The 259177-nt window shown below is 44.9% G+C and overlaps 3 protein-coding genes across 9 annotated transcripts; 2 read left to right on the forward strand and 1 right to left on the reverse strand.

Annotated features, from left to right (window-relative positions):
- The first annotated feature begins 54749 nt into the window (after positions 1–54749).
- Positions 54750–69344, forward strand: LOC115598605 (pectinesterase inhibitor 10-like). Its single transcript, XM_030454671.1, is given in 5 exon segments — positions 54750–54770; positions 56811–56848; positions 56850–56914; positions 66399–66448; positions 69336–69344. Coding segments are annotated over 5 exon segments (183 nt in total).
- A 24440-nt stretch (positions 69345–93784) lies between these two features.
- MYO1B (myosin IB) lies at positions 93785–212818 on the forward strand. 7 transcript variants are annotated; one of them, XM_030454307.1, is made up of 31 exons: positions 93810–93915; positions 111878–112018; positions 131750–131865; positions 153434–153528; positions 156497–156601; positions 160728–160774; positions 162437–162500; positions 171857–171955; positions 172321–172424; positions 173246–173393; positions 173864–173982; positions 174276–174362; positions 174707–174772; positions 181736–181741; positions 183327–183431; positions 184632–184694; positions 185249–185449; positions 187573–187799; positions 188452–188652; positions 189908–190001; positions 190434–190583; positions 192624–192692; positions 195055–195141; positions 198234–198320; positions 201407–201481; positions 201933–202067; positions 203002–203108; positions 205802–205934; positions 207466–207618; positions 208500–208627; positions 211164–212818. In XM_030454307.1, the coding sequence occupies exons 2-31, from the start codon at positions 111884–111886 to the stop codon at positions 211285–211287; spliced, it is 3330 nt and encodes a 1109-aa protein (XP_030310167.1). In that variant the 5' UTR covers positions 93810–93915; positions 111878–111883; the 3' UTR covers positions 211288–212818. The 7 variants fall into 7 exon arrangements, with proteins under 7 accessions (XP_030310169.1, XP_030310167.1, XP_030310170.1 ...); XM_030454314.1 differs by lacking the exon at positions 198234–198320 and adding an exon at positions 195433–195519 and having other exon boundaries at positions 93852–93930; XM_030454309.1 differs by lacking the exons at positions 181736–181741; positions 198234–198320 and adding an exon at positions 195433–195519 and having other exon boundaries at positions 93785–93915.
- A 15205-nt stretch (positions 212819–228023) lies between these two features.
- On the reverse strand, positions 228024–228856 carry LOC103538852 (testis-specific serine/threonine-protein kinase 6). The gene is given in 5 exon segments (XM_008505295.2): positions 228024–228151; positions 228154–228309; positions 228312–228443; positions 228446–228823; positions 228826–228856. Coding segments are annotated over 5 exon segments (825 nt in total).
- Positions 228857–259177: the final 30321 nt, after the last annotated feature.

A 259177-nucleotide genomic window follows, 5' to 3' on the forward strand; every position in this document is an offset into this window, starting at 1 on the left:
TAATGCTCTGATACTCTCTACAGTTCTTTTCTAAGCTTCACTCTGGAAGACCTTCCAACATCACGTTTCTTGAAAGAAAAGCTGCAAGAGAGCTAAAAAGCTGTGGCACCCTCAAATTTTAAAGCAGATGTGAATATTGTTTCGCCTTTCCCTTGACGTGGTGAGATGTGAAATGAGTCTCTATCCCAAACAGGCTAACTTTCATTTCTCAAGAGCCCAAAGGTCTTTTGCATTAAGCAGCAGACTGAACGGATTTCGGTGCATGGAAAAGATGGCACAGTACAAAACTGGGTCTAGGAATGAGAGCTATCCCCATCCATTTCGATGCCCGGGAAGTTTGGAAATGCTGTTCCGTTTCCAGATTTTGCCTCTCAGCTTCATTTGAATGCATGAAAAAAATCAGGTTTCTAGAAATGAAAGCTGAAAGAGAGTGTTATCAGGCTAAAAGACCAGGAAATATCTGAAAATTTAATGTGGAATTCGTTCTTGGGTTTCGCCTTTCCGTGGATAGATGTTACACGTGATAATTAGTGCCTCTGGGCTCCTGGTTCCACTGCCTTTGCAGCATTCCCAAGGCTTGTTTTTTCTCTTTTAAAGAAAGGGAACACACGGGAGAAAGACTTCCCATTTGACACAGTAACTGAGAGGAATGACATTCCTAACCCTAACTCTGACTCTTACACTAAACCTAAAGAATGCTATTCCTATCCTTACCTTAAAACCTATATCTATGCCTGACCCTAACCCGACCCCTAAACTGTAACTCTAATTAAATAGCCGAACTTTAACCTAAACCTAATTCGAACCCTATCCCTAAAGAGAAATTTAACCTTTAAGCCATGAATGATGTTCCTAAACAGATCCCGAACCCAGAGCATACTAAGCAAAGGAGTACATGTAATCTGCCGAGCTGCCGAAACTGCTTCTCTCTCTGTAAACAGGGAAAGGGAGCATTTCTAAAGCTCTGAAATTCTCCAGATTTAGTTTCTCAGCTTCACTCCGGAATACCTTTCAACATCACGGTTCTTGAAAGAAAAGCTGCAAGAGAGCTAAAAAGCTGCGGCACCCTCAAATTTTAAAGCAGATGTGAATATTGTTTCGCCTTTCCCTAGACGTGGGGAGATATGAAACGTCTCTCTATCTCAAACCGGCTTCCTTTCGTTTCTCAAGAGCCGAAAGGTCTTTTGCATAAAGCAGCAGAGCTGAACCGATTTCGGTGCATAGAAAAGATCTCCCAGTACAAAACTGGGTCTAGGAATGAGAGCTATCCCCATCCATTTCGATGTCCGGAAAGTTTGGAAATGCTGTTCTCTTTCCAGATTTAGTTTCTCAGACTCCTATCAATGCTTGTAAACATCAGGTTTCTTGAAATGAAAGTTGAAAGAGAGAGTTATCAGGCTAAGAGACCAGGAAACCACAAATAAATGGATGGGGAATTCGGTCTTGGGTTTCGCCTTTCCGTGGGTAGATGTTAGAATCGATAAATAGTGCCTCTTAGCTCCTGGTTCCACTGCCTTTACAACATTCCCTAGGCTTGTTTTCTCTGTTTTAAAGAAAGAGAACCTACGGGAGAAAGACTTTCTAGTTGACACAGTAACTGAGAGGAATGACATTCCTCACACTAAATCTAACTCTAACCCCAACCCTAAAGAATGCTATTCCTATCCTTACCTTAAAAACTATCCCTGTCCCTGACCCCCGAAACCTTACACTAACTCTAACCCTAAACTGTAACTCTAATCCAAAAGCCTAACTCTAACCTAAACCTAATTCGAACCCTATCCCTAAAGAGAAATTTAACCTTTAAGCCATGAATGATGTTCCTAAACAGATCCCGAACCCAGAGCATGTTTCGCAAAGGAGTACATCTAATCTGCCGAGCGGGCCGAAACTGCTTCTCTCTCTGTAAACAGGGACAGGGAGCATTTCTAATGCTCTGATACTCTCCAGATTCGTTTCTCAGCTTCACTCTGGAATACCTTCCAACATCACGTTTCTTGAAAGAAAAGCTGCAAGAGAGCTAAAAAGCTGTGGCACCCTCAAATTTTAAAGCAGATGTGAATATTGTTTCGCCTTTCCCTTGACGTGGGGAGATATGAAACGTCTCTCTATCTCAAACCGGCTTCCTTTCGTTTCTCAAGAGCCGAAAGGTCTTTTGCATAAAGCAGCAGAGCTGAACCGATTTCGGTGCATAGAAAAGATCTCCCAGTACAAAACTGGGTCTAGGAATGAGAGCTATCCCCATCCATTTCGATGTCCGGGATGTTTGGAAATGCTGTTCTGTTTCCAGATTTTGCCTCTCAGCTCCATTTGAATGCTTGTAAACAGCAGGTTTCTTGAAATGAAATTTGGAGGACAGAGTTATCAGGCTAAGAGACCAGGAAACCACCAAGAAATATATGTGGAACTCGGTCTTGGGTTTCGCCTTTCCGTGGGTAGATGTTAGAATCGATAAATAGTGCCTCTTAGCTCCTGGTTCCACTGCCTTTACAACATTCCCTAGGCTTGTTTTCTCTGTTTTAAAGAAAGAGAACCTACGGGAGAAAGACTTTCTAGTTGACACAGTAACTGAGAGGAATGACATTCCTCACACTAAATCTAACTCTAACCCTAAACCTAAAGAATGCTATTCCTATCCTTACCTTTAAAACTATCCCTATTCCTGACCCGAAACCTTACACTAACTCTAACCCTAAACTGTAACTCTAATCCAAAAGCCTAACTCTAACCTAAACCTAATTCGAACCCTATCCCGAAAGAGAAATTTAACCTTTAAGCCATGAATGATGTTCCTAAACAGATCCCGAACCCAGAGCATGTTTCGCAAAGGAGTACATCTAATCTGCTGAGCTGGCCGAAACTGCTTCTCTCTCCGTGAACAGGGACAGGGAGCATTTCTAATGCTCTGATACTCTCCACAGTTCTTTTCTAAGCTTCACTCTGGAAGACCTTCCAACATCACGTTTCTTGAAAGAAAAGCTGCAAGAGAGCTAAAAAGCTGCGGCACCCTCAAATTTTAAAGCAGATGTGAATATTGTTTCGCCTTTCCCTAGACGTGGGGAGATATGAAACGTCTCTCTATCTCAAACCGGCTTCCTTTCGTTTCTCAAGAGCCGAAAGGTCTTTTGCATAAAGCAGCAGAGCTGAACCGATTTCGGTGCATAGAAAAGATCTCCCAGTACAAAACTGGGTCTAGGAATGAGAGCTATCCCCATCCATTTCGATGTCCGGAAAGTTTGGAAATGCTGTTCTCTTTCCAGATTTAGTTTCTCAGACTCCTATCAATGCTTGTAAACATCAGGTTTCTAGAAATGAAAGCTGAAAGAGAGTGTTATCAGGCTAAAAGACCAGGAAATATCCGAAAAATTAATGTGGAATACGGTCTTGGGTTTCGCCTTTCCGTGGATAGATGTTACACGTGATAATTAGTGCCTCTGGGCTCCTGGTTCCACTGCCTTTGCAGCATTCCCAAGGCTTGTTTTTTCTCTTTTAAAGAAAGGGAACACACGGGAGAAAGACTTCCCATTTGACACAGTAACTGAGAGGAATGACATTCCTAACCCTAACTCTGACTCTTACACTAAACCTAAAGAATGCTATTCCTATCCCTACCTTAAAACCTATATCTATGCCTGACCCTAACCCGACCCCTAAACTGTAACTCTAATTAAATAGCCGAACTTTAACCTAAACCTAATTCGAACCCTATCCCTAAAGAGAAATTTAACCTTTAAGCCATGAATGATGTTCCTAAACAGATCCCGAACCCAGAGCATGTTTCGCAAAGGAGTACATCTAATCTGCCGAGCTGGCCGAAACTGCTTCTCTCTCCGTGAACAGGGACAGGGATCGTTTCTAATGCTCTGATACTCTCCACAGTTCTTTTCTAAGCTTCACTCTGGAAGACCTTCCAACATCACGTTTCTTGAAAGAAAAGCTGCAAGAGAGCTAAAAAGCTGTGGCACCCTCAAATTTTAAAGCAGATGTGAATATTGTTTCGCCTTTCCCTTGACGTGGTGAGATGTGAAATGAGTCTCTATCCCAAACAGGCTTACTTTCATTTCTCAAGAGCCCAAAGGTCTTTTGCATTAAGCGGCAGAGCTGAACCGATTTCGGTGCATGGAAAAGATGGCACAGTACAAAACTGGGTCTAGGAATGAGAGCTATCCCCATCCATTTCGATGCCCGGGATGTTTGGAAATGCTGTTCTGTTTCCAGATTTTGCCTCTCAGCTTCATTTGAATGCATGAAAAAAATCAAGCTTCTTGAAATGAAAGTTGAAAGAGAGAGTTATCAGGCTAAGAGACCAGGAAACATCCAAGAAATATATGTGGAACTCGGTCTTGGGTTTCGCCTTTCCGTGGATAGATGTTACACGTGATAATTAGTGCCTCTGGGCTCCTGGTTCCACTGCCTTTGCAGCATTCCCAAGGCTTGTTTTTTCTCTTTTAAAGAAAGGGAACACACGGGAGAAAGACTTCCCATTTGACACAGTAACTGAGAGGAATGACATTCCTAACCCTAACTCTGACTCTTACACTAAACCTAAAGAATGCTATTCCTATCCCTACCTTAAAACCTATATCTATGCCTGACCCTAATCCTAACCCTAAACTGTAACTCTAATCCAAAAGCCGAACTTTAACCTAAACCTAATTCGAACCCTATCCCTAAAGAGAAATTTAACCTTTAAGCCATGAATGATGTTCCTAAACAGATCCCGAACCCAGAGCATATTAAGCAAAGGAGTACATGTAATCTGCCGAGCTGCCGAAACTGCTTCTCTCTCTGTAAACAGGGAAAGGGAGCATTTCTAAAGCTCTGAAATTCTCCAGATTTAGTTTCTCAGCTTCACTCTGGAATACCTTCCAACATCACGGTTCTTGAAAGAAAAGCTGCAAGAGAGCTAAAAAGCTGCGGCACCCTCAAATTTTAAAGCAGATGTGAATATTGTTTCGCCTTTCCCTAGACGTGGGGAGATATGAAACGTCTCTCTATCTCAAACCGGCTTCCTTTCGTTTCTCAAGAGCCGAAAGGTCTTTTGCATAAAGCAGCAGAGCTGAACCGATTTCGGTGCATAGAAAAGATCTCCCAGTACAAAACTGGGTCTAGGAATGAGAGCTATCCCCATCCATTTCGATGTCCGGAAAGTTTGGAAATGCTGTTCTCTTTCCAGATTTAGTTTCTCAGACTCCTATCAATGCTTGTAAACATCAGGTTTCTAGAAATGAAAGCTGAAAGAGAGTGTTATCAGGCTAAAAGACCAGGAAATATCCGAAAAATTAATGTGGAATACGGTCTTGGGTTTCGCCTTTCCGTGGATAGATGTTACACGTGATAATTAGTGCCTCTGGGCTCCTGGTTCCACTGCCTTTGCAGCATTCCCAAGGCTTGTTTTTTCTCTTTTAAAGAAAGGGAACACACGGGAGAAAGACTTCCCATTTGACACAGTAACTGAGAGGAATGACATTCCTAACCCTAACTCTGACTCTTACACTAAACCTAAAGAATGCTATTCCTATCCTTACCTTAAAACCTATATCTATGCCTGACCCTAACCCGACCACTAAACTGTAACTCTAATTAAATAGCCGAACTTTAACCTAAACCTAATTCGAACCCTATCCCTAAAGAGAAATTTAACCTTTAAGCCATGAATGATGTTCCTAAACAGATCCCGAACCCAGAGCATATTAAGCAAAGGAGTACATGTAATCTGCCGAGCTGCCGAAACTGCTTCTCTCTCTGTAAACAGGGAAAGGGAGCATTTCTAAAGCTCTGAAATTCTCCAGATTTAGTTTCTCAGCTTCACTCTGGAATACCTTTCAACATCACGGTTCTTGAAAGAAAAGCTGCAAGAGAGCTAAAAAGCTGCGGCACCCTCAAATTTTAAAGCAGATGTGAATATTGTTTCGCCTTTCCCTAGACGTGGGGAGATATGAAACGTCTCTCTATCTCAAACCGGCTTCCTTTCGTTTCTCAAGAGCCGAAAGGTCTTTTGCATAAAGCAGCAGAGCTGAACCGATTTCGGTGCATAGAAAAGATCTCCCAGTACAAAACTGGGTCTAGGAATGAGAGCTATCCCCATCCATTTCGATGTCCGGAAAGTTTGGAAATGCTGTTCTCTTTCCAGATTTAGTTTCTCAGACTCCTATCAATGCTTGTAAACATCAGGTTTCTAGAAATGAAAGCTGAAAGAGAGTGTTATCAGGCTAAAAGACCAGGAAATATCTGAAAATTAATGTGGAATTCGGTTCTTGGGTTTCGCCTTTCCGTGGATAGATGTTACACGTGATAATTAGTGCCTCTGGGCTCCTGGTTCCACTGCCTTTGCAGCATTCCCAAGGCTTGTTTTTTCTCTTTTAAAGAAAGGGAACACACGGGAGAAAGACTTCCCATTTGACACAGTAACTGAGAGGAATGACATTCCTAACCCTAACTCTGACTCTTACACTAAACCTAAAGAATGCTATTCCTATCCCTACCTTAAAACCTATATCTATGCCTGACCCTAATCCTAACCCTAAACTGTAACTCTAATCCAAAAGCCGAACTTTAACCTAAACCTAATTCGAACCCTATCCCTAAAGAGAAATTTAACCTTTAAGCCATGAATGATGTTCCTAAACAGATCCCGAACGCAGAGCATACTAAGCAAAGGAGTACATGTAATCTGCCGAGCTGCCGAAACTGCTTCTCTCTCTGTAAACAGGGAAAGGGAGCATTTCTAAAGCTCTGAAATTCTCCAGATTTAGTTTCTCAGCTTCACTCTGGAATACCTTCCAACATCACGGTTCTTGAAAGAAAAGCTGCAAGAGAGCTAAAAAGCTGCGGCACCCTCAAATTTTAAAGCAGATGTGAATATTGTTTCGCCTTTCCCTAGACGTGGGGAGATATGAAACGTCTCTCTATCTCAAACCGGCTTCCTTTCGTTTCTCAAGAGCCGAAAGGTCTTTTGCATAAAGCAGCAGAGCTGAACCGATTTCGGTGCATAGAAAAGATCTCCCAGTACAAAACTGGGTCTAGGAATGAGAGCTATCCCCATCCATTTCGATGTCCGGAAAGTTTGGAAATGCTGTTCTCTTTCCAGATTTAGTTTCTCAGACTCCTATCAATGCTTGTAAACATCAGGTTTCTAGAAATGAAAGCTGAAAGAGAGTGTTATCAGGCTAAAAGACCAGGAAATATCTGAAAATTTAATGTGGAATTCGTTCTTGGGTTTCGCCTTTCCGTGGATAGATGTTACACGTGATAATTAGTGCCTCTGGGCTCCTGGTTCCACTGCCTTTGCAGCATTCCCAAGGCTTGTTTTTTCTCTTTTAAAGAAAGGGAACACACGGGAGAAAGACTTCCCATTTGACACAGTAACTGAGAGGAATGACATTCCTAACCCTAACTCTGACTCTTACACTAAACCTAAAGAATGCTATTCCTATCCCTACCTTAAAACCTATATCTATGCCTGACCCTAATCCTAACCCTAAACTGTAACTCTAATTAAATAGCCGAACTTTAACCTAAACCTAATTCGAACCCTATCCCTAAAGAGAAATTTAACCTTTAAGCCATGAATGATGTTCCTAAACAGATCCCGAACCCAGAGCATACTAAGCAAAGGAGTACATGTAATCTGCCGAGCTGCCGAAACTGCTTCTCTCTCTGTAAACAGGGAAAGGGAGCATTTCTAAAGCTCTGAAATTCTCCAGATTTAGTTTCTCAGCTTCACTCCGGAATACCTTTCAACATCACGGTTCTTGAAAGAAAAGCTGCAAGAGAGCTAAAAAGCTGCGGCACCCTCAAATTTTAAAGCAGATGTGAATATTGTTTCGCCTTTCCCTAGACGTGGGGAGATATGAAACGTCTCTCTATCTCAAACCGGCTTCCTTTCGTTTCTCAAGAGCCCAGAGGTCTTTTGCATAAAGCAGCAGAGCTGAACCGATTTCGGTGCATAGAAAAGATCTCCCAGTACAAAACTGGGTCTAGGAATGAGAGCTATCCCCATCCATTTCGATGTCCGGAAAGTTTGGAAATGCTGTTCTCTTTCCAGATTTAGTTTCTCAGACTCCTATCAATGCTTGTAAACATCAGGTTTCTAGAAATGAAAGCTGAAAGAGAGTGTTATCAGGCTAAAAGACCAGGAAATATCCAAAAAATTAATGTGGAATTCGTTCTTGGGTTTCGCCTTTCCGTGGATAGATGTTACACGTGATAATTAGTGCCTCTGGGCTCCTGGTTCCACTGCCTTTGCAGCATTCCCAAGGCTTGTTTTTTCTCTTTTAAAGAAAGGGAACACACGGGAGAAAGACTTCCCATTTGACACAGTAACTGAGAGGAATGACATTCCTAACCCTAACTCTGACTCTTACACTAAACCTAAAGAATGCTATTCCTATCCCTACCTTAAAACCTATATCTATGCCTGACCCTAACCCGACCCCTAAACTGTAACTCTAATTAAATAGCCGAACTTTAACCTAAACCTAATTCGAACCCTATCCCTAAAGAGAAATTTAACCTTTAAGCCATGAATGATGTTCCTAAACAGATCCCGAACGCAGAGCATACTAAGCAAAGGAGTACATGTAATCTGCCGAGCTGCCGAAACTGCTTCTCTCTCTGTAAACAGGGAAAGGGAGCATTTCTAAAGCTCTGAAATTCTCCAGATTTAGTTTCTCAGCTTCACTCCGGAATACCTTTCAACATCACGGTTCTTGAAAGAAAAGCTGCAAGAGAGCTAAAAAGCTGCGGCACCCTCAAATTTTAAAGCAGATGTGAATATTGTTTCGCCTTTCCCTAGACGTGGGGAGATATGAAACGTCTCTCTATCTCAAACCGGCTTCCTTTCGTTTCTCAAGAGCCGAAAGGTCTTTTGCATAAAGCAGCAGAGCTGAACCGATTTCGGTGCATAGAAAAGATCTCCCAGTACAAAACTGGGTCTAGGAATGAGAGCTATCCCCATCCATTTCGATGTCCGGAAAGTTTGGAAATGCTGTTCTCTTTCCAGATTTAGTTTCTCAGACTCCTATCAATGCTTGTAAACATCAGGTTTCTAGAAATGAAAGCTGAAAGAGAGTGTTATCAGGCTAAAAGACCAGGAAATATCCGAAAATTTAATGTGGAATTCGGTCTTGGGTTTCGCCTTTCCGTGGATAGATGTTACACGTGATAATTAGTGCCTCTGGGCTCCTGGTTCCACTGCCTTTGCAGCATTCCCAAGGCTTGTTTTTTCTCTTTTAAAGAAAGGGAACACACGGGAGAAAGACTTCCCATTTGACACAGTAACTGAGAGGAATGACATTCCTACCCTAAATCTAACTCTAACCCCAACCCTAAAGAATGCTATTCCTATCCTTACCTTAAAAACTATCCCTAACTATACACTAACTCTAGCTTAAAACTGTAACTCTAATCCAAAAGACTAACTCTAACCTAAATCTAATTCGAACCCTATCTCTAAAGAGAAATTTAACCTTTAAGCCATGAATGATGTTGCTAAACAGATCCCAAACGCAGAGCATGTTTCGCAAATTAGTACATCTAATCTGCCGAGCTGGCCAAAACTTCTTCTCTCTCTGTAAACAGGGACAGGGAGCATTTCTAATGCTCTCATACTCTCTAGATTTCGTGTCTCATCTTCACTCTGGAATACCATCCGACATCTCTTTTCTTGAAAAAAAAGCTGCAAGAGTCCCTACCATTCGGACTTTTGGGTCTCCATTCAGCTATCTGGGAAAACGGCCGCTCCGGCTGGTAGATTCAGGGGTTGTGGTAAAACGCAAACCGGTAGGACGACTGTTGGTGGTGCTGTGTGTAGGGTTCCATGTAAGGGTTAGAGCCAGCCAAAGTTTTCAGTGGCCACTCCTTGCGTCTGTTTACCAGGAAAGACCTTTCGGACTTTTGGGACCCCTTTCAGCGACAGGGGAAAAGGGACACTTCGGGATGGTAAAATGTAAACCTGTAGGATGACTGTTGGTGGTTCTGTGGGTAGGGTTCCATGAGAGGGTTAGGGCCAGCCAAAATTTTTATTGGTCACTCTTTGCATGTGTTTGCCAGTCTCGACCGTTCGGACTTTTAGGACCGCATTTAGAGATAATGGAAAATGGACGCTCCGATCTGGTAGATTCAAGGTTTGTGGTAAAACGTAAACCTGTAGGCCGACTGTTGGTGATGCTGTGGGTAGGGTTCCATGAGAGTATTAAGGCCAGCCCAAATTTTCAGTGGTCACTCCTTGCATGTGTTTGGCAGGCCCGACCATTCGGACTTTTGGGAGCCCATTAAGCAATAGGTGAAAATGGACGCTTCGGGCTGGTAGATTCAAGGTTTGTGCTAAAACGCAAAAAGGTAGGCCGACTATTGGTTTTTCTGTTGGTACGGTTCCATGAGAGGGTTAGGGCCCGTCAAAGTTTTCAGTGGTCACTCTTTGCACGTGTTTGCCAGTCCCGAACATTCGGACTTTTGGGACCCCATGAAGAGATAGGGGAAAATGGCCGCTTCAGAATGGCGGATTCAAGGCTTGTGGTAAAACGCAAACCTGTAGGCCCAGTGTTGGTGGTGCTGTGGGTAGGGTTCCATGAGAGGGTTAGGTCCAGCCAAAGTTTTCAGTGGTCACTCTTTGCATCTATTAGCCAGTCTCGACCGTTCGGACTTTTGGGACCCCATTCAGCCGTAGAGGAAAATGGCCTCTTCGGGATGGTAGAATCAAGGTTTGTGCTAAAACGCAAAACCGTTGACCGACGGTATGTGGTGCTGTGGGTAGGGTTCCATGAGAGGGTTAGGGCCAGCCAAAGTTTTTATTAGTCACTCTTTGCATGCGTTTGCCATCCCGACCATTTGGAGTTCTGGTACTCCATTCAGCAATAGGAGAAAAAGACAGATTCGGACTGCTAGAATCAAGGTTTGTGGTAAAACGCAAACACGTAGGCCGCTGTTCATGGTGCTGTGGGTAGGGTTCCATGTGAGGGTTAGGGCCAGCCAAAGTTTTCAGTGGTCACTCTTTGCATGTGTTTGCCAGTCCCGACCATTCTGACTTTTGGGACCCCATGAAGAGATAGGGGAAAATGGCCGCTTCGGGATGGTGGATTCAAGGTTTGTGGTAAAACACAAACCTTTAGGCCCACTGTTGGTGGTGCTGTGGGTCGGTTTCCATGAGAGGGTTAGGGCCAGCCAAAGTTTTCAGTGGTCACTGTTTGCATGTGTTTGCCAGTCCCGAGCATTCGGACTTTTGGGACCCCATTCAGCGATAGGAGAAAAATGCAGATTCGGGCTGGTACATTCAAGGTTTGAGTTAAAACGTAAACCTGTAGGCCGACTGTTGGTGGTGCTGTGGGTAGGGTTCCATAAGAGGGTTAGGGCCAGCCAAAGTTTTTATTGGTCACTCTTTGCATGTGTTTGCCAGTCCCGACCATTAGGAGTTCTGGTACTCCATTCAGCGATAGGAGAAAAAGACAGATTCGGGCTGGTAGATTCAAGGTTTGTGGTACAACGTAAAGACGTAGGCCGCTGTTGATGGTGTTGTGGTTAGGGTTCTATGTGAGGGTTAGGGCCAGCCAAAGTTTTCAGTGGTCACTGTTTGAATGTGTTTGCGAGTCCCGACCATTCCGACTTTTGGGACCCCATTAAGCTATAGGTGAAAATGGACGCTTCGGTCTGGTAGATTCAAGGTTTGTGCTAAAAAGCAAACCCGTAGGCCAACTGTTCGTGTTGCTGTGGGTAGGGTTCTGTGAGAGGGTTATGGCCAGCCAAAGTTTTCAGTGGTCACTCTTTGCACGTGTTTGCCAGTCCCGACCATTCGGACTTTTCGGACCCCATGAAGTGATAGGGGAAAATGGCTGCTTCGGCATGGTGGATTCAAGGTTTGTGCTAAAACGCAAACCCGTAGGCCGACTGTTGGTGATTCTCTGGGTAGGGTTCCATGAGAGGGTTAGGGCCAGCCAAAGTTTTCAGTGGTCACTCTTTGCACGTGTGTGCCAGTCCCGACCATTTGGACTTTTGGGACCCCATTCAGCCATAGGGGAAAATGGCCACTTTGGGATAGTAGAATCAAGGATTGTGGTTAAACATAAACCTGTAGGCCGACTGTTGGTGGTGCTGTGGGGAGGGTTCCATGAGAGGGTTAGGGCCAGCCAAAGTTTTTATTGGTCACTCTTTGCATGTGTTTGCCAGTCCCGACCATTCGGAGTTCTGGTACTCCATTCAGCGATAGTAGAAAAAGACAGATTCGGGCTGGTAGATTGAAGGTTTGTGGTAAAACGCAAACCTTGAGGCCGACTGTTGATTGTGCTGTGGGTAGAGTTCCATGAGAGGGTTAGGGCCAGCCAAAGTTTTTATTGGTCACTCTTTGAACGTGTGTGCCAGTCCCGACCATTCGGACTTTTGGGACCCCATTAAGCGATAGGGGAAAATGAACGCTTCAGGTGATAGATTCAAGGTTTGTGTTAAAATGCAAACTCGTAGGCCGACTGTTGGTGGTCCTGTGGGTAGGGTTCCATGAGAGGGTTAGGGCCAGCCAAATTTTTTATTGGTCACTCTTTGAATGTGTTTGCCAGTCTTGAGCATTTGGACTTTTCGGAGCCCATTCAGCGATAGGGGAAAATGGCCGCTAGAGACTGGTATATTCATGGTTTGTGGTAAAACGCAAAGCTGTAGGCGAACAGTTGGTGGTGCTGTGGGAAGGGTTCCATAAGAGGGTTAGGGCCATCCAAATTTTTTCTTCGTCACTCTTTGCATGTGTTTGCCATTCCCGACCGTTCGGACTTTTGGGACTCCATTCGGCGATTGGTGAAAATGGACGCTTCGGGCTGGGAGATTTATGGTTTGTGGTAATACGCAAACCCGTAGGCTGACTGTTGGTGGTGTTGTGGGTAAGGTTCCATGAGAGTGTTTGGGCCAGCCAAAGTTTCTATTGATGACTCTTTGCATATGTTTGCCAGTCCCGACCATCCGGAGTTCTGGTACCCCATTCAGCGATAGGAGAAAAAGGCAGATTCGGGCTGGTACATTTAGGGTTTGAGTTCAAACAGAAACCCGTAGGCCGACTGTTGGTTGTGCTGTGGGTAGGGTTCCATGTGAGGGTTTGGGCCAGCCAAAGTTTGCCGCAGCAAGGACGGGGACAGCAGTTTGATGCAAACTAAATCCGTTTATTCGTATCCTTACATGCAGTTATATACCTTTTCTTATCCCACTATTTTACAATGGTGATTTACCCAAGGAAAGAAATCCCACCTTATCTATATCACTAATCCCTTCCAGACAATCTCACAATCAGGGGGCTGCATATTCAGGAAATTCCATACTTATCTAGCATAGCTCGGGACTATGTTTATCCCACGGTTTGTATGACAGACAGCTTGTCTCCATCGGTTGTGTTGCACTGTCTGTGCATATCACCTTTGTATCTACATCTCCCCCCTTCTGTTGCACTAAAAAAACCTTAGAAACAGTTCTATTAAGCATTCCCTGGATACATTGAAAAAGACAAGGCAATAACAAAAGCAAAATCACAATAACAATCCCAGCATAACAAAGAGTTTTAACTAAAGATAAAAGCCATCCTTTAAGTCCCATATCATGAAGCCAGGTTGTGAAAGCATCGCCGAGAGGGTTTATTTGTTGCTGAATCTTCTGTGTGTGTTGCTTCAACTGTGTGATGCTGGCGTGGATGCTCTCACTATGATCAGAAAGATTCATACAGCACATGCCTTCAAATTCCTGACAGCCATGACCCTGGGCTAGCAATAAAAAATCTATAGCAGCGCGATTTTGTAATAAAGCGTGTCGCAAACTATTTTGGTCCATTAAAAGGTTATCTAAAATCTCAGTAGTAATATTTGCTTGCTTTTCAGCCCAACATGCTAATCTAGCTAGGCTAGTAAGCGCATTTCCTGCGGCAGCACCAGGAATAAAAAGAGCTAAAGCAGTTCTAGCAGCTACACTTAAAAGCCTAACATTATCATCACACTGCGGTGTGAGGCCAATACTTCTTGCGTTACGAGCACGGTATATAGTATTTACAAGCTGCCTTAATTCAGCAAAGCGAGGAGCAAAAAGGGTTAACGAGCCTAAATAGCAAGGTCCGCCTACAACATTACGGGGGATGCCTTGCCAGGCCCTATCACCGCAGATCAGAAATACCCCGGGGGGTAAAGCCTTAGCAGTGTCATTTACCCAAATAAGTTTAATGTTAGCTTTGGAGTTATGTGTTGTCCCTATTACCGGCATTCGCTCCGACCCATTGTACCCACAATATCCTGATCCCAGTCTATAATCTCCAGATGTAGGACTGATGTCCGGCCAGGTATCAGGGTATGCCCTAGCAGCATACTTAGGACCAAAAACTATGCAAGTAGGTGTCCAGTTTCCTGATATGTTGCCAACTGCCTGGGATCCCAATAGATTTAATTTCTGTGGACCCCAGGGGAGGGATTTTTTCAGCCCCAAAATCAGTTCTGCTGAACAATTTCCAAGTGAAGGGCTTGCTTTGCAGGATCCAATTGAAAAGTCAGCAAACAGAGAAACATTAAAACCTGGGATACCTATAAGGCAGGTACGGAAAGGGTCTGTAGCGGAAGCCATTGCAATGCAAAAATCAGTGGTGCCAGTTGCATTTGCCCATGTTACCCACATGTTTTGCCTTGGAGAGATTTCTAATACAGCATAACAACATACAAACAATTGCAACATACAAAGCCATTTGTATAGCATTTTGCGTGTGCTGAGAGATCTGTGCTACGTCTGTTCCTTCAGTTGTCCTTCTCGATATGGGCGGATGTTCCTTGCCGGATACCACTTAGGTCCTGCTTCTGTGGAAATACAAGCGTAGCCCCTGCCCCAGGTGATTAAAGGAAATGGGCCTTCAACTTTCCCAGACTCCAAATCCCGTACTAACACAGGGGGTCTTTCCTGAAATTTAAAAAGATGGTTACTTGCAAAATGCTTTGTAATTGGTGGGGCATTGTCTGAAAAGCAATTCAAGAAATTAAAAGTATATATAGCTTTTTGCAATCTTTCTTCTGGTGTATTTATCAGTCCACCAGTTCCCCCTTTTTGTTTTAGTAACAGTGCCTTAAGGGACTGATGGGAGCGTTCAATAATTGATTGACCTGTCGGAGAATGGGGGATACCTGTCACATGTTTAATTCCCCATTCTGCAAAAAAGGTCTTCAAAAGCTGAGAAGAATAGGCAGGACCATTATCTGTTTTAACTGTTTGAGGAACTCCTAGAGAGGCAAATGCTTTTAAAAAGTGTTTTTTGGCGTCTCTGGCCTTCTCTCCTGTATGGCATGATGCATAAATAGCTCCAGAGAAGGTATCAATGGAAGAGTGTATGTACTTAAGACGACCAAATTCGGAAAAATGAGTAATATCAGTTTGCCAGAGTTCAAGGCTTTGAAGTCCTCTAGGGTTAATTCCTCCTGCTAAAGGCTGAAAAGTAAATTGTTGACAATCAGGGCAAGCAGATAAGATATCAGCTGCCTGTTGTGAAGTCAGACCAAATTGTCTGCGGAGGCCTTTAGCATTTGTATGAAAAAATCTGTGACTTAGGCGAGCCTGTTCAAAGTTATTGGGAAGAGGGGACACTGACATTGTTAACAGGTCAGCCGCCCTGTTTCCTTCGGCTACAAAGCCTGGGAGGCAGGTGTGAGACCTGATATGCATAATAAAGAAGGCGTGTTGCCGTTTGTTGATAAGATCAATCAATGCTCTGAGCAGAGTATACAGTTGCAAGTTGGAAATGTCTCTTAGGACTGAAGACTCTGCTCGAAGCACGATACCTGCTACATAAGCTGAGTCTGTAATAATATTTAAAGGTTGGTTACTGAAAAGAAAAAAGGCTCTAGTCACGGCTGCTAATTCAACAAGCTGAGGAGAACCTGGGTGAAAGGTGATATCAGATTGCCAGTCCTTGGTTTCAGGGTCTCTCCATACAATTGCAGCTTTATGAGAGATACCTGAACCGTCTGTAAACACAGTAATTGCCTGTAAAGGAATTTCACTTCTCTTTGGAACTTCTGCAAGGGAAAAGGACAATCGAAAGAGTTTATGTGGAGGAAAATGATTTGAAAATTGTCCCGTGAAGTCCTGGACGGCAATCTGAAAAGGAAGTGAATTCTGTAGAAGAAAAGAAAGATACAATTCAGTAACAGGCATATAAATTGTAGAGAAAGATCTGCCAGAAAGAGTTAATAGTCGCTCTCTGGCTTTCATAATGATTTGAGAAAACATCTCTGGTCGCTGTAAAATAGTTTTAGAGGATTGATTCGGCAGGAAAATCCACTCTAAAATCAACAATGGATCTGTAAGCGTGGTGTCCCACTGAAAAATCAGGCCACAATATTTTACACCATCCTCTAAAATTATTAATTGAAAGAATAAATCAGGGTCCCACCGAGAGGCTTGCCTCTGTTCGATGGCCCTGCAAACTCTTTGTAATGCTAATTCCGCAGAGTGTGTGAGGTGTTTGGGAGCCATTAAGTCCTCGTCTCCTTTAAGAAGATCGAATAGGGGAGCCAATTCAGAATTTGAAATACCCAGAAGGGGTCGCAACCAATTAATAGATCCCAAAAGTTTTTGAGCATCATGCAGTGTGGCTATCTGAGTATTAATAGATAGCTTTTGCGGAATTATGGAATGACTGGTAATTTTCCACCCTAGATAATTCCAGGGGGTTTGTTTTTGAATTTTTTCTGGTGAGACTTTCAAGCCTGCCTGATCGATGGCAGTTAACACAGATTCTATTGCCTTTTGTAAATCACCCTCAGTAGCAGCAGCAATTAACAGGTCATCCATATAATGATACAATATTACAGTTGGAAATTCAAGACGTACTGGGGCCAATATTTTGGCAACATACCACTGGCAGATTGTGGGGCTATTTTTCATGCCCTGAGGTAAAACCGTCCAATGGTAGCGTTTAAGAGGTGCTCCCATATTAAGGCTAGGCACAGAAAAGGCAAACTTAGGTGCATCATCAGGATGTAAAGGAATATCAAAAAAGCAATCTTTTAAATCAATAACAATCAAATTCCATTCCCGCGGGATCATTGTTGGTGAAGGGAGACCTGGTTGTAAAGCTCCCATTGGCTCCATAACAGCATTAATTTTTCGTAAATCTTGCAATAATCTCCAACCACCTGATTTTTTCTTAATTACAAAAACAGGAGTATTCCACGGACTGAAAGTTGGAACTACATGTCCCTTTTTTAATTGAATTTGTACCAATTGTTCTAGGGCGGTGAGTTTTTCTTCTGATAAGGGCCACTGATTCACCCACACTGGCTCCTGTGTTTTCCAGGTTAATTGTGGAATTTCACGCCCTTCATCAGTGACCCTCGTTAAAAAACCGTTTCTAAATGCAATCCCCATTGTGATAGAACATCCCTTCCCCACAGATTCAATGGTACTGGCAATACAAAGGGTCGAGTACTAGCTACCCTGTTCTCAGGACCAATGATTTGAATAACATCTTCACTCTGGTAACTGTTACCAATTCCCCCTATTCCTGCTAATGGCTGTGCAGTGCGAGTTAGATTCCACTGGCGCGGCCACTTAGCTTGGGAGATTACGGTAACGTCGGCACCTGTGTCAATAAGACCTGTTAACATAACTTGTTGACACCCATTTTTAAGTTTACATTGTTTCAATGGTCTGTCCTTTGAGATTGCATGTGTTCAGTATATTTGCGGGCAGCCTGTAGATCCGAAGGCGCCCTGCCGCGTGACATCTGAGGGGAAAAAATCAATATTTAAAGGTAACAACACCAATTGTGCTATTTTGCTTTTAGCGGGTATTGTGCAGGGAGGGGTAGGCGTCCAAGCCATTATTTTTATTTCTAATGCATCGTTGTCGATGACTTCTGGTAAAACAAAAAGACCACTAAAAGTACTTGATGACCGACCCACAATAAGACCCATAGTCCCGGACGGAAGAGGCCCTTGAAACAAAGTGTCTATTATATGCACCGAGGTGTCGGCAAGAATCACTGTGAACCGGGTCGATAAATCCAGTCCGGCGCTCCGTGCTGTGGCTCTTGTAAGAGCGAGGTCATTTGCTGTGGCGCATTGAGAACTGGATATTGCTGCATCGGGTATGTTTGAAATGACTGCTGAGCCGATGGGGTTTGATACGACAGAGGAACTTGTGTCTGCGCGCGGTGTCGTGCCGCGCTGCGATAATAGTTTCCCTGCGGCTGGAGCGGTTGCCCTTGATTATTGAATTTGGAATGGCAGTGGCTTATCAAGTGCCGACCCTTTTTGCATTTGCTGCACACGGGGATATTTTGCGGATTTTTTGTTTTATGACAGTTCTTTTTCAAATGACCGACTTGGCCACACCCATAACATACGGGGGCATTTTTAAATTTTTGTCCTGGCCCCTGCATTGAGGCAAAGGCAGCTGCCATTGTCTCATATTTATAATCGGGGGTGCCGAAGCGGTTGCAAGCTTCCATCATTTCCACCAGGGTAGGGTCGGATTTTGGCAGAGACTTAAGGAGCCGTTTGCAATCGGCATTGGCATTTTCTACAGCCAATTTAAGTAGCAGAATATTTCTGGCGTCAACATTATCAATCTGCTTTTCCAGTGCTTGCTGCAATTTGGATATAAATTCCATATAGGGCTCTTTCGGTCCTTGTATTATGCTTGTAAAAGCTTTCTGAGGTTTGCTAGCATCTGGAATTTTCAAAAAAGCTCTTTTAGCTTCCTGGGTGGTATCTAGCAGGGAATTTCTTGGAATGTCTGGCTGCAGGATCGGTAAACTGCCCAGCCCCCATGAGGTGATCGACCGTTAAAGCCTGCAGTGCTGGGTTATCCCCTGCTGCATACCGCTGAGTCAGTTTTTCCACCCCATGTCTCCAGTTAGACTCCCAGAGTACATATTGTGAGGGATTTAGCAGCAAGCGGGCTAAGGTTTTTAAATCATATGGCGTAAGGACATGACCTTCACAGACCGATTCCAGCAACCCCGCGAAATAATGAGATCCGAGTCCGTTTTCCACAGCTACCCTGCGTAGCTCTTTAGTGATGGAAAAACTGAGAGCCGACCACTGGGGTTGTCCCCTCGCTGGATATATTACGGGAGCGACAAAGGGATTACCTCTTTTGTGCCGTCGCTGCGCAGGGCATGGGGGGACACTGATAGCTATAGCCATGTCAATTTCTCCCGCATCTAAAGCCTGCTCTTTAATAGCAGCCCATACCGCGTATGGATCGTAATAATCGGGAGTTAGGTCTGATCCTGGATCGAAAGGATCAGGCTCGAACGGATCGTCGCTCGGCGAATCCGGTCTGGTTACCTTGGCTACAGTTCTGGCAGGGGGAGCGTCTTCCCGCGCTCTTCCCTCTGGTAGCGGGGGGGCGCTGGGAACGGCAGAAGCGGCAGAAGTGTCTGCTCGTTCCGATTCCCGCGCTTTAATACCTTCAAATACAGTCCGCCAGGGAAATAGGAGTTTAAGTGCTTCATGATCCCCTCGCGTACTCAGGTCCCATAAACGAACTCCCGCTTTATCCCACAGTTCAGATTCAAAAATAGTAACAGCAGAAGTACCTGGGAATTTATCGCGGACCCATTTTAAAATGAGCTTAAGTGCATGATCCGAGATTTCTTTCTGTTGCTTTAGCAACAGTTCTCTCATAAGTCTATAAACGACCTGTTCTTCATGGGAACTTTGATTACCCATGACTTCGTTTCTCCGAGCTCACCTGCCAAACGCGAGGAGGTGCAGACGGGCGGCCGCCCTCGTCCAGGCTTCTTTCAGCCTCAAATTCAACGTTCTCGGAGACCTGCTGGCCGGCTGCCTCTTCAGCAGAGTTCTTCCCGAATCACGTCCGGGGTCACCAATTGCCGCAGCAAGGACGGGGACAGCAGTTTGATGCAAACTAAATCCGTTTATTCGTATCCTTACATGCAGTTATATACCTTTTCTTATCCCACTATTTTACAATGGTGATTTACCCAAGGAAAGAAATCCCACCTTATCTATATCACTAATCCCTTCCAGACAATCTCACAATCAGGGGGCTGCATATTCAGGAAATTCCATACTTATCTAGCATAGCTCGGGACTATGTTTATCCCACGGTTTGTATGACAGACAGCTTGTCTCCATCGGTTGTGTTGCACTGTCTGTGCATATCACCTTTGTATCTACAAAAGTTTTCAGAGGTCACTCTTTGAATCTATTTGCCAGTCTCGACCGTTCGGACTTTTGGGACCCCAATCAGCCATATGGGAAAATGGCCGCTTCGGACTGGTAGTTTCAAGGTTTGTGGTAAAATGTAAACCTGTAGGTTGACTGTTGTTGGTTCTGTGGGTAGGGTTCCATGAGAGCGTTAGGGCCAGCCATAGTTTTCAGTGGTCACTCTTTGCATGTGTTTGCCAGTCCCAACCGTTCGGACTTTTGGGACTCCATTTAGCCATAGGGGAAAATGGCCACTTCGGGATGGTAGATTCAAGTTTTGTAGTAAAACGTAAACCCGTAAGCCGACAGTTGGTGGTGCTGTGGGTAGGGTTCCATGAGAGGGTTAGGGGCAACCAAATTTTTTATTGGTAACTCTTTGCATGTGTTTGCCAGTCCCGACCATTCATGGTTCTGGTACACGGTAAAGCGATAAGGGAAAAAGGCAGATTCGGGCTGGTAGATTCAAGGTTTGTGGCAAAACGCAAATTTGTAGGCCGACTGTTGGTGGTGCTATGGGTAGGGTTTCATGTGAGGGTTTGCCTAGCCAAAGTTTTCAGAGGTCACTCTTTGCATCTATTAGCGAGTCTCGACCGTTCGGACTTTTGGGACCCCATTCAGCCACAGGGGAAAATGGCCACATTGGGTTGGTAGATTCAAGGTTCGTGGTAAAACGCAAATCCGTAGGCCGACTGTCGGTGGTGCTGTGGGTAGGTTTCCACGAGAGGGTTAGGGCCAGCCAAAGTTTTTATTGGTCACTCTTTGCATGTTTTTGCCAGTCCCGACCATTCGGAGTTGTGGTACCCCATTCAGCAATAGGAGAAAAAGACAGATTTGGGCTGGTAGATTCAAGGTTTGTGGTAAAACGCAAAACCATAGGCCCACTGTTGTTGGTGCTGTGGGTAGCGTTCCATGAGAGGGTTTGGGGCAGCCAAAGTTTTTATTGGTCATTTTTTGCATGTGTTTGCCAGTCCCGACCTTTCATGGTTTTGGGACCCCATTCAGCGAGAGGGGAAAATGGCTGCTTCAGACTGGTATATTCAAGGTTTGTGGTAAAACGCAAACCCTTAGGCCAACTGTTGGTGGTGCTGTGGGTAGGGTTCCATGAGAGGGTTAGGGCTAGCATAAGTTTTTATTGGTGACTCTTTGCATGTGTTTGCCATTCTCGACCTTTCAGACTTTTGGGACCCCATTCAGCAATAGGAGAAAAATGCAGATTCGGGCTGGTAAATTCAAGGTTTGAGTTAAAACGTAAACCTGTAGGCCGACTGTTTGTGGTGCTGTGTGTAGGGTTCCATGAGAGGGTTAGGGCCATCCAAAGTTTTTATTTGTCACTCTTTGCATGTGTTTGCCATTCCCGACCGTTCGGACTTTTGGGACCCCATTCGGCGATGGGGGAAAATGGCCGCTTCGGGGTTGGAGATTTAAGGTTTGTGGTAATACGCAAACCCGTAGGCTGACTGTTGGTGGTGTTGTGGGTAGGGTTCCATGAGAGGGTTTGGGCCTGCCAAAGTTTTCAGGGGTCAGTATTTGCATGTGTTTGTCAGTCTCGACCGTTCGGACTTTTGGGACCCCATTTAGCGATAGGGGAAAATGGCCGCTTCGGGATGATATATTCAAGGTTTGTGGTAAATCGTAAACCTGTAGGCCGACTGTTGGTGGTGCTGTGGGTATGGTTCCATGAGAGGGTTAGGGCCAGCCAAAGTTTTTATTGGTCACTCTTTGCATGTGTTTGCCAGTCCCGACCATTCAGAGTTCTGGTACCCCATTCAGTGATAGGAGAAAAGGGCAGATTCGGGTTGGTAGATTCAAGGTTTGAGTTAAAACGTAAACCTGTGGGCCGACTGTTGGTGGTGCTGTGGGTAGGGTTCCATGAAAGGGTTAGGGCCCATCAAAGTTTTCAGTGGTCACTCTTTGCATGTGTTTGCCAGTCCTGACCTTTCAGACTTTTGGGACCCCATTCAGCGATAGGGGAAAATGGCCGCTTCGGGCTGGTAGTTTCAAGGTTTGTGGTAAAATGTAAACCTGTAGGTTGACTGTTGGTGGTTCTGTGGGTAGGGTTCCATGAGAGGGTTAGGTCTAGCCATAGTTTTCAGTGGTCACTCTTTGCATGTGTTTGCCAGTCTCGACCGTTCGGACTTTTAGGACTGCATTTAGCGATAATGGAAAATGGACGCTTCGATCTGGTAGATTCAAGGTTTTTGGTAAGACGTAAACCGGTAGGCCGACTGTTGGTGGTGCTGTGGGTAGGATTCCATGAAAGGGTTAGGGCCAGCGAAAGTTTTTATTGGTCACTCTTTGCATGTGTTTGCCAGTCCCGACCATTCGGAGTTCTGGTACTCCATTCAGCGATAGGAAAAAAAGGAAGATCAGGGCTGGTAGATTCAAGGTTTGTGGTAAAACGCAAACCCGTAGGCCGACTGTTGGTGGTGCTGTGGGTAGGGTTCCATGAGAGGGTTTGGGGCAGCCAAAGTTTTCAGTGGTAACTCTTTGCATGTGTTTGCCAGTATCGAACATTCTGACTTTTAGTAACCCTTTCAGCGATAGGGGAAAATGGCCAATTTGAGATGGTAGATTCAAGGTTTGTGGTAAAACGTAAACCTGTATTCCGACTGTTTTTGGTGCTATGGGTAGGGTTCAATGAGAGGGTTAGGGCCAGCCAAAGTTTTCAGCGGTCACTCTTTGCATGTGTTTTCCAGTCCCGACCATTCGGACCTTTGGGACCCCATTATCATATAGGGGAAAATGGCTGCTTCGAGATGGTGGATTCAAGGTTTTTGGTAAAACGGAAAGCTGTAGGCCCACTGTTGGTGGTGCTGTGGGTAGGTGTCACGGTTTAACACTGGCCCGGCGATTAAACCGAATAACAGACGCTCTCTATTAATCTCTCTCTCCTTGATAGAGAAAGGAGAGATAATAAGCGAGAGAGACTTATGGGTTGGAAACTAAACTGCACAACTTTAATGAAACAGTAATGATAAATAGGTAAAATTACTAAATATATACAAATATACAGGAAAATGGATACCACATTCCTCCCTCCTCTCCCCCAATAACTCTCACGTCACCACCGAGGCTGTAGGGCAGCCCTGGGAAAGTCCAGGCTGGACTCCTGGAGTCGGCAGCAGTTGGGAACCGGACGCAGGAACACACAGATATGGGCTGGCACGGATCAGATCCACAGGCAGACGAACGGACAGGATCCTTCCAGGATGCCGGGTGAAGGAAGGGAAGCAGGAAATCAGGAAAAGATCTGGCTCGGCCCTCGTGATGCCTCAGATTTATACTGAGTGTGACGTATATGGGATGGAATACTCTGTTTGGTCAATTCTGGTATCTATCTTGTCTGTTCCTCCCCAAAGGAGGGTTCAGGTGGGACCTCTGTATCCTCCTGGACGGTAAAATGTTTTCCTCAGAGCTGAGCAGTGTCCTTGGCTCTGCATACCAGTCTCTAGCAGTAACTATAAACATCAAGTGTTATCAATCCTAGAAGCACACACTATCTGAGAAACTTAGCTAGAAGCAAAAGTACAAGAAAGAAAATCACCTTTATCCTGGCCCAAACCAGGACAGTAGGGTTCTATGTGAGGGTTAGGGCCAGCCAAAGTTTTCAGTGGTAACTCTTTGGATGTGTTTGCCAGTCCCGACATTTCGGACTTTTGGGACCCGATTCAGCCTTAGGGGAAAATGGCCACTTCGGGATGGTAGAATCAAGGTTTGTGGTTAAATGTAAACCTGTAGGCCGACTGTTGGTGGTGCTGTGGGGAGGGTTCCATGAGAGGGTTAGGGCCAGCCAAAATTTTTATTGGTCACTCTTTGCATGTGTTTGCCAGTCCCGACCGTTCGGAGTTCTAGTACCCCATTCAGCGATAGGGGAAAAAGGCAGATTCGGGCTGGTAGATTCAAGGTTTGTGGTAAAACGCTAACCCGTAGGCCGACTGTTGGTGGTGCTGTGGGTAGGGTTCCATGAGAGGGTTAGGGCCAGCCAAAATTTTCAGTGGTCACTCTTTGCATGTGTTTGCCAGTCCCGACCATTCGGAGTTCTGGTACTCCATTCAGCGATAGGAGAAAAAGACAGATTCGAGCTGCTAGATTCAAGGTTTGTGTTAAAACGCAAACCTGTAGGCCGACTGTTGATGGTGCTGTGTGTAGGGTTCCATGAGAGGGTTAGGGCCAGCCAAAGTTTTCAGTGGTCACTCTTTGCATCTATTAGCCAGTCTCGACCGTTCGGATTTTGGGACCCCACTCAGCCTTAGGGAAAAAATGGTCACTTCGGGATGGTAGAATCAAGGTTTGTGGTTAAACGTAAACCAGTAGGCCGACTGTTGGTGGTGCTGTGAGTAGGGTTCCATGAGAGGGTTAGGGCCAGCCAAAGTTTTCAGTGGTTACTCTTTGCATGTGTTTGCCAGTCCCAACCATTCGGAGTTCTGGTACTCCATTCAGCGATAAGGGAAAAGGACAGATTCGGGCTGGTAGATTCAAGGTTTGTGGTAAAACGCAAACCCGTAGGCCGACTGTTGGTGGTGCTGTGGGTAGGGTTCCATCTGAGGGTTAGGGCTAGCCAAAGTTTTCAGTGGTCACTCTTTGCATGTGTTTGCCAGTCCAGACCATTCGGACTTTTTGGGACCCAATAAAGGGATAGGGGAAAATGGCCACTTCGGGATGGTGGATTCAAGGTTTGTGGTAAAACGCAAACCCTTAGGCCCACTGTTGGTGGTTCTGTGGGTAGGGTTCCATGAGAGGGTTAGGGCCAGCCAAAGTTTTCAGTGGTTACTCTTTGCATGTGTTTGCCAGTCCCGACCATTCGGACTTTTGGGACACCATTCAGCCATAGGGGAAAATGGCCGCTTAGGGATGGTAGAATCAAGGTTTGTGGTTAAACGTAAACCTGTAGGCCGACTGTTGGTGTTGCTGTGGGTAGGGTTCCATGAGAGGGTTAGGGCCAGCCAAAGTTTTCAGTGGTCACTGTTTGCATGTGTTTGCCAGTCCCGACCATTCGGAGTTCTGGTACTCCATTCAACGATAGGAGAAAAAGGCAGATTTGGGCTGGTAAATTTAAGTTTTGTGGTAAAACGCAAACCCGTTAGCCGACTGTTGGTGGTTCTGTGGGTAGGGTTTCATGAGAGGGTTAGGGCCAGTCAAAGTTTTCAGTGGTCACTCTTTGCATGTGTTTCCCAGTCCCGACCATTCGGAGTTCTGGTACCCCATTCAGCGATAGGAGAAAAAGACAGATTCGGGCTGGTAGATTCAAGGTTTGTGCTAAAACGCAAACCCGTAGGCCGACTGTTGGTGGTGCTGTGGGTAGGGTTCCATCTGAGGGTTAGGGCCAGCCAAAGTTTTCAGTGGTCACTCTTTGCATGTGTTTGCCAGTCCTGACCATTCGGACTTTTGGGACCCCATTAAGTGATAGGGGAAAATGGACGCTTCGGGTTGGTAGATTCAAGGTTTCTGCTAAAACGCAAACCCGTAGGCCGACTGTTGGTGATTCTCTGGGTAGGGTTCCATGAGAGGGTAAGGGCCAGCCAAACTTTTTATTGGTCACTCTTTGCACGTGTGTGCCAGTCCCGACCATTCGGACTTTTGGGACACCATTAAGCGATAGGGGAAAATGGACGCTTCGGGCTCATAGATTCAAGGTTTTTGGTAAAACGTAAACCTGTAGGCCCACTGTTGGTGGTGCTGTGAGTAGGGTTCCATGAGAGGGTTAGGGCCAGCCAAAGTTTATATTGGTCACTCTTTGATTGTGTTTGCAAGTCCCGACCATTCGGAGTTCTGGTACTCCATTCAGCGATAGGAGAGAAAGACAGATTCGGGCTGGTAGATTCAAGGTTTGTGGTTCAACGTAAACACGTAGGCCGCTGTTGATGGTATTGTGGTTAGGGTTCCATCTGACGGTTAGGTCCAGCCAAAGTTTTCAGTGGTCACTCTTTGCACGTGTTTGCCAGTCCCGACCATTCGGACTTTTGGGACCCCATTAAGAGATAGGGAAAATGGCCGCTTCGGGGTAATGGATTCAAGGTTTGTGGTAAAACGCAAACCCTTAGGCCCACTGTTGGTGGTGCTGTGGGTAGGGTTCCATAAGAGGGTTAGGGCCAGCCCAAATTTTCAGTGGTCACTCCTTTCATGTGTTTGCCAGGCCCGACCATTTGAACTTTTGGGAGCCCATTAATCTATAGGGGAAAATAGACGCTTCGGGCTGGTAGATTCAAGGTTTGTGGTAAAACGCAAAAACGTAGGCCGACTGTTGGTTTTTCTGTGGGTAGGGTTCCATGAGAGGGTTAGGGCCAGCCAAAGTTTTCAGTGGTCACTCTTTGCACGTGTTTGCCAGTCCCGACCATTCGGACTTTTGGTACTCTATTAAGAGATAGGGGAAAATGGCCGCTTCAGGATGGCGGATTCAAGGTTTGTGGTAAAACGCAAACCTGTAGGCCAACTGCTGGTGGTGCTGTTGGTAGGGTTCCATGAGAGGGTTAGGGCCAGCCAAAGTTTTCAGTGGTCACTCTTTGCATCTATTTGCCAGTCTCGACCGTTCGGACATTTGGGACCCCATTCAGCCTTAGGGAAAAAATGGTCACTTCGGGATGGTAGAATCAAGGTTTGTGGTTAAACGTAAACCAGTAGGCCGACTGTTGGTGGTGCTGTGAATAGGGTTCCATGAGAGGGTTAGGGCCAGCCAAAGTTTTCAGTGGTGACTCTTTGCATGTGTTTGCCAGTCCCGACCATTCGGACTTTTTGAGCCCATAAAGTGATAGGGGAAAATGGACGCTTCGGGTTGGTAGATTTAAGGTTTGTGCTAAAACGCAAACCCGTAGGCCGACTGTTGGTGATTCTCTGGGTAGGGTTCCATGAGAGGGTTAGGGCCAGCCAAAGTTTTTATTGGTCACTCTTTGAACGTGTGTGCCAGTCCCGACCATTCGGACTTTTGGGACACCATTAAGCGATAGGGGAAAATGGACGCTTCGGGCTCATAGATTCAAGGTTTGTGGTAAAACGTAAACCTGTAGGCCGACTGTTGGTGGTGTTGTGGGTAGGGTTCCATGAGAGGGTTAGGGCCAGCCAAAGTTTTCATTGGTCACTCTTTGATTGTGTTTGCAAGTCTCGACCGTTCGGAGTTTTGGGACCGCATTCAGCGATAGGGGAAAAAGGCAGATTTGGGCTGGTAGATTCAAGGTTTGTGGTAAAACGCAAACCCGTAGGCCTACTGTTGGTGTTGCTGTGGGTAGGTTTCCATGAGAGGGTTAGGGCCAGCCAAAGTTTTTATTGGTCACTCTTTGCATGTGTTTGCCAGTCCCGACCATTCGGAATTTTAGTAGCCAATTAAGCTATAGGGGAAAATGGCCGCTTCGGGCTGGTAGTTTCAAGGTTTGTGGTAAAATGTAAACCTGTAGGTTGACTGTTGGTGGTTCTGTGGGTAGGGTTCCATGAGAGGGTTAGGACCCAGCCAAAGTTTTCAGTGATTACTCTTTGCATGTGTTTGCCAGTCCCGACATTTCGTACTTTTGGGAGCCCATTCAGCCATAGGGGAAAATAGCCACTTCGGGATGGTAGAATCAAGGTTTGTGGTTAAAGGTAAACCTGTAGGCCGACTGTTGATTGTGCTGTGGGTAGGGTTCCATGTGAGGGTTAGGGCCAGCCAAAGTTTTCAGTGGTCACTATTTGCATGTGTTTGCCAGTCCCGACCATTCGGACTTTTGGGAGCCCATTAAGTTATAGGGGAAAATGGCCGCTTAGGGATGGTAGATTCAAGGTTTTTGGTAAAACGCAAACCCGTAGGCCAACTGCTGGTGTTGCTGTGGGTAGGGTTCCATGAGAGGGTTAGGGGAAGCCAAAGTTTTTATTGGTCACTCTTTGCATGTGTTTGCCAGTCCCGACCATCCGGAGTTCTGGAACTCCATTCAGCGGTAGGAGAAAAAGACAGATTCGGGCTGGTAGATTCAAGTTTTTTGGTAAAACGCAAACACGTAGGCCGACTGTTGGTGGTGCTGTGGGTAGGGTTCCGTGAGAGGGTTTGGGCCAGCCAAAGTATTCAGTGGTCACACTTTGCATGTGTTTGCCAGTCTCGACCGTTCAAACTTTTGGGACCCCATTCAGCGATAGGGGAACATGGCCGCTTAGGACTGGTAGATTCAAGGTTTGTGGTAAAACGCAAACCCGTAGGCCTACTGTTGGTGGTGCTGTGGGTAGGGTTCCATGAGAGGGTTAGGGCCAACCAAAGTTTGCAGTGGTCACTCTCTGCATGTGTTTTCCAGTCCCGACCATTCGGAGTTCAGGTACCCCATTCAGCGATAGGAGAAAAAGACAGATTCGGGCTGTTAGATTCAAGGTTTGTGGTAAAACTCAAACCCGTAGGCCGACTGTTGGTGTTCTGAGGGTAGAGTTCCATGTGAGGGTTAGGGCCAGCCAAAGTTTTCAGTGGTCACTCTTTGCATCTATTTGCCAGTCTCGACCGTTCGGACTTTTGGGACCCCATTCTGCCATAGGGGAAAATGGCCACTTCGGGATTGTAGATCTAAGGTTTGTTGTAAAACGTAAACCTGGAGGCCGACTGTCGGCGGTGCTGTGGGTAGGGTTCCATGAGAGGGTTAGGGCTAGCTAAAGTTTTCAGTGGTCACGCTTTGCATGTGTTTTCCAGTCCCGATCATTCAGAGTTCTGGTACTCCATTCAGCGATAGGGAAAAAGGCAGATTTGGGCTGGTAGATTCAAGGTTTGTTTTAAAAAGCAAAACCCGTAGGCCGACTGTTGGTGGTGCTGTGGGTAGGGTTCCATGTGAGGGTTAGTGCCAGACAAAGTTTTTATTGATCATTCTTTGTATGTGTTTCCAGACCCGACAATTCGGACTTTTGGGATCCCATTCAACGATAGGAGAAAAAGGCAGATTCGGGCTGGTAGATTCAAGGTTTGTGGTAAAACGATAACCCGTAGACCGACTGTTGGTGGTGCTGTGGGTAGTTTTCCATGAGAGGGTTAGGGCCAGACAAAGTTTTTTTTGGTCACTCTTTGCATGTGTTTGCCAGTCCCGACCATGCGGAGTTCTTGTACCCCATTCAGCAATAGGAGAAAAAGACAGATTAGGGCTGGTATTTTTAAGGTTTGTGGAAAAACGCAAACCCGTAGGCCGACTGTTGGTGGTGCTGTGGGTAGGGTTCCATGAGAGGGTTAGGGCCAACCAAAGTTTTCAGTGGTCACTCTTTGCATGAGTTTTCCAGTCCCGACCATTCGGAGTTCTGTTACCCCATTCAGCAATAGGAGAAAAAGACAGATTCTGGCTGGTAGATTCAAGGTTTGTGGTAAAATGCAAACCCGTAGGCCGACTGTTGGTGGTGCTGTGGGTAGGGTTCCATGAGAGGGTTAGGGCCAGCGAAAGTTTTAAGAGGTCACTCTTTGCATGTGTTTGCCAGTCCCGATCATTCGGAGTTCTGGTACTCCATTCAGTGATAGGAGAAAAAGGGAGATTTTGGCTGGTAGATTCAAGGTTTGTGGTAAAACGCAAACCCGTAGGCCGACTGTTGGTGGTGCTGTGGGTAGGGTTCCATGAGAGGGTTAGGGCCAGCCAAAGTTTTTATTGGTCATTCTTTGCATGTGTTTCCTGTCCCGGGAATTCGGACTTTTGGGACTCCATTCAATGATAGGAGAAAAAGTCAGATTCGGGCTGGTAGATTCAAGGTTTGTGCTAAAACGTAAACCTGTAGGCCGGGAGTCGGTGGTGGTGTGGGTAGGGTTCCATGAGAGGGTTAGGGCCTGCCAAAGTTTTTTTTGGTCACTCTTTGCATGTGTTTGCCAGTCCCAACCATTCGGAGTTCTGGTACTCCATTCAGCGATAGGAGATAAATACAGATTCGAGCTGGTAGATTCAAGGTTTGTGGTAAAACGCAAACCCGTAGGCCGACTGTTGGTGGTGCTGTGGGTAGGGTTCCATGAGAGGGTTAGGGCCAGCCAAAGTTTTCAGTGGTCACTCTTTGCATGTGTTTGCCAGTCCCGACATTTCGGACTTTTGGGAGCCCATTCAGCCATAGGGGAAAATCGCCACTTCGGGATGGTAGAATCAAGGTTTGTGGTTAAACGTAAACCTGTAGGCCGACTGTTGTTGGTGCTGTGGGTAGGTTTCCATCGGTGGGTTAGGGCCAGCCAAAGTTTTTATTGGTCACTCTTTGCATGTTTTTGCCAGCCCGACCATTCGGACTTCTGGTACTCCATTCAGCAATAGGAGAAAAAGACAGATTCTGGTTGGTAGATTCAAGGTTTGTGGTAAAACTCAAACCCGTAGGCCGACTGCTGGTGGTGCTGTGGGTAGGGTTCCATGAGAGGGTTAGGGCCAGACAAAGTTTTTTTTGGTCACTCTTTGCATGTGTTTGCCAGTCATGACCATTCGGAGTTTTTGTACCCCATCCAGCGATAGGGGAAAAAGGGCCGCTTCGGACTGGTAGATTCAAGGCTTGTGGTAAAACGCAAACCCGTAGGCCGACTTTTGGTGATGCTGTGGGTAGGGTTCCATGAGAGCGTTAGGGCCAGCCAAAGTTTTCAGTGGTCACTCTCTGCATGTGTTTTCCAGTCCCGACCATTCGGAGTTCTGGTACCCCATTCAGCGATAGAAGAAAAAGGCAGATTCAGGCTGGTAGATTCAAGGTTTTTTGTAAAACGCAAACACGTAGGCCGACTGTTGGTGGTGCTGTGGGTAGGGTTCCATGAGAGGGTTTGGGCCAGCCAAAGTTTTCAGTGGTGACTCTTTGCATGTGTTTGCCAGTCCCGACCGTTCAAACTTTTGGGACCCCATTCAGCGATAGGGGAACATGGCCGCTTAGGACTGGTAGATTCAAGGTTTGTGGAAAAACGAAAACCCGTAGGCCGACTGTTGGTGGTGCTGTGGGTAGGGTTCCATGAGAGGGTTAGGGCCAACCAAAGTTTGCAGTGGTCACTGTTTGCATGTGTTTGCCAGTCCCGACCATTCGGAGTTCTGGTACTCCATTCAGCGATAGGAGAAAAAGACAGATTCGGTCTGTTAGATTCAAGGTTTGTGGTAAAACTCAAACCCGTAGGCCGACTGTTGGTGTTCTGAGGGTAGAGTTCCATGTGAGGGTTAGGGCCAGCCAAAGTTTTCAGTGGTCACTCTTTGCATCTATTTGCCAGTCTCGACCGTTCGGACTTTTGGGACCCCATTCTGCCATAGGGGAAAATGGGCACTTCGGGATTGTAGACTTAAGGTTTGTGGTAAAACGTAAACCTGTAGGCCGATTGTTGGTGGTGCTGTGGATAGGGTTCCATGACAGGGATAGGGCTAGCCAAAGTTTTTATTGGTCACTCTTTGCATCTGTTTGCCAGTCCCGACCTTTCGGACATTTGGGAACCAATTCAGCGGTAGGGGAAAATGGCCGTTTTTGACTGGTAGATTCAAGGTTTGTCGTAAAACGCAAACCCGTTAGCCGACTGTTGGTCGTTCTGTGGGTAGGGTTTCATGAGAGGGTTAGGGCCAGTCAAAGTTTTCAGTGGTCACTCTTTGCATGTGTTTCCCAGTCCCGACTGTTCGGAGTTCTGGTACCCCATTCAGCGTTAGGAGAAAATGGACGCTTCCGGTTGGTATATTCAAGGTTTGTGGTAAAACAAAAACCTGGAGGCCGACTGTTGGTGGTGCTGTGGGTAGGGTTCCATGAGAGGGTTAGGGCTAGCCAAAGTTTTCAGTGTTCACGCTTTGCATGTGTTTTCCAGTCCCGATCATTCAGAGTTCTGGTACTCCATTCAGCGATAGGAGAAAAAGGCAGATTTGGGCTGGTAGATTCAAGGTTTGTGGTAAAACGCAAACCCGTAGGCCGACGGTTGGTGGTGCTGTGGGTAGGGTTCCATGTGAGGGTTAGTGCCAGCCAAAGTTTTTATTGATCATTCTTTGTATGTGTTTCCAGACCCGACAATTCGGACTTTTGGGACCCATTTCAACGATAGGAGAAAAAGGCAGATTCGGGCTGGTAGATTCAAGGTTTGTGGTAAAACGATAACCTGTAGATCGACTGTTGGTGGTGCTGTGGGTAGTTTTCCATGAGAGGGTTAGGGCCAGACAAAGTTTTTTTTGGTCACTCTTTGCATGTGTTTGCCAGTCCCGACTGTTCGGAGTATGGTACCCCATTCAGCGATAGGAGAAGAAGACAGATTCGAGCTGGTAGATTCAAGGTTTGTGGAAAAAAGCAAACCCGTAGGCCGACTGTTGGTGGTGCTGTGGGTAGGGTTCCATGAGAGGGTTAGGGCCAACCAAAGTTTGCAGTGGTCACTTTTTGCATGAGTTTGCCAGTCCCGATCATTCGGAGTTCAGGTACCCCATTCAGCGATAGGAGAAAAAGACAGATTCGGGCTGTTAGATTCAAGGTTTGTGGTAAAACTCAAACACGTAGGCCAACGGTTGGTGGTGCTGTGGGTAGGGTTCAATGTGAGGGTTAGGGCCAGCCAAAGTTTTTATTGGTCATTCTTTGCATGTGTTTCCTGTCCCGACAATTCGGACTTTTGGGAGCCCATTCAATGATAGGAGAAAAAGGCAGATTCCGGCTGGTAGATTCAAGGTTTGTGGTAAAACGCAAACCCGTAGGCCGACTGTTGGTGGTGCTGTGGGTAGGGTTCCATGTGAGGGTTTGGGCCAGCCAAAGTTTTCAGTGGTCACTCTTTGAATCTATTTGCCAGTCTAAACCGTTCAGACTTTTGGGACCCCATTTAGCGATAGGGGAAAATGGCGGCTTTGGACTGGTATATTGAAGGTTTGTGATAAAACGCAAACCCGTAGGCAAACTGTTGGTGGTGCTGTTGGTAGGGTTCCATGTGAGGGTTAGGGTCAGCCAAAGTTTTCAGTTGTCACTCTTTGCATGTGTTTGCCAGTCTCAACCGTTCGGACTTTTGAAATCAAAATCAGAGATAGGGGGAAATGGCCAGTTCGGGATGGTAGATTCAAGGTTTGTCGTAAAACGTAAACCTGTAGGCCGGATATCGGTGGTGCTGTGGGTAGGGTTCCATGAGAGGGTTTGGGCCAGCCAAAGTTTTCAGGGGTCACTCTTTGCATGTGTTTGCCAGTCCCAACCATTCGGAGTTCTGGTACTCCATTCAGCGATAGGAGATAAAGACAGATTCGAGCTGGTAGATTCAAGGTTTGTGATAAAACGCAAACCCGTAGGCCGACTGTTGGTGGTGCTGTGGGTAGGGTTCCATGAGAGGGTTAGGGCCAGCCAAAGTTTTTATTGGTCATTCTTTGCATGTGTTTCCAGTCCCGACAATTCGGACTTTTGGGACCCCTTTCAATGATAGGTGAAAAAGGCCGTTTCGGGCTGGTAGATTCAAGGTTTGTGGTAAAACGATAACCCGTAGGCCGACTGTTGGTGGTGCTATGGGTAGGGTTTCAAGAGAGGGTTAGGGCCAACCAAAGTTTGCAGTGGTCACTCTTTGCATGAGTTTGCCAGTCCCGACCATTCGGAGTTCAGGTACCCCTTTCAGCGATAGTAGAAAAAGACAGATTCGGGCTTTTAGATTCAAGGTTTGTTGTAAAACCAAAACCCATAGGCCGTCTGTTGGTGGTGCTGTGGGTAGGGTTCCATGAGAGGGTTAGGGCCAGCCAAAGTTTTCAATGGTAACTCTTTGCATGTGTTTGCCAGTCCCGATCATTCGGATTTTTGAAGCCCATTCAGTGATAGGGGAAAATGGACGCTTCGGGTTGATATATTCAAGGTTTGTTCTAAAACGCAAACCCGTAGGCCGACTGTTGGTGGTTCTGTGGGTAGTGTTCCATGAGAGGGTTAGGGCCAGACAAAGTTTTCAGTGTTCACTCTTTGCATGTGTTTGCCAGTCCCGACCATTCGGACTTTTGGGACCCCATTCAATGATAGGAGAAAAAGGCAGATTCGGGCTTGTAGATTCAAGGTTTGTGGTAAAACGCAAACCCGTAGGCGGACGTTTGGTGATGCTGTGGGTAGGGTTCCATGAGAGGGTTAGGGCCAGCCAAAGTTTTTATTGGTCACTCTTTGAATGTGTTTGCCAGTCTCAACCGTTCGGACTTTTGGGATCTCATTCAGCGATAGGGGTAAATGGCCACTTCGGGATGGTAGATTCGAGGTTTGTAGTAAAACGTAAACCGGTAGGCTGACGGTGGGTGGTGCTGTGCGTAGGGTTCCATGTGAGGGTTAGGGCCAGCAAAAGTTTTCATTGGTCACTCTTTGCATGTGTTTGCCAGTCCCGACCTTTCGGACTTTTGGGAACCAATTCAGCGGTAGGGGAAAATGGCCGTTTTTGACTGGTAGATTCAAGGTTTGTCGTAAAACGCAAACCCGTTAGCCGACTGTTGGTGGTTCTGTGGGTAGGGTTTCATGAGAGGGTTAGGGCCAGTCAAAGTTTTCAGTGGTCACTCTTTGCATGTGTTTCCCAGTCCCGACTGTTCGGAGTTCTGGTACCCCATTCAGCGTTAGGAGAAAATGGACGCTTCCGGTTGGTATATTCAAGGTTTGTGGTAAAACGCAAACCTGGAGGCCGACTGTTGGTGGTGCTGTGGGTAGGGTTCCATGAGAGGGTTAGGTCCAGCCAAAGTTTTCAGTAGTCACTCTTTGCATGTGTTTGCCAGTCCAGACCATTCGGACTTTCTGGGACCCCATAAAGAGATAGGGGAAAATGGCCACTTCGGGATGGTGGCTTTAAGGTTTGTGGTAAAACGCAAACCCTTAGGCCCACTGTTGGTGGTTCTGTGGGTAGGGTTCCATGAGAGGGTTAGGGCCAGCCAAAGTTTTCAGTGGTTATTTTTTGCATGTGTTTGCCAGTCCCTACATTTCGGACTTTTGGGAGCCCATTCAGCCATAGGGGAAAATCGCCACTTCGGGATGGTAGATTCAAGGTTTGTGCTAAAACGTAAACCTGTAGGCCAGGTGTCGGTGGTGCTGTGGGTAGGGTTCCATGAGAGGGTTAGGGCCTGCTAAAGTGTTTTTTGGTCACTCTTTGCATGTGTTTGCCAGTCCCGACCATTCGGAGTTCTGGTACTCCATTCAGCGATAGGAGATAAAGACAGATTCGAGCTGGTAGATTCAAGGTTTCTGGTAAAACGCAAACCCGTAGACCGACTGTTGCTGGTTCTGTGGCTTGTGTTCCATGAGAGGGTTAGTGCCAGCCAAAGTTTTTATTGGTCACTCTTTGTATCTATTAGCCAGTCTCGACCGTTCGGACTTTTGGGACCCCATTCAGCCTTAGGGAAGAATGGGTCACTTCGGGATGGTAGAATCAAGGTTTTTGGTTAAGCGTAAACACGTAGGCGGACTTTTGGTGATGCTGTGGGTAGGGTTCCATGAGAGGGTTAGGGCCAGCCAAAGATTTCAGTGGTTACTCTTTGCATGTGTTTGCCAATCCGGACCATTTGGATTTTTCGGAGCCCATTATGTGATAGGGGAAAATGGACGCTTCAGGTTGGTAGAATAAAGGTTTGTGGTAAACCGCAAACCCGTAGGCCGACTGTTGGTGGTGCTGTGTGTAGGGTCCCATGAGAGGGTTAGGGCCAGCCAAAATTTTTATTGGTCACTCTTTGCATGTGTTTGCCAGGTCCGACCATTCAGACTTTTAGGACACCTTTAAGCGATAGGGACGCGAAATGGACGCTTCAGGATGATAGATTCAAGGTTTGTGGTAAAAGGTAAACCTGTAGGCCGACTGTTGGTGGTGTTGTGGGTGGGGTTCCATGAGAGGGTTTTGCTAGCCAAAGTTTTTATTGGTCACTCTTTGCATGTGTTTGCCAGTCTCGACCGTTCGGATTTTTGGGACCCCATTTAGACATAGGGGAAAATGGCCGCTTCGGTTTGGTAGATTCAAGGTTTGTGGTAAACGTAAACCTGTAGGCCGACTGATCGTGGTGCTGTGGGTAGGGTTCCATGAGAGGGTTAGGGCCAACCAAAGTTCTCAGTGGTCACTCTTTGCATATGTTTGCCAGTTACGACCTTTCGGAGTTCTGGTATCCATTCAGAAAAAGGCAGATATGGGCTGGCAGATTAGAGGTTTGTGGTAAAACCCTAACCCGTAGGCCGACTGATGGTGGTGCTGTTGGTATTGTTCCATGAGAGGGTTAGGGCCAGCCAAAGTTTTCAGTGGTCACTCTTTTCATGTGTTTCCAGTCCCGACCATTCCCACTTTTTGGACACCATACAGCCATAGGGGAAAATGGCCACTTCGGGATGGTAGATTCAAGGTTTGTTGTAAAACGTAAACCTGTAGGCCGTCTGTTGGTGGTGCTGTGGGTAAGGTTCCATGAGAGGGTTAGGGCCAGGCAAAGTTTTTATTGGTAACTCTTTGCATGTGTTTTCCAGTCCCGACCATTCGGAGTTCTCTTAACGAGTTCAGCGAAAAGGGAAAAATGCAGATTTGTGCTGGTATGTTCAAAGTTTGTGGTAAAACGGACAACCGTAGGCCAACTGTTGGTGATGCTGTGCGTAGGGTTCCATGAGAGGGATAGGGCCAGCCCAAATTTTCAGTGGTCACTCTTTGCATGTGTTTTCCAGTCCCAACCATTCGGACTTTTGGGAGCCCATTAAGCTTTAAGGGAAAATGGACGCTTCGGGCTGGTAGATTCAAGATTTGTGCTAAAACGCAAACCAGAAGGCTGATATTTGGTGGTGCTGTGGGTAGGGTTCCATGAGAGGGTTAGGTCCAGCCAAGGTTTTCAGTGGTCACTCTTTGCATGTGTTTTCCAGTCCCGACCATTCGGAGGTCTGGTAGCCCATTAAGCGATAGGAGAAAAAGGCAGATTCAGGCTGGTAGATTCAAGGTTTGCGGTAAAACGCAAACCCGTAGGCAGACTGTTGGTGGTGCTATGGGTAGGGTTCCATGAGAGGGTTAGGGCCAGCCAAAGTTTTTGTTGGTCACTCTTTGCATGTGTTTGCCAGTCCCGACCATTCGGAGTTCTTTTACTCAATTCAGCGATAGGAGAAAAATACAGATTCGGGCTTGTAGATTCAAGGTTTGTTGTAAAACGCAAACCCGTAGGCTACTATTGATGGTGCTCTGGGTAGTGTTCCATCTGAGCGTTAAAGCCAGCTAAAGTTTTCACTGGTCACTCTTTGCATGCGTTTGCCAGTCCCGACCGTTCAGATTTCTGGTACCCCATTCAGCGATAGGAGAAAATGGCAGATTCGGGCTGGTAGATTCAAGGTTTGTGGTAAAACGTAAACCTGTAGGCCAACTGTTGGTGGTGATGTGGGTAGGGTTCCATGTGAGGGTTTGGGCCAACCACAGTTTTCAGTGGTCACTCTTTGCATCTATTTGCCAGTCTCGACCGTTCAGACTTTTGGGACCCCATTAAGTCATACGGGAAAATGGCCGCTTTGGTTTGGTAGATTCAAGGTTTGCGGCAAAACGTAAACCTGTAGGCCGACTGTTGGTGGTGCTGTGTGTAGGGTTCCATGAGAGGATTAGGGCCAGCCAAAGTTTTCAGTGGTCACTCTTTGCATGTGTTTGCCAGTCCCGACCTTTCGGAGTTCTGGTACCCCATTCAGCAATAGGAGAAAAAGACAGATTCGTTTGGTAGATTCAAGGTTTGTGGTAAAACCCAAACCCGTAGGCCGACTGATGGTTGTGCTGTGGGTAGGGTTCCATGAGAGGGTTAGGGCCAGCCAAAGGTTTTATTGGTCACTCTTTGCATGTGTTTGCCACTCCCGACCATTCGGAGTTCTGGTCTTCCATTCATCGATAGGAGAAAAACACAGATTCGGGCTGGTAGATTCAAGGTTTTTGGTAAAACGCAAACCCGTAGGCCGACTGTTGTTGGTGCTGTGGGTAGGGTTCCATGAGAGGGTTAGGGCCAACCAAAGTTTTCAGTGGTCACTCTTTGCATGTGTTTGCCAGTCCCGACCGTTCGTACTTTTGGGACCCCATTAAGAGATAGGGGAAAATGGCCTCTTCGGGATGGTGGAATCAACGTTTGTGGTTAAACGTAAACCTCTAGGCCGACTGTTAGGTGGTGCTGTGAGTAAGTTTTCATGAGAGGGTTAGGGCCAACCGAAGTTTTTATTGGTAACTCTTTGCATGTGTTTGCCAGTCCCGACCATTTCGAATTCTTGTACTACATTAAGCGATAGGGGAAAAAGGAAGATTCGGGCTGGTAGATTGTAGGTTTGTGGTAAAACGGAAACCCGTAGTCCGACTGTTGGTGATGCTGTGGGTAGGGTTCAATTAGAGAGTTAGGGCAAGCCAAAGATTTTATTAATCACTCTTTGCATGTGTTTGCCAGTCCCGACCATTCGGAGTTCTGGTACTCCATTCAGCGATAGGAGAAAAAGGCAGATTCGGGCTGGTAGATTCAAGGTTTGTGGTAAATGTAAAACCCATAGGCTGCTGTTGATGGTGCTGTGGGTAAGGTTACATCTGAGGGTAGGGCCAGCCCAAATCTTCAGTGGTAACTCTTTGTATGTGTTTGCCAGTCTCGACCGTTCGGACTTTTGGGAGTTTGTTAAGCTGTAGGGGAAAATCGCCACTTCAGGTTTGTAGATTCAAGGTTTGTGCTAAAACGCAAACCTGTAAGCCGACTGTTGCTGGTGCTGTGGGTAGGGTTCAATTAGAGAGTTAGGGCAAGCCAAAGTTTTTATTAGTCACTCTTTGCATGTGTTTGCCAGTCCCGACCATTCGGAGTTCTGGTACTCCATTCAGCGATAGGAGAAAAAGAAAGATTCGGGCTGGTAGATTCAAGGTTTGTGGTAAAACTCAAACCCATAGGCTGCTGTTGTTGGTGCTGTGGGTAAGGTTACATCTGAGGATAGGGCCAGTCCAAATTTTCAGTGGTAAGTCTTTGTATGCGTTTACCAGTCTCGACCGTTCGGACTTTTGAGAATTTGTTAAGCTGTAGGGGAAAATGGACGCTCCGGGCTGGTAGATTCAAGGTTTGTGCTAAAATGCAAACCCGTAGGCTGATTGTTGGTAGTGCTGTGGGTAGGGTTCCATGAGAGGGTAAGGGCCAGCCAAAGTTTTTATTGGTCCCTCTTTGCATGTGTTTTCCAAACCCGACCATTCGGAATTCTGGTAGCCCATTTAGCGATAGGAGAAAATGGCAGATTCGGGCTGGTAGATTCAAGGTTTGTGGTAAAACACAAACCCGTAGGCTGCTGTTGATGGTTCTGTGGGTAGAGTTCCATCTGAGGGTTAGGGCCAGCTAAAGTTTTCAGTGGTCACTCTTTGCATGTGTTTGCCAGTCCCGACCGTTCGGACTTTTGGGACCCCATTCAGCGACAGAGGAAAATGGCCGCTTTGGGATGGTTCATTCAAGGTTTGTGGTAAAACGCAAACTGTAGGCCCAGTGTTGGTGGTGCTGTGTGTAGGGTTCCATGAGAGGGTTAGGGCCAGCCAAAGTTTTCAGTGGTCACTCTTTGCATCTATTTGCGAGTCTCGACTGTTCGGACTTTTTGGACCCCATTCAGCGATAGGGGAAAATGGCCACTTCGGGATGGTAGAATCAAGTTTTGTGGTTAAACAAAAAACTGTAGGGCGATTGTTGGTGGTGCGGTGTTTAGGGTTCCATGAGAGGGTTAGGGCCAGCCCAAATTTTCAGTGGTAACTCTTTGTATGTGTTTTCCAGTGTCGATCGTTCGGACTTTTGGGAGTTTGTTAAGCTATAGGGGAAAATGGACGCTTCGGGCTGGTAGTTTCAAGGTTTGTTGTAAAACGCAAACCCGTAGGCCGACTGTTGGTGATGCTGTACGTAGGGTTCCATGAGAGGTTTAGGGCAAGCCGAAGTTTTTATTGGTCACTCTTTGAATGTGTTTGCCAGTCCCAACCATTCGGAGTTTTGGGACCCCATTCAGCGATAGGGGAAAAAGGCAGATTAGGGCTGGTAGATTCAATGTTTGTGGTAAAGCTGAAACCCGTAGGCCGACTGTTGGTGGTGCTGTGGGTAGGGATCCATGAGAGGGTTAAGACCAGCCAAAGTTTTTATTGGTCACTCTTTGCATGTGTTTGCCAGTCCCGACCATTCGGAGTTCTGGTACCCCATTCAGCGAAAGGAGAAAAAGGCAGATAAGGGCTGGTAGATTCAAGATTTGTGGTAAAACGCAAACCTTTAGGCCGATTGTTGGTGGTGTTGTCGATAGTGTTCAATGAGAGGGTTAGGGCCAGCCAAAGTTTTCAGTGGTCACTCTTTGCATGTTTTTGCCAGTCGCGACCATTTGGAGCTTTGGGACCCCATTCAGTGATAGGGGAAATGGCTGCCTTGGGCTTTTAGATTCAAGGTTTCTGGTAAAACGCAAACCCGTTGGCCGACTGTTGGTGGTGCTGTGTGTAGGGTTCCATGAGAGGGTTAGGGTCAGCTAAAATTTTCAGTGGCCACTCTTTTAGTTAGTTCTCCAGTCCCGACCATTCGGACTTTTGGGAGCGCATTAAGTGGTAGGGGAAAATGGCCGCTACGCACTTGTAGACTCAAGGTTTGTGGTAAAGGGCAAACCCGTAGGCCGACTGTTGGAGGTGCTGTGGGTAGGGTTCCCTGAGAGGGTTAGGGCCAGCCAAAATTTTCATTGGTAACTCTTTGCATCTGTTTGCCAGTCTTGACCGTTCGGACTTTTGGGACCCCATTCAGCCATAGGGGAAAATGTATGCTTCGGACTGGAAGATTCAAGAATTGTGGTAAAATGCAAACCCGTAGGCCGACTGTTAGTGATGATGTGGGAAGGGTTCCATGAGAGGGTTAGGGCCAGCCAAAGTTTTCAGTAGTCACTCTATGCCTGTGTTTGCCAGTCTCGACCTTTCGGACTTTTGGGACCCCGTTGAGCCATAGTGGAAAATGGCCACTTCGGGATGGTATATTCAAGGCTTGTGGTAAAGATGAAACCCGCAGGCCGAATGTTGGTGGTAGTGTGGGTAGGGTTCCATGAGAGGATTAGGGCCAGCCAAAGTTTTCACTGCTCACTCTTTGGATGTGTTTTCAAGTCCCGACCATTCGGAGTTCTGGTACCCCATTCAACGATTGGGGAAAAAGGCAGATTCGGGCTTGTATATTCAAGGTTTTTGGTAAAACGCAAACCCGTAGGCCGACTGTTGGTCGTGCTGTGGGTAGGGTTCCATGAGTGGGTTAGGGCCAGCCAAAGTTTTTAGAGGTCACTCTTTGCATGTGTTTTCCAGTCCCGACCATTCGGACTTTTAGGACCCCATTCAGCTATAGGAGAAAAAGGCAGATTCGGACTGATAGGTTCAATGTTTGCTGTAAAACGCAAACGTGTAGGCCGACTGTTGGTGGTGCTGTGGGTAGGGTTCCATGGGAGGGTTATGGCCAGCCAAAGTTTTCAGTGGTCACTCTTTGCATCTGTTTGCCAGTTTTGACCATTCAGACTTTTGGGAGCCCATTCAGCCATAGGGGAAAATGGACGCTTCGGCTTGGTACATTCAAGGTTTGTGGTAAAACGTAAACCTGTAGGCTGACTGTTGGTGGTGCTGTGGGTAGGGTTCCATGAGAGGGTTAGGGCCAGCCAAAGTTTTCAGTGGTCACTCTTTGCATGTGTTTGCAAGTCCCGACCTTTCAGACTTTTGGGACGCCATTCAGCGAAAGGGGAAAATGGACGCTTCGGACTGGTAGATTCAAGAATTGTGGTAAAGCTGAAACCCGTAGGCTGACTGTTGCTCATGCTGTGGGTAGGGTTCCATGACAGTGTTAGGGCCAGCCAAAGTTTTTATTAGTCACTCTTTGCATGTGTTTTCCAGTCCCGACCATTAGGACTGTAGGGAACCCATACAGCGATAGGGGAAAATGGCCACTTCGGGATTGTAGATTCAAGGGTTGTGGTAAAACGCAAACCTGTAGGTACACTGCTGGTGGTGCTGTGGGTAGGGTTCCATGAGAGGGTTAGGGCCAGACAAAGTTTTCAGTGGTCACTCTTGCATCCGTTTTCAAGTCTCGAGTGTTCTGACTTTTGGGACCCCATTCAGCTATAGGCAAAAATGGCCACTTCGGGATGGTAGATTCAAGGTTTGTGGTAAAGCTGGAACCCGTAGGCCGACTGTTGGTGGTGCTGTGGGTAGGATTCCATGAGAGGGTTATGGCCAGCGAAAGTTTTTTTTGGTCACTCTTTGCATGTGTTTGCCCGTCCCAACCATTCGGAGTTCTGGTACCCCATTCAGCGATAGGAGAAAAAGACAGATTCGGGCTGGTAGATTCAAGGTTTGTGTTAAAAGGCAAACCCGTAGGCCGACTGTTGATGGTGCTGTGGGTAGGGTTCCATTACAGGGTTATGGCCAGCTAAAATTTTCAGTGGCCACTCTTTGTGTTTGTTCCCCAGTCCCAACCGTACGGACTGTTGGGACCCCATTCAGATATAGGGGAAAAAGGCCACTTCAGGCTGGAGATTCAAGGTTTGTGGTAAAACGTAAACCTGTAGGCTGACTGTTGTTGGTGCTGTGGGTACGGTTCCATGAGAGGGTTAGGGCCAGCCAAAGTTTTATTGGTCACTCTTTGAATGTGTTTGCCAGTCCCGACCATTCAGAGTTCTGGTACCCCGTTAAGCGATAGGAGAAGAAGACAGATTAGGGCTGATAGATTCAAGGTTTGTGATAAAATCCAGACCCATAGGCCGAATGTTGGTGGTGCTGTGGGTAGGGTTCCATGAGAGGGTTAGGGCCAGCCAAAGTTTTCAGTGGTCACTCTTTGCATGTGTTTGCCAGTCCCGACCATTCAGAGTTCTGGTACCCCTTTCAGCGATAGGAGAAGAAGACAGATTAGGGCTGATAGATTCAAGGTTTGTGGTAAAACCCAAACCCGTAGGCGAACTGTTGGTGGTGCTGTGGGTAGGGTTCCATGTGAGGGGTAGTGTCAAGAAAAGCTTTCAGAGGTCACTCTTTGCATGTGTTTCCCAGTCCCGACCATTCAGACTTTTAGGACCCTATTCAGCGATAGGGAAAAATGGCCGATTCGGGATGATGGATTCAATGTTTGTGGTAAAACGCAAACCTGTATGCCCACTGTTGGTGGTGCTGTGGGTAGGGTTCCATGAGTGGGTTAGGGCCAGCTAAAGCTTTTATTGGTCATTCTTTGCATGTGTTTGCCTGTCTCCACCATTCGGACTTTTGGAACCCCATTCAGCGATAGGGGAAAATGGCCACTTCGGGATGGTAGATTCAAGGTTTGTCGTAAAACGCAAACCCGTAGGCCGATTGTTGGTGGTGCTTTGGAGAGCGTTCCATGAGAGGGTTAGGGACAGCCAAAGTTTTTATTGGTCACTCTTTGCATGTGTTTGCCACTCCCGACCTTTCGGACTTTTGGGACCTCATTCAGCGATACTGGAAAATGGCTGCTTCGGACTGGTAGATTCAAGGTTTGTGGTAAAATGCAAACCCGTAGGCGGACTGTTGGTGGTGCTGTGTGTAGGGTTCCATGAGAGGGTTAGGGCCAGCCAAAGTTTTTATTGGTCACTCTTTGCATGTGTTTGCCAGTCCCGACCATTCGGAGTTCTGGTACCCCATTCAGCGATAGGAGAAAAAGACAGATTCGGGCTGGTAGATTCAAGGTTTGTGGTAAAACGCAAACCCGTAGGCCGACTGTTGGTGGTGCTGTGGGTAGGGTTCCATGAGAGAATTAGGGCCAGCCAAAGTTTTCAGTGGCCAATCTTTGTGTTTGTTCCCCAGTCCCGACCATTCGGACTGTTGGGACCCCATTCAGAGATAGGGGAAAATGGCCACTTCAGGTTGGTAAATTCAAGGTTTGTGGTAAAACAGAAACCCGTAGGCGGACTGTTGGTGGTGCTGTGGGTAGGGTTCCATGAGAGGGTTAGGGCCAGCCAAAATTTTCAGTGGTCACTCTTTGAATGTGTTTGCCAGTCCCGACCATTCGGAGTTCTGGTACCCCATTCAGCTATAGGAGAAAAAGGCAGATTAGGGCTGGTAGATTCAAGGTTTGTGGTAAAGCTGAAACCCGTAGGCCGACTGTTGGTGGTGCTGTGGGAAAGGTTCCATGAGAGGGTTAGGGTCAGCCAAAGTTTTTATTGGTCACTCTTTGCATGTGTTTACCAGTCCCGATATTCAGACTTTTGAGACCCCATTAAGCCATAGGGGAAAATGGACGCTTCGGGTTGGTAGATTCAAGGTTTGTTCTAAAATGCAAACCCGTAGGCCGACTGTTGGTGGTTTTGAGGATAGGATTCCATGAGAGGGTAAGGGCCAGCCAAAGCTTTTATTGGTCACTCTTTGAACGTGTTTGCCAGTCCCGACCTTTCGGACTTTTGGGACCCCCTTTAGCGATAGGAGAAAAAGGCAAATTCGGGCTGGTAGATTCAAGGTTCGTGGTAAAACGTAAACCTGTAGGCCGACTGTTCATTGTTGTGTGGGTAGGGTTCCATGAGAGGGTTAGGGCCAGCCAAAGTTTTCAGTGGTCACTCTTTGCACGTGTTTGCCAGTCTCGACCGTTCGGACTTTTGAGACCACATTCAGCGATTGGGGAAAATGGCCACTTCGGGATGGTAGATTAAAGGTTTGTGGTAAAGCTGAAACCCGTAAGCCGACTCTAGGTGGTGTTGTGGGTAGGGTTCCATGAGAGGGGTAGGGCCAGCCAAAGTTTTTATTGGTCACTCTTTGCATGTAATTGCCAGTCCAGACCATTTGGACTTTTTGGACCCCATTCAGGCTGACTGTTGGTGGTGCTGTGGGTAGGGTTCCATGAGAGGGTTAGGGCCAGCGAAAGTTTTATTGGTCACTCTTTGCATGTTTTTGCCAGTCCCGACCATTCGGAGTTCAGGTACCCTATTCAGCGATAGGAGAAAAATGCAGAATAGGCCTGGATGATTCAAGGTTTGTGCTAAAGCTGAAACCCGTAGGCCCACTCTTGGTGGCCCTCTGAGTAGGGTTCCATGAGAGGGTTAGGGCCAGCCAAAGTTTTATTTGTCACTCTTTGCATGTGTTTGCCAGTCCTGACCGTTCGGACTTTTGGAACCCTATTGTTCGATAGTGGAAAACGGCCACTTCGGGATGGTAGTTTCAAGGTTTGTTGTAAAACGCCAAAACCTAGGCCGACTGTTTCTGGAGCTGTGGGTAAGGTTCTTTGGGAGGGCTAGGGACAGCCAAGGTTCTCAGTGGTCATTCTTTTCAAGTGTTTGCCAGTCCTGACCGTATAGAATTCTGGGACCCCATTCAGCGATAGGGGAAGATGCTGCTTCAGGCTGGTAGATTCAAGGTTTGTGGTAAACTGCAACCCTTTAGGCCGACTGTTGGTGGTGCTGTGTGTAAGGTTCCATGTAAGGGTTAGGGCGAGCCAAAGTTTTTATTGGTCACTCTTTCTATGTGTTTGCTAGTTCTGATCGTTCGGACTTTTGGGACCCCATTCAGCGATATGGGAAAATGGCCACTTCGGACTGGTAGATTCAAAGTTTGTGGTAAAACGCAAACCCATAGACCGAGTGTTTGTGGAGCTGTGGGAAAGGTTCCATGGGAGGGTTTGTGCCAGCCGCATTTTTTAGTGGTCACTCTTTGCATCTCCTTGCCAGTCCTGACCGTTTGGACTTTTTGGACCCCATTCAGCGATAGGGGAAAATGGCCGCTTCGCGTTAGTAGATTCAAGGTTTCTGGTAAAACGCAAACCCCTAGGCCGACTGTTGGTGGTGTTGTGGGTAAGGTTCCATGTGAGGGTTAGGGCCAGCTAATGTTTTCAGTGGTCACTCTTTGCGCCTGTCCGGACCGTGCGGATATTTGTTACCCGCTTCAGCGACAGTGGAAAATGGCCGCTTCGGGATGGTAGATTCAAGGTTCGTGGTAAAACACAAACCCGTAGGCTGACTGATGGTGGTGCAGTGGAAAGTGTTACATGGGAAGGTTAGGACCAGCTAAACTTTTCAGTGGTTACTCTTTGCATCTGTTTGCCAGTCCTGACCCTTCAGAGTTTTGGGACCCCATTCAGTGATAGGGGAAAATGGTCACTTCGGGAGAATAGATTCAACGTTTGTAATAAAACCCAAACCCCTAGGCCGACTTTTTGTGTTGCTGTGGGTAGGGTTCCATGTGAGGCTCAGGGTCAGCCAAAGTTTTCAGAGGTCACTCTTTCCATGTGTTTGCCAGTCTCGACTGTTCGGAATTTTGGGACCCCATTCAGCGATAGAGGAAAACAGCCGCTTCGGGCTGGTAGATTCAAGGTTTGTTGTAAAACGCAAAGTCCTAGGCCAACTGCTGGTGGTGCTGTTGGTAGGGTTCCATGGGAGGGTTAGGGCCAGCCAAAGTTTTCAGTGGTCACTCTTTGCATGTGTTTCCCTGTCCTGACTGTTCGGACTTTTGGGACCGCATTCAGCGATAGGGGAAAATGGCCACTTCAGGCAGTAGATTCAAGGACTGTGGAAAACGCAAAAACTGTTGGTGGAGCTGTGGGTAATGTTCTTTGGGAGGGTTAGGGTCAGCCAAGGTTTTAAGTGGTCACTCATTTAATGTGTTTGCCAGTCCCGACCGTTCGGACTTTTGGGACGCCATTCAGCGATAGGGGAAAAAGGCAGATTCGAGCTGGTAGATTCAAGGTTTGTGGTAAAACGCAAACCCCTTATCCGACTGTGTGTGGTGGTGTTGGTAGGGTTCCATGGGAGGGTTAGGGCCAGCCAAAGTTTTCAGTGGTCACACTTTGCATCTGTTTGCCAGTCCCGACCATTCGGACTTTTGGGACCCCTTCAGAGATAAGGGAAAATGGTTGCTTTGGGCTGGTAGATTCAATGTTTCTGGTAAAACGCAAACCCATAGGCCTACTGTTGGTGGTGCTGTGGGTAGGGTTCCATGGGAGGCTTAGGGCCAGCCAAATTTTTCAGTGGTCACTCTTTGCATGTGTTTTCCAGTAAGGACCGTTCGGACTTTTAAGACCCCATTCAGCAATAGGGGAATATGGCTACTTCAGGCTGGTAGATTCAAGGTTTGTGGTAAAACGCAAAAACCTAGTCCGACTGTTTGTGGAGCTGTGGGTAAGGTTCTTTGAGAGGGTTAGGGACATCCAAGAATTTCAGTGGTCACTCTTTGCATGTGTTTGCCAGTCCTGACCGTTCGGACTTTTGGGTCTCCATTCAGTAATAGGGCAATATGGCTTCTTCGGGCTGGTAGATTCCAGGTTTGTGGTAAAACGCAAACCCGTATGCTGACTGTTCGTGGTACTGTGGGTAGGGTTCATTGGGAGTGTTAGGCCCAACCAAAGTTTTCAGTTGTCACTCTTTGTATGTGTTTCCCAGTCCCGACTGTGTGGACTTTTGGGACGCCATTCAGCAATAGCGGAAAATGGCAGCTTTGAAATGGTAAATTCAAGGTTTTGTGGTAAAACGCAAATGCGTAGGCCGACTGTTGGTGGTGCTGTGGGTAGGGTTCCATGGGAGGGTTAGGGCCAGCCAAAGTTTTCAGTGGTCACTTTTTTTAGATGTGTTTGCGAGTCACCACCATTCGGACTTTTGGGACCCCACTCAGCGATACGGGAAAATGGCCACTTCGGGCTGGTAGATTCAAGGTTTGTGGTAAAACGCAAACCCGTACTTCGAATGTTGGATGTTCTGGGGGGTGGGTTCCATGGGAGGGTTTGGGACAGCCAAAGTTTTCAGTGGTCACTCTTTGCACTGGTTTGCCAGTCCTAACCGTTCGGACTTTTGGGATCCCATTCAGCAATAGGGGAAAATGGCTGCTTCTGGCTGGTATATTCAAGGTTTGTGGTTAAACGCAAACCCGTAGGCACACTCTTTGTGGTGCTGTGGGAAGGGTTCTATGGGAGCGTTAGGGCCAGACAAAGTTTTCAATGGTCAAACTTTGCATGTGTTTGCCAGTCCCGACCGTTCGGACTTTTGGGACCACATTCAGCAAAAGGGGAAAATGGCCGCTTTGGGCTGGTACATTCAAGGTTTGTGGTAAAACGCAAACCCGAAGGCTGACCGTTGGTGGTGCTGTGGGTAGGTTTGCATGGGAGGGTAAGGGCCTGCCAAAGTTTTCAGTGGTCACACTTTGCATCTGTTTCTCTGTCCCGACCGCTCGGACTCTGGGACTCTTTTAAGCGATAGGGGAAAATAGCCGCCTCGGGCTGGTACATTCAAGGTTTGTAGTAAAACCCAAACCTGTAGGCCGACTGCTGGTGGTGCTGAGGGTAGGGTTCGTTGTCAGGGTCAGGGCTAGCCAAAGTTTTTATTGGTCACTCTTTGCATGTGTTTGCCAGTCCCAACCGTTCGGACTTTTGGGACCCCATTCAGTGATAAGGGAAAATGGCCGCTTCGGGCTGGTAGATTCAGGGTTTGTGGTAAAACGCAAACCTCTAAGCCGACGGTAGGTTGTGCTGTGTGTAGGGTTCCATGGGAGGGTTAGGGTCAGCCAAAGTTTTCAGTGGTGACTCTTTGTATGTGTTTGCCAGTCCCGACCGTTCGAACTTTAGGACCCCATACAGTGTAACAGGAAAATGGCCGCTTCGGGCTGGTAGATTCAAGGTTTGTGGTAAAACGCAAATCCATAGGCCGACTGTTGGTTGTGCTTTGGGTAGGGTTCCATGTCAGGGTTAGGGCCAGCCAAAGTTTTAAGTGATCACTCTTTGCATTTCTTTGCCAGTCCCGACCGTTCAGACATTTGGGACCCCTTTGAGCAATAGGGGAATATGTCCGCTTTGAGCTGGTAGATTCAAGGTTTGTAGTAAAACACAAATCCATAGGCCGACTGTTGGTGGTGCTGTGGGGAGGGTTCCATGTGAGGGTTAGGGCCAGCCAAAGTTTTTAGTGGTCACTCTTTCCATGTGTTTACCAGTCTCGACCATTCGTACATTTGGGACCCCATTCAGTTAAACGGGATAATGGCCGCTTTGGGTTTTTAGATTCAAGGTTTGTGGTAAAACGCAAACCCGTAGGCCGACTGTTGGTGGTGCTGTGGGTAGGGATCCATGGGAGGGTTAGGGCCAGCCAAAGTTTTCAGTGGTCACTTTTTTACATGTGTTTGCCAGTCCCCACCATTCGGACTTTTGGGACCCCATTCAGCGATAAGGGAAAATGGCCGCTTCGGGATGGTAGATTCAAGGTTTGTGGTAAAACGCAAATCCGTAGGCCGACTGTTGGTGGTTCTGTGGGGAGGGTTCCATGTGAGGGTTAGGGCCAGCCAAAGATTTCAGTGATCACTCTTTGCATTTGTTTGCCAGTCCCAACTGTTTGGACTTTTGGGACCCCATTCAGCGATATGGAAAAATGGCCGCTTTGGGCTGGTAGATTCAAGGTTTGTGGTAAAATGCAAACCCGTAGGTCGAATGTTGGTGGTGCTGTTGGGAGGGTTGCATGTGAGGGATAGGGCCAGCCAAAGTTTTTATTGGTCACTCTTTGCACTTGTTTGCCAGTCCTGACTGTTCGGACTTTTGGGACCCTTTTAAACGATAGGGGAAAATAGCCGCCTCAGGCTGGTACATTCAAGGTTTGTGGTAAAACCCAAACCCGTAGGCCGACCGCTGGTGGTCCTGAGGGTAGGGTTCCCTGTGAGGGTCAGGGCCAGCTAAAATTTTTATTGGTCACTCTTTGCATGTGTTTGCCAGTCCCAACTGTTTGGACTTTTGGGACACCATTCAGCGATAGGGAAAAATAGCCACTTCCCGCTGGTAGATTCAAGAATTGTGGTAAAGCTGAAACCCGTAGGCTGACTGTTGCTCATGCTGTGGGTAGGGTTCCATAAGAGGGTTAGGGCCAGCCAAAGTTTTCAGTGATCACTCTTTGCATTTGTTTGCCAGTCCCAACTGTTTGGACTTTTGGGAGCCCATTCAGTGATATGGCAAAATGGCCGCTTTGGCCTGGTAGATTCAAGGTTTGTGGTAAAACGCAAACCCGTAGGCCGAATGTTGGTGGTGCTGTGAGTAGAGCTCCATGGGAGGGTTAGGGCCAGCCAAAGTTTTAAGTGGTCACTCTTTGCATGTGTTTGCCTGTCCCAGCCGTTCGGACTTTTGCGAACCCATTCAGCGATATGGGAAAATGGTCGCTTTGGGCTTGTAGATTCAAGGTTTGTGGTAAAACACAAACCCGTGGGTAGAATGTTGGTAGTGCTGTGGGGAGAGTTCCATGTAAGGGCTAGGGCCAGCAAAAGTTTTCAGTGGTCACTCTTTGCACTTGTTCGCCAGTCCCGACCATTCGGACATTTGGGACTACATTCAGCGATAGGGGAAAATGGATGCTTTGGGCTGGTAGATTCAAGGTTTGTGGTAAAACGCAAACCCGTAGGCACACTCTTGGTGGTGCTGTGGGAAGGGTTCCAAGGGAGGGTTATGGCCAGCCAAAATTTTCAATGGTCAAACTTTGTATGTGTTTGCCAGTCCCGACCGTTCGGACTTTTGGGACCGCATTCAGCGATAGGGGAAAATGGCCGCTTTGTGCTGGTAGATTCAAGGTTTGTGGTAAAACGCAAACCCGTAGGCAACTCTTGGTGGTGCTGTGGGAAGGCTTCCATGGGTGGGTTAGGGCCAGCCAAAGTCTTCAATGGTCAAATTTTGTATGTGTTTGCCAGTCCCAACCGTTAGGACTTTTCGTTCCCCATTTAGGAATAAGGGAATATGGCTTCTTTCGGCTAGTAGGTTCAAGGTTTGTGGTAAAACGCAACCCCTAGGCCGACTGTTGGTGGAGCTGTGGGTAAGGTTCTTTGGGAGGGTTAGGTCCAGCCAAAGTTTTCAGTGGTCACTCTTTGCATGTGTTTGCCAGTCCCGACCGTACGGACTTTTTGGACCACATTAAGTGAAAGGGGAAAATTGCCGCTTCGGGCTGGTAGATTCAAGGTTTGTGGTAAAACGCAAACCCGTTGGTCGAATGTTGTGCAGCTGTGGGGAGGGTTCCCTGTGATGGTTAGTGCCAGCAAAGTTTTTATTGGTCACACTTTGCATCTGTTTTCCAGTCCTGACCGCTCGGACTTTTGGGACCCGTTTAAGCGATAGGGGAAAATAGGCGCTTAGGGCTGGTAGATTCAAGTTTGTGGTAAAACGCAAACCTGTAGGCCGAATGTTGGTGGTGCTGTGGGTAGGGTTCCATGGGAGGGTTAGAGCCAGCCAAAGTTTTTATTGGTCAGTCTTTGCATGTGTTTGCCAGTCCCGACCGATAACACTTTTTTGGATCCCATTCAGCGATAGGGAAAAATGGCCACTTCGGGCTGGTAGATTCAAGGTTTGTGGTAAAACACAAACCCATAGGCACACTCTTGGTAGTGCTGTGGGTAGGGTTCCATGTGAGGGTCAGGGCCAGCCAAAGTTTTAATTGGTCACTCTTTGCATGTGTTTGCCAGTCAGAACCGTGCGGACTTTTGGGACACCATTCAGCGATAGGGGAAAATGGACGCTTCGGGCTGGTAGATTCAATGTTTGGGGTAAAACGCGAACCCGTAGGACAACTGTTTGTGGTGCTCTGACTGGGGTTCCATGGGAGGCTTATGGCCAGCATAAGTATTCAATGATCACTCTTTGCAATTCTTTGCCATTTCTGACAGTTCAGACTTTTGGGACCCCATGCAGCAATAGGGGAAAATGGCCGTTTTGGGCTGGGATTCAGACTTTTAGGACCCCATTCAGCGACAGGGGAAAATGGGTGTTTCAGGCTGGTAGATTCAAGGTTTGTGGTGAAATGCAAATCCGTAGTCCGACAGTTGGTGGTGGTGTGGGTAGGGTTCCATGGGAGGGTTACGGCCAGCAAAAGATTTTATTGGTCACTCTTTGCATATGTTTGCCAGTCCCGACCGTTCGGACTTTTGTGACCCCATTCAGCGATCCAGGAAAACGCCCGATTCAGTCTGGTAGATTCATATTTGTGGAATAACACAAACCCGTAGGCCGACTGTTGGTGGTTCTGTGGGTACGGTTTCATGGGAGCGATAGGGCAAGCAAAAGATTTTATTGGTCACTCTTTGCATGTGTTTGCCAGTCCCGACCATTCGGACTTTTGGGACCCCACTGAGCGATCCGGGAAAACAGCTGCTTCCGGCACGTACATTCAAGGTTTTTAGTAAAATGCAAACCCGTAGGCCGACTGTTGGTGGTTCTGTGGGTAGGGTTCCATGGGAGGGTTAGGTCCAGACAAAGTTCTTAGGGGTCAATTTTGCATGCTCTTTCCAGTCCCAACCGTTCAGACTTTTTGGACCCCATTCAGCGGTAGGTAAAAATACCTGCATCAGACTGGAAGATTCAAGGTTTATGGTAGAACACAAACCCATAGGCCGACTGTTGGTGGTTCTGTCGGTAATGTCCCATGGGAGTTTTAGGGCCAGCAAAAGTTTTCAGTGGTCACTCTTTTCCTGTGTTTTCCAGTCCCGATAGTTCAGACTTTTGAGACTCCAATCCGCGATATTGATAAATGGCCGCTTCGGACTGGTAGATTCAAGCTTTGTGGTAAAACACAAACCCGTAGACCGACTGTTTGTGGTGCTGTGGGTAGCGTTCTATGTAAGGGTAAGAGCCAACCAAAGTTTTTCGGGGTCAATCTTTGCATGCTCTTTCCACTCCCAACCGTTCAGACTTTTTGGACCTCTTTCAGCGGAAGGTAAAAATGCCCGCTTCAGTCTGGAATATTCAAGGTTTGTGGTAGAACACAAACCCATAGGCCGACTGTTGGTGGTGCTGTGGGTAGGGTTCCATGGGAGGGTTAGATCCAGCCGAAGTTTTCAGTGGTCACTCTTTGCATGTCTTTGCCAGTCCCGACCGTTTGGACTTTTGGGACCCCATTCAGCGATAGGAGAAAACGGCTGCTTCGGGCTGGTACATTAAAGTTTGCTGGTAAAACGCAAACCCATAGGCCGACTGTTGGTGGTGCTGTGGGTAGGGTTCCATGTGAGAGTTATGGCCAGCCAAAGTTTTTAGGGGTCACTCTTTTCATGCGTTTGCCAGTTCCGACCGTTCGGACTTTTGGGACCCCATTCAGCGATAGGGGAAAATGGCTGCTTCAGGCTGATAGATTCAAGGTTTGTGGTAAAACACAAACCCGTAGGCCAACTGTTGGTGGTGCTGTGGGTAGGGTTCCATGGGAGGGTTAGGGCCAGCCAAAGTTTTCAGTGTTCACTCTTTTCCTGTGTTTTCCAATCCCGATCGTTCAGACTATTGAGACTCCAATCCGCGATATGGGAAAATGGCCGCTTCAGGCTGGTAGATTCAGGCTTTGTGGTAAAACGCAAACCCGTAGGCCGACTGTTGGTGGTGCTGTGGGTAGGGTTCCATGGGAGAGTTAGGGCCAGTCAAAGTTTTTAGGCGTCACTTTTTGCATGCGTTTGCCAGTCCCGACCGTTCGGACTTTTGGGACTCCATTCAGCGATAGGGGAAAATTGCCGCTTCAGGCTGGTAGATTAAAGGTTTGTGGTAAAACGCAAACCCGTAGGCCAACTTTTGGTGGTGCTGTGGTAGGGTTCCATGGGAGAGTTAGGGCAGCCGAAGTTTTCAGTGCTCACTCTTTGCACTTGTTTGCCATTTCCGACCATTCAGACTTTTGGGACCCTATTCAAGATAGGGGAAAACAGCTTCTTCGGGCTGGTAGATTCAAGGTTTATGGTAAAATGCAAACCGGTACACCGACTGCAGGTGGTGCTGTGGGTAGTGTTCCATGGGAGGATTTGGGCCAGCACAAGTTTTCACTGCTCACTCTTTGCATGCTATTTACCAGTCCCGACCCTTCGGACTTTTTGGACCCCATCCAGAGATAGGGGAAATGGCCGCTTCAGGCAGGAATATTCAAGGTTTTTAGTAAAACGCTAACCCGTAGGCTTACTGCTGGTGGTTCTGTCGTAGTGTTCCATGGGAGGGTTATGGCCAGCACAAGTTTTCACTGGTCACCCTTTGCCTGTGTTTTCCAGTCCTGATCGTTCAGACTTTTGGGAATCCATTCAGCCATAGGGGAAAATGGCCGCTTCGGGCTGGTGGATTAAAGATTTGTATTAAAACGCAAACCTGTAGGCCGACTGTTGGGGTGCTCTGGGTAGTGTTCCATGGGAGGGTTAGGGCCAGCCAAAGTTTTCAGTGGTCACTCTTTGTATGTGTTTGCCAGTCCCGACCATTCGGACTTTTGGACCCTATTCATTGATATGAGAAAATGTCCGCTTCAGTTTGTAGATTCAAGGTTTGTGCTAAAAGGCAAACCCGTAGGCAGACTGTTGGTGGTGCTGTGAGTAGGGTTCCATGGGAGGGTTAGGGCCAGCCAAAGTTTTCAGTGGTCACTCTTTGCACTTGTTTGCCAGTCCCGACCGTTCTTACTTTTGGGACCCCATTCAGCGATCTGGGACAATGGCTGCTTGGGGCTGGTAGATTCAAGGTTTTTGGTAAAACGCAAACCCGTAGGACGACTGTTGGTGGTGCTATGGATAGTCTTCCATGGGAAGGTTAGGGCAGGCCAAAGTTTTCAGTGGTCACTCTTTGCATGTGTTTGGCAGTCCCGACCGTTCAGACTTTTGCTACCCCATTTAAGATAGGGGAAAATGGCCGCTTCGGGCTGGTAGATTCAAGGTTTGTGGTAAAACGCAAACCCGTAGGCCAACTGTTGGTGGTGCTGTGGGTAGTGTTCCGTGGGAGGATTTGAGCCAGCACAGGTTTTCACTGCTCACTCTTTGCATGCTGTTTGCCAGTCCCGACCGTTCTGACTTTTGGGACTCCATTCAGCAATAGGGGAAAATGGCCGCTTTAGGGTGGAAGATTCAAGGTGTATGGTGAAACACAAACCCGTATGCCGACTTTTGGTGGTGCTGTGGGTAGGGTTCCAAGGGAGGGTTAGGGCCTGCCAAAGTTTTCATTGTTCACTCTTTGCCTCTGTTTTCCAGTCCCGACCGTTCGGACTTTTGGGACCCCATTCAGCAATAGGGGAAAATGGCTGCTTCGGGCTGGTAGATTCCAGGTGCATGGTGAAACGCAAACCCGTAGGCCGACTGTTGGTGGTGCTTTGGGTAGTGTTCCATGGGAGGGTTAGGGCAAGCACAAGTTTTCAGTCGTCACTCTTTGCACTTGTTTGCCAGTCCTGACCATTCAGGCTTTTGGGAACCCATTCAGCCATAGGAGAAAATGGCCTCTTCAGGCTTGAAGATTCAAGGGTTCTGGTAAAACGCAAACCCGTAGGCCGACTGTTGGTGGTGCTGTGGTTAGGGTTCCATGGGAGGGTTAGGGCCAGGTAAAGTTTTCAGTGGTCACTCTTTGCATGTGTTCGCCAGTCCCGACCGTTCAGACTTTTGGGACCCCATTCAGCGATAGGAGAAAATGCCCACTTTAGGCTGGAAGATTGAAGGTTTCTTGTAAAACGCAAACCCGTAGGCTGCCTATTGTTTGTGCTGTATGTAGTGTTCCATAGGAGGGTTAGGGCGTGGCAAAGTTTTCAGTGGTCACTCTTTGCATGTGTTTTCCAGTCCTGACCGTTCAGACTTTTGGGACCCCATTCAGCGATAGGAGAAAATGCCCACTTTAGGCTGGAAGATTGAAGGTTTCCTGTAAAACGCAAACCCGTAGGCTGCCTATTGTTTGTGCTGTATGTAGTGTTCCATAGGAGGGTTAGGGCGTGGCAAAGTTTTCAGTGGTCACTCTTTGCATGTGTTTTCCAGTCCTGACCGTTCAGACTTTTGGGAGCCCATTGAGCGATAGGGGAAAATGGCTGCTTTGGGCTGGTAGATTACAGTTTTCTGGTAAAACACAAACCCGTAGGCCGACTGTTGATGGTGCTGTGGGTAGGGTTCCATGGGAGGGTTAGGTCAAGGCAAAGTTTTCAGTGGTCACTCTTTGCATGCTGTTTGCCAGTCCCGACCTTTCGAACTTTTGGGAACCCATTCAGCAATAGGGGAAAATGGCCCCTTGAGGCTGGTAGATTTAAGGTTTTTGGTATAAAACAAACCTGTAGGCCGACTGTTGGTGGTGCTGTGGGTAGGTTTCCATGGGAGGGTTAGGCCAGCCAAAGTTTTCAGTGGTCACTCTTTTTTCCTGTGTTTGCCAGTCCCGACCGTTCGGACTTTTGGGATCCCATTCAGCGACAGGGGAAAAATGGCTGCTTCAGACTGGTAGATTCAAGGTTTGTGGTAAAACGCAAACCCGTAGGCCAACTGTTGGTGGTGCTGTGGGACGGGTTCCAAGGGAGGGTAAGGGCCAGCTAAAGTTTTCAGTGGTCACTCTTTGCATTTGTTTGCCAGTTCTGACCGTTCAGACTTTTGGGACCCCTTCAGGACAGGGAAAAATGGCCACTTGAGTCTGAAGATTTAAGGTTTTTGGTATAAAACAAACCCGTAGGCCGACTGTTGGTGGTGCTGTGGGTAGTCTTCCATGGGAGGGTTAGATCCAGTCTAAGTTTTAAGTCGTCACTCTTTGCATGTCTTTGCCAGTCCCGACCGTTCGGACTTTTGGGACCCCATTCAGCGTTAGGCGAAAACGGCTGCTTCGGGCTGGCACATTCAAGTTTGCTGGTAAAACGCAAACCCGTAGGCTGCCTATTTGTGGTGCTGTGGGTAGGGTTCCATGGGAGGGTTAGGGCCACCTCAAGTTTTCAGTGGTCACTCTTTGCACTGGTTTGCCAGTCCCGACCGTTCGGACTTTTGGGACCCCATTCAGCGATAGGGGAAAATGGCCGCTTCGGGCTGTTAGATTGAAGGTTTGTGGTAAAACGTTCCCCTCCCAGTCTCTCCCAGTCCCCCTTAGTCCCCTCCCAGTTCCTCATACTACCCCCCCCGGTTCCTCCCAGTTCCACCAAGTGCCCTCCCAGTCCCCTCCTAGACCCTACCAATCGCCTCCCTATCCCCTCCCTGTTCCCTCCCAGTCAGACCCAGTCCCCTCGCAGTCACCTTCCAATCCCTCTAGGTCCTTCCAGTCCCCTCCCAATCCACCCCAAGTCCCGTCCCAGTTCCTCCCACTCTACTCCTAGTACCTCCCAGTGACCTCCCATTTCCTCCCAGTCCCCTGCCAGTCCCTCCCACTCCCCTCCTTATCCCTCCCAGTCCCCTCCCAATCCCTCTCAGTCCCCTCCCAGTTCCCCTACCAGTTCCTCCAAAACCCCTCCCAGTCCCTCCCAGTCCCCTCCCTGTGGCCTTCCGGTTCCCTCCCAGTTCCTCCCACTCTACTCCCAGTCTCTCCCAGTCCCCTCCCAGTCCCTTCCAAGTTAATCCCAGTACCCTCCGAGTCCACTCCCAGTCCCTCCCAATCCCCTGCCAGTCCTCTCCCTATCCCCTCCATGTTCCTCCCACTCCCCTCCTATTTCCTCCCAGTTCCTCCCAGTCCCACCCAGTCCCCCCCGAGTTTCTCCCAGTTCCTCCCAGTCCCCTCCCAGTCCCTATCAATCCCCTCACAGTTCCTCCCAGTTCCCTCCCTGTCTCCTCACAATTCCTTCTAGTCCCTCCAAATCCCCTCCCAGTCCCCTCCCAGTCCCTCTGATTTCCCTCCCAGTCCCTCCCAATCCCCTCCCAGTCACCTCACAGTCCCTCCCAGTCCTTCCCAGTCCCCTCCCAGTCCACTACCAGTCCCATCCCAGTTCCTCCCAGTCCCCTCCTAGTCCCTCCCAGTGACCTCCCAGTCCCTCCCAGTCCCCTCCCAGTCCGTCCCAGTCCCCTCCCAGTCCCTCTCAGTCCCCTCCCTGTTCCCCTCCCAATTCCTCCAAAACCCCTCCCAGTCCCTCCCAATCCCCACCCAGTCACGTCCCAGTTCCTTCCACTCACCTCCCAGTCTCTCCCAGTCCCCTGCAAGTCCCCTCACAGATTCTCCCAGTCCCCCCCCCGGTTCCTCCCATTTCCTCCCAGTGCCCTCCCAGTCCCCTCCTAGTTCCTAATAATGGCCTCCCAGTCCCCTCCCAGTTTCTCCCAGTCCCCTACCAGTCTCTCCCAGTCCCCTCCAAGTCCACTCCCAGTTCCTCCCACTCCCCCCCCCGGTTTCTCCCAGTTCCTCCCACTGCTGTCCCAGTCCCCTCCCAGATCCTTACAATCCCCTCCCAGCCCGTACCAGTCCTGTACCAGTCCCCTCCAAGTCCCCTCACAGTTAATCTAACTCCCCTCCCAGTCCACTCCCAGTTCATCCCAGTCCCCTTCCAGTCCCCTCCTAGTCCCTACCAATCCCCTCCCAGTTCCTCCCCGTCCCCTCCCAGTCTCCTCCCAGTCCCCTCCCAGTCCCTTCCCAGTTCCTCCCAGTTCCTCCCAGTCGCCTCCCAGTCGCCTCCCAGGTCCTCCCAGTCCCCTCCCAGATCCTCCCAGTCCCATCCCAGTCCCCTCCCAGTCCTCTACCAGTTCCTCCCAGTCCCTCCCATTTCCTCCAAGTCTCCTCCCAGTTCCTCCCACTCCCCCCCCCGGTTCCTACCAGTTCTTTCCAGTTCCCTCCCAGTCCCCTCCCAGTCCATACTTATCCCCTCCCAGTCCGACCCAGTCCCCTCCCAATCCCCACCCAGTCCTCTTCCAGTTATTCCCAGTCCCCTCCTAGTCGCCTCCCAGACCCTCCCAGTCCCCTCCCAGTTCCTCCCAGTCCCCTCCCAGTCCCTCCCAATAAACTTCCAGTTCCTCCCAGCCCACCCCCAGTCCCCTCCCAGTTCCACCCACTCCCCTCCCACTTTTTCCCACTCCCCTCCCAGTCCCCTCCCAGTTCCTCCCAGTCCCCTCCCGGTCCCTCCCAATAAACTTCCAGTGCCTCCCAGCCCACCCCCAGTCCCCTCCCTGTTCCACCCACTCCCCTCCCACTTTTTCCCACTCCCCTCCCAGTCCCCTACCAGTTCCTCTCACTCCCCTCCCTGTCCCTCCCAATAAACTCCCAGTTCCTCCCACTCCCCTCCCAGTTCCACCTATGTCCCTCCCAGTCCCCTCCCAGTCCCCTCCCAGTCCCTACCAATCCCCTCCCAGTTCCTCCAAGTCCCCTCTCAGTCTCCTTCCAGTTCCTCCCAGTCCCCTCCCAGTCCTTCCCAGTCCCCTCCCTGTTCCTCCTAGTCCCCTCCCAGTCCACTCCCAGTCAACTCCCAGTTCCTCCCAGTCTCCTCCCAGTCCTCTCCAATTCCCCTCCCAGTTCCTCCCAGGCCCCTTCCAGTCCCTCCCAGTCCCCTGCCAGTCCCCACCCAGTTCCTCCATGTCCCCTCCCAGTCCCTCCCAGTCCACACCAAGTTCCTCCCATTCTCCTCCCAGTTCCTCCCAGTCCCCTCCCAGTCCCCTCCCAGTCCCTCCCAGTCCCTCCCAATCCCCTCTGAGTTCCTCCCAGTTTCCACATAGTCCCCTCCCAGTCCCCTAACAGTTCCTCCCAGTCCCTCCCATTTCCTCCCAGTCCCCTCCCAGTCCCCTCCCAGTCTCCTCCGAGTTCCTCCCAGTACCTCCCAGTCCCCTCCCAGTCCCCTCCCAGAGAGTCCCAGTCCCATCCAAGTCACCTGCCAGTGCCTCAAAGTCCTTCCCATTCTCCTTCCTTTTCCACTCCCAGTCCTGTCCCAGTTCCTCCCAGTCTCCCTCCAGTCCCTCCAAATGACCTCTAAGTTCCTCCCAGTCCCATCCTAGTCCCTCCCACTCCCCTCCATGTCCCTCCCAGTCCCCTCCCAGTCTCTCTCAGTCCCCTCCCAGTTCCCCTCCAAGTTCCTCCAAAACCCCTCCCAGTCCCTCCTAGTCCCCTCACAGTCGCCTCCCAGTTCCTCCTCGTTCCTCCCAGTCCGCTCCCAGACCCCTCCCAGTCAATACCAATCCCCTCCCAATCCGTCCCAATCCTCTCCTAGTCCCCTCCCAGTCCATTCCAAGCAAATTCCAGTCCCCTCCCAGTCCACTCCCAGTCCCCTCCCAGTCCCCTCCCAGTCCCTCCCAGTCCCCTCCTAGTCCTCTCCCTGTCCCCTCCCAGTTCCTCCCAGTCCCCTCCCAGTTCTTCCCAGTCCCCTTCCCGTTCCTCCCATTCCCCTCCCAGTCCCCTCCCAATCCCTCCATGTCCCTCCCGGTTCCCTCCCACTTCCTCCCAGTCCCATCCCAGTCCACTTCCAGTCCTTCCCAGACCCCTCAAATTCCCCTCCCAGTCCCCACCCAGTCCCCTTCCCGTTCCTCCCATTCCCCTCCCAGTCCCCTCCCAATCCCTCCAAGTCCCTCCCGGTTCCCTCCCACTTCCTCCCAGTCCCATCCCAGTCCACTTCCAGTCCTTCCCAGACCCCTCAAATTCCCCTCCCAGTCCCCACCCAGTACCCTCCCAGTTCCTCCCAGTCCCTCCCAGTCCCCTTCTTGTCCTCTCCCTGTCCCATCCCAGTTCTTCCCTCTCCCCTCCCAGTTCCTCCCAGTCCCCTCCCAATCCCTCCCAGTACACTCCACTTCCAGTCCCCTCCAAGTTACTCCCAATCCCCTCCCAGTTCCTCCCGGTTCCTCCCAGTCCCCCCCAGCTTCTCCCAGTTCCTCCCAGTCCCCTCCCAGTCCCTACCAATCCCCTCCCAGTTCCTTCCAGTCCCCTCCCAGTCTCCTCACAGTTCCTCCCAGTCCCTCCCAGTCCCCTCCCAGTCTCCTCCCAGTCCCTCCAAGTCCCCTTCCAGTCTCTCCCAGTCCCCTCCCAGTCCTTCCCTGTCCCCTCCCAGTCCACTCCCAGTCCCGTCCCAGTCCCCTCCAAGTCCCTCTCAGTCCCCTCCCAGTTCCCCTCCCAGTTCCTCCAAAACCCCTCCCAGTCCCTCCCAGTCCCCTCCCAGTCCCCTCCCAGATCCTCCCAATCCCCTCCCAGTTAATCCCAGTCTCCTCCCAGTCCACTCCCAGTCCATCACAGTCCCATACCCAGTCCCCTCGTAGTCCCTACCAATCCCCTCCAAGTTCCTCCCACTCCCCTCCCAGTCCCCTCCCAGTTCCTCCCAGTTCCTCCCAGTCCCCTCCCCATCCTGTCCCAGTCTCCTCCCAGTCCCATTCCAGTCCCCTCCCAGTCCCCTCAGAGTTCCTCCCAGTCCCCTCCCATTCCCTCCCAGTCCCCTCCTAGTCCTCTCCCAGTCCACTCCCAGCCCATCCCAGTCCCTACCAATGCCCTCCCAGTCCCTCCCAGTCCCCTCCCAGTTCCTCCAAATCTGATCCCAGTCCCTCCCAGTGAAGCCGAAAAAGGCCAAACAAAACTGTTTAGAGACAGAGTTTGAGTCTTTAAACAGCAAAGGTATTTATTTTCGGATCCGGGGAACCCCCCAGCTTGCGCCGGACAAAGAGTTCCAAAGGGTTAAGGGAAAAGGGGTTAGGGTATTTATACAGTAAAAGGGGAAGGTTACAACAATACTACATTCTTAGTTCTTGCTGACTTCATTAGGTTGTTACAAAGCAATATTGTTACAAGACCCCAGCCATAATTTCTTCTTATCCGTTGGTGATGATATCTTTATAGTCTTCTTGTGAGGATGTTCACATCCTTTAGTGTCCAGCTGGCCTTGGCAGTACCTTGCTTTTAGAACAAGACTTGTTTTAAGAAAAGAGTTACAGAAGAAAAGACTTACACTTTAATTATTTGCTAGCTAGAAATTAATCCCGTTAGGACCTTGTATTGGTTACATTGTTCTAGTAGAAAAATGACATGTCTCAGCTGCTTTGTATTGGAAAGTGAAATGTCTCGGCTGCTTTGTTAGCTTCTTTCTCAGTTTAACCCTGAATTATTAGTAGTTATGAACACAAATTCATTAGCATATATTACAAGTCTTAATTTTTCATTAAGTAACTCACATAAACAGTTTGGCCTGATCCACTCTCTTCTTCACCAGTCTCCTCCCAGTCCCCTCACAGTTCCTCCCACTCCCCTCCCAGTCTCTCCCAGACCCCTCCCAGTCCCTGCCAATCTTCTCCCAGTTCTTCCCAGTCCCCTCCCAGTCTCTTATAAGTTCCTCACAGTCCCCTCCTCCCAGTCCTTCCCAGTTCCTCCCAATCCCTCTCCGTCCCTTCCCAGCCCCTCCCAGTTCCTCCCAGTCCCCTCCCAGTCCCCTCCTAGTCCTTCCAAGTCCCCTACCAGTCCCCTTCCAGTCCCCTCATAGTCCCCTCACAGTCCCCTCCCAGTTCCTCCCAGTGCCCTCAAAGTCCACTCCCAGTCCCTCCCATTCACCTCCCAGTCACCTCCCAGTCCCTCCCAGTCTCCTCCCAGTGCCTCCCAGACCCCTCCCAGTCCCCCTCCAAGTTCCTCCCAGTCCCTCCCAGTCCCGTCCCAGTTCCTCCCAGTCTCCTCCCAGTTCCATCCAGTCCCCTTCCAGTCCACTCCCAGTCCCCCCCAGTCCCCTCCCAGTTCCTCCCAGTCCCCTCCCAGTTCCTCCCAGTCCCCTCCCACGTTTTCCCAATCCCCTCTCAGTTCCTCCCAGTCCCGTCCCAGTTCCACCCAGTCCCTCCCAGTTCCCTCCCAGTCCCCTCCCAGTCCCTCCCAGTCTTCTCCCAGTCATCTCACAGTTTCTCCCAGTCCTTCCCAGTCCCCTCCCAGTCCACTCCCACTCCCGTCCCAGTTCCTCCCAGTCCCCTCCCAGTCCCCCCCAGTGACCTCAAGTTCCCCCCAGTCCCCTCCCAGTCTGGCCCAGTCCCCTCCCAGTCTGTTTCAGTCCCCTCCCAGTCCCTCTCAGTCCCCTCCAAGTTCCCCTCCAAGTTCCCCTCCCAGTCCTCTCCCAGTCCCTCCGAGTCCCTCCCAGTCCCCTCCCAGTCCCCTCCCTGTCTCCTCCCAGTCCCCTCCAATCCCTCCCAGTCCCATCCAAGTTCCTCCCAGTCCCCGTCCAGTCCGTCCCAGTCCCGTCCCAATCTCCTCCCAGTCCCCTCCCAATCCCTCCCAGTCCCCTCCAAGTTCTTACCAGTCCCCATGCAGTCCGTCCCAGTCCCCTTCCAGTTCCCTCCCAGTCCCCTCCCCGTCCCCTCCCAGTTCCTCCCACTCTCCTCCCAGTTCCTCACAGTTCCTCCCAGTACCATCCCAGTTCCTCGCTGTCCCTCCCAGTCCCCTCCTAGTTCATCTCCCAGTCACCTTCCAGTTCCCTCCTAGTCCCCTTCCAGTCCCCTCCCAATCTCCTCCTAGTCCCTCCCAGTCCCCTCCCAGTCCCTCCCAGTCTCCTCCCTGTCCTTCAAAGTCCCCTCCCAGTCCACTTCCAGTCCCCTCCCAGTCCCCTCCCAGTCCCTACCAATCCCCTCCCAGTTCCTCCCAGTCCCCTCCCAGTCTCTTCCCAGTTCCCTCCCAGTCCCCTCCCAGTTCCTCTAAGTTCCTCCCAGTCCCCATCAAGTCTCCTCCCAGTCCCTCCCAGTTCCTCCCAGTCCCCTCCCAGTCCCTCCCAGTCTCCTCCCAGTCTCTTTCCAGTTCCTCTCAGTCCCCTCCCAGTCCTTCCCAGTTCCTCCCAGTCCTTCTCAGTCCCCTCCCAGTTCCTCCAAGTTCCTCCCAGTCCCCATCCAGTCTCCTCCCAGTCCCTCCCAGTTCCTCCCACTCCCCTCCCAGTCCCTCCCAGTCTCCTCCCAGTCCTTCCAAGTCCCCTCCCAGTTCCTGCCAGTGCCCTCTAAATCCACTCCCACTCCCTCCCATTCACCTCCCAGTCCCCTCCCAGTCTCATCCCACTCCCCTCCCAGTCCCCCTCCCAGTTTCTCCCACTCCCCTCCCAGTTCCTCCCAGTCCCCTCCCAGTCCCAACCCAGTTCCCCCCAGTCCCATCCCACTTCCTCCCAGTCCCTCCCAGGTCCTCCCAGTCCCCTCCGAGTCCCTCCCAGTTCCTTCCAATCATTCCCAGTCCACTCCCAGTTCCTCCCAGTCCCCTCCTAGTCCCCTCCCAGTTCCTCAAACTCCCCTCCCACTTCCTCCCAGTCCCCTCTCAGTCCCCCCCAGTTCCGTTCACTCCCCTCCCATTTCCTCCTAGTACCTCCCAGTCACTCCCAGTCCCCTCCCAGTTCCTCCCAATTACTCCATGTCTGTTCCCAGTCACCTCCCAGTCCCTCCCAATCCCCTCCCAGTCCCTCCCAATCCCCTCCCAGTTCCTCCCACTCCCCTCCCAGTACCTCCCAGTGACATCCCAATTCCTCCCACTCCCCTCCCAGTTCCTCCCAGTTCCTCCCATTCCCCTCCCAGTCGCCTTCCAGTACCCTCCCAATTCCTCCCAGTCCCCTCCCATTCACCTCTGAGTCCCTCCCAGTCCCCTCCAAGCCCCTCCCTTTCCCCTTCCAGTCCCTACCAATCCCCTCCAGTTCCTCTCATTCCCCTCCCAGTCCACTCGCAATCCTTCCCAGTCCCCTCCCAGTCCCCTCCCAGTCCCCTCCCAGCCCCTCCCATGCCCGTCCCAGTTCCGTCCAGTCCCCTTCCAGTCCCCTCCCAGCCCCTACCAATCCCCTCCCAGTTCCTCCCATTCCCTTCCCAGTCCACTCGCAATCCCCCCGAGTCCCCTCCCAGTCCCCTCCCAGTTCCTCTCACTCCCCTCCATGTCCCTCCTAGTCCCTCCCAGTCCCTCCCACTCCCCTCCCAGTCTCTCCCATTCCCCTCCCTGTTCCTCCCAGTTCCCTCCCAGTCCCTCCCAGTCCCCTCCCACTCCCTCCCAGTACCCTCTCACTCCCTCCCGGTCCCCTCCCAGTTCCTCCCAGTCCCCTCCCAAGTTCCTCCCAGTTCCCCCTGTCCCTCCCAGTCCCCTCCCAGTCTACTCCCAGTCCCTCCCAGTCCCCTCCAAGTTTCTCTCAGTCCCCTCCCAGTCCCTCCCAGTCCCCTTCAGGTTTCTCTCAGTCCCCTCCCAGTCCCTCCAAGTCCCCTCCCAGTACCCTCCCAGTCCCCGCCCATTCCCCTATCAGTTCCTCCCAGTCCCTCCCAGTGCCCTCCCTGTCCATCGCTCTCCCCTCCCAGTCCCCTCCTAGTCCCTCTTAGTCACCTCCCAGTTCCTCCCAGTCCCCTCCCAGTCTACTCCTAGTTCCTCCCACTCCCTTCCCAGTTCCTCCCTGTCCCCTCCCAGTCCCCTCTCAGTTCCTCCTTGTCTCCTCCCAGATCCTCCCATTCCCCTCCCAGTGCCTTCTCAGTACACTCCTAGTCCCCGCCCAGATCCTCCCATTCCTCTCCCAGTCACTTCCCAGTACTCTCCCCGTCCCCTCGCAGTCCCCTTCCACTCCCTCCCACTACCCTCCCAGTCCCTCCCAGTCTCATCCCAGTTCCTCGCAGTCCTCTCCCAGTCCCTCCCACTCTCCTCCCATTCCCCTCCCAGTCTCCTCTCAGTCCCTCCCAGTCCCCCCTCAGTTCCTCCCGGTCCCTTCCCAATCCCACACAGTCCCCTCCCAGTTCCTCCCAGTCCCATTACAGTCCCTCCCAGTCCCCTCCCAGTCCCTCCCAGTCCCCTCCCAGACCCCTCACACTTCCTCCCAGTCCCCTCCCAGTCTGTCCCAGTCCTCTCCCTGTTCCTCCCAGTTCCCTCCCAGTCCCTCCCAGTACTCTCCCAGTCCCCTCCCAGTCCCTCTGAGTCCCCTCCCAGTTCCTCCCAGTTCCTCCCAGTCCCTTCCAGTCCCTCCCAGTCCCCTCCCAGTCCCCTCCCAGTTCCTCTCACTCCCCTCCCTTTCCCTCCCAGTCCCCTCCAAGTCCCCTCCAAGCCCCTCCCAGTCCCCTCCCTGTTCCTCCCAGTTCCCTCCCAGTCCCTCCCAGTACTCTCCCTGTCCCCTCCCAGTCCCCTCCCGGTCTACTCCCAGTCCCTTCCAGTCCCTCCCAGTCCCCTTCCAGTTCCTCTCAATCCCCTCAAAGTCCCTCCCAGTCCCCTTCAGGTCCCTCCCAGTCCCCTCCAAGTCCCCTCCTAGTTCGTCCCAGTCCCCTCCCAGTTCGTCCCTGTCCCCTCCCAGTCCCTACCAATCCCCTCCTAGTTCCTCCCAGTCCCCTCCCAGTTCGTCCCTGTCCCCTCCCAGTCCCTACCAATCCCCTCCTAGTTCCTCCCAGTCCCTCCCATTCCCCTCCCAGTCCCTCCCATTCCCTCCCAGTGCCCTCCCAGTCCCCTCCCCGTCCCCTCCCAGTCCCTCCCAGTCCCGTTCCAGTCCCCTTCCAGTCCCTTCCCACTTCCTACCACTCTCCTCCCAGTCTCCTCCCAGTCCCCTCCCAGTCCCCTCCTAGTTCCTCCATGTCCCCTCCCAAGCCCTCCCAGTCCCCTAGCAGTCCCCCCAGTCCCTCCCACTCCCCTCCCACTTCCTCCCAGTCCCCTCCCAGTCCCCTCCCACTTCCTCCCAGTCCCCTCCCAGTCCCCTCCCAGTCCCTCCCAGTCACCTCCTAGTCCCTCCCAGTCTACTCCCAGTCCCCTACCAGTCCCCTCCCAGTTTCTCCCAGTCCCCTTGCTGTCCCTCCCAGTCCCCTCCTACTTCCTCCCCGTCCTCTCCCACTCCCTCCCAGTCCCCTCCCAGATCCTTCCATTCCCCTCCCAGTCCCTTCCCAGTACTCTCCCAGTCCCCTCCCAGTCCATCCCAGTCCTCTACCAGTTCTTCCCAGTCCCCTCCCGGTCTCTCCCTTTCCCCTCCCAGTTCCTCCCAGTCCCTCGTAGTCCTCTCCCAGTTCCTCCCAGTCTATTCCAGTCCCTCCCAGTCCCCTCCCAGTCCCTACCAATCCCCTCCCAGTTCCACCCAGTCTCCTCCCAGTCCCCTTTCAGTTCCTCCCAGTCCTCTTCAAGTCCCTCCCAGTCCCATCCCAGAACCTCCCAGTCCCTCCAAGTCCCCTCCCAGTCTCCTCCCATTCCCCTCCCACTCCCCTCCCAGTCCCCCCCAGTCCCCTCCCATTCCCCTCCCAGTTCCTCCCTGTCACCTCCCAATCTGTCCCAGTCCCTCCCAGTCCCCTCCCTGCCCCCTCCCATTTCCTCTCAGTCCACTCCCAGTCCCCTCCCAGTCCCTCCCGGTTCCTCCCTGTTCCCTCCCAGTGTCCTCCCAGTCCCTACCAATCCCCTCCCAGTTCCTATCACTCCCCTCCCAGTCTCTCCCAGTTTCCCCCGTCCCTCCCAGTCCCCTCCCAGTCTACTCCCAGTGCCTCCCAGTCCTTCCCAGTCCCCTTCCAGTTCCTCTCCAATACGGCTCCAAAATTCCCCACCAAGGGGTCTGGCAAAAAACCCCACAAAGAGTCACCACTGAAACCCTTTGCTGGCCCTGACCCTCACAGGGATATTCAAGCACAGTGTATGTCACTTTAAATATCACCTCAGTCATTAGCTGTCAGGTTTTGTTCTTTGCTTCTTCATTTTGCTGTTTGTTTCCTTGTTACCCTCTTTTTTGCTGGGGGGTTATAGGTCAGAGCCTGTGCCCCCTGACACATGGGTTTCAAACATCCACTGTTTGTTTTTTTTTAAATTCACATGTGGGGATGTGATGCAACACAAATCAAGGAAATCCTGGTGGGATGACACCAAAAAGAGAATATCAAGTGTAATTTGGCAGATGTAGTAACAGAAATCTTTACAGGTGTCTTGTTAACATATGTAGGGGAAAAATTTCCAGATTTCCAGAATATTTATTGTCTTTTTGGCATTTTCTACTCTGTGATTCTCTCTCATGAATGCCATCATTTTAAGACTTAGAAGGATTTACACCTAGATTTTGTTTTAGATTGTGGGCTTTTTTCAGCTCAGTGTTGAAACAAATATTTATTCTTGTACCTAATTTTCTATGTTAGGTACAATTTTCATATGTACAAATTTCATACCTCGTGTGAAATTTTAGCAATTCAGTTTTCCCTTCTTTTTCCCATTGAGCTTGGCCATATGGAGAGCATCTTTGGAATACACACTTAAAGCAGGGGTTTTAAACATGAGCAGACAGCCACGTCTGCTCATCTCCTGGAATTATGAACAATTTTCATGCTGAAACAGGGTATAGAATGGGTCTGTTTGGATATACCATTTGAATTGAGCAAGAGTTGCTTGTAGAAACAGTGGTCAAGATGTGTTGTTTTTCTTTACTAAGGGAAAAGATGATGCAAGTGTAAATTGTTGCAGTGATGAAATACTGGAGGTGTAGTTTCAGTGGAAGAATAATACAACCAGAACTAATTTCTGCTGTGTCTCATCCTGCTGGTTATTTGAAGGTAGTAAAATACCATGTCAGGGCACATGCTAAAACTTGCCACTGTATTTTTTAAGTGCAACTATTATCATATGAATATTTAAGTTGAAGGAACTGTTTAAAATCCCCAAAGAATCATTTTTCAGAGCTTCATAATCTGGGTTCACCTGCAAACAGTGCCTGTGTTCCCTTGCAGGTCCTGTTGAAGTTAAATAAGAGGCTGTCAGGAATCAAAGGCTTTTTATGTATTCAGACCCTTCAGCTCCTGACTCTGTCTTGGTAGCATCCTGAAGTCCATTACCTGTCTTTTTTCATCAGCAAGAATTGATCTAGCCTGACACTCTGACAAAGCAAATCTTGAGTTGAATGTGCTTCTCTTTTTCTGAGAAGGAGCTCTGATTTCCAGGAAAATTCCTTCTTCTTACAAAGCTGTGCAGGGAAATCATGATAATGCCCCAAATCTGCAGGTGTGTCTAAAGGAGAGGAGTAGGAGAGCATTCCCTCTGCTATGGGAATGTTTCCCATGTGATGCTGACCTTATCAGCAGGGACTTCCAAGTTGGGAAAAACAAAGCACACAGGACAGCATTTAGAAATCTCCCTGGTCTCAAACTTTCTTGGCAAAAGGGAAGTGCTGGATTTTATTAAACCATGTTATTTCATGAAGCCTGCCAATCTCTTTCTGGTTTCTTCCAGCACAACACTGAATGCCTCGAGCTATCTATATAGTGATTTCAGGCAGCAATCTATGGTGTTAGTTGATTCCCACTGGTGATATTGGGTGTATTTTTTAAAATTGGATTTAAAAGTTGCATGGATCCCATTTGAAGCAGCTTCTACTCAGTTTTGCCTTATGAGTGGCTCTAGGAGACTGAATTACCAAAGGCACAGAGCTGCTTGGAAACCAGGTGTGGAATGGTAGGCACAGCTCAACAGGAAAGGTGGTGTCAACACATCATGGCTCTGGAATTTGGTGCTCTGGGTGAAGACCTTGACAGCCAGGGAAAGAAAATCACACATAAGTAATATCTGCACTTAGTCACCAAGTCCTATAGGCAAAATACCTCCACCTACTGCATTTGCAAGTGGTTGAGCAAAGCAATGAGCACTGAGAGCTTTGGGCACACTCTTGGAACTCTGAAGAGCTAAACTCACAGAAATCTTAGTCGAGGTTTTTTTTTTAATGATTTTTCTTGCCATTAAATAAAACCACCTGGATATTAACAAGCTAGGAAAAAGCATATTTACTCATTTTTAATTTTTGTTTTGTTTTCTAGACCAGAACCGATTAAAATCTTCAGCACAAATCTGCAAGGATCAAGGCTGCCCAAGATGCTGGGTTCTGCAAAGGGCAATTAAATAGTGGCAGTGGTGAGCACTTTCCCTGACCCAGCTGTCCCTTTCTGCCTTGCAGTCAGCATGACTTTTATCCACAAAAACAATCTTGTAGGTTGCATCTGAACTGTTATCCTCTGTCCAGAGATGTCCTGCCAGAAATCCTTTGGAGTTGTGGCATCTTTAGGGGGAAGAGTCCTGTGTCTCTCAGGATCCAGAGAGAGGTCCCCTGTGAAGCTGGCCCCACCTGACCCATCCTCAAACTTTTCTCAGAGCATGAACTGCTTACCCAAAGCCCCCCTGACCCCCAAGTGCTGTTATTTGCTTTTCCAGTTCAGATTGCTCTTCCCCAGAGCTCATGTCACCCGTTGCCAGGGAACATGTGCTGGTTTCTCCTCCTGAAAAAGCTGTCAGCCCCCAGCTTGGACAGGAGCACTCTGTGCTGGGTTAGGAACTGGCTGGAGGGCCAGGCCCAGAGAGTGGTGCTGAACGGGGCTGCATCAAAATGGCGGCTGTGGTGTCCCCCAGGGATCAGTGTTGGGCCCGGTGCTCTTCAATATCTTTATTGATGATTTAGATGAGGGGATTGAGTCCATCATCAGCAAATTCACAGATGACACTGAGCTGGGGGGGAGTGTGGATCAGCTGGAAGGCAGGAGGGCTCTGCAGAGGGAGCTGGACAGACTGGAGAGTTGGGATGATCCCAACGGGATGAGGTTCAACACAACAACCCCATGGGGAGCTCCAGGCTGGGCACAGAGTGGCAGAAAGGGACCTAGGAGTCTGGATTGCCAGGAAGCTGAACAGGAGCCAGCAGTGTGCCCAGGTGGCCAAGAAGGCCAATGGCATCCTGGCCTGGATCAGGAAGAGCGTGGCCAGCAGGTCCAGGGAAGGGATTCTGCCCCTGTGCTCAGCCCTGGGGAGGCCACAGCTTGAGTCCTGTGTCCAGTTCTGGGCCCCTCAGCCCCTCAGTAAGGAGATTGAGGTGCTGGAGCAGGTCCAGAGAAGAGCAAGGAGGCTGTGAAGGGATCCAGCAGAATTCCTGTGAGGAAGGGCTGAGGGAGCTGGGGGTGTTGAGGCTGGAGAAGAGGAGGCTCAGGGGAGACCTCATCACTCTCTACAACTCCCTGAAAGGAGGTTGGAGCCAGGGGGGGTTGGGCTCTTTTCCCAGGCAACTCTCAGCAAGACAAGAGGGCACAGTCTCAAGTTGTGCCAGGGGAGGTTTAGGTTGGAGATTAGAAAGAACTTCTTTCTGGAGAGGGTGATCAGCCATTGGAATGGGCTGCCCACTGAAGTGGTGGATTCCCCGTCCCTGGAGATATTTAAAAAGAGACTGGATGTGGCACTGAGTGCCATGGGCTGGGAACCACGGGGGGAGTGGATCAAGGGTTGGACTTGATGATCTCTGAGGTCCCTTCCAACCCAGCCAATTCTATGATTCTATGATTCTCTCTTGCCTCTCAGTTCCACAGGTGCCACCACAGTGGTGTCATTCAGTTGCTTTCTTCTGTCCTAAATGCCATTGTAGTTCAGGGATGAGCTGCATTTTCATAGCTGGATTTCTAAATGGTTTTACCTATCTGTTTTGCTACGGTCTCAATATTTAGTTGGGGTCTTAACTTCACCCTAAAATCAGAAGAATTTTTTGTCTGGCTTAATTGGGATATCCTTTCGCAGGGAAAAGTAATTGAATATCAGGCTTTCCACTTGTTAACAGCTCTTCTTGTGATAGCTGTGGAAATGCTGTTATGACAGAGCAGGAAAAAAATGAGATAAATGGCTTTGCAGTCCAGAGATGAGTGCTCATTTTGCTCATTTTTTGAAGACATGCTCTTATTTTAATTAAGCTGCTTGTTCAATGATAGAAGGAAATACTTCACTGTGTTTTGTGATATAATTGTTAAAAAAAGAAACTGCTGCAGCAAGCCAGAGGAAGAATTCAGGTGCTCAGCCCATCATGTGTGTTGCAAAATGCATAATGCAAGAACCTCTCCTTTCTACTGGGTTTGGTTCTTACAGAGCCCTGAAGTACAAACCAGCTCACCAGTGCTCAAAATCAAGGGGAAAGCTGAAAAAGCACTTTCCTTGGCTAACGAAGGAGATAGAAGTTAGGGGACCATACTTTAAAAAAAAAAAGAAAAGAAAGGTGATGATCAGTTCATCTAGTAAAAGAACATAAAGCAGCTTCCTTCTGACTAAGTGTGAAGAACCCCAAAGAAATGCTGGATTTATTCATGTGTATGGGAGGGCTTTCTGCTAAAATTGACCTCTGAATTTCTGCTAAGTTTTTGCAGAGTTCTGAAAAAAGTTGCATGTGAACAGGGTCAAAGCTGACGGACTTTACAATTATTTAGAGAACCCCTTGATTAAGATGCATGACCTCTTAGTTAATGTCATACAGCTTGCTGATTGACAGTTGCATAAACACCAACTTCATAAGAATTATTGCTTGTTTTTTGCAGTATGGAGCATGTTTGACACGTATGGAATCTGTGGACCTCAGGATGCCTCTGAAAGTTAAGTTTTTAGTGGCCTGGGTTAATTTTAAGCTTGGCAGAAATAAGGTTTCTTTGTGTTCAGGTGGAGTAAAAATGTCACTGTTTTGCCTGCTTGCAGGCTTGTGTGTTTATTGAAAAATATAAATTCAGATTTATGAGAAAATTTATTTGGAAGCCATTTTGAAAAAGGGAGAAAGATGTTGTGGGAACTTCAGTTTAATTGCAGTGGCCGTTTCAAGGATGGAGTGATTTGTGAGTGAGAAAATTTTTGGCTGTGTTTGATGAAATGTAAGTCAGATAGACTTATAATCCAGCTGGGACACAGGTGATGTGATTTCTCCTAGTAAATGAGACATCTAAATGGAGGATCCATAGCATCAGAGGACATGGCAGGTGTGAAGCACACACTCTTGCAGCTCATGACAAGAAATGCTTCTTAAAAGACACACTGGGGGACTATTTTCTGTAACTTGCCATCATGATGACATAAATTCTCTAACAACTCAGCTATACTGCAGCAAGCATTCTTGGACTAGGTGGTGGTACTGGAGCCAAGCAGTTAATCAGGTGTAACGTGAGGCTTTGACATGATTTACTGCCTGCTGGTAGCTTGTACTGGGACCGTATTGTCCTTCTGTATATACTGTGTAATAGTTTTAAGCTGGCCTTGGACAGGGCCCTATTGTAAACAAGCTGTCTGGCTTAACTGGGATAACCTGTAAAAATATGTTCATAAAAACTGAAGTCATTGTAAAGGCTCCTACTCCTATTTCTGGTTCCCAAGGCATCCCCAGCAGTGCAGTCCAGCCCATGCTCTTAACTCCTGCTGCACTGATGCTTATTGATGCCTGCTGGTGTTGGAAGACTTGTCCTAAAAAAAAACTGCTTGACCATGGAGTGCCAGCTCAGTTGGCTGCTGGGATGCAGGAAACCCTCGAGAATTTGACCCCTCAGCAGCTCTCCCACCAGTGCTCAATATGGCTTCAAAATTCATAGAATCATAGAATCATAGAATGGGCTGGGTTGGAAGGGACCTCAGAGATCATCAAGTCCAACCCTTGATCCACTCCCCCCGTGGTTCCCAGCCCATGGCACTCAGTGCCACATCCAGTCTCTTTTGAAATATCTCCAGACACGGAGAATCCACTACTTCCCTGGGCAGCCCATTCCAATGGCTGATCACCCTCTCCAGAAAGCAGTTCTTTCTAATCTCCAACCTAAACCTCCCCTGGCACAACTTGAGACCGTGCCCTCTTGTCTTGCTGAGAGTTGCCTGGGAAAAGAGCCCAACACCCCCCCTGGCTCCAACCTCCTTTCAGGGAGTTGTAGAGAGTGATGAGGTCTCCCCTGAGCCTCCTCTTCTCCAGCCTCAACACCCCCAGCTCCCTCAGCCCTTCCTCACAGGAATTCTGCTGGATCCCTTCACAGCCTCCTTGCTCTTCTCTGGACCTGCTCCAGCACCTCAATCTCCTTCCTGAGGGGCTGAGGGGCCCAGAACTGGACACAGGACTCAAGCTGTGGCCTCACCAGAGCTGAGTACAGGGGCAATTCCACACCAACGGGCCTGGAAAAAAAAACACACAAAGAGTGACCACTGAAAACTTTTTTTGGCCCCAACCTTTACCTCAGCCTACCCACCAGTAACAACCGGGCTGTGTTTTTGCTTTAGTACCAAAAACCTTGACCATTCGATCTCTCAGCAGCTCTCCCACTGTTTCTCAATATTGCTCCAAAATTCCCCACCTGGCAAAAAAACCCACTAAGAGTCAGCACTGAAAACCTTTGCTGGCCCTAACCCTCACAGGGATATTCAAGCACAGTGTATGTCACTTTAAATATCACCTCAGTCATTAGCTGTCAGGTTTTGTTCTTTGCTTCTTCATTTTGCTGTTTGTTTCCTTGTTACCCTCTTTTTTGCTGGGGGGTTATAGGTCAGAGCCTGTGTTTGAAACATGGGTTTCAAACATCCACTGTTTGTTTTTTTTTAAATTCACTTGATGCAACACAAACCAAGGAAATCCTGGTGGGATAACACCAATAAGTGAATATCAGGTGTAATTTGGCAAATGTAGTAATAGAAATCACCCAAATGAAGCTTAATGCTCAAAGGGTCACATAATTTTATTGGAACTTATTTTATTTCATCTGCCTTTATGTCTCAGCTCAGTCAGGTCTGTGGAGTGAGTCCTGAGGTGGTGCTTTCTTTAAGGTTAAGGATTTCTTTTTTTAAAATTAAGTCATTTGGCTTAGAATATTGCACCAGGTCCTTGTAGCCTGGAGCTCCAGGCTCCAGGTCAAGAGTAAGTCAAGATACCTATATTTACTCTTTAACCAATTTCCTAATTTAACTAATTAACCTGCATTATTGGGGTGTCATTTTTGGAGAGGGATTCTGAAAGGCATCATCAGATGTCATTTAGGGGGGGCAAACTCTGCCAGACTTTGGGGCTTGCAAAATGAGGTAAAATCAGTGAGCTGTGCTCCAGACATCCAGAATTTCTTCAGGAAACAGATGCTGCGAGTCCCCTGACTGAAATCTCTGAATTTCACAGGCAGGGGGAGATGTGTAGGAGCCCCTCAGGGGGATGGTGACCTGCATGTTTGTTTCCCTGTGGTCCTGGGGGAATGCTGACTCTGTCAGAGGGACCAAGAGCAGCCCCAGAGAGTGATGCTTTGAGAGGTTTCTATTTCCTCCTGTCCTGCTGAGCTCCTGGTCTCTGTATTCCAGGGGATTTCTACTCTGCAAAGGGCAGCTCTAGAGGAATATTGAACCTGCCCACTCCCACCCTACTCGTTTTTCTTGTTAAACACAGATTTGTGATATGCAACGTTTGTGTAAAATAATGTGTGATTTAAAAATGTGTCATTTAAATCCCTGTGGTCCCTGGGGGAATGCTGACTCTGTCAGAGGGACAAAGAGCAGCCCCAGAGAGTGGTGCTTTGAGGAGGTTTTCGTTTCCTCCTGTTCTGCTGAGCCCTCTGAGATGCTCCTGAGCTCCTGGTCTCTGTATTCCAGGGGATTTGTGCTCTGCAAAGGGCAGGTCTAGGGAAATATTGAACCTGCCCGCTCCCACCCTACTCATTTTTTATTGTTAAACACAGATTTGTGATATGCTTCCTTTGTGTAAATTAATGTGTGATTTAAAAATGTGTGATTTAAATCCCTGCGTTCCTTGGGGGAATGCTGACTCTGTCAGAGGGACAAAGAGCAGCCCCAGAGAGTGATGTTCTGGGGAGGTTTTTATTTCCTCCTGTTCTGCTGAGCCCTCTGAGATCCTGCTGAGCTCCTGGTCTCTGTATTCCAGGGGATTTGTGCTCTGCAAAGGGACCCACTGGAAGCCCTAGAGAAATACTGACCTAGCCCACTCCCACCCTACTTGTTTTTTCTTGTTAAACACAGATTTTTATTGTTAAACACAGGATATGCTTCCTTTTGTAAACCACTGTGTGATTTAAAACATAAAGCAGGCATCAAACCTTTTCACTGAGGCTTTGGATCATCACCACAGATGGCAACAACACTTGTGGGTTGAGGAGGGAAGGTTTGTGTCTGTGCAGCTGTTAAAGACCATTACAAAGTGACCTGAGACCCCCTGAGAGCAAGCCTGGGATTTTACTGTAAATTGATATCACAGATCTGCACGGGTTTTGTAGCAAACACTGATTTCAGCTTTCTACATAGCAGACTTTCCCCCCCTTTCCCCCCCCTCCCTTTCTTCCCCCCCTTTTTCCCCCCTATTTTCTCCCCCTCTTTTCCCTCCCTCCTTCCCCCCCTTTTCCTCTCTTTCTTTCCCCCTCCCCCCCTTTTCCCCCCCTTTTTTCCCCTTTCTTTCCCCCCTTTTCTTTTCACCCTTTATTTCTCCCCTTTTCTTTCCCCTTTGTTTCCCCCTTTTCTTTCCCCCCTTTTCTTTCCCCTCTTTGTTTCCCCCCTTTTCTTTCCCCCCTTTTCTTTCCCCCCTTTTCTTTTCCCCCCTTTCTTTCCCTCCCTTCCTTTCCCCCCCCCCCTTCTTTTCCCCCCCTTTCTTTTTCCCCCCTTTCTTTTCCCCCCCCATCCTTTTCCTCCACTTTTTTTCCCCCCTTTTCCCCTTCCTCCCCCTTTTCCCCTTCCCCTTTTTGTCCTCTCCTCCATCCTCCTTTGGGAACACCCATGGAATGCTTCATCAGGTAAGAGTGACTAATTTTGGGGTGTAAAAGCTGGAAACAAGGACACATTTTCCAACAGCCTGGAAACGGGGGCAGTTGCCTTGTGACTGGGACAGCTCTATGGCACCTGCAGGCACCAGAAGGATACAGGAGGTGGAAAACCTTAAGTTCAGAGAAGAGTTTAATTTTTAAGAGTCTGTTTTAATTATTTCTCTTGATTCCTGTCCATAGAACCAGTTCCAACAGCTCTGGAAGCAGTAGGAAGCACTGGATTTCCAGTGGGAAGATGGAGCTGATGAACCAGTGGGTTCCTCTGTTGTCTGCTTCTGAGGTTTCTCTTAATTTTTTTTTTTTCTATTTGTGTTAACTCCTAGCTGAATAAAAGCACAAAGAATGGCTTTACATGGTTGCCTTCAGAGCACCAACAAGAAGAGCAACCTGTAGCATTGCATGTAAATGAACATCAGTTGTGGGGAATACAGACGAATTGTTCAATTTTAATAAAAGTGTCACTTTCCCCTAACAGACTTCTTTTTACTTTTGTTCCACAGCTCCTGTCTGTGCCAGTTTGTGGGAGAAGGCTGCACAACTTGATTTCAGCAAGGTAAAGCTGAGTATTTTCCTGTTCATATAAAAAGGTGTTGAAGCCTGGCCTTCAGAATGCCCTTTATTGTTCTAGTCATGAGAGTCATTCCTTGAAAAACATTTTGCTTCAACTTGCCTCCAAATTTGTCCTTGTCATAGTTCAGTTTCATAACTCATTTCCCTCCCAAAGCCAATGGGACTCAGGAGGGAGTCATGGTTGAAGGTTGAAGCCTTTTGTTTTATTCAGTATTTAAGCTATATTTCACATTCAGGAAAAGCACCAGGGATTAATGAAAGCATTTTAATGGGTTTCTTTATTCATGAATCATAGCAGGGACAGGAGATCACTAAAGATCTGAGTCTGACTACCAGATTTTCAGATGGGGTGGTGCTGCTCTTTATATCAAGTGTACAACCCCATGGGGAGCTCCAGGCTGGGCACAGAGTGGCAGAAAGGGACCTGGGAGTCTGGATTGCCAGGAAGCTGAACAGGAGCCAGCAGTGTGCCCAGGTGGCCAAGAAGGCCAATGGCATCCTGGCCTGGATCAGGAAGAGCATGGCCAGCAGGTCCAGGGAAGGGATTCTGCCCCTGTGCTCAGCCCTGGGGAGGCCACAGCTTGAGTCCTGTGTCCAGTTCTGGGCCCCTCAGCTCAGGAAGGAGATTGAGGTGCTGGAGCAGGTCCAGAGAAGAGCAAGGAGGCTGTGAAGGGATCCAGCAGAATTCCTGTGAGGAAGGGCTGAGGGAGCTGGGGGTGTTGAGGCTGGAGAAGAGGAGGCTCAGGGGAGACCTCATCACTCTCTACAACTCCCTGAAAGGAGGTTGGAGCCAGGGGGGTGTTGGGCTCTTTTCCCAGGCAACTCTCAGCAAGACAAGAGAGCAGGGTCTCAAGTTGTGCCAGGGGAGGTTTAGGTTGGAGATTAGAAAGAACTGCTTTCTGGAGAGGGTGATCAGCCATTGGAATGGGCTGCCCAGGGAAGTAGTGGATTCTCCGTGTCTGGAGATATTTCAAAAGAGACTGGATGTGGCACTGAGTGCCATGGGCTGGGAACCACGGGGGGAGTGGATCAAGGGTTGGACTTGATGATCTCTGAGGTCCCTTCCAACCCAGCCCATTCTATGATTCTATGATTCTATCCAGGTGAAAAATTACCTGGTGAATGAATGGTGGGTTCATTTTCTGCATTGTGTTGTTATATTGTACAGGATGCACGATACTTCTTCTCAAAATGAGTTTGACAAATAGAGAACTGAAATCATAAAACCAATCCTTTGCCTTCTGTACTAATGCGTCTTCTGTTGCTGAAAAGCTAAAACCACTCCAGAATGTCATTTTGCAATGCACGTGATTCACTCAATAGTTTCACACTGATTCCAAAATAGTGATAAGAAAGTGATACTCTCCTACAAATACATTATTTTAGTGTGATGCTTTTTTTTTTTTTTTTTAATCATCTGTGTATTCAAAGTTAAGGGAAGAAGTAGGAAGTCCCTTAGCAAGTGGAACAATCACTTTGTGTCATGTCCAGAAAACAGACTGGGATCACAGTTCAGTGAAACTGGGATTTGGAAGATGGATGAAAGTGTGCAGTAGTCGTTGGTCTTCCCTCTGAGTTTTTGGTGCTCTGGGTTCTGTGACCATCAGAGCAGAAGCTCATCCTGCAGCCAAGGGAATTAATTCAGTAAAACAAGTTAGAATATCCTGGATTTGAAGGAAGTTAATATTTATGTTCATTCTCTTAATAACTTTAACATATTGGAATAGTTTATGATAGCCCTCAAATTTCTCTAAAGATAATTTAGATAAATTTCTCTGAAGATAATTTAAAGCTGCTTCTGCTGGTGATCTTGAGGGCTGCAGGACCCTGGCTGCATAAAAAGTTAGGGGTTGTTTTATCCTGTATCTTGTAGGCAGTAACTTTATCTTATCCACATGGCAAAAAGATGACAAAACCACTGGGATCTGGATTATGCTCATTCTGTCACTAAATTACCAATGCCTAAACCTTAGAAGGGATTTTTAACTTCCCTCCCACAAGTTTTGAGCCCCACAGAATGTATCAATTTGAAATGTCTGACTAGATAGTTGCTACTAAATACTGCAAAAAAAATAGAGAATTCATGGATGAAGTGCACCAATTTGAAATACCTGACTAGATAGTTACTACTTAATACTGAAAAAATTACAGAATTTGTGGATGAAGGGTTACCATATGGGTCAGTGCCACCTGTGAAGAACCTAGGATGAGTTTGCATGGCTTGGAACACCCTTTTTTATTTTCTTTAAGTGCTAGGGAGCCCAACTTCTCCTTTTCTAATGTGACCCCTTTACTTCATCCTGGCATTGCCAATGCAGCTTGGTCAGGCTGAGTTTCACAGGTCCTCTGTACTGCTGGGCCTTTATTTAATATAATAATATTAATAATACAAGGAATATGTAATACAGATAGAAAAGATAGATAGAGAAGATGGGAATACATCCATTTAAGCAGACCCTGGCTTGTAATTCTTTGTAAAACCTTTGCATGTTCCAAAAGATGCAAAAATGAAGAATACAAGAATTTAATACACAGGACTCTAGTGCAAAATTACTGGTTTAGTGCATAGGGGAAAATTTACATCTAATTACTACTATGCTTTTTTTTTTTTTCAGTTTGATTTAGTTTCAAAGCCCAGAAATACCATTTCCTCCCTCTTGTGATTGCTCAAGATGTTTTCCTTATTAAAATATATTTGGTGTGATTTCTTTGCTGAGCCTTATAGTGCCCCCTCTGAGCATCTGCTTTAATTATACTGAAGCAAGTTATGATTTTGCTGGCTTAAAATTTCCAAGATTGGTTGTCAACAGCAATAAATAATAAAATTATTATTACAAGCAATAAAAAGTAAAAAATCTGGCTTTCACTTCTGATTTTTAAATTTTATTTTTTATTTCATTTTTGGGGGGGTGTCAGACTTTAAAACAAGAGATGTGCTGGTTTTGATTGGCTTGCAGATTCATTTATCAACATCTCTGAAAAAAAAAAAAGTACATACGAGTGCCATAATAATGGGAAAAAAATCTGTTTGCTGTAGCAATGAGATCAGAACAGGCCCAGCATGAAAATGCTAGAGTTATGAATATTAAGCCTTGCAGCTCATGTTTGTATCTCTAGAGGATGTTTTCCTGTAATCTTATTCTTGTTTTAGAGTTATTATACTGAGTAACTTATTCTGTTTGCTCAGGAGATGTCTGTCTGGCATCCTGTGGGGATAGAATATGTAAAATTTTCTTCTTTTTCAGACTACGCTGAAGAAAGAGAATAAAATTCAGCACACCCCTTGTGAAAATAGGATGAGTTGCCACAGGTGACTTGTTTGAAATTAGCTAACTGGTTAATAAGGAAAGGGGAAAAAAATCCAAGGAGGTGCTGCTCAGGATTTCTTAGCACAGATAAAGGAAGGACACAAGTGGGTGAGCAGCATTTCTCTCTTTTTTTTGTTTGTTTGTTTGTTTTTTACTCTTTAACTGAAAAAAACTCATGAAGGTGGAAGGTGAGTGATGATCTCTTTTTGTAGGGCAAGGCATGCATAGTCTCTAGTTGGAATGACAAACTGCTTAATATTAAATTAATGAGTGATTATGCCTCAAAACACCAATGCTAAGGGAAAACCTGGGGTGAAGGCTTCAGCTCCTGCGAGCAGCCCCTCTTACACTCCTTTTTTTCCATCTCTTAGCCACATCAAAGAGGGTCCAGAAGTATTCCAGTGGTTCCCAGCTGCTGTAGATTATCTAAGTTGAAAAAGTCTGGGAGCAGACCTTGACTCTTTTCCTTTCTTTTTTTTTCTGTTGACATTTTTTGTGGGTCTTTTAGGGAAAATCTAAGCTGAGGGGAGAAGTTTCCTCAGTTTTCTTCTGCCCCAGAGGACAGGAAGCTGTCTCTGCTGATGGAAAAGAAAGGGACATTTTAGTGATAATTGGGTGTGCTCATCTATGGGGGTTTATTTAACCCTGTGGAAAGCAGAGGCACCACCCTGCTCTCTGCTTGGGCTTCAGGGAGATGGGCTTGCCCTCTGCTTTGTCTAAACCAGAGAGATAAAACTATTCTAAACAAAATTCCCTGAGATGGTTGTCTGTTTTTGAATGCCCATATAGTGTGGACAAGGAGAGATCCTGTGGGCAATGGCATTTCCATCACATCTTTCTGGAAAGAGCTCTGTCCTGAGCTTCATGATAGAATCATAGAATTGGCTGGGTTGGAAGGGACCTCAGTGATCATCGAGTCCAACCCTTGAACCACTGTTGCGGTTGCTAGACCATGGCACTCAGTGCCACATCCAGTCTCTTTTTAAATATCTCCAGGGACGGGGAATCCACCACTTCAGTGGGCAGCCCATTCCAATGTCTGATCACCCTCTCCAGAAAGAAAATCTTTCTAATATCTAACCTAAACTTCCCCTGGCACAACTTAAGACCATGCCCTCTTGTCTTGTTGAAAGTCGTTTGGCAAAAGAGCCCAACCCCCCCTGGCTCCAACCTCCTTTCAGGGAGTTGTAGACAGTGATGAGGTCTCCCCTGAGCCGCCTCTTCTTTAGGCTGAACAGCCCCAGCTCTCTCAGCCTCTCCTCATAGGGTCTGTGCTTGAGTCCCTTCACCACCCTGGTTGCCCTCCTTTGGACCTGCTCCAGGACCTTGATATCCTTCCTGAACTGCAGGGCCCAGAACTGGACACAGGACTCGAGGTGTGGCCTCACCAGGGCTGAGTACAGGGGCAGAATCACTTCCTTGGACCTGCTGGCGACGCTGTTCCGGATACAGGCCAGGATGCCATTGGCTTTCTTGGCCACCTGGGCACACTGCTGGCTCCTGTTAAGCTTCCTGGCAATCCAGACTCCCAGGTCCCTTTCTGCCTGGCTGCTCTCCAGCCACTCTGTGCCCAGCCTGGAGCTCCCCATGGGGTTGTTGTGGCCAAAGTGCAGGACCCGGCACTTGGCCGTGTTAAACCTCATCCCGTTGGAATCAGCCCAACTCTCCAGTCTGTCCAGGTCCCTCTGCAGAGCCCTCCTGCCTTCCATTTGATCCACACTCCCCCCCAGCTTAGTGTCGTCTGCGAATTTGCTGATGATGGACTCAATCCCCTCATCTAAATCATCAATAAAGATAGTGAAGAGCACCGGGCCCAACATTGATCCCTGGGGGACACCACAGCCGCCATTTTGATGCAGCCCTGTTCAGCACCACTCTCTGGGCCCTGCCCTCCAGCCAGTTTCTAACCCAGCACAGGGTGCTCCTGTCCAAGCTGCGGGCTGATAGTTTTTTCAGGAGGATGCTGTGGGAGACGGTGTCAAATGCTTTGCTGAAGTCCAGGTAGACCACATCTACAGCCTTCCCCTCATCCACCAGTCGGGTCGGTTGGTCAGGCATGACCTGTCCTTCATAACCCCGTGCTGGCTGGGTCTGATCCCTTGCCCATCCTGCAGGTGCTATGTGATTGCACTGAGGATGATCTGTTCCATGACCCTGCCAGGCACTGAGGTCAGGCTGATGGGCCTGTAGTTTCCTGGGTCCTCTTTCCGGCCCTTTTTGTGGATTGGCATAACATTCGCCAACTTCCAATCATCTGGGATGTCCCCAGTGAGCCAGGTTGCCAGGGTTGGGTTTGGAGTGGTGGCAGATAAGGGCTTTGGAAATAAACCAGGCTTTCCTGGGGAAGAGTTGGATTAAGCTAAAAAGGTGAAGTCCTTCACCATCCAATACCTGCAGGAGTCCAGTCTTAGGAAATCCAGTGAAATTCATGTTTGGCAAATAAACTTCTCTGAAAATCATGCTCTATTTTTTTCCCTCATTCCTAATTTTTTCTAATTATCCCATCGGAAAGGATGTAGAGGACTCCATGAGTAGGACTGGCAATTAAGAGTGCATTTGCCCCTTAATTAGTTGAACCTTGCTTGTAGAGGATAGAGCTTTGTTTCTGCAGGTGGTTGAACATATTAATTGGTATTTTTTACCCCTTCCCATGTCTTTTCTGTTGCAACTTTTCCCTGCAAAAACTTCAAAGAAAAAACTAAAGTATGACAGAAAAAGTCAATAACACAGAGCAATAGGAAAGGATTTTACCCTCAGGGAAGGAGTGGGAAGGCCCAGTGTAACATGTTGAATATTTCAACAGTGATGTGCCCATGATTAATAAATTAATGAGAAGCTCTTGTCCAAGAGAGCAGATCAGTGAGGATGCACTTGAAAAGCCCAGTTTTAGCAGAGCAGGGATTGTGCAGGGCTATTCTAATATCACAAGAGAGATTTTCCTTTGTGATCTGGAAAGTCTGAGTTCAAAAGGCTTCATAAAAAACTTGGTATTAGCAGGAAGAGTTTCATGATTGAAAAAATTGCACAAAAGACTCATTTTTTAAACATCTCTGGCTTTTTTGCAGCAATATTATATCTATACACCACTGGTATAAAAAAAATAACAATGAAAGAGTAATCGAAGGATGAAATGAGGTTAAAATAATTAAATGAGGTGAAAAAACCTGGTTTTCTGAAAGGCTTGTTTTTCAAACTCACGTGATATTTAATTTCTGGCTTTCAGAGGGCTTTTCATTTGGCATCCTCTGCTCCTGACATGCCCAAGGGATAGCTACACCCCATCTAACATTAACACCTCCAGTTATGTTTATATTTTACCTTTGGCACAAAGCTTTAGCATCTCATTTCAGCTTTCAGATACGGGAGCAGAACCCAAAAACCTTTTAGGGTGGGCTTTTCTGTTTTCCAGTAAAGCTCCAGGACAGTTTCCTTTAGTCCCTGGCTTTACAAGGACAGCCCACACCTCAGCATAGGTGGCTGAGGTCAAAATTGCACCAAACCCTCATTTTTTTTTTGCTATCTGAAACCCAGACTGCAAGTTCAGCCACAGCCACTGGGGATAAGCTCACTTCTTTGAACCTGATCAATGCTTAGCAAATTAAATCTGGCTGCTCAAAAGATTGAGGACCTGATAAACTCAGATACTTGCCCACGTCATGGTCTGGGTGTTTAAACAAGACCAAGTTGTTCATTAACACTGATAGCCTTTAAAAAAAATCCTGCCTTATGTCTAAGTTTGTTTATGGCCTCTTGCCTCTCAAACGGCCACAACAACCCCATGGGGAGCTCCAGGCTGGGCACAGAGTGGCAGAAAGGGACCTGGGAGTCTGGATTGCCAGGAAGCTGAACAGGAGCCAGCAGTGTGCCCAGGTGGCCAAGAAGGCCAATGGCATCCTGGCCTGGATCAGGAAGAGCATGGCCAGCAGGTCCAGGGAAGGGATTCTGCCCCTGTGCTCAGCCCTGGGGAGGCCACAGCTTGAGTCCTGTGTCCAGTTCTGGGCCCCTCAGCCCCTCAGTAAGGAGATTGAGGTGCTGGAGCAGGTCCAGAGAAGAGCAAGGAGGCTGTGAAGGGATCCAGCAGAATTCCTGTGAGGAAGGGCTGAGGGAGCTGGGGGTGTTGAGGCTGGAGAAGAGGAGGCTCAGGGGAGACCTCATCACTCTCTACAACTCCCTGAAAGGAGGTTGGAGCCAGGGGGGGTTGGGCTCTTTTCCCAGGCAACTCTCAGCAAGACAAGAGAGCAGGGTCTCAAGTTGTGCCAGGGAGGTTTAGGTTGGAGATTAGAAAGAATTTCTTTCAGGAGAGGGTGATCAGCCATTGGAATGGGCTGCCCAGGGAAGTAATGGATTCTCCGTGTCTGGAGATATTTCAAAAGAGACTGGATGTGGCACTGAGTGCCATGGGCTGGGAACCACGGGGGGAGTGGATCAAGGGTTGGACTTGATGATCTCTGAGGTCCTTTCCAACCCAGCCAGTTCTATGATTCTATGAAACTGCACTGGCAGGAGGTGAGCAGCTCCAGACTTATAGCCTGGTTTCTGCTCTGGAAAAAAAAAAACAAAAAAAACCAAACCATCAAAACAACCCGACTTGCAATGTTTTTTCCTCGTGAGGGCTGAGCTTTCTACATAGCAAGAGTTGGTGAGTGCTTGTGTGAAAAGTGCAATGGGCCCTTCAGGGATTGCTCTTTCCTCTGAGCCCCATTCCTGCTGGAATTTCTCACATGGAGAAAGTGATCTGTTCTTCAAACAAGAAAATGTTAATGTCTTTTGTAGGAAACATGCTGAATAAGGGTCTCCTACAGACCCAGTTCTGTATGTAGGCAGAGCTAGTTTCTGGCCTCAAGCCATTCATTTTTCTCCCTACAGTCAGAAACATTCATTATAGCCTAAGTAGTTTTGCTTGAAGTCCACCAGCTTTGTTTGCAATAAAGAACCCAGATTTTTTGGAGACTATTCTATCTTTTCTGGTCTGCTATGTTAAGCAGGTGACCCACCCTCATTCTTGCACCAGGACGAGTGAGTTTTACCCATCCTTTCTCTGGATCACAGAAATTTCCTTGCCACGTGGGTTCTTTTCAAGTGTTTGAACAGCAGCGGCATCCTCAGTGGCTGCTTCTCTCTTGCCTTTTCACATGGGTTGTCCTGTGCTTCTTCAGTCTGTGCACAGCAAGTACCATTTCCCAGTCTGGGCTCTTCTCCTTCCTGAAGCAAACGAGATGGTGAGGAAGGGGAGGAAGGATTTTCCCTCATCTGCTTCCCAGAATGTATAAGATGTATGGCAGGAGCAGTCCTTGTGGTCTGCTAGGTACAATGGGTCTAACTCCCTCCTGGGATGGATGATGTGCTGGAGAGAAGGCTTCTTTTTTTCTCCCTTTCCTCAGGACCACTCTCTCATCAATTTTTTAAGGCAAAAAGAGCAAATCATCCCCCAGGCAGGTTCTTCAGATCTCAAAGGTAAATTATAGAGATGAAAAAGCAGGTTTCTAGATTTTTTTCTCTCTCTCTCAGTTGTGTTTTCCTAAAGAGAATTATCGCAGAAACCATAGGGTCATGTGTGAGCCCTAGTTGTGTGTTACATAAAAGCAATAAATCTGTTTCTCTTACAAATGTGCTTTTACTGTGTGGAAGTTGTTGGGTAATTTAGTCCAAAGTCAGCTGAACTTCTTTAATTACTTCAGAGATAACATGTCCCACAAATGGTTTCAATTATTATTTGTTCAGGGCTGGCTAAAGCAAGTAGCCAGACTGCTTGCTTAGTGAGAGTCAGGTGGAAATATATTTATTTATCTGTGTGAAATGAGACTTTCAGCCCTGGTAACACCCCCATAATGGCTTGGCACAGGTAAAGAGAGAAGGACAGAAATTAAAACCCTTTTTCTAGTTTGCCCCATGTTGGTAGTGGGCACAAGAGCCAGGACGCCTGGGAAGCTCAGCCCTGAGCATCTGTTTGAGGAACAACAACAACAAAAAAGTATATTTTCAAGCAGTCATTCTAGATTTTACAGACTGTATTTTCAGAGCTCAAAGCCTGGCTCAGCCCAGCTCTTCCACTTCAAATAAGCACAAATTCAGGAACAGTGCTTAAACATGAATGTGGTTTTTGCACTTCACTTGGCTGCAGTCCTTCAAAAAGTAGCTGGATCTTTTTGGTTGTCTTGGTATTGGAGAGAAGGATGGTAAAGTAACACACAGGAAGAGTGTTCCTTAGTGAACACAAAATAACAGAGCAGCTTTGAGATCTGTCAAAGCAAATGGTTTCTAATGCATGTTGTCCTGTAACATGCATGGGACAGAACACTGTAAATATAGAGAATTTGATTATAATAGGTCCACTTTTTTTTTTTTTTTTAATAAAAATGAGAATCTATATATTACACAGTAATAATCACAAATAACAAACAGCTCAATCATACACACTAAGTGAATGCTGAAAGTGTTTAAGCTACATTTTTGACAGACTAATGATTAATCTGGTGACATTTAATAAAGTATATTCTTGGATTCAGACAGGTAGAGGAGTAGCTTGAGTGAGCATTGGTGAGGAGTTATTGGGGCAATGTAGAGGGAACTTGCACTGATGTTTGCTCTGTTTCTATGTAGAAATTCAGTTAATGGTTTGGCTGAGCCATCACTTACATCACTGGTGCCTTATTTCTTCCAGCAGGATTGCATGGTTGGAGCTGGGTTCAAGATCCTTGCTTCAGGAAGGCTGCAGATGGCATCTCTTACAAGCACTGCATTCCCCTGTGACGGATGCAGAAACACATCATGTACATACACCACCAATTTGCTTCTTGTTGGCAACAATTTGCACCCCCTAAAGAGCTCAGAGTGTTGTAATAAAGCTGGGGAGCAAAGAAATTGTTATTTCCCTGCATATAAGACATGCATAATCCCCACTGAGTAGTTCACATTTGGGGAACAGAGAAATCTGGTGTCAGCAGCATCTGTCTCGCACCTGCAGCCACATCCTTCACAACTGGGTTGCCTTCCACTGGCTTTTCTTGCAATGAAGCTGGAAGAAAAAATTGTCCATATGTGCTGTAGATAAACTGATCTCTTTTCTTTAGCTAGCAGGGGAAGTGGGAGGCCTTCAGGCTTGCAAAGTTACTAAGATGGGACTTCCAGAAACATCTTGTTTCTGAGCTCTTGAGCCATTGATTTTTTTCCATGCTGCACTTTAATATTTATACTGCTCTCCTTGTTGCTGCCATTCAGAGGCTGGGAGGAAAGCCAGCAAAGAGTTGGGCTCAGTCATCCATCTGTCTGCACTTTTGCTTGGAGTCAAAAAAAGGTTTTGAATCCGTACCTAAAACTTGTAGAGTCAGTTCCTCTTGAATCTCTACAAGAAAATCCCAAAGGTGAAAGAATTCTACAAAGCTATAGGAAGTAGAGACCTCCAGAACTTCCCAGGTACAGAGGTGGGGGCTGAGCCACCTCCATACTGAGGATTTTTGGCTTTCAAAAGAACATGACCATGAGATGTTCCAGTGAGGGTTGGGGTCTTTGGTATCAAAACTGATTTCCAGCCTGAATTAGCCAGAAATAAAAGTGTTGCCTCTCCCTGTGCTTACTGCCAACATACTGGGCAACATCTCCCCTGGGATGACCTCCTGAATTTTAAGTCTAGACCCTTGGGATGTCTTCCACAGGGCTTGGCTGGAAAGGAGAAAACTTCCCTGCTACCTGAAGGCACAGAGGAAAGTCCCTGTTTGGCAAAATGTGGGGACATTATGCCAAAAACTCGACAGTTTATTATAATATAATAATCTGTTATAATATTAAAATATGGTTTGACAGATGGGAATAAAAATCCTGTATAAAATCCACAGTTTGGGAAGGCAAGAGGGTCTATCCCAGCAGGGACTTAACCAATGCTTCCCAAAACACCTGAGGAACATTCCAGAATGTGGCTGTACAGAGCCTCTCCTCCTTCATTCTGACCTGCAGGGAATTTCCTTTGCCAGGGGCTGGGGTGAAGGATGAACTCTGTCCATGTCCAGTCTTTGCTCTCTGGTTTTCTGCTCACAAAACTAGGAATCTCTGGACCACTGGCAGATTTTCTGTTGAATCATCCATTTCTGTCCATTTTCCACAAAAAAGAAGCCAGAGACTATTCCTGTCCAACCCCTGTGTTCAAACTTAGAGCAAGATTTCCTGTCATTATCTTATAAACACCGCTTTTTTTTTTTTTTTTTTTTTTTTTTTTTTTTTTTTTTGCTTTATTTTTCTCAAAGTGGATAAGTATTTAACTGCTGTAGAGTGTATTTCCAAAACCTACTGATATTATACTCAGTCCCACAGATTTAGAACAGAACTATAGCTGCAGCATCTTATGAGGGTGCAGAATTTCCTCTCTCAAGTGCAGGAAAAATGGCTAAACTTGGTCTTGTGGGTAAGCATGAGGTTTAGATGGACATCTAAATCGTACTTTCAGCTCTGTCAAGGAATTGGGTTGGGTTGGGTTGGGTTTTTTGGTTGTGTTATTCTTGCTGGCTCCATTGATGAATAGGAATAATTTGATCTCACATAATTTAACCTCTCCATTATGGAAACTGCCAAACAAATATGAAATAAGAAATCAGGTCAATCAAGAGCTACTCTTGATGTCTGAAAGAATAAGAAAAAATGACTGCTTTTGTGTTCTCCTTTTATTTATTATATTAATTACGACATTTAAATGCATGGTTCAACCAATGAAATTTATTTAAGAGCACTTTTACCTCCCATCCAATTTTATTTAATAATGTCTTCTGTATTTCTGGTGGACTAACCTCATCCTGGAGCAGTGGACATAAGTGAGACTAAATTACTGTCCTGTTTTGCTTCAAATCCTGCCAGGCAGGACAAATTTCTGCTTCACTGCAGTTCTGGTTTTGTTGCCCAAAGTGGCTGATTCAGCTATTCTTTGACTTCTTTTCTCAGCAAGGATGGCTGGGAGGTACTTGCAGTCATTAACCAGTGCTCTTCTAATTGCCAGGGATTGTCCTAGGCAGATCTAAGGACTTGTTGTGTGTTTGATTTGTGGTTTGTCAGTCAAAATGGGTCCCTGAATCTCCCCAGTTTTGCCCTGGCAATCTTAGCAGCTTTTACAGAGAGTTTTATGTGCTTGGCTTGTGAAGCTGAAGGCCTTAGGGCTGTAATCAAGAGGCTCTAATCCACCTTATGGAAAAGTCCACAAAAAGAAAAGAGGGGAAAAAAAAAGAAAAGGGGGTCATATGTAAATAAGCAGCTCCTAAAGTGCTCTGATGGATTTCTGCCACAGCTTCTGGTGAGTCCCTGATTCCAGAGCTGCAAAGCAGGGATGCAACCACATTCCCCTTTTCTCTCTGAAATTGCTGCAGGCTGCTGCCAAACAAAGCCTCTGCCATCCCAGAATGACATCTGTGTGCTAAGGAAAGCACATGGAATCATTCACTGCTTGGAAATGCCCTTTAAATATCCTCTAGGTTCTATCTAACTTTCAAAAGAGATTTGAATGTAGGTAGAATACTAATACCTGCCATTTCATCTGGTGTAGGATGCATCTCTTGGCTTTAAGAAAGGAGCAATTTCTTAAAAAAAAAGGATTCTAGGTATCTATCTGTGGCCATGCATGTCTTTTAGCTTATTTTAGATTTTTATTGTTATTTATTGCAGATGGTGCCAGTGGTAATTATGGTAGTCCAGTAGATGTAATAAAAAGGGGAAAAAAAATTCTAAATAGAGTTGTGATACCTTTTGTATTGAACTAGCTTGCTTTAGGGAAAGAACACAGGTTTCTGGATCAATTGTTTCTTATTAAGATACAGATTCTTATTAAAAATATTCTTATTACGGATTCTTATTAAGAGTGTAAGATACAGGGATGGGCTGCTAATTCCCATTTTATAAAGCATGAGGATAGAAAATTGCCCTGGAATAAGGATGGATAATAAGACACCTTCTTTCACACAGATCTGAAAGAGGGGGGGAATGGAGTGCTGAAAGGGTAGGGGGAAAATCTGGGTATTTTTGATTTGTTCCCTGAAAAACAAATCTCACAACAATGCATCATATTATCTGTGTTATAAATGCTACCAAACCACCAGCTGTTACAGATAGACATTCTTGTTTGCAGGAATCCAAGCATCAAATGGGCATGAAGAGAAGAGCTGAGGAGTAGCCCCCATTAACCCTTTGGAAGCCCAGTGACAGGAAAGCTGCAAAGCCACATTGCTTTTCTCCTGGGGTCTCTTTGGAGAATTTCAACCTCTGAGGTAGGAAATTTTGTATTTTCATGGCTCTGCAATGACTTAGGATAATTTTAATGTGTAAAGTTGAAATAAATACTTTCCCAGTGAAATGTTTGCAGTTCTTCTGCTGTGATGCTACTTGTTGGATGTGTTGTTGATAAATAGTGGTGGCTGGACAGTAACTGCTTGCCTTCCAAAAACTTGAACTTTGTTTTCATTTAGATTTGGAGGAAAAGGCAATTACTTAGCCCCCACCCTGCCCCCCAGTTAATTAATTGAGAAAGAATGCAGGAGCTATGTCCCAGAACAGCAAGCTGAGACCTGGGCAAAGGAATGGGTCATGGTGCTGCTTTGGGGATGGTTTTTGTCTGTGTCTATTTCAGAGCACCCCAAACTTACATTACCTTCCTGAGAACATCTGCCTCAGACTGTCACTGCTACCACAGAACTGAATTTTGACCAAGCCCTCAGTTTTTCAGCTGGAAAAATATTTTGTTGAGCCAGTTCTGACCACTTATGATGAAAAAAATCATTATTTTTACAGGTAGCAAAAACTTAAGGATGGGGCAGATTTTTAGGAGCTAAGCATCTGCTCTGAAAATCTACAGATAATAATAGGATTGTTAATACAGCTTGGACAGGGGCACTCTGTGCTGGGTTAGGAACTGGCTGGAGGGCCAGGCCCAGAGAGTGGTGCTGAACGAGGCTGCATCAAAATGGCAGCTGTGGTGTCCCCCAGGGATCAGTGTTGGGCCCGGTGCTCTTCAATATCTTTAGTGATGATAGGGCTCTGCAGAGGGACTTGGACAGACTGGAGAGTTGGGCTGATCCCAACGGGATGAGGTTCAACACAACAACCCCATGGGGAGCTCCAGGCTGGGCACAGAGTGGCAGAAAGGGACCTGGGAGTCTGGATTGCCAGGAAGCTGAACAGGAGCCAGCAGTGTGCCCAGGTGGCCAAGAAGGCCAATGGCATCCTGGCCTGGATCAGGAAGAGCGTGGCCAGCAGGTCCAGGGAAGGGATTCTGCCCCTGTGCTCAGCCCTGGGGAGGCCACAGCTTGAGTCCTGTGTCCAGTTCTGGGCCCCTCAGCTCAGGAAGGAGATTGAGGTGCTGGAGCAGGTCCAGAGAAGAGCAAGGAGGCTGTGAAGGGATCCAGCAGAATTCCTGTGAGGAAGGGCTGAGGGAGCTGGGGGTGTTGAGGCTGGAGAAGAGGAGGCTCAGGGGAGACCTCATCACTCTCTACAACTCCCTGAAAGGAGGTTGGAGCCAGGGGGTGGTTGGGCTCTTTTCCCAGGCAACTCTCAGCAAGACAAGAGGGCACGGTCTCAAGTTGTGCCAGGGGAGGTTTAGGTTGGATATTAGAAAGAATTTCTTTCTGGAGAGGGTGATCAGCCATTGGAATGGGCTGCCCAGGGAAGTAGTGGATTCTCCGTGTCTGGAGATATTTCAAAAGAGACTGGATGTGGCACTCAGTGCCATGGACTGGGAACTGCAGCAGGAGTGGATCAAGGGTTGGACTTGATGATCTCTGAGGTCCCTTCCAACCCAGCTGATTCTATGATTCTATGATTAAGTCTCCAAAACCTAAACAAAATGGAGAAGCTGACCTGGTTTGGGCATGAAATTGAGCATCCCCGGTGAGATTTCTGCAATAATGTTTTCAGCACCTCCTCAAAACATATTTTAAATGTAAGCATTTGAAAATATTAAGATCAAGCTGCGGCAGAACCCGTTTTATCTTCCCAGTTTTACCCTGAGAAGCACATAAGCCACCAGCAATGTAGGGTGACTCCTCCACTGTGTGCAAAGAGGGGATCAGGGAAAGGAAAGAACCCCCCCAAAGGGCTTTATTCTTACTTTGTCTCAGCCATTCCCTGGCCTGAATCTGGGTCTGAGGACAAGTAAGAAGCCATTTGTCCCCATGCCCATAAAACCTGCCCAGATGAGGGAGGGGAGTGCTTGGATCTACTTCTTACACTCACACATTTCCTGACAAAGCACCCAAGGTGCAAAGTTACACTCCACGTGCTTTTTTCTAAGAAACCACCCACCAAATTAGACTTCTGTTACTTTTTTTTTTTTTTTTTTTTTTTTTTGCAAGTAGGCTTTTTCCAAGCTGGAGTGTCCTTAAATAGCAACAAGCTCCAGTTCATCTGCAGGCAAACCCAATGTTTGATAATTAAGAATGAAGAGGACCTGAACTACAGTCACGGAGCCAAAACTCTTCAGTATGTGCCAGAAATCCAGTTTCCATCACCAGATTCCATAGGATCAGAACCATACAGCAAAGATGCAATGTGCATTTTTTAAAATCTTTCCTATTAAAACACTCCTGTTATTTCAAATAATATATTTTCAGCTAAGCATCATATTCCTTGGTAGCTCTTCTGCATATATAAAGAGATTGTATTCTCAATTTTTCCAGCCTCTTACAATTCAGATGTTGCAGACAGCTTTTGGACAAATCCCAGGACCTGGAGCCCTCCAGCCCTGCTGATGCATAGATTCATCACTCTTTTATCATAGAATAGAATAGAATAGAATAGAATAGAATAGAACAGAATTGACTGGGTTGGAAGGGACCTCAGAGATCATCAAGTCCAACCCTTGATCCACTCCCGCTGCAGTTCCCAGCCCATGGCACTCAGTGCCACATCCAGTCTCTTTTGAAATATCTCCAGACACGGAGAATCCACTACTTCCCTGGGCAGCCCATTCCAATGGCTGATCACCCTCTCCTGAAAGAAATTCTTTCTAATCTCCAACCTAAACCTCCCCTGGCACAACTTGAGACCGTGCCCTCTTGTCTTGCTGAGAGTTGCCTGGGAAAAGAGCCCAACCCCCCCCCCTGGCTCCAACCTCCTTTCAGGGAGTTGCAGAGAGTGATGAGGTCTCCCCTGAGCCTCCTCTTCTCCAGCCTCAACACCCCCAGCTCCCTCAGCCCTTCCTCACAGGAATTCTGCTGGATCCCTTCACAGCCTCCTTGCTCTTCTCTGGACCTGCTCCAGCACCTCAATCTCCTTCCTGAGCTGAGGGGCCCAGAACTGGACACAGGACTCAAGCTGTGGCCTCACCAGGGCTGAGCACAGGGGCAAGTATACAGGTGAAGTATACAGAAAACAAAAGAATACCAGGGTGCAGCTGGAGATCTGGAGGGGCTGGGGGGAACTGGGGTTGTTCACCCTGGAGAGGAGGAGGCTGAGGAGGGACCTTCTTGCCTCCTGGAAGGGGGTTGTAGCGAGGTGGGCTCAGCCTCTTCTCCAATGGACTGGGTGACAGAACAAAAGGAAACGACCCCAAGTTATGCCAGGGGAGGTTTAGGTTGGATATTAGGGAATATTTCTTGGCTTAGGTAAGTGGTGGAGTCCCCATCCCCAGAGGGCTTTAACAGCTGCGCAGATCCGGTGCTAGGGACGTGGTTTAGCGGTGGCCTTGGCAGTGCTGGGTTAACTGTTGGCCTCGATGGTTTTTTAGGAGTCTTTTCCAACCAGAACCATTCCATGATCTGGGGATGCTCACAGGTTTCAGGTCACCACGCCACAACCCACAGGACAGCTGGAACACCCCCGGTCCCCCTTTTGCAGGGCGGTGAGGTGGGGGGTGGAGGCAGGTGACGAAAGCCCCGGTTCGGAGTCACAGCCGGGCCGGGTCCCGGGCCGGGTCGGTGCCCGCCGGAGGGCGCTGCGAGGCCGGGCGGGCGCTGCCGGGGGCCGGCGGGCGGCGGCGCCTCCGCCCCTCGGAGGAGCGGGGGGGGAGGACCGCGCCGCGCCCCGCTCCATTCGGTTCGGTTCTGTTCCGTTCCGCTGAGCTCCGGCGGGGCGGCTCGGGGCGAGAGGCGTCGGGCTGCCGCGGGACGGCGGGCATCGCCCTTCGGTAAGGCAGAGAGAGGTAAGGGCTTCCCTGCCGGCATCCGCACGGCCGGACCCCTTTGTTGTGAGGAGGGGGCTCCCGCATGGGCAGCCCGCTGGGATGGGATGAGATGGGATGGGATAGGATGGGATGGGACGGGACGGAACCCGCCGTTCCCCGCACCTGAATGGGGCTGCGGGGTTTGGGATCTCGGCGCTGGGTGCTGCGGGAGAGGGAAGCGGCGGTGCCGGGGTCCGAACTGGGGGATCCCCTCCGGGGGCTCCCGGGCGTCCCTTTCCCGGCGCTGAACTGCGGCTTCGGGACGATTTACGGGGGGTAGAGGCTTTCGTTAGCATCTGGTGGGTGGTTTGGGGGCTGGAATTTAGGCGTGAATGCTGGTGTGGGTATACGAGGAGATGGTCCGGATCTTATTCTTTAAAATAAGAATATGTGTGTCTGTGTTTTTGTGGAAAGAGACCGTAGCATCTGTGGGGCTTTTGTGTGTGATTGCGTTTTCGGGTTTTCTTTTTTTTGTTTTGTTTTTTGGTTTTTTTGTTTTTTTTTTTTTTTTGGGGGGGGGGTGTTGGGGTTTTTGTTTGTTTTTTGTTGTGTTGTTTTTTTAAAAAAATCTAAAATAATTCCCGTGTTTGCGCGGCTTCGCTTTACTGACTTAAAAAAAGTCCGGGGAGAGGGAAGGAAGGACCGTGGGAAGGAAGGGTGTCGGTGACTTGGAGCAGGACGATGAATTCTGCCGTCGGGCAACTTTCGGAGCAAGAGACTAGAGAAAGGGCTTCGAAGGGCAGGGTCGTTGTCCCAGAGAGCTTCTTCCCTGCGGGGATAGTTCGGTGAAACCTCCCAGCTAGGGCAGCCTGGAGAGGCTGCGGGGAGTAGGACATCTGGTGCCGCCGTGTTTTGGGAACGGCATCTCTTTGTTCCTTGAAATGGCCAGGACAATGGCAATCCCGGCAGGGATAAGGCCACCAAGGGTCTTGGTGCAGCCCCCGTTTGTCTTGCCTGAAATACCTGTGCAAAGTAGGGATGGATATAGGTAGTGCCCTGCCTGCTATTTGCTTTTTTTCCAAGTCTTTTGGAAACCTTTGGAATTTCCAAGCACTGATTTAGAACCACTATCCCAAAGGAAAAACCAAGCAGGGATGAAAAAACAAACAAACAAACAAACAAAAAGCCAATTACTCTTAAAACGTACTTTGAAGAAACGAATGAAAATTTCTCCAGGTTAGAAATCACCACCACCACCAAAAAAAAAAAAAAAAAAAAAAAAAAAAAAGTCAGGTAAAAGGACTGAGACTGCAATTTTTTGTGTTGAATCATGAGTTTCCCATATCCGTCTGTCCTATTGTTATTTGTGAATTAAGGCTGGCAACAAGCTGCCCATCCTTTCCCTGCATGAATCAGCACTTTGTCAAGCCCAGGGTCAAAAACCAAGGCTTTCCCCCCAAAGCAGGCAGTGGTAGGGACCAGAAATAGCCTGACCCATCTGTTAAAGTACAATTCAGGTTTGGACATCTCCAAAGCTTCTGGCTCCCTAAGGGTACCACAAACAGACTGAGTGCTCCACAAAGCAAAGGGGAAAGGACTCATGGAAGCATCCTACATCACAGAAACTTGCCTTTTTTTCTTTTCCTTTTTTTTTTTTTTTTTTTAAGAGACCATGTTAAATCACATCTGTGAGGAGGAACTCCATGAGGAACCAATGCCAGGGTGCAGTAATTTAATTTAACTGTGTGTGTTAGCCCTTTCAAACGTTGTGCAAGGCTTGATGTAGCTCCCTTTGGAAGGGCAAATGTACATTGCAAGCCTACTAGTGGCACTGGGGGAAGGGAAAATAAAAGCCTGGTAAATGAGAGGAGGAAGTGGGAGAGAGAAATTGGAAACATAAGCAAAGCCATTAGTTTTTCCCACTGTGCACTCTGAAGAAACTGCTGGCAAGATGCTGGAGAGACTCTGCCTCATGGAAGTGTCATGGACTTTCTTCACATGATCCTCTGAGATCATCCGGTTTCTCTGAGCTCTGTGGGAACAGAAATTCCTCATGCTGGAGTCTGATCTCATCTTTGTTCTGTGGCTGTAGTAGCAGTGGCTTGGGAATCAGAGAGGAAGGTGAAGAAAGCCCAAGTGGGAGAGCTTGGAGAACAGCCTGGGGCTTGTGTGGGCCAAGTTGGATGCTCAGTCCCCTCCTTTTGCTTCCCAGTGTCTTCAGAGCTGGGACAAATGTTACCCATCCCCAGCAAGGTTCATCTTACGTGTCAGACCATCCCATAAATCTTCACTTACATTTAATTCATCCCTTTTTTATTGTGCAGAAGAACAAACCTACATGGAAAATGGTGACTTGAGTGATTGTGTGCGTCAAGCTTGGGGAATTTCCTGAGTTTGATGAGAGACAAAAAATAAAGGTTTTCCCCCCCCCTCTCAGTAGGCTATGGACTTAAGTCTTTTGAATTTTCTGAGCCATTTAAATAGCTTCTCCTGTTTGTTGGGGGACCTACTGGTGAAAAAAAAATTGGGAAGGCTGCAGCCCTGCTGGCCAGCCCTTGAGTTTGTAACTTGATCCACAGCTTTTTCTCTTCAACGGGGAAAGGAAGTAACAGCTCCAATTACACCCTTCTGTAACCCCTGCGCTCATGTCCTCCAAAAAGAAGGAAACCAGAGCTGAATTTCTGATGTAGAAGCTAACATCAAGGCATGCTTTGTCATAAAGAAACGTTAAATAGTAAACAGGGATGTTCTTCAGCTTTGCAGTTCCTAGAAGGAAGAGAAAAAAACCAAGGATTTGGATTTTTTGCACTGATGGGGTAGTGGAAAGGCTGCAGCTCTGTGCTATAGCAGCTACAGAGGATGCTGGAACTGCAACAAGGGTCTTTTTTTTCCAGTCTTCCTGGTGGGTTTGAGCATTAGCTTCCAAATGTGTGCTCTTTCCAGCTGTGTCCTAGATTGCTTGTGTGTTGTGAAAGCTTGAAAGCTTTGCTTGCTTGGTTTGTAGGACTCCAGATTTTGGTGTCTGAACAAAATGTGGAGAGCAGGATCTCCTCTCTGTTTTTCTCTCCTTTTCTCTCTCTTTTTTTTTTTTTTTTTTTTTTTTTTTTTTTTTTTTTTTTTTTGGTGTTGTGGTGTTGGACTTTCAGCAGTGCCTTGGGGGAGAATGGTGAGGGAAAAACTTCCCATGTCCTTTTCACATATCTAAAAATACATAAAAGCATAATAGGTGTTTCTCCCTTTGAATCAGAGCAGCACCTCTGCTCACCAAGCAGATAAAGGAAGTTTTCCTGTGACCCTGCCTGGGGTTCCCATCTTCCACCCCTCAGTAGGCACATCAGTTCTTTCCCTCATAATTCTTTGCACTTAGTGCCCTGTCAAGCTGTTTTTTCTCTAACTGGGTGGCCTCTACTTCTTTCCTTACCTCTGGTACCTGTCCCCATCCTCCAGAAGCCATTGGCATGATGTGTTATTGCAGTCACAGCCTCTATCTGTGGGCTGGGGAACTCTCAAATGTTTGGCCTGCCACAGGCTCTCCTTTGAGTAGAGCTGGAGTAGAGCTTTTGTAAGAGTATGCATGGCCATTTTCAGTGACTTCTGACATTTTTAGTCCATTTCCCTGTGTTTGCAAAAATGTCTAAGACTAAAGCAGTTTCTCATACCTTTTGCTTACCTTTCTTTTAACTTACTGTCGAGTCTTTGCAGTTCCTTGCAAAGATTTTTAGTCTGATCTATCATCAACCCTCAGGGCTAGAACCATCCAATTTGTCTTTTTCAATGCAAAGAGGTAGTGGTTTTGCTTTTGGAGAAAACTATTCAAAACTTGATCTTTTTTGTCCCTCCCACCTACTGAGACATTTCCCATTTGGGAAGTAAACTTGTGTCCATTTCTTGATACATTTGAAATCTGATACCAAAGTCACTGTGGGAAAATTTCAAAATTTCAGAGGCAAAGAAAACTTACCAAGTGTCCCTTTCAGATGCAAACATCCTTTTGTGCAGACAATATAGGAGAAATTTACCCCAGAGGCAAAAGCTGCATCTTCCCAGTGGAAAAGTCCTGTCCCCAGCCATACCAATGTTTCCACCTTTGAGATGACAGCAAGTGGAGAGAGAGGTGGCCTCCAGTCTAAGCAGCCAGATTTAACATTTCACCAAAGGAGTTGAAGGCCCAAGCTAAGGAATCCAAATATCCCCAGGAGTGAGGGTGGGAAAGAGTTACTGTCACAAACATCTTCTCCTCTGCAGAGGTGGGAGTAGAAAATGTGGAGATAATGATGAGGAATAGGTGCTGAGTACCAGAAGGGTTGGTGGTGGTTGTGCTATCACAAGTGTTTGCTGTAGATTTATTTATTTGCTAAATAAAGGCAGCAAGGGCAGACTCAATTTTCCCTACTGTCAGCAGAAAGCAGTTTTAAAAAGTCTGTGACCACATTCTGGTCAGCATTGGTACAAGTTTCCTAGGCCCACAAATATGCTTTGTGCAAGCTTTCTTCCTTTTCAGTCTCTGCTTCTTTTTCTGTAGTTTTCCATAATTTCATAGTTTGTATGCTTTGAAGTGCTACTGGGGGTTACTTTGAATTAGGAATAAGAGTAATTAAACTGCAGGATTTACTACAATGGAAGGAAAACCAGGTACAGAGCAGTTACATCCTGAAATGTATCCTTCTACTCTTTTGTGTGTGTGTTCTGGATGGATCTGTTCTTCCTCACGTCTAAAAGGGCATGTTGGTATTTGAATATCTTTGTAAAGATTTGCTCTGAAGGTAACCAGGTTTTTATGCACAATGGAACATATGTAATATCCTGATACTGCACTTTAATATTTTCCACTGACCTTTGAAAACCTGCACCTCAGAAATGAGGAAACCACTGGGTGATAGTGTGTTGAATTCTCTCTCTTGAGAAAGCCCAAGCAAAGGAAGTTGCACTTGCTCTTTGTATTTTAATGTCTTTGTGTTACAACAATTTGCTGGGAAGTTAAGGGTGTCCTTTGAGCTCAGAGAAGGATCCTTAATGCAACAAGGGCTTTTTGGATGGCACTGCAATGAGAAGCTCTGCTTCTGGAGAGCTGTGGAAAAGGGAGTGGGGTTGGTTTTCATCCTCTTCATTTTTCCACTGCCCAAATAAATGAGCAGCTTAACAGAGAGGCACTGGTGATGCTTGCTGAGAGATGAAGAGATGCCATTTCTTCTGGTACCCTAGGGACCAGTTAACCATCCACCAAGCAGCTTTCCTAGAGCTTCATGTTTGAGGGTGGAGAAAAAAATAGCTTTTTCTGGTGCTTATCCACTGGGAAGGAAAAAACCCACCTTTTTCTAGTGCTTATCCACTGGGAAGGAAGGAATACCTGGGAGGTCTTATTTGCTGTAGGAGTAGCAGCTGCTTTACCTTCTCATCAAGAGAGGCTGGGAGAGAGGGCAGAAGGGAGACGGTGGGGGGATGAAAGGCAGATTATTTTGGGGAGTAGCTGAGCCAGGTGGTTACTGAGTGTGGGGAGAACTATTCTTGTTTTTACCTGGGAGAGAAAGTCTGTGACTGATGGGGGGGTTGAGCTAAGTCCAGGGAAAGCTCAGGAAGTGCTGATTCCAGGTGAAGCTTTTGGGGAAGGGAAGGGATAGTGGAGGGGGTGAAAAATAAACAATGAATCCCCGACTCTCTGAAGGAATATTCCTAGTTGTGGTGAGGAAATATTTCTGCCACCAGGTACCAGGAATCCTCTGTCCAGCCTTGGTTAACTCTGCTCAGCAACCATGGGCTCAAATGGGAGTGGGAGCAGAAAGGGGCTGTCAGGATGCTCTTGGGGACAGGGAAGCCACCAAGAGGAAAATAAGGAGTTCTGGCTGTGCTTTATTCAGAATGAGGGCTATAGGGAGATCCCCTCTAAATATTTTCCTGTGAAGGAGAAAACACATTGAAAGTTAATAACAAAACCAGAGCCCAGTAGAATTTGAACGACAAGAAGAGGAGGTGGTGATTTGCTGATCAGGAATTAATTCAGCCTGGAAATCAGGCACTCTGTAGGAAAGATTTCTCATGACACATGAGAAGGCTGGAAAAAACTCAAAAGTCTCTGGAGTAGTGCAGTGTGTAGTAGTCCTGATTCTGGGATACAGAGGTTTTGGCACCAGGCTCAGAACTTGCAGACCTGATAGAGGAACTGCTGCCACTGTTCAGATCACAGCCTGTCAGGCTGCTGGAGTTAAAAGGGCTCTGGAGATTACCTCCTGGAGATTACCTCCAGTGATCAAAGAGAGCAAGGCTGTGGTAAAAGGCAAAGTTCACTCCAGGAGAAGCCCTGTGAAATCTTTTGGCAAGCAGGGGTAGAGCTGGAGCTCCTTGTACCCCGTAATGATTTCTGACTCCTGTCTCATGTGAATGGAACTTTTTGCTTCCTGAAACTACCAGGTGGAAAAAAAAAAACCAAAAACCTGGGGTTTTGTAGTTGTGAGTATACCTGAAGGATGTCTGCCATGAGGCCAGCTGTTTTTCTTCTGTGGGAGGTGCTTTCTATTGATGTTTTAGGAGGTGTCCCTCTCTTAAATCTGTTAAGTGTTACATTGGGTTTGGAAATGCCTTTTTTGTCATGCTAGATGTTAATAAAACCAGTCTGCTGCCTTCTTACTTCACAGACATCTGGACAAGAGGGATTACTGTGTATTCAATCACCCTCATTGTCTGAGATATCTCTTGATAAGAGACACACAGGAATAGCTGGAGATATCTTAATTTAAAAATGCGTGACTTTTATTCTGTGATTTGAGGTGTCCTGCTGAAAACAACTGCTGAGAATGAAAATGACAAAACTGTGGATTTAGTTCAACACCTGAGACAACCAAACATGTCTCAACAGCATATGTAATTTATCCAAGCCTCCCTTGCCCTTAAATAGATGCTTTTTTTTTAGCCTGGGTGAGGGCAGACATTGCTTCCTCTTCCTGCAACACCTGCATCCAGATTTGTTTTATTTTATTTTCTTCCTCCCCTCCGTGTGCTTTTCATTGAAAAATAACTGTTCTGCTGAAGAGAAGCTGATGCACAGAATAGACAGGGATGGCAGATTGGAAGGTGAAATGTTGCACTCTTCTGTTACCTTGGCAGCTAGTCCTGGGAGAAATGGGACTAATCAAGTCTGACTTCCTGTGGGTTTTTCTCCTGAGGAGGGAGATGGGCTGAGTTACAAAGAAGCCATCATTTCCATTTGAAGTTTTTCTCCTGCTGTGGCCCTGGGGTACTTCATCAGGTGTTTGTTCTCCTTGCAGTGTTTGATGAAGCCTTTATGCTTCCATCTCCTCTCCTGCCTGCTCCTACAGATGGGTGAAAAATCAGCTATTCTGTTGTCCTTTACTCCTCTGCCTTTTGAATGGAATTCAACGTGAAGGAGTGGACACATAAATAAAAAAAAAAAACCTTTCTAGCTCTACATGTCTTGATCTGTGTAAAATCTCAGCCTAAAAACAATCCAAATATTGTTTACAAGGAGCCCATCAGGTGAGGTTTCCAAGATGCAAAAATTGCAATGGGCAGGAATAAGATCTCTGAGGTGGTGCTTAGGTGACTTCTTTTCCTTCTGCTTGAAATGGAAAAGGAAAATCATTGGTATGGAAATATCAGCCATGCAAATTTTAGCTTTTCCCAGACTTATACTGCTTGGAAGAGAATGTGGTGCCTGGAAACTTGGAGCTTACTCTGTGGGCAGGACAGTGCCTGCCAGCAGCTTGGGGACATGTGGGTGGTACCAGAGCTGCTTCTCAGACACAGATTTCTTGACCCTCCTGGTTAGCTTTGTGTTTGGCTATTCCCAGTTTTAAATCTGGCTCAGTGACTGCCCTGACAGCTTTCTGTAGCTGCTTTTCCTCCTGCTGTTGGCAGCTGAGTGAAGCTGTGATCTTACCTGTTCTGTTATTTCACATTCTGCATATCTCCCAGCTCATCACTGACTGCTTAGCAGGCAATGCACACAAGTGTTTGAGGAGAAGATTAGGGTGTACTCTGCTATTTAACCCTTAATATTAAGACATCTCTTAATACCCACCTTACTGACATGATATTACTTGGTATTTACCCCAGCTGCCCCACCAGGAGTAGATTTCTGTTGCCTGTACCAGGGATGTGCTGACTGAGCAGAGCAAGGTTGGCTCTGTGCCTGGATGCTTTCCTTTTATGATCGGGTGACCCGCCTGGTGGATGAGGGGAAGGCTGTGGATGTGGCCTACCTGGACTTCAGCAAGGCCTTTGACACCGTCTCCCACAGCATTCTCCTGGAAAAGCTGTCAGCCCGCAGCTTGGACAGGAGCACCCTGTGCTGGGTTAGGAACTGGCTGGAGGGCCGGGCCCAGAGAGTGGTGCTGAACGGGGCTGCATCAAAATGGCAGCTGTGGTGTCCCCCAGGGATCAGTGTTGGGCCCAGTTCTGTTCAATATCTTTATTGATGACTTAGATGAGGGGATTGAGTCCTTTATCAGCAAATTCACAGACGACACTGAGCTGGGGGGGAGTGTGGATCAGCTGGAAGGCAGGAGGGCTCTGCAGAGGGAGCTGGACAGACTGGAGAGTTGGGCTGATCCCAACAGGATGAGGTTCAACACAACAACCCCATGGGGAGCTCCAGGCTGGGCACAGAGTGGCAGAAAGGGACCTGGGAGTCTGGATTGCCAGGAAGCTGAACAGGAGCCAGCAGTGTGCCCAGGTGGCCAAGAAGGCCAATGGCATCCTGGCCTGGCTCAGGAACAGTGTGGCCAGCAGGTCCAGGGAAGGGATTCTGCCCCTGTGCTCAGCCCTGGGGAGGCCACAGCTTGAGTCCTGTGTCCAGTTCTGGGCCCCTCAGCTCAGGAAGGAGATTGAGGTGCTGGAGCAGGTCCAGAGAAGAGCAAGGAGGCTGTGAAGGGATCCAGCAGAATTCCTGTGAGGAAGGGCTGAGGGAGCTGGGGGTGTTGAGGCTGGAGAAGAGGAGGCTCAGGGGAGACCTCATCACTCTCTACAACTCCCTGAAAGGAGGTTGGAGCCAGGGGGTGGTTGGGCTCTTTTCCCAGGCAACTCTCAGCAAGACAAGAGGGCACGGTCTCAAGTTGTGCCAGGGGAGGTTTAGGTTGGAGATTAGAAAGAATTTCTTTCTGGAGAGGGTGATCAGCCATTGGAATGGGCTGCCCAGGGAAGTAGTGGATTCTCCGTGTCTGGAGATATTTCAAAAGAGACTGGATGTGGCACTCAGTGCCATGGACTGGGAACCACGGGGGGAGTGGATCAAGGGTTGGACTTGGTGATCTCTGAGGTCCTTTCCAACCCAGCCCATTCTATGATTCTATGATTCTATGATTCTATGCTTGTGACCAAGGGGAAATAAAAACCCCATTATGATAAAAGTAAAAATAAAAGATCTCGATGAAACTCGCTTTCTTGATCCTTCCAAAAGGAGGGAAACCTTGGTCGGAAGAAATGTTTTCACTTTGTTTTGTAGGGGTATTTTGTGAGGGATCTTTTTAACGCGAGCTCTGGTGTGTCAGCCAAACCGCTGGCGTGTGACACACAACAAACAAAGAAGATCCCCCAAAATAAATAAGTGCTACCTTGGGTTTATGTTCCCCCTGTTCTGCAGCAGCTATGCAAACATAACCTTTGGATTGGGCTGGATCCCAAAAAAAAAAAAAAAAAGGGCAGAAAACTTCAAACGGCAGCTTTAAAGATGGAGATAATCAGCTTAAAAGGCCACCCCCTGCTCAGTGGAGTTGGAATATTCAGTAGTAAAGGCTAATTTTTGTGGGCATTATTCTTATTTTTATTTTATTTTAAAGAATTAAGACATTTTCTTTGTGTTCATGTTCTGTACTGACAACTTTTTAAAAATTCAACTTGTCCAAAGGGCTTTGTCAGTTTGAAATCCAGTTGTTGGAGGTAGGCAGGACCCTTGACAACTTCTGATTTTTGCAGCCACATTTTGGAAAAGATTCAAGAGAATCTTAGCAAGGTATGTGCTAAAAAGAGGTCCCCTTTGTTCCTGAATATCTCATCCCTTTTTGTGGATGTGGACCTGGAATGATCATAAAACTTTGTGGTTAGACAATGACTAAGGAAAGCCTAAATGTAAGAAACCACCCTGAATATTGTTTCTGCTGAAGTCAGTGGGAATTTAACCAGAATTTTGGACTGCAAACAGCCTTGCTTGTGAAGACCTATTTCCAGATGCATTGAAAATGGCCAAGGTTGTTCTCCCCATTGTACAGAAGTAATTACTGAATAAATAACTAAATAAAATTCAGGCTCCAGAGCAACCATTTACAGAAAAGGCTACTCCATACCTGGAATTTTGAGACCTGTCAGTGTAACCAAAAATGTAAAGGAACTTTTGCAGGGTAAAAATGGATATTTTTACATGTTTTGTTGATTTATTTTTATTTTTTTCAAGCTGTATCTTAGGAGGAGCTAAAGAAGGGTACCCTAGCAATGCTAAAGGGTCCCAATGTTTTTCCAAAACCTAACATGTCTGTATGACCAACCCAGGTGAGTTAAAGTCTGGAAGTTACCTTGGGAAATAGATTAACCTCTGACTGCAATTCCTGGTGGCTGTTATGGTGGTGTGGTTGCAAAATAATTATCAGAAAAACCTGTACTTCTGGGAGCATGAGGACAAGGAACAGAATAGATGTACCCCAGGGTCTCAGGCTTGTGATGTTGTGAAAGGGGCATCTTGGTTTTGGGGGACTGATAATAACTAATTACTGCTTAATGTCACTGGTAACCAACCAAAAATAATGTAAAATAAAATAATGTAGAAAAAAAAAAGATCCAAACAAAACACAAAACCCAACAGTACCCCCACAGGAGCTGCCAGAGAACTCAAGCAACAGCAACCAAACCTCTGTGTTCAGGAAGGGCTTGAGCCCTGCTAATGAAGAAAACTTCAACCACTGTTGACATCATTTGGAGACAATGTCCCAAGGAACATTTTTGACACTTCCCAATGAACTCCAGTTATTAGACTGATTTTTTTTCTAAACTCCAGCTTAGCCTCTTGTTGCTCCAGTGCTCAAAGATGCCACCGTTTCACCTGGTTGCAGCAGCTTGTTCGGCAGTGCTTCAAGTGGCCTTTTTCCTTCCTGAAGGAAAGTTGCCCAACCTTTAGGTGAATGCCTGGCATCCAGGTGGTAGGAGCCAGCAGAGCATTGGTCTCTCCTCTGGAATTCTGCTGGACAAATCTCTCATCTAAATTGCAGGCAGTGGGGCGCAACTCTCTCCTAATCTGATGTTGCCAAAGAGCCCTTCCCATGGAGCTGCTGCTGAATGCAAACATTCCTGCAGTCCTAACACAAATATGCCCCTGTAATGCCACATTTTCTTCCTTTTGCAGCTTACCAGAGCTGTTTGTTGGGAGCTGCTCAAGGAATCTGGTATGCATGTGCAATGCTCAGTGCCCACGGGAAATAAAGAGGAGTTGCACAAGGCTTTCAAATCACAGCTCTGGCTTGGTAGGTGAGATGGGACTCTTGAATTAGCTGACATTTCCCACAGATAAGCTCTTTTTTTTTAATAAATTTTTTCAGTTTTGGAAACCCTGATTTGTTCAGGAGGACTGGGAGGGAAGAGAATTCAGAAGATACTCAGACATTGGCCAAACCAAAAGGAACTATGGAGAGTCAAGAGGAAGCATTTTAGTGTTCCAGGAGTTCTTTTATTGCTTTTGCAATATCTGTTCACATCCCAGCTTGCAATCTGGCTGCCAGGATTCTCAAGTCCATTTTCCTTGCTGGAAGAAATCCTGGGCTGCACTCTCATGCTGGTTTCTGCATCACCTTGATGGTGGCAGAGCATCTGTGAGCATTCCCAGCTGGGCAGGAAGGTGCTGGGGTTCCAGGTAATGGATAGGGAATGTTGGGTGCACTGGAGCATCCAGAGAATGAAAAAACTTAGGGGAGGCAAAGTAAATATTTTTCTCTGGATGATACCAATGTTTTTCTATACATTCTGCTATCAGGAAATGTAGCTGTGAGTGGGAAGGGCACTTGGATAGTTCAGCTGCAGGGTGAACCAGCACAAGGTGTTTCCACTGGACTTGAGCCTTCTGGGGATCAGTCAGAAGGCAGGGATCTGTAGGGTTTTGTTAGGCAGCAAAACAGGACAAATTTAAATCCCCCCTCTTGCTAAATTGCTTGTCAGGAGTAGTGCAAGAGGGCTGGAGTCCCTTTTGGGTTTGTTTTGTTGAAGTAATGACCCCGTGTCTCTCACTGCTTTTTGCAGCAGTGGCCTCTCATTGTCCCTGTGCTGTGTGGGCTGATTGCTCCCTGAGAGAGGAAAAAAAAAGGGAATGAGTGGGTGAATGTAATTACAGCTCAGGATCAGACCTGGAACATAAAATCAGTCTGAGCTCTCATGCTGAATTACTGATGCTGCAGGTTGTCCCTGGTAGCTTTTATAGAAGGAAAAGATGCTTCTTCCTACAGTGAGTTGGTGGTAGTGAAACCGAAGGGGGTTTTGAGTGGGGTTTGTTTTTTTTTTAATAACCAGAGCTTGAAGCATATGTGGGTACTTCTGTTGTCACAACTTTGGCGGTGGGGAAATTGGTCTTTTGCTACAATGCCACAAAAAAAAAAAAAACAAAAAAACAAGGAAAAAAAAAACAAAAACAAAAACAAGCCACCTACCTGTGCAGCCAGTGATAATTCCAGTGCAGCAAATCATAGAATTTTCAGGGTTGGAAGGGACCTTAAAGCTCATCCAGTTCCAACCCCCTGCCATGGATCAGGACCTCCCACCAGCAAAGGTTGCTCAGAGCCCTGTCCAGGCCTTAAAAATCTCCAGGGATGGATGAGGCTTCCACCTTCTGAGCAACCTGTGCCAGGGTCTCACCACCCTCATGGTGAGGAACTTGTTCCTAACTTCCAGCCTAAATCTCCTCTCCTCTAGTTTGAATCCATTCCCCCTGCTCCTATCACTTCCTGACATCCTAAAAAGTCCCTCCCCAGCTTTCCCGTAGCCCCTGCAGATACTGGAAGGCCACAACAAGGTCTCCTCAGAGCCTTCTCCTCTCCAGACTGAACAACCCCAACTCTCTCAGTCTGTCCTCACAGCAGAGCTGCTCCAGCCCTCTCAGCATCTTCCTGGCCCTTCTCTGGACACACTCCAGCACTTCCATGTCTTTCTTGTGGTAGGGAAATGCAGATGTGTGCACATCTGTAGGCAGCTGCTGAGAGTTGTTGCTGGTTTACAGGGTGAGGGTGATGTTGGAAAACCTTGGATAATTCTGTAACATGCTGTATGCTGATAACAAGGGGGTTATCAGAGGTTCCCCTTTAGAGAATGTGTGCACTTAGTGGTACAAAGCTTTTGGGGTTTTGCCTTCTCTCTGTATCACCTTCTACCTACAGTTTAGCTCTTCTTTCAGAGGGGCTGATATTAGGGTGCTTTTGAATTTGCCATCCATCCAAGGACCAGGAAGGTTTTAGATCCTAGCTGGATGGCAATCCCAGGCATTGCAAGCTGCAACACTCTGGGTTTTAAAAGGAACTTGGGAGCATGTGGATAAAAGCATCTCACAAGATGTAGTGTGCCCAGCCCTTCTCCTCCTCCTGAGCATCTTGTCCAACATAAAACAGCTCAAGCTGTGCAGGATCACTGAAGAGTCCTTTTTATTCTTCTGAGAATGGAAACTTGTTGAAAGGGTTCTCACTCCATTGAATTAGGGCCTGGCTGTGGGACCAAAGTGAGAAGGAGCAGATTTGGCAGCTGACTGGAGAGCAGGGAGATGTTCAGAGCAGCTACAAATGTTTACTTTAGGGATAAGAAAGGTAAATTTGGGAGAGCTCAAGTGGTAAGTGAGTGTGGGAGAGAACAGAAAATGTCTGAGAAAGAATCGAATTTGCAGGCTGCAAGGAGATATTTTTTTTCTCAGTTAATTTGTTGCTATATGAGACTTTTAATAATTTGCAGCTGTGATCTTTTTACTTTTTCTTCCTGTCAACAGAAGGAAATGTTACAGTCCCCCAAAAACAACGTTTTAGGTAAACTGAGGGAGTGCTACTTCCATTTTTAGGTTATTTCTTATTGCATTTCCAATATTTCCAGCAATTTCCAGCAATCTTCATTTGCAAGTAGCTGGATGTGCCCTTGGTTTAAAGGACTCAGCCCACCTGGTTCATTAGGTTCCCACCTAATTCCTGGGGCTGTGGTTTAGGTCATGGCTGAGCTCTCAGACACTGGAAATACACTTTGGTCCCAGCCTTCTGATGGTTCTGGTTCATCAAAATGGTTCTTGAGCAACTTTAATCTTTTTAGAGATCTTTTTTAGAGAAGCTGCTTGCTTTTATGTAGTGTTCTCCACTTCGAATATATGACAAAAATAAATCCCTGGATGTGGATCCAGATTGAGTTTCTGAGCTTTTTAGGCATTATTGCTACAAACCTTGACTGAAGTTTAATCTTGCAATGTAGCAAAGATTTGATTGCTTTTATTTTTTATTTCTGTGTAGTGTGCTGATTTTTCAGGTTGGTTTGCTTTTGGTTTTTTGGTTTGCAAGCTCTGTCTATAGCTCTCCTATTACATTCTTCTAGTGGATTAAATGAATTTGTTTAATGTACATTGTTGACTTTTCCTAACAGTAGTTTTTATCCCCACCTGTTGCTTCAGGTGGGCAACCAAATTACCCCCCAAGCTTGCCAGATATTCCTGTGTTGTTAGCTAAAGTTAATGACTAAATCCCATCAAAGTGGAGAATAACAACATTGCTCCTGAAACATATATCAGTGCATAAAGTCATCTTTAGTGGGTGTTTTGCAAAAAACTAAATTTTTGCAGAAGATTTTGAGACTTCAGTGTCAGTCTAGACATAATGTCCTTTTTTTTTCATCACCTACGCTTCAACTATTTTCTAGCTCTCACATTAATGGAAATATTTTAACCATAGCATGAATGTCAAATAAAAAAAAAAACAAAAGGTGAAAATTAACCATTGACCATAAAATGGAGCTTTTCAAATATATATTGATCAACTGGCATTTGGGTACCACTTTCTGATCCCGCTTTTAGTAGTAGATGTGGTGTCTTTGTGCAGAATGTGCCTCTGAGCTGGAGTGCCCTTGAGGTGGTTTGGCTGCCCTTGGGCTTGAAATTCCCCAGCAGTGATGCAAGGAGTGTGCTAGGTGGGATGTAATCCCACAATACTACTTAGAACTTAAATTATAAATTGAAATTACCCATATTAGGATTTTGATGTTGACTTTTTTTTTTTTAACTACAAACTCAATATTTAATAAGTTCCATACTTGAGAATTTTCTTTTCAGTCTTCACAAATTGTTTGGGTTTTACCTGGTGGATGGGAAGTGATTAGGTCATGGAAATGAGCCTGGCAGTTCAAAGAATTTGCCTTAATGGGAGCCAGAAGTTGAAGTGATACCTCTGAAAAAGATTCTCTGAATGTTTAACATTTTCTTGGTGATTCTGAGAGATGAACTTTTTTGGAATAAATGTGTTCCCCTCTCCAAAAAATATTTGTGCAGTGTTTTTGTTTAAAATAAGCGCTCTTTTGTTTGTTTAGCAGAGTTGACTCAGCTTTGGTTGGTTATCATAGTTCAGCAGTGTTTTTGCATTTCTGTGTGAATTTCAAGTAATTCCCAGGCTGGGTTCAGGTTTTGGGCATCTTGCTGCATCACTTCCCTTCGCTGCCTGGGGAGCTTTGCTTCTCTCCTTTGAATCTGGAAAAACATCAAACACGACTTAAGTCTTGATCTAATATCCCTCAAATGCCACTCAGTGCTCCAAAAAATAATAATAATAGTAATTAAAAAAAAATCAACATGTAGTAATGCAGTGGAGAGAAGCAAGAGATAAAAGGTTGTGCTTTTTAAAAATGAGTTATCTGATGGATAGCTGTGATGGCAAGTCCAGGCTGCTTGTGTAAGAGGTGTTTGGAAAATATATTGGGAAATGAGTGTTTGTAGACAAGTTTCTTGTCCAGCTTTTAGTGGCAGGCATGGTGTATTGAAGGGGTTAAAAAAAAAAGACAAAATCATAGAATCATAGAATCATAGAATGGGCTGGGTTGGAAGGGACCTCAGAGATCATCAAGTCCAACCCTTGATCCACTCCCCCCGTGGTTCCCAGCCCATGGCACTCAGTGCCACATCCAGTCTCTTTTGAAATATCTCCAGACACGGAGAATCCACTACTTCCCTGGGCAGCCCATTCCAATGTCTGATCACCCTCTCCAGAAAGCAGTTCTTTCTAATCTCCAACCTAAACCTCCCCTGGCACAACTTGAGACCGTGCCCTCTTGTCTTGCTGAGAGTTGCCTGGGAAAAGAGCCCAACCCCCTCTGGCTCCAACTTTCAGGGAGTTGTAGAGAGTGATGAGGTCTCCCCTGAGCCTCCTCTTCTCCAGCCTCAACACCCCCAGCTCCCTCAGCCCTTCCTCATAGGACTTGTGCTGGATCCCTTCACAGCCTCCTTGCTCTTCTCTGGACCTGCTCCAGCACCTCAATCTCCTTCCTGAGCTGAGAACTGGACACAGGACTCAAGCTGTGGCCTCACCAGGGCTGAGCACAGGGGCAGAATTCCTTCCCTGGACCTGCTGGCCACGCTGTTCCTGATCCAGGCCAGGATGCCATTGGCCTTCTTGGCCACCTGGGCACACTGCTGGCTCCTGTTCAGCTTCCTGGCAATCCAGACTCCCAGGTCCCTTTCTGCCACTCTGTGCCCAGCCTGGAGCTCCCCATGGGGTTGTTGTGTTGAACCTCATCCCGTTGGGATCATCCCAACTCTCCAGTCTGTCCAGGTCCCTCTGCAGAGCCCTATCATCACTAAAGATATTGAAGAGCACCGGGCCCAACACTGATCCCTGGGGGACACCACAGCCGCCATTTTGATGCAGCCCCGTTCAGCACCACTCTCTGGGCCCGGCCCTCCAGCCAGTTCCTAACCCAGCATAGAGTACCCCTGTCCAAGCTGGGGGCTGACAGCTTTTTCAGGATAATCCTGTGGGAGACGGTGTCAAACGCTTTGCTGTGTTGTTGAGAATTAAACACCCTGCAGTGGCAGAGGGGACAAGCCTGGTAATGTCTCATAGCTGAGAGTTTGCTGCCAACTTGGTGTGTCTTGGTTTCTGATGTGTGTTAGAAAAACTTGATTTTTTAGCCTCATCCTGAAAGCAGTGACTGTGCCTGGAGTCCTCGAGGAGCTCACTTCATCCTCTGGAATTTTTAGGTTGGAAGGGTAAAATTGGGACACCCAAATAGGTGCTGAGTTTTGGGCTGATCTTGGCTTCTTTGCCTGAATTTTTTTTAATCAGAGTTGGCTACTTTGGTTCCCTGTTGAAACCTTGTCAGCTAGGTTGCTGCTGCCCCCAAAAATGCTCTCTCAAGCAATAAAATGACAGATAAATCCAAAGAAAACTGGTTGGGAGGTGAAGTAATTTGGTAGGTTCCTGTAACCAAGAGCAGTACTGCACTGGAATATAGGCACTCAAGATAACAGGGTTTATGGATTAAGCCAGAATTTTGTGGGCTTTGTCTCTGTAGGAGTTTATTTCCATTGAAATATTGATGGGAAATATTAAATAATGATGAGAAATGCAAGGTGAGAAAGAAGTCCAGGCTAGGGTACTGCCAAATTTAAAGCCTAACATGATGCACTGGCAATGCAGGTGAAGCTTTTGGTAAAACTTTGGGTCTGTGGACATTTGGACACCGTGGTGAAGTCAGCCAAAATATCTGGATGTGGTGCCCACTGGAGTTTTCATTCCTGTTTCTTGCAGTTTCCTGTGTAATGAAGGCATTTTTGACTGTTAGAAATTAAGTGTTTGGAATTGTGGGGGCTACCTGGGTGGATAGAAATTGTTTGAGAATGTTATTTGGAAATTATAATTAAAAAGATCATAGGATGATTTGGCTTTATACTTCTATTCCTTAAATAGTGTTACTGAATAGCAACCTGTGAATAATCAGAATAATTTTAAGCTAATTTTTCGGTTTTTTCCCCCCCCCCCTCTCATTTCTTTCTTGGCAGGAGAAAATGGCAAAAATGGAGGTCAAGACATCACTCTTAGATGACATGATAGGGGTGGGAGATATGGTTCTTTTAGAGCCACTTAATGAAGATTCCTTCATCAACAACCTGAAAAAACGCTTTGATCACAACGAAGTTTATGTGAGTATGCATTAACAAATGGCATCCCTGGGCAGCTCTGCTGTCACTCTTTAAATATGTGTTTATTTATAAGGATACACATAGCCTGAATGCCTAAACACAACCTATTGTATTAAGGATATTTTGAACCTTTCCTGGAGTGCATTGTTTGCATTGGATCTTTTCATCTGGGGTATTTTTCCTTTTTTTCCTGTTGCACGATGTGGTGGAAGCTCTGATTTTCTTTAAAAAACCAGCTCCAGAACTGATGAGGAGTACAAAAAACTTTAATTTTGATACTCAGTATAATAAATGAGTTGTATAAACTATGATATATGGCAGTGATAAATAATTCACTTCCAGGATGTTAAAGCAGGTTGAGGGAGAAACCTGAAATATGCTTGGGCTTGCTGAAATGTTGCCTGCTGTCTTTGATTTGCTAAAAAAAGCTTTTCTGGTCAGAATGGTTGAATTTCAACTAAAACAATGATATATATATTGAATATAAGTGGAAGTAATAAAACTCTTCAGGGGTATTAATCTTTGAGTGATGATCAGTAGGAGAGATGCTGTGAGCTGAAACACAGGCTGGGAATGAGCAGACAAATTATGGTTCCAGTTAAGCCTTCCATTTCCTGCTTCATCCCCCCTTTTTTTTTTTTTTTCCCATTTTTGTTAAAACGTGCACAGGATTTTCTCTCTTGTCCTTCTGAGGCTGTGTGAACTTCATGATTTGGAGAGACTTCCCAAGGCTGCTGGTGAAAGATAAAGTCTTTTCAGAGTAAAGCTGAAATATTTAGGTCAAAGTATGGCTGTGATCTGCAAGCAATCGTGTCTGCAGCTTATTTCAACCAAACTGCTGTGTTCTGTACTTAATTATAACTTAGCTCCCTCCCTTTTACTTTTAAGTGTGACTATTTTTTTCCTTCTTTCTAAGAATTAGAACCTCCATGGTTTCATTATAGTTTTTCCTCTGCATCTTCCAGTATGGGAGGATCTATTATTTTTTTTTTCCCCCATTTTTATCCCTCAGTTGGGGATATATTTCCCTGTGCTTTTGTACCTCTGCCTTGTCTGTCATCCAGACTAATTTTTCCACTCACCTGTGCCTGCTCCCTTTTATCTTGGCAATACCCAGTTGCACCTTCCTGCTATTGTGTCACCTCTTTAAGTTTGGACCAACACTTAAGATAAAGCAAAAAATAAAAGTAAAATGAGGGTTGTCAGTCTCCTTTAAAGCCTCCTTGGAGAAGAAGCCAAAATGATCTACATTTGTAGAGAGATTTTAATGGTTAAAACCATCTTCCTGAGACCTTTGGGAGTTACATAAAAAAAAAAAAACCCAAAAAAAAACCTTTTAAATTTTTTTTGCTCTTTGAAGGTGTAGTCTGTTCCCTCTTGATAATAATCCTTAGATGTTAATGCAGGCAGGTAGATAAATTCAGAGGGCTTTCCAGTCTGGGATTCTATAATTAACGAGCTTCACATCAGTTTTGGTGTTAACTCTATAGTCTTAATCCCTCCGGTAAAAATGGGTGATGCTGAATCATCTCATTCCACTTCCCCTCAAGAAAATCTGAAGGAGAAGAGAAGGAAAAGGAGTTATTTGTACTGGAGATTCAGGAGGACAGTATTGCCTTCCCTAATCCTTGTGTCATATTTCCAAGTTTTATTTGGAGCACTGAGGACAGAAGTCTCTTCACAAGGATTGCTGTAAGTCATGTAGGAGTGGATTTATCAAGATTTTATTTCATTTTAATGTCAGCTACTATGGATTGCAAAGTATTTAATTGCATGTTCCTGATTAATTTAGAGCAGAGAGCTTTTTCCTTGAAAGAAATCAGTGTGAATGACAAATGGGCAATCTGTTTGATTTTTATCTCCTATTCACATCAGTTTTGGGGTTAACTCTGTAGTCTTAATCCCTCCGGTAAAAATGGGTGATGCTGAATCATCTCATTCCACTTCCCCTCAAGAAAATCTGAAGGAGAAGAGAAGGAAAAGGAGTTATTTGTACTGGAGATTCAGGAGGATAGTATTGCCTTCCCTAATCCTTGAGTCATATTTGGAGCACTGAGGACAGAAGTCTCTTCACAAGGATTGCTTTAAGTCATGTAGGAGTGGATTTGTCAAGGTTTTATTTATTTTTCATGTCAACTACTATGGATTGCAAAGTATTTAATTGCATGTTCCTGATTAATTTAGAGCAGAGAGCTTTTTCCTTGAAAGAAATCAGTGTGAATGACAAATGGGCAATCTGTTTGATTTTTATCTGCTATTCCATGCCAGCTCACAAGCATGTTGAACCACTCAGTTCCTTGTGACAGTGACAGAAAATACTCTGTTTCCCCAGTTCCTGGGGCTGGCACTGCCATGCAGGGTTATGTCACCAAGGTGTCACTTCGAGCAGTGTAGGAACCTTTGCCTTACAGCTGGGAAAGCCCAATACTGAAACCTGCTCTGCTGAGAAGGGGGAACTGCTGCCAAAACAAAAGGATTTTTTTGTTGTTGTTAGCATCTCAGGTTTTGTTTTGTTTTTTGTATTTTTGGGTTGGGTTTTTTTTGGGGGGGTGGGTTTGGGTTTTTTTTTTTTGTTTAATGTGGGATATTTGGGGGGGGGCTTTTTCCTTTTTTCCTTTTTTTTTTCCTTCTCCCCTTTTTTCCCTTTTTTTCCTTTTTTCCTTTTTTTCTTTTTTTCCTTTTTTTTTCCTTTTTTCTTCCTATTTTCCTTTTTTTTTCCTATTCCCCTTCCCCCTTTTTCCCTCTTCCCCTTTCCCGCTTTCCCCCTCTCCCCCTCTCTTCTTCTTCCCCTTCCCCCCTTTCCCCCTTTCCCCCTCTCCCCCTCTCCCCCTTCCCCCTTCTCCCTTCTCCCTTCTCCCTTCCCCTTTTCCCCTTTTCCCCTTTCCCCCCTTTCACCTTCTCCCCCTTCTCCCCTTTCTCTACCTTCTCCCCCTTTTTTTCTCCCTTCTCCCCTCTTCCTTTTCCTTCTTCCCTCCCTCCCTTTCCTGCTGACTTATTCCCCTTGCAGCTCACACCCATTCCTCCTTTCAACCTCCTGCTTTATTTGATCAAGTGATTGAGTTGCTTAAGCTGCCACAAGTCCCCTTTGTGACCCCACAGGAGGAAGGCAAAACCATATCAGACCTGTGCAGGTATCAAACCATTCCCCAACCCCACCAGAGCTGCAAAGGATCCAGGCTGCTCTCTGTGCCAGGCACTGCTCCTGGCTACTCCAGTTCCTCAGTCTGTGATGCTGCAAACCACCTGAGGAACATTATCTCCTTCCCCTTTTCTCCCCCTTTTTCCCCCCTTTACCCCCTTTCCCTCTCCTTTTCCCCCCTTTTCTCCTCCTTTTCCCCTTCTTTTCCCCCCTTCTTTTCTCCCCTTCTTTTCCCCCCTTCTTTTCCCCCTTCTTTTCCCCACTTCTTTTCCCCCCTTCTTTCCCCCTCCCTTTCCCCCCCTTTTTTCCCCCTTTCCTCCCTTTTCCCCACCTTTTCCCCCTTCTCCCTCCTCTTCCCCCTCTTCCCCTTTTTCCCTCCTCTTTCCCCCCCTTTCTCCCCTTTCCCCCCTCTTCTCCCCTCTTCCCCTTTCCCCCCTTTTTCTCCCCTTTTTCTCCCCTTCTTCTCCCCTTTTTCCCCCCTTTTTCCCCCCCTCACCCCCTTTCCCCCCCTTCTCGCACCTTTCTTCCCCCTTTCCCCACTTTCCCCCCTTTTCCCCCCCTTTTCCCCACTTCCCCCCCTGTCCCCCCCTTTTTCCCCCTCCTTCCCCCTCCTTTCCCCCTCCTCTCCCCCTCCTTTTCCCCCCCCTTCCCCTCCCCTTTCCCCCTCCTCTCCCCCTCCTTTCCCCCCCCTTCCCCTCCCCTTTCCTCCTCCTTTCCCCCTCCTTTCCTCCCCTTTTACCTCCTTTCCCCCCCTTCTCCTCCCTTTTCCCCCCTTGAGTCCTGCTGCCCTGCAGATTTCATGCCCCTGTGGATGTATTTTAGGGAACTTTTAAAGCCAAGAGCAGCCAGAGCAGTGCTCACAGCAGCACCTGCACATTCATTTTCAAGTGCCAGCTCTTCTCCTTTCTCCTTATTCCCTACCTGCTCTCCTCTCCCCAAAGCCCACTCCCAAAAACTCCACTTGGCATTTCTGTTTTTAGCCTCAGCTGAGCACAGGGAAGCCTCTCTTACACCTGGAAGTGATGTGGATTTTACCATGTAAAACCTGTAAAACCATGTAAAATCGGGGGGTACCAAATGGGGCTGTGACAGAGCTGCTCTTGGTGCTTTACAAAGGCCCCAGAGCTCCTCAGCTCTGTAAAACACCACAAAAAACCCCTCAGGATCCTTTCTGATCATGATAAATTCAATGGATTTATCCTTTGATGACTTTCTTGTGGAGTTAAGCTTGTTCTCATCTCAGCACCCTGTTGTAGCATCACTAAAAATTGCATCCAAGTGTAAAAAAAAAAAAATCTTAAGTCAAACTGAAGCTGTATGGGTGAGCTGAAATATTTTACAGCAGTAAAGCAGGACTTAACACCAGTTTCTGAGCACTTTTCTGTAGCCTGATGACTACAGATGTGAGTTTTAAAACAGAATGGCAGCTAATAACCTTCAGAGGGGTTTGTTGTGAGGCCTGAGACCTGTAACCTGAATTTTGGTTAAATTCTGAAATCCTGAAATCCTGAAAAATCTGAAATCCTGAAAATTCTGGGTCATTTTACAGCCTTTCCAACGATATCTGTTAGCTAGTCTTGGGAGGTCAAGGTGGGAGTCAGCTTGAGCCATTAGTGAGCAGTGCCAAATCTCTCCCTGGAGCCAAAAATGACAAGACAAATAGGCTCATTCCTCTGGAAGAAAATGCAATTTTGGGCCTTTCTGGTCTCTTTCACAGTAGGTATGTCCCATGCTGTATGTTTGATGTTGGAGATCCTATTCCAGCTCAGTTTACCCCTTGGAAATTCCAGATTTCATCCATAAGAGCTCCCCTGGCAGGAGCATTCAGATCTGGACTCTGAGAGTTCTCCTGGGCATGGTCACTGTTAGCCCTTAGAAAAAAGTAAAGAATTAAAATGAGAAGAAAATTTAATTTAAAATTAATTTAATTTAATTTTAAAAAATGAATAAACTCTTAATTTTCTAATTTTAATTTTTCTCATTAAAGTTGGATGCCATCAGAGCTATAAGAACACCCCTCACAGTTAAAGACCAGAGTGCAACTTTATTACCTGTTGTTCAATTTTATGTGTTTTTGAGGGAAAGTTTAATGGCCTTGGGTGTTAGGTTGCATAGCAGGGCACAAAGCTGGAGGCTGTGCCTATAAAAATAAGCACGAAGGCTGGTGGGGCTGGACTTGGCCAAAAATTCTGCTAAAACCCATCAGATTCTGCAGTAATCCCTTGGGGGGAAAGGGCTCATTGGGTAACACAAGTGGTGATTGGAAATGGAAATCTTGGAGTTCAGGCACGTCTGAAAGTGCCTGGTGTGTGTCTGACCAAGAAAAGTCTCATTAAAAACCTGTAATTATTTATTACAGTGGTTTTGGAACTCTTCAGGCTTTTCATTGGTAAAATTTGCCTCGCTTTTTTTTTTGCAGAAGTCCCTTTTCTGTAAATATGGGTAACAAAAACCTGGTTGAGTTTTGCTTTAGCTTTACAGAGCTGGTGGACAGTGGAGTTAGCAAGGAGGAAAAAAAAAACACAATGTTGATTATTTGAAGGTTCCAGGGAGCAGTTTCTGTGGTTAAAATGTGTGACCTGGAGACCGCGTGAGAAACTTCAGGAATCAAGTTCAGTTTGTGTGTCACCCCTGAATTTTGACTTCTTTTGGTTGAACTCCCTCCCTCAACTTTTTTTTTTTTTTTTTTTTTTTTTCCAAGTTGACCAAAAAATACTCTCAGCCAGTCCAGCTCAGCAATTATTTTTCCTGTGTGTTCTGGGGTGCTGACAAATGGGAGGGGGGCATCTGTCAATAGGTGTATTTATACTCAGGAGTGGTAGAGGTTCAGGATATTATTTTTTTCTGGATTTTTGTTAGGTGTGTGCAAGGGAGGAGGAAGGGGTCTGGATGGGAGTGGTGCTGTGTAGGTCTTTAGAGACCAGAGAGTGTTTTATTCTGCTGCCCGGCACATTTTTCCCCACAGTTTTGTTGTTTCTTGAAGCCTTCCCAAATTTGCAGAGGTCAACATTTTGTTCCTTACAACAAATTGTTTGTTGGCTTTTTGCTCTTTCCAACAAAACAAGAAGCTTTCTCTGATGTCAGTGTTTAATTTGTGTTTTCTGTGCGTGGAGTCTGTGGGCTGCTTTGGGCAGGAACACTCTTAGGGTACTGAACACATGGGTTTTTTTTATCACTGCAATATTAAATATTTGGCATTCCAGTATAATAACTCAGTGCTGGCTGTCTCAGGGAGCATCTTTGTGGCTGCCTTCTGGTGGTGTGGCTCTTGGAGTGGGCTTCTTTGAGCTCCTTCCTGTTCATCTCTATTGCTGTGATATTTTTGGGGCAGCCTTTTTGTTTCTCATTTTACTTTACTCCACTGTGTCTGTCTGTGTTATTGCTTCATTCCTTTTTCAGCTACCTTACAGTATTTAGGAGTTTACTGAGCTGCTGTCAAGCATATCATAGAATCATAGAATCATAGAATCATAGAATGGGCTGGGTTGGAAGGGACCTCAGAGATCATCAAGTCCAACCCTTGATCCACTCCCGCTGCAGTTCCCAGTCCATGGCACTGAGTGCCACATCCAGTCTCTTTTGAAATATCTCCAGACACAGAGAATCCACTACTTCCCTGGGCAGCCCATTCCAATGTCTGATCACCCTCTCCTGAAAGAAATTCTTTCTAATCTCCAACCTAAACCTCCCCTGGCACAACTTGAGACCGTGCCCTCTTGTCTTGCTGAGAGTTGCCTGGGAAAAGAGCCCAACCCCCCCTTTCAGGGAGTTGTAGAGAGTGATGAGGTCTCCCCTGAGCCTCCTCTTCTCCAGCCTCAACACCCCCAGCTCCCAGCTCCCTCAGCCTCTCCTCACAGGACTTGTGCTGGATCCCTTCACAGCCTCCTTGCTCTTCTCTGGACCTGCTCCAGCACCTCAATCTCCTTCCTGAGCTGAGGGGCCCAGAACTGGACACAGGACTCAAGCTGTGGCCTCCCCAGGGCTGAGCACAGGGGCAGAATCCCTTCCCTGGACCTGCTGGCCACACTGTTCCTGATCCAGGCCAGGATGCCATTGGCCTTCTTGGCCACCTGGGCACACTGCTGGCTCCTGTTCAGCTTCCTGGCAATCCAGACTCCCAGGTCCCTTTCTGCCACTCTGTGCCCAGCCTGGAGCTCCCCATGGGGTTGTTGTGTTGAACCTCATCCTGTTGGGATCAACCCAACTCTCCAGTCTGTCCAGCTCCCTCTGCAGAGCCCTCCTGCCTTCCAGCTGATCCACACTCCCCCCCAGCTCAGTGTCGTCTGTGAATTTGCTGATAAAGGACTCAATCCCCTCATCTAAATCATCAATAAAGATATTGAACAGAACTGGGCCCAACACTGGTGGCTTTGTTGCTGCTGCACTGGTACCTGGTATTCTGGATGCTGTACTTGGAGGAAGAGAGTGGAGAACAGAATTATGTGAATGTGACACAATTGTCTTGGTCTGTACTGGCCTTGTGACACCATGAGGAACAAAGTTTTGTGGTCCTGGGAAACATAAATGCAACTTGCTGGGAAAATCTTCATCCTGATGTGTTAACAGTGACTGCTGAACTTCAGCTCTATTCTGCATTTCGTTACATTCTCATGTCAGCATTACCCTGATGGGCTTTCCTAGGTTGTTTTTGTGGCCAGATGGGGTCCCTGGTTGGTTTTTCTTAGGTTTGGGAGGGTTCTTCCCTGGGGTGTTGGGTACCTCCTGTCTGTGTGCATGCCTGTTGGTAGCAGCTCAGTGTCTGTAACATGCAGAGGAGTCTGTCCCACTGCCAGACTTGGCCCTGCTCTCTTCTCCCTCAATGTTTTTATTTGTGTTTATCCCATGAGTCCAGGCTGAACTCCTCTGGGAGTTTGAGGTGTGGTGACTGAGTGGTTTCTTGAAGGCAGGGTGGTTTCAGAGCTGGAGAAGAGCATCCTTCTATCCATCCATCCATCCATCCATCCATCCTGTGAAGGGAACCCAGGGGACCTGAGTTTCCTCAGATCTCCTTCTCTTCCTCCCTTGGGAGATGCCTGCATCATTTTGAGTGCTTTTTCCCAGCAGTGCCTCAACAATTTCCTCCTTTTAGGGAAGCTACTGAGCAGCAGTAATAATATTGTTGCAGCTGCCACAGGCTAGGACCTTGAAGCCTGCTGCTTCTCTTTCAGATGTGAAGAAGAGTTTGGATGCCCAAGGCACACATCATTTCCTGTGATAGCTTTGGATCTAAGAAGAACTATCCTGCCTCCCTCTAAATCTTGCTCTGCTTGTTATCCAGGCACAAATCCTGTTGCTCCTTTGCATCCGCCTGCTCTGGCAAAACAAACTTTATAACTTGCTTGGAGTCAGGAGGGAAGATTTGCACAGCCAGTAGGTTGGTTGCTTTTTGCCTTCAAGTGCTTCGTGGGAGGAGGATCTCAAGACAGTGCTTTGTTTCCTTTCCTTTTGTACAGCTCCCCCGATGCTAGGTGTTGGGTTTGAAGCCCTTGTTTGTGTGCAGTGTCTGCAGAAAAGAATCAGAAAACATTATTGAGGATCACAGAAAACTAGGGGTGTACTGTGAGCTGTGCCTTCTCCTCCCCTGCACGCTCTTTCTTTTTTTTTTACTTCTGATGTGATGCTTATTAAAAAGAGAGGAGGTGGTGTGGGAAATGCCTCCCCTAGGGCCTCAGGAACTGTTATTCTGGTGGCTCTGCCCCAAAATATTGTGTAGTTCTTCATGAAGGTGATGGTGACATATGAGCATTTACAGGTGATTTCCGTGCACTTCACAAGCAATAAAAACACAACAGAAAGATTAACAAAAGATTGGCAAATAACAGAAATGGGTGCAGAAGCATCCAAGTACTGTAAAAACATGATTTTTACGTAGATTAGGATTGGCTGCAGCACGGCAGGAGATTTTTCCCAACCTGCCCCACCCCAGTTTATCCACACAGAAATAATAAATTATTTTGGAATGAGTGCTGTTTCTTAGCTTTTCACCAGTGCTTTATTGGCACGGACACTCTCCCATCTCCAGCTTGCTCTTTGCTTAGGAAAAACAAGTGTTCATCTTTTCCAAAGGGAGTAAGCACTGATGGTTCTTGAAAAGCTTTCCTTACATTTTCTTATCCCTGCTTTGGGCCGACCTCCTCACTGCTTGCTCTGTGGGTTTCATCTGCGACTGCATCCTGTGGGATATATAATTTTTGTATATATATATATTTATTTTTACTTATTTATTTATGTGGAACCTCCTATGCTCAAGCTTGCACCCATTGCAAGCTTGCAAGCTCGTCCTATCACTGGACATCACTGAGGGGAGCCTGGCTCCATCCTGCCACTCACCCTTTACATATTTATAAAAATTAACAAGGTCACCCCTCATACTCCTCCAAGCTGAAGAGACCCAGCTCCCAGAGCCTTTCCTCGTAGAGACCTAGCTCTAGGATTTTAGGTGGCTTATTTGCACTGACACCCTAGCACCTCACTTGTTTGAGCTCCTTCCTGTTCAGCTCTACTGCTGTGATATTTGGGGGGCAGCCTTTTTGTTTCTCACTTGACTTTACTCCACTGTGTCTGTCAGTGTTATTGCTTCAGTCCTGAGGAAGTACTGATGGTTCTTGAAAAGCTTTCCTTACATTTTCTGATCCCTGCTTTGGGCCGACCTCCTCACTGCTTGCTTTGTGGGTTTCATCTGCGACTGCATCCTGTGGGACATATAATTTTTGTATATATATATATATTTTTTTTTTCTTATTTATTTATGTGGAACCTCCTATGCTCAAGCTTACACCCATTGCCCCTTGTCCTATCACTGGACATCACTGAGAGGAGCCTGGCTCCATTCTCCTGGCACTCACCCTTTACATATTTATAAAAATTAACAATTTTTATAAACCCTCATACTCCTCCAAGCTGAAGAGGCCCAGCTCCCAGAGCCTTTCCTCATAGAGACCTAGGTCTAGGATTTTAGATGGCTTATTTGCACTGATACCTTAGCACCTCACTTGTTTGAGCTCCTTCCTGTTCAGCTCTATTGCTGTGATATTTTGGGGGCAGCCAACTCTCCAGGTCCCTCTGCAGAGCCCTCCTGCCTTCCAACTGATCCACACTCCCCCCCATCTTAGTATCATCTGTGAATTTGCTGATGATGGACTCAATCCCCTCATCTAAATCATCAGTGAAGATATTGAACAGAACTGGGCCCAACACTGATCCCTGGGGGACACCACAGCCGCCATTTTGATGCAGCCCCGTTCAGCACCACTCTCTGGGCCCAACCCTCCAGCCAGTTCCTAACCCAGCACAGGGTGCTCCTGTCCAAGCTGCGGGCTGACAGCTTTTCCAGGAGAATGCTGTGGGAGACAGTGTTCTCACTTGACTTTACTCCACTGTGTCTGTCTGTGTTATTGCTTCAGTCCTGAGGAAGTACTGATGGTTCTTGAAAAGCTTTCCTTACGTTTTTCTCCTCCCTGCTTTTGGCTGGTTGCTTGCTTTGCGGGTTTCACCCGCGACTGCGTCCTGTGGGAGGAATTCTGTTTGCACAAAAACATCCCTCTGCAGCCAGAGAGGCGGGTGGCTGAGCTGATTAATCTGCTTCATTAATTAACAACATTAGAGGCAGTCATAATGACGGTGAGGTTGGCAGCACCACTCACTCAGCACTGGGGAGATTTCTGTGCCCTCGAGAAACTCGGCAGAGAAACCTGACAGCTTGTGCTCATCCTTCCCCTCCAAGTGCCTGCCCCAACTTGCTCTCTGGGTCTCTGTCTCTGCCAAAACGCTCTGCCCTGACTCCAGGGTTGGGATCTCCACCAGCTTCCAGCTCCATGGAAGGGTTTCGTCTTGGTTGGTGCAGGTCACCCACAGGCTGCTGCTCTTTGCATCCTGACTCGCAGGATCCAGCCCTTCTCAAGGGGTATTTTAGCAGGGCTTTTGTTGTTGTTACTCTTGTTCTGACACAGGTAGTCTCAGGGGGGGATGGTTTGGGAGGGTGTAGATGTTCTTCAGCCTTGGTGTGACCCCACTGAGCTTTTTCTTCTTGAGTCTTTGGATCAGCCATCAGCATATTTGGTACGTGCCCCTGGTTGCACACTCCTGATGAATTTTCTCTCTAGCAAGGTGGTTTTGCTTGAGTTGTGGATACTGTTGCCTCACTTTCTTTTGCTTGATTTTTTTTCTCCCCTTCTTCCAAATTTCAGGAACTTACCATGGGGTTTTCTATGTAATTGTCTCCTATTCAGCCTTTATTGCCCTGTCCAGGTTTTACAGGGCTGCCTATGATGATTAATAACTTCATTTAATACATGAATATTTTACCAAGATTGGTGAGGATTTTTTGTTTCTTTTTTTTTTTAAGGGGACTTTGCCACACTTCAGAGGTAAAAATGCAATGTCCACTAAGGAGGGATGGTAGTCATTATGGGCAATAGGCTGTGTTTGTTCAGAAACCCAGTATTACATTTCTTCCTTTGTACAAACATAATTAGAGAGGATTCCAGCCAAATTACAGTAAAAAATATTCAGTAATATCCAGGAGAATGGAAGGTTTCTTCAGGGTAAAGCTGAATCTGGATTGTATTTCTAGTTTGCTGCAGACTAGAGTTTGGAAAAGGAGATTTTTAGCATTGGCTTCCCTTCCAGTGTGGGAGGTGGAAATTGGCTTTCTTACCTAAAAGATATCATGGATTACTTGGATTTTCTCAAGAGCTGATCAGGACCTATGGGAAGATGCTGTATTTGCTGGGAGATGCTGATGAGAGGTTTCAAAGCTCAGAAGTTTCTTCAGCTAACTAAGAATCAGTGCTGTGTGATGCTGCAGGGCTGGATATGGGCAAAATCCCCACAGACAGAAGCTCCTGTCTGAGGAAATAAAAAATTGTCAGTTCCTGTTGTTCCCATTTGATCATTGCTCTTTGGGGTTGCTTTGCTGGAGGTACCTGGAGGCTCCACTCCTGCTCCCAGCTCCCTGAAGCCCAAGGCCTTGGCTCAAGGCGAAGTGCAGCTGCATCCTTTGGATCAGTTCTGTTCAATATCTTTATTGATGATTTAGATGAGGGACACTAAGCTGGGGGGAAGTGTGGATCAGCTGGAAGGCAGGAGGGCTCTGCAGAGGGAGCTGGACAGACTGGAGAGTTGGGCTGATCCCAACAGGATGAGGTTCAACACAACAACCCCATGGGGAGCTCCAGGCTGGGCACAGAGTGGCAGAAAGGGACCTGGGAGTCTGGATTGCCAGGAAGCTGAACAGGAGCCAGCAGTGTGCCCAGGTGGCCAAGAAGGCCAATGGCATCCTGGCCTGGATCAGGAAGAGCGTGGCCAGCAGGTCCAGGGAAGGGATTCTGCCCCTGTGCTCAGCCCTGGGGAGGCCACAGCTTGAGTCCTGTGTCCAGTTCTGGGCCCCTCAGCTCAGGAAGGAGACTGAGGTGCTGGAGCAGGTCCAGAGAAGAGCAAGGAGGCTGTGAAGGGATCCAGCAGAATTCCTGTGAGGAAGGGCTGAGGGAGCTGGGGATGTTGAGGCTGGAGAAGAGGAGGCTCAGGGGAGACCTCATCACTCTCTACAACTCCCTGAAAGGAGGTTGGAGCCAGGGGGTGGTTGGGCTCTTTTCCCAGGCAACTCTCAGCAAGACAAGAGGGCACGGTCTCAAGTTGTGCCAGGGGAGGTTTAGGTTGGAGATTAGAAAGAACTGCTTTCTGGAGAGGGTGATCAGACATTGGAATGGGCTGCCCAGGGAAGTAGTGGATTCTCTGTGTCTGGAGATATTTCAAAAGAGACTGGATGTGGCACTGAGTGCCATGGGCTGGGAACCACAGGGGGAGTGGATCAAGGGTTGGACTTGATGATCTCTGAGGTCCCTTCCAATCCAGCCAATTCTGTGATTCTATGATCACAGGTAGAGTGAATTTTTTTCTGTGCTGTCATGAAACAGCACAGGCCAACCCCTGGAGTATTGCCGGGTGAGATCCCAGTTTATTTGTTTGTGTGTTTTTCAAGAACCCAGCCCATCCCTCTCCACCAAACACCTACATTGCAATACACAAGGGAATCAAAGCCACAGAAACAGTTGATAAAAAATGGTTTAGGGTGGGTTTGCTTTTAGTCTTGTACTTACTCGTTTCTGACAGTCTTGTAGCTTTGCTGATGTTGTTTCTGACCTGAAAAAAAAACCCCCAGTGCAGAAGCAGGGTGCATTTAGGCATTTTCCTGTGGCCAACCATAGTGAAAAACAAATTGGAGCCCACAGCGGGATTGTTGAAACAAGAGATGATATTTTAATAGTGCATTAATCCAGCTGCTAATGTGTATTAAAATGTTTTTCTGGGGTAACATTACTGTCTTAAATTTTGAATGTTGTCTTAAAGTTTGAGACAGTTCAGCAAACTGGGGACGTGTAAGTACAGGCTCCCTCTGTGGCTGCCATCCCCTTGGCCTCAGCTCTTCTGGGCATGCAGCGGCACGTGTGCTTGTGAGCTGGCAAGGTCCAGAACCACAGTAATTCAGGCAAAAGCAGATGAAAATGAGATTATATGAGAAAGATAATCTTGTATGCGTCACGTTAAAAAAAAAAAAAAAAAGCCAACACAAAACCAAAACACAGCCCCCATATCCCCTCCCGCCCACCCTGAAACAGTGCTGCCCAATCCTTGGTTCTGGGTTTGTTCCCCAAAAATCTCCTTTACACTTTGATCCTGCTTCAGTGTGTCTCGTTTTGACTGATTGTTTGAGTGTGGTGTGATCACAAACTGTTCAAAATGATCGGAACCCAAGAAATGTGAATTACACAAGTCTGGAGTCTTAAAATTTGGTCTGCATAAAAGAAAGATTTGGTATCCACACAAGCAATTTTTTTTTTTTCTAGAATTTATTTTCTATCTTTATGCTCCAGTGTTTAAAAGTTAAGTAAACAGGGCAACCTTCCTGAGCCCTGGGAGTTCAGCATATTTGCAGGGCACATTAGCAATTGGACATTTTACAGCAGGAGGCACTTCTGTGTAGCAGCAATTTTTTCTGGACTGTTGTAGGCTACCATGGGTAAAAAGTGGTGTTTTTTGGTATTTTTTTTTTTTTTTAACAGAGCTTCCAGAATGATGTAGAGCACATTTCCAGGAGGTCTGCAGCAAATCTGTGTAGAGCTGCTTCATGATTTTAAATTCTGCACAAGGGTTTTTGCAGAGGAACCCACAGATCCAGGAAGCTTTTAATGGTACTTTTAATGATATTGATACCATGTTGATAACATTCCTGCTCCAGCCATGATCTGGGCCCTTGGGGTATTGCAAGAATAACTTTGCCAAGAGGAAAAATAACCTCGTGAATATGAGGGTGAAATATTCTCCTGTATGTTCCATGAGTGTCCTACTGAAGGCTCCCTCCTTGAGCTGGACTGTGCTGCCTCTTCCCTGTGTATCCCATTTCATGGCACTGCTTGTGTATCCTGGCTGCAGAGGTGTTTAGGGACCTTAGCTGGGCTCTCTGGAAGGTTTTTCCAACCTCTCTCTCAGCTGAAAAGGTCCAGACTGGCATTTTGCCACTTTCTAGCAAGAGCTTCCCCAGCCCTTGGCTGGGAAGAGGCTGCTGCTGCCTGAAGGTTTCTCCTGAACAATGGGAGCCTTGTGCTGTCTTTCTATTCCAAGCCTTTTCCTAAACCATCCTTAAAGCTTCTGGGATTAGAAAGGCCCAGAAGGCCTTAGAAGGCAGGTACAAGCTTGAAGTAGAAGTAACATCTTGCCCCAAGTGGTTGTGTTTACTTTCAGTACTAAGTGGAGAAAATGAGGTGTCCAAGTGTCTCGGATGTCGATGTCACATCTCCAGCAGGACTTAGACATGATGTAACAAATACTACCAGCTTTTCCAGAGTTTCCTCCATACTCTGGGTCTTAAACCCTTCACTCAACACAGGAGTGAGTTGCCTGCCTTGTTTTTGGGTGGAGAGTGCAGGATGTGTTGATGTTTGAATGCTCTTTTCCAGGGATGAAACGTGAGTTGTTGTGCCACATGCCAGATGCACTGATAATCAGTGGGGGAGAGTCCTTTTGGTTTGGGTTCTGGACAAACACACCAAGGAGGCAGAACCTACAATAAAGTCAAAATTTGGAGGAAGGAGAATTCTCAGGAGTCTCTAGTTAGCAAAACTTGAGGAGGCAGATCTTGTCCAAACGTGCAGAACAAGAGTGTATCAAAGCCAAGAAGGAAATCATATCTCCTGACTGCATTCTGTGCCTTCATCACCACGAGGCCATTCCTCTGGGGTTTCATTTTTTTCCTTAAAGAGGGAAAATGAAGGCTTTCTGTGGTCCCTGGGGTTCCATGGTATGGTCTCCCACTACTCTTAGGATTTCTGCTTTCAGCACAGGAATGTTTCTGTGCTTGTCTTTCTCTGCTTGTCACTTGCTCAAGGATTTAAGCCATTTATTTTGTTTGTTTATAATAGAGTTCTGGTGGGAAGGCAGAAGTTATGTGGGAAAGCTATTTTCCGGATCTGTTTATCCCTGTTTTGTGGAATCTCACAGACCACCAGTAGCAAGCAGCTCTTAGGCATCAGCTTTGAGATACTGGCATTTTCAGAAGAGGAAAATTATTTGATTTTGCTGCAAAGCTGCTCACAAGAACTCTGATTTATTGGCATGCTTTGGCATTGGTGTTTAAAATGAACACGATTATGTCTGTTTCTATGTAGTCTTTTGAAATATTGGTATTTTAGGAAATGTTCTGTAGTTGTTCATGTCTGACAGTAAGCAGCTGACTTGAAATCCCAAAATACATTGTCTAAGCAATACTTAGCTATGAAGAGATGGTTCTAAATAAATCTCATTCAAATGCTTTTATTCAAAATTAAAAATCAAGGTTTTCCCTTTCACTCATTTTCCTTGGCACTTCAGAGTACTTCGAGGAACTCAGCAATTAAGTTGTCTGCTATTATGGTAGCAGAATAGCTGAAAAGGGCAAGTCTTTGAGTTCCAAAGAAAATTCCTGCTTCAAAATACCATCTTCTAGATCTGACCTTCATCTGTCTTCTCCTGATACTTTCCAGCACTGATTTCACAATAGGCGGAATTCACAAAATCTTAAGATTAAGGAGGAAACAAGTTGATTTATTAATGTTTTATCATGAAATAGTCCTAACTGGGGTGTCCATGCACAAAGCTACTGACTCCTGAGGTTCTGTTGTTCTTGCCAAGAATCTGTAAGCTCACCACTCGCCAAAGCAGCATGTGTTGAGAGAGCAAAGTAAACACTCTAGAAAGGCAATTTTTACATTTTCTTCTTGTTCAGCCAAAGAGATTAGACACAGATAAAAACCACTTTCCTCCTTAGGGGGAGGATGACCACAAAACCAGAAGAATTCTTTACAATTTGAGTAAAATATATACGAGCGTGCACTGTGGCGTGGTTTGGAAAGAAGCATAAATCTTACTTTTGGGGGGATTTTCTCAGCAGGCTGGATCTGAGTGCCTTTGGGGGTATTTCCCTCCTGGGTGGAAGGTTGGAGTTGTCCCTTTTTTGGGGACATCCTGCCCCAAATGGATGTGAGGCACCTCCAGGCTTCCTCCCCTCTGAGCGCTCTGCGTGGGCTCTGAGGGTGAAACCATCCTGGTCCGAGGGCATCTGAGCTGTTCTGGGCTCAGGTGCATGGTGGGGAGAAATGTTCTGTGGAAGTTTTAGGTTAGTTCCAAAGGAGATGAGTAAATATGGGTTGTTTGGAAATGGTGAGCCTTCAGCCTCATGAATTTAAGTCTTGTGTTTTGTTGTAGCAGCAGTTTTATCATGAACTGTCAGCCCTGCCTGCTTCTGTTTCATCCAGTGGGTAGGAAACACTACAGAGATGAACTTAGGGGAGAGTCTTTCGAAGCCTCATGTTTGTTTCTTTAACTCTGTTTTATGTGGAAGACAAAAATATGTGAGTTCCCAGCTTGCCTGTGCATAGATGTGCTATGTAAAATGGGAAATCTTACTCTTCTGGCTTTCTGCTCAGGACCACATTTGGTTACCATTTAGCAGAAAATTGCTCTGCTGACATGAAATTTAGATAGGCAAGGATTACAGCAATGAATATTTTGGTGACTGCAGCTCTGGAGGTAATTCAGGGCTCTGATAAACCTGCTGGTGAGTAACTCAGGCTCTTTGCCTCTCTGTTCCCATTTAAAATGCACATTATAGCACTTCCCTGTAAGAAAAACTGTGGGGAGAGATCCCAGGGGTGACTGTGAGGTGCTAAGGTGTCAGAGCAAATAAGCCATTTAAAATCCTAGACCTAGATATCTATGAGGAAAGGCTCTGGGAGCTGGGTCTCTTCAGCTTGGAGGAGTATGAGGGTTTATAAAAATTGTTGATTTTTATAAATATGTAAAGGCTGAGTGGCAGGAGGATGGAGCCAGGATCCCCGCACTGATGCCCAATGACAGGACAAGGGGCAATGGGTGCAAGCTTGAGCATAGGAGGTTCCACATAAATAAATATATATACAAAAATATATATTTACATAAAGGTAAAGCTTTTTCACTGTGAGGGTGAGGGAGCCCTGGCCCAGGCTGCCCAGGGAGGTTGTGGAGTCTCCTTCTCTGGGGACATCCAAACCCCACCTGGATGTGTTCCTGTGTGACCTCCTGTAGGTGACCCTGCTTTGGCAGGGGGGGGTTGGACTCAATGATCTTTTGAGGTCCCTTCCAACCCCTAACTTTGTGTGATCTGTGATAAAACACTATTTTTCTCCTCACTGTCACTAGCAAATGCAATCCAAGTACCAGGAGCCTGTGACTTCTCTGTACATCCTTTATACCTCCCAGGGAATCCAAGTTTATTGGCAAACTGCATTTCACCAGGTGTTATTTATTCATGGTTGTGGAAAGAGGTATTACTATCTCTAACAATTGGGGTTTAAATTAATCTTGGATAAGCAGGCAGGGTGGAATGGGGTTTTTGATGCCTTTTTTGCTGCTTGGGTGTATTTGGATGCAGGTGACGGAGAGCTGCAGGGCACATGGCAGGAGGCTTGATGAAGGCAGCTTGATTATGTCAGGGGCTGACATGGTGATTGTGGTGTGATACATCAGCCTGTAGCCAGCTCAGGAGTGAACAGGACCTACTGAACACATCACTCCTTCTGCTTTCCAAGGGTCGTGGCAAGCATATTGAGGTCCTAGAGCAGGTCCAAAAGAAGGCAACTGGGCTGGTGAAGGGATCCAACACAGATCCTATGAGGAGAGGCTGAGGGAGCTGGGGATGTTGAGGCTGGAGAAGAGGAGGCTCAGGGGAGACCTCATCACTCTCTACAACTCCCTGAAAGGAGGTTGGAGCCAGGGGGGGTTGGGCTCTTTTCCCAGGCAACTCTCAGCAAGACAAGAGGGCACGGTCTCAAGTTGTGCCAGGGGAGGTTTAGGTTGGAGATTAGAAAGAATTTCTTTCTGGAGAGGGTGATCAGACATTGGAATGGGCTGCCCAGGGAAGTAGTGGATTCTCTGTGTCTGGAGATATTTCAAAAGAGACTGGATGTGGCACTGAGTGCCATGGGCTGGGAACTGCAGCGGGAGTGGATCAAGGGTTGGACTTGATGATCTCTAAGGTCCCTTCCAACCCAGCCAGTTCTATGATTCTATGAATTTGGAAATAAAAATGACACCTCGTGTCTGCCAAAGAACCACGGCAGAGCTTTGCTGTGAATCCTGGCAGTGCATCTCTCCTTTGACAGAAACCTCTCAGGGGTTATCAGCCCTCAGGTTCCTCCCCTGGGAAGCAGTTCTGTGCCCAGGGCTTTGAAGAGATGTCATGAAGCCCCTCCTTGGGTGAGGCAGTGTGTTACAACTCTTGCTTTTCCCCTTCTCTGGTTTTGTAGGAGTACCCAAGGGCTGCAGCAAAGCTTGTGTGACACTTGCCATGGATCACAGCATAGTAGAATGGCTGAGGTTGGAAGGGACCTTAGAGATCATCTACTGCAACCTCCCTGCCATGGGCAGGGACACCTCTCATCCAGCCCAGGATGCTCAAAGCCACATCCAGCCCTACCTTGAACACCTCCAGGCAGAGGGCATCCACATCTTCTCAGACCAACCTGTTCCAGAGTCTCACCACACTCATACTGAAGGACTTCATCCTAATATAATTCAGTCTAAACCCATTGTCCTTCAGTTTAAGTCCATTTCTTCTTGTGCCTCTGGACACTCTTATGAAAAGTGTCTCTCCAGCCATCCTCTAGGTTCCCTTCAGGTGTTGGGAGGCAGCTGAAAGGTCCCTCTGTAGTCTTTTTTTCAAACTGAACAATCCCAGCTCCTTCAGCCTCCATCCATGTAGTTGGTTCTTCATGAGCATGTGTCCTTTTCCCTTTCCCTCCCCCATGTCAATTAGTCACAGAAATATTGTACCTTTGGGCTTTCTTATAAAAAAAGTGTTCCTAAGAGGCTTTCAGTCATGCAGAAATTGCCACTTGATATCCCACAGTGATCAAATGAGACCTAAAAGGTGTATCAGAGTGCATGTAGCTACTTATTGCTACCAGTAGGCTTTTTTTTTGTTTGTTTTTGCATAAGTATTAACTGGAAGAATAATGTATAAGCAGCAAAAGTACGTTAAAAAGAAAAAAAAAACACAATAATTTCTTTGTTCTCCTTCACAGACATACATTGGCAGCGTGGTGATATCAATAAACCCCTACAGTTCTCTCCCCATTTATACTCCAGAGAAAGTGGAAGAATACAGAAACCGAAACTTCTATGAGCTCAGTCCTCACATGTAAGTACAGTCAAGAAGGGTTTTGGTTTCAGATGGTACCAGCTGTCTCTCTGATCAAAAAATCTGTGTTGATCAGAGCAAACAAAACAAAACTCATACCACCACTCACCTGACATGAATTTTTATCAATTCGTCCTCATTTTAAAGAGAAGTCAAGATCAGTTCTTCTTTCTCTTTCATGTATTTAGGTGCATTTCAGAATGGTTTCTTGTACTTGTTAGAGTAACTGTATTGTGAATAAGTAGTCTGGTTTTGAGGAAATCTGTTTCTTTCAAACCCCAGATGGTTCTGTGGAAAGCTTCTAGGTGTTAAAAAAGGTTGAGTCACATCATGTTACTTTTTGGTACTCGAAACTCTTCCTTTCTCTTTGCACAATGCAAAAATTGGAAAAAAAACCAAAAAACAAACCTCCTGATGAATGTAAAAATGCATTGGATATGTCTGAATGATAACTGCAGGGAAAAAAAAATTTTGGTCATCCCTGGGCTGGGTGGAAATTAACCCATACTGAAAATGAGGCATACTTGTCTTCAAGGTCTTTGTGTTGCAGTAATGGTTTTATCTTGTCAGACATCCCAGTGGAGAGATTGGAGGCAGCTGTTCCTCTCCTGGGCAGGATGCTGGGATAGAAAAATGTTTGCAGGGTGTTGGGAGGTTGCCACCTGACTTTGCAGCCACATATTCAGGAGTCTGACTCGGGTGATCAGCAACTGGGGTGTCTAAACATGACCATAACTTTATGCAGCTTCCTTCAGTGTTCACTTTTAGGCTAAAAGCAAATGATGTGTGGAAAGAGTTCTGGAAGTGATTTTGTTCTGATTAGTTTCTTGCCTTCACACTTCATCTGAAACTTTTCCAGATACATTGACTGAAATGCAGACAGCCAATCCATCACATCAAATAAGCTCCTTGGAGTTCTTGGCCGTCTTGGATCTGAGCTGTGGCTGTGCTCAGATTTTCTTCCTTCATGGTTTAGTTTAGCAAGCACAATTGCTTGCTAAATTAGCACAAAAGAACTTTCTGCTCTGCTAACTGGGTTCAGCTGAATCAAATTTACTGTCAAATGATGGAGGATTTTAAAAATAAAATCTGGGAGTTCCAGTTCTGACATTCTGAAAGTCATGGCTAGGTTACACATTGAATCAAGCACACAGGAATATATTGATCTCAAAATTTTTCCATCTCTCTTAAGAGATGGTTTTCCAGAACAAAAATGCTCAGCAGCCATTCTTGCATGTGTTATGAGAGTTTGAACTTGGTAGAAAAGTGTTTCATGAACATCATTCATCCCTAATGACAATAATTGTATGGTCAGGCTGCCAGCTCAGAGCAAGAACTTCTGGAGTCCAGACACTAGAAATCCTGTTTAAGAACAGTAATTTGAAGTGAGAAAATACTGAATTTAAACTAATGTAGGGAGATCTCAACTGCTTGACAGTAAGAAATTTTCCTTGCAAGTCTGGATAGAATGCCAAGTCATGAAAAGTGTAAAACCAATTTGTTTTGGGCAGTTATGATCTCTCCACAAATTTGATTTATTTGGTATTGCTTCTGTATGAAAATCTTGTCTTCTGACACCTGCAAAGTAGACAGCATATCTTCAAGGATACAGAATTATCTTATAATCTTTATGGTTTCTTTTACAGATATAGTGTTTATTTTCAAACTCTGGAAATACAAAATGATCTTACCTTATGGTGACCTCACTTTCCTTCCCACCTCCATGTAGATGCTTGTGAGAACGGCAGAATCAAGAGAGTTATTTTTTTTGCTCTGCTGAAATGGGTAAAGCATCTTGGAAAGATATTTTAAAATATTGTAGGTGTCTAAAACAAGGGCTGCATAGGCTGCTTTATGCCATCTCTAACAAGCCTGAATGACTTCTCATCCCCTTTAATATCTGGTCCCTTGTGCTGTAGCCTAAGGATTCATTCCAGTCCAGTTGCTCACCCTGTGTACACAAACCTGGTACCTGAGTGATGTTTAATAGTGTGACCACAGTTTTACTGCAGCCAAACCCAGCCTGATCACCAACTGTGTGCTTGCTTTCCATACTGGGCCAGGAACTGGGTTTGGGACAGAGCTGGCATCATCTCAGCCTGGAGCTGGCAGCTAATTCTAGGTTTGAATGATCTGGGGAGTAGCAGACCACTGTTAAAAGCTGGGTTCAGGCATGTCTGGGGAGGTTGCTACACTTCTATAGAGGCTGTGAAGTCATCAAGGTACATTTATATTTTTTTTTAGCTGTTCAGGAGCTCTAATGAGGCTATGAGACAAATTGCAGTTTGTGGTATTTCTTCTGATGTGGGGGCAGAAAAAAATCCACATTGATTTGTGGGGATGTAGGCACTCTCTTTATTTGATGTGTAAATTTCCACTGAGCCATGACCTCTTCAGAGGAATTGATTGTGGGTAAACCCACTGCACCATTAAAGTGTCTTTTGGGAATAGATTTCTGATTCCTATTGTGTGCAGAGAAAAACTCAGCCATTTGTGAGGAAACTAAATGCATATGACCTAGAAAGTGTGTCTGGAAGTTGTGTGTCCCTGATTTCAGCATCTCCTTTGTACAGATAAAATCTAATTTTGCAAGCAACTGCACAAAACCCTCTGGCAGTGGTTTGGTTGGAGATTCCTATAGAAACCAGGTCTGAATGGCACTGGAATTCTGTCACCTTCTTGGCATGATGGCTCCAAGCTCTGTCATTTTGGAGAGAACCTTTGGGAATCCCAGGTTTTAAGTGTCAGGATCTCTGGAGCAGACATTCCCAGAGCTCTGTGTAGGATCCTGGTAACTGAGGAATCAGGATTTAGTTATTTTCCAGCCATTTGTATGATTTTCTGCCTCTGCTCAAGGTACATGGAAGTGTTTCAGTGTGCTGCATGGGCACAGGGAGGATGTGTCTGGGAATCCCAACCGTCCCAGTAAAATATCAGGCTTGGTGAGCCAAGGAAAACAAGGAAAAAGAGAGAGAGATGTCCAAGGACCTAAAGGAAATCCATACCTTGAGACTTTTTTTCCTCAGGGAAATTGAAGGGAATTTTCCTCAGGGTCATTGAAGGGAATGTATTCCCATGTGAGTGAAAAAATCTATTCAGGTGTTTTCTTTGAGCTGAAAATGAGGGAGTGAACCCCTCAGCATCTGCTCTGTGTTTCCTCAGGAGTGTCTGAGAGTGGCTGAGGCTCTGGTGACACCAGCTCCTACTTCATTGCAGCCTTTGGGCAGGTTTTCATTTTTAATATTCTGTGGAAACCAGAGAGTGAGGCCACGAGCAGGGTTTGGATGGGCAGCCAACGCCAATTTCTGTGAGAAAGTTCCTGGCCAGGTAATTTTGGGGCAGTGTTATGCCTGCTATAATTTTATCCAAGACATTTTATTTTAATAGTTTTATTTTAGTTCAGTTTAATAGTCTCTTAACTACACTGCTGCTGTGGTGGCACCATGTAATAAAGTGTTCCTTTGCTAGGTCTCCTCCTATGCTTGTTCTCATAGTCAGTGGCTATTTGCATAGCTTTAGTAGGAAGTTTTCCAAGCTTTTAATTTATTTATTCTTTTTTAAAAAAAAGTTTTGTTAATCTTGCTGCTTTTGTCTTTATCTGCAAGGCAGGATCAAGCTTGCCTCTGACTTGACAGGGCAGAGGATGAGATATCAGTGCTGAGCAGTTTGCTGCTTGATTTGTGCAGTCATGACACTCCTGTTCTGCTCTTGCAGTTGCTGTAATTGATCTTTCAGTTGCTGTAATTGCTGCTTTGCTTACCTTGTGGCTAAACCAGACAGGAGGGAGAACCAAGCTGTCCATCTTGCTAGTTTACATCAGCTCCCAGGGGTGACAAGGGCAGCTGCTGGCATCTCTGGGACAAAGGCAATAGGAACTAAATCAGTTATTGTACCATTTATTTGTAGCTGGCATGCCATAGAACTTCTCTCCCAGTAACAGATTTGTTTGAAGGGATTGCAGAGCAGGTGCTTCCTTGCATTCCCTATCTTGGGACCTTGAAGCTCTTTGGCTCTGGGAGGTCTCAGTGTGGCACAGAGGATTTTTACTCCTCTTCAAGTTCTGGACCATCTCACCTGCTTGCTTTCAAGCAGCCCAGATTGGTTTGAGTTGATGAGGGATAAAACAAAAACTGGCAGCCCTATTGCTAATGGCAAGCTACAAGCCAAGAAGAATTCAGAGTCAGCATGGCTTTTTTTTTTTTTTTTTTTTTTTTTTGAGCTCTTCACTGAATTACATATGGTAAATACCTGGGACAGAATAAGATAGATGAAGGAGGCTTTCACCATTGATCTATTGCATCCTACCCAGACAATTTTGCTCTTTATTTTATTCGTTCATTTTTATTTCTTTAAAGTCCACTATTTCTGAAGAAGCAATGGTTTTTCACTAAAAGCTGGCAAATTTAACTTTAGCAGGCAACCATGCAAACTGAGCTTGCCCTCATAGAGAAGTCAAACCTGATACCTGTTAGAATGCAAGAAGAAGGAGCTTATGTTCCCCATCTCAGTGACCATCATGTTGATAAGGATTTGGACAAATCAAGATCAAATCTGCAATTACTCTGACAACAGATGCAATTTGCTCTTTCCTTTTCAAGTTTGGAGCCAATATAAGCAATAAGCTGTGACTACAGAAGTAACATTTTTGTTTCTGGCACATTTTTTTTAATTTTTTGCTGCTATTCCAGGCTTACATGTCTATGGAAACACCAAGGTTATTGCAACTCTTTTTCCTTGTTGATTTAAAACAAGTATTTTTTTCTGAAGGGCATGATAAAGCCCCAGCTGTGAGGGACTGTGGTTGTCTATATGTAAGGCTAAGCTTTTCCCCATAGTTTTAAGATTCACAGTCATTATCTTCATTTGTTAGAGAAGAGGATAGAGGTGGGATCTAGTGCTGCAGTTTAGTGTCCTTCATTGCCCCAGTATGTTTATTTTAACATTTCCTTTTCTTTTTGTCCCTTTCCTCATCTTTACTTGCTTTCCTTTGGAGGAGGGGAAGGGCTGGGTGTTTGGGTTGTTTGTTTTTTTAAATAAAAAAAAATCCCCCATATTTTTGGTCACTTTGAAGCATCCCCTTTTGTTCTTATTCCTAATAATCCCTGGCTTCTCCAGACACTCAGTCTTTGGAGGTGTTCATGGGGCTCAACAGAGTGCCTCTTGCAGAAGAGATTTATTATAGCCAAGGGAAGAGGATCACTCCAGGGGTTAGTTGGCAAAATTAACCACTGGGCAGGGAGGGAACATCCAGGTCTGACAGAAATAATAAATAGCAATCAGGGATGACTGCTAGTACCTAATTGTTAAGCCCATGCTGGGAATGAGTTGAAAGAAGAAGGGAGAAATAAAAAAAAACCAAATGAATGTTGAATTTTGGAAGGAGTCAGGCTTCTTAATCTCTATATAACCTCTATACTAAGTACTAGGTATGGTGTATCCATGAGCATAGATCCCTCAAGTGTAGGATAAGAAGGGCCTCCCACTTGCTCCAAGAGTCAGAAGGATTTCATGCCTGGGAAAAGCTCCTGTTGCAGGATGCTGGCACTCCAGCCATGGGATGCAAAGGTCCCTGAGCCTCACACTTGGTAGGAGACCTCAGAAATCCTGAGAAAACACAACTTAGAGGAAAGCTGTTGTGGTGTGGCCACGTTGAAATGGCTGGCTGGTTCTCTGAGGAACGTTTTGGAAGTGATTTGTGAAGCTGAAGGCTTTGGAGCAAAAGGTCTCTTGTGCAACAATAAACAGAGCCTTTTTCCTGAAGTTTGAGGGTTTTTTTAGTTGGTTTGGGTAGCACAGAATGCAAGCATCTTGTCCCAGAACTCTGGAGGTGAATATAGTCTTAGTGACAAGAACAAGTGGTTGCTTGTTTGCCACCAGTATTACAGTGCATGAAGTCTTGTAATAATGCTTAATAATACAGGGACTGACTTCTAGCAGGGCTGGAACAAGGCTCAGAAAATGCACCCAACATCCAAAAGATATAAACAGCCCAGAAAAGCAGCGTATAGATGAATATTGTGCTTTGTTTTAATTTTTAAAATAGTCTGAAGTGACATTTAAACTGGATTCCAAAGTTCACTGGAATGAGCCTGTCTGTCGGACAACCAAGTAGTGCTGCCTAAATTAAGAAATGAAAAGGCCCTTTAAATCCCTTGGGTGCTGTCATTCTTCTCTAAGTGTCCAGGACATGAGATTTCCATCATGAGAAGGAGTGAGATGCTGTGTGTAGCTGCAGAGCTGTAGCACAGGTGAGGTGGAGCTGCCAGAGCTGCTCCCCCACACATCAGCCAGTCTGGAGTCCAGGTGGATTTTTGTGCTCTTGTGGCATTTAAACCCTTCCTAGGCTAGGAAGGAATATATATATAGATTCCAGGGGACATAAAAAGCACCAAGACAAAACTGTCTCTCAAAATACCCCATCATAGAATCATAGAATCATAGAACTGGCTGGGTTGGAAGGGACCTTAGAGATCATCAAGTCCAACCCTTGATCCACTCCCGCTGCAGTTCCCAGCCCATGGCACTGAGTGCCACATCCAGTCTCTTTTTAAATATCTCCAGACACAGAGAATCCACTACTTCCCTGGGCAGCCCATTCCAATGTCTGATCACCCTCTCCAGAAAGAAATTCTTTCTAATCTCCAACCTAAACCTCCCCTGGCACAACTTGAGACCGTGCCCTCTTGTCTTGCTGAGAGTTGCCTGGGAAAAGAGCCCAACCCCCCCTGGCTCCAACCTCCTTTCAGGGAGTTGCAGAGAGTGATGAGGTCTCCCCTGAGCCTCCTCTTCTCCAGCCTCAACACCCCCAGCTCCCTCAGCCCTTCCTCACAGGACTTGTGCTGGATCCCTTCACAGCCTCCTTGCTCTTCTCTGGACCTGCTCCAGCACCTCAATCTCCTTCCTGAGCTGAGGGGCCCAGAACTGGACACAGGGCTCAAGCTGTGGCCTCACCAGAGCTGAGTATAGGGGCAGAATCCTTTCCCTGGACCTGCTGGCCACGCTGTTCCTGATCCAGGCCAGGATGCCATTGGCCTTGTTGGCCACCTGGGCACACTGCTGGCTTCTGTTCAGCTTCCTGGCAATCCAGACTCCCAGGTCCCTTTCTGCCACTCTGTGCCTAGCCTGGAGCTCCCCATGGGGTTGTTGTGTTGAACCTCATCCCATTGGGATCATCCCAACTCTCCAGTCTGTCCAGGTCCCTCTGCAGAGCCCTCCTGCCTTCCAGCTGATCCACACTCCCCCCAGCTTAGTGTCATCTGTGAATTTGCTGATGATGGACTCAAATGCCTCAATGACTCAAATGCCTCTGGACTCACCCTCCAGCATCCCTCCATCCTTCAGAAGCTACAGCAGGATGCAGGGCCCTGACAAAGTCATCAGAAAGCAGCAGATCCAGTGGCTCACAAAAAATTTCAAGTCTCCCCAGTCACCCCAGTTGGCAATACTGTCACTCCCAGTCCCAGTGCCAGGAGCAGAAGCCACCTGGCTCCAGCAGAGCCTTCTCATCCATCAGGTTCTCATCTGGAGAGGTGTGGGTGATCCCAGCCCATATTCAGGTGTCTGGTGGACTTTTTGAAGAAGCTGTCAAAAAATGCAAGGATTGGGTACCTTTAAAACTGAGTGAGCCTGGAAAAGGAACATTTAACTCCAGATCTCTTCCAGATGCTTCTGTAACTCAATAATTATCCTCATGGTGGCTGAAGGAAAATAATCTCAGGGCAGGCTCGGTGAATTAAGTGCTGGCTTGGAGCCTCAGCAAAATAACTCTGTTTTCAAAACTGTTTTCAAATATTTACTCATACCTCTGTACACAGCATACTTTCACGTTTGGCTTCAGTCATGTTGGGGATTGAGAGTCAAATGTTTTTAGTTATCTGTGACAATCTCTTTTTTTTTTCTTTTTTTTTTTCTTTTTTTTTTTGGCATGTGAGTGTATTGGTTATAGTCTGTGTTTAATTGCAAGCATAAATAGGTTTGGGGTTTGGCTAGATTCTCAGAATTAAGATAATTTTTTTAAAAGCATTCCTATATGTTGGGTAGTTAGAGATGTATGTTAATACTTCAGCAGTCTAAACTAGTGGGAACTTTTTTGCCAGATCCCATTTCTCTCATTTTCCTGGAACTGGAACACTCTGGCTAACATTCATATTATGCCATAGATATTTTTAGGCCATAAAATGGTTAGATTTAAAAAAAAAAACCACATCAATTCTCATTGTTGCATAAAGTAGAATCCCTCTAACTCACCCAAAAGGCTTTGGGAAATCAGTGTGACTATAATTTTTTGTCAGTGAAGTGGGTACTTCATTAAATAAAGGAAAGGAGAGGACTTGCTGTAATTTTTCAGTTTAATACACTTCTTTGCATTTGCCAATATGTAACTGCTGATTGTCTCTTCTCAACAACTGGAGTAGCTCTCCTTCCAGCTCCTCATTTGTACATCTAGGTTACTTCTTCCTGTTAAAGACTGACTGATGGTATGGCCAGACTTGGCAATAAAGCCATTTTTTAATGCTTCACCCAGTATTAACCATAACTTGATGTGTCTCAGAGGGAACCAATTGCAGAATTTTTCTTTGGATTAGAATGTTGGGACTTTTTCCACACTGAAAAGAATGAGTAGTACTTAAAAGGAGAGACTGTTATGTTTCATTTCTTAAATGCAGACCAAAAAGTGAGGGCAGGTAGAGGCCCTGTCAGCAATGAGAGAAATCCCAAGAAATCCCATTTTATGCATTGTCTACAGTGCATTTATGCACTGAGGAACATGGACCAAAATTTTCATTCTGCCTTTTCTGACCTGCCAGCATGGTGCTCTCTTAAGATCAGGGATTTCAAATTGCATTTAAGAGCAGCTGTCATCCTTTCATTGCAAGTGTCTCATTGTGTTTAATGGTTGCCTTTTATTTCTTTTTTTCTCTTTTTTATTTTATTTTATTATCCATTTATTTATAACCCTCCAGGAGATGCCCATCTGCCATGCTAGGATTCTTTGTCATGGTTTTAGGTACAGCATAAACAAGGTTAATGTTTAAAGCTTTAAAGAAACTTCATAAAACTCCAGCTCTTGCACTGCTGTTAAAGGCAGAACGTTTTCCATTCAGTCTCTTTTTACTGGCAACTTTATGCAAAAGGCTCCAATTTCTTCAGCTCAGGGTACATGATGGTTAATGTAGTTTGGATTATTAAAGATAAACTTTTTCATGTTATGAATCAGGAAATACATAGTCCTAATATTTACTGTCTAGCACACTGAATAATCTTTGACTTATGTTTTGAATAGATAAGAGAGCTGGGGCTGGGGTTTACAAACAAAGGTCTGAACTACAAAGACAGTTTAATTGTGGCCATTTCAGTAAATTAGTTCAAATTTGCATTTTTTTTTTCTTGTATACCCAGTCTCCTTGAAAATACTGCAGAAATTATTTTTAATTGCTGAACTCTGGAGTTCAAACTGCAACTGGACATAATGACTCTAAGGCAATTCTTAGGATTCTCACAAAAAAATGTGAGCAGCTGACATCATCCTTGAGCATCAGTAGCCCCACCAAGGATGTAGTGGGTGAAATACTTCAGGTTTAATCCCCTTGGGCTGGCCTGAAGCCTGGTGTTTGAGCAATCTGAAAGCAGCTCTTCATTTTTCTTGCTTGGGCCACTCACAGAAAAAAAAATTTGGGTAAGCATCCACAAGACACACACACACCCCCTTCAGATTTGAGGAAATGCCATTTTCTAGGCTTGAATTGGGTTGTTAGCTTGATGTTGTACCTGAGCTAACAACCTCTCAGAAGCTCAGATAAGCTTCAGTGTGCCTACTTTGTCCAGGGATTCAGGAGTGGTACTTTAGAAAGCAGGGAAGGAAAAAACAAGTTGTGTAAGACTTCTAAACTTCCTAACAAACTCCTTTGTTTTTCTTAAGAGTGCTTAAGAGTTACACTCAAAAGTAAAAAATTCAGTTACTCCTCTGAGTAAAGCAGCCACATGCCTATGGAATTACCTGGTGTTGGTGTTGCCCATCAGGTGTTTTCCAGATAATTGAATTTTATTTGTGATTTTGCCACTGTTCTCTCTGATAAACTTGTAGCCAGCTGCATGGTAGTTTTTGTGTCACAGAGCCTACGTTTCAGATCTGATGGAGAGCAGCTTATTTCAGCTTACAAATACCTGTGACCACGTGGTAGTGTACTCCCAGTTTCTCCAGTATTGTTATATGACCTTAATGGTGTGCTTGGCCTTTTTTCTGATGGCAAATTGTGTTGCTTTCCAGTGCAGCCTCTTGCACTAACACGTGGCTGATGTTTCTTTCCCCACTGCAAGATTCATCTTTTTATGATAAAATATGATATAAAAAGATTTATGATCTTTTTATGCCTTTAGGTAGATGCAGGGCACTGCTGTCCTGCTAGCGGAGACCTTTGAAAGCATCTCCCTTTCTATGGGGTGAGTAAGTGAAGCTGGACACTTTACTGCCCCTCTTCCCTTCAGTACTGTAAGAAAATTACTTTAGAATTAAGGAATGAGTTTATTTTCCACCCTCCAGCTGCCAGAGTAGAGAGCAAGCTACAGTACTGCTACTTTTGCAATGGAATTATGCTGAGTGAAAGAGATCTCTGCATGCATCACTCTTCAGGGTGATGCTACTTAGGGCTTCACCTAAAATTGGGGGTTCCTTTTTGCTAAGCAGGAATATGTTGTTTTTAAGCAGCAACATGGAACACTGCTTGTTAGCTGAACATTTTTCCCATGTGCAAACACAAAAGCATCACTCTCCTTTGCCTCAGGAGAGCCCCCAACCAGTCCAGCTCTGTTGTGGTTTTGTTTGGGAGATGAAGAAGCTGCTGGCATTTTTACATGGAGGAGCATCTGTGCTCTGCCACTCATTTGGATGGACAAGATCAAACTGTAAGACCCCAAAATATGTCCTGTTTAAAAAGAAAAAGAATTGTCTAGCAGTAAATGTCCATCTGCACAGGAAAAGCCAAGCTGTAATAATCATTGTTCTTTTAACAGGGTTATAGAGTTTAAGTATTAGAGTTGTAAGTATTATAGAGATATATAGATGTATAGCTATATAGAGTATTATAGATATATATATGTTATATATATAGTATTATAGTATTAACTTGTTCTAAGTATTTCACTTAACCTGTATAGAATCATAGAATCATAGAACTGGCTGGGTTGGAAGGGACCTTAGAGATCATCAAGTCCAACCCTTGATCCACTCCCGCTGCAGTTCCCAGCCCATGGCACTCAGTGCCACATCCAGTCTCTTTTGAAATATCTCCAGACACAGAGAATCCACTACTTCCCTGGGCAGCCCATTCCAATGTCTGATCACCCTCTCCAGAAAGAAATTCTTTCTAATCTCCAACCTAAACCTCCCCTGGCACAACTTGAGACCGTGCCCTCTTGTCTTGCTGAGAGTTGCCTGGGAAAAGAGCCCAACCCCCCCTGGCTCCAACCTCCTTTCAGGGAGTTGTAGAGAGTGATGAGGTCTCCCCTGAGCCTCCTCTTCTCCAGCCTCAACACCCCCAGCTCCCTCAGCCTCTCCTCATAGGATCTGTGCTGGATCCCTTCACAGCCTCCTTGCTCTTCTCTGGACCTGCTCCAGCACCTCAATCTCCTTCCTGAGCTGAGGGGCCCAGAACTGGACACAGGGCTCAAGCTGTGGCCTCACCAGAGCTGAGTATAGGGGCAGAATCCTTTCCCTGGACCTGCTGGCCACGCTGTTCCTGATCCAGGCCAGGATGCCATTGGCCTTCTTGGCCACCTGGGCACACTGCTGGCTTCTGTTCAGCTTCCTGGCAATCCAGACTCCCAGGTCCCTTTCTGCCACTCTGTGCCCAGCCTGGAGCTCCCCATGGGGTTGTTGTGGCCAAAGTGCAGGACCCGGCACTTGGCCGTGTTGAACCTCATCCTCTTGGAATCAGCCCAACTCTCCAGTCTGTCCAGGTCCCTCTGCAGAGCCCTCCTGCCTTCCAGCTGATCCACACTCCCCCCAGCTTAGTGTCATCTGCAAATTTGCTGATGGTGGACTCAATCCCCTCATCTAAATCATCAATAAAGATATTGAACAGCACTGGGCCCAACACTGATCCCTGGCGGACACCACAGCCGCCATTTTGATGCAGCCCCGTTCAGCACCACTCTCTGGGCCCGGCCCTCCAGCCACTGGGTACTCTGGGTCTGTTTTTTTCTGAAATAGCTATGGTTAATTGTAAGGATCTGTGTTTAGCCTTTTAAAAAGGCGGAATACTTGTTTCTCAGTGTTTCATTTTTATGTAATATGTGTTCTGCTTTGCCACTTAAGATGAGTTACAATTTTATTGGAGGAGCTGGCTTTCAGTGTGCTGTTCACAGGGTGCAGCAGCTTACTCAAAGCATAGCTTGTCCTGCAGAAAAAGATTTCCTTTATGTAAAATTTTTTAGTCGAAGCTGACATGAGCTGAACACATGTGTCTGACTTCCATAATTTTCAGGCATATGCAGTAACCAGCTACAGAAACTAATTCAATTTTCTGTAAAGTATTTGAGAGTCTGGATATTTTGGAGCAGAAAGGGAATGACTGTTTTCCCTTTCCTCCCCCTTTTGCTCCCTGTCCCCCCAGCCCTTCACTTCCAAATCCAGGCAGGAGCTCAGAGGTGCAATTCAGATCTGTTGGTGCCTCGATGAAATAGTAACCTAGGACTTAAAAAAAAAAAAACTGGCAGAAACCAAGCAAGGAGAATGAGTTTATTCCTCTTTCCCCTCACTGCCCCATTCAGCTGTCTGACCCCTGCCTACTCTGTTTGAACTGGGGAATGTGTTTCTTAATGGAATAAATGCTAATTTTAATGGAATAAATGCTAATCCCCAGGGATAGCAAAGCTTCAGAAGGTCCCCAGAGAAACACAATCCTCTTGCCACCAGCATTTCTGGTGTGCCATGAAGCTCCATCCCTTGCAGGTGGCCCCAGTCCAAGGAAAAGTATGGAGCTTCTGACGCAAAATATGGCTACAAAAAAAAGGTTCAATGTCTGCTTTTGCAGTAAAATCACTGAGTGTAAAGGGCTGGCTGCTTTGGGCAGTTGTTAAGCCAAGCACACAAGTGCAGATTTCTCTTAGGAAATGAACTCCATCTACTTAAATATGGTTTTTAATAAAACAATAGAGAACACTTCTTGTATGTCCCTTCAAGGATGTCGTAGCCCAGTAAAATTATTATTTTTAGAAACAGAAATGCCTTTTCCCCTCAAGAAACTAAAAATCCTTGCAGTGCAGGTTACAGCAGTGATTTGCTGCAGGTCTCTAAATGTCCCAGTTGTGTCCTCCTGTGTGACCCCACAGGAGCTGGTTGGGTCCTTGGGTGATGCAGCCCAGGATGTGGGGTGAGGGGCTGTTTGGGTTCCAAACTCAGGGGCTTTGAGCTGTGCCTTGGAAATGGGAATTACCCATGGGGCTGAGGTTTAGTATGGGTGAGGAGGTGATGGTTATGTGGCATCCAGCTGGCTGGTGTCAAGTCAAGGAGGAATCCAAGCCAAAGTGCTCTTCTGGAAACTTATTAACATGGAAATATTTGCACTTTTTTTTGTTTGCTTTTCCCATGCTTTAAACCATATACATGGTTTATGTATAAATTTATCTCAGCTGCTCCAATGCCTTTTCCCCTCAAGAAACTAAAAATCCTTGCAGTGCAGGTTACAGCAGTGATTTGCTGCAGGTCTCTAAATGTCCCAGTTGTGTCCTCCTGTGTGACCCCACAGGAGCTGGTTGGGTCCTTGGGTGATGCAGCCCAGGATGTGGGGTGAGGGGCTGTTTGGGTTCCAAACTCAGGGGCTTTGAGCTGTGCCTTGGAAATGGGAATTACCCATGGGGCTGAGGTTTAGTATGGGTGAGGAGGTGATGGTTATGTGGCATCCAGCTGGCTGGTGTCAAGTCAAGGAGGAATCCAAGCCAAAGTGCTCTTCTGAAAAGCTCACAACATGGAAATATTTGCACTTTTTTTTTTTGTTTGCTTTCCCCTCTTGGTTTTTGTATACATTTATTTTGGCTGCTCCAAATAGAGTTCACAGTTATCATTCCTCTCTTTAGGCAAAGCAGGTCAGGAGTTACACCTGTGTGCCTGCAGCTCCAGGGCTTTATGGTGTCTACAGCTGGTGCTGGTCCTCATTACTGCCCTTTGGTGCTCCCAGTTTAGTTTGGTACATCCAGGTGGGCTTTCCATGTTCATACCTGGTGCCAGGACCTCTTGGCTTGATTCTCTGCACCAATAAAGCTCTGCTCACTGCTCTTCTCTGCACAATCCTACATCTCTTTAAAGGAACCAACTTTGGACCCATGGTGCAGGTAAACCTCCTCTTATTCTAGGTAGAAGCTTGCAGGATGGAGCTGTTGAACATGATGTGGAGCCTCCCCTTACTGGTTTGATAATTTGCTAAAAATTAGAGGGAGAATTTATTTTGCAGTCTGGGTGAGAACATGGCAGGGTTCATCCTCAGCTTCAGAGATCCTGTTTACCACCACTTGAAGGAAAATAATGCAACAGCTGGGGCACAGGCTCCTGGTAAAAGGCATTGCTTGTTTTTCATCCTACTCATGTGCAGCTCAAGAGAGATGCTTTAGATGTTGTTGAAATAGGCAGAAAATCCCAGGCTGCATTTTTGGCTTTTGTATACAGTGCTGGAGAAAAACCACGTGTGATTTTCTAAAGATTAAGTTGCTTTGGGCTGTCAGTCAGTAAAAAAAAAGAAGTTATTCCAGAGTGATAACACCTCCTGTTTGCTTGGAGTGGAGATGTGTGACATCCTGAGAGAGGGAAAAGGATTTGGGCTGGACTTCCCTGGTAGGGATGTTCTGGGGCAAAGTCCACTGGATGCATCTGAAATCTGCTTCATCCTGAGAAAGAGAAGATTTCCAGCCAGAACATTTTCTACTTTTTTTGTCCAGACCTCAGAATACTGGTCTGAGTCAACTCTTCTGCTAAACCTGAAGTGTGGTTACGAATATTGGAGGGTATATTATATTCCCAGTCTACTGGAAGAGAAAATAAATCACCCTGGCTTAACATTAGCCTGGGCTTTAAAGTGGTTTTCCTCTTGAAAATCAAGAGTGGCTTTGTCTGTCCTCTTCCTGCCTCCCTTCCCATCTCTCCCTTTCCTTCCAGAAATTACAGCTGCTTCTTACAAATGGAATGGGCTGATTCCCAGAGCTTTAGGCTTGACTGAGCACCTAATGTCAGAGTTGCTAAGGTGAAGAGCAAAGAGGGGAAGTGTCCACGGGAGGTACCCGTCTGCTGTATTAGCCACAGAGTATTGTGGATAAAACAGGTTTCTCTGCCCACCAGGAAAATAAAATGGAATAGAAAGAGGAGAAAAGGCTTTCCATCTGTCTTAGCACACCACTTTCTCCTGGTCTTTAAACGTGTTGTATTTTTTTTCCTTATTTTTCAAAGAGCTTCTGCTTGCCTGTGAGGGTCGATCCTGGCTGATGCTCCATCAATGGAGCTGTGGCTTTATTCACTCCAACAGAGGGATAATCAGCCTTTTTTTGTTTTTTTTTTTTCAAGTCTGTCAAAGTACTGCTAAACAGGAGACAGTTTGTAATTATGGAAAATGGGAGTACCCTTTTTATCCTTAGGGCAATTAGATGAAATGATTCTGCACTAGGAGCTAATGCTATAACTAATCTCTTACTGTTGTTTTTCCTGAATGGTGAATTTTCCACTAAGCTTCATGGGCAGAGGGGGGGAACATCTACAGCAAACACTGCTGATTTACAAAGCACTTTGTCAAATGTGCTTCTGCTGTTGCTAGCTCAGGTTGGTAGGAATTTTTATCTCCAAACAAACTGATTCTGATGTTTTCCCACTGCACGCTGGGAGAAGAAGAAATAATTTGTTTGCTCTTCCCTGTCACAGCGCACTTCTGTGTATTCAGAAGGAAAATGATCCCACTTTAGGTAGAGTTTACATTAAAAAGTATGTACCATTTACATTTTGCTGCTGCTCTTTTTAGTCTAGCATGGTCTATAGTCTGTGATAAGCACTGACTTCTAGCATCCTGCCCAGTGCATTTAGACAAGAGTTAAGCAGAACCAAAGTGGTACCAGGGCTCTGCTTCCTGAGGAAATGGCACAGAGAAGAAGTGAGGGTTTGGTTTTTTTTAAATTTCCTTTCAAAGTAGCAACTGAGCTGGCAGTTGCAAGCCAAAATGAAGCCACAGAAGCTTTAAAATGTGGCTGGAGACTCTTGGCATCAAAGCAACAGCCCTTGAAGGTGGGATGAAGGGAATTGGCTCTGTTGGAGCAGGACAAAAGAATTTGGAGGGAGTTTTGAGGTAATATTAATTACTGATGTATTATTATATATATTAATTGAGAATGTGTGTATATATATATATATATATATTAATTGAGAATGCTGAGGGAAACAAGAGGAGGAAAGAAGCCCTGACAGCTGGCAAATACTGATCCTTGTGATTGTCCCTTAGAGGAAGGAGATGGTAGAAGAGAAGAGCTGCTCCCTTCAGCTGAATTTTTGACAACAAGAGGAAAGTTTTTACAAACCTTGGTGTCATTGTGGGTGCAGTCTCAGGCATTCAAATAAAACCCCAGCAGATGATGCTCCTTTTGGGGTGAGTGGGTGGGAGCCTTGTGTCTTGGCTCTTCCTGCCCCTGTTTTTTTGTTAAGAGCACAGAGATGCTGTTGTGCTGCTAGAACATTGCTGGAGCCCTTTGGAAATCCCCCTTGGAGGCCTCTTTGCTGTTTGCCTTTGTTAAAATTTTTGGGGTTAGGATCTTGTGACGGATGGGTCTGACCATCTGGAGATGTGTGGCTGAAAAAGCTGTGCTATAAAAAAAGCAGAGCCTCCTTACTGAGCTAGGTGTGGGTAGTGTTTCAGTTTCAAATTGCTTCTATACTTAAGTCCTAGCTAAAAGAGAACTCCAGTAAATATTTCTGTGTTTGTTGTGGTAGGAAGATGTCGTCTTCTTTCATTAAAACCTAAAAATCAAAGGAGAGTTTATTATAAGGTATGGTAAATGACACTGCTGACACACTCACCAGCTAATTCAAAACACATGGTTTCTAACTGCTTTTTAAGCTACAAACCATTCTAAAATTTTACTTAAGCTCTGTAATTGTGAGGTGGCTCAAAAAGGGGTATGTGGTTTAAACCTATAGTTGCAAATGTTGGCTTTGCAGAGCTGTGTTCCTTCATGTTTCCAAAAGAAAAAGAACAGAAGGTTTCTTTGGGGTCCACAGATCATTAAACTGTGTTAAACTAGAAGGATCCTCAATGAAGTTATTTTCTAAGTTTGTTACAAAAGTGGAGTAGCAGGAAATTATATTTGCAGGGGGGAAAAAAGTAGAGTATGAACCATAGGACTGAGAGTTTGGGAGGGGTTTATTGCAAAAATAAACCACAGTAACAGATAGGAAAGACTGAGAGGTTTACTGGTGTGCCATGAAAATTGACATGACAGATGAATAGATCTGTCTTGTCTTTGAGATGAGGATCTTTGTTCAGTCTTTGAGCTAAAAGTGTCTAATGCTGTTTATGCAGTGCCAGAAAGACAAAGAAATCTCAGTTATTTAAATGCAGTCTTGATTGTGCCTCATCCCATTAACTTGAAATGCCAGAGGTAAAGCTGAGAACACTTCTACAGGGAAATTTTAAAAGTACATACAGAAAACTCCTTTTGAGATGAGTCTATTTTGTCTTCTGTCTGTAGCAGATAATAACTTGACTTTGCTGGATTATGGAGAAGACTGAAAGAAAAGATAGAGTATGCCAAGTGTCTCTGGCTGGAATGGATAAAACCAGAAATCTCATTCTCTTGTCCAGCTTCAGAGGTCTCATTGCAGAGTTAGATTCTCAAGTTCTCTGCTGAAGGAGGAGAAAAAGCGTGATCTGGTGTTTGTAACTCTTGATAGCAAGCACTGAAATACAGTTTGGCAGAGGCTGTTGGGAAACAAACTCAAGTTTAGTGTCTGAGGAAAGCTGAATGGTTACTAAGCTGATTAACTCCTAACTCAGTCTGTCACCAGAGAGAATACTTTCTCTGTGCTGGATGCTGACTTCATTTCCCGGGGTGAAAACCCTGCCAAGAAAGTTGTTTCAGCAGTGAAGTACTAGCTGAAGATTGAGATTGTTGGGAGGGCAGCAAAGACAGATTGAGCCATCCAGTCTGGGAGGTTCAAAGCATCTGAGTTGGACCTTCCTGCTGAAAGCCACTTTCCTGAAGGAAACCCATATAAACCACAGCGTTAGAACCAGAGAGTTATGTTTAGGATTTTCTCATATGGCTTATGAGTGCAGTTTTATTTCTTCCCTCTTCATCCTGCTTCTTTCTTTTTTCCTTTTAATATTATTTATCCTTTGTTTTGTTTTGTTTTCTTCTTTGCAAAAAGGAATGTAACGTGCTGAAATAAGCTTCTCTGAGTGCCACACATTGCACTCTTCAATTTACAAGTCTATCTGCAGCAGTGTTCAACAAATATTATTCATTTCCTAAATATGTCCTGTAAGAGAGTCTGGTAAAGTGTTATTGCTACTGTAGTTTGGATCTCAGACAGGAAAGTGGATGCCAGAAATTGTGTCATGGTCTCTCAGCAGCAGCAGCAGCAGCTTTTTTTTTTTTTTTTTTTCCCTTAGTTCTCCAGCATGTTGGCCACATCACAAGTTGATTTTGTTGTAATGCTTAAAACATTAGAGCCTGCTGCTGTCTCGTAAACACATTTTCACCTCCAGTTGAACTACTGAGTTCCAACACTTCCATCCCTGTGGCACTATGAACTTTTGGGACATCACTCTTAATTTGGGTTCAATGGGATATCATAGAATCATAGAATGGGCTGGGTTGGAAGGGACCTCAGAGATCATCAAGTCCAACCCTTGATCCACTCCCGCTGCAGTTCCCAGCCCATGGCACTCAGTGCCACATCCAGTCTCTTTTGAAATATCTCCAGACACGGAGAATCCACTACTTCCCTGGGCAGCCCATTCCAATGTCTGATCACCCTCTCCAGAAAGAAATTCTTTCTAATCTCCAACCTAAACCTCCCCTGGCACAACTTGAGACTGTGCCCTCTTGTCTTGCTGAGAGTTGCCTGGGAAAAGAGCCCAACCCCCCCTGGCTCCAACCTCCTTTCAGGGAGTTGTAGCGAGTGATGAGGTCTCCCCTGAGCCTCCTCTTCTCCAGCCTCAACACCCCCAGCTCCCTCAGCCCTTCCTCACAGGAATTCTGCTGGATCCCTTCACAGCCTCCTTGCTCTTCTCTGGACCTGCTCCAGCACCTCAATCTCCTTCCTGAGCTGAGGGGCCCAGAACTGGACACAGGACTCAAGCTGTGGCCTCCCCAGGGCTGAGCACAGGGGCAGAATCCCTTCCCTGGACCTGCTGGCCACACTGTTCCTGAGCCGGCCCAGGATGCCATTGGCCTTGTTGGCCACCTGGGCACACTGCTGGCTCCTGTTCAGCTTCCTGTCAATCCAGACTCCCAGGTCCCTTTCTGCCACTCTGTGCCCAGCCTGGAGCTCCCCATGGGGTTGCCAAAAGGAGGCAGTAACCTTTCTTTGGGGATGGCCCAGCCATCTGTGCTGAGACAAGAGCTGTAATTTAGTGCCTTGGACTAAAAAAGCAGCAAGGGAAGCAAAGCTCTGGGTTGGTCACATTAACCAGGCAGCTGGGGGACAGGAGGGGACAGGAGGGACACAGAGACACCAGTGTCATCACCAGTGACAGGGAAGACATCAATGGCACAAGCATCCTTGGCAGCAACCTGTGAAAGAGAGGAAGGTCTGATTATTTAGCAGCCAACGTGCTGTAAGGTATTTAATTTACCTGGTTTTTGGTGTGCTGAGCTCTTGCATTCTGACAGTACAACCAGACATGCAAACAGCACCAAAACCCAACTAGGAGATGAGCCAAATGTTGATGAGGAACTATCAGTGGTGTTTCCCATGATGATTAAATTAGGGGAAATACTACATGCTCTCCATAAACGTTTTGGGGGAGAATAGACTGAGCTGTGGGATGGTGGTAGCAGTAAGTATGAACTAATTTGAGTGTATATAGGTTTAATAGTTTAATCTTTCATCTTGCAGAAATAGGAGCCTCTGGAAAGAGCTCTGTGTGGCTCTAAGTATTTTTTGTGTGTTGTCCATGGTGCCCTTAAATAGTTCCATGACAAAGAACTTGCTAATCTGTACATGAGCTGTGGCTCACAGCAGTATAACCCTTACCTTATTAAAAACTAATTTCTACTTACAAGTTGAATGCAAAGTTCCTGAACTGTCATAGAATAAAAAAATCCCATTTCTGGAAGGTGCATTGTACCTGCAACAATTATGCATTTTATGTTGAGTTTGTTTCTATTTTTATACATGGTTTGTTTGCTCTAAGTAAAAAAAAAATATCTACTTCTAAGTACATGCAAACACTAAGTATTTTACTTTATTTACTAAATATTTTAGGTTCAGTAACCTTGGTCTGACAGCTCTTGGTCTGTTGAATAGGATGTTTATTTCATGTAAAAATATGCCAAGTTTGGCTGTCAGATTTTTTTTTTCTTTACGTTTTGTGATGCAACTCTACTTTTTAATTTGGATTTTGCTCTTATTTCCTTTTTCAGATACTACTTAAGTTTTTCCAAGGAGTTCTAATGCTGTTTCCAGGGTCCTTTATTCCACAAACTAAAAAAAGTAGTTGAAACAAAAATCAATATTACTCTTCCTCTGTTTCAAAATTACCACTAAAGAAAACTAAATGGAAGTGGCACTTCTGCATTTCTCCAAAATATATATGTGGCTGCATGGCAACCAAGCACAACTGCCTTCAAACTTCAGAAGTTTGACAGTCTTGGTGGTCTGAGCTCCATGGAAAGACATTTTTGATGCAGAAAGCTGTTGATTCTTCCTATATTCTTTAATTTTGTTACATCACATCAGCCTTACTGGGAAATATTTATACAAAAGTCTAGCAATATCCTAGATACTTAAGAAGCTTAATATTTTATAAGGTTCTGAGATTTCCTCGTACTTTTCAGACTGGAAATTGCAGCTTATGATATTGTTAGTGCTCAGGATTCTCCTGTTTCCTTTTTCATAAATCTTTTCACACAGATCAAGCTCTGTTCGTGCACTTGACTTTTTGTTTAATGAAAAAGGAGACTTTTTTTTCAATGAAAAACACTACCTAAATTTCCATGAAATTTTGTGATTTTTTTTTGAGCTTGTTATCCGTAGAAAAACTTAAAAATTATGCTTGCCTGTTCCTGGAGCAAGTCTAAATAAACCACTGAAAAAAAAAACCAAAACCATCCATTTTGCTTTTGTGGGTCTCTTGTGTTCTGAAAAAGTGACTGCTTCACCATTTGCAGAACATAAGCACATGAATTTCTTTTTGTTTGCTTTTTTCTGCTTTGTTTGGTGTTGGGTTTTTTGAGGGTTTTTTTTGTGTTTTGGGGGTTTGTGTTTTGTTTTTTGTTTTAATAATTACTAATGAGTTTGTTCTTCCTGCCTGGATTGAAGGACAGATTATAGTTGGTGTTTTCTCTGGTTCTCATTAAACTCTTTCTCACTTTGCAGCTTTGCTCTGTCAGATGAAGCATACAGATCTTTAAGGGACCAGGACAAAGACCAGTGCATCCTCATTACAGGAGAGAGTGGAGCTGGAAAAACAGGTAATCACCAGTTTTTTATCTCATTGAAAAAAAACACCAGTGTTATCCAGAGTCTTGCAAAATGATGCTCAAGTCTGTAAGGGCAGGGAGTTATTGGTTTATTTTTCTGCGTGGTGATTGCAAGAAGTGAATGTTTATTGTTGTATGTGGAAGCTTATATAAACCAGGTTGGTTTTTTTTTTTTTTTTTACTGTTATCACCATGAGGCAGTCCTGTGTTAAGACAGGAACCTCATTAGTATGCAAAATCATACTAAAATAGTGTTGATTTGTGATGAGGTATTGCAAAACTCTAGGGCTCTCCCTGGGGGAAACATGAAGCTTGGCCTCCCAAACTGGAAAAAAATCTTATGATGCTTTTGCTTGTGATTAGAAGATACACTCAAACTGGATTATGCCTTTTGTCCAAGGAAAATAAATAATAGTAAGGAGCTGATGGCTTTGGAAATTTCATCAGCCCCTTGCCTGCTGTGCTCAGCTGCAGTTCTAAGATTGGCTCCTGCGTCAGAACTTGGTGTTTCTCAGGCAAAGCTGAAATTGCCTAGAAAATGACTGCTAATTTTTGAACTGAAATGGTCAAAAATGAGGGCTGTAAAACTGCAGGAGATTTTTGGTAGGCCTTAAAAAAGAAAAGCCAGTTATTTTCTGAAATAACAACTTGAAACGGAGGTAGCTTGCAAAAGAGACAGTGGGGAGGAATCCATACATTCCATCCTGTTCCCATGTCATTTAAGAGATTCTTCCTCAAATCAGAGAAAACGTGGAGCTTTTTGTGCTTATCCTGAGCAAATCCTAACAAGAAGTTATTGTTCAAGCCTTTTGTGAAAATTTACATTGTAGCCTTCAGCTTTGTCTTCTTTGATTAGTAGCATCCAATTGAGAAGTCCTGAAATCTTATAATAAAATCCTTTTTTTTTCAGTTGAATAGCACAAAAACATGGGTGTGTTGAGTAAAAGTCTACATTAAAATAATGAAGATCTTATTAATATAACTGTTAGAGATTCTGTGGAGGAGTAGAAGCTTTCAAAGAAATTCTGTGCTTGTATTTGATGTCTTGATTTCCTTAGGAACAACGAATTATCAAGCACATCATAAATCACCTTTTATTCATTTATTTAATCAGTCGAGAAGTGTAGCAGTGGTTGAGTTTCTGAACTCCTCTATTTGTAGAGAATATTCTGGTAGATTCAGATTTGTATAGAGATTTTGGCTGTTCTTATAGCCATATGGTACACAGTGGCAATTACTCCTTTATAAAGGTAAAAGCATAGAGTTATAAAGGGTTTGAAATTCAAGTCAAAAATCAGCTCTGAATTTGGGATGATCTCTAACATATGATGAGACAACTGCTGCTGAAATGGGGCTGCTAGCTGAAAATTCAGGTTTCCACTAAATAAATAAAAAAGGAGGGGTAGGGGGGAAAGAAAATTTCTGGTGTTGGAGGAACAAACTTATTATTACAGAAGCTGTGTGACTCGGGTCGAGATTTTTGGAGCCAGAACATTTGATGTGTTTGGTCTAGAAGAATTGCATCAGAACTGTCACCAGTTGGGTTTTTTATTCACTTCCAATTTTGTTCTTGTTTCACTGCAAGTTTATATTGCTAATTGATAGTAACAATGTAGAAGAAGACATGGTGAGTTATTAAGGTGATGATTTCTCCATTTCTGGTGTCTTTATTGGACCAAACAGAGTCCCTAATAAAAAAACCAAAAATATTTCTTTCATTTATGGCTATCTTGAAGCCATTGTGTTTTGATGCATATTATTTTATACCTTGGATGCTGCTTCAGTTCTTTCTTCTATCAGTGACTTGAGTAACTCTACTTAAAGATGCTGACAGTTTTAGGAACTATTTAAATCAAATAATTTGATAATTCCAGGCTCTGAAGGGAATAAATTCTTAAGAATCAGAGTTGTGATTACAGAAGATGGGAGGCCTTATGGACACTCCTGTGGCTCTCGCTCCTTGCTTGCTGCCTGTATTTGCAGGTTTGCTCAGCTTTCTTTACAATATGAGATGGTAAATTAGTATTAGCAAGCACATTTGATTAAATAGGAAAGAATAAAAATCCAAGGGATAACTTCTTGTTTTTCAGAGATCTCTTACAAATTAAAGGGTTTCATTTCAGGAAGGAACTGATAAACAAGTGGCTGGTTTCTTACTGACCACTGTGTTGGGTTGATAGGGTTTCCAGCTGTAGTAATGATGTTGTATATCAGCTGAAATTGCCTCACATTTCACTATTTTGATAAGGAGATTACTCTTTCAGCAGCTCTTTTTCCTTACCAGAAAAACATAAGGGTTGGATGGATTATTTATTTTTTTTCTGTCTGAATATGGGTGATTGACATCCATACCAGCCTGTCTCTGAGAGTCCAAAAATTGTTGCAGACTTTGTATACTTTCAAATGAGTTTCCCTGTTTAGATGAATGCTTCACTCTCTTCATTCTGCTTTGAAACAGACTGTCCAATATTTTGTGGTGTTGCAGTTATTCATTTACCTGTAGTGTGCTATAGAGCTGTAATTACAGGTGTGTAGTGTTGTAAGTTTACACCTGTGTTATTCTGTAGCTGCTGATATCAAACTCATGGAATTTTACACCTTGAAACTGATGGGGCCAATTTTTTTCAGGCTTGATTAAAACATTTCCAACCTGCCAGCTAGGGAAAATGTTCTTTCTCTCCTGAATAATTCTAGGTGAGGCTAAATGAAGAAGTAGCAGGTGATGTGCCATATCCTCTTGGTGGCTTCTGTATCTTGGGAGGGCTCTGGGTGTTGGGTCTCAGCTCCATGTGTTCCTTCTTCATTTCCAGGTGGTACAACAATGCAGGAGAATACTGACACCAAATGTGCCTGCAGATCCTGTCTGCATGATGAAAATGGGTTGGGCATCAAACCTGCAAATAATTTTTATAATTTTTGCCTATACTCAGCATTGTTTCCTTTTGCTCTCCCCCCACAGAGGCAAGCAAGCTGGTCATGTCTTATGTGGCTGCTGTGTGTGGAAAAGGGGCAGAAGTTAACCAAGTAAAAGAACAGCTTTTGCAGTCAAATCCAGTTCTAGAAGGTAAGAAGTTCATGGAGGATGTGTTGAGTGTGTTACCTGTGTGTCAGCTGGTTTGCAAAACTGCGTCTTGTGTTTTCATACTTGGTGTCCAGAACCACAGGAGATGGTTTCTGTGAAGGTGCCTACATGACTTTATTCAGTTATGGAAAGGTTTTCTTGAGAACCCAGGGAACTCCAGCTTGACCTTGGTACCAGGGAAGGTTGTGGAGCAGATGACTTGAGTGCCACAGTGCAACACTTAGGGGACAACCTGCTGATCAGGCCCAGTCAGAATGGGTTTGTGATGGGCAGGTCCTGCTGGAGGAACCCGATCCCCTCCTGTGACAAGCTGACTGTTTAGGGGATGAGGGAAGAGCTGTGGACGTTGCCTACCTGGACTTCAGGAAAGCCTTTGGCACAGTTTCTCACAGCATTCTCCTGGAGAAACTGGCTGCTTGTGGCTTGGGTAGGGTCTATTTTGGGGCAAAAAAATGGATGGTTGGGTCCAAAGAGTTGTGGTGCATGGGGTTAAATCCAGTTGGTAGGGTGTCACAAGGGGTGTTCCCCAGGAGTCAAGACTGCTTAATATTTTCTGCTTAATATTTTTATCAATGTTCTGGACCAGGGGATAGAATGCACCCTTGCTAAGTTTGCAGATGACACCAATTTGGGTGGCACTTGCTGGCCAGAGGGTAAAAACATTCTCCAGAGGGACCTGGGCAGCCTGGATCAATGGGCCAAGGCCAGTTGATCAACAAAGCCAAACCTTGGGTCCTGCACTTGAGTCCCAACATTCCCAGGCACCTCTACAGCCTGGAAAGCTGCCCAGAGGAAAAGGACCTGGAAATGCTGATCATCAGCCAGCTGAACATGAGCCAGCAGTGTGCCCAGGTGTTCAAGAAGGCCAACACCACCCTGGCCTCGATCAGCCATATTGTGGCCAGGAGGCCCAAGGCAGTGGTTGTTCCCCTGGCACTAGTGAGGCTGCACTTGGAATATTATGTTCAATTTTGGGCTCTTGACTACAAGAAGGACATTGAGGGGTTGGAGTGTGTCCAGAGAAGCTGGTGAAGGATCTGGAACATAAGTGTGGTGAGGAGCAGCTGAGGGAGCCTGGGGGTGAAAGAAAAGGGGGCTTAGAGGACACCCTACAACTACCTGAGGAGAGGTTGGAGCCAGGCAGGGGTCAGATTCTTCTCTCAAGAGAGAAGTGATGGAACAAGAGGAAACAGCCTCAAGTTGTGCCAGGGAGGTGTAAGTTGGATCCAGGGAGGTTTAAGTTGGATATTGGGAACATTTTTTTTTTTTTTTAACTTGAGATTGTTGTCAGGCCCTGGCCCAGGCTTCCCAGGGAAGTGGTGGAGTCCTCATCTGTGGAGGGATTTAAAAGCTGTGTAGATGTGGTGCTGAGGGACATGGGTTTAGACTTGGCAGCTGGACTTGATGATCATCAAGGTCTTTTTTTCAACTGAAAGGATTCTATGAGAAGAAAACTGTTTCCCTTGTGCAGCAAGAGCTTGAGAAGTTAGGTCAGATTTCCCAGCCTCCTCCTGCTGCTCTCTGAGGGTGTACCCTTTCCTAACCCTGCCTTGATGCTGCTTGGCTGGATCAAAACACTTCAGTCCCTCTGATTCATTTCCTTCCAAATTATATTATTATAGTCCCTAGTAAACAAACAAGCTCTGTAAAGCATTATTTTTCTTTTAGAAAAAAAAAAAAAACAAGTGAAGAAATGAATCTTGGAATAAACTAAGCCAATCCATATGCATGCCTGTTCTTCCCTGAGACTTTATTGTTCCCTGGGTCTGGTGACTTTGTTGCCCTGTCTTCCTGACAACTGCCTTTCCTGCTCTGCCATCAAAGCTGTTTGACTTTTAAATTAGTCATTTTAATTTAAAGTTGTTGGCTGCCAGACACAGGATCTTCATTTTTCCTGGAGATAGGATATGGTATCCCCAGAGCTTGAAGCTTGGTCCCATTGTCTACTAATTGCTTTCAGAAGTGCTTTGGTTAACTCTGACTTGGTTTTAGGTCTATTGTGCTGATTCCTGGCTCTGTCTTTCCTGCATTTCTCCAAGCTGGTGTGATGTGCGGACAGGCTCTGATGACTGCTGTACAATCAGCTTGCATTATGGCCAGATCATATGCAGTGCTTGTAGGGCTGTTGAGCATCAACACTTTATTTATTGCAGGGCTACCTGCAAGGATTTGGAGTCTGCAGTGCTTACCCATTATAGTTGTGAGAATAGGGGAGGGAAAAATCAAAAAAAAAAAAAAGGGAATGTAAAGTCAGCTGAGAGCAGTGGTGAACTGAACAGGTAAAATGTGGTCCTCCCCTGTACACCAGTCAGAAATTGTTAGCAAAGACCAGTGAAGAAAGGATGAAGTGTTAAAATGTAAGTAAAATAAAATTTTTGGATGAGTCTTTGATGATCAGATATGTTCCACTTCAAGCTGAATGCAATCATCCACAGTGTTGATTTCTAGAAAAGAGCTGTGTGGCTTTCTCACTCTCCTGGAAGGCAGATTTTCAGATTTAGAAGTAGAATGGGAAGGACTATAGAGGTTTTTCTTGTCAAAGGTGGGTTTCTCCTAAGGGAGAGGAATAGAGTAGTCTTACAGAACACTGTCTTCTCATTTCAAGGTATTATTTGCTCTTCTTGGTGTACTGGTAAGTGCCTATTTAGCTTTTTTGGAAGGTAAAGGCACCTTCCCACTCAGCCACAAGACTGCTCAGCAAGCGTGGCTGCTTATGTATATTTTTCACAGGAATTAAGTATTTGTGGTTAGATTTGTTTTCCTTTGGTTATGTAGTTCTGCTGCAGTCGAGTTGCAGTGCAAGAAAATGACATAAATGTTACATGTGCATAATTGATCCTAGGGGAACTTTTTAACTACAGTTGCTACTGTAGATTTAACTTTTAGAAACAATGAACTTAAGGGAAAACTGGGAAATATGTCTCCTGCTTTATAATGGGACTCTTGTGCTTGGTTCTGTGCAGTTATAAATGACTCCACTGTTTAGCACTCCATTTAAGAAAATGCAGCTCAAAGATGTGGTTGTTGAAAAGATGATTTATTGCAGGGCATAAAGATTTTTAAAACAATTCTTTCACTTATCCTTGGCCTTCAGGAGCAACAAACTTTTCCTTTTGGCTTCAGTTCTTTGGTCAAGAATAAGTCTACTCATGCGAGTTTGTTGAAGCCTAAAAGCATGGCTTTATTTCTGTCCAAAAAAATATTGACTTGATCTTTGAAAATATAGATGTGTATATAAATAAATGCTGGCATAAATAAAGTCTCCTGTTGGAGCAGGACTGCTGTATTTAGTCATGTGGGGGACAGTCCTGTTAGAATCAGTCTGCTTTGGCAATGTGTGATGTGTAGAGCTTGGTTTGTCCTCCCACCTGAACCCTTATCTTGCCAATGTTCTAAGCTGCCCACCTGACTCTAGCCCTGGGAAGTCCTTTCTTGGGGAGTTTTCATTGCTATAAAACCTGAGTTAAAGAAATTAAAACCAAACTATTAAAAAAAGGTGGTTTGAGCCGAGCTGAAGAGTGTGTGAAACTTGCATTTTCCATCAGCCTTACTGCAGCTGATTCATGTTCAGCTTGAGGTAGGGTGAATGTACTGGAATAGTGTAAAAAAAAAAAAATCAGTTTTAATCAAAAACAATATTTAAATGTCATTCTGTAGTTTCTTCAGTTCTGGCTGCCATCTTTTACCACTTTCAGTTCTGGGATCTAAGATTAAATTCTTTCTCTGAAGTAAAGAGAAATAAGTATTTCCTATATTGAAAGTTATTTGGATAATAACATTTTAAGTTAGATAATTCAGACCCCAAGGATATGTACTTAATATATGTCTTGAGACCATTTACTGTATGTCTGTCACTTTATTTTAAGCAAGGGATGTGTTGAGGCAAAACTTCTTTGGGTTTCCTTAGGTGTGTTCTCATTTGTGACCATGGATGCCACACTCTGTCTGTCCCCAATGTTTGGGGATAAACTCACCAGGATATTGTTCCTTAGAAGTCTATAATTCCTTTAATATTTAAACAGTCAGAGATGTTTTAACATTTCAATTTTTTTTTAAATTTTTTTTTCTGATAGAATTGTTTGTCATATTTGTTTTTCTCTTTCTCCAGCTTTTGGAAATGCCAAAACTGTGAGGAATGACAACTCCTCTAGATTTGTAAGTATTTTCTTCAAGGCTGGATTGGAATTCCTTTTAGGGGAGTGTGTTCTCCTTCCCCAGTGCTTTACAAGTGCATTAGTAGCAGTCACCCTCCTTTTTAAAAGATGTTTCACCTCCTTGTCAGTAATCTGGTTGGGTTCTGATATAGACATGGAGTGCTATTGAGAATGTAGAGGTTTAAAAAAAAAAAAATTAGTCTGTGACTGAATGAAAACCTAATTACAGTGCAGCTGAGTTCTTTAATTTTTTTGGCACTTGCCAAATGTTGCTTTAATGTCAGTGACCATGTGCCTGGCAACTGATCTGCTTAGCATTCAATCTTTCTGCATCATCTCATTATTTTCCATCCATATTTATACCTTTTTTTTTTTTTAAATTACAGTTGCTACTTCAGATTCTCATTTACTTTCTGTGGTGTTGCAAACTGTGTCTACAACTTCAGTTATAATAAAACGTTTGCAATATTACTTTTTTTGCTCCTATTCTTTAGAATCAACTAGTTGAATTCAGGCTTTTTTAGCACATAACTGAAGGTGAAATTGTTGTCAGGTGGAGCTGACAACTGGCTGAAAAAAACCATTGATGACAGAGTTGGGAGATGCAAAAGTGAGAGTACTCATCATAGTTTCTCCTGCTCAAATAAATGCAGCTTTGTAATTTGCTCACTTTGCCATCTGCAAACTGAATTTTTTCCAGGACAAAGTGCAACCAACTTCAATTTTGCCTTTTAAGTCCTTGCTTATAAACACAAAGCTAAAAATAGTTTTGGAAGCATCCAGCTGGCCCAGTCCTTGGGAAATTAAAATTTCATTATCTGATTTAATTCTTTATCTCAGAAAATTTGAATCAGCTCAGAATTCACTTCAAACAAGAAAGTACAAGTATTGTCCTGTCCAGCCTGACTCAGCTGCCAGCAAGGAGAAGAACAGAGTTTAAACAGAGTCAAGCCAATCTTGACAAAATACCCAGTAAAACTGGAAAAAAGCTTTTGAGGGAGCCAGCGTAAAGTGCTTGGGGTTTATATTCTGTAATTAAAACTAAAAGAGAAGGGAGAAAAAGAATTCATCCTGGAAAGGAAGTATAAACACAGGGCTTTTCTTTTCAGTGGGATGGTTTGGTGCTCTGTAAGCAAGCACTAGAGGATGGTGAGATCATTCCTCTGCATGGTTTGTGGAATTTGTTTGAAATATTACCAGCAGTTTCTATCATTCTAAAGTTTCTATCAGTCCTTGCCAATGTGTGCAGCATTTTATTTTTTTATTTTTGCCTTTTTAACACAGCCATGGGGCTGTTTGGAGCACAGCTGCTACTGCATTAAACACTTGTCATACAAATTAAAATGCTGTAAAAACCAGAGAGATCTCTTCCATCAAAATCTGTACAATGTGCTTTTTCTCCATATAACCTTAGAAACTCAGCAAATGACTGGGTTGCATTACAACCCTGATTAAAGCTATTTGCATGGAAATCTCTGGCTGATGATAACACAATTTTCCTGGAACCTTTGAATCATTTCTGGTTTTCAAAATCTGAGTGCAGGAGAAGTTACCAGATTGCTCTTTCAGCCTGTAAAAACGACCAGCTAACTTCTTTAAAAATGTCTTGGCCAGTTTCTTCTTAAATAGAACTTACAGTCTTAAAATATGTTGATTTTTGCAGGGAAAATACATGGATATTGAGTTTGATTTCAAGGGTGACCCACTTGGTGGTGTTATAAGCAACTGTGAGTATTACTCTTGGTATCAGCATCTTAACAGCTTAAAATGTTTTGCTCAAAAAGGAAGGTGGTTTAATTATTGCAAAGATCAACTGCATTTGTCTAAATTAATCTCTCCATTAGGTTATAAATTCTGTTTTTTTAGTTTTGTTGGTTCAGTACTGAGAAGAATGCCTTAGAGTAAGTAAAAGCAGACTTGAAGAAGCAAGCATGAGGTATGAATGTACTTTCAAAAAGTAATGAATAAGGTGCGCAGGTCCATAGATAAAGTATATTTGAGGCTGTTTTACTGCTGGCATCCCTGGGGTCAGTTGTGGCACTTGGTTTGATAGGTTGTGTATTTATGACAGGTAATTCCTGAGGTAGATGCTTGTCTGTAATTCTTAAGAATGACACCAAATATGTTGGATATCACCACGAGGTGGGTTTGCTTCTTTGAAATCAAAGCTTTCTGTGCCAATTTTAACACACCTCACAGTTTAGGGAAAGGCTCATCATGAAGGAGGACCAACAGCTGTTGAGTTTAGGGAGAGAAAGGTGGCTTCAGGTTTTGCTGCTTGATGTGAGGATGCTGATGTGAAACAATTCAGAAGTTTTAATCAGCTTTCTGCCAGGAAGGAGACTGGGGACTGAATACCAGCCCAGGATACTCTGACCTGCTTTTCTTTTCAGAGTTTAAAGGCAGTTTTTAAAAGAAATTGCTCTTCTGGGCTATATAAAGCTGTGTTTGTTTGGTTTGCTTATTTTTAAAAAGGGAATGGAGGAGGGTAGTGAGTGACTGGCCGAGGTGTCACTGCCCTTGCCTTGACCTCCCTTCCCACTCAGCCAAATCCAGTCCTGTTTCTAGGCACTGACTTTTGAATCCATTGCCATTGTACTGGTTGTGAAATCATGAGAATCTGTCCAGGGTCAGCTGAACTCTCAATATATAACACAAGCCTTTTGAAACACTGAAGAATTTTACTCTTAAGTACAGGTTTTGTTTTTATTTTTTACAGGTCAAACATTTTTTTCTGGCCCAGGACAGCTTTTGGACCTGTGCCTGAGAAAGAGCATCATTTTGGTGACAGAGTACATCTTGAGGCTTCAAGCATTCACTATTTAAGTGTTTGCTGCTATCTGTTAACTTTGACATTTGGCAGTCAACTAAACCAGAGGCCAAAGATACTCAGTGTATTCATCAATAATTAAATGTGGGCAAAAAGGTCCTAGCAGGCTAGCTGTGTTTGTTTCCTTTTATTTCACATTCAGAACAGACACATAAAAATGAACTCTTCACTGCAGAGTGGAGTTCAGCAGTTTGTCTTTGATAGTTCTCTGCTGAATCATTTAATTAAAATATTGTGTCATATGAGAAGGCACTTGAAATAGTTCCTCTTTAGTTTATCTGCCCTATAAATCTTTGCCTGTTGTAATCATAGCATTAAATGTAATTAAGTGATGTGATGATGTGTAATCAAGGGCAGACATATTTTTAGATCTTCCTAAAAGATGCCTATCTTTAGACATTCTCCCTGTCTCCTCACATTTAGCAGAGATCTAATAGCAAGACAATGAATATAAATTTAAAAAATAAAGGCTTTATGTGCAAGCCCTGTTGTGGAAAAGGTGTTACTTGTTGAACTATGAAACACCCCATACTGACAGGGTATTTCACAGACAAATACTGAGGTCCTGTAGCTGCCTGTTAACATCTCATCTCTGATTTAATGCTCACAAAAATGTGGTAGTCCATCCATCTCTCTTTGAAAAACAGGTTTGAGTTTGGTGCAGTTTCTGCCTTACATTTTCCCATATGCTTGCAGAATTGCATTTGTTTGGATGAGAAATGATAACTCACAGCAGAACCAATCTATCGTGGGGATATCAAGGGCTGAAATCCTTCCAGACCACTTAGAATTTACTGTGGTTTTAGTCAAATTTAGGTTCTGTTGTCTGTCTTCATCAAGTAGTGCTCAAATTCCCTGTCCTTAAAAGGGAAAGGTTTATTTGTTCCTAAATATTCCTGGCTTTCTGACCACCTCTCTTGGTCACCTCCCAGCATAATGTGAAGATGATATAAATTAAGTGTTAATAATTGTATCTGATGAGCTTGCTTTCCAAACACTAATAGAGTTCAGTGGCTTTTTTGGATCAGTCTGTGTCACCAAGCTGTGTTTCCTAATGTCGGTGGCTGGAAGCAGACACGGGGAGCATCTCATTTCTTTTGATGACAAGAAGGGTAATGAAAAATAAGCTCCTAATGTTATCAGAGTGGTAAAGATAAACAGAGAGCCATCAGACTCTTTGAAATAGTCTGGTTTGTCCTGCTCTGAGATGCTGGGGAGATCTGTAAAAGGCTGGTTAGTCTGACCCAGCCTTCCTGGAGTTGCTGATGTTGTCACCTTCCCTTGGGCCATTCTCCTGGTACCCTTCAATGAGCTCTTAATGACAAGGGTTCCCTAGAAGTGAACCTTGCAGGGAGAGGAGCCCAGAGGGTGAAATCATCATGACAATGAATTCTGCATCTCTGTCCTGTCTGGGAGAGGTGAATGGAAATATTCAAGGGCTGACAGATCCGTGACGTTAACAAAATAAAATGGAAGGGTAAATCTTTTGGGTAAAAACGTGAATAACCAAATGGAAGGGATTGTAATGGGAGAGGTTTGTAACATCTCTGACTTATGTGTTGCCCAACAGAAGATAATTTCATGTTTCAACAGTGCAAAATACCTGGAGACTCATTCCATATCCACGGCGTGGCTGCTCAGAGCTGCTGAGTGCCTGGGTGTGAAGCATCTGGCCCATTGCTGTGTCATGCTGCATGGTCATAAAAAGAAACTGAGAGTGGCAAAAAATGATGAGATGGGTGTGATTTATGCAGTCTTTGAATGTGTTACTTCAGTCAGGGATTTTTTTCCCCTTAGACTACAAAAGAAAAATTACTTCAGGCAGCATGGGTTGAAGCTGAGTAAAGTAAGTAAGCCTGAGTTGGTTTAAGTCCTCCCTTTCTGTTAGTTTTCTGTGAAGGTCCCAGCTTGTTTTCCTGCTGGGTGGGAGATGCTGGAAACAGTGTGGGGTGAGGCACCCAGCCCTAGAGCTGGCTAACAACCACCCCAGCCATTCACCTCCTGACCTGCATGGCCTTGGGAAGTCCAAATGCCTCAGGTGAGCTACCCCTAAATAAACCCATCTGCAATGGTCACCTCTGAGTGTGGGCATCCCAGTGCTGTTTTGTCATCATTGCTCACCTCTGACTGTAGATAACTCACTGTTGTTTTGTCATCAACACCAGTCCCTGCTTCAAGCTGTCCTTCAAAAGGCAAAAGTGGGATTAGGCCAAGGTGTATTTGGTCTTCCTGGCCTCTCACAGAGAGGTTTGGGTTGCTGCTGTTTCACTGAACACTTCTCAGCACTTAGGTGCTCAGAGGTCTTTTTTGGTTTTGTTTTTCCAGAGCACTGGTGAGGGAGGGCAGGTGGGTTGTTAGGTAATCAACTTGTTTGCTTCACCTGGGTGTGATATTGTGGAAATCAATTACACCAACCAATACTATTCTTACTTTTCCATTTATCATAACTAACTCCCAGTGTAGGAACAGGAGAAACGTAAAAATCCTACTACTCTTCTTCTGTAAATACAAATTAACACCTATTTTATGGAAAAATGGGGATGTGTGTTTTCAGAGTGATGGATGCTAATTGCAGTAGCTTGTACAGCTCCCAAATCAGACTTTCTGTCCCCAGATGCTGTGCCTGTTTTGCACTCCAGGTGATGTTCATGTATGCACTTGGTTTGTTAGTTTTCTGCCTGGTTTTGTGTACACTAAATTTGATGGCTGAAGTAGTTTAGCACAATGCAGCCCAAAGTGTTTCACACCTGGAGCTGTTTAGACCTTTTTAAAGGATCTTTTTAGGGACTTTTTTTAGGGATCTTACCATTTCTTTCCCAGAGTCTTACATTTTTGTGTTCCACCTGGGATTTCCTTCTGAAAAGATGTCAAGTTTCCTGGGTTGAGGTGATCTTTCTAATTTTCAGTGCTTTAATGATTAACCAGAACACAACAGTGGTGCAGGTGAAGTGCAGTGTATCTACTGCCTGCTTCTCAAAAGCCACTTTTAATCAGCACTGTATTTAAAGCCCAAACAACATGTGATGATGAAGAAAGGGCCCTGTTTGACTGTTTTTTTTTTTAGCAATGACAACAAGAAAGAAACCTATGATGCAACAGATTTTAAAGTTATCACTGCCACTTTGTTAACTTAACAGCTTGGTCTTTTTTACAGCCTGTTTGTCCATTTTCAAAGGCCAAAGTAGTTATGCACATCTAGAGAAATTAACAAATCAGTGCTGATTTTAGTTTATGTGATTGCTCTTAGCCATCTCCTTTGCTCAGGGAAATATTACCCAAGTTTTACAGTTGGACAATATGTCAAAAAATACTCATTCTTGTCGATTTTTATTTTGGCTTTAATCTTATTTCAACAGCTCCCTTGGTGCTTCAGTCAGGCTGCCTCTGTTTAGGCAATTGTCTTGCCTAAATGAGAAAGTGTTTTTTTTTTAAAAAAACAACAAACATTTTTCTTAGCTTCCTTTTAAACATCATTTACCACCTAAGGACTCAGGATTTAACACCCTAAATATTGTGCAATCATCATATTTTTCACTGCACGTGCTGCCCAGATAGTAATATTTTTTTTATATACAATTATGGATCATTTAGTTCAAGAGAACGTTTTTATACATTTGGTGGGGAAATGGGAGAAAGTTCCTGAGAAACCACTTCTGTATTTTCTTTTTTATTGGTGACTGATGAAAAGTCAAGGTAGGAAAACAGCAAACCTAATTTAACATGGTGTGGGTAGAGATGAACTTCTGGGACTAGAAAATGTGCTGTATCTTGGGTTGAATAGCTAAAAAGCTCTTTGGGCACAGACAGCTGAACAGACTGACTGAAATAAACCTTTCCTGGATTATTGAGAATCCTCCCAAGGTAGTGTCCATTTTTTATTTGTATAGTTTACTTCTTCCTTTCTTGGATGTTGATTCAGTTTCCAGTATATTTAGAGAAATACAAATATCCCACATTTTTCTCTATCAGCCCAGTTCATGGGTCAAGTAACCAAAAAGAAATAATGTAAATTTGTACATTAGAGCTTGCAGAAGTATTCAGCATCAATTTTTAATTTTATTTTTTTCCTCTTGAGTTCACTTGAATGGTCTGGCAGGATACTTACTCAGCCCTCTTCCATTTAAACAAGTGTTACCTAAGAATCACAAGTAACCTTCAGAACCTGAGGGATGTAGTTGGATTCTGAGTCATCTGAATCAATAGATTTCAAAAAAATATGATTTAAGAAATGTTTCAGGGTGGACTTTTCCAAAGCAATTGAATTTTGACATTTACTGTGATACACACAATGTGTTAGAAGTTTCACTTCAAGCAGTATTGTTAAATAATGCAGAAAGGGTACCATAAACACACCATGTGTGTTCTCTCTAGATAATTCTATATGGTCCTTAGTCATAATTTATATAGAATATATAACAAAGTGCAATATGTGTAGAAATTGGGGTTTTTTGCTAGCATGTGTTCTCATATAAATAAACTCCATCTGTACAGAGAAAAATACCACGTGAGTCCATCCAGAAAGCTGATGAGCATCTTTTTGTCTTCTCTTCTGACTGTTCCATCTCCAGAATTTGTAATCTATGTGAGAGCTGCCACAAAAGTTACTGGGAGTGCAGTAGCTGCTTTAAGGAAAATATATGGATTGTTGATGGATTGAAATGCTAATCAGGGCAAACAAAGGGAAGAAGTTTCCTAAGAGTAGGGCAGATGGTCTGGGTCTTTTCTACCAAAGAAAAGGGGGAAAAAAATAATAAAAGAAGCAAAAAAACCCCACAGACAACTAATACACATTTAAAAGCATTAGTAACATGTGCTTTGTTAAGGTAAATGCCTGAATTTTTTGTCAGAAACTGCTTTCTGGTGTCTTTCCCTTCAATTACAAAGGCTGATAATACAGAATATTGAGACTTGAGATAGATGACTGTTAATTATTTAACCTCCTTGCTTCTAAGAATATATAAATAGCATAAACTCCCCTGGAAAAATCCAAGTCAATCATCCTTCTAACATAAATCATTCCACCTGTGTTCAAGAAACTGTTAAATCTGCATGTAAATAGAAGGCAGCTTCCATATCATATTTTGCCAGGATATGTATATAAATAACAATATAATATATATAATAATATATAAAATATATAAGAATAATAATATAAATATATAATAACATATATAATATATATATGTATATATATAAAGCTTTTCTGGCAGCTTTACATTTCTAGAGAGAGCATCTGAAACCCAAATAAGCCCAACTGGTTTGCTTTGCACACACCCTGCATTGCTTCTACATCCTTTGGAAACCCAGCCGCTTCCTGAAGTGTGTGTAGTCACCAGGGAAGCTGAAATTGTTTATTTTGGGGGGATGAAATTTGGCTGTGCTTCATTCCAACACTTCACTTGAAATTCTGTAAGAGGCAGTGGGACTTGGGGCTGCCTGGTGGTGCTCACCTTGGCTTTCTTAGCCCAGGTACTGACACTTGGATGGTGGGACCAGCCTCTTCCTCTCAGTTAGGAATTAAAAAGTAAAGAGGATCAGGGATGTGGGAGTTAGGCTCAGTAATTAGCATGGCTTTGGGTTTAAACAACAGTTTAAGGGGGGGGAGCCACAAATTTATGTGAAGTCAGAAAGGGAGAGAGTTTGGGCATGAGGCTGCTGGTGAGGGCTTCATCCTTCTGACCTGGGCCTGTCCACCTTGGTGTCACCCATCAGCTGTGAGGTCATCTGGGATTTAAAAAAAAAAAAAAAAAAAAAGAGGAAAGAAAACAGAAGGGAGGAAAGGAAAGGAAAGGAAAGGAAAGGAAAGGAAAGGAAAGGAAAGGAAAGGAAAGGAAAGGAAAGGAAAGGAAAGGAAAGGAAAGGAAAGGAAAGGAAAGGAAAGGAAAGGAAAGGAAAGGAAAGGAAAGGAAAGGAAAGGAAAGGAAAGGAAAGGAAAGGAAAGGAAAGGAAAGGGGAGGGGAGGGGAGGGGAGGGGGGGAGGGGGGAGGGGAGGGGAGGGGAGGGGAGGGGAGGGGAGGGGAGGGAGGGGAGGGGAGGGGAGGAGAGGGAGAGGAGAGGAGAGGGAGAGGAGAGGAGGAGGAGAGGAGAGGAGAGGAGAGGAGAGGAGAGGAGAGGGAGAGGAGAGGAGAGGAGAGGAGAGGAGAGGAGAGGAGAGGAGAGGAGAGGAGAGGAGAGGAGAGGAGAGGAGAGGAGAGGAGAGGAGAGGAGAGGAGAGGAGAGGAGAGGAGAGGAGAGGAGAGGAGAGGAGAGGAGAGGAGAGGAGAGGAGAGGGAGGAGGAGGAGAGGGAAAAAAAATGGGAAAACCTAGAGTGCACTTGGGTGTACTTTGTCATCAGGATGTGCAAAAACTTGGAGGTGGTGAAACTGGGCCACCTGGGGAAGGAAGGAGACTGTGGGGTCACTGAGGTTTAAAACCACAAATGTCTGTTCAAACAAAGCTGAAGTTCTGAGTTGGTCACAGAGCACAAGGCATTCAGCCATGAAAAGTTATTTGTCTTGGTGCAGTCAGGTGCTTCAGGCATTGGGAGCCCTCTTCACCCTCAGCTGCTGCTCTGGGTGCAGCTCTCAGGTAACTGCTTATTTGTGGAATAACACTGTTCACCTGGGCTGGGAAATCCTTCATAATCCAGCCAGGAGATGAAAAATACTGGCTGGATTTTCTCACTGTTGCCAGTGGCTAATTATTAGAGAAGAAATTAATTTTTGACTCTGTCTCACTGTTGTGCATTCGGAGGGCCTCCTAAAATTTGTATAATTTTGTAGGTTGAAGCTGAGGGTATAGCTTAGGTACAGTGGGCAATACAGGCACAGCATGCTGCCTGTAGTGGAAAAATAAGAATAAACTCCATTGCCCTCTTCCTTGCTCCTCATTGATGGGGCAAATCACTGGGTAGAGGTGCCACCTTAGAATATCCAAGCCCTGCTGTGCCAGAAAGCTGGTGGAGCCCAGGGTTGCAGCCTGGCACATGGGCACCAATTCTGGGGGGGGCTGCACTGAGCAGAAATGAAAATTGAAGGTGTAGTAAGAATACTACAAGTATCAGTAAGATAGTAAGAATTAGATATTATAGGAACCTGGCAGGGAAAATCTTCATCAAGCCCACATGATCATAAATGGGTTGGTGTTCCCTTTTACCTTCCTAAAAGCTTGGTCTCAGCTCTGCAGCATCTCCTCTGAAACAGGACTGTGGTGATTTCCCTTTGGGGCTTTCTTCTTGCTTGGGAGCAGCTTAGAGAGAACTGAGCCCCAGGCAGAGTGAGCTTTGGTGGAAGTGACACAAGGAGCTCCATTGCTGAGCACCTGAAGTGTGCAGCACTGAATGTCTCTGTCCTCATGAAACCCAACATGAGCATGCTGAAACTGTGAGTTTACTATCTGGGAAGCCACTGAGAAAAGAAGGAAAACTTTTTTTTTTATTATTACCAAAGCAGTGAGTGACACTGATTCCTGTCCAGTGGTTCTTTTACTGCATCCTCTTCCCCTCTCCTGGCATGCTGGGCACCACAGCCTCTGTGTGTGTGTGTGTGTGTGTGTGTGTATCTCTGTGCTGTCACCTCCAGAGTCTCCTACGTAGGCTGTAGGGGCTGAAGTGCTGCAGCAGGGTACAAATCAGGCCCAGATTCCTGCCCTTTTGGGTAAGGAAAAGGAAACGTGCCTGCTGCCAATCTTCTTGTCCAGCTACCCCATCAGTGATGCTTTTCAAAGTCCTGCTTTGCCATTCCACTTCCCATCTCTTGGGATGGAGTTCATGCTCATCCCACTGGGAATTATTTTGTAGTCTGATGCACGTGAGGATCACAAAGTGCTATATCATTACTCAGTTTAAATTCTTTCTTTATTTGGCTTCTCCCTTTTATTTATTCATCTTTCCTGTGCTCAGCCATTTAACAGTTCTTTTCAATCCTTTGCCCATACAGTCACTCTCACATCTTCATTTTTTGGTGGTACTCTGAACTGGTTGATGTCTTTTGAGCCCACTGACTCCCTAACCTGAGTTTCCTCTGCAGCCTATAGACTGTTTGCTAAATACAAGTGTGCTGGGCTCACAGCTTGTTCAAATAACATATTTTGTAAATATGTAGTAATTTGATACGTTGTGCTAAGGTTTGGGTCTGCCATTTGTCATCCTCTAATTTGCTGCTGCTGATACAAAGCAGTGAAACAGAAAAGGATGGGGGATTACCTTCATGTTCAAATGTTTTGCTCCAGCAATTTTTCCCTGACCTGTGAGATTTTGTCTGTTTTTTTTTTAGATCTGCTTGAGAAGTCTCGTGTTGTTAAGCAGCCAAGAGGTGAAAGAAACTTTCACATTTTCTATCAGATACTGTCTGGTGCCTCAGAAGATTTCCTCTGTAAGTTTTGTGCCATTTTCAGCTATGAGCAGTCTTTATATTTAATGTGCTGTTCCACGCACACCTTGTGGTGATAAGTGATTAATTTTTCCAATTATTGGTGGTAGTAATACTTGAATATTGAATAATAATACTTGAATTAAATGCATGGTTTGATAATGTCCTGGTATCCAAGTCATAATTGGCTTTGGGGCGTATGATAAACAAAGCAAGCCTGTTCTTATTCAGAAGTCTTGTAATTAAAAGGCCCTTAAAGAAAAGTTAATCCTCCTAATAACAACAATTCTTGAGACTACTGGTTCTGGGATAAAAGAGCTGCTAGCAGGATATATGTCAAGTGCTGACATTTTTATTTGATTTATCAGGCAAGCTCAAGCTGGAGCGGGACTTCAGTAGATACAACTACCTGGGCCTGGATTCTGCCAAAGTGAATGGAGTGGATGATGCTGCAAACTTCAGAACAGTCAGGGTGAGAAGTAACAGAGGTTAAGTGTGAACTGCAAAAGTTCTGGTGCAAAGTTCTTGTGCCCTCTGTCTGACTCTTCATCTTCGTCTCAGTCGCTACGCACCCATCCTGTAAGGGTGTAGTGTGTTTGCACAGGGAAACTTAGCTACAACTAGAAAATACAAAGAATCAAGCTCATGGATTTTTTTTCTGGTGGGAATACAAAAAAGATTAAAAGGAAAAAAAGGAAAAAAAAAAAAGCACAGACCCATTAATCAGATCATGGAAAAGGTTATTTTGTGTTGTTGCTTATGATGACAGTGACTGAGCATCACCAGCCGGCTGATGCTGACCCAGTCAAAAGGAAAACAGGGCTGGGATGGTTCTCAAGTTTATTCACAAGGATGTTTTTTGCTTGGTTGAACTCAAGAATATAGGGCCCTTGTACCTAGTGTGTGCAAATTTAGATTCTGAAAGTTACTGGCTTCAGAGCAACAGCATGGTCTGAGAAAACAGCAATACCTGTTCACTTGGCTGTAGAAAATTGGGTCAGGCTGGGTATTAAATTAAGTGGATAAAAAAAAGCCACAGTAGAAAACCATAAAGTGAATTAATTCTACAATTGGGCTGGACTGAAAGCCAGCATGATCACCAGATTTCTTTAACCTGTCTTTTATATTAAAAAACCTTATTTTTCCAAGTGTATTAATTATATCATGTTCTTTTTGTAGTGAAAGTGTTCATCAAACATTTGTAACTGATGCTAATACAGATAAATGGTAAATTTTGCAATTATGATCTGTTTAAAGGTAGATAGTTTTGTCTCATAATTTTATCTTTTACAGAATGCAATGCAGATTGTTGGGTTTATGGATCATGAAACACAGTCTGTTTTTGAAGTGGTGGCAGCCGTCCTGAAACTGGGAAATATTGAATTTAAGCCTGAATCTCGTGTGAATGGCTTAGATGAAAGTAAAATCAAAGATAAAAATGGTAAGATGAGATCCGTGAGGGGAGGAAAACCACTGATTTGTCTGAGGTCATTATTAATTTTGTAATTTCTGTAGACATGCAATATCCTTGCAGTTGAATTAAATGAGATTATTTCCAAAAGTCACCCGCAGACTAATATGGATTGAATTCTATGCAATTCCAGTCAATCTGTTTGAAATCCCAAAAGTGGGGTAACTTTCTTTTTTCACCACTTCTATTCTCATTTTCTTCTGAAATGTTAAATGGTGCTATGCATTTCTGTAACTGCTTGGTTATTCTGCAGTGGAGGCTTTTTAGGTTTTTTGTAGTAGGGGAATTCTGTCTATAACGTGTTCTTTTGGTTGTGATTTTGCCATTATACAAGTCCATTTATTTTCATACTCAACACCTTAAAAGCTAATAGTTTTGGAGGAGAAAAAATAAAGATATGATAGGTTTAATTAGATTTACTCTCTTCTTTTTCATGCTAGAAGTCAAGGAAATCTGTGAGTTGACAGGGATAGACCAGTCCGTGTTGGAAAGAGCTTTCAGCTTCCGGACAGTTGAAGCCAAGCAAGAAAAAGTTTCAACAACACTGAATGTGGCTCAGGTAAAAAAAAAGCTGGGATTTTCAAAGGGAAATAATCTTTTAAAGTGGCAATTTATGTGACTAAACTGTAACTCCCCAGATCAATACACTAAGCTGTACTGAGTTAAAGATATCTCTGGCCTAAGTGTGTTTTCAGTAGTGTTCAAATATACTGGATGTTTGGGTTTTAGGTGTGAATTGCCTCAAAAAGATTGAGAGATAGGAAAATGTTGCAGAGACTGAAAAACTGAAAGAGTTGTACACAAAATATATGTGAAAGCATCGTGCAAACTATTCTTCTTTCTTCTTTTTAGGCTTATTACGCCCGTGATGCTCTGGCAAAGAACTTGTACAGTCGATTGTTTTCTTGGCTTGTCACCAGAATCAATGAGAGCATCAAGGTATTGTTGTTTCCTGCCTGTAAAAAAAGTTTAAAAAAATAAAAAAAAATCAATAGGAATCCTTTGAATTAAATGAACAATAAAGCTGCATTTGCCAATTGCATTTTTCATGGCTGTTCAGTGTGACAGTGGTACAGCAGTGTGACAGTGGTACAGGTAAATAACTGTATCCCAGCTCAACAAATTGCTGCTGTCTCTTTTTATGCTTATGAAAATAATCATGTTAAGTGTATGTTTGGGAAGCCTTAATATTTTAGTTTACAAATTTTACAGCATGTTTTCTTCTTTCTCAAATATAAAATGTAGATATTGCTGACTCAGTGTTTGATTTTTTTTTTTCAAAGGCACAAACAAAAGTGAGAAAGAAGGTGATGGGGGTGCTGGACATCTATGGCTTTGAGATTTTTGAGGTAAGACCTCTACAAAGGTAAACATTTAATGTAAGAGCTGTTATTAAAGCTTCATAGAATAGTTCATGAATGTGTCATCAGAATGCATGTAATGTGAATCAAGGGTGTTTAGAAAAGGAGCCAGTAAGTAAGAGAAAAATCTGAGCATCCTGGGCAAAGGAAACAAAAGTTTATGAAAGCCCAACTTGTATTTTTACATCATAGATAAATAAATATTTATGATGGGCTATGTGAATCTATTTTGCTGTGACATTGGTTCTGGAGGTAGGAGAAACTCTGACAGTGTCAGTTCTGCCCTGAGACATTTTGTGGATGAACAAACTTTATATCCTGCATAAAACACAAGAAAAATGATACATTTTTTTCCTGTCAAATTTAACAAGGAATCCTGTTCTACTTCAAATGAGTTCACTTAGATAAATATTCTATACTGATCCCTTGCTAATGATTTGTGGCTCACTGCTGGTTGTTTATGATATTTTTAGATTAGTATTTTTAGACTAGTGGTATCTGAAATGAAAACAATCAATGAGGAAGTTTTAATTGGGGTAGAGAACACCACAGAGAGTGAGTTTTCATTAATCTGGTAGTTTATTTCAAAAGATTTATAGGTCTCCATTGGAACCTTTATGCAGTGTTTAAACTAAAAACTCATCTGGGGAGAAAAGTCAGTACAAAATCTGCAATCCTTACCCACTTGCCTACATCCTTCTTGAAAATCCAGGGAGCATGTTTAAACTATAGAAGATGGGAGTAATCCTGACAGAAGTATTTATATATTAGAGGGTGGTGTGAGTTTTATTTCAGAAACAAAACATCAGAGTGTGTGCAAATCAAAATAGCCCTGTGAAGAGGAAAAACAAAAGGGAAAAAAGGAGAAACAAAGCTGATACTGGCTTGGAGGGTTTGCTGAGCTGGGCTGTGCTGTTTGCATTAAACATCAGAGCATATTTATGAAAATATATTGGAAATGGTCAGGTGGCTGAATGGACATCTCTGTGCCAGGTCTTCTTGGAGCTGGGTCTCCTTTAGGAAGCTGGGTACTGGGATGGTACAACTGGTGTCTTCAGGCAGGATTCCTGTTTTCCCTAGCTCTTTCTTTATGTTGGATTAAGGATAAACATGTTGGGTGAGCTGGCAGAAGGTTGCACTAGCACACGAGCCAGCCAAATAATTGTGTTTGGGGGATGGTGCTGTAGCAACCAGGTTGTTTCTCACATGTAATCTTCATTTTTGGAGGAGTTCAACATCACAGAAAGTGGTAAGTAAGCAATTTACTGTAGGAGATGTGGCTCAGCAGAAGAAAAATGAAAACACAAGTCCCTTTTCACTTGCATACTGAAGTATAATACAGCTTTCTCTATTCATACAGACTCAAAAACTTTAAAATAATGCAGGTATTGTTCACTCCTTAAAGTGATGAATGGTAGAAAAGGTTTGTCTTGTGACTCAAGGATCAAATTCATCAGTACATTCATACAGGATGGGATTCTTCCTCTCCTGAGTTAAGATCTGTGGTGAGAGCAGCTTGGTTCAGCATCACAAGATTAATGGAATTATTTCTGAATAATTAATGGTTTAGTTCTGAACATTCAAAATGGGATTCAACTAGTTTGCCAGAAACATTCAGAGCTTGTACTAAACCATATTTTCATTTGAAAATGTTTGGGAAAGCACCTTGGTTGATTTAGGTTTCTAGAGATAACTAATACAGCTACTGGTATTGGGACTATGTGGCAGGACTGTAATTCAAAGGATGAATGATAGGAAAACAACCCAACTCCAATGCCAAATTGTGATTTTTCACGTCTGTTCCTGAATGTTAGAGCTGACAGGAGCTCTACAAAGAATCTTGGGGGTTTTTTTCAGCAAGAATGCATTTGAAAGGCTTCTTTAGCTGCCAACTTGTGCATTTAAAACTTGCAAGTTTTTTTCTACACTGAAGGTAAAAAGGGCCACTTTAATCCTTTAATTTAAATCATTTAATTAATATTTTTTGGTGTGAAGTGTCCTTGTACCTTGGAGACAGAACAGCTCAAAAAATACAGAAAGTGTAGTAGGAGGTTTTTATACATGTTCAATATTTGCACAGGAAGAGTGTAATACCATTGAAATAAGTAGCAAGATACCTGCTTACTGAAGAATGTTTGGGGCTTGTTTTTCTCTTTGGTTTGCTGTTTTTGCTTATTTGTTTTCCTTTTAATATTACACATATTCTTCAGGACTGCTGAAAAAAAAAAAACAACCCTAAATGATATCCTAGTTTACCTGTTTCATCCCAAGCTTCTTACTTAAAATTACTGGAATACATTATGGAGTAGTCTGCTTCCACTCCCAAACCATTAGTTTGCTACAGGTTTTTGATTTCTTCACAATAGGTAAGGCAGACAAAATGTCTTGGGCCTTACTCCTGCTTAGTATGATTCCTTGGATCATCTTACAATTCCTCCTGTGAAAAGAGTAAAGAAATCCAGATTAGTTCTGAAAAATCCTACACTTCACCTTCTGATGATGACTGTAGTCCTGTTCTGTTATATGCAAATTGAAGCTTATATAAATGAGATTTTTTTTCATCTGCTTTTGAAGGAATGTTTTATTTACTGTCCTCTGTAATCTCTACAGTTTTCTGTTCATTAAGATGAAGTTAATTTACAAATTAAGTGGAGGTTTCTTGAAACTTCACAAAGGGAAGATAGTGAGGTATTGATAATGCTGGCATATACTCTTTGGTGTTGGATTCCCACTGGTATTTTTATCAAGCACAAACTCTGTTTTTCAGACAAACCCAAAAGCTGTCTAAGAAAGCAGATTTAAGGATTTAGCTGTCCAAAAATGTAGATTAGGGAATTTAAATCTATCAATAATCCTCAGCCTGTGTGATTTTGCTGGATGTCAACAGCAAGCTTGGTTAAATAACCCACAAAATAGGTGCTGCTGTAAAGCTGTGTTTATTTCTGAATCCTTCCATGCCCTTTGGGGCAAACTGGATGCTGGGGCTGAATGTTTTGACAGCAAAATGCTGAAAATTTGGGTGTCTCCACGTGTAGTGTGGGTAAGGATTTAGGATTAAGATTAGGATTAGTGTGCAAGGTAATAGGACCCAAGGCAATAGTTGGTTGTGTCATTCTGCTGAGCTTGAGCAATGGTTGAAGCCTGGCACCAATTGCTCTGGGGATGTTTATCCCCATTTTTGAGCATCTGTATGTGGATTCTGCCTGCAGTCTAGCCTGGGATTTGAGATGGAGCAGGGATGATGGTTGGTGGCACTAAGAATTTCAGAACCAGCTTGATTGAGGATGTCCTGGGGGAGGTTTTTAGTTCCACGTTTGATTTTGGGGGAGGGCTGAAGTGGTTTCTGCGTCTCTCAAAAATTCCAGGATTGGACTTCATGGGAAAGAACTGTAGGTTGTAGAAGGCAGATGACTGATGGCCTGGCAAGTTTCAGCTGAGGTTTCAATCCATCCTGTTTGTCTTGAATATTTAATTTTCTGCTGTGTATTTTTCCCATGTAGATGAGGGCAGGGGGATGTTGTCACGTTTAATGCTGGGCTGGCAATTAACTGTATGCCAGCTGCTCTCTATTAATCCCCTTCCTGATAAAGAAAGGAGAGAGAACAAGGCAGAGGGACTTAGGGGTTGGAAACTAAACTACACAGCTTTAATGGAACAGTAATGATAAAGGGGAAATATTATTAAATATATAAAAATATACAGGAAAACAACAGCACGCTCCTGGAGTCAGCAGCAGTCAGGAGCTGGAGGCAGGAACACACAGGTTCAGGCTGGCCTGGATCAGGACCACAGAGAGATGAATGGATGGAATCCTCCCAGGATGCCAAAACAAACAATAACCAGGTGAAGAAGGGCAAAGAGAAGAGCAAAGGGTGAAGAGGAAGGAATTGACCCTCCTGATCCCTCAGTTTTATACCGAGTGTGACACATATGGGATGGAATACTCTGTTTGGTCAGTTCTGGTCCTTTGCCTTGTCCACTTCTCCCTAAATGAGGGTTGCAGTGTGACCTCCTTACTCCTTTTGTCTTTCCAAAGCATCAAATGTTCCTCGGAAGTGAGCAGTGGCCTTGGTTCTGCAGACCATTCTCCAGCTGTAACTCTAAGCATCAAACATTATCAGACCCAGCGGCAGACACTGACTGAGAAACTTGCTGTTCATTTCTGCAAGTGCAGCTACTTACAAGAGACTGAGCTGAAAGCAAACGCACAAGACAGAAATTCACTCTATCCTGGCCCAAACCAGGGCAGGTGGAAAAAATAATCTCAGTGTGAATATTTCCTCCTGCCTAGACAGCAGAGATACAAATGTCTGTCTGTGATAGCTGCCTTAAAGGTTTATTCTGAATTTTCAGGTTTTTTTTAGTCTGAGGCTAATGATTTGGGACAGTTTTATGAAAGTTGAGGCTTCTAAAGAAGGCTGATTCTAGAAAGTTGCCAGGCCCTGAGAAGACAGTTTGAGAGGAGGAACACTTTCTGCTCCATCCCTTGGCAGAGCAGTTGGTTCCATGTCTTTGGCTCCATGTATTTCAGCCTGATGGGAAGTGGGGGGTTGTTGGGAAGCTGCAGAAAGAGAGACTCTTCCCAGTTGTCTCTCAGATGTCTGCTGAGGGTTCACCTGAGGTGATCTGATGGTCTTGTCTTGGGGACAGCATCTGATCACCTCCTTCTGCTCCAGATACACAGATACACAGAAACATCCATCATGTTCTGCATGAAACCTCTCATTAAATAAAAATAACACCAAGAAAAAGCCAAGCGAGCCACCCAGGAGGAAAACCAGGTCCATTTCTCACAATCTGTGGCTTATTCCAAAGGGGAAATTCGGCAAAATATTAAAGAACAAAAAAAATTATCCTTAGACTAACAAGCACCTGTACACAATTCATGTAATAGCAGTGGTTCTAAACTAAAACCTTTTATCTTTTCATGGTTGACTCTGACATCCTCACTGAGTACAACATCATAATCTGCTGATTTATTTAAGCTCTGTGTTTTTGCATGGCACAGAATTTCTTAGAGTTAAAAAACTTGCTCTTCATGAATTGCAACCATGGTGCCCAGTAGCTTGAAGGCTGATAAAGGATAAAACTCTATGAGCAAGACACCATTATTTGTGAAGTGGGAAACCCAGTGAAGTAGGCTTTGATTTTTGTCAGTGAATTTGTCTACTTGTCTAAATTTATTGCTGCAACTGATAAAAGATTGAGAAAAAAAGCTGGAGGTGGTTGGTTGATCTGTATCTAGGAATTCAACATGACTTGAAGCCTATCTCAGGTGACATTCTGTTTTCCAGCACCTTTAATTTATTTTGAGAGACTGAGTGGGTTTTTATTTTCCCTGAAGGTTATATTTTGCATTCCACAGTGATTCCCATGGATGGTTTGAAATGCTGCTATAAAAAAGTAGGGAATGAAGTGAAACTCAACGTGAAAGAGGCAGAATTATTCCGGAGCAGCTGACACTTTAAGAAGTGCTGGTCTCAAATATTTTTCTTCCTAGAATTTCCCAATGCTATCTGAATTTATGAACTCTTCCTGAAATTTTGGGTTGACCAAGCTGCTTCTGTGTTGATCAAAATCCTTTCTGTAGATGCATGTAAATGGTCAGTGTAATGAACAAGTGGTTTCTTGGTAGCTGGGTAGCTGGGTCCTTCTTTTCTCCTGAGTGGACTCAGGGATTTGGTATTATTCATTTTTCTTTTTTTTTTTTTTTTAAAGGTAATAAAGAAAGTCTTTTACATCCCTTCTTCATTCTGTCATAATGATTTCTAGGAGCTTTCATTAAAATATCAGGGGGAAATGAATTTGCAAGCATTTTTCTGAGTTTTGTGAAGCCCTCACATAGTTAAATAGAAATTGTAGGTATACAGTAAGGGAGAATAAATTCCCAGTCTTTGTTGCCTGGCTCAGATTTGCTGAGAGATGAACACTCTAATTGTTGGTTTGGTTTTGTTTTTTCCTGGAGTGTTTCTTAAAACCTGTAAAAGGAAATGCTGCTTTGTGAAGTGTGTTTGCTGAATGTCTTCTGGTCTGTTCAGAGTTAAGCCTTTTGGGATTTCCAATAATTCCAGACATTTCCCTCCTTTCCTTTGCTGTAATTAACTGTTTGCCTTTTGTTCTGTGTCATACACAAAGAACAAAGTCTCCACAGCTCTTCAGTGACTTTTTTTTCCTGGAATAACCATTTTCAGTGGCTTGGCAATGTCAGATAGAATTTCATAGCTTAAAGTGAGTGAATTGTCAAGAACTCTGTGGATTTTGGGTTGCCTTTCTTTGGCAAATGTAAGCATGACAGATAATCAGGAAAGCATCTAGCAATTACTGAAGTGTATTCTTAATGACCTTTTGGTTTAGCTGGATTTGCAGTTCAGTTTCCATCCTCTTTGGAAGATGAAGACTGGATAATATGTGAGTGAAAAGCCCTTGAAGCTGGGATAACCTGGTCCTCTGGAGCAATGCTCTTTCTCTGCAGGCTGACAAGAGGATGCAGGATGTATTTTTTACCCTTCCTCTTCTCCAAGCTGATGTGTCACTTGGGGTCCTTGTACTTCTAACTCAATATATCTGAAGTGATGACCTTATCTGAATGTGTCAAATAAACATTTACTCGTTCTTCCTCCAGGGCTCTCTCTTCTCTTCCCTGTTCTACCCTCTATTTACTGAGTTTTGTCTGCTGAAGGAGATCTTTTGGGCTTTGATTTCGAGGTGTCACCATGCAAGAATGTGTCTCACTCCCTAGGTTTATTTTATAGCCTTTGGATGGTACCTAAATATATGGTAATTTAAAAAGAAGTAATGCACAACAGTCCTGTGGTACTTCCCATTTGCAGTGCCTGGCAGAAAGACTGAGCTACTTTGTACCCTGAATAAATGCTAAAACATATATTTTGTCTTGCTGTGGAAGTAGAATACCTGCTGACTGCATTTTCTGTAATTTTTTCTTTGCAACAGAATGCAGTAAGTATGACTTGTTTGCAGTGCTGATTTTGTTGCATGCCAAGTTTTAACTTTTTTATGTAAATTCTGCAGCCTCTGATTGATCTTTGCAGTTGGTGTGAGGGGCAAAGTTTGATGTGGCTGAGGGAGTCTGGTGATAAGCTGTGATTCTGCTTTACTTAAAACCAAAATGATAACAGTAATCTGTGCTACCTCGATGTTTTCTAATCTGCTTGTGTGTTCTTAATCTCATTTAGCAACCACCTCCTTAATTTAAACATTTAAATGATTGCAGTTGCCCTTCATTATAAAAAACAAACAAAAAATCCATCATCACCATTTGAGCCTCAAGAGGTGGTGGATAGCAGATTTATTTGATAGTGCAAAAAGGCAGAGTGGTTTATTCTGCAAGTTTTCAGGCTTCCTAAGTATCCAAAGTGGTTTTGATTATTAGTAATTAAGAAATAAAAGAGGGTGAGGGGAAGGGAACCCAACAACCACAGAGCCAAGAAGATGACCAGCAGTAAATATGCAAAATTACTCCTGACTGAAGTTATTTCTCCAGATGTGGGATTCTTATAGGACCAGAGGAAAAGCAATGAAGCTGCTGTTCCTTTTTTTTTTTTTTTTTTTTTTTTTAAGAGGGGCTTTTTAACCCCATCCTCAGAAAGGGGCATCTGGCCTGCAAACTGCACTCATTTAAAATAACGGAGATGAAGTGATGAAGCTTCTGTGCTGCAGTCCTGGCCCTGGGGGATGTCAGCAGTGAAACTGGAGTTGGCTTGAGAGCCAGAGCTTTACCCGTGCAGTTCAGGGGGTGGTAGTGGCTGTCATTCCCAGGCTGAATTCTGTGTCCTTCTGGAAGTGTTTTGCTGTGATGTCCCAACCCTGCTTCTGCCCTGCAGCTGTGATGGAGGAGTTTGCTCCTTCCCACTGCCCATCCCTCCCCCTGGGCTCTGCTTTGGTCCCTTTGCAAAGGGTCACACGCCTGCTTGCTCCCTACCCCAGTTTTATACAGTTTAGCCTTTTAAAGGATTTTTGGCTGATAAAATTCTTTCGATTCCCATCACTTCAGGGGGCAATTACATGAGGATTTTATTGGCAGGGAGGAGGTGGGTTGACCTCTGGAATCACTAATCTCTCAACTCAGGCTCTGCTGTGACCAGAATAGCAGCTTGAGCCTCAGTCTGTAGTGAATTAGGATGTTTTATTGGCTTCTGAGTGATCCTGGCTGGAGAAGAGGTAAAGCTGCCTTCATAATTTTATTTCTCAGAACAGTTTCACACATGGGGACACAGAAGTGCAGGCAAAACTTTTGTTGTTTTTTCCCCTTTTCACCGACCTCCTCGTGACTTATCCCAAGAAATCAATAGAGAGGCATCAAGAATATAAACCTACAGAGGTTTTGAAGAAAGCTTCAGGGAAGGATTTTGTCTAAAATTTCCAAACTAATCACATTCTCAATAAAATATTACTGAAACCATCCCATGGCAAAGCTGGAAAGGAGTAGTTAATAAAGGGGCTTGTGGACTTGCAGTTGCTGCTGGAACTTATGCCAGCTGAGTTCCAGGTGTTCCCACAAATTCAAATGTGTTTTATCTGACAGGACAACAGCTTTGAGCAGTTCATTATCAACTACTGTAATGAGAAGTTGCAGCAGATCTTCATTGAACTCACCCTCAAAGAAGAGCAGGAGGAATACATCCGAGAGGTAACACTTAAAAAAATCTTTCCTTATTCACACCTCCTCATGTTGTCCCTGGTCTAAACCAAACCCAAGTGGGTTATTCGTTAGTGACTGGTGCAATTTATTAATTTATTAGAAGACTAATACTGCTTTCTGGTATTAGTGCCACTACACTGCAGTTTCCACAGCTGATGCTGTTTCAAAAGGGAACTGGGTGGGTGAAACGAGAGCAGGCAAGAAACTGCACATAGGCTTTGGTCCTCATTTTCTTTCAGTTAAGTCTTGAAGGAGCTGTGTAAGCTTTGCAGGTAAATTTAAAGCCTGCAAAGTTTTGGAGCCTAGATACCAATGTTTGATGTTATTCTGTCAGGGTACATCAAGTGAAAGTTTTAATGGGTTTAGCACCCCTCTCCATCATGTACAGAACTCAAAATACCAGCTTACAGAACTGCCAGACTCTGTCTGTGCTCAAATTACATGATGCCATTTTGCTGGGTAAACATTTCTAAAAATTGAATGAAGGTCCCATCTTATAATCCTGAGGATAATTTCCTTTTTGTGTTCAGCAATGCAACTCTTGAGACATCATTGCTGCGATGTGCTTCCTCAACAACATTTCAAACACCCTGAAAAATACTAAACTGTAAGATGGACCACAGAATGCAGATTAATAATGAAGTTAATATTTTCTTTTCCTAGTCCTTTGCCCAGCCAGTGTTACCTCCTGAGACAATGGAATCTCATCCTGGAAATTTTATTGCTGATATTTGGAAAAAAAAAAAAATCCTAGGATATTAGGAGCATTTGAACAACAGCCAGACTCTGGTCTCATCTAAATTTAGCCCTTTTATTTTTTTCCTCTCATTAAAAGAGGGGGAAAAAAATAAAACAAAACAGCTAGGAACTTAGAAATGTTGACTTGGGATGCATGTTGAGCTGGGATGCTTGGAGTGAAATGGGCTGGAAGCCAGGGGAGTGCATGGGAAGCTGACACGGGGTGGGGGAAAGGAATGGAGAGAGTGGGTCTGGCAGCTGCCCAGGGACAGATAATGTTAGTGGGAGGTGATTGCTTTTCTTTTTTAGTAAATGAAATGTTTGGTGAGCACGTGGAATTGAAATTGGAAAGTAGTTAACTGGAATATAATTTAAATGGCCAAGAGGAGAAGCTGCCTGCACTGTTGTCTTGCTAATGCATTTATTTTATTTATTTTTTTTTTATAATAGGGGATTGAATGGACTCATATTGAGTATTTCAACAACGCTATTATTTGTGACCTGATAGAAAATGTGAGTTATATTCAAGGATCTGTCTGAATAATTTTTTAGCACATGGATTGAATTCAGCTGTATGGTCTGTATGCATTTTCACTCACTGTGGTTTTATAAAACAAGCCACACATTTTATTAGTCCTCTTCTTTTGTATGGCAGAAGTTTAGTTCACTAAAATCAGATATCACATGCTGCATTATAAATGACATGACTTGTTGCTGAGGGCTTTAGATATAGGAAATGCTTATGTCTAATAAGAGGACTTCCTATGGGCTTTAGCACAGCATAATAGCATAAAATTCCTTGGAACTGGAAAAGAGTTTTAAACCTAAATTTACTTAAATGGATGCTGGTTTTGCCTCTAAACTGGCTTTCAGTTTAGCTGGAGTCTTTCAAAATTGCAGATATTAAAAAACTGTTGGAAATGGGGATAAGGAAAAGAGCCAGACTTTGAGCTGTCTTGAAGAACATCTGGGTAGCAGGAGCCAAAGAGGGGTGAGCAGTCTCCTCTCTGTGCCTTGCTGGTAATGTGATGTGAGCCAACACTAAATCTCTTGCCTTAAAACTTCAGAACCAAACTGGAATCCTGGCCATGCTAGATGAGGAGTGCCTGAGACCAGGAACTGTTACTGATGAGACCTTTTTGGAAAAGCTGAACCAAGTCTGTGCCACTCACCAGCATTTTGAGAGCAGGATGAGCAAATGCTCCCGGTTCCTCAACGACACTTCCTTGCCTCACAGCTGCTTCAGGATCCAGCATTATGCTGGCAAGGTACCTGCTCAGGGGGGGTTGGAACTGTCTGGAGGGTGCTGAACCTCCAGAAGATCTTGTGGAGATCTTATGAAGATCTTGGGGAGATTTTGTGAAGATCTTGGGGAGGCTCTTCATCCATGAGATGATGTTCTAGTAATGGAGGAGAATTGCTTGGGTCAATAGTTGATGAAAAAAGTCCAGAACTCTTAATCTTTTCTGTCTTAAACCCAGGGCTGGTGAATTTGGGCTGGAAGGTATTCAGAGATGCTGCTGCTCTGCTTGAAATCATGGGCAGTGCTCCTTGCAGCAAAGGAGAAAGATGTTCTGTGTGCTTTGGTGGTGAGATGCTGGGTCACTGGAAATAAACATGGTGTTTAGAGTGACAAAAAAAAAAATCACCCACATTTGTAGGGAAGGTATTTTGGGAGTCATGTTCTTTGTCACAGCTGGAGCTGTGCTGATGAGGAAGTGGAGTTTTTGTACATTTGAAGAAACTGAGTTTATTTGGACAGCCTGTGCTGTCAGGTGGAAGAGAAAGCTAGACAGTGGGCTTGCAAATGTGTTTGCTTTTTGCAATATAAGCAGCATAAATAAATACAGACCTGGTAGTTTTTGATGTTTAATTCAGGATGACTTTTTATTAATTAACAAAGAAATTAAATCTGTAAGAAGGAGAGAAAAAAAAATTTTAAAAATTATAACTAAGCATAGGGGTTTAAGGTATACCTCATTACTGAATCTGCTGATTATGTCAATTACTCTGCCAGTTTCACAGAGTAATGACTGTTTGGAAAGTGTTTCTTTTTGCTAGGTCCATTTAATACTTCCTTGTTTATTTAGTATTTTCCCAATCTTACAATTTTGAACAGCTTCATAATTTGCTCATTCAAAATACTGCTGGAAATGTCACACTTCTGGCTTCTGAGCCATTGATGAACTTTGTTTTGCTAAGAATAGTTTGTATTCTTAGCAAATACTTAGCAATACAATACATCTAAGTCTTGGCTTAATACTTAGATGCTTCCCTGATTGCTTCTTTGGTAAATTGAAAATCCCCCAGTGTTTTAAGAAAGGCTGCAAACAACTTGAATCTTAGCAGGCAAGGTCTTCAATTCTTGAGGGTCTTCAGTTGTTCCTGGCACTTCTCTTACCCAGTAGAGCAGCCAGTGAGTTCCTCCTATTTTGGGAGGAATGTTATTTTCCCATTATCAGCTGAGACCATCTTGATCTAGCCACTGGACAGCAAAAGTCTGACTCTCCTTTGGTGATGGGTAAGCAAGTTCACCTGAACAGGTTGTCAGGAAAATGCCACCTGAGTTCCCAGTCCCTTGCTGCTGTGTAAAATATGGCTATGGCAGCATGAGTTTTATTCAGTGTTCTGTCTATATATCTACCCAAAACCGAGAAGTCATGAAGCTGGAGAATCTGTATTACCAGCCAGATTACTTGTCGCAATTAATCAGACTAAATTCCCTGCCCTCAATAAATAAAAAAGCCAGTAGCAATCTGAGAACTTCGTGTAGAAGTTCCTCTGGGTGCCTCCAGCTGCAGGTCAGAGCTCTGCATCCATGCTTGTTGTCATTGGAATGTTTTCCTGGTAAAAATCCTTTAAAATAGCAGTCCCCTGAGATCTGCAGAGATAGCTGTGTGCTGTTGCCATACCAAGAAGTGATCTTTCATGATTTGTTTTAGTTAGGCAAATACTGTAAGCATTAGTACTTTGATAGGAAAAACTACCTTTTGTTGTTGTGATTCAAAAGAGAAGGAGACAAGCTTGTTGTCAGCCAAAAAGGTTTGGTTTGGAGGATTGGCAGGTGGTGGTGTGTCAGAGTTATCGTGGAAGAAGGTTTTTTTCTTTCCATTTCAGAAGCCAGAACTGATCAGCAGAAGGAGCTGTGAGCAGCGTGAGAAAATCCATCTTCCTCAGGAAGTGTGTCCACAGAAATTTTATCCAGCAAGAAGTCTTCCAAATGTCAAATTTAAAAAAAAAAAAAAAAAAAAAAAAAGGTTGAAATGTCCTTAATTTTTTTTTTTTTTTTGGATAGGGAGGAAGAAGGAGAAACCAATTTCTCTGTTCAGTTTTGAACTGGTCCCTGTTGATAGTTCAAAGCCTGCTCTGATGAGACTTCTGTATTCTCCAGGTTATGTATCAGGTGGAAGGATTTGTTGACAAAAACAATGATCTCCTGTACCGTGACCTCTCCCAGGCCATGTGGAAGGCCAGTCACCCTCTTATCAAAGCACTGTTCCCAGAAGGGAACCCTGCTAAGATCAATCTGAAGAGGCCACCAACAGCAGGGTCACAGTTCAAGGCTTCTGTTGCTACCCTAATGAAAAATCTTCAGACAAAAAATCCAAACTACATTCGGTAAGTTCACCTCTGGCAGAGCTTTGAATTTATGTTTGAAGTTTTTTTTTTCTTAAAAGAATTTTGATACTTAAGGATAAACTATTGAAACTATCATGGAATGGCAGAGGTTGGAAGGGACCTAAGAGATCATCTACTCCAACCTCCCTGCTGTGGGCAGGGTCACTTCTTATCTAGGCAAGGTTGCTCAAAGCTTCATTCATCCTGACCTCTAACACCTCCAGGGAGGGGCAATCCACAGCTTGCCTGGGCAGCCTATTCCAGACACCTCCAGGGAGGGGGAATCCACATTTTCCCTGGGAAACCTATTCCAGACACCTCCAGGGAGGGGGAATCCACGTTTTCCCTGGACAGCCTATTCCAGACACCTCCAGGGAGGGGGAATCCACATTTTCCCTGGGAAACCTATTCCAGACACCTCCAGGGAGGGGGAATCCACAATTTCCCTGGCCAGTCTATTCCAGACACCTCCAGGGAGGGGGAATCCACAACTTCCCTGGACAGCTTATTCCAGAGTCTCACCATCCTCATACTGAAGAACTTCATAGCATCCAACCTAAACCCATTCCCAATGTATGATTTAAGCTCACAGCAATAGCTGTTGCCATGCCTGGTGCTGCAAACAAGAGTTCCCATTTATTTCCCTCTCCAGGTGCATCAAACCCAACGACAAGAAGGCTGCACACATCTTCAATGATGCCCTGGTGTGCCACCAGATCCGCTACCTGGGTCTTCTGGAGAACGTCCGGGTCAGAAGGGCAGGTTATGCCTTCAGGCAGGCATATGAACCTTGCCTGGAAAGGTACAAAATGTTGTGTAAGCAGACATGGCCCCACTGGAGAGGGCCAGCCAGGTAGGAAAACATCAGTCATATTCCTTGTCCTGTTCCAGTGATTGAAATCTTCAGTCATCAACGACTGATTGAATGGTTGAACCTTGACTGTCTCCCCCATGTTGGGTTTTTGTTGGTTTGGTTTTAATCTAATGCATTATCAAGTATTTTTAAAGTAAATTTAAAAGTAAGCTACTGTGGCTCAAGTGTTCTCCTTTGCATGTTGTTCCTTAAGGTCTTGTTCCAGCTGTTGGGTGGGTTCATTTACTGGGAAATCTCTACGGTTCAGTAGGCTAAAAATTGCAGTTCCTTGGCAGAGGAGGTGATTTGAGTGATGAACTAATCAACTAATGAAAAGGGTTTTGCATGTGAGCAAGGAGAGCACTTGGTTTTTAGAATACATTGCAGCCTTTCCTGATTTGGAAGAAATAGGGAGAGGTAGAGACTGCAGTGGAATCAAAATTAGGTTTAAAATTGTGAGCAGAACATTTATTTTTAATAAACAGCTTCCAAAGTGTAGCAACACCCCTTTTCTTGAAGACAGTCATGCAACTGTCCTCTGGCCTTTCAAGAAAAAAAAAATCTTTCAAGAATGCAAATCAGTTGTATTAAATACATACATTTATTGTGGAGTACTCACATATATTTTTACAGATGTCTTGGGTAGGCAAATGAGCTGCTCAATTCTTTTCACACTTGACCACCAGTAGCACGATTTAAATTTCTTTCATAAGATGTAAATATCATTAGGTACCATTTAAATCTTTAGGTTGTCAAGGCAACAGTAGAAGTGGAGTATTGATAACAATAGTATTTTTATAATCCTCACAAAGTCCTGTGCAGTTCCTCTTTTTTCTCTATTGTTGGCCTTTATAAAATGCAGAGTGTGGAACATTAGCATTTGTCAGACTTGTCAGTCTTTGTTTCACATTTTGATGTTAAGTGTGAGAGCCCTTCCTTTTTTCCTCTTCTTTTTTTTCTTTTAATAAAAAAATTATAGATGTAAAAGAAAAAAAATAGGTCATTGGTGATGATATTAAATAAGTTTGCTCCTTTTTCATCAAATTATTCTGAATCTTTACAGTGACTACTCTTGCCTTTAGCCAAATCAGCAGTGAGAAAATGAGTTAAGTTTTCAATCTTCTTATGTCAAGCACTATTTAAGAATTTAAAATATGCTTTCATATGCTTTCCATAAATTAAACTGTGAATATGTAAACTAAGAAGTCTTAGGAGCTGGGGGTCATGTTTCATAAGCTCATTTACTTCTTATTAGGGATGGAGTAGAGGTGCTGTTTAATGAATTGGAAATCCCTGAAGAAGAGTTTTCATTTGGCAGATCAAAGATATTCATCCGCAACCCAAGAACAGTAAGTGAAAAACTTCTTTCCCTGCAAAATCCAGACACCTTTCATCAAGATAGCCTGGCAGACACTGCAGAATTCACTAGCTAGTTACTGCAGATTGTTTTAGAGACAGTGATTTAATTTATTGCTATGGAATACAGCATTAAAAAATCCATTTCTTAAGCTTAGAGCCATTAAAATCAGTGTAGATCAAGACTTTACAGTATCTGTCAACGTGAATTTCATCTAACTTTCCTTCATTGACTTGTGGCAATGTATCTACCACAAACCCTGTTGATTTATCTGCCTGGAATAAACCAGAGGGTGTCTGAAGAGGGACTTAAATAAGGAAGAGATTTGTCTTACAATAGCTGTGCTTATGGATTTTTTTGGTCTTTTCTCTCCTCCTGTTTTTCCTCCACCGTCAAACGAAACCCTCAAAAACCTCACACCCAGCTCTTCAAACTGGAAGACCTGAGGAAGCAGAGGCTGGAGGACTTGGCCACTCTCATTGAGAAGATTTATAGAGGTTGGAAGTGTCGCACACGCTTCTTGTTAATGAAAAAAAGCCAGATTGTGATTGCTTCCTGGTACAGGAGATACTCAGTAAGATAATTCCCTTCCTAAATGGGGGGGATTTCCATTTATTGCCTAATTATCTATTTCATAGAACCTTGATATGACATTTCATATAAGCCTCGTGATGTTTTTCCTTGATGTGGATGGAGAAGTGTTGAAAGAATTCAATTTTATGTCAGTATTTCAGTACTGTAAATGGGAAGAAAATCTTGTTTTTAGACATTGCTATTAAGGACTTGCTCACCAAAGCCCTTTAGCTTTAGGAGAGCAGGATTTTGTGGCCCAGCTGGGAAGTCTCTTCCATTCAGCTAAAATGCTGGGCTGCCTGGCACTTGGAGCACTCTCAAAACATATGGTTAATGCATTAAAAATGTTCAGTAATATACATGTGCAATTCTGTGGAATTCAGGCATTCCTAAGGCTGTTTGTAGTTTTGCCTTATTTGGAACCTTTACATTTGAGCTCAGGAATGCTGCTTGGGAGGAACCCAGGGATTTAATTTAATTATAGCTCATAAGATTTCTAGTTCAGTAGCTGTTATGATACAGCTCTAAACCAGTTTAAAATCTTCTTGTAGATGGGGTATTGTTATTTGTCATGAACCAAACACTGCTGTTGCATGATGCTTTCCTGCATTTTCCGCAGTTACTAAATAACATTGATTTATATGATTAAAAAAATGTTGGTTTTGAGCTGTAAAACAATTCTTAAACATTTTTGTTATTGTGTGAATATCAGGAAGTTTGAAACACTGTATGATATGGGTAGAAAACTGTTTCTTAAAGTTAGAGGATTGACAATCAGTGGTTTTCAGCTGACAAGCACTTCTGTTTCTCATCCTGGAAGCTTTTAGTGTTTGGTTCTGGGATAATTAGAAGTATGAGCAATTTGGGAAAAGTGTTAATAGGTGCTGTAAAAACTCTTCTCTCTGAACTTCTGTGACTGAAAGCAGAGTTCCTACAAGCAGCATCATTACAGAGTTGCACAGTGCCCATAAGGCTTCCTTAAGAGCTCACACAATCACATGGAGTTTGCCACAGCTTGACTGGCACAACTTCCAGTACAAAGAAATAAAAACAAATACGTGACAAATCTCATATTTCTTAACTGTAAGACCTTTATTGTTCCACTGGTGAAACTGCAACAATTGTCTATGAAGGCAGGATACAGGCATAGCAAGACCCTGGGTGTGATGCTGGAGATATTTCCTCATGTAGATGGGATTCTCCCAACCCAACCTGACTGCCAGGCACTATGATTTGGAAGGTTTCATAAGGAATCTCTTCCATGAGCAAAGCTTTTTGACAACAGCTTGTGCTCAAGGCTGGAGAAGCTGGAGATGCCCTGTCTGTCCCCACACAAGGCACAGCAGGCATCAGTCATGGCACAAATGTACCCTTTGTGTGTCCTAGGGGGGATTCTCTCTATCCCCTGTATTTGAGTGGGCTGAGAGTAAAGTCTCAAAGCCTTCTTGCAAAGTCTGTCAGCTCTTTCTGACTCAGTATTAAGCTAACCACTGGTTTACTGGAGATCTGAGCTTTTTAGAAGGAAAATGCTGTCCAGAAAGTTTATTGTTCAAACTGGCCTACTTGGATAACACTCCAGCATGTCATTCAGGAATCCATGGGGTTTTTTTTCCCCTATCCCCAAGTTACTATCATTTGTTACTATAGGACTGTGGGTAATAGGATAAAAAGGTGGTAAAAAAGCTTAGCCAACAAACCTGAGCATTTATGGTGGTTTGTGTGCTGCTCTGTTGGTGGGGAGGCAAATAAAGCTGTTATTGTGTAGCATTTAATCTGTGTCACTTTTGTGCTGCTGAGCATGAGCTTGATGTTTCTGTAAACAGAGTGGCAGTGTCCATGCAGCATTGTTGGGGTGTTTTGTTTCCCCTTGATCTGAACACAGAATCTACACTCAGATAGATCTGCTTGGCCAAAATTTGGTCACTTTTTCCATTTAGTTGCTTGCGTCCTCAATAATCTTTTCAAAGGTTCTTAATGACAGTTTTATTATACAATATTTCAGTATTACTTCCTAAGCATCAGATGTTTCTTTCCCATGCAGCAACAAAAAAAGTATCAGAAGATAAAGAGTTCAGCTGTTATAGTGCAGTCCTACATCAGAGGATGGAAGGTGAGTATTCTGTTACTGAGGCTATGTCTGCATGGTCACAGGTAAGGAGCAGGTCAGAAAACTCATTCCAAGTGCCCTCCCTGAGCCTCCTGCTTTTCATTTCCATCTGCCCATGGAGCTGTAGCTGTCAATCACCCCTGTTTGCCGTAGGAGAGGTGAGTCTGGGATGTGTGCTTGTACCTGGGCTCCCAATCACTGCAGACAGTGAAAATGGAAGGCTGGGACCATGTTCTACTACTGGGTCAGGCTGGAGACAGAGTGGCTGAGAGCAGCCAGACAGAAAGGGACCTGGGAGTCTGGATTGCCAGGAAGCTGAACAGGAGCCAGCAGTGTGCCCAGGTGGACAAGAAGGCCAATGGCATCCTGGGCTGGCTCAGGAAGAGCGTGGCCAGCAGGTCCAGGGAAGGGATTCTGCCCCTGTGCTCAGCCCTGGGGAGGCCACAGCTTGAGTCCTGTGTCCAGTTCTGGGCCCCTCAGCTCAGGAAGGAGATTGAGGTGCTGGAGCAGGTCCAGAGAAGAGCAAGGAGGCTGTGAAGGGATCCAGCACAAGTCCTGTGAGGAAGGGCTGAGGGAGCTGGAGGTGTTGAGGCTGGAGAAGAGGAGGCTCAGGGGAGACCTCATCACTCTCTGCAACTCCCTGAAAGGAGGTTGGAGCCAGGGGGGGTTGGGCTCTTTTCCCAGGCAACTCTCAGCAAGACAAGAGGGCATGTTCTCAAGTTGTGCCAGGGGAGGTTTAGGTTGGAGATTAGAAAGAATTTCTTTCTGGAGAGGGTGATCAGACATTGGAATAGGCTGCCCAGGGAAGTAGTGGATTCTCCGTGTCTGGAGATATTTAAAAAGAGACTGGATGTGGCACTCAGTGCCATGGGCTGGGAACTGCAGCGGGAGTGGATCAAGGGTTGGACTTGATGATCTCTGAGGTCCCTTCCAACCCAGCCAATTCTATGATTCTATGGTTTGGAGAGAGGTTCCCTCTTTACATGGGCTGGAGTGTGAATGAGGGAGGCTGATGTTCAGAGCAAACGTTGGTACGTGCTCACCAGGCAGGGCTGGGTGGTCCAGGACTCAGCCACCAGGTTTATGAAAACTTCAATGTTAGACTCATTTGGAACAAATAAGTTGTGGCTGGCATTTATTTTAGAGATGCCAGGACTCTGCTTTCTATTTTGTTCATTCTCAGTCTAAAAGTTTGGTTCACCTGGGCATTAGGTCACTTGGGTTAAGTTTTCAATTCTCTTCTGTGTGCTGAGTGGAGGGGGTGAAATCATGTGGCTCTTGTATTGAGCAAGTACTTTATCTCTGTTTTTCCTCTGCCCCAATTTGCTTCTTCTCTGAGAGGTTTGTACTTTGTGAAAGAATAATCTTGCAGCTAAAGGAGAGACTTCAGGAGTGATGCTGTAATAGAAGTAAAGAAGAGGCTCAGAAGTAAAGAAGTAAAAATGAGGCTCAGAGCTCTGATGAAAGCAGCCACAGTGCTTAAAGCAACTCGTACTGTCCAGCTTCAGAAAAAAATGTCCCCAGGCTCCTCTGTTTTCTTATTAACCTTTCTTCACCCCACTCAATGTGGCTTTCTTCTCTATTTAGGGAAGGGAGAAGTGCCTTTAATTCTGGAGTCAGTTCCCTTCCTGTCAGACAGGGAAGGAAGAGGCTGCATTTACTAACTATAGGTGTAAAAAGCCCTCTCCTACCCAGACAGTTTTGAAATTTGTCAGCAAGAAGCCAGAGTAATTTGATTTTACTGTTTTGCTTGATTTTTTTACTTTGTCTTTACTATTCTGTTTAAACAAGTTAAAGATACCCTTTCAGTCTAACTATGTATGTATATGTATTTTCCCATGAGCATTATTTGAAGAAAACTGGATCAAAACATCATCTCATCTTGAGTTATGGTCTTCTGTTGGTCATTGGAGAACAACTTTTGCAGTAGCACTGCTGTGGATAAAAGCTCGGTGTGACAGCAGCCTGAAGTCTGAGCTAAAGCCAGGCAATCTGCTTGTGATTTATTCTTTAGCAATAAAGGGGTAAGACACATCCTGTGTGGAGGAAAAGTACTGGTGCCATTGTACACCCAGACACACAGATGTTTCAGGTGGTGCAGCAAAACCGGGGGAAAAACTCAGGTTTGAACTGAAATCCCCTGAACTGCCAGTGCCAAGCTCTCAGACATGCCCAGAATCCTCCCTGGAACAGGGAACTTAGGCATGGAGCATTTACTGAGTGTATTTGTGTGGGGATTTGTAGATTGTGGTTTGGATTTGCCTAGGTTTACAGGTTGCAGTGCCCGAGTGTAAAATGGTTAAGAGATGCTGATTATTTATTTGAATAAAATAATGCTTTCCTTTTTTTTTTTTTTTTTTTGCAGGCTCGGAGGCTTCTTTGGGAACTAAAGCACCAGAAGCGTTGTAATGAGGCTGCCACAATAATTGCAGCTTATTGGCATGGTACCCAGGTAAGAAAATGGCAAAAATATTTGGCCCATGATTGGCTCTGCATAGAATGAGGAAGGCCCTTCAGGCTAAAGCTATCTGGGAATCTTTTCAGTGGCTTAAAAGACTTGGTTTTTATATTTCTCTTTGCTGCTAACATGTTTTAGCTGGTGCAATCTGGGAAGCTGGGCTACGCTTGAACAATTGCTATTTGCAGGGAATGGTTTCTTCCTTCCTTCCTTGCACCATTGGGGACTTGCAGTAACCTTTTCTTTCCTAAGCTTTTCTATATCCCCTTTCCAAATGCATCACAGGCACGAAGGGAACTGAGACGACTGAAGGAGGAGGCTAGAAATAAACATGCTATTGCTGTTATTTGGGCTTACTGGCTTGGATATAAGGTACTTCATGCACATATCACATGCCCCCCCTCCTTCATTACCCAGAAATATCCATACTTAATCAGTAGTAAATAGTGAGAGTTATTGACTAATCCCATTGACTTTGAAATAATAGAGCATGGTCGTTGATTCCTTCCATTTCCATTCATGCCACACTTAATACACCTAAAAACATTCTGTACATCATGTTTTGTTTTTTTTATACAGTAGGGAATTCTTTGCATGGCAGCCAAGTAGTGATTTGCACTAACAAGCCACAAGGCTAGATTAAAAATTACTAGACTACAGGATTCTCAAATTAGGAACTGCATTTAACAGTGTGTGAATATGCAAAGCATGGTTTGCAGGGGAAAAGGAGGTTGGGTTTTTTTGTGTGGTTTCCCCCCCCCCCCTCCAACAAGTGCTTTCAGTGACACTGTCTGAGTGAAGCAGTTGAGATTTTCCCCAGGCTGTGTATTCTGCACCCTGGGCAATGTTCATTTCCAAGTCAAAACAACACTATTAAGTTTGCTAAATTTTAGTTTTAATTGGTATGATTGATTCCCTGGCTGTGATTTTGAGCCAGTAAGGAAAAGTCAGTAAATACAAGGAAAGCAAAGTTTTAGGACCTGATCTTTTTTTAGCTGAAAATGATGTTAGTTTGCAATTCTAAACTTACAGCCCCAGAAAAATCCCAGGAATCTCAGCATCAGCTGTTTGTTTTCAGAAGCAAAGTCCCACTGAAAGATTCTTGCTAATCCACAGCCTGCAATTGTGGGTTATGTGAGCATTTGAAATGCTGCTCACCAGAGGTCAAAAATGTATTGGTTTCAATTAATGAATTCATACCTTAGTTGAAACCCACAGTTAAATACATTGTTTAAAACATCTCCCAGTTATTTAAGGTGTATGTGGGGGGGTAATGTCAGGACATCTTGCCAGCCAGAGAGAAAGGTGCTCAAATTACCTCTGGAGTGTAACACTGAGCATGACCTTTGCTGTTTTGTTATAAATCTCTGAGATTTGTAATGAAATGGCAACCCTGGGAATAAAAAAAAAAAAACCTATACAGAATTTCCCTCATACTAAAGAGGGATCTTTGCATCTTTTCAGTTCTAGCTTGTTATTTAGGTAACTAAAGACCCCTCATTTCTCTAATTTGTTTGAATTATCAAATCCATTGACAATTTGTTTTATTTTTAATTAGATTTTCTTTCCCCCCAAAACTGGTTCAGTACTGCAGAAGTGATGCTTAGTTTCCTAGGCTTAAACTTTTCTTTCCAATTAAAAAAGGCACATCCAGAAAGCAGTGCAATACATATAATAATGTTAACTGTGTTAGAGCTCCTCATTTAACTATTTAGTAGGTTTGGATAATTTTTAATATGTTTAGTAGTCATTTTGATCAATTGGCTCAGAGATATTTGATGAAGTGCCTCCTTACTCTTTAAATATAAATAATCTAAATATAACATAGATATATATATTGCTGAAATTAATAATAGAAATGGAATTATGATCAGAAAAGTAATTGCAGTATCTGATAAAAAATAAAACTTGTTATTGGTAGGATGTTTTATCTCTTTCTAAGGGAATATTTCAAACACAAATTTCTTCAAGTTATATTGAGAGATCATTTCTTTACCAAAAATAAAAACCAAAACCAAATCAAACAGCAACAAAACTCCCAAGCTGTAGACCTCAAGTACTCAGTTTCCTTCCTTTTCACAAGGCAGACAAATACTTTGCTTTGCAGAGTCCCTGTTGCTTGTCCTTGCTTTTTATCCCAAGCAGATGAGTGAAAAAATATTCTCTCTCAGAGCCTGCATCTAATGCAAATTAACCTTTCTAGATCCATCAGAAAAGCATAACTGGCACAGGCTGGAGCTGCTGCTGCACAAGTCTTTCTGGCAATGTATAACCTGACACCTGCAGATATATTGCTACAGCTGCCAACCCTAAAATACTGGAAGTCTGGGTTTTACTTGAACTTTTTGTCATCAGATAACTGGCTAAAGGGTGTCTCTGAAAATGGGAGCTGCTGTTCAGTTGCCCACACAGGCCTTTGTGTTTAGAACACTTTGCAAAACAAAGTGGCAGGGATTGAGGAGGTGTAGGTAGGTGCCTATCTCTTGGTACCTGGGGAAGGCAGTAGGTTTGGTGTTTGTCTGCTTTCTGTAAGGATTAACATAATTTACCAGGCTGGAAAATTTTTAAAAAATGAAAATATGAAAAAACCCCACAACAAACAGGACAAAAGCCCTCAGTGCAGTGCTGGTAATTGAACATTGCATATGCAGTTGCAGAGTTGATTCTCTTCTGTCCAAGCATTTGCCAGTGGAAGTAGGGAGGGGAATTTTACCAAGTCTCGATTTTCCTGTGCATCATTTCCATCCTGCAACTGTAGGATTCTCTAAAGGATTCTCCTTTAGAACTGAGTGACAAGATACTTGCCACTGATTGCAAGGTGTGCACAGAAGATGGAATCACTGATACCCAATAACACGGCACCCTAAATTCTCCTCTGTACCTGCCCCTGAGGCAGCAGTGGAGGCTTTTTTGACCTTCACCCCCAAGTCCCACTGACACCTTGAGTTTTAAAGGTTCAATGCTGTTCCTTCCATCTTGCTGTACCTTGATTGTAAGTTGGCTGTTCTGTTTGGGAGAAGCCTTTCCCTGATGGTTGTGCTGTCTGCATCGGGCTGTCTCTTTTGTTCACTATCTGAACCTTTTAGGCTCGAAGGGAATTGAAACGCTTGAAGGAGGAGGCTAGGCGTAAGCATGCTGTTGCAGTCATTTGGGCTTACTGGCTTGGACTGAAGGTATTTTCTCAAACACTCCTGTCTGTCAACATGAATTCAGTAAAGCGTGGCACCTTACTAACAATAAATAAGCAGTTTGGTGGGATGATTTTTGCACAGAATTAACGCTGCTGAACTTCGTTGCGGGCTTAACCGAAAAATCTGTAAGCTGGAAAATGCCTCGTATTTAGGCATCAGTGGGTTTTGTCACTTCAGTTTTCAGCTGAAAGACAAAGACCAGATTAAAAGGGATTGTGAGTGTTGAATTAAAAACCTGACCTGCGTTGTCAGAGATTACAAGGATGTCTTTTCTTTTTGTGACCCCTCCTTGTTGGAATGGGAAGGGGGGTGGAGCTGGTTGACTCTCCCTGCTGCTCACATCAGACCCCTGACCCCAGAGCCAAGGGCACGGTGTCAAATCATGTCTTGGCACTCCCATCAAGACTTTTCAGGCCATGGCATTGTATGCAATTACCTACTGCTTGGTGGCAGCTGTGAATTCCCAGAAAAATTGAGACCTAGAAAAGTGTTCGTTTTTTTTATATTTTCCATCTCTCACTTTCAAGGACTGGTTGGCGAAAGAAAACACATTTGTAATCTGGGAAAATGTCATTCTGCTCTGTAAATAGACTCTGAAAATGGCACCTTGAGGTGTTTCAGGTCTGTGCCCAAATGAACACAGTTTTCAGACGTGCAGGTGCAATCCTGAAGAGCTGTGGAAACCTGGAGCACTTTTGTTTGGCTGGGTGTCCCTTTTCCTAACAGGAATATTTTTATGCTGCAGAAGTATAAAAGGAAACAATTTCCTTAATAATGCAAATTAAAACCCAGCTCTCACGTTCTTACACTTACTCTCTGAATGATGAAATGGGCAAAAGAGCTACAAAACATACCATTAAATAGGATGTATCTGTATATCTATCTGTACCTCTATAAGAAATCCCTTACCCACATGGAAACCAGAGCTGGAAATACAGAGGAGCCATTTCAAGAAGTTGTTTTGCAGATCAGAATCACACTTTAAGAACTACTGCCAAAGTGGGTCTGGTTTTATGATTTTCAAACAAGAATATGTCCCTCCTGAGAACTCGGAGGCTGTTTTATATCAAACAGCAGCATTTAAATGAAAACTGGCGAATCCAAGAGCTTTAAGGCACATTACAGCAGGGATATGTTTCTACCTGTCTATGCTGTGGGTTTTTTAATTTATTTTTTTCAAATAGCACTTCTGTGTCACCTAAAACATAAAGATTTTTCTGCATAAGAACAAGAGATCACTGTTACCACAGATATTTCTCATTTGTCTGATGGCAAAAGTATTTTCCCCCATGACACATGGAGGTGAAAATTTAAGGTTGATACAAGTGCTCATCAATTCTTGAGTCATGATTATTATTATAATATTTTAATAGCATTTATGGTAATTTCCAGACTTAGGCTTTTCTGGAATGGCTTGCATTTCTCAGTGCTCGCTTTGCAGCTTCCCTGCAGCTCCAATAAAAAGAGTGGGTATATATATGTATATATATATATATATATAATAGTCCCTTTATTCCAAATTAATTTGCACACCTTCCAGCTCAGGAAGAATAATACAAAGCAACATCATTAAAGAGAGCCTAGGAGAAGAGGGTGAGATTTGGAATGACTGTGGTTGGAGTGGCTTTGAGTGTGTTCATTTCCATCCCTAAATAATAAATAAAGAATGTGCACTGATGAGAGAGCACTAAACCTTGGAGAAAATCAGGGAATGAGAACTAGAACAATTTTTCTGGGAAAGCCAGGAGGAAAAAGAAATCCTGTGTTCTATTTGCATAGAATGAAGACAGCTGAATGTTGTCCAATTTGGTGCATTTTGATGTGTAATTAGGCAAACCCCATTTATCTGTGGGTTGTTTTGTTTTTTTTTTAAATCCCACAAAGGTGACAGATTTTTGCTTTCCAAACTGCTTTATCTTAACATGGAGGACACTCAGTATGGGGCTGAAAATGTGCCAGGATAAGCCAACCAAACTCTTCCTTCTAAGCTGATGTGGGTTTTTCCTCCATGGTTTTTTCTTTATTTTCAGGTTAGGGTGAACTCAGCAACAGAGAGGGAGTTGGCTAAAACCACTAAATTTGCTCTGGGGGAAATTATGCAAAGCCACAATGTTTTCCCTGGTTTTTACTCAAAACTTCCAACAGGTGTGTTGCAGGCTGTGCCAAAGTTGGAAAATTGTTGGGGGATGGATCAGCTCACTTAATGCCAGCATGAGCTTCAAGGAAAAAACCTGCAAACCAGTTGTGTACTCTGCCAAACTGGGGTTTCTGACAGGGAGAATTTGGGTCCCATGCTAACTAGGACTGAGAAATACCAAGGGCAAAACAAGTACTCTGAAACCTGCATTAACAAGCACATATAAAATAGTAGCTCTTGCAGAAATTGTTCTCAATGATCACTTTTTTGCAGGGTTTTTTTGGGTTTTTTTTTGTTTGTTTGTTTTTGAATAAGTTGCGGGAGCAGATCTCAAGGTGAATTTATACAATCTTTGTGCTGGCTCTCTGCTGTTTGCAAGTGCTTAAAAACTTCCTTTTGGAATGAAGGCTGAAAAGACAGTATAAGTCTGCTCTGAACAAAAATAATACTTTTTAATTAGAGGAAACTGTGTAGTAAAAGTCTTAAAGGAGAAAATTTAGAAATAGCTAATCAGTTAGCTATGTAATTAGTGTCAGTTCAGTGTTACTGTTGCTTCAGACACAATAAAATCTATATTTCTGATGCTCTGTCACCTTTTCCAGTCCAGTTGTATGCAAAAGCCCTAAGCAAATGGATTCATGCTGTGAATTCAAGAATATTTGAATATCTTGCCTTTTCAGAAGAGGGTATTTAAAATTCTCTGTTAGATTTGCAAATTACTGTACTCAGGTCATCCAAGGTAACTCTTGGTCCATGGTCTGGTTCATATATTTTGAATGTAACCAATTAATATTCTTATTTCAGGGAACACTTTGCATGTTTGTATGCTTTTTATTAGTATTTTCTGACATAAAGCTTTATAAAAGAGAACCTGTGGAAATAAATTTATTCTTTGTATTCACTTTAGGTTGTTTTTTTTTTTACTTTTCAGGTCCGTAGAGAGTACAGGAAATTCTTCAGAGCCAATGCTGGAAGAAAAATTTATGAATTTACCCTCCAGAGACTTGTATGTATACAACCATACAAAGCACATGGGTATATTTGGTATATTATATTTGGATGTATATTTGGTATATATATTTGGATAATTTTTGGTATTTAAAAAATTTTCTAGGAAAAGTAGCAGCTGTATTATGACCTTGATGGTCTTTGTAAGGAAATGTCTATGCTAAGCATGTAGAGAAAGGCCTAATATTTGGGTGTTAAAAAGAAAAGATAGAAATAGTGTTTTGCAGGTGTGAGAATGACACTAACTAAGCACTTGCCACACTTGTATGACATCTAAATCTGCATTTCTCAGTATGCCTGGCTTTTTAAATCCATTTTCAGGGTTATTGAAACTGAGTTGTTGCAGTCTGGTACCTGTGCTTTTAATCACACATCTGCTTTTCCTTGCTTATTTCAATAACTCTGGTGCTTCAACATTAATAGAACATCTTGCTTCCATTTTAACACAGATGCAGAAATACTTCCTGGAAATGAAGAACAAGATGCCTTCTTTATCACCAATAGACAAAAACTGGCCAGCAAGACCTTACCTTTTCTTGGATTCAACTCACAAGGAACTTAAGAGGATTTTCCATTTGTGGAGGGTAGGACACATTCTGGTCTGGTTTGTACAGAACCCCATCACATGATTTCCAGGAGCTTTGTTCATGAAGAATCTATTTTTAGGCTGTATTTCTTCCTCTTCCAGCCAGGATGGTTTTATTTCTTTGGAAGAAGTGTGTCTTTTATTCCTTTTTTTTTTTTTTTTTTTTGGCCTGCAAGAAGAATAACTATCCTGCCTGCTCCTTTCTGGGGCTAGGGAAAGAAGATTGCTTCCTGCCATCAGCTTTTAAATTCATAGTAAAGCAGTCTGCCTGTTGCCCATTAATTTGTAATTTTAATAATTAATTGGCTTCTAATACTTGTGTGCATGGCCAGGACTGGGACAAGCTCTTAACCACAGTTCAAAAGTGAAAAATTCCACCTGGTTCTTCCAATGTTGGTCTAAGTGTAATTTGTTTTGGACCTTTGGATGGAGAGAAGGGCAAGAAGCTGCATAAGTGCTGATGAAATGTTTTACTGAGCCTTTGAGCTCTATTTTCTTTGAGTTCTCAAAGAACAATTTTTCCTTCTGAGCCTGCAAAATTCATCCTCTCACCTGAGTTTTGTTCTTTCTCTTCTCACACAAACTTCCAGAATCGTGGAATTAGACATGTTTCTGTGCAGCTTTTGAGTACACTCTTCCAGTGACTGGAGTCTGATAGATGAAGATTGTGCTTAAAATGAGAGATTTCAGATACTGGGTTTGGTGTAATTCAGAAACCTCTAGAATGAGTGAGGAGAAAACCACCTCTGCTGTTTGCTACTTGTGCTCCAGTGGCATGTAGGCTGGAACTGAGTCATTTCAGAAGCACACAAAGAATTTGCATCTTGAGCAATAAGCAAACAGGAGGCTGTGGTGCTGCTGCTTCAAATCAGATTGGGAGGGATAATTATTTTTTTTGGGGGGGATATGTTTAACATAATCATGTTTTATAGTGTAAAAAGTACAGAGACCAGTTCACAGATCAGCAGAAGCTCATATATGAAGAAAAACTGGAAGCCAGTGAGCTTTTCAAGGACAAGAAGGCTTTATATCCAGCCAGGTAATGATTTGTTTTGCTGCTTAGAGCATACAGTAAATTCAATAGTCTTACCTAGAACTGAGAAACCAAGCAAGATTTTGCTGCTTGTCTTAGGCAGCAAAGTGCATTTTGCTTTTTTGACAATGTCTCTCCATCATTTCACTTTACAATCCTGGCCAACTGACCTCTGTTTGCCTCCATCTTACACACTGCATCCCACTAATGCTGTGACGCTGAGCACTTCTGTCCAGAAGCTATGACATTTTGTGTTCTAGCCCCTAGAACCTGCTCACATCATAAAAATTTGGAGACCTTGTAGAAAGGCATAAATCTCACCCTTTCCCTTAGTCTCCATCACGTTGGTTCCTGCAGCCAGGACCTGTAGAGTGAACTGAATGGCTCCAGGTGCCACTGGCAGCCAGGGAGCTCCCCTGTGTTCAAACTGGGTAATTTAGGAGCTTGGTACATCGGTATGCATCTTTTTGAGAGGTTCCTTGCCCCCCCAAAATATGCTTTGAATTTAATTTCCACTTTAGAATTAATTTTTTTCTCTGTTTTCTTTGGAGATTTTTGTAAGTCTCCTAAAAGGTTTTATGGTTTCTCAGATCACTGAGTTCTTAAAACCTGGTAAATTCTTGTCATTACTTTCTGCGATGTACTAGTATCAGATTTTATTTAAGGAATGCCCCTGTTTCTTGTTTTTCTTGGCATGTAATAAAACAAAATAGAGCTCTCATGTCCTTAGAAGAAGTTGAACTTAAAATATAATTTCTAAGCTCCTAGTCACATAAAAAGTTGCTTGAAAACAAAGTTCTTGTTTATCTCAGGAGAGTTTTCTTTGAGGTGAGCAGAAATAAGGCACTATGAAGCAAGAAGCAAAGTTCAGCAGAGGGAGGAACAGGAATCTACAGGTTGAAGAGGGAAGTTCCGTGCATGGATGAGCTCTGTTTGGTTCTATGTGTGTTTTACTGGTTTTGTTTTCTTTCATTTTTTTTATTGAGATGTTCCCTTTTTTCCCATGATGGGCTCAGTATGTATTTCTCTCTCTTCCCTTCAGATCACTTAGTTAATGGCTGTAGATGTTAGCTTGTGGTTTGCTCCTTATTTGCTTTGGGATGTCTTTTTTATGCTGCTGGGAAAAGGGAAAGATGCTGCCTTTGGACTTTACTAGGAGCAGGCAAGGTTTTTTGCTGTGAGTCAGTATATATCTGATCAGCATAGAGCTCCTAGGGAAGGAAGGAATTTTATTTATCTCATTCAAGTGGCATATTTGATAGAGGGTAACTTGATTTGTAGGTTGTACTTCGCCATCATTTGACAAGGGACAAACAAAGTCCCCACAAGGAATCTACTGTTTTGGTGACTCTGGCTTCATGATGCTGATTAATAAAACAAAAAAGACCCCAGAGCTCCTGTGTGGTAGAAAGTTAGAATGCTTTCCCCACCCTGCAGTCATTTGGAAATAATTCCATCTTTTTTTTGTCTTTTATTCAGAGCCGATGAGCATAAAGGTGGAGGAAATCACTGTCAAAAGTTTCTGATTATTTAGTGTGATAATGGTTCATAAGATGTAGCTAATTTGCTGTGTTTAATGTATCTAATTTTCTAATTTTCTAACACTATTGAGAGGGACTTGTGAGTTCAAAAATACCACTACCCTTCCTTTTCTCTCCCATCCCCCTGCCTGTAGAGGTGAAATTACAAAGGTTGTGCTGTAACACATTGGTTCTTCTTGGGCAAAGCCTTGCATTTAGTACTTGGGCTGTAATTTAATCACAGTGATTAGTTCAGGTGACTGCCAAGCTCTTAGTGCACAACCCTGAGGTGGTTCCAGATGCAGTGATTTGCAAGAGCAAAGTCTGGAAGAGCTGTCAGAGGTTTAACAAACAGCAGCACACCCTGAAGCCAAGGTCTCCCCTGTCCCCCTGAAACACTTCAGCAAAGCAGAGGTGTCAGTCCTCCTGAAGCTTCATTTCCTCTGTTAGGGGGTGATTTTAAAGCAAAATTGATTGCACATGCAAGATTGTGTCTGATACCCATAGAAATTTGGCCCGTTTATTTAGGAAATGTTTCCAGAGCAAGGAAAACCAAAATCTTATTACTGCCTTGGGTGACAAATTTCTCTTTTTTCACCATCATTGTGCTGTTAATATATAGAAGATTCCGTGTCTAATACACATCCTGTTTCTTACCCCTCTTTCTCCTTTCTTTTTCCCCTGGGATATTGTGCTGAGGGGGTTATACCCACACTACTTTGAAGCAATTCCCCAGTTATTTTCCTAGATCCACATTGATGCCAACACCACCACGGTGACGGGATAGAGGTACCAACCTCAAGAGCCTTGGAGCAGGGCTCAGGGACAACATTTAGAGCCCTGTTTGCATTCAGTTATATAGTGTGTTCACCTAGGTGAATTATTTTGTGCTGCTGTAGTTAAAAGCAGGTAGGAATGGTGAGCAGAGAGGTTTCTGGATTGATTGAACAAAGTGGTCTTTGATAAAAAGTGATAAAAAAAAAAAGCAGCAATTACTTCCCTTGGAAGAGAGGTTCTGCTTCAGGTCATGTGGAGCCAAGAGATGCACCAAAAACTCCTTTTCAAGGAGTCTGCACTGTCAGAAGCTTCCTCAAGCTTTGGTACACTTAGGGTTTCAAGAAGTTTAAGTTTTTTTCACATGATTTCTGTTAATTTCAAGTTTCTTTTTTTGCTTGGCAGCGTTGGGCAGCCATTCCAAGGGGCCTACTTGGAAATCAGCAAGAACCCCAAGTACAAAAAACTTCAAGATGCTGTGGATGAAAAGATCATTATTGCAGAAGTTGTGAATAAGATCAACAGAGCTAATGGGAAGGTAATAAGGTGGCATTGCCTCAGCCAGAGGAGAAGATCATTTTTGTTATAAATAAACTGAGGAGACTTTGTTACTGTTGTGTAATTGTCTGAAGATTTAAGAAATGCCATTTTTTAAGGGCAGGACTGGAATGTTGGATGTATTTTAAGCACCCATTTAAAATTTGCATAAAGATTATAAAAACCTTGTTTGGGTTTTTGTTTTCAGCAACATATAAAAAAAGAAATCTCATCAGCTGGTTGCAGGCTGTATGGCTTCACAACTGAGGTAGCCTCTGTGCCAAACTTAGATCTTCTTTTTGCTGTTTGGAGAAAATAAAAAATTTAATATTGGTTTTGTTCAACTATTTAGAAATCTTAACCATTCAAGTTCATGCTGTCATTCAAGCTCCTCATTATCACATTTAGTTAGGTTTTAAAATTGTGAGTGGCAGATTCTGCTAGTTTGGCCCATCTCCTGATTGGTACTAAAAGCTTTTTTGGAATGAAGAGGCAAGTTCTTGTATCATTTGAATAAAGCTGTTAAATATGTCAGGTACTTTCTTATTCTGCCAACGCAGGACTTGTTTTGCATTTAAATTATACTTATTAAAGCAGGATGTATTATTTCCCTTAGTACATGTAATTGTTTTCACCATATCTGTCTAAATATAAAAAATAGTAGATCTCAGCTTTGTAGATGGAGATGTCACTTATGCATTTGGAGGAGTGAAATCAGGTTGCCTGTTGTTGATGCGAACTTAATTTTCCAGTTTAAGAGAAACTAATTAAATGAAGACAATATCTTTCCTGTACTTGCATAGTCTACAACTCTCAAGAGTATTAAAAAAAAAAAAAAAAAAAAAAGGGAGAAAAAGAATTCATAATGAGCTATGGCTCTATATGCTTAAGACAGCCACTTCTTAATTATAATAGTTAAGATTTCATTATTTAAACTTCTACAGGTGAAAAAGCTGTATGTAGCTTAAGCTCTCATTTCTCATTACTTCAAAGATGAATTTATTCATGCTTTTAAAACAGTTGAAAGTATGAATATGTGTCCTCTTGAAGAATAATTCCAATAGATAAAGGAAGCAGAACATAAAATTGAGAATACCTACATTATTTCTGTTGTTCTGCAACACAGGGCTGGTGAATAACAGCAAATAGTGAGGGTTAGTCCTGAATTAGCTGTCACTGATAAGGTACATTTGTTTTCCTGGGGCCTGATAGAGCATGAGAAATGAGGTTATCTTGATTTGCATAGTTTCTGAGTTTCAGTTTCTGAATTTTATAACTCTAAGCTGGCAATTAAAGGGACTGCTGATATTTAAGGAAAAGTGCTGCCAAAATGAGCTAAGATGCTCAATCTATAATTAGACACAAATAAATTTGACCTGATTTTAACTGATCTGCAGCTTTTGCTACACATCAAGTGTTTGTGTTTACTGATGTGGGCCAAGCTGATGAGCTCCATGAACTGCTTGGGGTCTTAGTAGGTGCTCAGTGAAGACCAGTTCTCTGTGTAGATTATGGTGTTTGTATTTTCACAGGCTACATCCAGGATTTTCTTGTTAACCAAAAATAATGTTCTTCTTGCTGATCAAAAATCTGGGAATATCAAGTCAGAAGTTCCACTGGGAGATGTTACCAAAGTGTCCATGAGCTCCCAAAATGATGGTTTCTTTGCCGTGCACCTCAAGGAGGTTTGTTATAACTTTATGATAGTATGACTGGTTTACATGCAGTGATGTAAAAAGTTGGTTTTTAATTATCTTAAATCATTCGAGTGGTTAGCCTGTAGGTTTAGAATTGCATTGAACTTTGCCATATCTGTAAAAACTTTGATTTAAAGCTACTGAAGCCAAATGAGAGCAGTCATGATGTTATGGATGATCACTGACTTGTGAAACTCAGACTTCATTTTTCACTGCAGCCTTTTCAGGATGGGAGTTTTGCATTTGTAATATGGGCCTTTAATCTGGTCTGGATACTTTGTGGCAGTGTTTTCCTTTTTAGCTGCTCATATAATTCCTCCTTACAGACTGGCAGAATAGTTCTCTCCCCTTTATTTTATGCCAGGAAATCCACATTACAGCCCAGCTGTAATTTAGTTACTCAGTTGTGAAGAACTCAGCTCAGTGCTATATTTGGTTCTTTGCAGTGCTAGCATTGCTCTGCTAAAATCATTAAATTGGTATTTGTACTCTAGATTAAAATGGATTTGAAGAATGTCCTGTAGGGTGTCTTTTCACACCGATCACCTTCATCCTACTCCTGGTGTCGGGAATTGGTTTCTCTTCCTTTCTGAAATGCCATGGAGCCAGAAGAGGGACAGAGAAACACTGCCATTTTGTAGGACAAATGAAGGTGATTCTCCTTTAGGGTCAGAAGGGCTTTCTAACCTGCCCAAAAGTTTGTGGTGTGATCCTGTACACTGCTCTGCAACCCTATTTCACTTCAAAGCCGAAAGACTTGTTCCATTGCACGGGGAGGACTCCTTATGAAATGGCAGCTGATCAGGAGGTTTTACAGTTTTCATATCCTAGGTTTTGAGAGTCCCTAATAACTTTCCTTTCTGTTGCAGGGTTCAGAAGCAGCTGGGAAAGGAGATTTCCTGCTCAGCAGTGATCACCTTATCGAGATGGCCACGAAACTTTACCGCACGACTCTCAGCCAAACCAAACAGAAGCTCAACATTGAGATATCTGATGAGTGAGTTTCTTGTTGGCTTAAAAGTCCATTTCCTTGATGCAACATTCCAAAAAAGTATCTAATGCTACAAAAAAAACCAAACCAAACCAAAAAAAACACTATCTACCTAATACTGATCTTATTTTGAGAGAATATTTGTAAATAAGGATCCAATTTTCAGTGTGTACTCATTTCTAATACACGTTTTGGCTCTTATTTCCTTGAAAGTCTGTGAGAAAAAGTGGTTTTCTTAAGGTAGTTTCAAACAGGGCTATGAAACAGAATTCCTGCTGTGGAAATAATTAAGAGATCCCATCATTTGAAAGGATCATTTTGCGTGTGACTGAAAAGTTCATGGATTCCCATGAGATGTTTATTAGAGTGGACACTAGGTGCCAAGTTCTAGTGAAAACAACCAAAACAGAACAAAAAGCTCCCCCCCCACAAACACATGCAGCAATGATGGTGCTAGTAATGTGAGTCTATAAAACTCACCCTTGTCTTCTCTGAAGGTGAAAAACATGTTCTTAAAATTCCTGCTGCTGATGTTTGAACCTCCTGTTGTTTGTTTGAGCCTTTTGGTTGCTAAAAAGCTTTGCTTGGTAAAAAGCTTTCATCTCAAATAGTTCTTTCTGCTTGGTGCAGTTTCATATTTGGCTTTCAGTAAGGAATACACTTGAAGTGTTCATAGCCATGGAATAAAAATGCCTGTGTGTGTGTGTGTGTGTGTGAACTCCTCAAGCCTGCTAAGAGCTTACCCCCCATCCTTAATGTGCTCAGCTTGCTGTGTGAAGTGCCCCTGATTTCATTAGTGTTGCTTTGGGGGTTCATTGATTTTGAATTAAAGAAGAAAATTCTATGAGAGTGAACTCAAATTTCTGAAGGCAAAACTTGAACCTGTTCCCTTGGCTCCAGAGCACTGCTGTAGAGTCCTGATGGCAAGTACAGTGTCTGTCTGGTCAGATTTGGTGGCTTCTATTTTGCTCTTTCCTTAAAAATTATATTTGTCATTTTCCTGTGTTTGCAGATGGGATTTAATTTGCTCTTTTAGCCTCTTAAAAGAGTGTGGTTGTCCCAAGTTTCTAGTTTAATGATGGCTGCAAGTAAATCAACTAGTAAAACAAAGTACAAGCATGCATTGCACTGGCCTGGCCTGCTTGCCTTGTCTGGGAAACAGTCTCCTTTCTGGGAGTCCTGCATTTGGGAATGTGGTTTTGTTTCTTGTCTTGCAGATTAAAACCATGCTAGCAACAGGCATTTGTGAGTTCATCCAGACTAAATAATTTTAAGCTGTTTTCAGTTCCATCTCTGCTGATGATGAAGCAGAAGCTTCTTCTCCCTGCTGGAGTTTTAGATAACGGTACAATTAGGGATTCAGGAGCAAACGTGGCCTTATTTTGTCTGCATTTAGGGGAGAAAACTGACATAACCAAAAATACTGTTGAGCAAGGGGTCTGCTGAGTCAGAGACACCATTTATATATAATATTGGAACGATGGCTCCAGGAAGGGGCAGTGTTGGTGACAAGGGATGATTGCCTATGAGATATTCTCGCGTTTTCTGGGTGCTTTTGTGCCTGGGACCACTGCAGAAGTTAATCTTGGGCTGTGGAGCAGGAAAAGGGGAGTGAAGAGCAGCTCAGCACAGGAGAGGCCATTTCCTCCCCTGAGCTCTGCAGTCAGCTTGATTTGTGGTTTCCGGCTGGAGAACAAATTCTTTGAAGTTTTTGGACTCTGCTGGAGGACTTTTTAAGGATGCTAAAAGGGAAAAGCTGCTCTACTACAAAAGGACTTTTTAGGTCAGCAACCACTGCATGTGAGCTGCCAAAAGGCAGCTCTGCCCTGTTTATTACTTTTAATCTTGCTATCCAGATCAGGGAGAAGTTTGAAGCTCCAAGGGAGCCTGATGGGTTTTGTGGGTTTGTTTTGTTGGGGTTTTTTAAGCATTTCTTTGCATTCAGTGAAATTTCCAGTAAAAAGTGAAGAGTCAAATGCAGACTAATTTATCCTGGACTGTAGGAAATATCTACATTTGGAGATTGTTGGGGATGAATTGAATTTTCCCAATTGCTGAGCCGTGGACTGCAATGGCTAATGACGAATTAGAGCTGCTAAAAGAACACATACATTAAATTAAGAATAAATCAGAAAAAGAGCACTCCCAGTGTTGTTACAGAAGTATTTACCTTCCTTCCATAAAAACAGTTGAGTCCCTTTGGTGAAGCAGTTGGAAATAGTCTTTGCCTCAGTTCTGGTGTATTAGAAAATTGAATTCTAAATTAGAAATTAGAATTTAAACTGCTTTCCTTCCAAAGGTATTGCAACCTAACTATTGGAAGAGGTCCAGAGTCACAGGCAAAAAGGCAATAATGAAGAGGTACTACTTGAAGGAGGCTCAAGCCATACCTTAACCTATGGCTTTGTTATTATTCCTCAAGTCTTATTAATACAGACCTGAAAACGACACCTCTTGGAGTGATGCTCAACCTGAAAAGCCTCCTGCTCCTCACATGGCTTTTATTTCCACCTTTAACTAAAACATATATTCCCTCTCCTAGGTTTCTGGTCCAGTTCAGACAAGACAAAGTGTGTGTGAAGTTCATCCAAGGCAGCCAGAAAAACGGCAACATCCCAACTTGCAAGCGAAAAAACAATCGGCTCCTGGAAGTGGCTGTTCCTTAACTGCAGCTGGTGGTTCTTCATGGACTTGTTTCTTTGTAATAGTGCAATCTTAGTTGTTTGGTTTTTCCAGTTTTACCCCTTTCTGGAGCTGTTGATGGCTGAGAGCTTTAGAAACCCTTGGCAAAACGTTTGATCAGTCGACCTTTTTAACCTTTTTTTGTTCTATGCCAGAATTTTAACCCTCAAAATGCAGGTTTTTTTTACCAAGTGAGGCATTTTTACCAGCTGGCATGTATCTGTCATATCCAGGAACCATTCTCTTTGTTTAGCAGGCATACTTTAACTCAGTATACCATAAACCCACGTATTAGGGTTAAATTAGTCATATTAATCTAGAGATCTGCTTGACAGGAGCGATACATGGCCTCGGTGCTTGATGGCCACTTGTGTCCAGTGTCTTTTTATACTGACCCAATCTGGTGTTCTGATGGGCTTCCTGCTTGACACCACTGGGGAGACCAACACACTAACCCCAGGACCTCTGTAACTTCATCCTTTTTTTATCCATACAGCACAGGAACATCTAGTTTTGCAAAAAGAAGAAGGAATATCTGAGCATACAAGCAGTTATGTGCATGATTTTGTAGTAAAGGAAAAAAAAAAAAGCAGAAATTTGGTTTTTTAATCAGGTCAGATATTTTTCACAGCTAGACAGTAGAAATCAGTCAAGGTAAAGAAGCTTGTTTCTCTCACAGACCTATACAGTTTGAGGCATAATTTCTGTTCTGCTTATTTTCTTTTAAATTCTCTGTTAAGATTAGAGCCTGAAAAAATGCAATGGTATTCATAACACGAGTTACCACCAGGTATTTAAATGGTTAGTTGTCAAGTGAAGGGTTTGAACCTTTCTTTTAGATATCAGCATGTACAATGTGCAATAAAGCATCCATGGCATTTTGTGAAAAATTATTTATAATACATTTTTTGTGTGCAAGAGAGCAGATTGGTGCAGACTGCATAGACAATGTAGGGGTTAAAGGAGATTTGTGTTGTTAATTTGCAGCTGTTTAGAGTGTACACTACAGTTGTCAATTTGGGCAGAATACTTAGAATTTAAAAAAAAAGAAAAATCCTTAATTTGGGGGTCTGTATATAAATTGGTAGTATGGTAATAAAACTGTTCTAATTCTGTGCTGTTTGGTACTCCTATGTTATAACCATATTTTTGTACTCCAAACTATTTTATATAACTCATGTGTGCCTGATGTAAATGTGTGCACAGGAAACACAATCAAGAGCTGCATTATCAACTTTCAGTGTAACTGATTGCACTTAATCTTTCCTTAAGCCAGCAGTGTTAGTTGAAATCCTGAAGAGGAGAGATGCATTTTGAAGACAGAAGTTAACTGCTCAAGTGAAGGGTTTGTTGGATGTGCCTGTTTGATTTGTTGATGTAAGGACAGTTGAGAAAGCATTGTGTTTTATTTTATTTTATTTTATTTTATTGGCAGGCTTATATAGGGCATGATTAAGACCCTGGGTGTCTGATGTGAAGTGCTGGAAGTCCAAGCCTAAATAAAGGAAAGATAAAAAAAAGTTCAGAGTCTTGTTACTCTCCTAGTAGTAAAGTTTTGAAGCTCTGATGGCTGCAGAGGCTCCTCAGGGTGGTTCAGTGTTAATTTTTTCTCTCTGCCCTAAAAAGGCCTTTGCTGCAATAGATGTTTTGGTGCTGATGGTTCTTGGTCTGAGAAAAAAACAAAACAAAACAGAGCTGCTTTGGGTTGTCCCACATTTTGCTTTGGGATGAAAGCAAATGGTTTTCTTCTGATCTGGATGCAAAATGATGGCTTTAACTGGTTGCTTAATTTGTTAACTTTGACTGGTGGGAATAATCAAAAGATGCATTTTCCAAACTGTGACCAAAAGTTGCCTTTTCTTTATGATCTTAGTCTGAACCCTTCCTTTAATAACAGAATCAGGTGAATGGTTTGGTATAATTTACATCATTTTACATGGTTGGTAATCAGAGATGCTTATGAAAGAAATCATAGTGTCAGTTTATAATGCAAAATTAGGATGCTACAAAGTATTTATTCCATTACTGAAGAAAACAGCATGTGGTACTTAAAACTCCTAAATCCTGTGTTAGAATTGCTGCTTAGTAAAGACTGGAGATTTTGTAAAACAGTTCAGTACCTTGTAAAGCTTACTGTAAAAATCAAAGGGCAAATTTTAAAAAAAATTTCAAGATAAAAATTAAAAAAAAAAAAATTCAAAAGAAGGAAAATGCACATCTGAAGTCTCATGCAATCCTGTAGTTTCTTACAAGTAGAAAATGTGAGTTTAGTTTAAGCATTCCGGGGTATTTGGCCCATGAAATTAGAGTATTACTGGATACTATTAGGATATTTGACCTATCCCAGGCAGGCCCTTTATGCATATATTTCATTTTTTCATCTTTGCAACCATTCACGACAGCTACACTAACAGAAGACTAGAAGAGGGGGAAAACTCCTCACTTTGATTTCTGTTGTTTCATTTCTTTTTCTGGACCTTCCTAATTTTCACCTGGTGTATTAGTTGGCCCTTTGTGATAGTTGCCTTGTGACACTTGCTCTGTACATTATAAGAAGCATGTAAGTTTTGCTGAATGTGAAGTATTTAGACATGCTTGGGTTAGTCTTGGTATCTTGATGTTTAGATTTAAGTATCTAGGATGTTGAAAATTAAAATGCAATGTCAGCTTGGGTTTTTTTTCCCTCTCCTCAGTTTTCTTTTATAAATTTATATCAGCTCTTCTTTCAGAGTTGTAACGAGGCTTCTCTTCCTATGGTGCTAACCTTACACATACTTGTAAATTTTAATTTGTCACTTGAAAGCTGGGCAAGGATCATTTTAAAAAATGAGATTTGTTGCATGATACTTTCCAGAATCAAATAAAATTCTGTTCCTAGACTTACACTTTCTCTATATCTGTATCTTCCTTACTGCTATTGAATCCAATAAGTGCAGGCAAGTGGTTTTTAGCTTAGATATACACAGCACTGGTACCTGATGCGGAGACAGAAAAGATTTTTGTTTGGTATGTGACTCCTTAAGAGGTAGCATGTCTTTTTCACTGCTTCACAATAACCTTTTTCTGTGCATCTCTTCAGTGGAAGTGCTTCCCTGGACATTGCTTTCTCTGAAAAGGCTGCAAATTCCACTTTCCAATTGTTAGGATTTGGGTAGATTCCCTAAAAAAGCCTTAATACCCAGATGAACTTGATTTTTCCAGAAAATGGCTTTGAGCCCCAAATGTATCGTATTTCATGTGTTTTGTCTGGTGATCTTTTTCTTCCTTTCATTCCTTAAAAATTTTATCCTGGTTTAAGTATTTTTTTGTTCAATGTGCTAATTATGGAAGGAAGAAATCCAAGTGTCAGAAAAAGCAGCTTCACGTTTAATCCAGGTTTGTTTTCATTGCCAAAATGAGAGTATTTTCCTAAAGAGCTTTGGAAAAAGGCTGATTTATTAGCCGAAAATTTTAATATGAAATGGTTAATAACTTGCATGGTTAATTCTTAGGCTTTCAGACCCTTCATCTTGGTTGGAAAGGAAATGGTTGTGGTTTGTTTTTTTTTTAGATGATCACACTGTAGTGTGACAAGGATGTGCAGGAGGGAGATGCACATGTCTAAGCTGCTTTGGACATTTCACCTTGTCAACAAATACAGCAATAAAGACAAGTGTGAATTTTAAGTAGTCAGTAGCATCACTAACAGATGAGTTCTGGCTTTCCTCCTCTTGAGCTTCCATCCTTATTTTGGAATATTTTGTTGCTTACACAGGGGTTTGATGGTGAGTGGGAGGGACCATTCCTTACCAATGTTTGTAAAACCTCTCAAAGTGATTAAAATTCTCTGGATGCTGCTTTTAATCGTGGAGTTTAAAATTAATTACATGTTGTGGCACTGTCCCATGACCTTCCAGTTAAACCATAACTGGAGGCTGTTGGCTTGCATGGGATCTTGAGGCCATTCCAGCACAGTGTTTGCACACTGGTGCTACTGACCTGTCTGCCTGGAACTGTGTCACCTGTAAAAAACTTCCAGAGTTTCTTGGCAAGGCAGCAACTGTTTCTGCTGAGACACTGTGTGTAGGAGAGAGCACTGCTTTCAGCACACACTAATATAAACTACAAGCAAAAGCCACCTTCTTTCTTCTTGCAGGATAACACTGACAGCAGCACTCACTTCATTCAGCAGTGCTGAATCCCTCAGCCCTTCTGGAGTGTACAGAGGATGGAGGATTGTGGTGTATGTGGAGCTGCTGGTAATAAGGCTTGTAAAAATGTATTCATATAGATTGGGGCAGACTGGCATTGTTCAGTCTTGAAAAATAAGCTGGAATGCAAAGAAGGGAAAAAAAAACCCTCCTATGAATTTTTTTTAAGGCAACAACATAGCAGTGTTTCTGTAGGTGTCTACAATAAACTAGTGCTATTTAAAGATTCAGGCTGTCAGAGGAATATCAGCTTAATCTATTTATCAGCTAGAACCAGTTCTGCTCCTGTTCCCTTGTGCATATGGGTGTTCAGGATTTAATTTTAGGACCATCTGAGGTCATTGCAGTTAGTTTTGGTGACAATCAAGGGATGATACTGAAACCTAAATTATTTTGAGAAAGACTCCCTCTTGCCTTCATCCTAAACTTGGCATCTGATTGTGAACTGACTGTGTGAAATTTTAAAGTATGAAGCACAGAAGGCTTTATGCATGAATGAGAAGAAAATCTGTAGAATCTCAGTCTTTAATAAGTCAACTGATTTCCAAGGCTGCTCCCTGCACTTAGCACAAGGTAAGGAACTCTTTGCTGGATAACATTCTACTGCTTGTGGTCTTTAATTATTACAGAAAAGATAAAACCTAAGTACTCCTCTAGCCAGGGAATCTTTCCTGGAAACATGGAAATGTGCTGGGTATCTGTAGGGAGTCCCTGCCTAGACCCCTGGGTCTTTACTGCCCCATCTCACTTCCACTGTCTGAAACATCAGATGCCTTTGAGGTATTCTGTAAGTAGGAGGTAATGCTTTTTGCTACAAAAACTGGTGATTTTTTGCTGGCCTGACCATGTCCCTTCTGGATGTTACAAATCTGTTTCCCAGCAGTATCTTGATGCTGAGGGCTCTGGGAGATGCTGGGTGTTGTTTCCCACCCTGGCTCTCATCAAGTTCTGATTTCCTCCTGCCCTCTGTCCTCCTGCCTCCTCTCTGCAGTGATAAAGTTTGTCCCCGGGGTAAAGCAGCAATGTATTCTTTTAGGTTATTTTCTTCCATTATCTACCACTGCATCTTGGCACCTTCATTTCAGCTGAACATACAGGAAATGTTTTATTTCCCTTCTAACCAAGAGCTGTTTTAAATGAAAGCTGCTTTGTTCCCCTTTGAGTTAACTTGCTAGCTTTATCCCTATCACCAGTGTTTCCCCAAAACTCTTGACAAAAAGCAAAACTGAAGCCTGGCACATGAAAAGCTGCTGTTGCTATGTACCCTGTCTCTTCCTGTTAGAAGATAAAATCCACTTGATGTTGTGATGAAGTCCCTGCTGCCTTGATTCACAGCACGCAGCCTTACAGGTCCCTGGATATGCTTCTTGTAGCCTGAAAAAAAGGAGAAAAAAAACCAAAACAATTTATCAGAATATGAAATAGGGAGTTCCTAAGTGTGTTGCCAAAAGGAGTGAACTCATTTATATTCACATGCAAGGAGCACTAATAGCTGCAAATACACTTTTATGTACTTTTCCTTGCTATGGCTATGGAAAAAGGACCTTAGCTAAGTTGAGCCATGGAACTCAAATCAAAGTGGCTCAAAGCACTGTTTTGTCTGATCAAAATTACCACAGGCTGTTGATGAACATTTAATTTTGAATACTAAAATCCTAAAAATTGTGCATGAGCTTACAGTGGAGGCTCCTAAATGCTGCTTGCATCCCAGATTTCTTGATATACTGCATGGTGATTGTGGCCTCATGACAGCAGATTCATGGGCTTTCTGTTCTGGGAATAATGAAAAAAATATAAGGAATAAAAAAATTCAGCTATTTCCGATAAGACATTTGTTTTAAACCAAAAGCAAACTCCTTGCAACATAAAGGTGTGATTGTTTCCAGCTCAGAGTCAGCCTGTTCCTGGCACAAAGATGTTTTCCTTCACCTTCCTTTATTTGAAAGCTATATTTAGAAAGCTTTGTTGTATTGACATCAGGTGATGCCCTGCACGTTCCTGGCTCCCAAGCACCACCTGGTCCTGGGATGTGGGTTTGCATCCTACCTGGCTGGTTTTCTCCTTTCTGATGGGGTGGAGGTAGGATTTTTTTAGTGTAAAACAAACAAACAAAAAGAACAACCTGGCAAAGAAAAGGGAGACTCTGAGCCAGATTTATGCTTGAAGTTTCAGTCTCAATTTCAGGCTTTTCTGTACCTTTCAGTCACAATTTCAGGCTTTCCTGTGCCAAAAGGGAGAGGAAATTCTTCCCAAAGAAGGGCATCCAGCTGCCAGACCCCAGGATGGCATGGGTGGGGACCTGTGTCTTCCTCCAGCCAGGGTGGAGCAAAGCCTGCTGGAGATTTGATCTGGTGTTGTGTTACTGCTCTAGAGGTGGTTTCCACTGTGCTAATTTTGTTCTGGGCTTCCCTTGGTGTAGCTTTCACCTTGTGCTCAGAGTTGTGTTGCCACGTCTTCCCTTCTCACATAACCCCAGCATCTCCTCCAGCCCCTGTTGCCTGACACCTCTCTGCCCAAAAAGGGGATCTGAGGTCATGCTTGGGGGGGGGGGGGAATTTCTAGAAACTGGTGGGACAGAAAGGGGGAACAGGACACCTTTTCTGAAGGGAAATCAAATCAAAAGCAGGGAATGGGGAAGGGGCATCTGGAAAAGGTGCTTGAGCTGCAAGGGCACCAGGAGTTTGTCAGTGGCAGCTGAACCCCAGGCATTTACCTCAGGGTTCGGCTGCTTTGCCTCTTCAGTCTTCATAGAATTTTCATAGTTGGAAGGGACCTTTAAGCTCATCCAGTTCCTGCCATGGGCAGGGATACCTCCCACCAGATCAGGTTGCTCAGAGCCTGTCCAGGCCTTAAAAACTTCCAGGGATGGGGCTTCCACCCCCTCTCTGGGCAACCTGTTCCTCATGGTGAGGAACTTCTTCCTAAATTCCAACCTAAATCTCCCCTTCTCTGGTTTGAATCCATTCCTCCTGGTCCTATCACTTCCTGACATCCTAAAGAGTCCCTCCCCAGCTTCCTTGTTGCCCCTGCAGATACTGGAAGGCCACAACAAGGTCTCCTCAGAGCCTTCTGCTCTCCAGACTGAACAACCCCAACTCTCTCAGTCTGTCCTCACAGCAGAGCTGCTCCAGCCCTCTGAGCATCCTCCTGGCCCTTCTCTGGACACACTCCAGCACTTCCATGTCTTTCTTGTGATGAGGGCTCCAGAATTGGACACAGTTCTCCAGGTGGGGTCTCACAAGAGCAGATTAAAGGTCTTCAAAGTCTTTGCCACTGAGACCAAGCGCAGCGACTGCCAACCCCTCAAGCTTCCTGCTGAGCCTTTCAAGCTATCCCTGGAGCACAAACAAGGGCTGCCATTTTCACCAATACTCTGCTATTTGAGCCTAATTCTTCAAGACTTAGCAACTTCAGGTGGTGGGAAACATGTTTGTGAGGATGTGGCACCCTGGAAAGTTCTTCTCAGCCTCCTCTACCAGGGTGAGTGTGGGCATAGGTGCTTCAAGGAAACACAGCTGCAGGTGGGGTGTGGAGAGATGGGGCCTGGCACATCCCCTGGCTGCAATTCCTCCTTATGGGAGGTGTTTGGTTATTTTGATCCTTGGAGATAGTGCCTGGTCTCCTGTTCACTCAGTTGTCTTCCTGTCTTTTTGGCTTGTTGCTATTGCAGCGTGACAATAAAGGTGGCTTTAAGGATGTGCCTTTTCCCTCATGTCGTTTTACACGTAGAGATGAATTTCGTCCTTTTTTTTTTTTTTAGTTTTTAGAGTGAATTGACTGCTTAAAAGAGTTGAAAAAAATGTTGCCTAGGGTGGAAAATACGAGAAACAAAATGGCTCCCAGCAGCTGAGGAGGAGGAGGCCTCCATTTGTAACCATTTCTCTCCTAAAAATGGCGGGAAAAGTAAAACCGTGGCTGGGGTTCCATGTTTCAGCTTGAGTTGAACCAGTCCACCCCACAGCTGTCCTTTGTCCCCTGCCTGAGGAGCCAGGGGCTGGCATAGCAGTTGTGTTTTCTGCTTGAATTGGATGTTAGGAAGAAATTCTTTGCTGTGAGGGTTCTGAGCCCCAGGCCCTGGCTGCCCCATCCCTGGCAGTGTTGGGTGGGATGGGGCTGGGAGCAGCCTGGGCTGGTGGGAGATGTCCCCCTGCATAGTGTGATGAGCTTTAAGGTCATCTTTCCAACCCAAACCAGTCTATGAGATCTCTTAAAAGACACTGTGTGCCAAAACTTCACCTTTTCTAACTTGGACAAATGTCCCTGAGTTTTTCCAGCTCTTCTTTGAGAAGGTGCAAGGCAGAGCAAGCAGTAAGTACAGATGCAATGCAATGTCATCCTGCTGCAATGTCCCCAGCCCTTTACAAAGCTCAGTTGGAAACTTCTCTGTCCCCCAGTGCTGACTTCACTGCCACAAACCAGGATTTGTGTGGGATGTGGCTGGGGAGCTCTGGTAGCACCACAGCGTGGGTCCTGGTGAGCACAACATTTGGGGGTCCCCTGGAGCAGCCAGCCAGGTGAGGTGGTGTGAGGGCAGCCCCCTGGCCTGTGGATTAGCCAGAGAAATTATAGATGAAGGTAAAAATTAATAAATGTGTGAAGCCTTCACATACACACCCCTGGCTGACAGTTCCCATCCCCTCCACGGTGGGACAGAACATGTCCCTGTTCTCATGCAGGTTACTGCGCAGACACCAAGAAGGTTTTAACAGAGTTCCCAGCCAGGGTCATGATGTCAATTCCTTTGATATTTGCCTGGATTCCTTTTCCCCATCTTCCCCTTCCCTCCTCAGGGCAAGGCCATGCACACTCTCCCCATGTTCTCACAGAGAGCACAGTCAGGGTCTTGGAGCTTGGCTTCTCCAGGGCTTTCTACACCCAGTCTGACAAGGGATGAGGAAGAGGGAAGGAAGAAGAGGAGATGTGGGGAAGCAGCATGGTGCTGGCATACTTTGAAAGCCAACTCCTTTGCTCCAGATGTTCTAAATCACATGTGGAGAAGTGTTTGTGGTCAGATGCTGCTTGAAACCGATTGCTGATAGTCTCCTGAGACAGCTCGTGACAAATTGTATAATAAAATCACTAAAAATAGTATAGTTTTTCCCTGGAAAAGCAAAGTTCCCACAATCCAATGAGCTGGGAAAATTGTTGAACTTTCTTTGGCCACAACATGCTCTCATTTTTTTTATGTATATGTGTTCTTCAACCTTTCATGGCTCCCTGGGTTTTTTCCTTATGATCCTTCTTCCATCCCCTGCACTCTTTGAATCTCATAATTTCTTCTTTGGTGTTGCTGGCTGGTGTGAGTTTCTTTGGAGAACATGTTTTTTTTTTTACCTCAGTGGAACACTCTTGACAGCAGTGGTCCTCTACCGCCCGTGTCTAACCTATTCCACCATTGATTTCTTTTCAATCCTTCTCTTCTTACAGCCTTACAAGGCTCAGTGCTGCCCAAGTGTCCCAGGACTCCTCTCCACAGCAGTGAGGTCAGGTCCTGCTTGAGAACTTCGTTGTTTCATGAGTGGAAGTTGGTTTTTGAGAAAGTTTCCTACTGTCAGCTTCTGGTGCAAGAATATATTATAAAAATGTGGTGGCATAGCCATGGAAATGTTTGGCGTGCCCAGAGTGAGACAGCGTGTTCTTTGCTTTATATAATTGTCTTGATTTGTCTAATTGTTTATTCAGCAGAGTTAATCAGCAAGGTAGTCAGGATTTTAACACATGAACTTAAGGTGAAGTCACAGTCCTACAAGCCCGAGTCTCCTCTGATGCTTTTTGCTCTAGGGGAAATTCCACACACCCCCCAACCCCCTTATGAAAACCTCTGGAAGGTCATCAAGTGGTGCCCATCTTTGTGTCCTCCACAGTGGCTGTGGGGCTGGGGAGTTTGGCTAGCAAAGCATCTGATGTGCAGCTGCTGTTCTTTGCCTGCTTAAAAATCTGCTTAAAAAACCCCAGACAGGGGTTGAGTGAATTTAGGGGTTGAGTGAAAGCAGTGAAACAGGGAAGGGTGCGATGAGGAACACGAAGCCTTGCAGAAGAAATGCAAAAAGGCTCTGGTTTCACAATGAGGCAGAGTTTGTGCTGAGATTCTAGGTCAAAGTTTAGATCTCCTGTGAATGTTTTGAGAATAGAGTTTGTAATAGATTTAATAGATCTGCTGGCAGATGGATGCTCTCTCCCCAACCCACCAGCACAGCTGTCTTCATGAGCATCTTGCTGCCAGGCGCTGCTTGAAACAGACCCTACCAAAAAGATAGAAAAGCAAAGTTGCTTTTTTCTGCCTTGAAGATGAAATGAAATATGTGGTGGGTACAAGAACAGCGACTGTCACCACCCTGGATTTCCCCCCAGGAGATGTCCTAGATTTTTTTTCTGCCCTGAGTAATGGCTCTCACTCTCACTTTGCACGCTTGCCACTTCCTGTAGCAGTTCCCTTCTACTCTTGACACCGTGGCTTGAGGACCCATTGTTTATGAGGACTTGCTTTTGATAATTCCTCCCCCTCTTTACAAAGAAGATGCCTGTGGATTTATTTGAAGGCTGCTGGTAGGTTCAGCCCTCCCATGGGTCCTCACTCCAGCAACTCCCCGGATCCAGCCAGCCAGTAAATAAACACAGATCTGGGTCTCAGAAAAGATAATTGGCTGTGCAATGCACAGAAGGCAGAATTGCTTGCCCTGAGATTCATTCAGCACTTATGGTTTGGCCTGGATGGCACAGTTTGAACCATTTTTCTGGATGGGAGAAATCTGTCAAGGAGCAAGAGAAAAAGCAGCTATTGCAGTCAACACCTGGGTGCTCATGTGTCTGGGTATTTTAGGTGTTCCAGAGCAGATATCCTATTTACAAGCTATTGAACATGCAAATGAGGAGCCACGGATTATCATTTTATTTGAGACAATGTGTCAGTTGTTGGGGTTGGGTTTTTTTTGGCTTGTAATTAATGAGAGTGTTGTCTGGGTCCTTGGTGTTCCCTGGGGGGTTGCTGTTGCTGTGCTCCGCTGGGAGGAAGGATGAATTTTGCCTCTTCTTTTTGCAAAGCCCCTTTTGCCTCCACCTGCTGAGCCCTACCATGTCCTTGTGGTGGAGCTCCAACGTCATCAGAGATAAAACTAAAGCTAAATCAGCTGCAGGGAATTCTCAAGCTGTATTTTTAATGAGGGTTCTAATGGAAATGGCATGTTTGTTTGGAGAACACACTGTGTAGGATATTATGAAAGAGATGTTAGCAATTGTGTTTTCAGCAGTTCAGAATGGTCCATGGAGAGTAAGCAAAGTGACCCTATGGAGGAGGAGTGCTGAGGGATTTCTTAAGACCATTTACTTTGAAAACCTTTGGTGGGACTTGAGAGCTCTGAGCATCTGGTGGGATCCAGCCCCTTTGTAAATACATTCCCAAGAGGATGCAAGGTGGTCTGGGAAGCTGTCAGCTACCATGCCAGCTCTGCTGCTAGAGACCTTATCATTATTAGTGTTTGCTAAGAGGTATTTAATCAGTTTCCTATTTGTTAGGAGGAAATCACTCATTCTGTAGAGCACACTGTGAGCCCTGCTGCCCAGAAGTTCTTCTCTGATGCTAGGTAATAGCTGAGGCCAAGATATCACCATGGTGTCCTCCCATCTGTTCCTTGTGAGGCTGCCTCATCATCCAAGAGAAGGTTCTCCCCTGTGGCCAAGGTGCCTCTGATTGAACAGGTGAGATCTCCTGAGGAGTGGATGATCAATAACAGCACCTGGGCACAGCACCTCTCCCAGCAGGGCTCCTCTGGCATTGAGGTGCTGAATATAGTGAACACCTATCTATCAGCACGAGAGAGAAATACACCACGTCTGTCTTTCAAGGGATTTGTTGGTTGTTGCTGTGGCTGAGGGAAAGGGAGAAAAAGAAAAGAAAAGAAAAAGAAAAGAAAAAGAAAAGAAAAAGAAAAAGAAAAAGAAAAAGAAAAAGAAAAAAAGAAAAAGAAAAAGAAAAAAGAAAAAAGAAAAAGAAAAAGAAAAAAGACAAAAGAAAAAAGAAAAAAGAAAAAAGAAAAGAAAAGAAAAAAGAAAAAAGAAAAAAAAGAGAAAAAAAAAAAGAAAAAAAAAAAGAAGAAGAAAAGAAGAAAAAAAAAGAAGAAAGAAAAAGAAGAAAGAAAAAGAAGAAAGAAAAAGAAGAAAGAAAAGAAGAAGAAAAGAAGAAAAGAAGAAGAAAAAAGCAAAAAGAAAAGAAAAGGAAAAGGAAAGGTGAGCGGAGGAGCCATTCTGCTCCTGATGCTCAACGAGCTGCTGGTCTCTTCCAGGACTCCAGCCACCACACAGCGCTTCCAGGGTAAGAAGTGTAGCGGGAAGAGCCTTTCTTGCTCCAGAGGCTCAACGAGCTGCTGGCCTCTCCATGCCTCGCACCAGAGTGAGCTGAGGTTTTCTCTGTGGGTGTGTGTTCCACCTTTATTGGCCCCCTGGCCTTGCTCATGCCCAATAGGGGCCTGTCCTAATCAGGCACAGGTGGACTCACACCCACTCACTGGCAATTCGAGGCACCTGGTTGACAATGTCTCTCTACAGAAAGGAAAGGAAAGGAAAGGAAAGGAAAGGAAAGAAAGGAAAGGAAAGGAAAGGAAAGGAAAGGAAAGGAAAGGAAAGGAAAGGAAAGGAAAGGAAAGGAAAGGAAAGGAAGGGAAGGGAAGGAAAGGAAAGGAAAGGAAAGGAAAGGAAAGGAAAGGAAAGGAAAGGAAAGGAAAAGGGACTGACATCTTGCTCAGTCATGGTCAGCTGTGGGGTCAGACCAGGCTGCTCAGGGCTTTGCCTGGTCAGTTTCTAGCAGTCACCAAGGATGGAGATTGCACAACCTCTGTGGGTAACCTGGCAGCATGGTGGGTCCTGTGGTGTGGGGTGTCTTCTCAACAACTGAAAAGGGGTGTTAAATGCAGCTAACAAGTTGGATGTGTTATTCAGAGCATGGAAAAGATGCTCCAGCCATCTGCTTTTGTAGGATATTCACTTTCCTTCATTCACCAGCTAAAATGAGACTGATTTGGAAGCAGTCTGGGAGAAGGAATTCAAGTGTTTTTCCTAGGCCATCAAATTTATTACTGCTTTGAGACAGAGTCATGATCTGACCAGAAGACTGGAGACCAGGGAAACTTTATAATGTGAAATAAAAACCCCTTGGCTTGAGTTAAGCCACTTAGCCTGCTCCCTAGAACACTGGGAGAACAATATTTACCATTTGGTGCTAGTGCAAGGATCAAGGCTTGTTGGGTGCTGTGAAAATGAAATTATTACTTTTGTCTTCAAGAAAAATAAGTGCCCAAAGAGCCTTGGGATCCTGTTCTTTTCATGATAACCTCTTGTTAGCTTTTCTAAAACTACTGCTATTATCCTTAACATAATCAAATGCTTCAAAAAGGAGAAATATTTTTCCCTTTTTCTTCCTCCCTGTCTCTTCCAACAGGAAAGGAAGGACCAGCAGAGCAATGGAGTATGAAAAAAAGAGTACACCAGGTGTTTAGTAGCCAGCAGCCTTTTCCCTCAGTTCATGAATAAACTTCTCTCCACAGCATGGAGATTTTTAAACTGCTGATCCTAAAGCTTATCAGCCACATTAGCTCTGACCTCTAAAGTCTTGAAAGCAAATTTTGCTTGGCTGAAAAGGGAGCTTTAATGTCAATGTGCAGTGGAATTATCTCCCCTCCTTTCATTTGCCTGAAATACAAGGACTGTATCTCAGGCAAGTTGATGCAGAATGTGGACAAAGGAGCCACAGGAGGAAAACTGACCTAAAAGTCTGGAAGATGTCTTTGGAATTATTATGGCTTCACTCAGGTTAAATGGGGGACAATTGCTTCAAGACGCTCAGAAAATATCTTCAGAAAATCCTGAACATGCTGTGCTGCTGAGTATCACTCTGAGAGTCCCTCTAATTGATTTCAGGATGTCAGTCTCTAGAAATCTGGAAGGTGCTCCAAGCCCTTCAGGTGGCACAGGCATGGATGGGGCAATGTGAACCCATGCAGTGAGCCCGAGGAGCAAGGGGGTGGCATTCTGCTTCATAGGGTTGCCTTATAGGGTCTCTGAACATTTCCTCCTTGTCCTCGAAGAAGGATTTAAGTATCTTGCATGGTGATCAGCTCCATGTTGACACTGGAGAGGACCTTTTATTACCAGATGTACCATACCAGCACGTTACAGACAGCCTGAGGAGGACAGAGTCATGTTGCAGGTGGGACTGATTGGGATATTGAATAACCCAGCATGGTTAACCCACCCTCCATGGGTGGCACATTCCAGAGTTCTCCTACCAATGCAGGGCACTCTGATTTAGGACCACCTCTGAGTCTGCTCTCCTTCAGAACTGATTTCCCTTTGGTGTTAGAGAAGAATTGGTCTGCAATCATTAATTATATTTTTTTTTAATCTGCATAATTAGATATGGAATGGCCAATGTGACTGGTGGAGGAGGCAGGGCTGTGGGTGGCCCCCCAAGCCTCCTGGGGCTCGTTCCACTCTCTTGTCACTTCAACCCCAGCTGCTTTCCCAAGCCACTCAAGGGGTCACAGCCCTGCAAAACATCAGTCATCTGTCCCAGCTCCTATCCTCAATAGATGCAATTGTTTAGGAGGAAGTGGTGCTGAAGGGAGATGAATGGGGTTTGGGGTTTTAGAACAACTCATTTTATATTCCCTTTGACTTTAAGGAGAGAAGGAGAAAAGAAAGCAAAAGGAGAAGCACCAGGTCTGGTACTGGGTTCCAGGTTTGTGGGGAGGTACTCAGGGGTAAGCAGGGGCTGAAGGGAAGCAGGTAATGGGACGAGAAGGTACCTGGGGACATGGTCTCCCCAAGGAAGGCAGTGGATTTTGGAGAGGGATGAAGCTGGCAGGGTGGTTGGAAGATAAGTAGGAAAAAAGGGGAGTTGAGCCCTGCTGAAAGCCACACTGCCCTGCAATCCACCTCCTCACTTCCCACATCCTTATGACTTCTTCTTTTCCCTCCCCAGAATTCTTCTGATCCTCCCAAGCCTGTTTCCCCAGCCATGGGATGTCCCCTTGCTGTCCCTAACTCGAACCTTGGAGTCTCCTGTTGCCATGAATGTTCATGTTGCAGCTGCAAGGGAACCCACTCTTCCTTCTGGGGGTGGCTGCAAAAATCCTTGGGCTGCCTCTGCTGCAACATCTTGTTCTGCTTAAACTGCTTCTTTAAATAGACCCAAAATGTCTGCTTTACCAAATGCTTGCTGTCCAGCAGAACCATGTTGGGTTGCTCACCCAAGACAGAGCCTGGCTGCAAGAGTGGCCACCACCACTGCCTTGTGCCAGTTCACAGGGCACCAGCAGCACCAGGGCTGGTGGGACACCCAGGTGGAAACCTTCTTTTGACTTCAGTTTTGGTGGAAGTTGGACTGGAGACCATTGAGAGGGGATCAGAAGTGAAAGCACCTTTCAGAAATCACCCCCTGCCTTTTTTTAACCCTTTGGAACAGGGATCTGAGGGATCTGAGGTAGATTTTGGGGCATTGAGTTGAATAGTTGGTTATTTTCTACTTTCCAAAAGATGGAAACCTTCTTTTGACTTCAGTTTTGGTGGAAGTTGGATTGGAGATCATTGAGAGGGGATTAGAAGTGAAAGAACCTTTCAGAAATCACCCCCTGACTGTTTTTTAACCTTTTGGGACAGGGACTTGCCTGTAGGGAGCTGAGGTAGATTTTGGGGGATTGCATTGAGTAGTTGGTTATTTTTCTACCTTGAAGGTGGGCAGCAGGGGCTAGCAAAGCAGTTTTCCTTTACATCTTTGTCTCCTGTCTCAGGTTCTCCATGGCCAGTGGCATTTCTCTCTCATTAAACCCTTTGGACAGAGATTTCAAATCCTGGCCAGAGTCAATACCTGGAAGATGTTGTTGAATACAAAGTGTGGATCTCAAGCCCACACCAAATTCTGTGGCTTGGTAATGCTTTCCAGCTGCCTGCAAAGATTTTGCTCTGAATTTGGGCCGTGAATATCACCGTGAGAGCTAAATGGTGATAATAATAATAATTTTTTAAAAGTGGCATTTTCCCTGCAGTGGTGATTTGCAGGACCACAGCATCTCCCCTCCTGCCAGCTCGAGTACAGTTTTGTGGCAAACAAGGCTGAGGACAAGCCAAGGTGGGTATGAAAACATCTTTCCTCCCTCAGCCCAAGGCAGGGAGGTGGGGAGCTGCAGAGAGGGAGCTGCAGAGGGGGTCCAGAGTCCATGACCTAGGGAGCAGGTAAGGATAATACTGCTGGAGGTGGCACTTCACCAACCTGACCTGGCCCTGATCTGTCCCCTCTGAAGCCAGGCTGGTGGCAGCATCTCCAGGCTTTGCTGGTACTGCTACCTCTCATCTCTCTGTGGAGGGATCTCACCACCTTCTGAGACTACATGGCCTCGTGGTGGCTAGAAGCTCCATCAGCTCCACACAGAGCCATCCCAGGGCTCAGAAATGACCAATAAACCACCAGAAACACTTTTCCTCCACAGCACTGCTTGTACTACAGTATTACTGCTCTCCCGAGATCTCCGGGGAGGGCTTTGTCACACAACCTCCTTTTTCACCCATTTGTTCTTGGCCACCTGCCCCACGGTGGGTCTGGCAGCTGGGCTGAACTGGAGCAACTGGGCAATGAGGGCTTGGCAGGGCTCGGGCAGCGGGGCAGCTCCTCTGGGTACTTCACCCCTTTCTTCTGCTGCTGGGGCATGCGGCGGACGCTGGTGTCATCAAAGGGCATGAAGCCGGTCACCATCACGTAGAGAACCACCCCCAGGCTCCACACGTCAGCCATTTTGGCGTTGTAGGGGATGCCCATCAGCACCTCGGGGCAGAGTAAGCTGCTGACCCGCAGAAGGTGGTGCTGAGGTCGGAGTAGCTGTTGGCCTCTTTGCTGAAGCTGAAGTCACTGAGCTTGGCCCGGTGGCCGTCGGCAGTCAGCAGCACGTTCTCACACTTGAGGTCCGGTGCACCAAGTCACGGTCGTGCAGGTAACGCAGGGCCGCCACCACCTGCCCGAAGATGTCCCTGGCCTTGGGGACACAGGGCAGCTTGCCCAGGTGCTGCACCAGCTTCAGCAGGTCAGTGGCTAAGGCCTCCATCACGATGCAAACCAGCCCGTCGCAGCCTTCGATGAGCTCGAAGATGTGCACGATGTTGGGGTGCCGGATCTTGCGGATGATGGAGAGTTCCCGGGGCAGGAATTTGTACAGGAAATCCGGGGAGACTCGGCGCCTGTCCATCAGCTTGATGGCCAAGGGAACCTTGTATTTGGCTGAGGTGGCTGCTTTCACCTTGGAAAATCTGCCCTCCCCTAGGGTGGGACCCAGCTTGTAGCCCAGATCGCAAGGAATTTCTCACCCGTGTTGGTTTTCGACATGATGGGGGATCTCAGCGGGCTTCATCAAAGCTGGTGCTTTGCTCCAGGGTTTGAAAGCCTTCACGTGTGGTGCCTGGCAGCCCATGGGTGCTCCCGGGGACTCCAAGGCCCACCCTGGCATTGTGATGGGGTGGAGAGTTCCTGTGGCAATTCCTTTCAGAGATGAGGGTGTCTGGTGTCATCATCTCCAGCGTGGGAGATGATGATGGTGTTTGCAGGCATTAGCCCCACGTGGGGCACAAACTTCCAGGGGTGAATATGTGGGGTTTTAATCTTCTTCTTCTTGTTGTTGTCTCTTCAATTGAATTTTCAAAATTTGGGCTTAAACATCAGCTTTCAGGGCTGAGGAATAATTGGGCCTTACACCTATTTCCTGCAGGGTATTCATTGTATTAAAATCAGAACCACACAGAGTGCTGTGCAAGGTGTAATTCCTACACCTGTAGTTAATTTCTGTGATTTCTGTAGTTAATCCCTAACTACAGATCACCTTGGCTAGCAGTAACACTCAACATTTTTTATTACAATGATCCAGGGACCTGCATTTCCATGTTGGCTCTCTGAGGTGGATGGAGACTTTTCAATGAAGAAAGTTTCTTGAACTTGGGATTGCTCTCCTATTTTTTCAGAATTATATTCTGGAGGCTATGGTGAAGAAGTGAGAGCAGAGATCCTTTGGAGAGCCTTCTGCAATTTAGATTTTAAATGCTTTCAACCTGCTTTAGCTGTCTGTAGGTGGCAGTCCAGCTAAGTAGGAGCAGATGGCACCATCCATGCCAGAGCAAAGCATCTCTCCCATTACACACTCATCTCAGAACCTTGCTCCATGAGCTGAGTCCTTGGCTGTCATCAGCAGTTGGTTTTGAGTTTTGTGCTGGTTTTTTAAAGTAGGTCAAGGGTCCTGTCCTCCCCGTGGAGCCCACATTCCTAGATCTCCATCTCCCTCAATACCAGCACAAAAGCTGTTTTTTAATTTTTGAATATGTGTTTCATTTCCACAAACCAGTTCTAAAGAGGAATAAGGCTCAACCAAAAGACTCAAGAAAAATCTTCCCCATGAGTCCATGGGGATAGTCAGGAGAGAAATTAAATTAATTAAAGGATTACAAGCATAGTGTAGATCTGCTGCTGTGCTGCTTTGCCCTGACTCCTGAGGGCAAGTAATGGACACCTTGAGTTGTTTCTGCTGTGGAAGTTGCCAGGTCAAAACCAAGAAGTCCTGAAGGGCTGCACCCCATGGAAAGGGAACCATGCTGGAGCAGTTTGTGAGCTGCAGCCTGTGGGAAGGATGTTGGAGAAGATGTTGGAAGAGTGTCCCCATGGGAGAGATTCCATGCTGGAGCAGGGGAAGACAAGTGAAAAAGAAGGGGTGGTAGGGACCATGTGTGATGAACTGACCACAATCCTCCCCACATACTGGAGCATCTCTGGAAAATGCCATCGTGCACCCTCTGACAAATAGGATGTGGATGTAGCTATCTCTAGGCTGATGCTCGGTGTATTTCTAATATCAAAACAGAAAACCTTGGTGTTGGCAAACTGCAGCTGTGATCCTGTGAGGATCTGTTTGCCATCAGATCTTGCCCTCAGCCTCTTGTTCAAAGAGAATAAAGTAGTGAAGCTGGTTGTGGAAATAGTTAGAGGTTTCCTGGAAATTCAGTGGGGTGGCAGGACCAGCAAACAGAAAATTCTACAGATGTCCATTTCATTAACCAAGTTTGTTCAGACACAAAGAGAGACTTGAGGCTGGTGAGTGTGCCAGAAAACATCTCCTCATATAAATGAGAAGTTAACAGTGTGAGAGACATAAAATGGGCTTGTAAAGTATCAGAGGGAATGGATCCATGGCAATGGGCCCCACCCACCCTCCTGGGCAGCTGTGAGTGCCTCAGTAGGTGCCAAAGGAAATGAAGGATGGAAAGGGCTGCTGGGCTGGGCTGCAAACAGGATTTTGCAGCTGCATCACCAGGCTGCACCTGGCAAGATCTCAAACCTGAAGGCAATCAGCTGGAGTGGAGTGAAGGGAAAAGGACTGAGGAGCTCTGCCAAGCTTGCTGCTCCAGAGACCTCCCCTGGCAGCTCTGCCATTTGAAGGCTTTGCCCCCCAAAATTCTTCTGAAAAGTGGGAAGGAGAAGAGTGAGAGCTCAAGCCTCCATCCTTGTGTGAAGTGGGAAGCTGTGCCTGGCTTGTAGGGGTAAGGAAAACCTGGTGCACAGGGAGCTTCTCCTTTTGGTGCTGGAAGGCTTGCTGAGACTGGGAGCTGAGCAGGACTCAGCTCTGGAGCTCACCACCCCCTTTCCTGGTTAGAGGTGCTGCTCTCCCTACCTCCTCATTCAGCTGGCTTCTTCCACCATCTGAGAGCTGGGAAGCTCTTTCTGCCATGGCCAGTGCTGCAGATGCTTGGCTTGGCCTTCAAGTGGCTGATTCCTGCATACTGACCAGGGAGATCCCCAAGCTCCCTCCTGAGCCAAGGGAAAGGCTGTGTCAAGAGAAGTGTTTAAGCTTGTTTTCCTGCTGGAAAAGAGCCTGGCAAGGCTGCTGAGATCCCCCTCATTAGCTGGCAAGGGACAGGTAGGATGCTGCCCATCTCCCCTCACCAGGAGCATTTCTCTGCTCTCCTTGTTGTTTCAGCATCAACCAATGTCTTTTTGTAGCTGGAGGATTAAATTCCATGGTGGTGACTCTCCTCTGCTCCTGGCTGTCAGAGGGACAGAAAGGGCCTCAGTGGGGCTGTGAGCAAGGCAGAGGTTTCAGAAGCTGTGGCAAGACCGTTTTGAGTTGGTGGAAATGGGGTTGGAGTCGGGTGGGGTAAAAAGATCAAGTGGAGAAATGAGAAGCTTTTCTTACACATCAAGTTAGGACCAAACATAAGTTAGAAAAGCAAAGCAGTGTTTGGCTGCCAACCATCCCCAGTGAATGATGCTTAAATTTCTTACTCATAGATTTACAAACCTGCCTGTGGAGAGCCTCATCATGGAGCACTTAACATTCAGAAAGAGATTTATTTGTCTGGCACCTCTTGTAATTAAAAGTGGCCAGTTAAGGACTGCAGAATTTGGCCTCCAGTTAGGATGTGACAGCCCAGAGTACACAGAGCTGGGCAGTGAATGGTTTAGTGCTATGGCTTGGAAGCAAATGATTAATGGGAGTTGTCAGAGCCTGATTTCATGAGTTGCTCTGAAGTCAATGCTGAAGGTAGGTTGCCCATGAGATGGCATCTGGTCTGGTTTGCCCCAGAGGGGTCTGTATGCCCCAGTCCCTGTACACGAGTCTGCCAGGGCTGGAGTAAAAGGAGAAAATGGCTGGACATGAAAACCAAAAAGCTTCAGAGTTGTCAAGATTGATGAGGAAGTTTAGGCTGAGACTTGGAAAATCAGTCAAGAACAATCTCTGAGAGGGGAAGGCAGTCTTGACCAAATGGTTGGTGTGGGGGTGGCTGTATCCAAGGGGGGAGGCAGGCAGGCAGGCAGGCACTTGGGAACAAGGCTGTAAGGACCATTCTGCAAGTCCTTTTGCTGAGGTCTGCTCCATCCAGCATCCATCCTGAAAGGGTTCTGTGGGATTTGAAGATGCTGCTGGAGAAACCAAGCAAAAATCCAGCTGTGGCCCTGAGAGAAAAACAGCAAAGTGAGGCTTATCAGATGTAGGGACAAAGGAAGAGTTATCTGAGCAAGCAGTGAATATGGATCTGCTCACAGGGGCAGCAGCAGTACTTGCATTTGTCACTTTGCTTTCCAGAAAACTGCCCTTTTCTTGCTGCTTTCCCCTTGTGTGTTGCCAGCAAAGGGAAAACAATCCATCAAAAAGCAGAACCCAGGCATTCCCCTCCATTTACAGCTGGTGGCTGCTGAGCACGGAGGCTGGGCAGGCCAGGACCAAGGGGCAAGCCCTGTTTGCAAGCCATGAGGTTTTTTTTTTTTTTACTATCATGATGGATCTCTAATATCACAGTGCCCTCTTGGGGACAGTGCTCCTCAGAAATAGACATTTATGACTCCAGTGCTGCAGAGCTCGGCGCTCACACAGCTCCTAGGAGCTTGTGCTGCCTTGCCAAACTGTGGGGTTTTCCTCTTTCTCAAGGAGAGTTCAGAGTTTTGGCTTTTTGTTTTATTGTTATTTAATACAAAGCCTTTCCCTGTGGCTGAGCTGTGCTTGGGAGCTGGAAACAAGAGAAGTGAGGAGTTCCTGAGGGAAGAGGGCAGTCTGTCCTCAGAAATGAAACCTGTCTCCTGCAGACATCTTCCCCGTGACTCAGCCCCAGCAAGAAACAAACTTTTTTAATATTTTTTTTTAATATTCCATTTAATTAGCTGCTTTTTTTTATTATTCCTTCACAGCATGCTTGAATTTCCAGTGTACCTGCTGGCAGACCTGTCACAGAGCCCTGGTGTCCCCTGCAAAGGAATGTGAAGAATGACTCAAGTGTCGAATAAGGACAGGGGTAAAGTGTGACAGTTCTCAGCAGATAACAGGTACAGCCTGGAAAGGGGGGAGGGATGTGACCCACATCTCTTCACCTCTAGCTTTACAGTAATCTTTGTTAAATGGTAAAAAAGCAATTATACATTGAGAAAAAAAAAAATAATGCAACTTCCAGAGAATATTTGGGATGATTTTATAGAACTGGAACTATCATGATCAATATTGGCTCTTGATGCCCTATTGGTGCTGTTGATTCTCTCAGTGTAGATCTTCAGGAGCAAATATCTTGTCTGTTTCTCAGCAGCCACTCTGGTTCACTGAAACAGGCAAGCAAATGCACAGAAACCTCTTTTCTAACACAGACCTATTGAATCCCTGATTGCTTATTCTTACAGGGATGGTAAAAGAACCCTTATTTTAAGGTAGATATGAAATGACAAACCTCTGACCCTTGAGACAGCTATTCTGGCATGTATACATATGAAGACTGTATGGTTTGGATATTTTTCTGGTGATTTTTTTTTTTTTTTTTTTTTTTTTTTTTTTTTTTGAACTGATTTAGCTAAAAGCCCAGCTGTGGTAAGATTCAGCTGAAAAGGGATGTGCTACCTGGACCTAAAAGCCCCTTAAGGATTGATGAGGGGCTTCTAATAACTCTTTCTTTTTGAATCTTTATTTGCTAGATCTAGTTTGCTTTGCTATCAAAAGCTAACATTTCCCACAATAGCAAACTCTGAACTTTCTTCTGGGCTCTCATGGTTGCTCTTTCATGTTGCTGCTTCTCTCCTTTTCCTCTTTCCCATGCCATTTTCTCCATATGGATGATGATGTTCAGGGCTGCCAGCCCTTGGCCATCAGTCAGAGTACACTGGGTAGTCCTGTGCGTGAGTATGATTTGGTAGGGAGACTAAACGATGGACAAATAAATCCCTGTCAAATAGGAACATTTTATCCAAACAAGGTGTAGTTAGCGAATTACAAAATGTTTTGGATTGGCAGGGACACCTCCCAACCAGCCCAGGTTGCTCCCCAGCCCCATCCAACCTGCCTTGAACATTTCCAGGGATGAGGCAGCCACAGCTTCCCTGGGCAACCTGGGCCAGGGGCTCAGTACCCGTCACAGTAAGAAAATCTTATTTCCCTTTTTTTTCAGTATGAAACCATTTCCCCATGTCCTATGTGCCCTTGTACAAAGCTGGAAAACTCTAGGACGGGTTTTGCTTCTGTTTTCCTTAGTGAGGCACCACGTGTGAACCCTGGAGGTGGGGTAGAAATCCCTGTATTTCAGAGTACACCATGCTTTGTGCACTGAAGTCTTTTTTTTTTCCTTGAAAATACAACTCCTAGCCTCTCAACTCCCTCCTCTGCTTTCTAAGCTTCCACAAAGTAGGGACCCAGCATCTCTGCTGGGTGTTTTGCTTGTCCTTTGGTTTTGCTGTTCAGTGGTTCTGTCTCAAGCAGGCAACTTGTTCAGTTGCTACTTGCTGGGTCCTGCTGTCACTTCAGCAAACTCTCCCATGCTGTTCTTGTGTCAGGTAGGACTTAAAGCTGAGCATTTTTTGGGCAAGCTACAAAATACTTCCAGGTCTCCTTCCAGGAAAAAAAAAAAAATTATTTATTTTATTTGAGAAAAAAGGTGATGTAAACCCCATTTTTCTGGTCCCCATCAAACCAGTACCAGCAGTCTGTAATGGCAAGCCTGGTAAGCAAGGAGTGGCAATGATTGGCACTTCTGGGCCTCTGTAGGGACTGCTGTGACCTGGCAAGTGCTTAGGATTGGCAACAGTGCTTTGCTCCAATGGTAATAATGTTTTATTCCTCCCAATATTTTTGGGGTGGCAGGTAGGTGGGACCAAAGGTGTAATTATTATAGATGCTTCAATCACAAGGTCTCTCTGCTGCTCTTCCTTCTTCTCTGTCACTCCAGTGTCCTGAATGCAGGGCATCATAGGAGTAGTGAGGGCTTTGTCAGCAGCTGTCAAAATGCAGAAATAATAATTCCAAGCCATACAACTTTCCCCCAGTTTGCATCTGCTGGTGCTGGGGAATACCTTTGTGTTTTACACCATGCCACGGGAAAGCTTTTTTTAAATGTTAGGAATGTAAATGAGCAGCTGGTTCTTGGAGGCTAAACCTGTTACCAATGATAACATTTCCACTGTAGATTGTTTTGTAGCACCTCAAGAAAAGGAGCTGATTGGAGTGATTTATTTTCATTCCTAGAGGAGAAAAAAAAAAAATTTAGCCCCAGAGCCTTTGCAAGCACTGGAGGAAAGCAAACCACACTGCTGGGGCAGGCAGTATCTGCCACCATGGAAACGGCTGATAAAGACTTTCTCATCTTATCACATTCCCAGATAGGTCTCTGCTACAGGATGCAGACATGGCAGAGCCTGTAGGGTCTCTGCCCTACGTGGGAAGACTTAACAACAGCCCTGGCACAGCTTGGAGGAATTGCTCATCTCTAGGCACATCCAAGTGTGTCTGGGTTTAACTCCTATGCCTGGCCCTATGGTCATGACTCTGATGATCCCAAAACTTCTCCATGGGTGTAGAGCTGAGCCCAAGAATGTGTGTCCAGGCCCCAAGCAGAAGTTTTAATCACCTTTTGTGACTCGTTTCTCTATCCGGACTGGAAACATCCATCACCCCATGGCAGTCTGCTCACACTGGCCACTTATGGCATGAAGAGCCAAGAAAGGAGCAGATTTAACCACTCACCAGCTGCATAGTCTTCAAGCCTCAGATTTCACCCTACAATAATCAAATGGGTGTTTAGGAGAGGGGTGAGGAGGGTACAAGGAAAGGATCCACATGGTGTGACCATGGTGTGTGTAAAATTTCTCCAAATACTGATTTGTATTCTTGGAGAAGGAGGAGGCTCATGTGCAGGAATATTTTCAGGGCCACATCTCTCTGTTCCACTAGAATCAAATAAGTAACCTGCTTATAAGTAACTACATAATAAAAAATAAATAAAATAAGTAACTACAGCATGGTTGCTTTCTTCAGTGGATCAAAAGAGAAAATGGTGGTAGCAAAAGGAAGCAGTAAAGCTAAAACAAGCATCTGCCAAAATGACCCTCATTTGGAAGCAGTAAAACCTCAGTTTTGCCCTCCCAGATGGCCCTCAGAGGGGTGTTTTACTTCCATACTTCCTAGCACAGAATCTGTGATCATGATGTGTGTAAATTTCTCCAACTACTGACTTGGTATTCTTGGAGGAGGAGGCTCATGTGCAGGAATATTTTCAGGGCCACATCTCTCTGATGTCTCTATCCACTAGAATCAAATAAATGACCTGTTTTGGTTTTTCCCAGGTACTACAGCATGGTTGTTGCCTTCAGTGGATCAAAGAGAAAAATGGTGGTAGCAAAAGAAGCAGTGAAGCCTAAAACAAGGCATCCAGCATCTGCCAAAATGACCCTCACTTGGAGCAGGAAACCTCAGTTTACCCTCCCAGATGGCCCTCAGAGGGGTGTTTTACTTCCATACTTCCTAGCACAGAATTTGTGTGGGCACGTGGGCTTTTCCAGGCCCCTTCCATACGTCTCAGGAGAAGGCTTCAGTTCCTCAAATCTTTGGATAAAATTTTTCTGGGGAAGTTTTGCTACAGTGTCAGAGAACAGCACTGTAAAGACCTCTCCTCTCACCCAGCCTGGCTGCTCCTGCATTTAGAAATGGTTTTGGGTTGGTAGGGACCTTAATGCTCATCTAGATCCAGCCCTGCCATGGGCATGGACACTTTCCATGAGACCCAGGCTGCTCCAAGTCCTCTCCAGCCTGCACATGGATACTGCCAGGGATAAGGCTTTCCACTACTTCCCTGGACAACCTGTTCCAGTGTCTCACCAGCCTCATAGTGAAGAATTTCTTCCTGATGTCTAAGCTAAATCTCCCCTCTTCGAGTTTGAAACCATTTCCCTTGTCCCTCTCTCTACAACAGCCATGCAAAAATCCCTCCCCCAGCTTTCCTGTAGCCCCCTTCAGGTATAGGAAAGTTGCTCTAAGGTCCCCTTGGAGTCTCCTTTTCCCCAGGATAAAAAAACCCAACTTTTCTCAGCCTGGCTCCATAGGGAAGGTGCTCCAGCCCTCTGATCATTTAGTGGCTCTCCTCTGGACACGTTCCAGGAGCTCTGTGTCTTCTTATGCTGGGGACTCCAGAACTGGACACAGCACTCCAGGGTGGGGATTGACAAGATCAGAGTAGAAAAGGGTCTTATCAGTGTTGGCCTTCCTGCTTCCATTTCACTTTGTGTGGGAAGATGCCCTGCAGTCACTTCCTCCTAAAGTGACCCCAATGGGTGCTGTGATTCCCAGATAATACACAAGACCAAAATATTTCCCCAGTTGCTAAGCCTCGTGACTTGATGCAACACAATCCCCAGCCGAGCTGCACCTGCCTGGAAAACCACAGCTTGCAGCCACCTATTCAGGGGTTTAGGATGCTACCGGCCACATTTCAAGCTGGGACCTGTGTGGCCAGGACAATTATCAATTACCTGTGTGGCAGGATAATTATTTATCACTGGTCCTGTGTGGAAAATAACCATTTATCATCAGTCTTTAAGAGCCTTCTCTAAGCCCCTCCTTTACAGAATCAAAGCCACTTCAGAATTCACAGCTTTTGGCTTGTATAAGATTTATTCTTCTACCAAACTCTTGTAGGAAGGGGAAATGTAGGGCAAGGTGGGTAGGTTTAACAAGATTCAACCACTTGAACTGAAAACCCATTCTCTTTTTCTCCTGTTCTACATCTCATGCAGCTTCTCAAGTGACATCCCTGACAGATCCCAGGAAGCAAATAAACAATAGTTGGTCTGATTTCTGCTGCAGAACAGCTGCTTGCAAAACCAGTGGTGAGTTGTTTCTCTTCCCCTCCTTTTGCTGAAGCCAGAAATAGGTCAGGCAGCAAACCAGCCTTTCTGAAGGCAGCAGTGAGTGTCTGGTGTATGTGGGTGTGTTTCAGAGGCCGCTTCTCTCTGGGGTTAATGTTCCCCTCCTGCCAAAAATCCCTTATGCTACAAGAAGGAGGAAACCAATTGTTTGGCAGCAGAGAAATGAAACTACTTAGGTTTCCCTGTGAACAAAGCAAAGAGGGGAGGCTTTTCAATAGAAAGTACACCTAGAACATCCTCCTGCACCCAAATTGGATTTTCATGTCTCCTCTCTATGCTTGGGAGCCTCAGCCCTTCCCTAAGATCCTCTCTTGGCAGCCTTGTTCCTTGCCTCTCTTTAGGCTGCCTAAGGCAGAAACCATCCTAATGGGAGCCTTGCACTGTCTGAAGCTATTTGGGATCACACATGGAGTGCAGGTCTGTTTAAGTCAACACAAAGCAATTTGGTCACAGCAAGACAGCACTATTCACAGGATTTTAGGTCCTGCTCTTCCAGTTCAATAAGGCTGTCCCACATAATTTCCTTTGGAAAAATCCCAGCCCTGGTGACTGCCTCTTTTTTTCTCTGATCTTTCAGACCTTTGCTTGTCTCTTTTGAGGTTTGCAGCATTTTGCAGTGACACGGGGCTGTGGCAAACTGCTGCAAAGCTTTCAGAAGCTGTCACTGCCTTGGAAAAAATCAGGGTGTTTGTCTTCTGTGTGCCATGTACCCTCCACCCCCTTAGGCAGGGCACAAGGGTGACAGGCTGCAGACTGCTCAGCATTGCTCTTCATTGTCAGGGCAGCAGGGGAATGGTAATCAGATACAAAATGCTCTATTTTCTAGCCATACTGTGGTTTTTTTAACCAAACTGGCCTGCTTACAGGCTGAGGTCTTGGAGCTGAAACCTGAGAGCCACTGACACGCATGGATGGAGAACTCTTGAAAGGTTCCTCTCTCTGCTTCTTCCCAGCAGTCAAGTCAAAGAGCAGGAGCAGGCTGTGGGCTTTCTCCAGCCAAGGCCAGAGGAAAGAATTTTTAAAAAGCAAACCAACCTGTTCTGCAAAATGCAAACGAGGAACCTGCTTTATCTCAGCATCTAAATGGGAGCTGCTCACAGAGGGAAACAAGGAAAGCCAGAGATGGGAAATGACCTCCCAGATCTTTCCCCCTGGTGACACAGCTGCTGTGACAAACCCAGCAGAGGGCTTTCCTTGCCAGCTTCCTTACCAGCTCTTCAGAAGAGGTCACTTAACACCTCTTGCACTCATGTTTCTTGGCTCTCCTTCTTCCTCAAGTTCTCTTTCAACATCTCCTGCGTAGGCTGCTGCAGCCTCTTTCCCTCTTGCATCCTAGTACACACAAAAACTCCCTCCTGTCCAGAGGATACATAGCAAAGCTGAGCTTTTCTCCCGTGTGGCCTTTTAATTTCCCCTCTTTCAAGTCCGGCATGAATTGAAGGTCACACTTCTTTTCAATGTCAAGGTCTTGCAGGAGGCTGCTCGTTGTTGGGCTTTGCTCCAACGTGATCTCCTGTGATCCAGCATTGTTTCTCTTTCCCTGCTGCTACCCAGTGCCTCTGATTTTTCCTTTCCTAAATGTTTTTTTACTTTTTTCCCCTTCCCACTGTACTTACTGTACTGCTCTGTGCTTCAGATAATCTCAGTAGCAGTCTCTCCTGCATCCCCCACCATCTAGAAGTGTCCCTGGCCTTTCTCAGATAGGGCAGCTGACTGCACCTTCAACAATTTCAGGGACTAGGAGACAGTCCAGAGTTCAAGTAGAAGTTGGTCAAGGTAAATTAACAGTGAACTTGCATTTTTGCAAGCTGAACTAACTTACAAACTCCTGGAACTGTGTTTAAATCTGAACCCTAGGAAAATAATGTGCTCTGCTTGGGAGCTGATAGTACTGGCAGCCTCATGATGGAGCATTTTCAAATCTAAGTTGATTTATTCTCAGGTCTGATATTTATCCATGTTGAACTGTCTGTGGGTGGCTTTGGAACTCACTGCTCAAATTCTGTGCTGAAGAGAAGCTCATTTCTGAGCTCCATTCATGTCTGGTATGGGCAGGGTAATACCACTCTTTGTTTATGGATCCCATAGGCTGACTTTCATAGAATCATAGAATCATAGAACTGGCTGGGTTGGAAGGGACCTCAGAGATCATCAAGTCCAACCCTTGATCCACTCCTGCTGCAGTTCCCAGCCCATGGCACTCAGTGCCACATCCAGTCTCTTTTTAAATATCTCCAGACACGGAGAATCCACTACTTCCCTGGGCAGCCCATTCCAAGGGCTGATCACCCTCTCCAGAAAGAAATTCTTCCTAATCTCCAACCTAAACCTCCCCTGGCACAACTTGAGACCGTCCCTCTTGTCTTGCTGAGAGTTGCCTGGGAAAAAGCCCAACCCCCCCTGGCTCCAACCTCCTTTCAGGGAGTTGTAGAGAGTGATGAGGTCTCCCCTGACCTCCTCTTCTCCAGCCTCAACACCCCCAGCTCCCTCAGCCCTTCCTCACAGGACTTGTGCTGGATCCCTTCACAGCCTCCTTGCTCTTCTCTGGACCTGCTCCAGCACCTCAATCTCCTTCCTGAGCTGAGGAGCCCAGAACTGGACACAGGACTCAAGCTGTGGCCTCCCCAGGGCTGAGCACAGGGCAGAATCCCTTCCCTGGACCTGCTGGCCACGCTGTTCCTGAAATTTAGGATATGCAAAGAAACAAAGCTTGTACAGTCTTTTGTTGTTAATGATGCTTGCTAGGGCAGGCACAGGGAACAGGCGACCAAGCAGGAGATCCTGTTGTGATGCTCAGTGCATGAACACACAGTGTTACACTGGTCCTGCTTCCCATTGCAGCCTAATTACAGCCTGTCACAGCTTCCAAAATGCAAACCACTCACGCTGTGTATTATGCAGGAAGCTAAAAGATGCTGTGAGAGCTGGAGGAAAAAGAAGCCCCTGGCTTTCCACTGAGGATGGATTTTTGTTGGTATCTATAATCTATCTGTTCAAGTAAGAGGAGTTATTTCCATATTGACCTCCAGTCTCAAATATATACATGCCAGAATAGCTGTCTCAAGGGTCAGAGGTTTGTCATTTCATATCTACCTTAAAATAGGGGTTCCTTTACCATCCTGTAAGAATAGGCAATCAGGGCTTCAATAGGTCTGTGTTAGAAAAGCATTTGCTTGCCTGTTTCAGTGAACCAGAGTGGCTGCTGAGAAACAGACAAGATATTTGCTCCTGAAGATCCTACACTGAGAGAATCAACAGCACCAACAGAGCATCAAGAGCCAATATTGGACTGACATCCTTCTTCAAAATCCTACTTTAAAATGAAGATGTTAGGCTACCACGAATAATACTTGGTGAACAGGGTTTTGTTCTGGTTTTCTTGGTTTGTTTTTGTGGGTTTTATTGGGTTGGGATTTTTTTTTTTTTGTGAGTTTGTTCAGTTTTTTTCCAGATAGATTTATTTAAAAGAAAAAAGCAAGTTAATTTACACCCTTTTTCCTACCCCTGTTTTATGTATTTTGGAGATGCAGTCCAGCACTCACGCAGAACAAGGCATAAAGGGGCAACCATAAGGCAGCAAGTGACCACAGGTCATTGGGCTACCACCCAAAAATGGGCTGTGTGGGGGTCTCCTTAGCCCACCACAGCAGGGAAGGGAAGTTATTTCCCTTAAATAACTGCTAGAATTTGGCTGATCAACATCCTTGCCCTGCCCAGCCCCAGCAAATAACACTGATAAAGCCTGGGAAAGTGCAAGGAGGGAGGGAATAAACACATGGTGGTTTGTTTTTTTTTTTTACCCCTGAGCTTTCCTGTGGCAACTCCCACCTGATGGGTTTTGCTCTGTTTTGTTGGCACCAATTTGATGCTTGTGTCAGGGCTGTGGCTTGTGCCTTATATTCTGGGAGGGAGAAGAACAGAGGATGCTGTTTGTTCAGGAGCCTAAAGGATGATTAAAAAGCCTGCTAAGAAAGATTTGGGAGCAGTGGAGTGGCTGGGGAGAGAGAGGGTGGGGATGGGTAAATATTAGGAAGGAGTACATAGAGGTGCAGGGGGATGCTCTGAAATGCCAAGATTTTTGTTCTTGCAATTGAGCTTGCAATTTGTTTGTGTAACTGATTTAAAGTACTCTGAAGCATCAGCACTGGGGGCAAAAATCAGCTCAGCAAAGGAGTCTCCCTTTAACAGCAGCTTTTCTGCAAATTAAAAACAACAACAACAAAAAAAAACCAAACCCTGGGAGACCCAGACCTCATGTTCATCTTTCCTGTAGCATCTGCATTGCTTGTAACTTGATGCATGAGAGAGATCTCTGCCCCAGCTCTCTGCCTCAGCCAGGCAAGCAGGTCAGCTTCCAGCTCAAGCTTCCCTCTGAAATCAAGGGGACTCTCTGCACTACCACCAGCTTTGCAGGCTTGGGAGCAGGCTCTGAAGCTTGTCTGCAGCTGCCTGAACCCTCTTCTGGGTTGAAAATGGAATATTTGTTGTTGGTTTCTTGTTTCCTCAGGCTGGGAACAGTCTTATCTGAAAGAGGGGGGGGGGGGGGGGGGGGGGGAGGGGGGGGGGGGGGGGGGGGAGGGGGGGGGGGGCTGAGGACTTGTGTCTGAGTCTACTCTCTGAAGTGTGGGAGGGTTAAGGACAGAGAGGGGTTGCAGAAGGAGTTTGGGGGGATCCAGATCTTCCTGCCTGCCCCTAACCCTCTGCTAAGCCCCCAGGAAGCTGGGGGCTGTCAGCCTGGCTGGCACGAAGTGTTCAGTTTTAGGCCCCTCAGTACAGAAAAGAGAGGACATGGAAGTGTTGGAAGATGTCCAGGGAAGGGTAATGAAGCTGGTGAAGGGTCTGGAGAAGAAGTTTTAGGAGGAGTGGCTGAGGGAGCTGGGGTTGTTTAGTCTGGAGATAGGAAGGCTGGAGCAAGGTCAGGCTCTTCTGCCAAATAACAAGTGATAGAACCAAAGGAAACAACCTCCAGTTGTGCCAGAGGAGGTTTAGGTGGGTGTTAGGGAAAATTTCTTCACCCAAGGGTTGTGAGGCCCTGGGGAGGGGGGGAATCCCCATCCCTGGAGGGATTTAAAAGCCCTGGAGATGTGGTGCTGAGGGACAAGGGTCAGTGGTGGTCTTGGCTGGGTTAATGGTTGGATTCTGTGATCTTAAGGTCTTTTCTAATCAGAAGGGTTCAAGATGTTATGGTTTGCAGTGGGGTCCAGCAGCAGCAGTTGAAGTTTATTCCTCATTGTGTCCTCAGCTGTCAACCACCAGAAAAAGAGAGGGTGAGTTTGGTGATGCTGTTGGGCTGAATGCAGAGGGTAGGGTGAGGGTATATGACCAGAGCATCCCCAAAACCCCTGTGTACCACACTGGTTTCATGGAGAGTGTCCTCTCCTGCTGGGAATGATGTAGGCTTTCACTTATGCCTGGGCCGGCTTTCCTTTCATGTCCCACTGGAGAGGAAAGAGGAAGCTGAGGTATCACTTTAGAGCATCAGCTGCTGCTGCTTCTCATAGGGTTATCAGTAAGGCCACCATCATTTTATGCAGTGAGAAATCCACCTGAGCCAACATGAAAAAGAAGACAGTGTTTAACATGAAAGCAGAAATCAAGGACAATGTGATGGAAAAGACAGGCATGGTGGTTGTTCTGGATCAGCATCTTTCTGCTCTGCCCCCAGTGTTCCTCAAGAAGCAGAGGCTGGTCCCAAAGTAATGGAGAACATGAATGTGACCCTGTAGTGAGAATTATTTTTTTTTTTTTGGGTGGGTGGTGGGTGTGAAATGAGCCTGCAGCTCTCACAACTACAGCATTCAGCATAAGGGTTGATGGTTTAGGTGCTAATTGCTCTTCCCCCGAGGCAAAAAGAGGAGGTGATTGTTCTGGGTGGCCTTTAAAAGCTCCAGAAGGGCTGTTCAGAAGTGAATAGTCATGGCTCTAAGTCATATTTTACTCAGCTTTGCTATCACTTGAAAGGAATGCTGGGAACAGCCTCTCCAAGGACACTTTGGAGCTGAGAAAGATCCACTGAAGGATCCACAGGTTTGCTCCAGGCAGGTTTTAGGATGAAAGAGGCTATGCAGGAGCCCTTGGCTAAGGTTGGCAGGGCTGCTGCTCAGCATCTACCCCAAAACCTTGCTTGCTTTGCTGAGGTCTCCTCCTCCTCCTTCTCTCCAGGGAGCCATATGAGCAGAAGAGTCACCTGGGGATAAAGCAGAACTGAATTTATGCATAAAAAATATGCATTAAAATATGCATGATGCAGAGCTGAGGGGATGAACATGTTGCAAAACAGCTGTACCTGGGATGGTCCTTCAGGCTCTGTCCTCCTTGGCACAGATGCACCCTGAGGACCTGGTTCTGCCTGCCTGGCAGATACCTTGGGAGCTCTGTGCCCCCCAAAAACTCCAGCCCAGCTGCCTGGAAGCCACCAGTCTGGTTTTCATCAAAGGGTGGCAATCTAGGGGAGCCAGCTCAGCCTCCCTGGGAGGAGGAGTAGGAGGGCAGAGCCCAGGAAGCCTGGTTAGCTCTTGGGCCTGAGGTCCCCCACAACCTTGCCCCTAGTTTGGTGGCACCAATACCTTCCTCCACCCTGCAGCCTCTGCTTTTTTTTTAAAAAAAGTGCTTGCTTTCCATAATTTAGACGGATTTAGACATATTCAGTGTGTTTGATGCTTTCCTGGTAACTGTTTGGTGAGTGTATTTACATCTGGCAAGTGGATTCACCTTGGAGTGGTGACATCCATGACACAGATGTTCTGGAAATGGCCTCTGTGTTTGCTCTTGGGTTTAAAATACAAGAGCTACTGACAAAAAAAAAAATCTGGATGGAGAAAAAAAATTGCTAGTCCTTCATTCAATTCAAAGGGTCCCCTTTCCCCTTGTCTGATTTCCCCCTTTTCCTGCTTGGCAGTTGCTGGGATATGATGTTCTTTTAGGTACATTTGAAAGTGCAGTATTTTGGCACACTTCACCTAGGAGGAATAATCCATCATGGCAAAACCCCTGCAAAAAAACCTTTGTGTGACTCCTCTGTGTCCCTGTCCCTGCACAAAGCTGACTCCTGATGGGCAAGTCCTTCCTCTCCAGGAGAGGGCAGATGTGCCAAGCCTACATCCCTCTGCAAACCCAGAAAACCTGCCCACACCAGAAAGAGACAGAAACCCCCTGAAGAAAAGCAAAAAAGCCCAATATTGAATGACCCAGCACATCCCATGCTCTCTGAAGTGACAGAAGCACAAGAGTAGCTCAAATCTGCTGCCTTCCCAGGACATGAGCAGGGATCTGAAGCTTAGAGATTTGTGAAAAAAAAATTAATCCAGAGCTTGAGCCTCTGGTTGTTTCCAAGTGAGGTGTCCCTGATACCTGCCAGAGCCAACCTGCAGGCTCTCCGAAGTGCACAGGCATCCAAACACCCTGAGGAAGAACAAAAAGAGGGACTTCTGTTTGCTGACTTCTAGAAGCAACCCAGGCAGGTGAGCCCTTGCCTCTTGCAGGTGGCCAAGCAGATGGGGGGACCTGGGTTCTGCAACCTTGGGGTCACTTCCTAAAGCCTGTAGCATCTTCTTTCAGGATTTCTTTTGCCTGCAGTTTGCTGCAGCAAACTGATCAAGGGCTTGTGGGTCTTTGCATCCCTGCTAGAGCTAAGGATGTGTGGTGCAGGAGGCTCGGCCAGACCAGCAGGAGTTTTTAAGTCCTTTCTCCAGTTTTTCTGCATTCAGACTTGAGGCATGTTCTCCTTAGGCTGTTTTTTTTTCAACCTTACCTGTATGAGTTTCAGAGCTGCTACTGCAGATTCCTCCAGCCTGCTCTGGGGTGAACCTGTGGCTGGTGCCTATCTGCTCCTGAAAGCCAGCAAGGGAGCTGCTGATTGCACCCTGGTGTTTACAGGCAGGGGAAAAGACAGCTTCTGTCAAAGCACATCAGTGAAGCTCACTTCTGAGAAACTAATACAGCAAATCCTACAAAACCAGCACTTTCTGTTGGGTTTGATATTCCCATGGTTTGGTGGCTTGAAAGTATATCCAGTGCTGCTGCAGGAGGGTACTTGCTAACAGGGCTTCAGTATTTCCATCCCTAGGAACTGAATTAGAAGGAGAATCATGGAATTGTTTAGGTTGGAAAAGACCTTTAAGATCATTGAATCCAACCATTAACCCAGCACTGCCATGTCCAGCACCAACCCATGTCCCTCAGCACCACAAACTCCAGGGCTTTTAATCCCTCCAGGGATGGGGACTCCTGGACCAGAGCCTGACAACCCTTTGGGTGAAGAAGTTTTCCTAACACTCAACCTAAACCTCCCCTGGCACAACCTGAGGTCATTTCCTTTTGTTCTATCACTTGTTAATTGGGAAAAGAGACAAACCCCACCTGGCTACAACCTCCTTGCAGAGAGCTTATGGGACTATAGGGTAGTGGCTGCAAAGCTGAATGGGTTCTCCTGTACCTGCTCATCAAAGACAGCACACAAGTAGTGTTAAGATGCAAGCTGTGAAGGAAATCTGATCTAAATTATGGACCAGAGGGCAAGGAAAAGGTTTGAGTGGTCCCTGGTGGTGTGGGATGCTGCCTGGGCAACAACCCCATGGGGAGCTCCAGGCTGGGCACAGAGTGGCAGAAAGGGACCTGGGAGTCTGGATTGTCAGGAAGCTTAACAGGAGCCAGCAGTGTGCCCAGGTGGCCAAGAAGGCCAGTGGCATCCTGGGCTGGCTCAGGAAGAGCGTGGCCAGCAGGTCCAGGGAAGGGATTCTGCCCCTGTGCTCAGCCCTGGGGAGGCCACAGCTTGAGTCCTGTGTCCAGTTCTGGGCTCCTCAGCTCAGGAAGGAGATTGAGGTGCTGGAGCAGGTCCAGAGAAGAGCAAGGAGGCTGTGAAGGGATCCAGCACAAGTCCTGTGAGGAAGGGCTGAGGGAGCTGGGGGTGTTGAGGCTGGAGAAGAGGAGGCTCAGGGGAGACCTCATCACTCTCTCCAACTCCCTGAAGGAGGTTGGAGCCAGGGGGGGGGTGGGCTCTTTTCCCCGGCAACTCTCAGCAAGACAAGAGGGCAAGTTGTGCCAGGGGAGGTTTAGGTTGGAGATTAGAAAGAATTTCTTTCTGGAGAGGGTGATCAGCCATTGGAATGGGCTGCCCAGGGAAGTAGTGGATTCTCCGTGTCTGGAGATATTTAAAAAGAGACTGGATGTGGCACTCAGTGCCATGGGCTGGGAACTGCAGCGGGAGTGGATCAAGAGTTGGACTTGATGATCTCTGAGGTCCCTTCCAACCCAGCCCATTCTATGATTCTATGTACTGAACTGCTTCCCTGCAGGTCCATGTCAGTATTAGCCCTGCAGGGTGGCTCTTTGCAAGTCCAAATCTAAATTAGTCTTCAAATGTCCTGTCTAGGTGCAGAGGGTGGAAGGCAGAGCATCTGTTTTGTGTGTTTTGAGATGCAGCTTTGGCAATTGAGGATCTCGTGGAGAAGGCTTGAAGTACAAATCTACTTAATAATACAAATGATTATACTAAGACATGGTTCCGGTGCTTTGTGATAGAAAAAAAATCATTAGCTTATAGCACAAACAAATGGAAGATCAGGGATGATTAAAATTATAATTAAAGCATGGGAATGGCACTGACACCACAGACATCTCTGCAGAGTATTTGAGCAGTGTGTTTAAACAAAGTCAATAATTTCTGCATAAGAATGGTATTTACAGTAACACAATGGGAATGTAAGGCATTTCACTGCGGGCTGCCTGCTTCTTTAAAATATATTTTTCCAGCATTAGCATCCAGAAAGAATAGGTCTGATCTGTGTTGGGAAAAATGGTTAACACTACAGTTCAATTTTCAGATGCCAGGCTTTAGTATAATAAGCAGCAGCAAAGAAAATGAAAATGAGGGAGGACATTGAACAAGGGCTTTCAAAAGAGGATTTGCTATAGAGAGTTTAGAGCAGAATGATTTTTATTATGCTGCTCTGCTAGATAAAATGAAGCTGGGGGAGATTCATAATTATAAACTTCTATAATCCATGAAAAACAATTTAAAGATAAGGTGATAGAATATTATTAGCAAGTTCAAGCAAAGGTTTCCTTTTTGTGGTCATTATTAGTCACCTTCTTGGGATCTAATTAAAAAAAATTAAAAAAAGACAAAGCTCATGTTTCAGCACACAGCAGGGAAGGAAAAAACTGAGATTTTATTTTGCTGTCAAGGGCTAAACTCCCTTACCACTGCATGGGGTTTTTTTTTTCCTTTTTCTTTTTTTTTTTTTCAAAAATGGAGACTTCAAAATGGGGCTACAAAGAAAGAAGAAGAGGTGCCATGATGAGCCATGTCACCCTGTGATGCAATGAGGAGGTCATCAGGTGCTTCCTATCCATTTTCTCCTTTAAGGAGAAAGAGGGGATGCTCACAGATGTGAAACCCAAGAAGAGTTAAACCAGGCAAAGAAATATTCAGAACTCTTTTGTGTCAAGCTTCACCACTTCATCAGGGAGGCTGGTGTCGTGCAGGAGAGACTGTCAAGTGATGTTCTTTGTCTTTGCCATTGAGTTGTACCAGTCCCATGACTTGTCTGCTTCTTCTCTAATAGTTTTAAGAACTGCATTTTCTGTTTGGTATTTTTCTGTTAGAACTTGACACTCTTTCTTTTTTGGTTTATTCCAAGCAGTTGGTAGTGCTTGCTTACAATCTTGAGTTGTTAGTCTGTTCCATGATGAAAGTTCCCATGCTCCAGCTACCTGATTTTGACTTTAAAAAACCACAAAACCACCCAACTGATCAAATACTGAGAGCTTTTCATCTGCTTTTCATTCACAAGTGCAGACCCAGCTGACAGGCAGAGGTAGCAAAGCTTCCTTGCTTGTACAAAAAGCTTCTGTCTCTGCTCTTCTCATCTGCTGGGGCTCTTCCTCAGGCACAGCCAGGAGCTTCCAGAGAACTTCCACTGCAAGGCAAAGGTTTGAAATCAGCAGCCTCTACTAAAAATAAAGGATTGGTACTCCCTGAGGCTGAAGGGGAGCAGTGCCAGGATCCATCCAGCCTGCTGAGCACGGGAATAAATTTAGTCCAACCTGATCTGGTATTCATCTCTCCCTAGCAAGGCATCCAGCAGAGATGCTGCTTTTCACTGAGCCCCAAGCAACAGTGTCCTCTGTCAGCAGGGCTGGGACATCCCCTAGCTGTGTTGACACCACAAGAAGGCCAAACTTTCTTGATTTGGGGTGTATCTAAGGTTTCTTTGGGCAGGTTGTGGGGCACAGAAAGTCGAGCCAAGATATAAATAAAACAGGATGGGAAACTATGTGCTGGGGAAAAGGAGTTTGTGGTGATGTTAAAAGTGCCCAGTACAGAGCAGCAGATCCCAGTGGAGGTCTTTTGTAGAGGGGAAAAAGAAAAAGGAGGGAAAAAAAAAACCAAAACAAACCAGAACAAGTTTTAAATATAGCAATGAAAATGGTTCTGGGACAGGGGGTGTTAAGTCCCACTTGCAGGTAAGGGTCAGTTTAGAAAGTCTTTGCTCTTCCTGGTGAGCATTTAATGCTCATTAAAACCAGTGCTCTAACTAGGGTGAATAAAGGCTCCATCAGTTCAGTTTCAGGCCAAGTCTGATGATTCAGAAGTAGTTTTTTTCTCAAGAAATGACTCCCCCAAACAAGGGCTGGGGATTGGAAGCATTAGAGAATATTCCTATTGGGAATGAGAGTACCAATGGGGTGGTTTTCAGTAGATTAGCCAAGGAAGAATGACATTTATTTCTCTGTTAGGGAAAGGTAATTAAATGTACAACTGGAGTTTTAAAACAGTTGTGGTGACTTAGGAACATGCCAGCTAAGAACAGCCTAATGATACACTGCAGAGGGCAGTCCATGTATCTTATTTACAGGGTGCACAGCAGTTTCCAGCCTCACATCAAGCTTGCTTCTGGGCTGCTAATGAGCACCCTAAATTCTCTTGGCTGTTGCTGCTCTCTGTTCCTGCAGTTATTTCAGTCAGGTTTTGATTTGCAGTTTTTTTTAAACCTGAGCATCGCGTCTGGAAGGAGGAAATTTGTGGAGTTTTTTGTGGCTTGTTTGGGGTTTTGTGTTGTTTTGGATATTTTTTTTTGGTTGGTTGGTTTTTGGTTTTTTTACAGTTGCTGGTAGAGAGGTACCAAGTCTGTAGCATCCCTGTCACCAAGGTGTGGGTACTGAGTCCCCACTCCTGCCCACACACCGACCACGACTGCTGGTACTCTTTGTTTCAGAGCCACTTTGCAGAGCCTGGCAGAGGCATTTAAGTTGAGCAGAATTACAGTCTGAGGGAAAAAAAAAAAAACACCACTCCTCTGTCTATCCCTGTCTATTTCTGTCTATCCCTTCTGAAAGGAAATCACTGTGGTTACTGTAGTAACTGTGGCTCATCTGCCACAGACACCAACTTCTGCCTGCAGTGCTGCACACGTGTGTTGGTACCAACCTGAGCTTCTTGGAGAAGGTTTTCAGAATCCTCCATGCTTCCCCTTTGCCCCAGGGCATGGCTGGCTTCACCTTCAGCAGGCAGGTATTTGTCTGTTTTTTCAGATCTCCGGTGATGGGGAAGGGGATGTTTTCCCTTGTCCCAGCTGCTGCCTGGCTGATAGCCTGCAGGCTGGCATTTCCAGACAGTTTTTCTGTTCACTGGTGTAATTGGAGCTCGTGTTGCTGGCTGTTTAATAGGTTGCACTAATGACCAACCATTTGGGTAGTGATCTTTGTCATTCTCCTCTTAATGCTGTGGGAGTCAGAATAAAACCATGTAATGCTCAGGAGGTGGTGAAAAGCAGAGCTGTCCTCTGACTTTCTGTGACTGACTCAAAATAAGCCTTTTCCTATCTATGCTGGGATGTGTCCCTTATTTATACAACTGACTTTCTCTCAAGCTTGAAGTCTTATCAAATGGTTTTAATTCATGACTCAGTTCCTTCTTTTTAGCTAATAATAAATAATAAATCTAGGATAGCACCAGGCTGTGAGAATATCTTGAGAGAGACAGAAATAGCCACCTAAGGAACTGCTGCCCAGGAGGAGTGATGTGTTTATCTGTGCAAATCAGTGGCCACAGTGCCTAAGGAGTGAAGAGGATGCTTCTTATAACTGAACAGGTACCCTCAGCACCAGGGATCTGCTCATTTCTCCAAACATTTAAGTTCCCCATTACTAGCAGACTTTATTTTCAACTAGGACACCCCAAATTTTCAGGCAGAATACCAGGCTCATTAATAGCAGCAGAAAAAAATACCATTTCAAGGAAAGCCCTCCAGTCCTGTGGTGTTGTTTTTTTTTTCTTTTTCTGATTTATTTATCAGTTTGAGTTTGTGCATCCTCCTTTCACACCCCATTCCTGACAATAACCTTGGTCCTTTGCCTTGAGGAAAGGTTAGACATAGATCCTATGGAGACAAGGAGATTATTTATCTGCTTTTGTCTCATCCTTTGCTCCTCAGCACCTCTCTGCAAGCAGGGAAGCTATGAATAATTTTACAGACTTTCAGCTTTAAATATATTAACAAAAACTACAGAGGTTTTTTTTTATTATTATTATTTATTTAGCTTTTTAAATTCTTTGCAGATTTTTCACTGTGTGTTTTTCCCAGGTAAACTCTGTTGTGTTTTGTTCTGCCTGGGCAGGTGTGAAGATCAATGTGATGTATGAACTTGGCCATTTGGCTCTTTTCTCCCCTGCCTCCCATTCCTCTCTGTCCTCTCCACTCTCATTGCTGGATAGAAATGAGATCAGCTTTGATGATTGGTATAATTTCTTCTATAATTCTATAATTTCTAATATAATTTTTTCTGCAGCCTCTGTGCTGAGTGCGTGGATCCCACTAAAATCTCCCTTCCTAACCCCTCAAAACTCTGCTGCTTCTTCCACCCTGTCCTCTTCTCACTTAATTTTTTTTTTTTTTTTTTTTTTTTTTTTTTTTTTTTTTTTTTTTTTGTGCCAGAAGCCAGATTAACACCTTCTTGAAAGACAGGGAAATTTAAGGATTGCTCAGTGAGGGTAAATTGGCTTCTTCACTAACCCATTTCCATCCACCCCCAACTGAGACCTGGGGCTTTCAGCCAGTGCCTGGAAGAGCCCACAGAGCTGAAGTGACCCTCAGAAAGCATTGGAATGTGATTCACTGCTGGAAAACCAGGACAACTGGGCTGGAGAAAGGATCCAGCACAGATCCTATGAGGAGAGGCTGAGGGAGCTGGGGGTGTTCAGGCTGGAGAAGAGGAGGCTCAGGGGAGACCTCATCACAACAACCCCATGGGGAGCTCCAGGCTGGGCACAGAGTGGCAGAAAGGGACCTGGGAGTCTGGATTGCCAGGAAGTTGAACAGGAGCCAGCAGTGTGCCCAGGTGGCCAAGAAGGCCAGTGGCATCCTGGGCTGGCTCAGGAAGAGCGTGGCCAGCAGGTCCAGGGAAGGGATTCTGCCCCTGTGCTCAGCCCTGGGGAGGCCACAGCTTGAGTCCTGTGTCCAGTTCTGGGCCCCTCAGGAAGTTCAGGAAGGAGATTGAGGTGCTGGAGCAGGTCCAGAGAAGAGCAAGGAGGCTGTGAAGGGATCCAGCACAAGTCCTGTGAGGAAGGGCTGAGGGAGCTGGGGGTGTTGAGGCTGGAGAAGAGGAGGCTCAGGGGAGACCTCATCACTCTCTACAACTCCCTGAAAGGAGGTTGGAGCCAGGGGGGGTTGGGCTCTTTTCCCAGGCAACTCTCAGCAAGACAAGAGGGCACGGTCTCAAGTTGTGCCAGGGGAGGTTTAGGTTGGAGATTAGAAAGAATTTCTTTCTGGAGAGGGTGATCAGACATTGGAATGGGCTGCCCAGGGAAGTAGTGGATTGTCCATGTCTGGAGATATTTCAAAAGAGACTGAATGTGGCACTCAGTGCCATGGGCTGGGAACTGCAGCGGGAGTGGATCAAGGGTTGGACTTGATGATCTCTGAGGTCCCTTCCAACCCAGCCAATTCTATGATTCTATGAAAAGCAGACAGGGAAAACAGCTGAAGCCCTTGTCCTTCATGGGAGGGTGACTCCTAGACCTCCACCATGGAGAGGAAAGGGCTGGGGTGGGGGAAGAGAGGAAGGAGGCAAGGACCACAGTCCATAACTGGCAGCCTGGATGCAGAAGTCCCAAACTAGGAAAGGTGTCTGAACTCTGAGCCCTTCATCCCTGCAGGGGGACATCCCTCCCAGCAGAACAGCCCTGTGAGGGCTCTGCCCAGCTGGGAAGGACAGAAACCAACAAGGGGTGGGCAGGGGAGCAGAAGGTCTGGGCTGCTGAAGCTCCCATCTATGTTGGGATGGGCAAGATCCCCAGCTGCAGATCAGGCAGGCAGCTGAGTGACAGCATCACCAGGCTTCATTTAATTCTGGAAAAAAAAAAAAGGAAAAAAAAAGAAAAAGGACGAGAAAAAGGAAAAGAAAAAAGAGAAGAAAAAGGACAAGAAATAGGAAAAGAAAAAGGACAAGAAATAGAAAAAGAAAAAGGACAAGAAAAAGGAAAAGAAAAAGAAAAAGAGAAAAAGAAAAAGGACAAGAAAAGGGAGAAAAGGAAAAGAAAAAGGAAAAAGAGAAAAGGAAAAGAAAAAGGAAAAGGAGAAAAGGAAAGAAGGAAAAGGAAAAGTGCAAAGTGCCATTATTCCTGATTCCCACTTTACTTGACTTTGACAAAACAAGGGATTAGTTCACACCGAGGTAAAGGCATTCGCTGCCCAGAGGTTTGGGCTGGAGTATTGTGTGTTTAAATGATACTAGAGCACACAGCACCTTTTTGTTCAAGGTGCCTCCTACTTAAGGAAGTGTTAGATCAAAACTAAATTGTCCTCAGATAGTTTTAGCATTTGGGAAACACACAGAGCGATGGCTTATAAAAATGGGAGCAGCAAACAGAAAAAAATAATAATGATGCAAGGGATCCTTGATTCAAACTGCTCTTTGTGTCAATAGTGTATTAGTGGTAATCACATTTCTCATTGTTGTAACCAACTCCTTGGGTTTAAAACTCCATTAATCATGGAGGGGTGCTCCCTGTCTCTGTGCTGGTGGGAAGATACATCAGGAGGTGCTTTGCAGGGCTGCTGATAGAGAGGAGTGCATGCAAGGGGTACAGATGGGAAAGGAGAAGCAAAACCTACTCCCAGACCATTCTCCTTGGCATTTGCTCTGTGCCAATGGTTCAGAGGCTGTTAATTTTATTAACTACCCAGCATAATTTTTTTGTATCATGGTTTCCATTTTAGAGAAAAAAAAAAAAAAAAAGTGTCATTCCATCCTTAAGGCAATGGGGTGTGGGAGGTGGGTTCCTGGAGCTCTGTGGGTTGCACAGGCAGTTTTTGCCTGGTTAAAATGGGAGGATGCTACACAATTCCCTGAGTTCCAAGAGAGACTGGAATGCTGCCACCAGACTTTGGAGACCCCAGTCTGCCACAGCCCCCTTGCATCACCTTGGGTAAGATAATTTTTTTTGCTCTACTATGCTTTTTCTGTCTGAAAGGCAGAAATTACTTCTTGCATCCAGAAGGCACAGAGTTAATAACATTAATGTTCACGAGGTAAATCCAAAGAAAGAACTGGTGAGCATGTTTTTGGTTTTTTTTTTCACTATCTGGGTTTTTGAAGGTGTGTGAGATGCAGATGCCAGCTGGCTGACCAGGGTTTTACTTGAGGGATTGTTTTTATTTAAAACTGCTCAGAGGTTCAGCATCTTCAGTTGCAGAGTGATGACAGCACCTTCTTACCTTCTGACACAGAGCTCTTGGTAATAAAAATGCCAAGTGCTGTTACTGTGTGTAGTGTGACAGGGCCCTGCTCTGTGAGACAGTTTAGAAAGCTTTGGTTGTCCATAGCAACCTGAAGGCACTGAAATATCAGCTTGCACGTACATGGGGGTTTGAAATGCTGCTGGTACTGCATGCAGGCTGCTAGGAAAAGGCTCCCTGCTTTGTCCCTCTGCTGGCATCTTTCTCATCACTCCTACCCACCCCAGAGGGTTGGTTGCCCTTGTCAGCCCAGTGGTTTTCAGCAGACTGCCAGGCACCATCCCTGGGAGGTGTGGAGTGTGCCTGCTCAGCCAGAAACTGCTCCCAAGGCCACTTGTCCACGATCTGAGGACAATTTAGTTTTGATCTAACACTTCCTTAAGTAGGAGGCACCTTGAACAAAAAGGTGCTGTGGGTTCTAGTATCATTTAAACACACAATACTCCAGCCCAAACCTCTGGGCAGCCAATGCCTTTACCTCGGTCCTCGGTATGAACTAATCCCTTGTTTTGTCAAAGTAGAGTGGGAATCAGGAATAATGGCACTTTGCACTTTTCCTTTTCCTTTTTTCCTTTTCTCCTTTTTCTTTTCTCTTTTTCCTTTTCTTTTCCTTTTCCTTTTCCTTTTCCTCTTCCTTTTCCTTTTCCTTTTCCTTTTCCTTTTCCTTTTCCTTTTCCTTTTCCTTTTCCTTTTCCTTTTCCTTTTCCTTTTCCTTTTTCTTTTTCCTTTTCTTTTTCTTTTTCTTTTCCTTTTCCTTTTCCTTTTCCTTTTCCTTTTCCTTTTCCTTTTCCTTTTCCTTTTCTTTTTCTTTTTCTTTTCTTTTTCTTTTTCTTTTCCTTTTCCTTTTCCTTTTCCTTTTCCTTTTCCTTTTCCTTTTTCCTTTTGTCCTTTTCTCTCTCAGAGAGAAAAGATGTCACTGCTGTGATGTCCACTGCTACAGAGAGGATGGCAGAAGTGGAGCCACCTCAGAAGACTGCTTGAGTTTGCTGGTGGTGGATGCCTTGTAAAAGGCAGACTTGTCTTTAGCTGAAAGTACAAAAAGAAAGACACCAGAGCCACTTTGTGTCACAGCTGACAAGCAGGAGGCAGGGCATCCCCTCAGGCTGTAGCCCAGTCAGTGGCTGGGTGACATGACTCAACCTCACAGGGTTCCCCCTCTGCTGTAAAGGTCTCAAAATAACACCTTGGGTCACCCTAAACCTGTCACTGACCTTGCCAGAGGTTGTGCCCTTCATATACTGGCAGGGTTGTGACAACCCTGAAAGGGTCCCTTTCTGTCACTGCCCCACTCAGTACAGAGCTTTGCTGGGAGCCAGAGGCTGCACTGCCCACTTTTGCAGTATTAGAGCATGAAGAGATTCTCAGCAGCTTCTGTGTTCTTGGCAGCTCCCACTCCCTGAGGTAATTAGGCTTGGGTGTCCTCCAGAATGGCAGAAACATCAAAAGCCCCAAGCTAACCTTGGTGTCGGGAGGGGGGGGGATGGAGGTGGAGCTGTGATCCTGGTGGGGCAATGTCATCCTGGGAGTCTTTCAGCTCCAGTGACCAATTCACATATTCGAGGCTTGACCCAGTAAAAGGGAAACTTATGGTCCAATGGCTTCAGCCTTTTAATCCCCATTTCTACCAGTAATCCTTTTCCTCTGAGCAGGCCCTACCCATGCAAGTAATGCTCTTGGTCTCTGTGGAGTGTCTTTGCCCTGCTCGCCCTTAATGTAAACTAAGATTACTTCTGGCATCTGTGGAATCCCAGAACAGTGGAGGATGATCCAGCACAATGGGCTTTACAGCCCTGAGGGGTTACACTGGAGTTTATGTTCACTGCTGGCAGTTCCAGGGGGTCTCTAGCACAGGCATAGCTGCTGCATTTCCTTTCTGACCACAGAATAAACACTGTGTGGGAGGGAAATATGAAAAAGAATTACTGTAGAAGGCATGGCAAGGAAAAGGAAGGGCTCCTTTCTCAAAGGCAGAGTCAAAGGATGTCTGTTTACCTGAGCAGCAGACACTGCTTATCAGAGTGCTTTGGAAGGCAGGAGATAAAGCCTAAAACAGGGGCAGCCAACGCACAGGTGACGAGTGCTTTTCCAGCTCTTCCAGTTCTGTGTAATGGTGGCCAGGGATGATTTTCATACCTTGATGGTTTAACAGCTCTGTGCCTGTAATTGTGCAGCTGAGTCATGTGGGAAACGCTTCTTGGAGCTTCATGAGCACCAAGGTGCACATCCTCAGTGCTGCCATGGCAACAGTGGGATGCAGGGGAGCTGCCAGCTCTGTCTGCCAGGAGTTGCTGCACCTTGGAAAGGGAAATGCCCTTTGGGTGCCCAAATTGGTTTAATTACAGGGCCGTGGAAACTATCCGGTGCCTGAGTCTTCAGATGAGTGATACTTCCCCAAGCAGAGCTCACTCTCTGGATTCTGGATCCAGATGTGCTCTCCCAGAACAGCTGTGTGAGCCAGGGGGGGGCAGTCCCAGGGGGCTGTGCAGAGTCTGACAGCATTGATGCAAAACTCTCAGTCCTGATCAGGAAGCCAGGGAAAACTTCACTGAGGATGTCCTGACATCCAGATTGGGCTTTGGGTTTTCTCTTTCCACCCTGGGTGGTTGCTGATGCCCTCCGTGCTCCTGCTGGCAGGGCAGGTGCAGGGCAGCTTTTTGCATGATGCTGGCCTTGTTTTTGCACCCTTGGCACTTGTTTTCCTCCAGGGGAGGGAGAATGGCAGTCATTTTCCTCTCTGAAAAAAGAAAAGGACTCTGAAAGCCCCTGTCTGCCAGCTCAGCCTGACAGAGATGTCTCCTGCCTGAGCAGCACCCGTGCCCACAGGAGCCATGGCTTGGGTGTCCCATGTTCTTGATTCTCCACCATGTCCCAGATTTATAGCAGGGCCTGTGCTGCACCCTGGCCAGGGAAGCCACCTGAGGCCCTGTCACTGCTGAGGGGCAAAGGAGAGAGGGGAAATTCATTGGGAAACATGCTCCTTGCAGAAGGATGGGAGTATGAAATAGTTTTAAATGTAGTTCCTCTGAAGTACCCTGGCCATTTGGGTAGACACCTGTTAATGCCAAGCTGAACCCAAACCAACTGGGTTTTATTTCATTCCATTTGACCAGTGGAAGCAGTGTAATAAAACTCACCCAAACCTGAAACTCTTTTGTGTCCAGCAAACCTGAGAGTGGAAAATACTAATTTTTAGCACAGCATGAGTAAAAATACAGCCAAAGAAAGCAAAGGTTTACACCACCACACCTGCTGATCTCAGTTGCTCCATAAAGCCCTTAACCTGGCCTGCAACTTGCACACCAGACATCTCCATGCCAAATCAAGCCCATGACATCAGAGAGTGGCTATCAAAATGATGCTCTTACCTCATTCTTACAGTTCTCTCCTGAGGTGTTGGGTAACCTGGACCTGGGTGGCCAGCATGGAGTGGTCTGTGTGACACAGATTCCACGTGAGCTCTCTGCACACTCCCCTGGTGCATCACAGGGCTGAAAACAGGCAACACTTAGTGCTAATTGCATTTTGCCCTGCTACCTACTAATTAACGAGAGCTCCAGACTTGAGATGTGTGTTAGGAGGGGTATTGAACATGAAGTTCAGTGAATGCAGAAGTAAAGCATATAAATTTTAAAACAGAGGACCCAAAACATTTTTTTTTAATCCTCAGGATTTACCAGCATCCCTGTTCAGAAATACAGCAATATTGACTGGGATAAATGCCTGCAAACTTCATGGTTTCCAATTCTAGAGAAGTGACCTGTAGAGAACTGTGGTTGGAAAGGCCATTTCTGCTTATCCAGCTGGAAAAGAAACCCAGCTGTGTTGGCACACAGATGCATTTTGGAAAAATAAACAGCAGGGAAAGAGACAACACAAACAAACAAAGGGCAACTGGGCTGGTGAAGGGACTCAAACACAGATCCTGTGAGGAGAGGCTGAGGGAGCTGGGGGTGTTGAGGCTGGAGAAGAGGAGGCTCAGGGGAGACCTCATCACTCTCTACAACTCCCTGAAAGGAGGTTGGAGCCAGGAGGAGGCTGGGCTCTTTTCCCAGGCAACTCTCAGCAAGACAAGAAGGCACGGTCTCAAGTTGTGCCAGGGGAGGTTTAGGTTGGAGATTAGAAAGAGTTTCTTTCTGGAGAGGGTGATCAGCCCTTGGAATGGGCTGCCCAGGGAAGTAGTGGGTTCTCCGTGTCTGGAGATATTTCAAAAGAGACTGAATGTGGCACTCAGTGCCATGGGCTGGGAACTGCAGCGGGAGTG

The sequence above is a fragment of the Calypte anna genome, chromosome 7 (genome assembly GCF_003957555.1).
Source record: "Calypte anna isolate BGI_N300 chromosome 7, bCalAnn1_v1.p, whole genome shotgun sequence".
Classification (NCBI taxonomy): Eukaryota; Metazoa; Chordata; class Aves; order Apodiformes; family Trochilidae; genus Calypte; species Calypte anna.

What these genes read in the sequence shown, in the direction of transcription:
- MYO1B (XM_030454307.1), top strand. Translation starts at nt 111,884, where the DNA reads ATGGCAAAAATGGAGGTCAAGACATCACTCTTAGATGACATGATAGGG. An exon ending in ATGACAACTCCTCTAGATTT is followed by an intron (nt 160,775 to 162,436) that starts GTAAGTATTTTC and finishes TGATTTTTGCAG; the next exon opens with GGAAAATACATGGATATTGA. An exon ending in TAAAATCAAAGATAAAAATG is followed by an intron (nt 173,394 to 173,863) that starts GTAAGATGAGAT and finishes TTTTCATGCTAG; the next exon opens with AAGTCAAGGAAATCTGTGAG.